Below are 202107 nucleotides of genomic sequence, written 5' to 3'. Positions count from 1 at the left end.
TGGGTCAAACCACAAACCAGAGAAAATCTGCAGATGCTGGAAGTCCAAGCAATACACACAAAATGCTGGAGCAACTCAGCAGGCCAGGCAGCATCTATGGAAAAAAAGTACGATCAGCCAAAGGGTTTCGGCCCAAAGCATCAACTGTTCTCTTTTCTATAGATGCTGCCTGGCCTGCTGAATTCCTCCAGCGTTTTGTGTGTGCTGCACGGGTCAATGTGGGTTAACCAATATCTTGTCAACCAATTTCTCTGACGATCACCATCTAGCCAGACTCATGTTGACAGTCACAAAGTCAGGTGGCATCTGTTCACCGGGTGCTCACACTCAACTATCGATGAACATTACCTTCAAGAAAGCTCAACAAAAAGTTGAAGAGAATGATCAGAGGGAGAAGTGGATAAAACTGTGTAACACGTTGCTAACGTAATGGCCTCTCTGTAATGTTTCATGCCGATGTAATGGTTTCTCTGTAGCAGCGGTGTTTGGGTTATGACTAGAGATAATAGGGACTTTGGAATGTGCGCTGGCCAATGAGGGGAGATGGTCTTCCTACTTGTGGGTCTGAGCAAAGGGTTCACGGGCTTTTGTTCAGCTGAAGATGGAGAGAGAAGATGGCAGAACGGGGAAGTCGTAGTCTGCAGGACGGAGTGGCTTGGAATGGGGTCGGGAGTTGATGACCAGGGGGCAAGTCAATGGAGCTCCAATGTTGCACAATAGAGTGTTTCATGAGAATGGGCCTTTTTTCTTTTTTGTTTCTTTACTGACCCTATAGTCAAATGAAGAATTATAAAGCTCAATCGTTTGATTGCGTATTGTGTACTGTTTGTAATTTTGTGGTACTGATTTGTAACAGGGGAACACAACAAGCAGCATCCTCCCAAACAAGATTTCGCAATTTTGGCCAGTCCAGAGGCTGTCTTCCCCTAGACTTAAACTACTAGCCAAACCTGAGTGTTACAACTGTTTCAACAATGGTGATTAGTACAGTTCCTCCTGTTAGACCACTGACACAATTTCAGCCTCTTACAACAGTGATGCTTCAGCAAAATGTTTCTATATCAATCTTCTCCTCCACTGTCAAGAAAATATTAAAATGGAGGCACAAAGGGACTTGAGAGTCCTTGTGCAGGATTCTCTAAAGGTTAATTTGCAGTTTGAATGTGTGTGAGGAAGGCAAATGCAATGTTGGCATTCATTTCAAGAGGACTAGAATTATAACAGCAAGGATGTAATGCTGAGGCTTCATAAAGCACTGGTGAGGCCTCACTTGGAGTATTGAGAGAGCAGTTTTGGGCCCCTTATCTTAGAAAGGATAGACAATAGGTGCAGGAGTAGGCCATTTGGCCCTTTGAGCCCGCACCAGCATTCAATGTGATCATGGCTGATCATCCATAATTAGTAACCCGTTCCTGCCCTCCCCATATCTCTTGACTCCGCTATCTTTAAGAGCTCTATCGAACTCTTTCTTGAAAGCATCCAGAGAATTGGCCTTCACTGCCTTTTGAGGCAGAGCATTCCATAGATCCACAACTCTCTGGGTGAAAAAGTTTTTCTTGAACTCCGTTCTAAATGGCCTACCCCTTATTCTTAAACTGTAGCATCTGGTTCTTGACTCCCCCAACATCGGGAACATGTTTCCTGCCTCTAGCGTGTCCAATCCCTTAATAATCTTACATGCTTCAATCAGATCCCCTCTCATCCTTCTAAATTCCAGTGTATACAAGCCCAGTGACTCCAATCTTTAAACATATGACAGTCCTGCCATCCCAGGAATTAACCTCATGAACCTACATTGCACTCCCTCAATAGCAAGAATGTCCTTCCTCAAATTTGGAGACCAAAACTGAACACAATACTCCAGGTGGGGTCTCACCAGGGCCCTGTACAGCTGCAGAAGGACCTCTTTACTCCTATACTCAATTCATACAAAGCTCAGGTCATAATACATCTAGTTATGAATGCTTACGGCTGCTGTGCAGAAGAGCCTCCAAGAATATTCCATCCTCCATAACAACAGGTTGAAGCAACTGAGTGCCATAGATGAAGCTGAAGCATTGACATCTGCTTTCAGTTAGAAATGAAGGATAGAAGATCCATATTTGTATTCTCCTAAGATTTCTACCATCAAAGAAGCTAGTAGACAGCTAATTTGTTTCACTTAAAGTGGTGTTGAAGGGACTAAGCACTGCATGTAAATGAATGTAAATTCACTTATGGATGAGCAGGAGAGAGACCTGAGAAATCAGGGGGACATATTGCAGTCGGTGTGAGTAGGTTTAGCAGACAGGATAACTGGGACACAGCAAAGAGGTAGGAGAGACTGGTGGTTTGAACTATATTTATTTCAGTGCAAGATGTTTAATACATGAGGTGGACAAGCTCATGGCATGGATTGGCTTTGTAAATATGGTTGACAAAAGAGCAGGACTGACTATTCCAGTTACAGTATTTATTATTGGAATACAGCAACGTGTTGGCATGTGGCCAAATGGTTAAGGCGTTGGTCTAGTGATCGGAAGGTCGCTAGTTCGAGCCTCAGCTAAGGCAGCACTTTGTGTCCTTGAGCAAGGCACTTAACCACACACTGGTCTGCAACGACACCGGTGCCAAGCTGTATCGGCCCTTGCCCTTCCCTTGGACAACATCGGTGGCGTGGAGAGGGGAGACTCGCAGCATGGGCAACTGCCGGTCCCCCCATACAACCCTGCCCAGGCCTGCGTCCTGGAAACTTTCCAAGGCGCAAATCCATGGTCTCTCGAGACTAATGCAATGCCTACAGCATGGAATAGGCCCTTCGGGCCCTTCGAGCCGTGCCGTCCAGCATTTGCCGATTTAACCTTAGCCTAATCACAGGACAACTTACAATGACCAATTAACCCACCATTCGATACATCTTTTAGACTGTGGGAGGAAACCCACACAGTCATGGGGAGAACGCACAAACTCCTTACAGGCAGCGGCAGGAATTGAACCTGGGTCACTGGTACGGTAAAGCGTTGTGCTGACCATGCACTACCATGCTGGCCCATGACAGATCCAGGTAACCGAGGAAAGGGACAATGCCTTTTTGATGAGGGAGCGCTTCAAAACATAGGATATTCTTGGAGGGAATCGTTCAGTGAGACTTTATTGGTATTGGTTTATTATTCTGATATTTACCACGATGCAATTTAGCAAACATCTATGCAGTTCCAAATATAAGTTTCTGAGGTAGTACAAGGGAAAAGCGTAGGAGAATGTAGACTATAGTGTAATAGTTACAAAGAAAATGCAATGCCTGTGGATGATAAGATAAGGCACAAGGACAATGATGAGGTAGATTGAGGTCAATAGTTCATCTTTAAGATGTGGGTAAAACTTGGAAATAAAAATGTGATGACCATTTTGATGGGACTGTTTATAGGCCTTCTCATTATCAATGGGAATTAGGGGAAATAGAGGAGGATTTCAAAAGGTGGTAATAATAAGGTAGTAGAACTGGGAGATTTTAACTTTCCTGTTATTGACAGGACCAGTCACAGTGCAAAGGCCTTAGGTGGGGTGGAACTTGTTAAATGTGTCTAAGTATGTTTCCTTAATATATAGAGAACACATCATTGAACTCCCTCCTGAGGAATGAGGTAGGGCAAATGAAAGAAGTGTCAGTCAGGTATCACTTTGGGACCAGTGAACATGAATATTTTACAGCTAATAGAATTGTGAATGAAGATAGGATGGTTTCACAAATTATTAAGGACCTAAACTGGGGCAGAGCAAATTTTGGAGATATTATTTGGGGTCTTGTGTGAGCCTGCTTGCAGGTAAAGGGACAAGTGGAAAGTGGGAGGTTTTTAAGTGATGATGTCAAGAATCCAGGGGCAGCATAGCCTGTTGGGTTGAAGGCCAAGGCTGGCAAATTTAGGCTATGGTGGTTGTCAAGAGATGTTGAAGCTTTGGTTGGGAAATAAGAGAAGCTGCATATTGGATTTAGTCAATTGGGAATGGGTGACTCTTGTGTACAAGTATAGGGGTACTTTAAGAGGGAAATCAGGAGGACAAAAAGAGGGAATAAAATGGATCTAATAGGCAGAGTTTTGGATAGTCTTGAGATTCTAAAGGTTATTGAGAGTAGAGGAAGTAGATTCTCCTGAAGATCAACATGGCCATCTTATGTTTGAAGCTGGAGGAAAAAGATGTGATTTTTTCTAGTGAATTTCTCTGATCAGTTTTTACTGTGAAGAAGATCTTGGATGCTATGGAATTGAGACAAATGGGCCACAAGTAAGTTACCAAGGAGAAGGTATTGGTGGTTTCAAAGCGCAGTAAAGTGAATAAATCCCTAGGAATTGACCATGTGTCCCCTCAGACCTAGTGAGGCCTAGTTTTTTACTCAGAGAGTGGTGAGAACGTGGAATGGGCTGCTGGCAACAGTGGTGGAGGCGCATACGATAGGGTTTTTTAAGAGATCTTTGGATAGATACATGGAGCTTAGAAAAATAGAGGGCTATAGGTAAGCCCAGTAATTTCTAAGGTAGGGACACGTTCGGCACAACTCTGTGGGCTGAAGGGCCTGTATTGTGCTGTAGGCTGCCTATGTTTCTATGTCTCTGAGTGATTCAGGAACAGCTTCTTCCCTCTGCCATTCAATTTTTAAATGGACGTTGAACCCATGAACACTGCCTCACTACTTTTTACTTTCTGTTATTTGAACTATTTTTAACTTAACTATTTAATAAACATGTATATACTTAATTTAACTCAGTTTTTTTCCATATATTTATTTATTATGTATTTCATTGTACTATTAATAAATTAAAGTTAACAATTTTCACGACATATGCAGATGATATTAAACCTGATTCTGAATCTTTCATTCCTCTTCTTTAGCTCTGTTGACACAGCCTGTCTTAATCATCCTTGAAAGTCTCTCCTGTTGAATCTTCAAACATAGAAAGTAATTATTCTTTATTCCCAGCTCACAAGTGTTCAGGTTAATTGGGGAGATGCTGCAGTGCTGCTCTGACCTCATTAAGAAAAGCATTTATCAACCACGGCGACATCAGGGTTAATGCAACCCTATTACAATTTGGGACATTGGTGTTAGGAGTTCAGTTCTGGCACCCTTTGTAAGAAAGTTTGTACGTCCTTTCTATGTCCAAGTGGGTTTCCTCCCACAGTCCAAAAATATACCAGTTAGTAGGTTAATTGGTCATTTTAAATTGTCCTGGGGTTAAGTCAGTGGGTTGATGGGGAGTTAGAAGGGCCTGTTCTGCGCTGTATCTCAAAATAAAATTAAATGAATAAATAAAATGAACTGAAAAGATGGGAGTAATGGTTAAACAACAGAAAGTTTGCAGATGCTGGAAATCCGAGCAACACACACAAAGTGCTGGAGAAAGTCAGCAGGCCAGGCAGCATTTAGGTAAAGAGTACCGTTGAGGTTTCGGCCCGAAACGTTCCCTGTACTCTTTTCCACGAATGCTGACTGGCCTTCTGAGTTCCTCCAGCGTTTTGTGTGTGTTGTTCGGAGAAATGCTTCATCAGGAGAAGGAGCTACACCCTTCCTCAAGCTACTAAATGAGCAGACAGTTCCAGGACAAACGTGACTGCCTGGAATTGCAAAGTGCACATCTGGAGGATGACGCTGGCTTCAGCTGTTCATTGTTAAAGTCGCCTACATGAGGGTTATTCAGAGAGCAAAGTAGAAATAATCATAGAACTGTAGCCACATCTAAATCAGCCAACGGAGAAAACAGTAATTAAAATAGACTACCACACAGTGGACTGAACAAGAATTCGGGCAAAATGACTCCACAAATCAAGCAGACAACAGCCACACAGCGTAACATGAAGGCAAGGGGATACTGACAGCAAATGGCTTGGCACGCTGCTTTCTATAAATCCAGGGATTCGCTTACTGAGTAAATGCAAGGCAGGCCAGTAATTGCTGACACGATTTTATTTATATTCAACCTTTCAAACAGGAGCCCTGCCAGCTATCACATTCAGTCAGAGAGAAGCCCAGCCCACTGTGTCATTAACTGATTACACATCTGTATGTGACAACCAATTCTGGGGAAGGAAAAAATGGCTTTTCAACATTTTCCATGACTCTGCTTATGAAATGTCTGTGTTTGCTTACTGTATATTGATAGAATCACAGAACCTACGCTTCCTAATTGCTGAGTTAACGTATTATGTAATAGAGCTTCTAAGAATCAGACCAGCGTAAGGAAGGCCTTTTTAGAGAAAGAAGAGGAGGTAAACTGTAAAGAAGCGGGCGCAATGATGATCATTATCTATTGTATCTGAGAGCATTGTCTAATGATATGTTATTACACAAGGCACAGGGGTTCCCCCAGTTATGGAAGATTCATCTTACAGAATCCAACTCTGCGAGTTATCCTGTAAAGTTTTCAAAGAAATTTTCAAGATAGGAAAGATACATACATAAATGAAAACATCTTCATGAGTCATGGAATAGGGATAGCAGATAGTTATTTCAAGAGCTAACCTTCTTTAAAAAAACTTCAAAAAATAACTTTTAACAGTGATAAACAGTTCAGGGCCAGCATTTTGCAGCTGGAGTGAAAGGAAAGGCTGACAGGATTAGGGAACTCTAGAACATGAGGGATATTGCGGCTCTAGTCAGGGGAGAAAAAGAGGCATATGCCAGGTATAGGCAGCTGTGCTCAAGCATTTCCCTTGAGTACACTTCAAAAGAGGAAAAAACAAAAGCATGAGATAGCATTGGCAGATCAGGTGAGGGTAAGTCAAAGAGATTCTATAACTTATTACGAGCAAAAAAGGCAGGTCTTAAGGATAAATATTGACAATGAAGTGTGGAGTTACAGAGGAGGGAGGTCTTAAATGAATTATTCTTGTATTTACATTGGAGAAGGTTATGGAAACTTCGGAATTCAGGGCAGAAATTAGCGATGTCTTGAAATATATTCACATTACAAAAGAAGAGATGCTGGCAGTTGTAAAGTGCACAAAGGTTTATAATTGGAAAGTGTTGGCTCTTCCCTATAACCCTCCCCTCATTTCACGAGGATACCATCGCCCAAAGGGCCTGTTCCTGTGCTGTGCTGTGCTGTTCTAACACACGTGGACACAAAAAGTACAACTCAAGTCAGAACTCATTGCTCTTGACCTGAAAGAGTGCCATCACTTTCTGGCAGCCAGGAAAAGCCATGAGTTGATTGATCTTGAACTAATCAATAAGCTTCAAGACCTTGGCCTCAATACCTCCTTGTGCAATTGGATCCTGGATTTCCTCACTCGCAGACCCCAGTCTGTTCTGATTGGCAACAACATTGCCACCACAATCACCATCAGTACAGGTGCCCACAAAGGCTCAGAGTTTAACCCCCTGCTTTATTTACTTTATACTTATGGCTGAGAGGCTAAACACAGCTCCAATGCCATACTTAAGTTTGCTGTTGGCTGAATCAAAGGTGGTGTTGGATCAACATATAGCAGGGAGATTGAAAATCTGGCTGAGTGGTGTCACAACAATCTCTCACTCAAGACCAAGGAGTTGATTAATGACTTTGGGAGAAGGAAACCCGAGGAAACCGAGATCAGAGGTGGAAAGGGTCAGCAGAGGATCAGTCATCTCAGAGGATCTGTTCCGGGCCCAGTGCGTAAGTGCCATTATGAAGAAAGCACAGCAGCACCTCTACTTCCTTAGAAGTCTGCAAGATTTGTCATGACATCTAAAACTCTGACAAACTTCTAGAGATGTGTGGTGGAGGGTATACTGACTAGTTGCATCACGGCCAGGCATGGAAACACCAGTGTAAAATCCTGCAAAAACTAGTGATTATGGGCCAGCCCATCACGGATAAATACCTCCCCATCATTCAGCACATCTACACAGGGTGCTATTGCAGAAAAGCAGCATCTATCATCAAGGCCCCTCACCACTCAGGCTTTGCTCTCTTATTGCTGCTGCCATCAAAAAGAAGGTACAGAGGACTCTCATGACCCACGCCACCAGGTTCAGGAACAGTTGTTACCCCTCAACCATCAGGCTCTTGAACCAGAGGGGAGAACTTCACTCGCCCCATCACTGAACTGTTCCCATAACCTATGGACTCATTTTCAAGGACTCATCTTATATTCTCAATATTAATTGCTTATTTATTATTATTTTTAGTTTTTTGTCTTTTGCACATCGGTGTGTCCGTCCTGTTGGGGATGGTCTTTCATTGATTCTCCTGGGTTTCCTGTATATACTGTGTATGCCCACAAGAAAATGAATATCACGGTTGCACATACATATACTCTCATAATAAATTTACCTTGAACTTTGATGTACCTCCATCGTTCTGTAGGGCAGATCCATGAGCATTCACCCCAACACAAACACACACACACACACACACCTTGGCCCAGTGCTAGAGAGGTTCACCACACTAGCTGGCCATTTTCCTCCACATCCCCCAGAGATGCCACAGCCCTTCCTTGTCATTCAGTCACCAAACCCCCTCCTTCTCCATGTTCTGGCCATTCAGCACGCTGGGAATCAATGCACCTCCAGTCAGCTGTCATTCCCTGTCCCTCCATATCCCCACACAACTGAGTCTCACACCCTCATTTACCCATCCAAGGGTGTTAACCCATTCACTGCCACCCTCTCTCCCTCCAGTCCCCAGAACCCCCAAGCCTTTCTCATGGCACAAGAGCTCTCTGTTTCTCTGTATACAGGATGCTATTCGTTGCCTTCGATTTCCACCTCAGAGTGAACCAGATCACAGGCAGGACTCCTGGAGTCAAAGCCTAAACCTTGAGACTCTGAGTCTCAAACCTACTTCCTCGTCACCCACTGCTGTCGAAAATTTCACCTCAGTCCCCTCCCCTGCAAAGCTAGACCACTCTATCCCAGCTAACCTGCGGAGCAGCCCAGATACAACCCTCCCAGCACTGGAAAAGTTTGAAGTTCACAGTAAATTTTATTATCAAAGTACATATATGACACCATATGCAACTCCGAGGTTCATTTTCCTAAGGGCATACTCAGCAAATCTATAGAATAGTAACTATAACAGGATCAATGAAAGATCAACCAGGGTGCAGAAGACAACAAACTGCACAAATGCAAATATAAATAGCAAGAAATAACATGAGGTAATAAAGTCCTTAAAGTGAGATAATTGCTTGTAGGAATTGAGTGTAGCTTTCCCCTTCTATTCAAGAGCCTGATGGTTGAGGGTAGTGACTCCTCTTGAACTTGGTGGTGTGAGTCCTGAGGCACCTGTACCTTCTACCCGATGGCGGCAACAAGAAGAGAGAATGATCTGGGTAGTGGGGATCTCTGATGATGGATCAGCTTTCCTGCAATAGAGTTTCATGCTCAGTGGTTGGGAGGGCTTCACCTGCGATGTACTGTGCCGAATCCGCTACCTTTAGTAGGGTTTTCTGTTCAAAGGCATTGGTGTTTCCATACCCGGCCATGATGCAGCCAGTCAGTATACCCTCCTGCACATCTATAGAAATTTGTCAAAGTTTCAGATGTCATGCTGAATCTTCACAGACTCCTAAGGAAGTAGAGGCACTGCAGTGCTTTCTTCACAATTGCACTTATGTGCTGGGTCCAGGATAGGTTCTCCAGGAATTTAAAGTTGCTAACCCTCTCCATCGCTGATCCTCCAACGAGGACTGGCTCATGGACCTGTTTCCTTCTCCAGCATGCTGAGAAGTGACTTTGTAGAAGTACAATATATAAAATCACAAGGGGTATAAATAGGGGTGAATGGTCAATCTTTTTCCCAAGGTAAGGAAGTCTAAAATTAAAGGCATTGACTTAAAGTGCGAGGGATATTTTAAAGGGAGACTTTCAGCTCAACTCATTTTAGAGGATGATGAATATATGGAACATTCGGCCAGATGAGGCAGTAGTGGTGGGTACAATTACTAATTTTAAAAAATATTGGGACAGGCAACCAGGCAGGAAGATTTGGAGGGATGCGAACTTATTATAGACAAATGTATTGTCTTACTGCTTCTCTCTCGCCAACATTCGGTGACAAAAATCACTGCTTTTTGAACACAAGCACACACAACTGATGCTGTTTAAAAACTGGTTGCTCTAGGCACAGTATGGTGTCTAACGACCACAGAAGTGCCCTCGCCTGAAGCTAGATGGAAACTCTCCTGCACCAATTAAGTGGCATAGTGTCCCAAATAAACAAAGGGAATCCTGGCTATTTTCTCAATTAGGTCTTGTTCTTTAAGAATAGATCCTAATAAGCAGTTGCCCCAATTAACCTTTGGCCCAATTAACTGGAACCCTCTATAAATATTTAAGTTGATGCTCATCAACCCTCATTAAAATTGTTTTGTTTCTGACCTATGAAAAATTCTGTGTATAGACAGTTTTCAAGGGCTGTTTGTACTTCTGAAAAGGTGCAAAAGTGGAGAGACTATACACAGTGATCTACATGATCATTTCTAAAAATATTTCAGGGACTTTTTGCTAAATTGCGATTATCTGTGTAAATAAGATTTATGTAGAAAATCTTTCATTTGCCACTGCTGCTTTTATTGAAGCAATTGATAACAGGTAAAGACATTTATAAATGCAGTTCAGATAATTTTACTTGAATATTGGGTGAAGTAGCACAATGTTTAAATTAACAGGCTTGTTTCTGAGTTGAAAATCCACTGTAGCATTTGTAGATTATTTGCTTAAACATATAAAGTTCCAAGAGGACCAAAACCTTGCTGTGGTTTGGAGCTATGTTGGCTGGAGTCTAGGCTTTATGCTTTGTCTCTTGGTAGGGTCACCATACCAAACAGGTCAAGGGCTAGAGGCCAGACTAAGTGGTTTCTCCAGGTTTGGGGGTTCAGCGCAGGGCTTTGATAAAACAAGACTATTACAGAAATAACAATGAAGATCCACATCTGGGCAGCCAGTGGCACAATGGGCAGTAAGTAAGGAGCAGGAATAAATTAATCATATCTAAAAATGTTGCAGCCCAAAGCGAGAAATTGTTGTGTGTGATAACTGCAAAAAATAGCACTATTGCGTAAAAACCTTTCCAGCTTATTGAGAAAAGGAAATAGTTTCAATTTGTTTCTTTTAAACAGCCAAGCAAGCCATTCAGGATCAGGGCAATGTCTGACTAATAATGCTCTATGTACGAGTAGAACATGGAAATATATTGATGAAGATATAAAGCACCACTTGTGAACCATTTATTTACATATGTTGCAATGAAATTTTAAATATTTAATATAGTTCACAAAAGTTGGGGATGGACAATAAAAACTGACAACAACACTCACTTATGTCAACAAATAGAAATATTACACTGCAACTTGAATTTTCTTATTCACTTCTTCAGGCAGTCTTTCTGCTACAAATGTTTCAGAGCTCGGTGGGCTGTCTGCGCCTCGTTCTGTGCTGCACCTTCCCTCAAATCTCGCAACATCAGCTTGTGACAGTAAAAGCTGGAAACACCCAAATGGGCAGGCACGACCGTGGTCACGCAGACAGGAAACAGGATCTTTGGCCCACCGTGTCCACTGCGCCTGTCCATACTAATTCCGTTTCCCAGCACTGGGCCCTTACACTTCTTGGCCGTGGCATTTCGTGGTCTCATCTTAAATATTGCAGGAATATCTGCCTTCAGCACCTTTGCTGTGGAAGGAGAAATAAAGAGTTAGCATTTCAAGTCAAAGACTCTGCTAGAACTGGAAGAAGAAAACAAGTTGCAGAGATAGTGGAGGAATAATTAACAAGGCAGGATAGAAGGGGAATAGCTTTGAAGGACAAGGCCAGGGTTAGTGAGCTGCTCTTGAGAGAACGAGGCAACTGAGAGTTAACAAGACAAAAGAGACTAACAGAAATCCCGATGAAGAGAGCAGCAGAACTTCTCCAACGGTGGCATTGTTATCACAGGTATTCTCTTTCCCCATCCATCCACTTCCCCTAACCTTATACAACTTAAAGCTAGTATCTTTCAGTTCTGACAACGGGGCTTTGAAATTAAGTGCTAGTTCTGTTTCCCTTTCCAAGGATGTTACGCAACTTGAGTACTTTTTCAGTATTTTCTGTTTTTACTTCAAATTTCCGGCATCTTCAGTTATTTGATAATCATCACCTTCTGATTCTGTGTGAAATGATTGTGCAAATATTGAATCCTACTGACACTTTCAGCAATTACAAAGTTTCGGGAAGCAAAGTGCCCCGGGGATACTGCCCCTCTGTGGCAGGGTGAGTCTGCAGACAAGACCCCAATACACACTTAATAAAATAAACATCCTATTTTTACATTCAGTACTAATTTTTGCACAAGATTTTAATGAGTCTTCTTCGTGTAACATAGAACCAGGGTCTAAGCTATAGTAATTACATTTAGGTGATAATAAAGTAAAAAGTCTGCTAAGGTTACTGAGGCTTCTACAAACTAGACTGGTGAGCAATCAAACCTGAGTACTCAAACTAGGCAAATGTACAGCCTGTTGCTCAAACAATGTTGTCAATGCTTACATAACTTGATCTTCATAGGGCAAAAATAACCACAACTTCAAAGCCCTGTCTGTAACCCTAGGGACCCAGCTGTAACTGCAGCTGGTACACTCTCACTTCCTAAGAATAGAGTTGAAAGGTGTGGGATCAGAGTAAAGTAATGGCTGGTTGGGCTGAATACTAGAGGAGATACCTCAAGCCACAAATTAACAGCAATATTCCACTTTTCCATCAATTGACTCTGAGTAGCAGAAAGAGCCAACTTGGCTTTTCTAGCCTGCCAAAAAATGTAGAACTGGGACACACATGCTAACTACATTATGCCAGACAGCTGATGCCTTACATGGAAACATCAGATGGCAAGCAGGGATGATAATGGGCAACGAAAGGCTTCCAGAAATCAGCAAGAGGCTGACTGAAATGTTGGCCTTGTAACACAATATTTGAAAGGGCTGTATAAGATGGCAAACGTTCTGTGGGCACAGGGGTATGATGATGGTACAAGTGGTAAGTCCCTTTTATGGTCAGGCCGATTGCAGGGGAAGTAACCCAAATTTCCTGCTTCTCTCTTCGGAGAATGATGATTCAGTTCCGCTAATTTAATCACTTTCTTGAATTGTGCAGTCGTACTCGTATCATAATAGGAAATGAGTATCAAGGCCACAAAGCATTTCCTCCAACCCTTGCTGCGCACATTCCTCAGAGTGTTTCCAACACCTGTCAGGCATTTTTACTGAGGTTGAAAAAGGAAACAAGATTTTAATAAAGTTAAGAAATTTTACATTAGACAATGCAATAACTTGTAGATATACTGGGAACTTCTGGCTTAGTCAAAACATTTCTCAAAAGAACATTGTTCTGACTGACATGACTGAAATATAGCCAGAGAAAAGGAAGTACAAATGAACACAATCAGATGTGATCACTGACATCTCAGCCTTCCCTCCAGCTACTACCAGATTGCAAAGGCTGTAGGAGCAAGACACACTTCTGATCTGTGGCAGGCAAATCAGGCGTTACTGTTGTAAATCACAACACCCATGTGGTCAAATGTCGTACGAGAGGGATCTGAAGGAGAGCAAGGAAATCCATGTAAGAGAACTAGGTAAAATGGGAGCGTCACATGGTCTAGGGCCTGAGCTGGTTCAGCGCCAACAACAAACCTCATTATTATGATTCTGGGATGTTGATAAGCCGAGGAAATTGGAGATGAGCAGAGCACTGCGCAAGTTAAATACAGATGGAGAAAAGGAACTACATAAAATGCTGTAGTTAACGTAGTGCTTAAGTTACTGCACTAACTGTAACATTAAAACCCACTAGAGCTAGAGGACTTCATGAGAATCAGGAATTAAAAGTCAGTTCCCACCAAGGTGACAACGAAGCCAATGGATTACTGATACCTGGTTGAAAGCTGTTTCTCGGGAGGGTTGGGGGTGGGGGTGGGGGGGGGGGGAGGAGTCTGCTGTCTTTTCCCAGTTTTGCCAACATACAGTTCCAGACCCAACAATATGATTAACTCCTTAAATACTCACTCAAGGACAAAAATAAATGAGCAATAACTAAACTGTGCAGATTGCAAGAGATAAACACTGGAATTCACTAGCCAATTGGCTGGTGGAAACTGGCTCAACTAAAACTTTTACGGAGATTGAAATATTCTTAATCAAGACACTACACAAGATACGTGGATTATTGAGATATTTTTAGAAGTGCTGCCTTAGACAACGGACTATTTCAGCTGCCATGGTGCAGTTCTACAACTAACTGACAGAATTAACCAGCATGTTTTCCTTCTGTCTCGGCTGATAACCCTGGCCTCTGGAAGCAGGCACTTTCAGCACAGCCGAGCACAGGTACAGTTCTACCCTCCTCTGCCGTTTCCTGGTCATCAACCAGAAACACTGATGTCGTTTCTCTCTCCATACAAATGCTGTCTGACGTGCCAAGTATTTATAACTACAACTGGGGTGAAAATTCGAACAGTTTGTTCACACAGAGTTCACATCGTTCAGGGCACCTGATAGTCAGCTTTCCATTCCCTCTCTCACCCCCCCCCCCCCCCCCAAAGAGAACAATCAAACTTTTAAAATCACATGTACATTTTAAAACATTATGCTCTGAATGGAGATGATGAGTGTCTGGACCGAGACCGGAAAATTCCGTACAGGATTTGGCCCTAACTGCCAAATCCTGACGTTATACAGCTAGGAGAAAATAATTGACTACACTTGGGGTAATTATTATTACTGGCCATACTAAGTTTTTTTTGCAAATTATTACACAATATTCACAACAGCTAAATAGTATGTCAGTTTACCATTAATAGATGTTCGAGTGAACCTATCCCTGGGTAGAGAATGGAGTGGATAATTTCGAACTCTGCCACACTTACCTGTATATTTCTACATGCCTCCTCAGAACATATCTACACAGTACTGAGATTAGATTCAAATTCCATATTTTGTCCAGTATTCAGTCACATTCTTGCCCAGGTTAGAGTTGAACTAATAACCCAGGTTCACACACCACTGCAACACTAGGGAAGCACAACTTCATACAACCTTATGCAGAGCCTAACGTCACTTTATGGGCATACAATTTATATTTATTTATTAAGGGAGCTAGGGCTTTACACTTTGGAGAGAAGGAGGATGAGAGGAGACATGATAGAGGTGTACAAGATATTAAGAGGAATAGACAGAGTGGACAGCCAGTGCCTCTTCCTCAGGGCACCACTGCTCAGTACAAGAGGGCATGGCTTTAAGGTAAGGGGAGGGAAGTTCAAGGGGGATATTAGAGGAAGGTTTTTCACTCAGAGAGTGGTTGGTGCGTGGAATGCACTGCCTGAGTCAGTGGTGGAGGCAGATACACCAGTGAAGTTTAAGAGACTACCAGACAGATATATGGAGGAATTTAAGGTGGGAGGTTATATGGGAGGCAGGGTTTGAGGGTCGGCACAACATTGTGGGCCGAAGGGCCTGTACTGTAATGTACTATTCTATGTTCTATTATTATTGTGTTCTTTACCTTTTGTGTTTTTTTGTGCTGTATTGGATCCGGAGTAACAATTGTTTCATTCTCCTTTACACTTGTGTACAGGAAATGACATTAAACAATTTTGAATCTTGTTGTTAGTCTTTTAAATCCAAGCCCAAAATACCTATTTTTTTTTACTTCAAGCCTTTTCAAGAGAGAACATGTTGCACAAATACAGGGAAATAAAGAGGAGGTAAATGGACCTGAGGAGTTGCTGTCAGAAACCAGCATGGACTCAAAAGTCCGCTATGGCATCCTTCTTTGTACTATCAAGTAACTAAGTCAAGTCATGTTATTTTTTATTGTCATTTCGACCATAACTGCTGGTATAGTACACAGTAAAAACAAGACGTTTTTCAGGACTATAGTGCGACATGAAACAGTACAAAAACTAGACTGAACTACGTAAAAACAACACAGAAAAAAACTACACTAGACTACAGACCTACCCAGGACTGCATAAAGTGCACAAAACAGTGCAGGCATTACAATAAATAATAAACAAGACAATAGGCACAGTAGAGGGCAGTAAGGTGTCAGTCCAGGCTCTGGGTATTGAGGAGTCTGATGGCTTGGGGGAAGAAACTGTTACATAGTCTGGTCATGAGAGCCCAAATGCTTCGGTGCCTTTTCCCAGGTGGCAGGAGGGAGAAGAGTTTGTATGAGGGGTGCGTGGGGTCCTTCATAATGCTGTTTGCTTTGCGGATGCAGCGTGTAGTGTAAATGTCTGTAATGGCTGGAAAAGAGACCCCGATGATCTTCTCAGCTGACCTCACTATCTGCTACAGGGTCTTGTGATCCGAGATGGTGCAATTTCTGAACCAGGCAGTGATGCAGCTGCTCAGGATGCTCTCAATACAACCCCTGTAGAATGTGATGAGGGTGGGGGATGGGAGATGGACTTTGCTCAGCCTTCGCAGAAAGCAGAGATGCTGCTGGGCTTTCTTTGCTATGGAGCTGGTGTTGAGGGACCGGGTGAGATACTCCGCCAGGTGAACACCAAGAAATCTGGTGCTCTTAACAATCTCTAACGAGGAGCCGTCGACATTCAGCTGAGAGTGGTCGCTCCGTGCCCTCCTGAAGTCAACAACCATCTCTTTTGTTTTGTTCACATTCAGAGACAGGTTGTTGGCTCTGCACTAGTCCGTTAGCCACTGCACCTCCTCTCTGTAAGCTGACTCATCGTTCTTGCTGATGAGACCCACCACGGTCATTTCATTGGCGAAGTTTATGATGTGGTTCGAGCTGCCTGTTGCAGCACAGTTGTGGGTCAGCAGAGTGAACAGCAGTGGACTAAGCACACAGCCCTGGGGCGTCCCTGTGCTCAGTGTGATGGTGCTGGACATGCTGCTCCCGATCCAGACTGACTGAGGTCTCCCAGTCAGGAAGTCTAGTATCCACAAAGTACACTGCAGATGCTGGGGTCAAAGCAACACGTACAACAATGGTGTCGTCTGTTGAACGGTTGGGATGGTACGCGAACTGCAGGGGATCCAGTGGGGGGCAGCAGGATCTTGATATGCCTCATGACAAGCCTCTCGAAACACTTCAAGGTAATGGATGTGAGTGCAACGGGACGGTAGTCATTTAGGTAGGACACTGAAGACTTCTTTGGCATGGGGACGATGGTGGCAGCCTTGAAGCACGTTGGAACGGTGGCACTACTCAGAGAGATGTTGAAGATGTCAGTGAGAACATCTGCTAGCTGGTCTGCACATCCTCATAAGCACCAGGAATATTGTCTGCACAGGGTTCTCCTCACATCGGCCACGGTGAGACACAGCATCTGGTCATTTGGAGGAGGGGTGGACTTCCTCGCCGCCACGTCATTTTCCGTCTCAAAACAAGCGTAGAAGTTGTTCAGCGCATCTGGGAGGGAGGCATCACCTGCAGTGTCAGGTGATGTCCTGAATGCCCTCCCACATGCCCCACGTGATGCCAAATTCGACTGCCTTTCTGAGCTGTCTGTGCATTTTGTATGTTGTCCCCACCCATATCAGGTTAAATCCTCCCTCCATTGGTAGATATTTTTTCTGGTAGAAATTAATCGCAGTCTCTTCAAGACCAATCAAATACCCCTTCCCCTGAACATCCAAAATCCCAGAACACTGAAGTCTTCTCCCTCCCCATTTCTTCAGCCAAGTATTCCCCACTCCTGCTTCTGGGCTCGGTAGTCCACAGTACTGATAGAGATCCAAAGATTCTCACATTGGGCATGCTGTTCTTCAGTCTTTCTCTTCTAATTCTCCTGAACTCATTCAGGAACTCAATACCATTTCCAACATCTCAAACATGCGCCACTTCATCTGGTAGTTCCTTGCTCTTGGAAGAAATAACTCAACACTTTTCAAACAGAACAAAGGAATTAGGGCACACTCTCTAACCACAAAAGTCCTTCAGAACTTCCACTGCATCCCTCATAACATAGCTCAAACTAAGTAGTTATGTTCCTGTTTATTGGAAGACCACTACTTATCGTCAATCTGTAACTCCTAATCCAATTCAGAGGACACTTAAGACTCAATCAAGGCCATGAGTCACATAGAAACTAGATCTAATAAGGACATGATTTCTTTTGCTGAAGTAACCAGATGATTTTCACAAAAATCCACTAGATCTGTGGCCTCCATTACTGACTCAGGCATGTTATTCCAAACATTCTTTAATCAACCAGTAATCCAATTCATGGACCCCAAGCTGCACCATTCCACAGGCACTCGGAAATATGAACCTTGCATTCATCCTGTGTCCTTTGTTGGCCTGAGGGTCATACAAAATACTCATGTATTTGTTCCACTGGTGGATTCGACTGATCTCAAAATGACCAAGGCAGCAGATTCACAACTGAAGTGAAGATGTACTGACATTCGCAGGGTACTCAAGGCTCTCATTGCATTATGCAGACTGTTCCAAATGAAATTCAATAACGCTGTTACCAATTGCAACTATAAAACCAAACTATTTTTCATTAAAGATCATCCTCAAATATGCCTGTTCCACCTTTATTACCCAGATCTCAAGCAACATATAAATATTTCTTTGGAAGTGTTTTTTTTAAATCAACACCAAACCATATGAAATCCTGAAGATAAAAGCTATTATCAGATAGCAGCAAGCGATTTTATTGAACATAATTATAAATCAGATCAATTGGCCCAAATTCACAGGAATGAAGTAAACTATAGCTACTGGAAGAAAACTAAAATATCAATCAGGCTTCTCTCTCCAGTTTCCAGACATTAACGACTTCAACATCTCTGCATTTCTCAAATGTGCCTCTTATGTGGATACTGTCAAAACAGCAGAGACAAGCAGCAGGTGACAGCTTCATTTGGCAAATGAGATTGATAAATTCATGCAAAAAACATGCTTTCACACAAATTAAATGATTTCAAGTCAACATCAATGCTTCAAATCAATATTAAATGATTGAAAATATGATTTTTTCTACCAGTCAAATTGGGGGGTCTGCAGCAATTTCCTTTCATTCAAACACACAAAATACTCAGCTCAATTGCAAACACCAGAGTGACTAAAACATTCATTTTACGATAAATATCAGTTTCTTGTACAATGTATGTGAAAGCATGCCAAAGACAGCAAGAGCTTGATCTTCAATGCAATTTGCATTTAAAATTCCCTTGCGATCTGCAATGCCTACATCAACAACAATGCTAATGTGCCAAAAGTTAACAGGGAGCCTTGCAGAAATCCCATTCACCAGATAAAAGTGAAGTTGGGATCTTCATGGGGTTTTCATTTATTTAGAGATACAGTATGGTAAAAGGCCTTTCCTGCTCAGTAAGCCCACGCCATCCAATGACACATATATCACCAATTAATGTACTATCCCATACATCTTTGGAACGTGGGAGGAAACCTATGTGGTCATTGGGAGCGTGTACAAACTCCTTACAGAGAGCAACAGAATTCAACCTAGCTTGATGTAGCTGTAATAGTGTTATGCTACTGCACTGGGGCTCGTACTGTCTGAAATTGCCTAACAAGTCCAAAGTTTTTATCAAAGGACATTATCTACCCCGAGATTCATTTCTTGCAGGCATTCACAAAGAAATACGATAGAGTCAATGAAAAGCTGCACAGCAAGGCTGACAAACAACAAATGTGCAAAAGAATAAAAACTACAAATACAACGAAACAACTAAAAATAACTAGATAGAGAGAGAAACAGGCAATACGGACAAGGTGAGCTGTAGAGTTCTTGAAAGTGAGTCCATATATTGTGGAATCAATCGAGTGTTGAGGTGAGTGAAGTTATCCACACTGGTTCAGGGGACTGATGGTTGAAAGGTAATAACGTTTCCGAACCTGATAGTGTCAACCTAAGGCTCCTGTGACAAGACTGCTGAACAGATCCTGACCCAGATCTGGGCCGTACCTTCCAAATATCCGGACCTGATTTGCGCTACCTTACTTTCCCTTTTCTATTTTCGAATTATGGTTTATAATTTAAATTTTTATTACACTTACTTTGATTTGTACTTCAGGGAGCGCGAAGCGCAGAAACAAATATCACTGTGATGATTGTACGCTCTAGTATTTGTATTGTATTGTACCTCCTTCCCGATGGCGGCAGAGAGAAGGGTGCACGGCCTTGATGATGGATGCAGCTTTCCTGTGGCAGTGCTCCTTGAAGAGGTGTTCAATGGTAGGGAGAGCTTTTCCTGTGATGGACTGAGCTGTATCCTCCTCTTTTTGTAGGCGTTCCCATTCTTGGGCATACCAGGCCGCAATGCAACCAGTCAGGATACTCCACACCGGGCATCTATAGACGTTTGTCAAAGTTTTAGATGACGTGCCAAATCTGTGTGCGTCATCTAAAGCAGAGGAGCTACAAGAGTGGTACAAGTAAATAAATAAAAGATTTTTGTCCCTAAAGGAAGAATGGCAGAGGTGCAGCAAGTAGCACCACTGTCTCATGGCTCCAACGAGTCAGGTTCAATCCTGACATACAGTACTACTCGTGTGGAGTTTCCATGTACTCCCGATGACTGTGCAGGTTTCCCCAGTACTGTGGTTTCTTCCCACATCTTAAAAGATATTTTTTGTTGCCTTCTTTATAATCGTACCGTTAGAGCAGTAGGGGTGCCAGGCCAGAGTGGAATGCTTGTCTTGCAGGATGTGGGAAGGCAGGGAGACTTCCTCCAGCTGCAGCTTCTAACACTGCCTCTGCATTAAGGAGTTGGAGCTGGAACTGGATGAACTCTGGATTATTTGGAAATATAGAGAGGTAGTTACACCCAAAGAGCAGAACACAGGAAACTGGGTGACAGTCAAGAGGATGAAAGGGGTTAAACTACCAACGCAGAGTACCCCCATGGCCGTCCTTCTCAACAATAGGTATACTTTGGTTACTGTTGGGGATTGGGGAGGGGCAATGACCCTGCTGAGGAAAATCGCAATGGTTAAGTCTCTGGCACTTAGTCTGGCTCTGTGGCTTAGCTAGGAAGTGGGAGGCAGCAGCAAGCTATAGTGATAAGGGTTTGTTTGTTAGGGGAACAGAAAAGAGGTTCTACGGATGAGAATAAGATATCCAAATAGCACATTAACTCCTGGGTGTCAGATTGGGGGACATCTTAGATCGAGTGTTCCTCAACATTCTAAAGTGGGAGGGTGAGCAGCCAGAGTCGTGGTCTATATAGGTACCAATAGAAGAGGGACGAGTTTCTGCAAAGCGAGTTCAGGGAGTTAGGTGCTAGGTTAAAGGAAAGGACCTCCAGGGTTGTGACCTCAGGATTGCTACCCATGCCACATGCTAGTGAGGCCAGATCATACAGCTTAACAGGTGGCTAAGGAATTAGTGTAGGAGGGAGGGCTTCAGATTTTTTTGGATTACTGGGCTCTCTTCCAGGGAAGGTGGGGCCTGTACAAAGAAGATGCTATTCACCTAAACTGATGGGGGACTAATACGCTAGCAGGAAGGTTTGCTAGTACTGTATTAGGGGAGGGATTAAACTAGAGCTGCAGGGGGATGGGAACCAGTGTGCTAGAACAGACAGTAGAGTGTTTGTGAAGACATGTTGTTAAGACTCATACAAAGTAAGGAATCAAAAGGTTGAGCATAGCGGGATTAATTTTCTGAGTTGTGTATATTTCAGTGCAAGAAGTATTATAGGAAAGGTAAATGAGCTCAGGGCTAATTCCAAAACCTGGAATGATGATATTGTAGCTATTACTGAGACTTGGATGCAGGAGGAACAGGACTAGCAGCTCAATATTCCAGGGTTCCATTGTTTTAGATGTAATAGAGTGGGAGGGATTAAATGGGGAAAGGTGGCATTACTAGTCAAGGCAGTGCTCAATCAGGACGGGCCGGAGAACTCACCTAGTGAGGCTTTATGGGTGGAACTGAGAAATAAGAGTGACCACGTTAATGGGTCTATATTAAAGACCACCCAATAGTCCACTGGATTTAGAGAAACAAATTTGGAGAGAGATCACAGACTGTTGCAAGAAATACAAGGATATGATAGTAAGGCGACTTTAACTTTCCACATACTGACTGGGACTCCCAAACTGTAAAAGGACTAGATAGAATGATTTGTCAAAGTTTCCTTAATCAGTACCTATAAGTCCCAACAATAGACTGTGCAATACTTGATGTCCTATTAGGAACTGGGATAGGGCAGGTGATAGAAGTTTGTGTAGGGGAACACTTCACACCTAGTGATCATAATGCCATTAGTTTGAAGGTAATTATGGGAAAGGATAGGTCTGTTCCTTGGGTTAATACTAAATTGGAGAAAGACCAATTTTTGTTATTAGAAAGAATCTGGCAAGAGTGGATTGGGACAGGCTGTTTTCTGGCAATGGTGTACTTAGTAAGTGGGAAGTCTTCAAAAGTGAAATTTTGAGAGCATCAAGCTTGTATGTGTCTGTCAGAATAAAGTGCAAGAATAACATGTTTATGGAACCTTGGTTTTCAAGAGATATTGAGGTCCTGGTTAACAAAAAAAAGGAGGTGCATAGCAGCAGACAGATAGGAACAAATTAGGTACTTGAGGATTATAATAAATGCAAGTGGACACATAAAGAAAGAAATTTGGAGGGCTAAAAGAAGGAGTGAGGTTGCTCTGGCAAAGAAGGTGAAGCAAAATCCTAAGGGCTTCTATAGATACCATATGCTAAGAGCAAAAGGACTGCAAGAGACAAAATTGGTCCTCTGAAAGATCAGAGTGGTAATGCATGCATGGCACCAAAAGAGACAGGAGAGATTGTAAATGGATTTGTTGCATCTTGGGAGATGGACACAGAGTCTATAGAAGCGAGGTCATGGACCCTGTACAGATTATAGAGGAGGAGGTATTTGCTGTCTTGAGGCAAATTAGGGTGGATAAATCCCCAGGGCCTGACAAGGTGTTCCCTCAGAACTTGTGGGAGGCAAGTTCATAATTTCCAGAAGACCTAGCAGAGATATTTAAATCTTACTTAGCAACAGGTGAGCTACCAGAGGATTGGATGATATCTAATGTTGTTTTGACAGTTTAAGAAGGGCTCTAGGAGTAAAGCAGGAAATTACAGACATGTCAGTCTGACGTCAGTATTGGGAAAGTGATTGGAAGGTGTTCTAAGGGACCGGAACAAGGGGATCTGGGAATACAGGTCCATAATTTTTTGAAAGTGATGCCACAGGCAGACAGGGTCATAAAGAAATTTTTTAGCACATTGGCCTTCATAAATCAATGTACTGAGTACAGGAGAGGGGTTGTTATGTTGAAGTTGTATAAGACTTTGGCAATTTGGAGTATTGCGCATAGTTTTGGTCATGTACATACAGGAAAAATGCATATAAGATTGAAAGAGTGCAGAGAAAATTTACAAAGATGTTACCGGGTCTAGAGGATCTGAGTTACAAGGAAAGATTGAATAGGTTAGAATTTTATTCTATAGAACATAGAAGATTGAGGGGAAATTTTATAGATGTACATAAAATAATTAGGGGTATAGATAGGGTAAATACAAGCAGGCTTTTTCCACTGAGTTTGGGTGAGACTACAGGTTAAGGGTGAAAGATTAAATATTTACAGGGAACATGAGGGGAAATTTCTTCACTCAAAAAAGGTGGTCAGAGTGTGGAACATGCTCCACATGCTCCACAAGTGGTGGATACAATTTTGATTTCAACTTTTAAGAGAAGTTTGTATAGGTACCTAGATGGGAGGGGTATGGAGGGCTGTGGTCCAGGTTAGGTCGATGGAACCTGGCAGTTTAAATGGATATAGGCACACACCAGATGGGCCAAAGAGCCTATTCCTGTGTTGTAGTATTATGTTTATTGTCTACAGTAAATTACTCCTGGTGAATGAAGAGGATTGGTGAGAGAATCCAGGAGCACTTAATGGGCATATGTGACAGAGTAGATCACAAGGAGGTATGGCATTGCTGGGATTGCCCCAAGAGTCAGCTTAGACTCCATGCAACAGGAAATCAAAATATGGAAAATATGGGACATAGTGAACCAAATGAGGTTTTCCAACAGTCCAGTAGTATTCTTGTGACTACTGGTACTATGGGGTAGAATAATTCACAATTACTAACATTGAGGTGGGGTTTCACTTTAAGAGGCTGTTCTGACATAATTACGTAAAGTACTTTTACTGTGCTTGGTGTTCAATGTCTGGATTACAAAAAATGAGTTGCTACATTTTTTCTTAAACTTAAAACACCTCCACTGTTCTATTTGTGAAAGCCTGTAGTACTAAGCTTTTTATTCAGTTATTTTGCTAAAGTTAAATCTCCAGCTCCCATGAAATGATAGGAATTCTTGCATTCAAGGCAATGGTCCAGACCTCTGAATATCATGATACCAAGCCTTGAAGTATTTGAAGCAGGCAAATTAGTCAACTTGCACTCAGCAAAATTATACCATGCATCAGAAATTTCCTCACTATAACTCTCACATCTGCACAGATCAGTTCATTAAAAATAAAGTTTAATTTTAAACTGAAGGTAGAAGGGGGCGCAATTAGCAGTGGTTATGGGGAGGCTGAAAGACATCACTGGGCAAAGTCAGGGAACTAACAGCTGAATATTGAATTCAACAGGAAAGCTGAGACATAAAAGTCTTTAAACTTTGTGAGATTGTTCATCCATAATCACAAGGTCAAGAATGAGAAAACATAATCCTATTGCACATTCCACCTTACAATCGGTAGCCACTTTGTTAGGTGTGCCTGTACACCTGCTCATTAACTCATATATCTAATTAGCCAATCATTTGGCAACAACTTAATAGTTAAAAGCATGCAGACATGGTCAAGAGGTTCAGTTGTTGTTCAGACCAAACATCCGAATGGGGAAGAAATGTGATTAAGTGACTTTGACCATGGAATGGCTGTTAGTGCCAGATGGAGTGGTTTGAGTGTTCAGAAAGTGCTGATCTCCCACAACAGAGAATGGTATGAAAACAAAAAAAAATCCAGTGACCGGTAGTCTATGGGCAGAAATGCCTTGTTAATAAGATACATCAGAAGAGAATGACCAGACTGGTTCAAGCATCAATGGAAAGGCAACAGTAACTCAAATAATCACACATTACAACAGTGGGGCACAGAAGAGCGTCTCTGAATGCACAACACATTGAGGTGGACAGGCACCATGAACACAAATTCAATGGCCACTTTATTACGTAGAACTGACTAATAAACTGGCCTCTAGTGTAAAAAATATTGTGAGCTCAATTCAGTGATAATCATTGCCAGAAGTTAGTTCAAAATTCAAAGTAAATTTTATTATCAAAGTACATACATGTCAACATGTATAACCCTAAGATTTATTTTCCTGCGGGCATACTCAGCAAATCTATACAATAGTGACAATAACAGGATCAATGGACAATCAACCAGAGTGCAGAAGACAACAAACTACAAATGCAAATATAAATAAATGAGATCATTGGTTGTGGGAACATCTCAATGGATGGGCAAGTGAGTGTATTTATCCCCTTTTGTACAAGAGCCTGATGCTTGTGGGGTGATAACTGTCCTCGAACCTGGTGGTGCGAGTCCTGAGGCTCTTGTACCTTCTACCTGACAGCAGCAGCGTGAAAAGGGCATGGGCTGGGTGGTGGGGATCTCCGATGACAGATGCTGCTTTCCAACAGCAGCATTTCATGTAGATGTGCTCAGTGGCTGGGAGGGCTTTACCATGATGTACTGGGTTGAATCCACTACTTTTTGTAAGATTTTCCTTCCAAAGGCATTGGTATTTCCGTACCAGGCCATGATGCAGCCAGTCGATATACTCTCCGCTGCACATCTATAGATGCAACCCATCCTTGATTCAACAAATTCTCCTTGACCACAGCCTTTGTTTTTTACTACTTCCTTCCTCCACCACTCAGTTTCCTGCTACTCCACAGTGCTAGTTGGCATTCTGACCATCCCCTTGTAACATCCTTATCCTTACAGGTAACATCCGACATACCTATCAGATAGAAATGACCGCAGTTTATCTGTCTGTACTTTAATTAGCTTCCTCTTAAGATTTATTATTTGTCTGTTAACGGGATGCAATCATCACTGACGATACCTACATTGCTCTATCCCTAACAAGCCTTCACTCAGGAGCTTGTCAAGAATCAGCCACATTGGTGAGCCTGGGATCACTTGTTTTGCAGACCAGTTAAAAACAGCAAATTCCCTCCCACGAAGGAAGTCAGTGAACCACATGCTTTGTTTTTAAAAGTCATCTGTAGTTTTGTGTACTGAGACTAGAATTTCAGAATTAAATTACATTTAAATACTACTGTTTAATTAAATTTCACTGGATGCAAGTCCCAGGCTTGTGTAGGTTTGTCAGATAACTTATCGACTGTTTCATCATGCTCCTAACAGTTGGCCAACTGATAGTCCCTTTCCAACATCAGCACATTCCAGGGAAATCTACCAATTTCCCTCACTATCTGTGGAGGTGCCTCCAGCTCAGTGCAGTTCAAAGCAGAGACCCACTCCTTTGCACTTTACACTCGATTTCACCTTACCTCTTCATATTCCCATTTATATCAGCTGCACGGCACCACTGGCCACAAGAGGAGCAATTGTCCTGTATCGCATCAGATGTTGTGATTCTTCCTCCAAGTCAATAGTATATTCTCTGTAAGAGAAAAAGAAACACAAGCCTTAAGTAGAGATTTGTTTCAACAAGTCTTCCTCAGTTCAGATAAACTCTGCTTACAGATTCCTCTCCACAGAGGCGTGAGGATCTATCCTGCTTGTCTGCAGGCATCTTCTTTCCCAAGGTAAGGATTCCAACTCAGAGGCAAGACAGTGAGTATCCATTTAGAAAAGGGCTGAGGAGGAATTTCTTTAGCCAAAGGGTTGTGAATCTGTGGAATTCTTTGCCACAAATGGCTGTGGAAGCCAAGCCATTGGGTGTATTTAAAAGTAGACCTTTATAGATTCTTGACTGGTAAGGTGGTAAGGTGTCAAAGGTTACAGGAGAATAAGGTTGAGAGGGATAATAAATCAGGTGCTGCACTCTCGATGGTCTGAATGGGCAAATTCTGGTCTCATGGCTTGGACTGACACCTTGCCCTAGTGTCCTGTTTATTATTTATTGTAATGCCTGCACTGTTTTTGTGCACTTTATGCAGTCCAGTGTAGGTCTGTAGTCTAGTGTAGCTTTCTCTGTGTTTTTTTTTAATATTACGTAGTTCAGTCTAGATTTTTGTACTGTGTTATGTAACACCATGGTCCTGAAAAACATTGTCTCATTTTTACTATGCACTGTACCAGCAGTTATGGTCGAAATGACAATAAAAGTTGACTTGACTTGACTTGATGATCTTATTTTTCAATCAAATGGCTCTCTTTTACCAGTAGGACTGGTAAAAAAGTGCTCAGTGGTAAAATAGTAGATTTTCTGACCTGTGGATTTACACAGAGTAAGATGAGCGATCTAGCTCAGGAATTTTCAGAACTAGGGAACTCCAATACTAAAGTGCAAGAACTTGAAACACATAGCAAGATGATCAGTGTCTGAAGAGCAATAACTAAGCAGTCGTATGTGTGCGACTCAGTCCAGCTCTGAGCAAAAGCTGTCAGGATTACACCTGCCAGATTTTCTCTTTCACTCCTGAAGTGGAAAATAAAGATTGTTTGGCGATTGTCCTTATTTCTTTTATAGTTAGTCATCTTGACTTCTGTTCAACCTCACTTTATTTCAAAACTGAGCATTTAATATAGTCTCCTGCTGGATTTCAATAAACCATCAACTCTTTGATTCCTTCTCTCAGGAAATGAATATAAAAGGATTGTTTGCTGTTGGCAAGCCTCATACTTGCTCAGAAACCCAGCACGGCCACAAATCATACTTGCGCACACTAAACTGCCACCACCTTCACAGACTGCTTTCCTTCACATGAAAGAAACAACCACCCCTTATCACTTTCAGTCTCAATATTACTGGCTAAAGATCTACAGCTTCCAATATCGTCCTAATAGAGAGACCACTAGCACATAACCATTAACAAGCACCCACGGTACCTTTCCAAAACAAACTATATTGATGTGAGTTTTGGCAGCAAGAAGAGTCTCAGCAATCTGAGCTTCTGTGCTGGAGAAAGCAAAGTTCTCAGTGTGGATGATTAGCTGGTGATCCTATTGGGAAATTAAAGGATACAGCGTGTATTTAGGATTAAAGACACATGGTTGGCTGCCTGCTACATTCTACAGTTTTACCTAAGTCACTCGGGAGAGACACTGGTCTCTGGACACAGGGAGCTATGAAACAACAGCTGCCAAACTTAATAGAGCAAAATTCAAGGACAAATGGGAAAAATAATTCACCTCCACTCTGAAACTACAAAACCAAGAACAGCTCTATTAATTCCGACAATGACCCTGAGCAACACTGGATTGTGCACAACCACAACACGCACTGTACCAAATGAGGTTAGATAAATAATCTTTGTAGAAAGTAAAAGCAGAATTCTCATATTCATATGTGGAAGTTCAGAAGAAGAGCAAAACAAAAATTTGACGCCCCATATCATATGGTCGATGGAGCAGAGAGAAGGAAACAAACACCACTGGAAACATGCAATTACAATGCACTCAAAAAAGCCCAGCCCCTTCCCAGAAACAGAATCAAAGGAAAATGAAACAAATTTGTCATTTCACCTGCCTGTTATCTTCTTCCTTTATTTCAGGGAATTTTAACAAAGACGGCTGTTAAAATGTATTTTCCCCAAATATAATACACAAGACTTAATATTTCAAGAGATCTTTCAGGTTATTCCCATTGGCGTCAAAATGTAATTAGAGCACATTTTAAAATAGAAAGGAAATGTAATCTCCAAAGAGGTAGCAAAAGTCTTCAACTCTCAGTTAATCTGATGCAATTTTGGGGATTGGCGATCTTCTCTACTTTGTCCATACCTTTCTCCATTAAAGGCCCCGCCACAATTGCATCCAGAGCTCAGTCAAACAACGCCCTACCCCTATGACACTCAACAGAATTACATCTGTTACTACTTTCAACCAACTTTCTGGGGAATGACCTTAACCAAAAACTTAAGTGGAACATAATTACCATGGGAAGAAGGTGACGTCAGTGAACAACGCTATCAAGGACAACATCCTCAAGACAGCACTTGATGCAACTTCTTTCATGTCTTTTTATTTCAGATGTGGTTCTACTACTGTTGGAGTCTGTCATCTACATTATGGCTGTGTGTTTTCCGGTTGACTGGGTGATCTGGCACTTTGCTGTCTCTAAGTGTAGCATGAGACTACAAGCAAAGTGTGTGGCATGGAGGCCAGGAAGCCTGGGATTTGACTCCATCTCTCGTCGATCAAAGCGCCAAGGAAGATTGAAATTATTGAAGCGGGTTCAGAGGTGAGCGAGTTTTCAGCACTGTCTATCAGCCTCTTGCTCGCGTGTGATGGTCTTTCTCTCCCTCTTGCTCTTTGCACCCAAGGGAAGGTCCTTGTGTTCGAATGATCTCTCTCTCACTCGATGCTGTCGGAGGGTCGAGCCGGAGCAAGGTTTAATTGGCACGGTTTGTGGATTGTAGACTCCGATTCACATTTAAGATACATTCTAGTTTTCTGGTCACTTTTTTTTTGTTGCTAGTTCAGGCGACTTTGAATCAGGGCAGTCTGAACACTGAGCTGAACTGAAATATGCCTTTTGATTATGTGTTTTATATCCTGTGTTTTTACTCGGTTTTTTTGTTGCCGTTTGCGCGATTTGTTTTCTTTTGAGCATGGGGGGAGGGGGGGGTTGATTCCCCCCACTCTTTGAACAGCTTCCATGGTTCTTTATTTCATGGCTGTCTGTGGGGAACACGAGTCTCAAAGATGTATACTGATTACATTCTGTGATAGCATTTGAACAGTGGCTGCAAGAGCAAATAAATAGCTGGGTACCACCCCAGTACCCCAAAATCTTTCCACCATCTAAAAAGGCACAAATCAAAACAGACGAAAGTTTCCACTTGCCTGGGTGACTGCAGCTCCAACAACACCCAAGTAGCTCAATACTACCCAGGACAAAGCCGCCCAGTTGATTAGCACATTGGCTAGCCTGAGTATCCAGCACTAGCCACAGAGCAAAGCACCCGCAAAATGCAATGCAATTAGTTACCAAGGATTTCCCAACTGCACCAAAGCTAGGGCAACTACCTACTTGAAAGAAACAGTCATTAGGAAATGGAATAGACATCACATGCAAGTTCCTCTACAAGACTCATTATTAGGAACTGGAATTGTATTGCTACTCCTTCGTCGTCACCACCTCTAAGTCCCAGAACTCCCCATCCAAAAGCCATGTTGAAGTTTTCTCATTAAATGGACAGCGGCAGCATTTCAATGTCTACTTTGAGGGCAACCAGGAACAAGGAATGAATGCCCAAATCTGATAAATGGAAAAAAAAAAGCAAAGACAGGCGTGGTACAGGTTGGAGAAAAGTGACCACCATGAAGCAAAGTGCCATAGGTCTGGGAGCCTATGAGTAGCACAGTAGTGTGGCGATTAGCGTAATGCTAATGCAGTGCCAACAATCACCACTCAGCCTTTAATTCCCACTACTGTCTATACATTCTCCCAATGACCACATGGGTTTCCTTGGAGTGCTCCAGTTTTCTTTCACATTCCAGGAACGTATGGTTAGGGATAATAAGTTGTGGGCACACTACTTTGATACTGGATGCATGGCGACAACTGCAGGCAGCCTGGCACAACCCTCGCTGATTTGATTTGCCACGGTTCACTGTTTACTTCCGTGTTTTGATATACATGTACCAAATAAAGTTAACTTTAATCTTTATCAACAGAAAACCAAAAGCAAACGCTACTTTCATCCCTCCGATTGTGTGGCACTCACAAATACTGGTTGACATTCTGGCACAGCTTAATGGGCAGAAACTTGAGAAGTTTATCAGACTAACTAAAACTATCCAAACTGGCAAAGTCCTTTGGGTGAGACATTAGACCAAAGTCTTATATAACATCAAGAGCTTTTGACAAATAATGAAGATTCAGTTATAATTCTGGAACAGAACAGGCTATACCATATTCTCTCATAAACAACCAAAAGGCAAGATGTCACTATGCTTTTTTCAGAACCTCAGTGGTCACAACAGATGCTGCATTGCTCATGACATAGTGAAGACCCAATAAAGGGTCAGAATCTTCAGCTCATTCAGTCTGCACCAACCGTCAACCACCTAGTTATTTTCCCCAAACTCTCATCACTGCTCCTTGGGTTTTAGCAAACACTTACACACAAAGAGCAACATACAATGGACAATTAACTTAGCAAACCATATATCATTGTCTGTTGGAGGAAACTGGAGGCTCCAGATGAAACCCAGTCTTAGGAAGAATCTGCAACCTCCCCACAGACAGCAGAGGTCATGTTTGGACCCAGTTAGTGCTACTGCCCCAGAGTTCAAACAACCTGGGTATGACCCTCTCCTTCTATGCCATTTGATTCCATGGACTCCGCAAACTCCAGCTGTGACTCCATCAGCTTCCTCTAGGTGTTCTGGTTTCCTCCTACATTCCACTGTGTTGGCAGGTTAACTGGCCGCTGTAAATTATTGCTAGCAGAGGTAAGCAGCAAAATAATCAAATGAAAGTTGATGGGTACATGAAAGAGAACAAGGTGCAGAGCTCCAGAGAAACGAGAAAGGTATGGGACTGATGATATTGTTCTACTGGAAACCAAAATGACCTCGATGGGCTGAACGGTCCCATTCTGTATCGTAATGTTGTACTTGCAACTTCTCCTGTCCATCTTGATGTGCAATCCGACACCCATTCTCGTGCAATAAACACACAAATGCACATGACAGACGGCTGTCAACGACAGTGCTCACTGATCAACTGCAACTGGCACAAAAGGTCAACGGTTGGGAGAAACAGCTTTTTCTGTTACCGATACTGATAACGTAGCTCTGTTTTCACAGTTTGTAAAGCAGCTTAGCCACGCACATACACTCTTACCTCTGATCCTCTGTCTCAGGCTCCACCAGCACGTTCTCCTGCTTCTCCTTCACTCTCAGAAAAACAAAGGAATCCATGTTGGGCTTGGGAACTGAGGCAGAAAGATGAACAAGTTCAGTGAAGTCTAACAGCAGCAGGTGAGGATGAATTAAAGGCTTAAACAGGCATTTCCCATGTTATGACACTTCAGACAACAGAAATCCATCATAGAGTACTACAGCACAGAAAGAAACTCTTTGGCCCATCTATTCTGTGCCAAACTATTACTCTGTCTCATCCAATTGACCTGAACTTGGATGATAGCCCTCCATTCCCTCCAACCCATGTACTTACCTAAACTTCTTTTAAACGTTGAAACTGAACCCGTATCCACCACTTTCACTGGCAGCTCATTCCACACTCTCACCACTCTGTTCATGTTCCTCTTATATATATTGTACCTTTCACTCCCAACCTATGACCTCTAGTTCAAGTCTCACCCAACCCAGTGGGGAAAGCCTGTTTGCATTTACCCTATCCATACCTCTCATATTTTTGAAACTCCATCAAATCTCCTCTCATTCTACTGTGCTCCAAGGAATAAAGTCCTAATCTATTCAACCTTCCCTGTAACTCAGGCCCACAAATCCCAGCAAGATCCTTGTAAATTTTAAACACAAAGTACACTGCAGATGCTGAGGTCAAAGCAACACGTACAAACACGCTGGAGGAACTCAGCAGGTCGGACAGCATCCGTGGAAACGAGCAGTCAATGTTTTGGGCTGAGACCCTTCGTCAGGACTGCCCGAGCTATCCTCTAATCCTACAGCACCTCACACGTGGACATTTTAAATATCTCTGCCAGGCCCACTGCAATTTCTGCACTAGTCTCCCACAATGTCCAGGGGACCTTAGGCCACAAACTTATCAATCACCCCTCGTATTTCTTACAACAGTCTGCGTTCTCTCCACAAATTTGTTCCTCTAAATCCCTGGGACTGTTGGGTGATCTGTAATATAGCCCCATTAACGTTGTTATTATTTTCTTAATACTCGGTTCCACCCATTATGCCTCACTAGACGAGTTCTCCAGTCTGTTGTGATTGAGCGCTGTCATGACATTTTCCCTGGCTAGTAACACCACCCCTTCTCCTTTAATCTCTCCTGCTCTGCTCTGTCTCAAATAACGGAGCCCTGGAATATTGAGCTGCATGTCTTGCCCCTCCTGAAACCAAGTCTCACTAACAGCTACAATATCATTATTCCAGGTGTTGAATTATGTATCTTGTAAACCTCCTGCGTTTACTTATTTACTTTTTCAACATGAGTTCAGTAAGAGGATATTTTTATTCCATAAAGATGGAGTGAAGTCATGGATTATATAGGGATTACAGAGAAGATAGTGCTTGCTGTTTGCTAGCGATAATATGTTGCAACTGTACAAGACATTGTCAAAACCACACTTGGTCTCAGTAGGTGCACAGTTTTAGTCATCCCCTTATAGGAAAGACATTATCAGCTCGTACTTCTCGACGCACGTGCTGATGACGCAGTTTCACAATACGGAAAATCATATAGTTTTCTAGGAATGCGACTGACCCTCACCCTCAAAGCAAAGGAGGGTATGGGGGGAGTTGCCTGTAATCTTGGACACAATGCCACAAGACTGTGAGGAGTGGTATACCTCCAAAATAATCACCAGCAGCAGAAAAATGCAACTTCCAATCATGCCACAACAGGATTGATTCAAACTGTTTAAGCAGGCAAGAAGTGGCTGTTAAATATCCTCCACCATTCAGTGAGATCACAGCTAAACCTGTCCGCCATCTATTTTTCCATCTTATTCCTATACTTTCTGATTCCTTGTGCATTGAAATGACCCCACAGCCGAGAATCCAAGACTCAAAAAGGAACTTGTCAACTCAGCCCTAAAGGGTTGCTTATTATTAAGCAGAGAAACAGGCTCATCAGACCAAGTCCCCTAGCTCATCCATTTGCCTGTCTTTGGCCTACATCCCTTGAAATCAACCTACATTCATCTAAAATCTACCTTAAAAACCTTTTAAAGATTGTAACTGTACCCGCCTTACCACTTCTTCTGTCAGTTTATCTTGCATAGCGACACTCTCTGTGTGAAAATACTATACCCTCAGGTCTCTTTTAAATATTTCCCCCTCACCTTAAAGTTATGTCCTCTAGTTTTAGAATCCCCCTATTCGGAGAAGACAGACCATTCAGCTTACATCTGCCCCTCATGATTTTATAAACTTCTTACAAGATCACTCCTCAAACCTCCTACACGCCAAAGAAAACTCAAGCCTATCAAGTCTCTCCTTATAATTCACATCTCCAGTTCCACTAACACCCTTGCAAACTGTTTTCAACCCTTTCTAGCTTAATAACATCCTTCTAATTGTTTGACGATTAGAATTGCACTAAGTATTCCAAAATGCGATCGTGCCAACAACTTGTACAGTTGCAAAATGACGCACTGTTCTGTATTTAGCGCCCTGATTGATAAAGGCAGCTGTGTGAAATGTCCTCGTTGAAACTCTGTCTACCTCCGTCACCGCTTTCAGGGAACTATGTACTTCTATCAGGTCTCCCTGTCCTATAAGACTTTCCTGGGCCTTGCTATTTACCGTGTAAGCACTGCCCCAGGAGAATTTACCTTCACATTTGTTTGAGATAAATTCCATCTAATATTCCTTGGCCTGTTATAATGATCTAGGTCCTGTTTTAATCTTATAGACAACATTCTGCACTGTCTTTGATACCATCAATTTTGAAGAGATCTGCAAACCTTCATCTAAATTGTTAATATAAATGAAAAAGCAACACAGCCCAGCATCAATGCATGTGCCACATCTCTGGTAATAGACTTCTAGTCCGAATAACCACTCTCTGAATCCTACCAACCAAGTCAATTAGCAAGGTCACCTTGGATCTATGTGGTTCGACCTTCCGTACGAGCTAACCCTGCAGGATCTGTTCAAAGGCTTTGCTAAAGTCCATGTAGACAATGTCTACTGCCCTCCCCCATCAAACCTCTGGATTCCCTCTTCAAAAAAATCAATCAAACACATGAGACACGATGTCCCATGCATGAAGCTATGCTGACTATCCCTAATCTGTCCCTGTCTTTCCAAATGCAGATAGATTCTGTCTTTCAGAATCTTTTGTCCTTGTAGCCCTTCTTAAATAAAGGCACAGAATTATCTTTTTCCAACTAAGAGATTAAGAAGCTCACTCAAGAGAAGGCTACTCACCAGCTTTCAACATGTCCAGAGCTTGCAGATTAGGAGGCATGCGCTTCAAGGCAAGGTTCTTCAGGTGTGCTTCACAATTTGCCGCATATCTTTGAATCAAAACAGTGAGCAACTCAGTGAAACAGAACTAAGAGTGCCTCATGCAGCAAGATATTGCTGGCGTTTGAGCTTTCAGAGTAAGCTATCATTCTATCCCCAATTTAGGAGGAAGGTTTGACTCCTCAGCCCAAGATCACATCATCTGGCTCCAAGAAAACATCCAGTTTAAATATTAACCACAGCATTCCTGTGCTGCTCTTCAGAAAGAGCAGCCCCTTTTTTATGACACATTAAACATTTACCTGCAGATGTTTTAGAAACTCTTATGGATTTTGATTCTAATGCAGTAGAGTAAATTAAAATCTCAATCCCTCAATTTTAATACACTAAACCTTACACTTACTTCCTAGCCCTGACTTTAACTCATAACTGAAAATGTTCTTCAGAATAAGAGCTTGAGTTTACTCGAGTTTAAACAAGAGAACATGATTTTGCCTTTGAAGTCTGTTCTGCCTTTCAATTAAAACATGACGAATTATGACCTAACTCCATATTCCTTTTTAATCTGCAGTTGCTGGAAATCCAAGTAACACACACAAAATGCTGGAGGAATTCAGCAGGCCAAGCAATATCTATGAAATAGAGTAAACTGCCGATGTTTCAGGCCAAGGAGATTGGTGCTCGAGAGGAATAGGTTGGGTGTGTTGTCTAGAAAAAAGCAGACAGCTTTATGTATAGGGACTGTCTATGTCTATGGGTAGCCTCCAACCTGATGGCATGAAGCTCCAGTAATTGCAGCCCCCTTTACATTTTCCCTTCTCACCTGCCCATCACCTCCCTCTGGTGCTCCACCCCTTCCCTTTCCTCCATGGTCTTCTACGCTCTCCTATCATATTTCCCATTCTCCAGCCTTTTATATCTCTCACCAATTAACTTCTCAACTCTTTACTTCACCCCTCCTCACCCCCTCCCAGTTTCACCTATCACCGACTACCTTGTCTTTCTTCCTCCCCTTCCCCCACCTTCTTACTCTGACATCTCATCTTTTTTCTCCAGTCCTGATGAAAGGTCTCAGCCGAAAACATTGACAGTTTACTCTTTTCCATAGATGCTGCCTGGCCTGCTGAGTTCCTCCAGCATCCAGCATTCCATATTCCTTCTGTCCCATTTCCCTAAACATGGTTTAAAACGGTTGCTGCTCACCAAGGCTCTGGAATCAGAAACATAATAAAGAACAAAAACCTTGGAAAAACATAGCAACAGGATACACAGCAACCAATGGCACGGATTGGGCAAGCAAATTGAAACTTTCAGAACTAGCACCAGAAGGCATAGAGAAATACTAGTATTCTGGTGCCACTGATACCACAGGCACAGAAATGACTATATGGGATTCATCTAAGATTATTAATCTTCTCCTTATTAAAAAACCTAGATATACAATTTACATCCAGTACCATCTGTGGGGATGATGCCCACCTTCTCACCACCAGTTAGAATCATTTTTGAATTTCCTATCCAATTATATTTGCAAACAAGTTCAGAGAAGTTTAAGAACGTTAAAATTGAGAGATTGGGAATAGTTGGCAATGACTGGTTTACCCTTCCTTGTGGTGGGAACAGTGTCCCTTTGCAGTACTCACTCTTTTGCAAAAGCAGCTTCTTGTGCAGATAAATAAGAAGGTTCTGTCTCAAGACGGGACTTCTCCTTCTCTAAAATGTGAGGAAAAAACTTCTCAATCTAGAAAGAGGAAGAACAATATTTTTGCTCTGAGCAATTTAAAATTAAATTGAATTTTCTAGGCAAGTTATGAAAATTAAAATGCCGGAACCATTCAATCTGGCATTCAATCCTTCTCCTCAAAGAACAGGCAATGCTTTTCTTAGAGAATTTAGTTTGCAGAATAAAATAACTCTGGTCACACCAATCAAGTCAAACTGACAAACCAAAAAACTACTGCAGTTTGTGATAAATCCTGTTGTTCACTTTGTCAGCACATGACCCTACTCTGCTACAGATCAATGTAAATATACTCCTGCTGAAAAACCAGAAGCATGAATTCCATACCTTTTGTAACCGAGACCTCAAATAGCTGCTGAGGACGTAACGAATCCTCTCCATTTCCATCCTGTGAATGGTGATTTTCAGGTCTCCCTTCTTGGCTCGCTGCAGATTCTTTTCCTATAGACCAGATTATAATAAAAACCGAACCATACAATATTAGCCTCACAGTCGCTTTAAGTCATTTTTAAAATATTTTACACGAAACAAACTGCATTAAGGTTGGGCAGGTTGAAATACACCTCCAATTAATCTGTTTAGCATATTGCTGGTGTAGAGAAGAGTGCTAATGAGGATGCTAACAAATGCCTTGGCATCCGTACGTTCCAGCTGGAAGGCCAGACGGCATCAGAGATTAACCTTTGAACCAAAGGATGCCAAGACCATTAGTATCCAGAAATTTTCCATTAGGGAGTTAATCCATAGCAGGAGCTTGAATCCAGGATGTCAAAGAGCAGAGGAGTTACCACTGTTCCAACCAATCTTTGTCCTTCATTCAACATTACCAGAGCAGATTAACAGTTTGATATCATAGTGCAAAAGCTCACCGAGTGCAAAATATCTACTGTGTTTCCTACAACACTGACCATGTTTTTAAAAATCAAGTGTGTTGGGATGTACGAGGGTTATAAATAGCAAGCCTTTTTCACTAACCACATCATATTATCTAATCCATCAGAAGAATCATTATCAACACTTGATGGTACATTTTTGTTGGTGCTAGTATATGCCTGTAAGAACAGCATGTTGCTCAATACATAATAGCTTGCTACCATATAGTAGGTGGATCAGTTAGATGATAGATAGATAGATAGATAGATACTTTATTCATCCCCATGGGGAAATTCAACTTTTTTTTCCAATGTCCCATACACTTGTTGTAGCAAAACTAATTACATACAATACTTAACTCAGTAAAAAATATGATATGCATCTAAATCACTATCTCAAAAAGCATTAATAATAGCTTTTAAAAAGTTCTTAAGTCCTGGCGGTTGAATTGTAAAGCCTAATGGCATTGGGGAGTATTGACCTCTTCATCCTGTCTGAGGAGCATTGCATCGATAGTAACCTGTCGCTGAAACTGCTTCTCTGTCTCTGGATGGTGCTATGTAGAGGATGTTCAGAGTTTTCCATAATTGACCGTAGCCTACTCAGCGCCCTTCGCTCAGCTACCGATGTTAAACTCTCCAGCACTTTGCCCACGACAGAGCCCGCCTTCCTTACCAGCTTATTAAGACGTGAGGCGTCCCTCTTCTTAATGCTTCCTCCCCAACACGCCACCACAAAGAAGAGGGCGCTCTCCACAACTGACCTATAGAACATCTTCAGCATCTCACTACAGACATTGAATGACGCCAACCGTCTAAGGAAGTACAGTCGACTCTGTGCCTTCCTGCACAAGGCATCTGTGTTGGCAGTCCAGTCTAGCTTCTCGTCTAACTGTACTCCCAGATACTTGTAGGTCTTAACCTGCTCCACACATTGTCCATTAATGATCACTGGCTCCATATGAGGCCTAGATCTCCTAAAGTCCACCACCATCTCCTTGGTCTTGGTGATATTGAGACGCAGGTAGTTTGAGTTGCACCATATCACAAAGTCCTGTATCAGTTTCCTATACTCCTCCTCCTGTCCATTCCTGACACACCCCACTATGGCCGTGTCATCAGCGAACTTCTGCACATGGCAGGACTCCGAGTTATATTGGAAGTCTGATGTGTACAGGGTGAACAGGACTGGAGAGAGTACGGTTCCCTGCGGTGCTCCTGTGCTGCTGACCACCGTGTCAGACCTACAGTCTCCCAACCGCACATACTGAGGTCTATCTGTCAAGTAGACTATTAACTATTAACCATGACAATGACATTGCCTTGAGGAAATATGACACAGGAGTGAGGTTACTGCCTCCTGGCACCAGCAACCTAGGTTTAATCCTCATCTCCAGTGCTGTTTGTGTGGAGTTTACACCTTCTCCCTGGTCTGCTTGGCATTCCTCCAGATGCCTTGCTTCCCTCCCACAACCCAAACATTGCAAGTTGCCCCGAATGTAAAGGAGAGTGATTGAATCTGGGGGAATTTGGCAAGTCTGATCACCTGGCTGTATTTCTACTCCCGGCATATAGGCAGCAACAGAGGTCAGCACCATGAAGGTATGGTCAGGGGAGGCGGAGAAGCTCTTACAGGACTGATTTGAATCAGTGGACTGGACCATGTTCAGGGATTCATCTTTGGATCTGAATGAACATGAATGAACATCACTGACTTCAGGCTTTGTGTGGATGGGCGCATGCCTTTGAGAAAATACTGGTCATACTGCACCCAAACCAGAAACCATGGATGAACCAGGAGATATGGTTATCTGAAGGCTAGGTATATGACGTTCAAGACTAGTGATCCAGAACCCTACAAGAAATCCAGGTAAGGTCGGCAGAGGCTATTGTAGGAGCAAAAAGGCAATTCCATGTGAAGCTAGAGACACGATCAGATGCATGATAATTATGGCAGGATTTGCATGCCATTACTCCCAAAAAGGCAAAACCTAACAGCATAAATGGCCGTGATGCTGCTTCACTCCTCAATGACTTCACCGCCTTTTAAGCGCGCTTTGAAAGGGAGAATAAAACTACATCTGTGTGAATCCCCATAGCATGAGGTAATCCTGTGACCTGTCTCAGAGGCCAATGTCAGAACATCCTTCAAGAGGGTGAAGCCTTGCAAGGCATCAGACCCCAATGGTGCTGAAATGGTACCTGGCATGGTACTGAAAACCTGCGCCAACCCGTTGGCAGGAGTGCTCAAGGACATCCCCGATCTCTCATTGCTGCAGTCAGAGGCTCCCACCTGCTTCAAAAGATCATCGATCATATCTGTGCCCAAGAACAGCATGGTGAGCTGCCTCACCGACTATCGCCCAGAAGCACACACACCTACTGTGTTGAAGTGCTTTGAGAGGTTGGTCATGGCTAGAATTAACTCCTGCATGGGCAAGGACATGTGCAGGCTACAATTTACCTACTGCCTCACAGGCCTACAGCAGACACAATCTCACTGGCTCTCCACTCAGCCTTGGACAACCCGGATAACTGCAGGCTACAGTTTATTGATTACAGCTCAGCGTTCAACACCGTCATCCCCTCAGTACTAATCAACAAGCTGCAAATCCTGGACCTCTGTACCTCCCTCTGCAACTGCACCCTTGGCTTCCTCATTATGGGAGACCACAGTCGGTGCATATCAGTAATAACTTCACCTCAGTGACATTCAACATAGGTACATGGCCGGGATGCGAGCTTAGCCCACCGCTCAACTCTCTCTATACTCATGACTGTGTGGTTAAGCATAGCTCAAACACCATCTACAAATTTGCTGATGTTGTTGGCAGAATCTTAGATGGTGACAGGAGTGAGACAGATCAGCTGGTTTATTGTCATTTTCACCATAGCTGCTGGTACAGTGCATAGTAAAAATGAGACAACGTTTTTCAGGACCATGGTGTTACATGACACAGTACAAAAAACTAGACTGAACTACGCAATAAAAAAAAAGAAAGCTACACTAGACTACAGACCTACACAGGACTGCATAAAGTGCACAAAAAAAGTGCAGGCATTTACAATAAATAATAAACAGGACAGTAGGGCAAGTTGTCAGTCCAGGCTTTGGGTATTGAGGAGTCTGATAGCTTGGGGGAAGAAACTGTTACATAGTCTGGTCGTGAGAGCCCAAATGCTTCGGAGCCTTTTCCTAGACGGCAGGAGGGAGAAGAGATTGTATGAGGGGTGCAGGGGGTCCTTCATAATGCTGTTTCCTTTGTGGATGCAACGTGTAGTGTAAATGTCTGTAATGGCTGGAAAAAAAGACCCCGATGATCTTCTCAGCTGACGTCACTATTCGCTGCAGGGTCTTGCGATCCGAGATGGTGCAATTTCCGTACCAGGCAGTGATGCAGCTGCTCAGGATGCTCTCAATACAACCCCTGTAGAATGTGATGAGGATGGTGGGTGGAAGATGGACTTTCCTCAGCCTTCGCAAAAAGTAGAGACACTGCTGGGCTTTCTTTGCTATGGAGCTGGTGCTGAGGGACCAGGTGAGATTCTCTATCAGGTGAACACCAAGAAATTTGGTGCTCTTTACGATCTCTACCGAGGAGTCGTCGATGTTCAGCGGGGAGTGGTAGCTCCGTGCCCTCCTGAAGTCAACAAGCATCAATGTCAGCAATGTTCTTACACTCAATGGCAGCAAGACCAAGGAATTGACTGTAGACTTCAGGAAGAGGAAGTCGAGGGAATACACGGTAGTCCTCACTGATGGGTCAGAGGTGGAAAGGATGAGCAGCTTAAAGTTCCTGGGTGCCAAAGTCACTAAAGATCAAGCCTGGGCCCAATGTATTGAAGCAATTGTGAGGAAGGTACATTAGCAGCTGTATTTTATTAGGAGCTTGAAGAGATTTGAAGGGATTTGGTGTGTCAGCAAAGACTAGCAAATCTCTACTGATGTATGGTGGAGTGCATCTGACTGGTTGCATTACCATCTGAAATGGAGGCTCCATTGTACAGGATGAAAAGAGGCTAGAAAGGTTACAGACTCAGCCAGCTCCATCTTGGGCATAAGCCTCCTCACCAGAGGATGTCTTCAAAAGGAGGCATCCATCATTCAGATCTAGGACACAACCCCCTTCTCATTACTATTGTCAGAGAGGAAATACTGTAAATACACTCTGCATTTTAAAACAGCTTCTATCCCTCTACCATCAAATTTCTGAATACTCTATAAACATTACCCACTAGTCCTCTTTTGCACTATTTATTTTATTTTGTATTTTAATCTATAGTCATTTGTTTATGTCTTGTACTGCACAGCTGCCACAAAACGACAAATCTTACGACATGCCAGTCATCATAAAGCTGATTCTGAAATGAAAGAAGTGTGGTGAGAATAAAAGTGAGGCCATTTTGGATTAGTGTAAGTGGTTGAAAACAGCCCTTTAACCTGCTGTTTGATACAAGCTCTATGAAATCTACATATCCTTTCTGCGGCCTTCAATTCCATCCGCAAAGTACACTTCACCCAATAAATAATTATTTTGTTACCATATGATTCAGTTGTTCCATGACACATTCCACAATTTCAGATTTACATTCCAGAAGGTCAGGAGAAAACTTCTCATTCAGCCAAGCCTGTGTGGAAATTAAAGACAGAAATGGTTATAGTTATTACATTCCAGACCAGCAAATTAAAATCTATACATTCAATTAAAATACATACTAGAGAACTGGAACTTGTAGCAAAGGTCATGAAAGCTGCTAGAACTTCAAGCAACCGAGATCCCTCAGTGAAATCTGGAAGTAGTTTCAGTCCCCCACTCCCTCAAAACATACCAGACCCAGACATTAAATAGCTGAGAGCATAACATATTCCAGAATGAAAGAATAAAACTCGCTGTGCAGCACGTATCAAGGAACCACCAACCCTTTTCTCTCCCTCTCCCCCTCCTTCTCCCTCTCCCTGCAGGACCTCAAGTCAAGGCGCAGGAAATTCAGGAAGGGCTTCAGTCTGAAAACAAGAATTATTCAGAGATCGTTTGAGAGAATGGTGGTCAGAGGAGGTTGGGTGGAGCGGTGGTGGGACCAGTCAGGTTGTTTGTTTTTAAATTAATTTCTAAGGATCAACAAAGTGGAGTTAGAGATGTTTGGGGAGGGTATGATCAAGGTCTGGAGCCAAAGAATAGATGAAGTTCGGGAAAGTAATTATGGCTTGGGAATGGCAGAGTTGGAAAGACGGAAAGTCAAGTCAAGTCACTTCTTATTGTCATTTCAACCATAACTGTTGGTACAGTACACAAAAAGAGACGTTTTTCAGGCCCATGGTGTTACATGAAACAATACAAAAACTACACTGAACTACAAAAAAACACAGAAAAAAACACACTAGTCTACAGACCTACCCAGGACTGCATAAAGTGCACAAAATAGTGCAGGCATTACAATAAATAATAAACAAGACAATAGGGCAGTAAAGTGTCAGTCCAGGCTCTGGGTATTGAGGAGTCCGATAGCTTGGGGGGAAGAAACTGTTACATAGTCTGGTCGTGAGAGCCCGAATGCTTCGGTGCCTTTTCCCAGATGGCAGGAGGAAGAAGAGTTTGTATGAGGGGTGCGTGGGGTCCTTCATAATGCTGTTTACTTTGCAGATGCAGTGTGTGGTATAAGTGTCTGCAATAGCAGGAAGAGAGACCCCAATGATCTTCTCAGCTGACCTCACTATCCGCTGCAGGATCTTGCGATCTGAGATGGTGCAATTTCCGAACCAGGCAGTGATGCAGCTGCTCAGGATGCTCTCAATACAACCCCTGTAGAATGTGATGAGGATGGGAGGTGGGAGATGGACTTTCCTCAGCCTTCGCAGAAAGTAGAGACGCTGCTAGGCTTTCTTTGCTATGGAGCTGGTGAAATTCTCTGCCAGGTGAACAAGAAATTTAGCGATCTTTACCGAGGAGCCATTGATGTTCAGCAGGGAGTGGTTGCTCTGTGCCCTCCAGAAGTCAACAACCATCTCTTTTGTTTTGTTCACATTCAGATAGGTTAGCTGCTGCACCTCCTCTCTGTAAGCTGACTCGTCGTTCTTGCTGATGAGACCCACCACGGTCGTTTCATCGGCGAACTTGATGATGTGGTTCGAGCTGTGTGTTACAGCAGTCGTGGGTCAGCAGAGTGAACAGTAGTGGACTGAGCACACAGTCAGATAGGTTAAACAAGAATAGGTGGCCGTGGTAGCATAGCGATTAGCGCAACACTATTACAGCTCAGGCTGTCAGAGTTGAGAGTTCATTTCTAGCATCTTCTGTAAGAAAGTTTGTACGTTCTTCCCTTGAGTGCATGGGTTTCCTCTTGGTGCTCTGGTTTCCTCCCACTGTCCAAAAACTTACCAATGTAATGCCCTGGTTAAGATGTCTACTGCCATGCTGTGAGGTATTTTCTTTTCGTTTTCTGTAAAAGCAGCGTGTCCTGCTGGTAGAGTGGTTTTGGTGTTGGCTGAAGATAAGGAGCCACGTTGTTCAACTTAGGAATGATGTGTCAGCCAATCAGGATGGTGGGTTGGAGACAAGGTTCTAGAAAGAGCTGTGTGGAGAGGATCAGGGACGATGCCTGAAGGGGAGACCATAATGCAAGAAGTGTTTTGTGAGAAAGGAATCCAAGAAGGGAAGTTCTACCTGTGATTTGTGATGAGAATTCAGCACCGTGAGTAAAGCAGTACACCCAACTGCTATTGATATGTGCACATTTAGACTTGTTAACTGTAATGGGCCCATTTTTTCTCTTTATCCTATTAACTGATAAAGCTGAAATTGGTAAATATACTTTATAATTTTATGCAGTGTCTGACCTATTATTTCTGCATTATTTACACAGCATTCACTCAAATTGATGTTCCTTTAATCGGAACTCCCAACTTTCCTGTTTGGTTGAATCCCAAATCACACTGACCCTATACATATATTGTTTATGAAAGGTGGCCTTCTCACCGCCGAGTCCCGTGGCTGAAGTTTGACCACAAACCCCGGTGAGAGGGTTACACCAGTTAGTAGTTAATTGGCCATTGTGAATTGTCCCGTGGTTAGACTACAGTTAAATAGGTGGGCGGTGGGCTGGAAGGATCTGTTCCACACAATATCTCAAAGAATATGCTTTTAAAGTTAGGAGTGGGAGATTTAAAAGCGACGTGAAGTGCAAGTTTATTTTACGCAGAGTGGTACTGCCTAGGTGACCAAGGGCAAGAGTGGACGCAGGCAGGTTGGAGTTAGACAGGCACATGAATATGGGATTGGACGGCTACAGATGATTCACAGGAGGGCATTTAGTATAAGCCGCTAGCAAGATAGCACAACATCGTGGCCGAACGGCCTGACCTGTACTGTTCCATCAAACTCCATTGGCCAAGTTCCCAGCTCGTTCTGTCTGCATCCTGATGCAGAGCCACAACACGATCCGCGCCCTAATTCCGTCCTGCTGCCCACCCGATCTCACTCACTATCAGGTAGGGCTGAGGGCCACTGCCCGCAACCGGAGATCGAACATACTTCCACCTCGGGCACCGGCCGCCGGCGTGGCCCTCTGACGGTAAGGGTCTCACCTCTTCCAGCTTGTGGATGAGCTCTGCCGGAGTCAGGATCTCCTCCTCCTCATCATTATCATCACCTTCCTCCTCAACAAACGATTCCCACTCTTCCGCCATGACTACGGACACCTGGAGCGCTGAAAATTCCCGCCTGAAACGTCACCACGTACGCTAATGACGTTGCCGCATAGTCACAGCCAGTTAGAGCTGGCGCCATCCTTGATCTAGGCGGAAGCAATCCCTGCTGCACGGTGTCTGTTGCCAGTATCAGATTTCACCGGAGCTGGGACACACCGGCGTGCTTTGGATCTTTTGTAATGTGGACGTCTCATCTCAGTTAACACTGTTTTGTAGATTCTCCCAGGAGCCACCGTTTGCTCCAATTCATCCATACCCACCAAATTGTCTATCCGAGCTAGTCCCAAGTCCTCACATTGGGTGTTTTCACCAACCCTCTAACCTTTCCTAACCAAACACCTACTAAATGTATTTTAAACTTCATGATTGCACCTGCCTTTACCACTTCCTCTGACACCCAGGAACTTGAAACTGCTCACCCCTTCTATTTCTAATCCTTCCATGGGAACTGGTGTGTGGTCCCTTGACATCCCCTTCCTGAAGTCCACAATCAGTTCTTTGGTCTTACTGACGTTCAATGCCAGGTTGTTGCTGCGACACTACTCAACCAGCTGATCTATCTCACTCCTGTACACCTACTCATCACCATCTGAAATTCTGCTAAGAATAGTTGCATCGTTGGCAAGCTTATAGATGGCCGAGCCGCACAATCCTGGGTGCAGAGAGAGTAGAGCAGTACTCAATGCTTGCCTATTGAAGGCTAGCTTGCCATACAACCTTCTTTACCACCCTGTCTACCTGCGTTACTACTACAGCATGTACCTTTCCCTCAACGTCAACAAAAGAGCTGCTCATTGACTTCATGGGGAGAGGGGTGGGTCTACATGCTCCTGTGTTAAGGTTGACAGCTTCACCTTCTTAGTTGCAAACATCACCAACCGCATCGATGTCATGGCCAACAACATTGGCAAATGCCTCTACCCCCTCCAGAGACCAAAGAAGTTCGGCATGTCCCAGTTGACAGTTACCAATTTTTGTTGACGCACCATGGGAAGTGTTCAGTCTGGATGCATGAACCTTGTCATGCCACCTGCTCTGCAAGAAACTGCAGAGGGTTGGGGGCACAGCTCGGCAATCACAGAAACCAGATTCCACTCTATGGCCCCTGTCTACACTTTACACCTCCTCAGTAAAGCAGCCAGCATAATCAAAGACCCCACCAACAGCAGATACTCTCTCTGATCTCCTCTCCCATTGGTAGCAGATACAAAAGCCTGAAAGCACTGAAGGTTCACCAGGGTGATATCTGGCATGACGGGTTAGTTAGTTGAGAAGAGATTGAAACTGTACTCATTCTCTATAATTTAGAAAAATGAGAGGTGATTTTCTTGAAACATATACAATTCTAATGGGGCTCGATAGGTTACATTGGAGTTAGTTTTGCTCACTGAATGACCGGAATTGGGCATCGGCCTCAAACTAACTTTGGACCGCAGAGGGCTGTGGAAGCCAAAACGCTGGGTGTATTTAAGGTCAAAATGATGTTTCTTTAAAGCTGCTTTTTAATTGGTAAAGGTTATGGGGGCAAGATTCGTAGAGAGCTACAGCACCAAAACGTTGGCTTATCTAGTCTGTGCCAAACTGTTACTCCGTCTGGTTCCATCGACCTGCACCTGGACAACAGCCCTCCATCCTCCTCCTATCCCAGCATCTCTTAAATGTTGTAATTGAACATCTGTCTCTCCTCAGGGAAAAGTTGCTTGCAGACTGAGGATGCTTTCTCAATACGTTTCAAATGTTGTGCTTCAAGGGCACACCAAGCAAAGGGCTGAAACTGTGGTTCAAATTGAATCAAAGCCAATCCGCACAGGAAATGATATCAAAATCATATCAAGTGAATTTCATACAAAACGAACTGTGGCTCTAGAGGCTAGAACACCTATCAATCCAGTTTAAACCTTCCCTGCCAGGAAATTGGCACTCACCTCCCCCCCCCCCCCACCCCATCCTAGTTCAGGTGCAACCAGTCCGTCTTGCACAGGCCACCTATGTCCTAGACAAGATGTTAAGACCGCAGACAGTCAGGAATCAGAAGGTTGAGTGCGGTGAAAAGGACAAATTTGCTCCTCTGGAAGATCAGCATGCTAATCCATATGTGCAGCTAAAAGAGATGGGGCAGATCTTAAATGATTTTATTTTTGCAGTAGATGGGCACAGAATCTATAGAAGTGAGGCGAAGCAGTCTCGACTCCATGTACCTTGTACAGATTACAGAGGAGGAAGCGTTTTTGTCGTGAGGCAGATTAGGGTGGATAAACCCCCAGGGCCTGACAAGGTGTTCCCTCAGATCCTGCGGAAGGAGAGTGCAGAAATTGCCGGGGCCCTAACAGAGATATTTAAACCATCCTTAGCGATAGGTGAAGCACCAGAGGATTCGAGGGTAACCAAACATAAGAAAATCTGCAGATGCTGGAAGATTAAAAGCAATACACAGAAAATGCTGGAGGGACTCAGCATCTATGGAAGAGTAAACAGTCAATGTTTTGGGCCGAGATTTGGCCTGCTGTGTTCCTCCAACATTTTCTGTGTGTTGCAGAGGAGAGCCAATGTTGTTTCAATGCTTAAGAAAGCTTTAAAATAAACAAGGAAATTACAGGCCGGTGAGTCTTACACTGGTAATGGGAAAGTTATTGAAATGTATTCTAAGGAACTGGGTATATAAGTATTCGGACAGACATAATTAAGGATAGTTGGCATGGCTTTGTGTCTGCTAGGTCATGTTGAACCAATCATATAGAGTTTATTGAGGAAGTTACCAGGAAAGTTAATGAAGGTAAGGCAATGGAAGCTGTCTACATGGACTTTAGCAAGGCATTTGACAAGATCCCGCACGGGAGGTTGGTCAGAAAGGTTCAGTTGCTTGTAGTAAATTGGATTAGACATCGGCTTTGTGGGAGAAGCCAGAGAGTGATTGTAAGTATTTGCCTCTCTGACTGGAGGCCTGTGACTAGTGGAGTGCCGCAGGGATCGGTGCTGGGTCCTTTGTTGTTTGTCATCTGTATCAATGATCTGGATGATAATGTGGTAAACTGGATCAGCAGACTTGCAGATGGAACCAGGATTGGGGTTGCAGTGGGTGGTGAGGAAAGCTATCGAGGCTTGAAGTGGCAACTGGACCAGCTGGAAAAATTTAATGCAGACGAGGGTGAGTGTTGCACTTTGGTGGGACCAACCAAAGTAATTCTTGCACGGTGAACAATGGGGCACTGAGGACCTGAGATATAAGGAAAGATTGAATAAGTTCGGACTTTATTCATTGGAACGTAGAAGATAGAGAGGAAATTTGATAGAGGTATTCAAAATTATGAGGGGTATAGATAGGGTAAATGCATGCAAGCTTTTTCCACTGAGGTTAGGTGGGACTATAACTAGAGGTCATGGATTAAGGGCGAAAGGTGAAAAATTTAAGGGGACAAGGAAGGAAAATGTCTTTATTCAGAGGGTCATGAGAGTGTGGAATGAGTTCACAGCACAAATGGAGCACGTGAGCTCGATTTCATTAAGAGAAGTTTGTATAGTTACATGGATGACAGGGGTATGGAGTTGCCAGTCGATGGGAGTAGGCAGTTTAAATGGTTTGGCATGGACTAGATGGGCCGAAGGGCCTGTTTCTGTGCTGTACTTTTCTATAACATCCTAATTGTCCAATACACTGAATCGGTGGCTACTGTACCATCTGTCCGGCCACATATTCATTGGTCATATCTGCTTGTTTTTTTACCTTCACTAGCTCAAGGTTACTAACCTCAAGTTCATGCTTTTCACCTCTTTTGTGTCATTTATGCCAACATGCACCATGACCTCAGGCTTGACAATGTTCTGAAACCACTCAGAACATCTTTGACCCTGGCACCAGAGAGACATCACATCACCTTACCACCCCTTTTGTGGCCACAGAACCTCCTAGCTGCCCCTCCCCCAACCATTGAGTCCCGTATCATTATAGTCCTCTCTGTTCTCACCCTTTCCTGCTGAGGCCCAAGAGCCCAGACCTGGCTGCTGTTGCTTTCTCCTGAATGGTCATTTACCCCGCCCCCCCCACCCCCACCAACAGTATCCAAAACAGTGTGCTTGTTTTCAAGGGGAAAGGCCATAGGGGAATCCTGTACTATCTCCCTGCCTCCTTGGCCTTTCCTGTGGTCACCCAACTATCTGCAGCCTGCACTCCAGTTGTGACCACCTCACTAAAATTCTTATCTATGATGCTCTCAGCATCCATGATTACCTTAAGTGCATTCAGTTCCACCTCCAGATCCTCAACACAGTTAACCAAGAGTTACAACTGGACACCCTTCCCACAGATGTAGTCTTCAGGGTCACAGGCAGTCTCTCTGATCTCCCATATCCTGTCAGCTGAGCAGACCACTGCCCTAACCTTCATTCTGATGCATACGAGTGAAGACTAAAGCGGAAGGACCTCAATCAATCATAAGCTTCACAATCAAAGCCTCAGCTCTACGACCTCAAAAACTGCACTTCAGGCTCAACACTGGCACTCTCAAAGCCAAGGCAATTCTGAAAATTACTAACCCATCTGTGTATGATCCTGTGTGCCTTAATCCTCTGGACTAGCCTACCATGAGGGACCTAATTAAATGTAACAGGTACCTGAGTGAGAATTACAGGCTGGAATCTATCAAAGTTCAGGGATTTTTTTTATATGGAGAATAACAGTTGTAAGTCCTTCTGTAGCCTCTCTACTTCTTCAAAACTACCTGGCCCTCCACCTATCTTTGTATCATCCGCAAACAAAGCCATCAATTCTGTCATCAAGTCATTGACATATAACATAAAAAGAAGTGGTCCCAGCACAGACCCCAGTGGAATACCATTAGTTACCAGCAGCAAACCAGAAAAGGCTCCCTTCATTCCCACTCAGTCAGCCACTGCTTCGTCCATGCCAGTCTCTTTTCTGTAATACTATGGGCTCTTAATTGTTAAGTAGCCTTAAGTGTGGCAGATTGTCAAAGGCCTTCTGAAAATCCAAGTTGAGATGGTGAAGTTGAATCGCTCAAAAAAGAGGGCACAATGAGCCTGATGTGGGTTGTGTTGGTAGGTCTGTTGAATGGATATAAGGCTCTGGTGGTCATAAGATCATAAGATGTAGGAGCAGAAGTAGGCCATTCGGCCCATCGAGTCTGATCTGCCATTCAATCATGGGCTGATCCATTTCTTTCAATCTTTCCCACTCCCCTGACTTCACCCCATACCCTTTGATGCCCTGAATAATCAAGAACACATCTATCTCTGTCTTAAATACACCCAATGACTTGGCCTCCACAGCCGCTCGTGGCAACAAATTCCACAGATTCACCACCCTCTGATTAAAGTAATTTCTCTGCATCTCAGTTCTAAAAGGACGTCCTTCAATCCTGAAGTTGTGCCCTCTTGTCCTAGACTCCCTTATATCTAGGAAATGTAGAGCAGACTTGACCCAAATGCAGAGCAGTAGAGGCGATTTAGCAGTGAAAACTGCAAAATAACAAACCACAAGGGGTCACAAATCAAGAGAGAACAGATACTTAACACAACAGGCAACAAGGTAACTGAAGGCTTGGAGCAACTGGACGAGACCGGATGGTTCGATGGGTGAACAATGACTGTGGGTGAGAGCTGGGTTTAAATAGGCTGCAGGTGATGAGTTGAAAATGCATGGCAGGTGACTCCCGTTAGCTGGATGGAGACTGGAGGGTGCCTGCCTGAGCTGGCCTATCATAAGTTCTGTTGGTCAGACACAACCTTGCATAGAACATCAAACATACAGCATAATTCTGGCTCTTTGGATCACAATATTGTGTCAACCATTTATCTTACTCTAAGTTCAATCTAACCCTTCTCTTCCACATAGCCCTCCATTTTTCTATCATCCACATACTTAGTCATTTCTTAAATGTCCACAATTTATCTGCCTCTACCACCACAACCCCTAACATCATGATCCAACTGCATTAGCTATTTACACCCTGAGAAATCATCTCTGGCTGTCCTCTCAAACAATGCCCCTTATCATCTTGTACATCTCTATCAAGTCTCCTCTCATCTTCCTTCTCTTCAAAGAGAAAAGCCCTAGCTTGCTCAAACTATCCTCATAAGACACGTTCTCTAATCCAGGCATCATCCTGTAAAATCTGCTCTGCACCCTCTCTAAAGCTTCCACATCCTTCCTATAATGAGGTGACCAGAACTGAACACAATAGTCTAAGTGTGGTCTAACTGGAGATTATAGAACTGCAACAGTACTTTGCAGTTCTTGAACGCAAACCCCTGACAAATGAATGCCAAAACACCATACGCCTTCTTAACCGTGCAATCAGCCTGCTTGGCGACTTTAAGGGATCCTAAGACATGGATCCCAAGATCACTCTGTTTCTACACACTGCTCAGAACCCTACCATTAACCCGCTATTCTGCCTTCGAGTTTGAATTTCCAAAATTAACTACTTCACACATTTCCGGATTGAACTCCGTTTGCTACTTCTCAGCCCAGCTCTGCATCCTGTCAATGTCCTGTTGTAACTTAACGACAAATTCCTACATGATCCACAACACCACCAACTTTTATGTCATCTGCAAATTTACTAATCCAGCCTTCCACTTCCTCATCCAAGTCATCACGAAGAGCAGGGGGTCCCTGTGGAACCTCACTAGCCACTGACCCTCTGCCTTCTGTGGGGAGCCAATTCTGAATCCATGCAGCCAAATTTCCCTGGATCCCATGCTTCTTGACTTTCTAAATGAGCCTACCGTGGGAATTTTGTCAAATGCCTTACTAAAGTTCATTCATACCGTATCTACACATCTGCCTTCATCAATAGGTTTTGTCATTTCCTCAAAAATTTCAATCAGGCTTGTGAGACATGATCTGCCCCTCCCAAAACCATGTTGATTACCTCAAATCAGACTACGCTTCTCAAAATGCTCATAAATCCTGACTCCAAGAATCCTCTCTAATAATTTGTCCACACCTGAAGTAAGACTCACTGGTCTATAATTCCCAGGATTATCCCTACTCCCTTTCTTGGACAAAGGAATAACTTTTGCCACCTTCCAATGCTCTGACAGTAATCCTGTGGCCAGTGCATCTTGGATCTCCCCGATTTACAAGAGCCTCTCTAAACTGTGGGTGAAACCATCCCTCAGACCTTCTGTCTACCCACCAGTCAGGCAGGATCCACTCACTCTCTCCCTGAATCCCTCTTTGAGCTACGTCAGCACCTTTTGACCAAAGCATATTTTAAGAGCCTAGGATATTGTTTTATTCCAGGCCTGATAATTTATTCATTTTTAAAGTTGCCAGCTCTTAAGCTGTCCTCTTGCTAATTTTACTGTTCCAATATTTCCATCCCTTCTCGGTAATAACACCCAGTCCAGCCCTTCAGCTGGTCAATGGTCACATAGAACATAGATCAGTACAGCACAGGAACAGGCCATTCAGCCCACAATGTTGTGCTGAACCAGCTAATAAAAAACATAAATGGTTCCTACTTACACAATGTCGGTATCTCTCCATCTTCCCCATATTCATGTGCCTATCTAAATGTTCTTCTGTTCTCTGTGACTTCTGCAGAACTTACGTGAGTATGGTCAATGAGTCACACACTCTCCATCACTATAGCCGCTTTCTCGGCTGCATATGGCCCAGTCTGTTAGTTTTTACTTTATCTCTGATAATAGAGATCAAGTTCCTCCCTCCCTCTCTGAAATCTAAAAAAAGTAGAGGATATGGCCCAGTCCATCACGGGTAAAGTCCTCCCCACTATTGAACACATCTACATGGAGCGCTGTTGTAGGAGAGCAGTATCCATCGTTAAAGGACCTCCATCTCTCACCAGATCTCCAGATCTCACCACTCTCTCTCCTCGCTACTGCCATCAGGATGAAGGTACAGGAGCCTCAGGACTCACACTACGAGGTTCAGGAACAGTTATTACCCCTCAACCAAAGTTGAGGTTCAGGAACAGTTATTACCCCTCAAACCCCTCTTAACTCAAAGGAGATAACATCACTCAGCTTCACTCACCTTGTCACTGAATTGTTCCCACATATTATGGACTCACTTTCAAGGACTCTTCATCTCATGTTCTCAACATTCATACATCGTTTATTTATTTGTTTGTTTGTTTATTTAGTAAGTATTTACACAGTTTGTTGTCTTTTGCACATTGGTTCACCGTCCCTTTGTGTGCAGTCTTTCACTGTTCCTATTGTGCTTCTTGGATTAACTGGGTATGCCTGCAAGAATGAATATCAGGGTTGGATATGGTGACATATACGTAAGTACTTTGATAATAAGCTTACTTTCGACTTTGAATACTTTCAGTGCTTTCTTCCATGAAGACAAATCCAAAATAGCTATTACAAATTTCTGCCGTTTCTCTGTTTCCCAGAGTCATCCTCTGAAGGACCATCATTTACTTCAGATACTCTGTTAAAAACACAACTTCACAGAGTGAATGTCATCAGGAATGAGCTGGTCTGGTGTCAGGGAATTCCACAGCAGATACCGTCAGCACACACAAACATACACCCAACATACTATAGCTAGGGAACATCAGCTCCACTGCTGGAACCTCTGGATGAGACCAAGGTCTCTACTGACCCTCTTAAAGCCTGGGGTCTACATTAAAGAAGGATTTCTAGGTGACTTCAATGGCAGAGTGGGAAACATGCAGGACTGACAAGGAAGGAATTGGGAAAGCTCTCTCAACCTTAGTCCTTCTCCTGACAAAGTGCTTGGAGCCTGAACTTGTCCTAACCAATGTTCCTACTTTACCATACAGACAGGCACAAACCAGGCAATTCTCCCTAACCAGGCACCATCACCAATAGACTACCCTTTGAATAAGGTACACAGTGATGTACCCATCATTTGCCCTGGCAGGTTCTGATGACAGCCCCAAAGAGTCACCACTCTCTGGGTAAAGAATACCTTCACCCCACAGTCCTGAATGCCCTAACCCTTCACTTGGAATCATTGGCCTAACTATAGAGAATTCCCATCAAAATGATATAAATTTTGCATGTGTCAATGCGATCACTTCAATTTTGAAGTTCCTGGGAGTAAACATCACCAATCCTGGTCCAACCATGTATGCGTCACAACCAACAAAGCTCACCAGCACTTCTGCTTCCTCAGGAGGCTCAAGAAATTTGACCATCTCCTTTGACCCTCCTGATTTTTATCAAAGCACCACAGAGAACACCCTGTCTGGATTGAATCGCTGCTTGGAACGGCAACTGCTCTGCCTACGTCGGCAAGAAGCAGCAGAAAGAAGATACAGAGGCCTGAAAGGACGAGATGTCCAAGGATGTTGCCAGGACTGAAAAACGTTCTCAAGGGAAAAGTTGGACAGGCTGGGGCTTTCTTTTGGGACAGAGGCCGAGGGGAGATTCCACTGAGTGAGGCATTGGTAGAATATATCGAACAGACCTATTTTCTTCACTGAGGAAATAAGAAGCATGGCCCACAAGGGGGATGGGAGGGTATGCGTTTCACCCCGAGGGTGATAGAGCTCTGAATGCGTAGTGGATTATAAATTGTCATGTTCCGATATGTCCTGTGTGTGTAGTTGAAGAGTCCTGTGCAGACTGCGAGCTTGCAACTGGGAGAGGCTGGGTCACCCTTTGTTCAGCTGGCATCGACACAAGAGGCCTTCTGTCGGTGGGGGGGGGGGGGGGTGCGGGGATGAATGTGATTATCCAGTTCTCCTACATAGCTACAACTATAGCCCCACCCATCAAACTTTCACACCTGCAGTCTGGATCATAACCTCCAAACCCCCCCATGCAAAACAAAAGCTTTTTTCTCCTCCGTTCACTTTACCTCTGTGTGGTCCTTGATCAGTCTCCTGTTGGGACCATCTTTCTCTGTGCATTGCGCATAACCCAACCCCCTGCAGGTCACCTCTCAGTGTGCTCTCCTCCAATGAGAATGAACCCATATTATTTAACCTGCCCTAGGAACTGAAATCCCTGGAACCCCAGGATGTTCCGAAGCTGGCGATTGTGGGGGATCTTGGTGTGATCACCTCTGCCTTGTTGTGCACAGGAGCGGTCTCCCTGCCTAAGCAAGGATACATTGCTGACTGTGGGAATAGTCAAGAGTGATTCTTGGGATGTCGGTCTTTTGCAGTATGAGGAGAGATTAAGCGAATTTCACCTTCCTGAAAGGGGGGTGGGGTGCCGTCATACGAAGACAGTCTTGAGATTAAAACGATGGTAAACTGGTGATTTTGTTTATTATTGTCATATGTACCAAGGTCTTGTGTACTGTTCATTAATCAATGCATTAATGTAGTACACAGTATATTAATAGAATGCAGAATGAAGTTTTACAGAGAAAATGGAGGTTAGGTAAACAATAAGGTGCAAAGCCACCACCAGGTAGTTTGTGAAGTCAAGAGGCCATCTTATTGTACCACACTAGTCCTATAACAGTGGGATAGAAGTTGCCCTTGGGCCTGATGGTTCATTTGTCCTTGCCGTTGTTGATGACTTGTGATCTAGTTTGTTCTTTCTACTATCACCTAATAACACTATTTTTTAACTGTCGAGGCTGGATGGGCTAGGACTGATTTTCCTGAAGCGTAGGAGGAAAGATAGAGGTTTAGAAGTAACTCATTGCTTAACGTATGGCCACAATACTGGCCAAAGCTGGTGGACATCCAGGGAACTGGATGCAGGTCAGAGTCAATAACTCAGGAATTAATGGGAACATTAACAACAATGACATATGAATGTTAAGTAAGTCTGCTGATGATACAGAAGTTGGTGGTATCGGGGGTAGTGAGGAAGATGGTTCAAGGTCGCAGTATGACATAGGTCAGGCAGAGAGGAGTGCAATGAGGGCAGTCTTCTAGAGGAGGTGGTGTAATCAGACACAGTCATGGTGTGTAAGTGACATGCACTTTAATAGGTAAGGCACAGAAAGATATGGACCTAATCAAGGCAAAAGGTATTAGTGTAGACAGGAATAAAGATCAGCATGGAGGTGGTGGGCCAAGCAGCCCATTTCTATATTGCTCCACACTACGGCACTTACACCATTTCCCTCTTTTGACCCTGAACACCTCGCTGTCTTTTGTATCCAGAAAGTGATCTGCTTATTTAGGTATGTACGTTCAGTGGCTTGGCCTCCACGCTGTCTGCTGTACAAAATTCAGGTCACCACCCTCTGCAAAGGAACTGCTCCTCAATTCATTCCTAAATCTTATCAGAATTAATATCACTGGCACACGTCGTGAAATTTGTTAACTTTAGAGCAGCAGTACAATGAAATACATGATAAATAAATATGGAGAAAAACTGAAGGAAAAAAGTATATACATGTCTCTTAAATAGATTAGACTAGATTAGATTCAACTTTATTGTCATTGTGCCAAGTAGAGATACAAAGCCAATGAAATGCAGTTAGCATCTAACCAGAAATGCAACGAATAGTGTTATTTACAAATTAACAGCGAATAAAAAGTAAGTGCTACAGCACACAAATATAAAAGTACCGAGACAGTACAATATGGGTGCGATACTGCTTAACGCTGTGATGTGAGGTTCAGCAGGGTCACAGCCTCAGGGAAGAAGCCCTTCCTGTGCCTGCTGGTGCGGGAGCGGAGGCTCCTGTAGCGCCTACCGGATGGGAGGAGAGTAAAAAGTCCATGGTTAGGGTGAGATAGTTAAAATAAGTAGTGCAAAAAAAAACAAATAAAAAAGTAGTGAGGCAGTGTTCATGGGTTCAATGTTCATTTAGAAATCGGATGGCAGAGGAGAAGAAGCTGTAGATGAATCATTGAGTGTGTGCCTTCATGCTTCTGTACCTCCTCCCTGATGGTAACATGTCCTGGGTTGTGGGGATCCTTAATGATGGATGCTGCCTTCCTAAGGCACTGCTCCTTGAAGATGTCTTGGTTACTACAGAGCTGGTTCCCATGATGGAGCTGACTTATTTTACAAGTTTGTGCAACTTATTTCAATTTTGTGAGTAAGCCTTCCCCCCCATAGCATCTGGTGATGCGGCCAGTTAGAATGCTCTCCACGGTACTGTTACACAAGTTTTCGAGTGTTTTAGTTGACAAACCAAATGTCCTCAAACCTTGAATGAAATATAGCCACTGTCTGCCTTCTCTATAGCTGCATCAATATGTTGCATCCAGTTTAGGTCCTCAGAGATCTTGATAGCCAGGAGCTTGAAATTGCTCGCTCTCTCCACTTCTGATTCCTATGAGGATTGGTTTGTGTTCCCCCATCCTACCCTTTCTGAAGTTCACAGTCAGCTCATTGGTCTTACTGACATTGCATGCAAGGTTGTTGCTGTGACACCACTCAACTAGCTGATATATCTTGCTCCTGTACACCCTCTTGTCACCATCTGAAATTCTGCCAACAATGGTTGTATTATCAGAAAATTTATAGATGGCATTTGAGCTGTGCCTAAACACTTGGGTGTAGAGAGAGTAGAGCAGTGGGCTAAGCACACATCCCTGAGGTGTGCTGGTGTTGATTGTCAGCGAGGTGGAAATGTTATTTCCAGTTCGCACAGATTGCGGTCTTTCGGTTAGGAAGTCGAGGATACACTTGGAGAGGGAGGTACAGAGGCCCAGGTTCTGTAGCTTGTCGATCAGGATTATAGGAATGATGGTGTTAAATGCTGAGTTATAGTCAATAAACAGCATCCTGACATGGGTATTTACATTGTCCAGGTTATCCAAGGCTGCGTGGAGATCGCGTTTGCGATCTACCGTTAGACCTACCATGGTGACGGACAAATGGCAGTGGGTCCAGGTCCTTTCTGAGACAGGTGTTGATTCTAGCCTTGACCAACCTCTCAAAGCATTTCATCACCACAGATGTGAGTGCTACTGGACGATAGTTGTTGAGGCAGCTCACCCTGGGCACTGGTGTAATCATTGCCCTTTTGAAGCAGGTGGGAACGTCTGACTGTAACAGTGAGAGATTGAAAATCTCTTTGAATACACCTGGCAGTTGGTTGGCACAGGTTTTCAGAGCCTTACTGGGTACTCCAGTGGGCCCTGCTGTCTTGCCAGGGTTCACCCTCTTTAGAGACAGCCTGATGTCGGCTTCCGAGACAGAGATTGTATGAGGAACAGTTGATGGCTCCGGGTTTGTACTCACTGGAGTTTACAAGAATGAAGGGTGGTCTCATTGAAACCCATCAAATGTTGAAAGGTCAAGATAGAGTGAATGTGGAGAGAATAAATCCCATAGCGGAGGGGTTGACGACAAGAGCGCACAGCCTCAGAATGCAAGAATGCCCCTTTAGAACGGAGGTGAGGAGGAATTTTGTTAGCCAGAGGGTGGTGAATCTGTGGAATTCATTGCCACAGAGGCCTGCGAACTGCCAAGTCACTGGATATATTTAAAGCTGAGGTTAATAGGTTCTTGATTAGTAAGGGTATCAAAGGTTATGGAGAGAAGGTGGAGAGGGATAATAAGTCAGCCATGGCGGAATGACGGAGCAGGCTCAATGGGCCAAACAACCAAATTCTGCTCCTATATCATTTGATTTAATACAGGTGTGGTTTCAGCTCTAAGCAAGAACAAGAACAAAGGTTAAAATTCATTACTGATACAAGCTCTCAGCTGTAGTCTCTGACCAGCTGTAGTTTATTTGATGATAGCAGAAAGAACAAACTTAGTTCACAAATCATTATCAGCTGGAAGGAGAAACCACACAACTCTCATCAACCAGGCAACGGGTTGTATACAGCTTCGTGGGTGTGTGACTCACCAAGTCAATTATTGAATTTCTCAGTGATCTTTTAACTTCAGTGAATAATTTGCTATGTCTGCCTTTATATCACAGTTGAAATAATGTAATCCAAGGGCTTGGTGTGCTCATCCAACGACCTTCAATAAATGGGAGCGCTGAGTCCTTGCAGGTGGCGTTGTCGCTCTATGCAATGGTTCTCACCCACTGCCAAACATAATTTGTGTAATCCTGATGAAAAGTCTCAGCCAGAACATCAACTGTTTATTCCCTCCCATAGATGCTGCCCTGCTCTAGCATTTTGTGTGTGTTGCTCAGGATATATACCATTTGGAGAATCTCTTGTTTTGTGTTGTATAGCAGTGGGAGCTACATTTATTTAATTAATTTGCCCAAATTATAAACACCAGAGATTCTACAGATGCTGAAAATCTTACAAGGTGTTTTGCTATAAAACATGCTTATATCTTTCCCAGTTACTGTAAGGAAATGATCCCATTTTTTGGGATCAAAAGAGGGGCTAATCGGTAACAAACAAGAATTGCCTGTGCAGCTTAAGAGCTGAGAAAGGGAGAGAGAGGAAGTGGGGTGAAAGGAAAGGAGTAGGGCAGAGAACAAATGGCAGGAGGAAATGAGACATCAAAGAGGGGTAATAACGTAGGGGTGATAGAACTTTATTATCTACAGATCCATGAATCACTTTTGGTTTATTGCTTGAAAATTAAATGTTGTCAGTAATTTTGTTTTCAGAATATTTGTGGATGTCTCCAAGATTAGGGGTAGAGTGGACGGCAAGGAAGGCTATCAAAGCTTGCAGGGGGACTTGGACCCGCTGGAAGAAATGGCAGGTGGAACTTAACGCAGAGACAAGTGTGAGGTGTTGCACTTTGGGAGTACAAACCGTGACAGGGCTTGCACAAAGAAGTATGGTAGACAGAGGGATCTGAGAGTACAGATCTGTAATTCGTTGGAAGTGGCATCACAAATAGGTAGGGATATAAAGAAAATTTTTGGCACAAAAACTTCATAAATCAAAGTATGGCGTACAGGCATTGGGATATTATGCTGAAGTTGTAAAAGACGTTGATGAGGCCTAATTGGAGTATTGTGAGCAGTTCTGTTCACCTGCCCACAGGAAGGGGATCAATAAGACTGAAAGAGTACAGGATGTTGCTCAAGGTTGAATAATTAGGTCTTTATTCCCGGAGATTTCATAGATGTATACAAAATTATGGGGGGGGTGCAGAGGGGGAAAATGCAAGCAGGCTTTTTCTTCTGAGCTCGGGTGAGTCCAGAACTTGAGGTCATAGGTTAAATGTGAAAGGTGGAATATTTAAGGAGAACATGAGGGTGAATCTCTTCAGTCAGAGGATGGTGAGGGTGTGGAGTAAGCTGCCAGTTGAAGTGGTGGATGTGGGTTCGATTGCAACATTTAAGAGAAATTTGGGTAAGTACATGCATGGGTAGGTATCGACGCCCTTTGGTCCAGGTGCGGGTCAATGGAGCATAGGCAGAATAATACAGACAAAATGGGACATAGCACACAAAATGCTGGTAGAACACAGCAGGCCAGCATTTATGCCTGCTCTGTTCCACTAGCATTTTGTGTGTGTTGTTTGAATTTCCAGCATCTGCAGATTTCCTCGTGTTTGCTCTTTAAAATGGGACTTGGACCTGTTTCTGTGCTTTAGTGCTTTATGACTCTAAGAAATGCTCAAGGAGTAACGGGAAATTAACCCGCCCTTCTCTAATGCCCAGTGAGGGTAAAAATGTTTCCTTTTCCTCAGATATCCACACCCATTGAGCAAAAAATCCCAGCAATGATGTTATAAATCAGAAAATGCTGGAATCTCTCACTGGGTCAGGTAGCACCTGTGGAAAGAGGGAGCATACATTTCAGGTGAAAGGGCCTCTGTCAGACTGAACAAGGTTAGTGTTAAGTTGCAGAGTGGGTGGGAAAGGAATGGAAGACTTGGGCAAGGCAACACCCAGTTTGTCATGGTGATAAGTGAGCTTACTGACGAGTTAAAGAGGGCTGTTAGAGACAGGACACATGGAAAGTACAACTAGTGAATGTGGAGGGATTGATCAGGTCAGACTACCAGTGGAGAGAACATTTCTATCAATTATCACCTTCTACCAATGATAACTCTTCTGAAGAGCTTAATTAATCATAAATTAACACATTTATTTTTGAAACAATGATCTACATCTTGGAAGGCTATCCAATTTTACAACTTACTTTATTTTAGGAAATTCCACTTGCTCTTTTATCTTGTTACTCTTTCCCGGGAACTTCTAGTAATACCGTGCTCAGAATGACACTTTTGCCATAACATTGGGTTACTGTTTTCTGATTCCAGCCACTACACTGACAACTCTGAGCTTGAAGTACACCATTAGTTATTTCACAAAAGGGAGATCAAAGGGAAACCGCACACTTTTATTTTTTTTAAAAATTTCAAACAGGCAATAAAAGGGTTTCAAGATCATCTACATTTCAGACGTTTAGCTAGTAATATATTCTACCAAAACACATGTACAAACAGATTCACAACAAAGACTGTACAATTTGTAAATGAAAAATACAGTAGGAGCCAGTGCAAGGTGAGGACAACCATCTCCCCAGCTACTCCTCTCGGGACTATGCGCGCTGGCTGTCCTCTGGGGCTTCTCACACAACACACACAATTCACAACTGCAGGGAAAGATAAACTGAAAAGTCTAGATGAATTTGATCAAAGTACACCTTCATAATTTTATCCAGAGTTAACCAGAGACAACGGAAGTAATTTTCTAGGGAAATCTTTCACGCACATGACAAATGGGTTCACGTGAACTACCAGCAAATCCTGTCCTTTCAGACCTTCCCCTCAGAGCTGGATTCTTGCCAGATATTAATGTGGTAGATTTCCAAGGACTTCTTATATTCACACTTACACCAATGTCCTGCAGACCAAGTTGGAAAGTCCAGCAGCATCACAAATTTAACGGACTGAACTCATCCCAAAGACTGCGACAGGCACAGTCTGTTAAATAATGCCATTGTGATAACATCCAGTGGAACATCTAGTTCTTCAAATGCCACAGAAGATGGTAAGGTCAGTTAAGGACAGTCAATTTCCTTGGTTTGCTCTCATCAATGTTCCCCCGACTACTATTTAGCAGCAGGAGTGGCAGTGAGAAGTGCATCTTGATATCAGATCACTGCAATCTGGAGCTGATCAGGGCAACGAGCCCCTTTCTCCCTCCAAGGACCCTTAAACATCATCCACAGAAAATGGGCCCCTGGCCCGGCACCCACATCTGCCGATTTTGGGCCAAAATGGTCAATACAGAATCAATGAATGAATGTTGCCTGAGGGAGATGGACATGAAAAGTTCTCCTCTTCCCCAGATGACTCAAGATCCCTTCTTCGGAGCAAAAGAACCTACCATTTATCCCAGGTCCCACAGCAAACCAGGAAGAATGGAAGATTTCTCCGGTACTGACTGCTACAGTTATCACATGTCACTAGTTTCCTCGTTATTCAGGACGTATGCGAGGGAGGGATTGCTCTGTGGGTGTAGCAGCAGGATTTATTGTGCAGGTTCCAGTGACATAGCAGTTTTTCCTCCTTCCGTAGCACCACCTGAAAACAAAGGAAGTAACTTCAAGAACTCGAAAAGGTAACATGAAAAGATATTTTGGAACTGTTACCCACCTCTGTTAAATGTCACATTCCCAAAGCAGTTTATTTTTGTAATCTGAAACATTTACAACACTCGTGGCAATAATACCCCCAATCATGCCTGTACCAAGTCAGAATAGAGTTGGCGAATGTGATCCCAAATTTCAGCTCCTAGACCCCTAGATTTTGAGTACACTTTCAACAACTTTAATGAAGGATTCTGAATCCTCCACCACACCCAGGGTCCATGTTCCATCACTGGCAAAGGGGAAGAACATATCTCCACAGAAAGAGAAACAAACAAAACGTTTTATTTCATCAGCATAAACCAATGCTAAGTAATGCCATCTCCCCAACAGCAGAGGGAGATAGAGAGAGCAAATACAGCAGGACCCCACTCCTACTGAGATTGGGTGAGTCCAGAACTAGAGTTCATGGGGTAAGGGTGAAAGGGGAAATGCTTTAGGGGAACATGAGAGGGAACTTCTTCACTGAAAGGATGGTGAGAGCTGCCAGTGGAAGTGACGTATGCAGGATTGATTTCAACATTTAAGAGAAATTTGGATAAGTGCATGCATGGAAAGCTATGGTCCAGGTGCAGGTCAATGGTACTAAGTAGAACAATGGTTTGGCACAGACTAGATGGGCTGAATGGTCTCCTTCTGTGCTGTAGTGCTCTATAACTCTATGACGCAACCCCAGCAGACATTGTAGCAAACAGGCAGCTAATAAGTCAAGTCCCCAGTACTGAGGGAAGGACCAGTGGTAGAAACTCGGAAATTAGATTGCTGGGGGTTTGGGGGGAAGAGACGGAATGAGTAAAGTTAATAAAGAGAAGGAAAAAAAAATAGAGACATGGAAAGAGAGATCAATAAGGACTCCATTGTAAAATGGCTTGAAAGATGTTAGCTGCTGAGATATGAATGATACAACTATACAAAGAAGTAAGGAAGAGCAAGAGTGAAACCTCATAGCTAATCCATTCCCCAGCCCTTACCTGCCCTTCTTCCTCAAAGTCACAAGCTCACCTTTATCAGACAGCTTACTGAACTCCTCCTCCAGCTCCGCATCCAGTAGGTCATAACTGGCAGACCCAGGAAGTGGGCCTGCTGGTACATCCGGGAGGACAGAAATTTTCTCCGGTGTGGTTTCCAAGAGAGCATTCAACTCATCTTCCAATTCACTCATGTTAACACCTCCTTAGCCAGAATGAAAGAAGACAACATTAGCAGAAGATCTACACTTCAAGATTCCCCAGAGACTATCATGATCCAACATGTACAAATTTATTAAACCTGGTGAAGTACTGATGGCTGGTAACTACGCTAATTGTTCCACAGCCTTCAGATAAACCGTTTGCTTCCCCCAATCAGAGAAAACCTCAACAGGTTTCCTCTTCAGGGACCCAGTGCCTTTGGGAAGTATCACCAGATTGGGTAAAAGATGATGCCGGAAAGCTCAGGTCTAACATGTTTTACACCCCTCAGAGCAGTACTTTTGGTGCAACATACAAAGAGGAAGGGACAGCTGGGGGGGACAAGAGCAAGTCAATGCTTCAATCCCAGTCAGTATCACAGAAACCTCGGCCATTTTAATGGCTCATCTCTGTTCATTATGATTTATAGTTGCCTGAAGGTAGAAAAGGTGACCCAGGTCGTGCGGAATTGGCAGCCACAGAGCCAACACTTCAGGGAGGATGGGGGAGAAAAACCAGCCCACCAGCAGATAGTTAATGAACAGGAAGAATCAATTTAAAGTATTTCTGAATCATTGCTCTGGAATGATTAGTGAAGAGAAAGATCGTGTTTCTGTCTGAACAGTTAGCTGTATAAATCAACAAACAGAAGTCAACATCAGGAAACCTCACCTATTTCAGCAAAGTTTTCACCAGCCAGAGTCCGGTTTATATCATCCTGTGTTTCACAGAACTAAAAAAAAACAAAGAAAGAACAACCATTAAATAATTTCATGCACAATGACAGTTCAACCATCTCTGGACAATGCCCAATTGACAGACAGTCACTGTTATCAGTCAAAATAAAACCAGACCCAAAGAGACAATACTAAATGCTCATATTCACACATTCATACTTTCTTAAAGCCATTCAACCCATTTACCCTCAGAGAATACCAAACCCCGCTTCCCCAACATACTTTGTTGATCAAGGGCAGAAATAAGCCTTTTGCTCAATCCCATCAGTACCAACTGTACAGCAGCCCTCACTACTCGTCACAACTCAAGATGTGGGAGAAAGCCAGGACAGCAGATGAAACCCACAAAGTTTGAGGGGGACACTGCAAATTCCACACGGACAACACCAGAGGTCAGGATCAAAGCCGGGTCACAGGATGCAGATATGGCAGCTACAGTAATGTCATAATGAGAACCCATTACTTCTGGTCAACGCTGTAATGGATTTGCTGGGTGCATTGGAATGTCCATCATCTGCACCTCCCTCTGCATCTGGATCCTCAACTTCCTCATAGGCAAATCTCAATCATTAACAGTATCTCCTTCTCACTGACCACCAACAAACTTGCACGTCAATGATGTGTTCCTAACTCCCTTGTGGCCAAGCACAACTCCAATGCCATCTCCAAGTTCGACAATGACACCACTGTCGGATGAATCACGCGTGGTGATGAGTCAACTCACCAGAGCAACACAGATCACCTGGTTGAGTGGTGCTGCAAAAGCAGCCTCTTGTTGCTCAGTATCAGCAAAACTAAAGAGCTTATTGCTGACTTTAGGAAGAGGAAGGCAGGTGAACAACTGCCAGTCTACATCGGAGAATCAGCAGCTTTAAATTCCTGAGTGTTAATCTACCGCATGACGTCCTAGGCCCAGAACATAGATACCATATTAAGGAAAATGGACTGATGTCTTTACTTTCTTGGGAGGTTCAGGAAGTCTGGTCTATCATTGAAAACTCTGACTGACTTCTACAGATGTAGAAAGCACCCTGGCTGGCTGCATCGTGGTCCAGTAGGATAATCCAAAACGTAGGTATGTAAGGAGCTGCAGGGAGCAGAGCAAATGGCCGCTTGGTGTTTTGGGCAGTGGCCAATCAGTGATCGAAAGTGTGAGTAGATGTAGCTCACTTAGGCTCGCTGATTAAGTACATAAGGCATCGATTTGCGCCAGCTTGGTATTTTGAGCAGCAGCCAGTCAGTGATCGGAAACAAATGGCAAAAACAAATACAAATAAAACAGAGACAACTGAAGTCATCATTGTTGGAGTGGACAGCGTTAGAGAGATTATTTGAGGGTTTAGCTCTTCGAAGCTTCAGCTTGGAGAGACTTGAGTGAGGGAAGGCGAGAAAGCTGTATTTGCACAGTTAGACCAGTAGGGATGCCACATGAGAGCTGAATGCTCCTCTTGTATGAGGGAAGGCAGGGAGACCTTGCAAGCAGAACAAGTGTTACACCTGCCCCTACACCTACTCCGTCACTATCATTCAGGGCCCCAAACAATCCTTCCAGGTGAGGTGATACTTCACCTGAGTCTGTTGGGGTCATATACTGTGTCTGGTGCTCCGGGTGTGGCCTCTGACGTAGCTTGGGAGACTGCTTTGCTGAGCACCTACGCTCTGTCCACCAGAAGACGCGGGATCTCCCTGCAGCCACTCATTTTATTCCACTTCCCATTCATTCCCATCCTGATATGATAATCTATGACCTCCTCTACTGTCACACGAGGCCACACTCAGGTTAGAGGAACAGCACCTTATATTCTGTCTGGGGAGACTCCAACCTGATGGCATGAACATTGATTTCTCAAACCTGGTAATCCACCCCCCCCTTACCATTCCCCATCCCCTTTTCCGTCTCTCATCTTATCTCCTCACTTGCTCATCACCTCCCTCTGGTGCTCCTCCCCCTTTTCTTTCTTCCATGGCCTTCTGTCTTCTCCTATTAGATTCCACCTTCTCCAGCCCTGTATCTCTTTCATCAATCAACTCCCCAGCTCTTTACTTCATCCCTTTCCCTCCCGGTTTCACCTATCATCTTGTGTTTCTCTCTTCCCTCCCCCACCTTTTAAATCTACTCATCTTTTTTTCTCCAGTCCTACCAAAGGGTCTCAGCCCGAAATGTCAACTGTACTTTTTTCCATAGATGCTGCCTGGCCTGCTGAGTTCCTCCAGCACTTTGTGTGTGTTGCTCAGATTTCCAGCATCTGCAGATATTCTTGTTTGATATTTAAATCGTTCTTAGCAATACATGAGGTACCGGAGGATTGGAAGGTAGCCAATATTGTTGCACTGTTTAAGAAAGCCTCTAAAAATAAACCAAGAAATTATAGACCGGAGAGCCTGACATCAGTAGTGGGAAAAGGTATTCTAAAGGACCAGAGTATTTGGACAGACATAGATTGATTAGGGATATTCAGCATGGCTTTGTGCTTGGTAGGTTGTGTCTAACCAATATTATAGAGTTTTTTGAAGAAGTTACAGAAAATGGACAAAGGCAAGGCAGTGGTTGATGTCTACATGGACTTCAGCAAGGTATTTGTCAAGGCCCCACATGGGAGGTTGGTCAAAAAGGTTCAGTTGCTTGGCATTCAAGACGAGGTAGTAAATTGGTTTCAACATTGGTTTTGTGGGAGAAGCCAGAGAGTTTCAGTAGATGGTGGCCTCTCTGACTGGAGGCCTGTGTCTAGTGGAGTGCCGCAGGGATCGGTGCTGTGTCTGTTGTTTGTCATCTATATCAATGATCTGGATGAGGATGCGGTTAACTGGATCAGCAAGTTTGCAGATGACACCGAGACTGGAAGTGTAGTGGACAGTGGGGAAAACCGTCAGTGCTTGCAGCGGGATCTGGACCAGCTGGAAAAGTGGGCTAAAACGGCAGACGGAATTTAATGCAGACAAACGTGAGAAGTTGCACTTCAGCAGGACCAACCAAGGTGAAGTTTTACACAGTGCGGAGTGTGGTAGAATGAAAGAGTCTGGGAATCCATTGAAAGTGGTGTTACAGGTAGATATGTCATTGACTTTCAACTGTGTGTGGATGGACCTTCAGATTATCTGCTGATTTATAATTCTAATGTACTGCTATCACAGACTGTGCTATTGTTCTTGTATCCTAGGAATTCACACACTTTATTGAATGAAAATGCAGGCAGGAGGGATTAGGTCACAATAATGTCCTCTGTTTTCAGGCTGCTTGACCACCTGCAGTGTGTGAAGATGACACAGACACTACCCCATTTCCCAGAATACCCACACACAGCAGCAAAACGTCTGGAACAGTTGAGATATTGTCATGATGCAACACACAATGTCTTTTGTTGAAACAAAGTGAGAATATATTTTTAAAAAAAACAAACAGCAGATAGTAATTTATATTTGTTACATTATTTTACAAGCAGATTTTCTAGTGCAAAAGCTTACTGAATGAGTTCCAACCAAGGATAGAGAGCTGGCCCACAAACGAAGCCCTCCAGATGTATAAACAAACATTGTTAAGATACAGATTAAACCATGAGATTAGAAGATGATAAATATTATTTGTGGTGCTTTATGTGTGAGTTTGTTTAGTGATAGAGTCCAAAGTTACCCCTCTATAGCAGAGTGGCCATTCAGTAGTCAGCTTAACATGACCATGAACACTAATATCTTTGGCACAAGACCCAGCGTTCTCTCCTTATTGCTTGTAAAATTGGAAGCAAAAAGCTCATACAACCATCCATCATCTGCTCCCGTGGTTTAGACACTAGAGTAGGTTAAAATATTGGCACATCCTGGGCCAAAAGACCTGTACTTTGCTGTAATGTCCCCATATCCTTTCTCCTCATTAAATCCTAACTGGGTTAAAATGCAGACCAACTGCACTACCTTGTTTACCAAGACTCTGAAAACAACAGATCTCATTCAGGGTTACCTTGTTCTACAGTCGCCAATGATGCTTCCGAGAAATTCTAATGAACAAAGAAAAAACAAACTGCTGGAGGTACTCAGTGGGCCAGGCAGCATCATTATATCATGATATAATGATAATGATCATCAACATTATCTGCCATGTCATATGACTTAGGTGTTCATAGTCTCGTTACCATGATTGTTCTTGGCAAATAAGTGCCATTGCCTTCTTCTGGACAAAAGACTTTACAAGAAGGGTGGCCCCATCCATTATCAATAGATTTCAGAGATTGCCTGCCTGCATAACCAAGACTTGTGATATGTACCAGCTGCTCATTTGACCATCCACCACATGCTCCCATGGCTTAGATATTAGAGTAGGTTAAAAGATCCTGTACTGTGCTGTAACGTTTTATGTGGAAGAAAATGGGCAGTTGACGTTTTAGATTGAGACCTTTCATCTGGATTTGTCCATTTGTCCATAGCCAGGGCATCAAAGGGTATGGGGTGAAAGCAGGGGAGTGGGGGTGACTGGATGAAGTGGATCAGCCCATGATTGAATGGTGGAGCAGACTCGATGGGCTGAATGGCCCATTTCTGCTCCTAAATCTTATGGTCTTATTTCCATTCACAAATGCTGCCTGATTTTCTGAGTCCCTTGAGCTATTTGCTTTCTGCTCCATCTGCAGATTCCTGTATCTCCAAACCTAATGAAAGATCTGTCAGATCTCAGCCCCTTTTGGCTCGTTCTTCCAGTCAGGGTCACAATTCACAAGGGAAAGCATGAAGTCACTCACCTGTTCAATCTGATCCATCAGGTTCTCAACTTTCTCTACACTCACATCTTTCATGGACTGCCTCAAAGCTCCGAGCCCCGCCTGATAAGCTTCAACAACCTGGCAATTTGCACAAGAAGTAATAAGTTATCTCAACAGTGGAAGACAAAACAACCCTGCCACAACCCAATATTCACGAGTAATTACTGAAAGCTGAGACAATTACTGCCTTCCCATTATCCTTCCACAGTAGACTGCACCACCAGAGGGAGGTAAGAGCAAAACTATCATTACTGTACCTTTACGTCAGTCTGGGAAGAGTGAATGCGATCGAGGATAGTCTGGATCATATCAAGTTTTGCGTGGATATCCTCCAGCTGTTTATCTGTTCTCTTCCGCAATTTTAGAGATTTCAGAGCCTTAAATGGAAAGAAACACCTAAGTGTGTGCAATAACTTCATTATTGACGGAGTAACACCCTCACTAATTTTTATAGGTGCATCGTAGAAAGCATTCTTCTAGGGTGCATCACAACCTGATATGGAAGTTGTCCTGTCCAAGACCGGAAGAAGCTGCAGAAGATCGTGAACACAGCCCGGCACATCACACAAACCAATCTTCCATCCTTGGACTCACTCTACACCGCACGCTGTCGGAGCAGGGCTGCCAGGATAATCAAGGACATGACCCACCCAACCAACACACTTTTTTTCCCTCTTCCCTCCGGGAGAAGGTTCAGGAGCTTGAAGACTCCTACGGCCAGATTTGGGAACAGCTTCTTTCCAACTGTGATAAGACTGCTGAACGGATCCTGACCCAGATCTGCGCCGTACCTTCCAAATATCCGGACCAGTCTCTCGGTTTTTTTTGCACTACCTTACTTCCCCTATTTTTTTAAATTTATAATTAAAATTTTTATTATATTTACTATTGATTTGTACTCCAGGGAGCGTGAAGTGCAGAATCAAATATCGCTGTGATGATTGTACGCTCTAGTATCAATTGTTTGGCGACAATAAAGTAATACAGTATCCTCTCCCCCACCTCCTCAGGTTACTCCAAACACCAGCATCTCTCTTCTTGGCTTTGGGGTTCAACATCTTGCCCTCTGCTTTTGATCACAGGTCACCTAAAAAACTATAACGGAGAGGGTACAACACAATGCATGCATGATTTTACCTGACTGCCGGAGCTTCACCAGACTGCAAAGAAAAGCGAGCAAGACCACCAGGAGCACTGGAACCCACTGCAGACTGTTCTTACAACTGCATTAAAACGCTGCGGGCAGCAGCAAAGCAACTTTAATGGCAGAACTGACTGAAGAGAGAAACACTCACCAAATTCTTTTTACCAGCCTTTAAGTGCTTCCTTGCATCCTCTTTGTAACTGGAAAAATAAATATTTTTGAACAAACAGCTACTTTACCAGCTTATTTATTTAGGCAAAATCAAAGCTTTCTTTCCTTTATTCTCTTGCAGAAAGGGAGTAGGGGATGAACCCTGTAGCTGCCAAGGGAAGGGAGGCACCGAGCAAAGGCTCAGTCCAGCTCGGTGGGAAAGGCACAATTCACCCCAGCTCTCACTCTGGCCTTCAGTTTGGAACATCAGCTGGCAAATGCAAGAAAAGAAGATCTGTTTGTCTGCAACTATAAGTAAAATACTGGAGATGACTGGTCCTTTCTGAAAACGTAACTTAGAAAACTGATGAAAAAGCCTGAAACCACGTCCTTCTCTATAACTCCTCGCCACCAGTATCAGTTTATGAAGATATTATCCCTGCCAATTTAAATAAGAATTTCTGGCTGCAATCTGAAGCAGAGGCTGCAACAGTTTGGATCCCTCATTACAGAACCTATTTCCCTCAACAGAAGGAAGTGGGCAGAATTGTGGAACCATGCAAGATGAGGGATACTGAGGCTCCAGTCAGGAAAAACAAGGATGTATCAGGTAGGGGCAGCTGAGATCAAATAATAAACACAAGGGAACCTGCAGATGCTGAAAATCTTGAGCAGCACATTCAAAATGCTGGAGGAACGCAGCAGGTCAGGCTGCGTCTATGGAGGGAAATGTTACGTTGATGTTTTGGGCTGAGACCCTTCATCAGGACTAGCAAGGAAGGGGACAGAAGCCAGAATAAAGAAGTAAGGACAGGAGGAGGAGTACAAGATAGCAGGTGAAGGGGAAGGTGGGTGGGCGGGGAGGGGGATGGAGTAAGCAGCTGGAGCTGATCGCTGGAAGAGTTAAAGGGTTGAAAAAGGAATCCCACTGGAGTGGACAATGGAAGAAAGGGAAGGATGAGTGGAAACAAGGGGAGGTGATGGGCACGTGAGGAAAAAAGAAGGGGACAGAGGGTAATAAGAATGGGGAATGGAAAAAGAGAAAGGGGGGAGGGTGTGTAATAACCAGAAGCTAAATAAATCGATGTTCATGCCATCAAGCTTGATGCTAGCCAGACAGAATATGAGGTGGTACTTCTCCAACCTGAGTTTGGCCTCATCATAGCAGTAGAGGAGGCCATGGACAGACATATCAGAATGGAAAGTTGAACTGAAATGGGGATCCTGCCTTTTGCAGCAGACAGACCCATCCAGCCACAGTCCTCTTCACCTCATCTCACCTATCACCTTCCAACTTGCACTCCTCCCCACTTCTTTTTCTGGTTTCTGCCCCCTTCCTTTCCAGTCCTGATGCAAGGATTTTGGCCCAAATCGTTGACTGGATATTCCCCTCTATAGATGCTACCTGACTTGCTAAGTTCCTCCGGCATTTTATTCAGGATCAAACGAATTCTTTTACGGTTAGCAGTTAGCGTGACACTATTACAGCTGGGGGAGTTCTGGAGTTTGAAGTTTAATTCCGGTGCTGTTCTGCAAGGAGTCTCTGTATATCCTCCCTGTGGAATGGATGGGTTTTCTGCAGGTCCTCCACTTTCCTCCCATAGTTCCAAGACGAACCAGGTAGTTTAGTTGGTCAATTGTGCCATGTTTAGGTTGGGGTTACTCATGTTTGTCAGGGGTTGCTGAGGTGGCGAGCCTCGAAGGGCCAGAGGGCCTACACTCAGCTCTATCACTAAATATAATGCAAAGCACGTAAGAATACACCTAGGGAAATCAAGAGAGCAAAAATGCGACATGAGATGCCCCTGGCAGAAAAGGTAAAGGAGGATTCTTTGAGATGTTTTAATTATAGGGTAACTACGGAGAGAATAGGTTTCCTTAAGGATCAGTGGAGCCGTGGGTGATGGGCGAAGTTTAAATGATAAATTCTTACTTCTGTTCATCATGGAGAAGGTAATTGAAGCTAGAAAATTATGGAAAGAGCACAGCGATGTCATGACACATATCAACATGATGAGAGAGATGTTGGTGATCTGGAGGTGCATAATGGTGGATAGATCCCTGGGGTTTGACCAAGTACATCCCAGGACGTTGTGGGATGCAAAGGAAGAAATTGCTGGGGTATGGCAGATATTCTGTATCTTTCTTAGCCACAGGTGAAATACCATGGAAGAAGAGGATGTGGGGGTGTGGCTGATGTTGTGTTTGATTTAAGGCCTGCGAGGTCAAGCCAGGGAACTACAGGCTGGTAAGCCTAACACCAGAGCTGGAAAGCTGGTGCAGAGGACTCTGAGAACAGGATATACCTACAATGGTAAGGCAAGGACTATTTAGGGACAGTTAGCACAATTCTGAGTGTGGGAAATCTTGTCTCACAAATTTGATAAGAGTTTTGTTTGAAGAGGTGAGCGAGCGGATTGACAGGGCAAGGCAGCCGATGTTGTCTATCTGGACCATTTTTGACAAGACCCACATGGTACACTGGTCTGGAAGGTTAAATCACACAGGATCCAAGGTGAGCTAACTAACTGGCCCGGTGGTGGGAGTCAGAGGGTGGCAGTGGAAGACTGTTTTTCAGACTGTGACCAGTGATCTGGCACAGGGACTGGTGTTGGGTCTCTTGTTTGTCTCTGTATTGACAGCTTGGTTGAGAATGTAGGCAGCATTCTCATTAGCTAGTTGCCAATGACACCAACATTGGCGGCATAGTGGACAGTGAAGAAGATTGTCTAAGGTTACAACAGGATCTAAATGAGGAAAGTGGGAAAAGAAATAGCAGACACGAGGAAATCTGCAAATGCTGGAAATTCAAACAACAGCAACACACACAAAATGCTGGTGGAACACAGCAGGCCAGGCAGCATCTATAGGGAGAAGCGCTGTCGACGTTTCGGGCCGAGTCCTGACGAAGGGTCAAACACGTTAATTTTGAATTTGTACTGTGCCCAAAATGCAGCTCTAGATTGAAAAATAAAAACTTTGACTAAGCAGCATTGCAAAAGTGACGGTTTTATTTTTTTCCGTCATACCTTTCAGCCTCCTGGGAAAGTGTTTCTGCTTTCTGTGATAACATCTTCTCACAATTCACCAAGTGGTACACCCCAATGTCAACCTCAGTCACTGCCAAAACTTTGCTGCTGGTAGGGTGGGTGAACTTCACTATCTGCGTGACATATGAAAGAGATGCACTGAGTTTGAACCATCACAACCAATCCCAGCAAATCGAGCGTAGCTGATGAAGCACAACTACCTTATCGCCATCAAGTTCAACAACCGTGACTTTCTTTTCTTTCTGGAGCTGCAGCAGACACACACAGAAGGTCTTCTCGTCCTCGCACAGAGTCTGGCACACTTGCTGCAGTGTTGAGAAAGCTGCCACGGGATGTGACTTGTCCAGGAAATTATGGCAAAGTTTTAAAACATCAGCCGCCTTTTCCTAGAGAAAGGGCACAGTGCAAAATAATGAAGGTTCGTTTGTAATGACCGGAGGTAAAAAGAGGTGATAAACATTGTAATAAATCACTAACCGTGCACATTAAATTACAGGAGGCATAACGCGGAGAAAGGCTAACGGAAACAACTCTACAGGAAGGCCAGCACTGACAGCAGTCTGGGTCTTGAGGAGTACAAACTTGTATAGGTGAATACCCCTTTTTTTTGTGACCTCAGGCTGCACGCTGCAGTGCCTGAGCTTTCCCTGTTGAATTTGTTACCGCAGCAAAACCTCTAGGCTGGGGATATCTGTGCAGCCAAATTTAGGGAGTGGGAGGCCTGCTTCCATCACATCTAACAGGAGGGAGTGGACAATCGCAGCGTCCAGTCCAGGTCTGTGTACACGTGCAGCTGCCTTACCAGTCCACCCTCACTGAATCTGCCAAGGTGCACTGTTCACCCCAGACCCCATCAACAGCCTCTGCACACCGCTTCACACTAAGCTATGCTGTGAGATGATGACTTCAGGTGATTCATCGCTGTGGGAGTGTCGGCCTAGGGCTGGACCTCAAACTGCACAGCAGTGAGCATAGCGGTTAAGAGAGTTTGTAACGCTCTTGCACAGTAACAATTGCTCCGACATGCCTATTCCTCAGAATCCACCCTCAGTGTCGGGAGCTATCAGTGAACCCACTGTGTTTGCTCCACCCACAAATATTCCTCGTAGCACAACACAGGTTAGAGAAGAGCTGAGCTCCTGTAAAGACAACCCTATGATTTCAGTCTGAGACCAACGTGAGGGGAGGGGGGGACCCATGGAAAGCATGGTGTTACCTAGCCAAGCACTGAAGACCTGAGCTAATCCGCTGGCTGGAGTGTTTTCTGACATCTTTAACATCTCGCTTTAGCAGTCCAAGGTACCCACTTTTTTATTATTTCTGTTTTTGCACTATTTTTTATTTTATTTAATATACTTACATTTATTTATTTTCTATATTTATCATGTATTGCATTGTACTGCTGCCGCTGTTAACAAATTTCACAACATATGCCGATGATACTAAACCTGATTCCGCTTCAAATATGCTTCAATCATATCGAAAACCCAAGAGAAATGCGATAACCTGCCTCAATAACTATCGTCCAGTCTCACTTACGTCCATTATGATGAAGTGCTTTGGGGAGGTCGGTCATGAACCATATCAACTCCATCCTCAGGTGTGGCTTGGCATTGCTCCAATTTGCCTACTATCACAATAGGTCAATTCACAATTAGCTCTTCACTCAGCCCTTGAACATTCGGACAGTGAAGATGCACACATTAGGATGCTCGTCATTGATTTGAAGATGCATACATTAAGATGCTCTTCATTGATTTCAGCTCTGCATTCAACACTGTCATCCCATCAAAACTAATCAATAAACTCCATGACCTAGGCCTTGACAGCCCCTTGTGCAACTGGCGGTGACCAATCAGCATATAGGAGGGAGATTGAAAATCTAGCGGGATGGTGCCACAACAACCACCTTGCACTCAATATCTGCAAAGCCATGAATCAGTCCTCATTAGGAGATTGAAGGTGAAGAGGGTGAGTAACTTTAAATTCCTTGGTATTATCATATCAGAGGATTTGTCCTGGGACCATTGCAAAGGCATGGAAGTGCCCCTAATTTCTTCAAAGTTTGTGCAGATCGTCTAAAACTTTGATAAACTTCTCTTGGTGTGCAGTGGAGAGCATCCTGACTGGTTGCATCACAGCCTGGAATGGAAACACCAATACTCATGAATGGAAAAGACCACAGAATATAGTGAATACAGGTAAAGCCCTGGCCAACACCACTGAGCACATTTACATGGTGCGCTGCCACAGGAAATGTAGCATCCATCATCAAGGCTATGCTCTGCCATCAGGAAGGAGGTACAGGAGCACGAGGCCTCCAACATCAGGTTCAGGAACAGTTATTACCCTTCAACCATCAGACTCCTGAACCAGGGTGCACAACCTCAGTCACCTCAACAGTGAACGGATCCCACAACCTACAGACCCACGTTCAAGGACTCAACAGTCATTTATTTAATTTTAACATAATTGCATAGTTTGTCTTCTTTTGCACACTGGTTGCTTGCCTATCTTTCTTTGTGTGCAGATTTTTATTGATTACACTGTTTCTGTGTATCCATTGTGAATGCCTGTGAGAAAATGAAACTCAAGATTATATATGGTGACGTATACATACTTTGATGAAAAATTTACTTTGAACATGAGTTTAGGAAGCTAGGTAGCTGCCACAGAGCAGGTCGTCAAAGATTGTAATACTTCATTTGCTTCCTCTGCCATGAGCTGGTGAGAGCAGGGATAGGATGTGTGGCTGAAGGGATGGTGCAAGGGAAAGGGCTTTAGTTTCCTGGGTCATTGGTACCAGTCCTGAGGAAAGGGGTCAAATCTGCACAAGTGGTACAGATTACACCTTGACCAGAGTGGGACCAACATCTTTGTGGGGAGGTTTAAAAAGAATTGGCAGGGGAAGTGGGCTCAAGTAGATGTTCAAATGGAGCAAGACAGAGGTTTACCCCTCTGTCGCAGGAAAGCAATATCCATCCTCAGGGACCCCCACCACCCAGGACATGTTCTCTTCTCACTGCTGCCATCAGGAAGAAGGTACAGGAGCCCCAGGACTCACACCACCAGGTTTAGGAACTGTGATTACCCCTCAACCATCAGGCTCTTGTACCAAAGAGGATAACTTCACTTGCTCCATCATTGAAATATTCCCACAACCAATGGACTCAATCATCTCATCTCTCAATATTTATTGCTTCTTAATTATTATTATTTGTTTGTTTTCTATTTGCACAGTTGGTTGCCTTCTGCACTCTGGCTGAACGTTCTAGTTGAATGGTCTTTCATTGATTCTGTTATGCTTGTTATTCTACAGATTTATTTGGTTTGCCCACAAAAAGATGAATATCAGGGTTGTATATGGTGACATATATGTACTTTGATAATAAACTTACTATAGATTTTGATGTAGACTGCTTGCATTAAATTTCAATGAAGTAGTTGAATTCAACGTTTTGCCTAACAAGTGATCTACAAAGCAAACACGAGGAAATCTGCAAATGCTGGAAATTCAAGCAACGCACACAAAATGCTGGTGGAACACAGCAGGCCATTTAGCATCTATAAGGAGAAGCACTGTCGACGTTTCGGGCCGAGACCCTTCGTCAGGACTAACTGAAAAGAGAGATACTAAGAGATTTGAAAGTAGTGGGGGGGGAAGGGGAAATGCGAAATGATAGGAGAAGACCGGAAGGGGTGGGATGAAGCTAAGAGCTGGAAAGGTGATTGGCGAAAGTGATACAGAGCTGGAGAAGGGAAAGGATCATGGGACGGGAGGCCTCCGGAGAAAGAAAGGGGGAGGGGTGAGCACCAGAGGAAGATGGAGAACAGGCAGAGTGATGGGCAGAGAGAGAAAAACAAACAAACAACTAAATATTGTCAGGGATGGGGTAAGATCCCCAATGTACAATACTGCCTAACACAGGGTCTACAATACTACCAAGGGAGATATAGCAGGATTAGTAACTCAGTATCGGGGGGGGTGGGGGGGTGCACAGTAGGGTAGAGAATCTTTAGGTGAGGTGGGGGCCAGGAAGTAAGAGGGGAAGAGGTATTATACTGTTAGTCAAAGACTGTAGTACTTCAGTGAAGATAGACAGTTAGTTTTGTGACTGGATGCTTGTTACCAGTGGTGTCAAACAGGGATTGGTACTGGGACCCTTGCTATTTGTAACACATGTGAATGATTTTGTTGTGGCTGCAGGTGATATGATCACCAAGTTTACCGGTGACACTAAGATTGGTGGAGTTGTTGTCAGTAGGGAGGTGGTCTTAGTTTACAGGGTGCTACTGATGTGTGGGTGAAATGGGCTAACAAATGGCAAATGAAGTAATGTTGTAAGTAGTTTATTGTCATGTGCACAAGTACAATGAGGTACAGTACAACATGCATCACACACATAGGTACAGACAACTTAGAGCATAAATTGTACATAACTTAAAACAGAAAATTATACAGTACAGTCAAATAAACCTTTGCAAAAGCAAACAATCAGAGATGTCCATGGTAGTGCAAGAGGTTGTCCATACTGTTCCATTACTGAGGTTGGGTTAGGGCTCTGTATTCCTGTCATTCTTACAAGTTAACAGATATAACAACCGAGTACAAGTTCCACTCTTTATACTGAATACATTTAATTCTCTCACCTTTAGTCGCTCAATAACAATGAACGATTCATCAGGCGAAACAGTACTGTTTCCCAGAAAAGAGGAGAGTGTCCACTTTAAGGGCTTGATGAGGAACAGCCCCACACCCCATGCCAGCCAGCCAGCATCAACACTTGCTGCTAAGCTTGACTCCTTCTGAATCAGCCCTCGTCTTAGCAGGGAGAGAAATCAGACAAGAGTTAGAAAACCACCCAGAGTGGGTGGACGAGGCAGAACAGTTATTGGCTACGCGCTGGGGTGGGTGAATAGTCAGCAACAGTGTAAACGCAAAGGCAGGAACAAGGGGGCAGGGTCGATTTTGGAGCTATTAGCCGGGATTTCGCAGAGGCCGATTGGGCGGGACTGTTGGTAAAAGGATATCAGGGCAGCATGTTCCTGTTGGGATGGAGGACAAGGTTGTAAGTTAAGAGAACGTTGGTTGACAAGTGGTGTCAGGGAAAAGGAGCATAAAACAGATTGAGACATCTGCACAGTCCATGAATCCTGAACACTACCTCATTGCCCATTTTATATCTTGCTATTATTTTATAATTTATAGTAATTTTATGTCTTTGCACTGTACCTCAGCTGCAAAACAACAAATTTAACATCAAGTAAGTTAGCGAAAATAAACTTGCTTCTGATTTAGTTTGGAGCAAGCAAATCTCTCGACGACTATAAGAAGTGTAGGTGTGCATTGATAGGATGCAGTGCTGGGCTGAGTAACATCAGATGGGAGATCAATCCAGAAAAGTGTGAAGTGAACACGAGGAAATCTGCAGATGCTGGAAATTCAAGCAACACACACAAAATGCTGGTTGAACACAGCAGGCCAGGCAGCATCTATAGGGAGAATCACTGTCGACGTTTCGGGCCGAGACCCTTCGTCAGTCCTATAGATGCTGCCTGGCCTGCTGTGTTCCACCAGCATTTTGTGTGTGTTGAAAGTGTGAAGTGACTCATTTTGGAAGATCGAATTTGAAGGCACAAAACAGGGTCAACAGCAGGATTCTTGGCAGTGTGGAGGAACAGGGGGATCTTTGGGGGGGGGGGGGGGCGGGGTCCGGGTCCATAGATACCACACAAATTGATGGATTGTTAAGAAGGCATATGGTACTTTGGCCTTCATTAGTTGGAGTATTGAGTTTAAGAGTTGTGAGGTTATATAAAACCCTGGAAGTATTGTGTTCAGTTCTGGTCACCTCATTATAGGAAGGACGTGGAAGCTGTAGAGTGCAGAGGAGATATATGAAGATCCGGCCTGTTTAATGAAGAAAGGTTAAGGGAGCTTGGGCTTTTCTCTTTGGAGAGGAGGATGAGAGGTAACTTGATAGAGGTGTTCAGGATGACAAGAGGCACAGGTTGTGGAAATAGCTGGAGACTTTTTCCAAAGGTGGAATGGTGAATATGAGGTGACATAATATTAGCAGGGATAGTTGTAGAGACAGATACATCATGCACATACAAGAACATTTTAGATAGGTACACAGATGATAGAAAAATGTAGGAGTATGTTGAAGAGAAGGATTAGATTGATCAGCATATCACAGGCCAAAGGGTCTGCACTGTCCTGTAATGTACCATGTTTTATTCATTTAAGAGGGAAACCAGGAGGGTAAAACAAGATGGATCTGGGAGGGTGAAGGGAAATCTCTGCAGATTCTAGATATAAAAGAAAGGTGGCGGCTAGGGAGAGATAAGGTCCGCATAAAAATCCAGCACGGCTGTCTGTATGCGCAGCAAAAAGCAATGGATCCAATTTTTATAATATCTGATGTTTCTCATCAGTTTTTATTGTGGAAATAATGGATGCAAAGGAATTGAGGCAAATGAGTTGTGATGTCTTGGACCATATAAAACTTAACCAAAGACAAGGTATTAAAGAGGCTAAATTCCCAGGGTCTGACCAAGTACATTCTTATTCCTTGCAGGAACCCAAGGAAGAAAATGTGGAGGCCTTTGCACCATTTTCACAACAGGTGAGGTTCAGGGAGATTGTTGAGCGGCTAATGTTGTACCAGTATTTAAGAGGGGCAGCGAAGATAAATAGAGGGCAGGTAAACCTGACATCAGTGATTGATTAACTTACCGTAGGTGGGGGAGGGTGAGGATTTGGATAGACTAGGACTGATTAGGCATAATCAACACAGATTTCTGTGTGGGAAATCATGTCTCAAAAATGTTAGAGTGTTTGAAAGGTAAGCAAGAGGATCAAGCAGGGCAGTGGATGTTGTCTATAGGAACTTCAGTGAGTCCTCTGACAAGGTCCCGCACAGAAGGCTGATCTAGAAGGTTACATTACAAGGGATACAGAGAGCCAAATAGGAGAATGTATATAGCTGTACAATCAGGTCAGTCAGGGGAGAGGGGTGAGGGGAGGGAGGTATTCCAGGGGGCGGAGTGTAAGGGATCCGGGGGGGGGGGGGGGAGGAGACGGGAGACGGGAGACGGGATCGGGGGGGGGGGGGAGGAGACGGGATCGGGGGGGGGGGGGGGACGGGATCCGGGATCCGGGGGGACGGGAGACGGGATCCGGGGGGGGGGGGAGGGGAGGAGACGGGAGACGGGATCCGGGGGGGGGGAGGGGAGGAGACGGGAGACGGGATCCGGGGGGGGGACGGGATCCGGGATCCGGGGGGGGGAGGGATCCGGGATCCGGGAGATGGAATTTGTGGATCAGGGGAGCGGGACAGACCGGTTGGTGTTAAGGAATTGACCCGAGCCGACCTGACCCTGGTTCGGCCGTGTCACGGAGCGCCGCCTCCGTCACCTGGTCATGTCTTGCACCACGGTGTCAAGGCCGAGAGGTGATGAGCCTTTCCTCTGGAACCAGACCCCAAGCTCCCGCAGGGTGAAGCCGATCCGGCCCCGCCGGCGCGATGCTTCCAGTATCAGCGCCGACCAGAAGGCGAGTTTACTGTCCCAGTCCGAGCAGTCCACCTCGCGGTTCTGCTTGAAGGCTGAGAAGAGGAAGGCCATGCGCTCCTCGTCGCCCCAGTCCGGGCATATCTCTTCCATCGATGGCTCCGTCATTGCGCCGCATCGAGCGATAATTGAGACCGAGGCTTTGCAGCTTGGACCAGGCCTTTGCTGTCGATCAGAGTCAACTTTAGTCTGGACCAATCAGTAACGTCGGACTCTCAGCCAATCAGCGTACAAAGGGCGGGGCTTGGCTTCCGCAGTCGGTTTCGCTCCGCGAACTCGTGAGAATCTCGGTCCCGGATTACTCAAATTGGAGCCGGACACGGAGTCTGGGCGTGCATCTGGAGTGTGCAGAGATGGAACAGGAACACCAGTTCAGAAGCCTCCCTCCCTCCCTGCCCCGCCTTATCCGCGATTCCCATATCGGCCGCACCAGTCACCCCGGAACTCACAGCCTGGGAGGCTCCCGGGGAGGAGAAGAACTTGGGTTAAACTCCCACCAATGTGACCTTGACTGGACAGTGAATCCCCTGGATGATTGGTTTGACAGTGAATCTGCAGGATGCTGCGTCTCGATTTCAGTCTCCCAACAACGAAGCAAACAAACTGACTGACGATCACGTTACCTTCATTTGGGCAGGTGTGCAGATGCTGCTGTTGCCACCGGCAGTAATAAAATCAGGAAAAGGGGATAGGAGGCTATCCAGCCCCCCTAAATCTGCTGTGGGATTCATCAAGGTCATGACTGACTGCCCACCTCAGCTGCGCGATCGGGATCGTTGGGAATCCTCTAATGTCCCGTTATTTATACATCCCTCTTTATAAGGCATTCTAGAGGTTCTCTCAGAATAAAGACATTTTCCTCACCTCAGTCTTAAATGGTTTACCGTGATTGCTAGCTGTGGACCCCTTAGCCACAAAAAAGCGTCCTCCCCACATTCTAAACATGAGAGATTCTGCAGTTGCAGGAAACCTTGAGCTACACACACAAAATGCTGGAGGAACTTAAGCAGGTCAGGTAGCATATAAAGAGGGGAATAAACAGTTGGCATTTCAGGCAGAAACCCTTCAAGACTGGAACGGAAGGGGGCAGAAGCCAGAATGAGAAGTTTGTGGGGGGGGGGGGGGAGGGGAAGGCAGGTGATAGATCAATAACTCCTCAACACCACACAGTCCCGATGCTGCTCGGCCTCCTGAGTTCCCCCAGCAGGTTGTCACATTCTCACCGCTCACTTGGCATGCCGGCACCCTCCTTACGTCCTCGTCACCACTCACAATCCAAATCAGTTTTGTGCTGCAGCAAAGCCAATCGCTGCTAACAGCGGGGCTCAAACACCAGTCCCTGCCCCAGGGGTGACAGGCACAGCCTGAAAATCAACTGTCCATCCATGGTCTTTCCCAAATTCTACATACTCCAACTTTATTCACCAACCCCTTGTATGGAACATTTCCCAAATCCACCATGCCAAGTGGTGCCTCCTCATCTACTCCCTTCGACACTTTCTCAAAAAAAAACCAAACTCCAATAGGCGAGGTAAAAAAGTTTTCTCTATCATAAATCCATGCAAATTCGTTATTTAACTACCTTGTTACCACATTCCCTCTGATAGTTTCCAGCATCTTCCTATCCGCCGGTGAGATACCAGGAGGATAGCTGGTGTTTGCCCTTGTTGATAAAGGGCAGGGGGGATATGTCTAAAGGCTACAGGTGTGACAGGGATGTGGCAGGATAATGAACCCAAGTGCAGGACTCCGACGCGGAGGCAGAATCTCCGTAGCGAGTGTGGAATCGAGACAAGGCTGAGTCAGGACCTGGGAGACTTGGTTTATGAAGAGATACAGGAGCAAGGTTCCTCTCTCTCTGAGAGTCGACCAACAATCTGGCAAGGGCTGACCGGAGCTGTCAGAGTCTCATCCTCTGGTGCCTAATGGAAAACAGGTGCTGGTGATTGAGAGGAATTGGGAATCAAGTGTGGGGATTAAGGACCAATTAGGGAGGACAGGGAACAGGTGGGGGATGCCAGTCAGGACCAGGACGACAGGCTGCCGAAGCAGACATCAGTGGTTGGGTTGCTGCCAGGGAAGATTCTGTGGGAAAGGACAGATATAGGAGGTGACTAATGTACTGAATGAAGACTTCATCACCATCTTCAAAGAGGAGGAAGATAACACCACAGGGAATAAGGGGAGCCATGGATACATATATTACTGGGTAGTTATGGTTACATATAGAAACAGGCCCTTCAGCCACCAAGAAACAAAACTGTTATAGGAACTCTGTGTGTCAGGCAGCATCTGTGAGGCAAAGGGGGAGCTGGCAATTTGGGTTGAGATCCTGTGTCTCCTTCGACCACCAAGTTCACTTTAACCGTCAGACACCTACTTATACCATTCCTATTTTTCTCACGTTCTCATTGGCTCCCTCCAGACTCTACCGCTCACCTACACGCTGGGGACAATATGGAGCAGCCAGTTAACCCAACAACCCGCACTCCCTCGGGGTGTGGGAGGAGGCCCACGTGGTCACAGGAAGATTATAGAAATTTCCAAATGGGGAAGTTATCAGCTCCCCATCTTCTCTGTGAAGTCCTGTGTGAATTCTATACCCTGCGTGAGAGATCGCCTCTCATTTGTTTAGAGAGTATTGGGTGTGCTTCTTAAGTCATTCCTCATCCCACCATCTCCGGAATAAATCTGGAGAACCTTCACTGCAGTGTCGAGTGTAGACATTCCTTTGGAGGACCAATGCACAGCATTCCAAATACTGTTTAAGAAACTGCAGGAAGAGATCTCTTGGACTCCAATCACCTTCCAATAAGGACCAACATGACCTAACTGCAGTGAGGACATGTAAACTCTCAGTGATCTATTTACAAGGACACAACAGTTTTCCATCTTACACCATTTACAAAATATTCTGTCTATACATTTTCTCTCACGGTGGACGGCCTCACACTTTACTGGATTACGAAGCTGTCACAGCCATTCACTTAATCAGCTTCTAACTCCCGAAACCTCTCTGCTTCTTTCCCACAGGCCAGGCTGTACCCAGCTTTATATCATCAGCAAATGTGGGTACGTCACTTCACACGAGGTGACTGTGAATGGCTGAGGCCTCCCAAACTGAAGGTAAATCATTCATCCCCTTTATCTCCAACCTGGCAACTAATCCTCGGTCCACACCAGTATATTGTCTCCATGCTGTCTGTTCGAATTTTCTTTAATGATATTTTGTGCAATGACATATAAAAAAGCAGATGAGATTTGTAGTTTCAGTCCGAGCTGCAGGCCAGAGACAGCTGCAATGAGTGGACACCCAGAACGTACAACTTAAAACACGAGAAGAAAAATACGGAGAGAGAAAATAATTATGTTGAGAGTGGGGCAGGGTGTTTACTCAGAAAGTAGATGAAAGAGCAGATTTGCTGATGATTAAGAAACTCTGTGGAGTAATTAGTCTCCTAAATAAGGGCAAATTATGACAAAATGTTATGAGTCACTAGTTAGACCGAGTTATTTATCTGGCAGATCTCCTCTGCACCCTCTCCAATGAAACTACTTCCATTCCACGCTCTGTTGACCAAACCTGAACACACCACTCCAGAAGTGACCACAACAGTTTATTAAGTTGTACTTAATAATTAAGCTCATTATATTCTGCACACAATAATGAAGACAAACCTTGATAATGCTTCTGTAGCAGTACTGCCACCTATGTGGGAGGGGAGGGTTAGAATTCATCTTAGAGTAGGTTAAAGGATTGGCACAACATCGTGGGCTGAAGGGCTTGAAAGGTATTGGGCGAAGTTTAAGCGAGATGGCCATTGTTGGAGCAGCCGCTATTAGAGTGGGCAGTGTTAGATTGGGGAACTGAAGGTTTGGCTCAAGAGACTTTGCTAGGAGTCAGAGGCCAATTTGGATTGGTTATTGTGTGATTGGGCCAATGGAGGAGTCTAAGATCTGAGGCTTTAGCTCCAGAGGTTTTGGCAAGAGAGCACAGGTGAGTAGAAGGAAAGACCAAGTAAGGATTTTTCATTATATATCATTTTATATAACCAAAAATATACCAGGGATAATAGGTGATGTGTTGTAGCTGTATAACGTGGGAATTGGTGAAGCTCATTATGGTTGCTGGTGACCACATCTGTAGCAGGTGTTGCCTGATGGAAGAAGTCAGGCTCAAAGTTGCTGACCTGGACTCTGAGCTTCAAACACTGCGGTGCATCAGAGACGAGGAACGTTACCTGGACACTGTGTCTCAACAGGTAGTCACACCTACGAGATTAGTTACTCCACATTCAGTCTGTGGCCAGGGACACAGGGTTATAACCGTGAGTGAGACAGGTAGAGGGATTCAAAAGGTAGTGCTGGAGGAGCCTCAGCCCTTGAGCTTGCCCGACAGGTCCGACATTTTGAAGGTTTGGTTGATCGCCGAGCTTGGCAAAACGTTTGCAGACGTTTCGACTCCGATCGAGAAGCCATCGTCAGTGTGCAGCTGAGGGTGTTGTCTCCACAGAATGCCGGTTTACATACTCCCCCGGGGTCCGAATGGATATTGATTCGATGTTGTGATCTAGTTGGTTCGTTCAAAACACTGTGAAGAGTTTAGCTGTAGAAAATTCTGATTCACTAGCTTCGAGGGAGGCCCCTTGGAAGAGTTTGCTTCGCTGTCCAGACCCCGAGATTACTGGCGATTCATTAATTGATTAATTGAGTTTTGATAAGTTCCTCCTCAAAGTTGCAATCGGTCTGAGAGCAACTGTGAAGTTATTGACGTTATTATTCCCTGTGAGGCTGAGAGTGGGAGCTGTAGGAAGGGTGGGCAACCAAACTGTGGCACTATGGTTCAGGGAGCCATTCAGGAGTGGGTAGGGAAGAGAAGTGTAGTTGTAAGTGAGGGTAGTATAGTCAGGAGAATTGACACAACTCTCTGTTGCAAGGGCCAAGAGTCCTGAAGACTGTCTTCTCCGCCTGGTGCCCAGATTGGGGCATCTCATCTGACCTACAGGGGAATTTGGAGTGGGAGGGGAAAGATGCAGTGGCCTTGATCCATGTGAGTATCAATGACACAGGAAGAACAAAGAGGTTCTGTTGAAGGAATTTGAGTGGCTAGGGACTAAATTAAAATGCAGAACTGAAAAGGTAACAATCTCTGGATTGAGGCATGTGCAAGTTAATAAGCTCAGAGCACTAAATGTGTGTCTCAAAGATTGGTGTGGGAGAATTGGATTTGACTTTGTGGGACATTGGCACCAGTATTGGGGAAGGAGGGAAACGCTCCGATGGATGGGCTCCAGCTGAACCATACTGGGACTAGAATCCTGGAGAATCACGTCACTAGAGCTGTGGATAGGGCTTTAATCTAAATAGCAGGAGCTGGGTTCAACATTCGGCAAAGGGAGGACAAAGTAAAAAGGAAGGAAAGTGCAAGAGAGGTTACAAAAGTCTCCAGAATAAATGAAAAGACAAGAAAAATTTAGAAAGGGATAAGAATTTAATTTCTGGTAACATGGAGACAAAATTGAAAAGGATGATGAATACAGGACTGAAGGTGTTATATTTGAATGCACATGTAGATGAACTAGTATCACAGTTAGAAATTGGCAGGAATGACATTGTGGGTATCACTGAGTTGTGGCTGAAATATATTTGGGAGCTTAACATCTAAGGAAACACATCGTACGGAAGGACAAGCAGGTGGATGGAAAAGACAGGGTGTCTTCGATGGTAAAATACAAAATTAGACCCTTAGAAAGAAGTGACAAATGATCAAAGATGTAGAACCCTTGTGGGTTGAGTGAAGAAACTGCAATGGTACAAAAGACTCTGATGGGAGTTATATACCTTCCTCCAATTAGTAGCCGGGATGTGGGATACAAATAAAAGTGGGAGATACAGGTAGAAAAGGCATGTATAAACGGCAATGCCACAATAGTCATGGTGGATTTGCAAAATTGGGTTGGGGCTGGATCCCAAAAAAAGGGAATTCATAGAATGCCTACAAGATGGCTTTTTAAGAGCAGTTTGTGGTTGAGCCCACTAGGGAAAAGGCAATTCTGGATTGGATGTTGTGTAATAAACAACACAGGGTCTTAAGGTAAAGGAACCACTGGACAATGACACTGGAGAGGTAATGGGGGACAAAGAAATGGCGGACGAATTCAGTAAGTATTTTGCATCAGTATTCACTGTGGAACTCATCAGCAGTATGCAAGAGTGTCAGTGGGGTGAAAGTGAATGTTTTTGCTAATAAAGGAGAAGGTGCTTGGGGAAGCTGAAAGATCTAAAGGTAGGTAAGACATCTGAATCAGATGGACTGCACACTAGGTTTCTGAAAGAAGGTAGTTGAAGAGATTGTGGAGGTATTAGTAGTAATCTTTTAAGAATCATTTAATTCTGGAGGACTGGAAAATTGCAAATGTCACTCCACCCTTTAAGAGGGGAGGGAGGTAAAAAAGAGAAAATTATAAGCCAATTAGCCTGACCTCAATGGTTTGCAAGACGTTATTAAGCACGAGGCTTTCAGGTACATGGAGACACATGATAGAGTAGGCCAAAATCAGCATGGTTTCATTAAGGGGAAATCTTGCCTGACAAATCTGTTTGAATTCCTTGAGGAATTGACAAAGGCCTCTGGATGTTGTTTACTTTGATTTTCAGAAGGCCTTTGACAAGACTGCTAAACAAGCTAAAAGCCCATGGTACTCCAGGAAAGATACTAGCATGGATAGGAGTTTGAATAGGAGGCCTTTTCTGGATGGCTGCCAGTGATTAGTGGTGTTCTGAAGGGGCCGTGTTCTTTTCGTCTTGAATGTCAGTGATTTGGATGACAGAATTCATGGTTTTCAAACAATGGCCAAGTTTGCGGACAATGCAAAGACAGGTGGAAGGGCAGTTAATGTTGAGGAAGCAGGACGTCTGCAGAAGGACTTGTACAAATTCAGAGAATGGGCAAAGAAGTGGCAGATGAAATACATGTAGGAAACTGTATGTTCGAAGGAATGAAGGCACAGACTATTTTCTAAACAGAGCAAATTCAGAAAACAGAAGTGCAAAGGGATTTGGTTGTCTCCAAGAATTTCCTGAAGGTTAACTTGAAAACTGAGTTGGTGTTGAAAGGCAAGTGCATTCATTTTGGGTAATAAAAGCAAGGATGTAATGCTAAGGATTTAAATAGAATGGGCCAGGCCACACTTGGTGTATTGTGAGCAGTTCTGGGTCCCTTATCTATGAAAGGATGTGTTGGTATTGGAGAGGGTCCAGAAGAGGTTCACAAGAATGATTCTAGGGATGAAAGGTAAAGCGTATGAAGAGTGTTTGATGGCTCCGGGTCTGTTCTCGCTGGAGTTTAGAAGAATGAAGAAGGATCTCGTTGAAACCTTTCAAATGTTGAAAAGCAGAGGTAGAGAGGATGTTTTCTATAGTGGGAGAGTCTAGGGCCAGAGGGCACAGCTTCGGAATACAAGGACATCCCTTTAGAACAGAGATCAGAAGGATTTATTTTCAGTCAGAGGGTGGTGGATCTGTGGAATTTACTGCCATAGACAACTGTGGAGGCCGAGACATTGGGTATATTTCAAGTGGAGGTGATAGGTTCTTGATTAGTCAGGCTGTCAAAAGTTCCGGGAGGAAGGTGGGAGAATGGGGTTGATGGGGATAATAAATCATGGAAAGGCAGAGCAGACTCAATGGGCTGAATGGCCTAATTCTCTCCTACGCCTCATGGTCTAATGTGTCAGTGGTAATAAGCTGGATCCCTAACGTGCTCTGCACAAGGCCGGAAGGTGGCGTGGTGGTGTAGCAGTTAGTGTAACACTATTCCAGGGCCTGCGACACGGGTTCGATTCCGCCACCATCTGTAAGGAGTTTCCTCCGGATGCTCTGGTTTCCTCCCACGTTCCCAAGACGCGGCTATTAGCTTAATTGGTCACATGGGTAGCGTAGGCTCATTGAGCAGAAGGGCTTGTTACCACATAATATCTCTTTAAAAAAAAACTCATCAAATGATCAATAATGTATCTTTCTGTAACCTAAATCAGTCCTCCTCACTCTCCAGAGCACCATCAGTTTTTCCTATGTCACTGAAATTTGTCTTCAGAGCAGGGAGAATCAAGGAGTGCATCAAATTAACAAGGAAACAGAGAAAACACTCCCTTTTGACATGTCTTAGCAACTGTAGATTGAAAACCACATTCAACGGCTGGAGAGCAGGTATCCTTTTCAAGTGTGTTCGCTAAGTTAGGAAATACAGGTCATGAAACCCACGGGGTCTTTCTAAAGGTGATCAGGTGCTCTTGGGGAGAGGTAAGTTGCACAGCTAAGTCGGAGAGGTCTTTCAGGGAGTCAACATTGTGCATGGTCTGCATGTTTTGTCTTCCCGTTTGCCTTCGGACTATCTAACAGCCACACAATACAGCAGGGCACACCGACTTCCCAACAAGACAGGTACGTCAGCTAAAGTCTGAAATAAAGCAACTGTCAATTGCATTGGTGCTTTACTAGAGTTTTATTCAAAGTGTACTGTGAATTGTGGACCTTTACATTGACCCAAAACAATATTCTCTACTTTAAAATACACAGGTTTTTAACATTCTCAGCATTCCTCTGTTGCTAAGCATGGAATTTGAAAATAATGGTTGGAGCAGTGAGACTCATGTTAAGGTGTGTAAAGAACAAATCTCTAATTTTCTGACTTTAGATAACCCCGTTCAAAGAATATTTGAAATACTGAGGAAGCATAACTGAAAGCCTGAGACAAGGTTACCGTACATACTCAGTTATCGACCAATAAAATGCAAAGTGATGCTTAAAGCAAAGTACACAGCAAATCAATATCTATTTCATACATTAATATAGTAAATGGGTGGTATGTTTGGAAATGAAATCTCAGACTAGTTTCTTAAAAGGTGTTTGTATATTAGAGGAGAGATTATTACAGAAAGGAAATCTGAATGGCTTATCGCTGCCACAAAACAATTTGGCACAAATAATAGTTGGTTCAAGGGAAATGGAAAAATCGCTTATACACTCAGAGGCCACTTTATTAGGTACCTTCCTGAGTGTGCATTCACGGTCTTCTGATGCTGTAGCCCAACCACTTCAAGGTTCAACATGTTGTGCATTCAGAGATGCTCTTCTGCACACCACGGTTGTAACGTGTTCCTGTCCATTCCCCTCTGACCTCTCTCATTAAGAAGGCGTTATCGCCCACAGAACTGTCACACACTGAGTGTTTTTATTTTTGCTTTCCCACCATTCTCTGTAAACTCTGGAGACCGTTGTGCGTGAAAATCCCAGGGAGATCAGCAGTTTCTGAGATACTCAAACCGCCCTATCTGGCACCAACAATCATTCCACAGTCAAAATCACTTAGATCACATTTCTTCCCCATTTTGATGTTTGGTCTGAACAACAATTGAACCTCTTGACTGTGTCTACATGCTTTTATGCAGAGCTGCCTGATGATTGGCTGATTAGATATTTGCATTAACAAGCAGGTGTACAGGTGTATCTAATAAAGTGGCCACTTAGTATACATTAGCCTACCCTGGGCCCAACATATTGATGCAGTAATGAAGAAGGCACTTTAGCAGCTCTATATCATTAGAAATTTGAGGAGATTTGGTATGTTACTAAAGACTCCAGCAAACTTTTATAGATGTATTGTGGAGAGCATACCGGCTGGATGAGTCACTGTGTGTATGGAGTCTCCAATTCACAGGTTCAGAAGGGGCTACAGAGGGTTGTAGATTGAGCCAGCTCCTTCATGGGCACAACACCTGCCCCCACCACCAATGTTCCCCCAGCGCACAAAGGAATTTAAACCGCGCACAGAAGGTTGCCACCCTCTACCTCGTTGGAATCTTAAGTATATTTCACGATCGTACACAATCTCATTTCCTCTTCCGGTTTCTGGTGCGGACGGTGTTGACAACGTGGAGTTTGCGATGATTCGTCTGCAGATTTTAGAACTGGCTTACTTATACTGCTTTTATTGAAGAAATTATTCAGTGTGCACATGTTGTTGGCTCTGGGCAAAAAATTGCACAGCACAAGATTTTTGTGCACACTGGTCATTACAAATTAGAGGTAACATTGCCCACCACCAGCCCTGATGAAATCTGTCCTGCCGAAAGGTTTTGGCCCGAAATGTCGACTGTACTTTTTTCCATAGATGTCGCCTGGCCTGCTGAGCTCTTCCAGCGTCCTGTATGTGTTGCTCTGGAATCTTTAAGAGGCAGTGCTTCACGACGGCACATCTATCATTAAGGATGCTCACCATCCAGGATACAGTCTACTCATTACTACCATACAAGAGTCTGAAGACCCACACTCAGCGATCCAGCATTACCTTCTTCCCCTCTGCCAGCAGACTTCTCGTCCATGCCTTTATTTTTAGTAGGTTTGACTACTGTAACGGCGTTTTCACAGGGCTCTGTAAAATACCCCTCAGACAGTGGCAGCTCATTCAGAACGCTGCTGCTAGAGTCCTCACTGAGACCAAGAAAGTAGAGCATACTGTATCACTCCAGATCTCAGATCACTACACGGGCTTCTTGTCCATCAGAGGATTGACCTTAAAATATTACTACTGGTTTCTAAAGCACTGAATGGTCTCGGGCCAAAATACAAACGTTTGTACATCTTTGAACTCTTGCTGCATTATGAACCTTCCCGAGCTCTCGGGTCATTTGGGGCAGGTCTGCTTACCGTCCCCAGGGTCAAAACTAAACACAGTGAAGCAGTTTTTAGTTACTATGCTCCATATGCCTGGAATAACCTTCCAGAGGGTCTGAAATCTGCCCCAACTTTAAGCTCTTTTAAATCGAGGCTTAAAACTTTTCGCTGTAGCTTTTAATTAGAATCTCCTGCACTCTAACTTCTATTTATATCTACTTTTTGTAGTGGTTTTATTCTCTTATACATAGTCTGAAATTTGATGTTTGATTTTTATATCTCGTTCTATGTACGCACTATGTAGCACTCAGATCTGCAGCTGGATCTTCAACTTCCTCACAGACAGGACCCAGGCTGTAGAGATAAGGGACAAGCTCCCCTCTACAATCACTCTGAGCATCGGTGCCCCACAAGGCTGTGTACTCAGCCCCCTGCTGTACTCACTGTATACCCATGATTGTGCAGCCAAGTTTCCAACAAACTCAATATATAAGTTTGCTGATGACATCACAATCGTATCTTGGGTAATGATGAGTCTGAGTACATAGAGGAAATTAAGAACCTGGTGGCATGGTGCAAAGACGATAACCTATCCCTCAACGTCAGCAAGACGAAGGAATTGATTGTTGACTTCAGAAGGAGTAGCGGACCGCATGACCCCATCTACATCGTGAACCTAGCCCAGCACATCACACAAACCAATCTTCCAACTTTGGACTCACTTTACACCATACGACGTCGGAGCAGTGCTGCCAGGATAATCAAGGACACGACCCACCCAGCCAACACACCTTTTGTCCCTCTTCCCTCCGGGAGAAGGTTCAGGAGCATGAAGATTCGTACGGCCAGATTTGGGAACAGCTTCTTTCCAACTGTGATAAGACTGCTGAACAGATCCTGACCCAGATCTGTATATTTACTTCGATTTGTACTTCAGGGAGCGTGAAGCGCAGAAACAAATATCGCTGTGATGATTGTACGCTCTAGTATCAATTGTTTGATGACAATAAAGTATTTGTATTTGTAAAGCACCTGTGTTTGAAAAGTGCTGTACAAGTAAATTTGCTTGCTTCTGAACATTTCATGAACACGACCTTTTCTTGCACAATTTATTTATTTTGTACTTATACTAATTTTATTTCTTCGCACCGTACAGCTGCTGCAAAATGATGTTTGTGTTGTGCAAACCAGTGGTAATAAGACTGACTCTGATGCCAGTATTTACGGAGTAATTTTGCCATCTTCAGAATGTTCCAAAGTGTTTAACGGACATTTAGTAGTGTTGGAATGGAATCGAAGCGGCCAGCTCATGAATTACAAAGAGTGGTGAGAGGAATGATGCAGATCTGTGTGGAAACATCGACAGAGACATACACACTGCCAGAAAACCAGGAGCAGCCTCTCCTCCCCTTCCAACCACGCTAACGTGATCATTTACAATCAGCAGAGAGGCAAAGGAAGATTCCATTTAATGGCTCATCAAAATAAACATTGCACTTTTCCCCGCAGCTTAATCATTTAGTCAGGTAACTGGAGTGAGGATTGAAGGTGCAGGCGGAACACTGTGAGTGGGTACTGCGCTGGATAACCTGGGGTCAGGTTAGCATCGGTTTCTAAAATGACAAGGTAGGGAGTTTACTGGTTCCAACCACAGCAGTGGTTCTGGGAGCTGCTGGAACAGCCACACTCCTCCCAAATGCTTAGTGTTGGATCTGGCTCTTCCTCCGTCTCCTAGGCCTGTCACACTCCCTTTCTTAGTTCACGCTGCTGCGTGTTTCTCCGGTGTTCCTCGGTAGACCTGAACAGCCAGCCTCACGTTCTCAAGCTGCAGCCTAATCGTCCCATACCTTCCATTTCTGGTAACGGGCCTGATTGCTGCATTTCCAGTGACTCTCCGTTTTGGTGTTAGGCCGCAGCCGTGTTGTGTAAAGAGGGTGTCAGGCTGACGATTCTGCAAATCTGAAGCTCCTGGACCAGGTGTGTGGCTGCTCCTCGCTGTCCCTCCAGCCCACTCCCCAGCTTAACACATAGTGAACCTACAAAAACTCTCCTACCCCACACACCCTGAAACTCTCTTACCCCACATGTCTGCCTGTTCCTGCCCTCAATGCATTGTGCCCAGGCATTCCTGGTCTCTGGAGTCGAGAGATTCCACAAAGGCTGCTGATAAATGATGCCTTTTTCCCCTCTCTCCAGCCAGAGCACACCCCTCTCGTGATCCACACCAGTCTCGATTCTGCCGCTACACTGTTCTCCTCCCGCGACTGATCAGGTATCTGCCCAGTGAACAAACTCCGGAAGGGCTCAGTCAAAACCACATCCTGAGTTACACGGTGATCCAAAAGAACAGTAAGACAATGAACACTAAAGCAGAGGGTAAATTCTGGCCAGAGGGGGGAAGAGGTTGGGTGAATATTTGAGTTTGATAAAGCTCTGTGGTGGGGATTGGTCAGGTTACGTACATACCAATAATTTTCTTTATTGAAAATGAATAATTATGATAATTATAATCTCTCAGAATGGCTGATTTAATGAGATAAAGGATAGGCTTCTTTTTAAAACACAATCTTTCATGTCAGTTTACTTTGAGAAATTAATAACCTAATTAGAAACATGATTGATGGGTCTCAACTAGAGGCCAGTACTCCTAAAGTAATGATGTCTCTGCCGTACTGCGTTAGGCACTGGTGTCTACAACCATGTGCCTGTAGACAGTAGTGCTTCCTTTAAAGCTGGAAGCCAACACGAGGTGCATGTCATCGGTGTTTACGAGCTGGAAGGCTCGGGGAGCACGCACATTCCACTCGTGCACCTTGACAAACCTCAGCTTTTCCCTGTCCCACAGGTAAACGTGGGAGAAAGTGAAATCGCACCCCAGCACCATGTACAGCCAGCGTCCTACCTGGAAAGGCTGCACAATCATGGTACCCCTCGAGGGCAGAGCCTGCACCTCTGTAAAACGCTGATTCTCCCACCTCAGCACCTTGGAATCACCAATAAAGCGAGACAGGCAGAGGTACACCACGTTCTTGATCTTGAAGTGTCTAACAGCATGAACTTCCAGCATATTGGGGATCTCACTGTGGTAGGCGAACTGCCTCTGGGCTTTGCTCCACTGGTAGACCACCGGGGTCTGGGTGCTGCTGCACAGGATGAGCCTGTGCTTGTTGTCCATCTCCACGTACTCCACATCTGTGTCCCGGTGCCACGCGTGAAGGGAGTGGTCGGAGTAAAAGCCGGTTTTGCTCCATTTGTAAACGGTGGTGGCTCCAGCTTTCGAGCTGTCGGCGATGACGAAGTACCAGTCACCTTCGATCCTGAAAGTCTCGACGTCGTTGGGCTTGCGGATCTTGGTCGAGTCGATGTCCTGGATTTTGATGAACTTTCCACCGTAGTTGTCCCATTGGTAGATGTGGGAGCCCTGGAACAGCTGAGCTACTATGATGTACAGCACTCCCTCAATCACCAGAGGCTTGCAATACACAGCAGCTCGAGCTCAGGAGGAAAAAGATGACATTTAATACTTGTAATCACGGCAATGTTACAGGTTTCCCCACCCCAGCCTCCTCAGCAAACACGATTCCCTCCTCCACCTAGCAAACGCTACTCTGGTCCCTACTGCTGCTCCAGTTTCAGTCAGTGTGAACACAGGAGGAACCACAGACAAGGGGTGAGCATACGGGAACGCTTCAGATCCCGAGGGAGGGTGACGGAGGAGACGTGGATACATTTCCACCTGTGGGACAATCTTGAATGAGGGGTGCTCATTTAAAACTGAATTCCTTCTCAGGGAAGGTGGTGAATTAATGGAGGTACCTTTAGAATGGGCCGGCTGGTGGCGCAGTGACATCAGCGCCGGACTCCGGAGCGAAGGTTCCCGGGTTCGAATCCAGTCGGGCCGCTCCCGGGCACGCTTTCCATCCGTGCCGGGTTGAGTGTCGAGCTCCCAACTCGGCCTCGTTAAAAAAAAACACCGCGCTGTGAGAAGGACGTGGGGGACCACTCACAGAATCATTCCTCCGAGGCAACCACTTGGGAAAAAAGAGGTCGCTGAGGCTCTGGCACAAAAAAACCCCTTTAGAATGCTGGTTCTCATAGAGGGATCAAAAGTGGAGAGAGTGAGCAATTTCAGGTTCCTGGGGTGTCAATACTTCTGAGCTGCAAAGAAGACAGGACAGCGGCTATATTTCATTAGGAGTTTGAAGAGACTTGGTGTGCCACCTAAAACACTCTTAAATTTCTACAGATGTACCGTGGAGAGCGTTCTAACTGGATGCATCACCGTCTACTGCACAGGATCAAAGTAAGCTGTGGAGAGCTGTAAACTTAGCCAGCTCCATCATGGGCACTAGCCTCCGTAGTATCCAGGACATCTTCAAGGGGTGATACCTTAAGAAAGTGCCGTCCATCATTAAGGACCCCCATCATGCCTCGTTCTCATTGCTACCATCGGGGAGGAGGTACAGAAGCCTGAAGGCACCTACTCAACGATTCAGGAACAGCTTCTTCCCCTCTGCCATCCGATTTATGAATGGACACTGAACCCATGAACACTACCTCACTACTTTTTATTTCCTTTTTTGCACTATTTATTAATTTAACTATTTTATATATTTACTGTAATTCATCTTCTTTCCTATTATTATGTATTGCATTGTTCTGCTGCCGCAGAGCCACTAAATTTCACAACGTACAGTATCCTGGTGATATTAAACCTGATTCTGGTTCTCTTTTGGAATTGAGGGTTAAAGGCACAGAGGAGGAGCTGCGATCAGCACAAGTCGGCCATGATCGTATTGAATGGTGGGATAGGGTTAAGGGGCCTGGTGACCGACTCCTGCTCCACTTCTTTGTGCTCCTGCGTTCACAGACGAGACAAGTTCCAACTTCATTAACTACTTAAACATCTAAAAGAGATGAGGAGTGATTAGGAGCAGCTTCATCCATTCCTTCCTACCCTGACATTGGGAGGCCATTCTACATGCTGTCCTGAGACTGGCTAACCCAGTGGCCAGCAAGCCAGTACAGTCCCCACTGGACTTAGTGTAGTGTGTTCGGGTTAGACTAACTAACATTCCCCAGCCAGACCTCTACGTTTACATAGAGCCTTTAGGATAATGTTCTAAAACAACATAATTGTAAAGACAAAGTTAGATATTGGAGATAATGAAAGGCATGGCCACATGATGGCAAGGAGATTCTTAGAGGAGGGGAGACAGGGAAAAGTTTTTGAAAGGCATTTGCAGCATAGCCAACAGTTGTGCAGCAGGGTAGGGATATTATCAGTCCCGTAAATCAGAGGAATGCCAGTTGGGAGGGGGCTTGTTGGCTTGCTAGTTAGGAGGAAACCGTCTTGTTAACATGGGTTGGGAATTCCAGCAACAGAAAACATCCGATCATAATTACACCTACTTTAACGTGTTGTACGATTTAGGTCGGATTGTTGGTTTTGTTACGTTTTTCCTTGTACATTTGCTTACGTGTTTATAGAATCACCTGTTAGTCCGTAGACATTTAGTGTATTCTAGTATAGATTTCTGTAGTTTCTTTGTCTGCAAAGCTGAAGTGTGATTCAGTAAGTACCTGCTAAACTGGTGTCTTATCTAAATCGGTCCAAACCAGTTTGCAGTATAATAGAAAACTGTGTGCTCAGGTTCCCTTGTTACAGTCAGATTCAGCTGGCTACAGCTTACTGTAGTTACAATTACAGGCTGCTGCCGTTTGTTACACTTCTCTATTTTGCTTGTTGGTACAGGCTGACCCTGTCTGTGTACTATCTAATAAAACAGTTGCAACTTGTGGTGAACTACATATACCTGTCTGGACACGCCCCCTGCTGACTGCTCCTGTGGCTCCTCCCACAGACCCCTGTATAAAGGCGATTGAGGCCTGAGCCCGGCCTCTCTGTCTCCAGGATGTAGTATGGTGGTCTCTCACTGCTTGTTCCTTCTTCCAGTCAATAAAAGCCGATATCTCGACTTCACGTCTCAGAGAGAGTTATTGATGGTGCATCACAACTAAAAGAATCGCGACTCATTCTTGACTGCCAAAGAACCTTCTGCACAACATCATCTCCAGATGATGTCAATGTGTACCCATTAACAACCCTTCAGACTTACCAGAGATGTTTTCAGATTTCCTGAAGACCAGTTCAACATGATCCCACATGAGGAAAGTACAGTTGCCGCTATTAGCCTGGGCAAATGTGACGTAAAGGTCATCGGCATACAGAAACGACTCGGCTGAGATAGACTGGAAGGGTAGTGTTTGATGTGTAGTGAATTCTGCAAGGACAGATCATTATTATCAAATTATTCTCATTATTACAAAAACTCAATGCCTTTTACGCACACTTTGAAAGGGAGAATAAACTATGGCTATGGCTATGGCTATGAGGATCCCTACATTATCTGTGATCTCTGTCTCGGAGGCCGACATCAGACGGCCTTTAAAGAGGGTGAACAATTGCAAGGCGGAAGGTCCCAATGGAGTACTGGTAGGACTCTGAAAACCTGTGCCAACCAACTGGTGGGTGTGTTCAAAGACATTTTCAAGCTCTCATTGCTACAGACAGAACACCCTCAGTACTAGCACAGTGCCTCCTAACCTCTTATGTAGGTCCTTTGACTGTAATCACACAAGTAATCAGGGTCACATGCCTCAAGAATGAAATTACCACAAATATTCCTATTAAGCAATCTTTTTTTTAAAAAAAAATTATTTATTTATTGAATTTTAGAAATTACAAGAATAAATGTAATAATGAAATGGTAAGAAAAGTGATATTAACCCTCCCCCCTCCCCTTAACCCTCCCCCCTTAATCCTTATCTAAAGAAAAAAAAAAGAAAGAAAGAAAAGAGAAGAAAGATTGCCTGGATATCGGAGGATCCCCACATGTTCCATGGAGTTCAAAATAATTTTGATATTTATTTTCACTTTCCCCAATTACTATAATTTTATCTTCAAAGGACCTATGTATCTAATCCTTTCTTTCGTAAGTATGGTGACCAAATTTTCAAAAATATCTCATATTCATTTCTTAAATTGGACATGACCAACTAGGAGAATAAAGTTCGTTCTGCACTGTCTTTCAAACAAACTTGTAACTTGATGCCCTCTTCTAATCTCCCATGAAGTATTGCCACAAAGTACCCTAACCCTCCCACTGAACGCACTGGCTTGAAACTGTGGTCCTACACAGATTAATTGACAAGGCTTTTTGCTTTGACTCCCACAGATTTTACACTGATCCACACCAAAGCGAAACACAATTCAGAGGAGTACGTTTTTGTTGAGTTTTACTGTCTCAGATTTGACTACAGACCTGTGGCGATGCATTCAAATTGATGGAGAGGCAGACTGTTTATTGCGTGCCCCTGATATTTGACTGGGCTGACGCAATAGGTAGGTGGCACTGTGGTATTAGTTGCCTGTAGCCACCTTATCAGCCACTTCATTTTGCAGTCGCAGTGGAAGGCATTTCCTCGCAAATCTCTGCAAAGGAGCAGGAAGTTTCAGCTGATTTGCACAAACAGTTTAATTTACAACAAACATCCCCGCCTTGTTTCGATGCAGTGATATTTTGAAAATATTTTCTGGTGGGCCATATAAATACCAATTATAATACAGTTCTAATGGTTGTGAGATTTACAGTAGAGGGCAGTTAGAGATTCTGTTGGATGGACCGTGTAGTGTCTAGCATTCAGTGTTGTTGACACCATTGACACCCTTGGATGATGGAGCAATTCTAGGAAGATGTGCAAGTTCCTGGACTTCCACAGACAGGAGCTTCCGGACGAGGTTCACACTTAACCCTTGAGCGAGCCACAAGAACAAAATTGCCTCACAATCAGCACCGGCAGATAATAAATGATTAAAAAATCGTAGCAGATTTGTGTCTACTGCTTGAATGCTGACCAGCTCAAAAGTGAAGTCTGTCTTGATTTTCTCTTGATAGCCTACAAACGCTTGCTTATCTCTGGCATATTTAACCGTTTAATTCACCCTTTCCAAATTCCAACCCAGATGTCCTTCTTGCATCCCCAACTGGGCAATGGTATACAGGTTGTAAATTGAATCCCTTGATAGCCAATGAACCAATCAGTCCCTCCAACAACACCACTCTTTGATCTGCCCTTCCCTTGCCTGCACAGTCGACAGAGACATGGTGCATGTGCTCAAGGAACCATAGTAACCAGAGTTCACCCAAGCTTGTGTTAACCCGATAAGGATTGGTGGGGTTGTAACTTGCTTGATTGTTTTTTTGAAACTGGTGGAGATTCTCAGAATTATTCATAACATCGATATCAGGCTTTTCTTTCATACTTATACCAATCTGGGCAGTTTACTGGATACTTAATGCATGAACACAGATTCCTCCAATAAGTTTTCAAGAACTCTGATAAGTTACCATTTTAACTCATGATGTTAGAAGAAGATCAAACACTACCCTAAGTGGGCTTACTGCTTATTCAGAATTTTCCAACGTTCTCTGCTGAGGTGAAATCTTGCTTTGCGCTATGGGCACCCAAGCGCACCCATTCCCAGTCAGAGGATTTCACCCCAGTTTTTGGTTTATGACGTACGGATGTGGTCTTCAAATGAGGAGTAAAATGCTCACAAATGTGTCAAAACCTGAAGGTTGATGAAGATGTCTCTGGGAAGTGTCCGGAGATTGTTGTTTCCCAATGATCTGCAGAGGTAAAAAGAACAAAACGAAACAGTTGATTGGTGAGCCAACAGGAGTGTGAGAAGGAACAGATCATTTTCATTTCTCTGTCTAAATGCTTCCTAACCACTCTAACGTATCTGCTTCTACCACCAACCCTGGCAGCCCATTCTGGGCACCCACCGATCTCAGTGTAAAATATATTGTTTTGCACGTCTCCTTTAAACTTTATCCCTTTCACCTTAAAGTTCTGCCCTCTCCTAAGTGGCATTTCCATCCTAGTTACCTATTTACCCTATCTACGCCTCTTTTTTATTTTATGAACTTCTGTCAGGTTGTCCCTCATCCTCCAATGCTCCAGAGGAAACCATCCAAGCTTTTCAATCCTCTCCTTGTAGGTCACACTCTCTAATCCAGGGAGCTTCCTGGTGAACCTCTTCTGCACCCTCTCCGAATGCCTCTACATCCTTCTGTTATATCTCAATGGCTATCAACTGGTAGCACTCACGTCTACCATAATGAAGTGTTTCGAGAGGTTAGTCATGGCTAGAATTAACTCCAGCCTGAGCAAGGTCCTCAACCCACTGCAATTGGCCCCCCACCACAACAGGTCGACAGCTGACGCAACCCAGATCTGAAGACCAAGGGAATCATTGTGGACTTCAGGAAGGTGCAGACGAACCGTCCCCCCGTGCGAATACATGACTCCACTGTAGAGAGAGTTCAATGCATCAAGTTCCCGAGAGTTCACATCACAGGTGACCTCACCTCCCTGAAGAAGACGGCAGAGCAGCACCTCCACTTCCCGAGGAGAATGAGGCGAGCAAGCCTCTCCCCTCCACCCCCCCATTTTAACTGAATTTTATAGTGGCACCATTGAGACCATCCTGACAAGTTGCATCTCCATCTGGTATGGGAGCAGCCAAGCATCTCCAAAGGACTGAGGGGGTCATAGGGGTTTCTCTGCCTTCCACTGGGGACGTTTATCAAGACCACTGCATAATATGCGGGCCCTGAGTATTATCAAAGATCCCACCCATCCATCCAGCAGCTTCTTTGACATTCTACAATCAGGCAGCACACTCTGATGCATCAAAACAAGGATGGTCGGGACGGGGAACAGTTTCTTCCCTCAGGCCATAAGACTTCTGAACTCTCTGCCTCATTGTATCCGAAGTTAATCTGTTCCGTACCTTACAAAGTTTAATTTGCACACTTTTCGTTGTCTGTTTATGTCTGTAGATTTTACCCTAACCTTCTCAAGTTGTTGTGTTATATGTGTGTTACGTGTACCACCGTGCTTTACACCCCGGTTCAGAGAAACGCCTGGTTTGACGTGTATATAGTTAAATTACATTAAACGTTGCTTGACCTGACTGGCTCTTCGCTTGGCTTTGGAGCACCTCAGCAACAGGAAAGCATATACCATGCTGCTGTTTATTGATTACAGTTTAAAGTTTAGTACTATCATACCCTTAGTCCTTAGTTTCACCTAGCTTCCAAACTTAGAGCCACAGTATCTCCCTCTGTAACTGGATCCTCAACTTTCTCATCAGGAGACAACAGTCAGTATGGATTGAGGATTAGGATTAATCTCCTCACTGGTGATTAGCACGGGTCAACTCAAGGATGCATGCTTAGCCCACCACTCTATCTATACCCATGACCGTTTGACCAGATCCAGCTCAAATGCTATTAATACATCTGCTGCTGACACTACCATGTTGGTGAAATCTCAGACAGAGGCGAGGGGTTACACGGATGTGAGATAGATCAGCTGATTGAATGGGGTCACGACACTGTCAGCATGAGCAGGACATTGAATGCGGACTTCAGGAAGGGGGAATTCAGGGGACACACACTGAGGTCAGCAGTGGAAAGAGGGAGCAGCCTCGTGCTCGTGAACGTTGACATCTCAGAGGATCTGTTCTGGGCCAAGTACACTGATGCAACCACGAAGAAAGCACACCAGCAGCTCTGTTTGGTGAGGAGATTAGGTCCGTCTGGAAATTCTGTAGATATACACAGTGAAGAGCATTCCAGCTAGTTGCATCACAGCCTTGTATGGAGGCTCCAAGGCAAAGGATCGCAAAAAGCTGTACAGCCAGCTCCGGTCAACCCTCCCCTCATTAAGGACATCCTCAAGATGCCTCAGGAAGGTCGCATCCATTACTAAGTACCCTCACCATCCTGGACATGCCTACTTCTCTTTTACTATCATCAGGGAAGAGGCACAGGAGCCTGGGGAGCCGCACTCAATGATTCAGAAGCTTCTGCCGTTAGATTCTGAATAACCCATGAGCCCATGAGCACCACCTCAGTAATCCTAGTATTTTGCACCAGTTAGCTTGTAATTTCTAGTAGCGGTATGTGTTTGCACTTCTCTGCTGTTGCAAAACTGTGGTTTTCATGTCACATAAAACAGAGATAATAAGTCTGATATAGTGTGACAGCCAGAATTGCTCGAAATACTTCAAAAGTATTTTAACCAGCTGCACCATGTCTTGCCAACTTTTATACTCAATGCTTCAAAGCTAGCATGGCATATGCCTTCTTTATCACCCTATCCAACACTTTCAGAGAGCTGTAAACGCGTTCTCTCTCTATATCAATGCTCTTGCCATTTACTGTATTCTTTCTCACATTCAACCTCACCACATGCAATATATCTTTTGCAATTAAACTTCCTCTGCTACTTCTCTGCCCAAATATCCAACTATCTATACCCCGCTAAATTATTTGACAACCTTCCTCGCTGTCCAAAACTTTGCCAGACTTGTGCCATCTGCAAACATTATCAGCCACCTATAATTTCACCTTAACAGAGGTCCCAGCACTGATCCTTCCAGAACACCACTGTGTGTAGACTTATAGAACATAGAAATTTACACATTACAGGCCCTTCGGCCCACAATGTTGTGCCGACCATGTAACCTACTCTAGAAACTGCCTAGAATTTCCCTAGCGCATTGCCCTCTATTTATCTAAGCCCCACGTACCTATCTAAGAGTCTCTTAAAAGACCCTATTGTATCCGCCTCCACCACCGTCGCTGGCAGTGCATTCCACGCACCCACCACTCTCTGTGTGGAAAACTTACCCCTGACCTACTTCCAAACACCTTAAAGCTTTGCCCCCTCATGTTAGCCATTCCAGCCCTGGGGGGAAAGCCTCTGACTATCCACACAAACAATGCCTCTCATCATCTTATACACCTCTATCAGGTCACCTCTCATCCTCCATCACTCCAAAGAGAAAAGGCCGAGTTCACTCAACCTATTCTCATAAGGCATGCTCTCCAATCCAGGCAGCATCCTTGTAAATCTCCTCTGCACTCTCTCTATAGTATCCACTTGCTTGAAAACCCACCATGCAAAATGCTGGTGGAACGCAGCAGGCCAGGCAGCATCTATAGGGAGAAGCGCTGTCGAGGTTTTGGGCCGAGACCCTTCGTCAGGACTAACTGAAAGGAAAGATAGTAAGAGATTTGAAAGTACAAACGTTTGCAGGAGGGGGAGGGGAAAATGTGAAATGATAGGAGAAGACCGGAGGGGGTGGGGTGAAGCTGAGAACCAGAAAGGTGATTGGCAAAAGGGAAACAGAGCTGGAGAAGGGAAAGGATCATGGGACGGGAGGCCTCAGGAGAAAGAAAGGGGGAGGGATGCGACAGGTTACTATCGATGCAATGCTCCTCAGACAGGATGAAGAGGTCAATACTCCCCAATGCCATTAGGCTTTACAATTCAACTGCCAGGACTTAAGAACTTTTTTTAAAGCTATTATTAATGCTTTTGAGTTAGTGATTTAGATGCATATCATATTATTACTGAGTTAAGTACTGTATGTAATTAGTTTTTGCTACAACAAGTGTATGGGACATTGGAAAAAATGTTGAATTTCCCCATGGGGATGAATAAAGTATCTATCTATCTATCTATCTATCTATCTATCTATCAGAGGCACTGGCATTCACAACACAAGGGTTTCAGGCACCATCGCCAGCCGCCTACACTAGTCATTCAATGGCATTGCCATCACTGAATCTCTTGCTGTCAGGCCTCTAAGGGTCACACCAACTGGAAACTAACCAGCCACGTAAGTACTCTGCCCGAGACTGGACCAGACACAGGGTATTCTTCGACACGAGACCATGAAATCTCAAAACCTTTCCATCATCTACAAAGCGTAAACCTGGAGCAGGAAGGACTACTCCACCAGAAAAAGCAACTGCTTACTAGGCATCAGTACCACCACTAACGCACCCATCCCCCCAAGACCGCTGATTACAGGGTGCGCTGTCTACAACCACACTGCACTTCCTTCTCTCGGATGGAGAACTGGACCTGTACTCATGATGGCAGGTTGGAGTAGTCTTTCCTGCTCCTGGCTTACACTTTGTAGATGATGGAAAGGTTTTGAGATTTCACACCCTGTCTACATGGACTGCACCCTGTACCAGCAAGGAGGACAAAATCAAAGTCCATGTCGTGTTCCCGTGTGCAGAGCCACAATGTTCTGTTCAGGTCGGTGAGCACGGGATCACAAAGTATCACGCACGTGACGGAGAGCCAGACCGGTGGATATAAAAGGGTGTGTGTGTGTGTGTGTGTGTGTGTGTGTGTGTGTGTGTGTGTGTGTGTGTGTGTGTGTGTGTGTGTGTGTGTGTGTGTGTGTGTGTGTGTGTGTGTGTGTGTGTGTGTGTGTGTGTGTGTGTGTGTGTGTGTGTGTATGTGAGAGAGAGTGTGTGTGTGAGAGAGAGAGAGAGAGAGTGTGTGTGTGTGTGAGAGAGAGTGTGTGTGTGTGTGTGTGTGTGTGTGTTTATGTAAGAGACTAGTCATTTTTGTGTAATTTGGTGAGACAGGGCCAATGAAGGTTACATTCGGGCCGCCAGTGGGATGCGTGTATTCTCGTTCGGGGAAACTACAGCAGTAGGCTCATTTGTTAGTGTGTTTGTGTGTCTTAAGAATAAGTCTGTAACTTTGGTGCAACAGGTCTTAAATGCAAAGGAATGCAACAAACATTATGAGTTCCGACACACGTAAGTGTCAGATTGCAGAATGCGTACTCGGTGGCTTTAAGTGTGTACTGTTTAATTTTTATCCATCATTTATGTTTTGCATAATGTGGGAAATAGTGTGGAGATATTTGAGGGAGAATTTATACCCAGATATATCTGCCAGGACGGCACCTATTGAGGTTAGGCAATGACAGGTCGAGAACCCCGACAACCCAAGTGAGCCCTTGACCTTGATTATGACCATCCATAAATCCTTCACCCTGGGGAGAAGCAGAGCAGTTAGTCAGAGCTGCCCTCAGTTAAGGCTGCCTGTGGAAATGCAGAATTCTGGCACAAACTCAAGGAAATGGTTGAAATTCACTAAATGCACCCTACATGTGTTGGTAAAGGCAAAGTGCCCGAGGAACATGTGGGGCAGTGGCCCAGAGGGTGTGGGATGGTGCAGGGGCAATTACCAGAAACACCAGCAATGAAGAGAGATATCGCTTCTTTAAGGGAAGGCAGTGATTGGGGTATGTGAGAGTAACTGGGGAACGATAACGTCAATGGTTCAGCTGATGAGACCGTGCTGGATAATGCAGAATGTAATATCGAGCGTTTGAGGAGTATTCCGGGTTGGATAATCCAGGGAGGGACGACCCAGTCTTCCTGAAAATGGTGAAGGAAGGTCTGAGCTCAGCCCACCAGGAAGTTTTAGATTTGGGAATGGTGGAGGGGTTGACCTGCTCGGTGATAGTATTGTGGGCCAGTGAGGGGGGAGAGAAGTCATAAAGTGCCTGTCGCAAATGTAGCCGCTGTGACATCACAGAGAACCTGCTTTGTGTGGCAGGAGCCAGAGCACGTAGCAGGGAACTGCTGGAGTAGACGCGGGAGGGTAGGGGAGGTGATTCGTTACAGCTGCGGCCTCTCAGGCCATGGTTGGAGGCAGTGATTTGAAAAGAGACGGAAGTGTGAGTATCACTCACCTACGCAGGCAGAATTCACAGCAGCCCCCCCCCCCCCCTTTCTGATTTGCCTGCTGACCAGATTATAGAGCTGGGGAGGTCAGACAAACAGCTGACGGCAGCCTCTATTATCAGTGGTGGCCATCGACGGATGTACACAAGAAGATTATTAGGGGACCAGCGATGTGAAATGCTGATCTACCCCTGCCCGCGACTGGGGAGGAGATTTATATTACCGATGCAGGAGGTGAAACAATGAGGGTGGAGAGAAGTCAGCCCCAGGTACTTGAGATTGAGGGAGTGCAGCTTCCTGTCGATTTCTGGGTGTGCCCGAACAATGGAGGTACTATCCTGGAGACAGACACACTAAGTAAGGCAGGTATTATCATTGACTTGGGAAAAATAAACACGAGGAAATCTGCAGATGCTGGAAATTCAAGCAACACACACAAAATGCCGGTGGAACACAGCAGGCCAGGCAGCATCTACAGGAAGAAGCATTGTCGACATTTCAGGCCGAGACCCTTCGTCAGGACTAACTGAAAGGAAAGATAGTAAGAGATTTGAAAGTAGGAGGGGAGGGGGAAAGGGGAAATGATAGGAGAAGACCGGAGGGGGTGGGGTGAAGCTGAGAGCCAGAAAGGTGATTGGCAAAAGGGATACAGAGCTGGAGAAGGGAAAGGATCATGGGACGGGAGGCCTAGGGAGAAAGAAAGGGGGAGGGGAGCACCAGAGGGAGATGGAGAACAGGCAGGGTGATGGGCAGAGAGAGAGAAAAAAAAAGGGGAGGGGGAAAAAATGAAATATATTAGGGATGGGATAAGAAGGGGAGTCAATGTTCATGCCATCAGGTTGGAGGCTACCCAGCCGGTATATAAGGTGCTGTTCCTCCAACCTGAGTGCAGTCTCATCTTGACAGTAGAGGAGGCCATGGATAGACATATCAGAATGGGAATGGGACGTGGAATTAAAATGTGTGGCCACTGGGAGATCCTGCTTTCTCTGGCGGACAGAGCGTAGGTGTTCAGTGAAACGGTCTCCCAGTCTGTGTTGGGTCTCACCAATATATTCAGCGAAAGGAGAAATAACATGGACAAGACAGGAACAGCGAACAAGTGTGACCCACTTGGCCCACTGGGAGACAGGGCAATGTGTGGGAATCATGTCAGGGGTCCCAGGGGGAGGGGTCGAACACAGTCAGGAGGGGTTGGAAGTAGAGCAGCCGCCAGAGGAGGGAGCAGTGATTAAAGGCTCACCAGAAAGGGAGCGAGTGGGTGGACATCAGTGCAAGGGTGACAGTGGAGGAACAAGAAGCAACAGAAAGTACAGGTGTACAGAAAGAAACTACAGTTCCAGGTTAGTAAGATTACATGGAGGTGTGAAGGACCTCTGTAACCAGGGTACCAGATCGAGCAGAACCCCCAGCAACATACTATTGATCAGAGAGAGCCAAAGGGGGGGTGGGGAAGATGGTCTCCCACAGCCAGCTGACCGAGTCGTTGTAAGGGAGCTGGCTGAAACGACAGGTTTCGCTCCCAGGCGGTGCTCCGGACAAGGCAGCGAATGGAAACACTGGACTCAGGTTAAACCGTATGACTCGCCTTCTCGCCACCCTGACAGACTGAGCGAGACTTCACGTGTACCCAGGAAGAGTGTCATCGCAGAGACTCCGAGTGCCGGCTGCATCAGTTCTGGAATGGGCTGCCGGAGACGGTGGTGGAGGCGGATACAACGGGGTCTGTTAAGAGACTCCTGGACAAGAGCTTAGAAAACGAGAGGGCTGTGGGTAACCCAAGGTAATTCCTAAAGTAAGGACATGTTAGGCACAGCATTGTGGGTCGGCAGGCCTGTATTGTGCTGCAGGTTTTCTGTGTTTCCATGTTTCTAAGCAGACCCACACAAACACAAAAGCAGAAGGCACCGAGAGAACGTGACAGCAAGCGGCAAACAGCACGTTGAAGTATAACGGTGACTGTACTCTGTAATGAAGGCTGGTTGCGGAAGGAAGATGATTAGTTGTATAGCTCAGAACAGGAAAAAAATATTGGGCAAGATAGATGGGAAGAAATCCCAGTTGTAGCAGAGTCATCAGGTACCACAACTTCGATGGCATGGCGGACTGAGAACGAGAAGAAATTACACAGGGCATCTGAAGGCAGTCACCCCAGCCTGAATGGGGCGGGGGAGTGAATACAAATGAGCTGGCCCTTTTAGTGGTCGGGCCAGCGATCGACTGGACAGTCCATTAGGGGGTGCCACCAGGGAGAGGTCCTTGCAGTCATTCATATAGAGACACCCCAACCCCTTCTGTACATCCATGAGAGGGTCTAAGAGACTAGTTGACAATCTCCTGCTCTGCCATGGAGTGTGACCTGTCGCCTGTGAGCCTGGTACATTTACCTGGTGCCCCCGACCAGAGAGTAACCACTGCTAAGTTTTAGCTATCAGAGAGTAGAAGGGTGAAGATGAATGTGATTAAACTGTAATTGACCAGCAGGGAAGGAGGGAACGGACATAGATAGATAGATAGATAGATAGATAGATAGATAGATAGATAGATAGATACTTTATTCATCCCCATGGGGAAATTCAACTTTTTTCCAATGTCCCATACACTTGTTGTAGCAAAACTAATTACATACAATACTTAACTCAGTAAAAAATATGATATGCATCTAAATCACTATCTCAAAAAGCATTAATAATAGCTTTTAAAAAGTTCTTAAGTCCTGGCGGTAGAATTGTAAAGCCTAATGGCATTGGGGAGTATTGACCTCTTCATCCTGTCTGAGGAGCATTGCATCGATAGTAACCTGTCGCTGAAACTGCTTCTCTGTCTCTGGATGGTGCTATGTAGAGGATGTTCAGGGTTTTCCATAATTGACCGTAGCCTACTCAGCGCCCTTCGCTCAGCTACCGATGTTAAACTCTCCAGTACTTTGCCCACGACAGAGCCCGCCTTCCTTACCAGCTTATTAAGACGTGAGGCGTCCCTCTTCTTAATGGCATATTAATATGAATGGCAAAGCCGCATTTCAATAAGTTGGTCAAATTTCTGGAGCAGTTAGCCATATAACCATATAACAATTACAGCACGGAAACAGGCCATCTCGGCCCTTCTAGTCCGTGCCGAACACTTACTCTCACCTAGTCCCACCGACCTGCACTCAGCCCATAACCCTCCATTCCTTTCCTGTCCATATACCTATCCAATTTTACTTTAAATGACAATATCGAATCTGCCTCTACCACTTCTACTGGAAGCTCGTTCCACACAGCTACCACTCTCTGAGTAAAGAAGTTCCCCCTCGTGTTACCCCTAAACCTTTGCCCCCTAACTCTCAACTCATGTCCCCTTGTTTGAATCTCCCCTACTCTCAATGGAAAAAGCCTATCCACGTCAACTCTATCTATCTCCCTCATAATTTTAAATACCTCTATCAAGTCCCCCCTCAACCTTCTACACTCCAAAGAATAAAGACCTAACTTGTTCAACCAGTTGCTGTTTAGAGTCTTGTAGGGTAGCCATTAGGGATGATAGTGTAGATGCACGTAGGGTAATTTTGATGGTGGTCCGAAGAACAGGGCTTTTTTTTGCTGCCTTGTTTGATTAGATCCTCCTTAAAGTTTAGCCTTTCCTAGAACAAATTTATTTTTGTCCAGGGGGGCCAAGAGGGCATCTTCTGGAGTTCTGGTGCATAGCAAATATTAACTTCACCAGGAACCAATCTTCAGACGTGAATATGGATTGTAGATTGAATTAAAATGTAGATCTGAACAATAGTTTTCCTGGAGCAGTGGACAGGTGTTGATTGGAAACCAGACAATGCTGATTAGCATTCATTTTGGGTGCGAAGGTGGTGTGTGAAAATTGTATGCAATTCAAAGGAAGTGTTGTAGATACATTGTAACTGTAAAATTCTCCTGCTGTTACCTCTGATCTTTAGCACATAGAAATGTAATGTAATATTGGGTTGGGAGCCCTCCTCCTCCAAGAGTGTCGCAATGTGATGCCTGCTGCTCGTTTTTGTTCAATAAAACACTTCTACATCCACTAACTTCAGTGTCTCTCGGGTGACGTTGTTCACGTTACAACAGTCTACAAATTACAATGGGAGAGAGCAAATGAATGTACATCAATGTTACAATAGTTATAGGGATTTCAATCTGCAAGTAGATTGGGATAATCAGGTTGGCGCTGATTTTGGATCCCAAGAAAGAGAACTTGTAGAATGCCTACAAGATGGCTTTTTAGAGCAGCCTGTGGTTGAGCCCACTAGGGGATTAGCTATTCTGGTTTCAGTGTTTTGTAATGAAATGGATTTGATTAGGGAGCTTAAGGAAAAGGAACCCTTAGGAGACAGTGATATTAATATGATAAAATTCATCCTGCAACTTCAGAGGGAAAATGCTCAAATCAAATGTATCCATATTAGAGAGGCATGAGAGAGGAGCTGGCCAAAGTTGATTGGAAGGGAACACTGGCAGGGAAGACAGCAGAGCAGCAATGGCTGGAGTTTCTGGGAGCAAATTGGAAGGTGCAAGATTGATGCATCCCAAAGGAGAAGTATTCTAAGGCAGGATGATACAACTGTGGCTGGCAAGGGAAGTCAAAGCCAATATAAAAGTAAAAGAAAGGGCATATATATATAGCAAAAATTAGTGGGAAGTTAGAGGGTTGGGAAGCTTTTAAAAACCAACAGCAGGCAACTAAAAAGCCATAAGGAGAGAAAAGATGAAATATGAAGGTAAGCTAGCCAATAATATCAAAGAGATATTTTTTCCGATGTATAAAGAGTAAAAGAGGGGTGGGAGTAGATATCAGACAGCTGGAAAATGACACTGGAGAGGTGTAATTGGTGACAAGGAAATAGCAGACAAACCGAATAAATATCTTGCATCAGTCTTCACTGTGGAAAGCACTAGCAGTATGCTGGAAGTTTGGGAGGGGGCAGAAGTGAGTGTAGCTGCTAATACTAGGGAGAAGGAGCTTGGGAAACTGAAAGGTCTGAAGGTAGATAAGTCAATTTAACCAGAGAGACTACACCCCAGGGTTCTGAAAGTTGTAGCTGAAGAGATTGTGGAGGTGATGATCTTTCAAGAACCACTAGGTTCTGGAATGGTTCTGGAGGACAGAAAAATTGCAAATGTCACTCCACGCTTCAAGAAGGGAGGGAGGCAGCAGAAAGGAAACTATAGGCCATTTTGCCCGACCTCAGTGGCTGGGAAGATGTTGGAGTCGATTGTTAAGGACGTTTCAGGGTACTTGGAGGCACATGATAAAGTAGGCCAAAGTTAGTAAGGCTTCCTTAAGGAAAAATCTTGCCTGACAAATCTGTTGGAAGCAGGACAGACAAAGGAGAATTGGTGAATGTTGTGCACTTGGATTTTCAGAAGGCTTTGACAATGTGCCACACATGACACTGCTTAGCAAGATAAGAGCCCATGGTATTACAGGAAAGATTCTAGCATGGATAGAGAATTGGCTGATTGGCAGGGGGCAGAGTGGGAATAAAGGGGGCCTTTTCAGATTGGCTGCCAGTGACTAGTGGTGTTCTGCAGGGGTCGGTGTTGGGACTGCTTCTTTTTACATTGCATGTCAATGATTTGGATGGCGGAATTGATAGCTTTGTGGCCATGTTTGCAGATGTTACAAAGATAAATGGAAGGGTAGGTGGTGTTGAGGAAGCAAAGAGATTAGGAGAATAGGCAAAGAGGTGGCAAATGGAACACAGTGCATGGTCATACACTTCAGCAGCAGGAATAAATACGTAGGCCATTTTCTAAATGGGGAGAATATTCAAAAACCTGAGGTGGAAAGGGACTTGGGAGCTCTTGTGCAGAATTCTCTAAAGGTTGATTTTCAGGTTGAGTCAGTGGTGAGGAAGGCAAATGAATGTTGAGAGGACTAGAAGATGAAAGCTAGGATGAAATGGCACTACTTTGAAAAGGCTGTATTAGGCACTGGTGAGGCCTCACTTGGGCTACTGTGGGCAGTTTGGTCCCCTTATCTAAGAAAGGATGTACTGATGTTGGAGAGGGCACACAACAGTGTTTCTGGGAATGAAAGGCTTATCATATGAGGAGCGTTCGATGGCTCTGGGCCTGCATTTGCTCGAATTTAGAAGGAAGAGGAATCTCGTTGAAACTTACTGAAGGTTGAAAACCCTATAGAGTGGATGTGGACAGGATGTTTCTTATAGTGGGGGAGTTTAGGACCAGAGGACACAACCTCAGAATAGAAGGACGCCCATTTAGAATGGAGAGAGGGGTAATTTCTTTAGCCAGAAGGTGATGAATCTGTGGAATTCATTGCCACAGGAGACTGTGGAGGCCTAGTCATCATTTAATACCTAGTATTTAAGGTGGATAGGTTCTTGATTAGTTTAGGCATGAAAGGTTTTGGAGAGAAGGCAGCAGAATGGGGTTGAGAGTGAAATGGATCAGACATGATCAAATGGCAGAGCAAACTTGATGGGCCAAACAGCCTAACTCTGCTCCTATGTCTTATTGTCTTATGATTGTGGGATAGTAAGTGATCCTGTACCAGTTTCTGTACCTGTACCCTGACACCTGGGGGGGGGGGGGGCTCTAGTTTAGCCTGCCCTCCCTTTCCCAGTGATCTCTCTACCCTGACCATTAATCCTAGCTCAGTGTTTAAGTCTAACTTCTTTGGTCCAGAGTCTCCCCAGTCCTTGCCCCTTCACACCCCAAAGATGGACAACACCATCACCCCATGCATTGTTCTTGAGGGTGTGTCCCAGCACCCTGCTCAGGAGTTGATCAAGGAGTCGAAGTCCACTTATAAACTCTCACCACCTTACCTTACGGTTCATTCCAATTTTTCAGAGCCTTAACTAAGTTAAATCATAAATCATGAAAGACTCACAGATGGCTCAATGATTTGAGGCCCCGGAACGTGTACTTGGACAGTGACTGGATATCGTTGTTCTCTATGAATCTGTGAACACACGCACACAAAGAGAAAACAGATTTCAACACAGATGTGGTTATATCTAAAGCCAGTAAATCCTGGACAAAGTATTGTTCGGACTTACAGGTACTGCAGGTGGGATAGGCCACTAAAAGCGTCATCTGCAATCAGCGTGAAGGTATTTGAGTTCAGTAAGCTGTGGGGCCACAGAAAACAAGTAGTTACAACTAATTATGATGTTCAAATGTTCAAAATAAATTTATTATCTAATAATGTACATATACCACCTTGTGATTCTTTCTTTTTCAATTATTCGTGGCAGAACAGAGAACTACACTAGAATCAATGAAAAGTTACACCCAAACAAACAGCAAACTATAATGAGCTCTTCGAGCCTGTATGTGGACCAGGAGAGCGTCGGGCTCCCAGGTTGTTAGAGCTCCTGAATTGGTTAATTGTTGTTTGATAAGAATTATTAATTGTTTAGATTTCTTTGTGATTTTCTTGAGTGACTCACTTTTTGTAATACAGTCTCCTGGTGCTTTCTGTTTAAACTTGTTAAGTTTATTTTGATAGGCTGAGGGATTCCGTGTACTTAAGTGGACGCCTGATCAGCACTAATTCCGGGGTCCTGGCTTTGAGAATGTTATGTCTTGCGGTGTCACTCGACTGAGCCACCAATATTCTGTTGGAATTATTATAAACAAATGCTGGTAGTCATCTCTACACGGGAGCCTGTCTTTACTCTGCATTTGGTTTCCAACATTGCCAGCGCACATTGTGACGCTGACAAGCAACCAACGTGCAAAAGAAGACAGACAGTGAAAAATCTAAAAACAGTAAATAAATAATACTGAGAATATGAGTTGTAGTGTCCTTTTCTTTTCCAACATTTTTATTAATTTACATATAAGAATACAGAGTACAAGAAAAAATATATATCAATACATTATACTAAATCGCATATAAAGACTCCTTACCCTATATTCATATTGATTAATTTGTTACTTTGAAATATAGTAATTTTATTATATGAAAAAATCTAACCCACTACCAAGACTGAAGCTGATTAGTAAAGAAGAAAAGGAAAATAAAAATTATTAGTCATCATCTGTGCTTTAACAGCAAATCAAAGGTTTTGAAAATAATTCAGAGAAGGTCCCCACAATGTATGAAAGTCGTGACTAGATTCAGAGGTTGAACATTGAATCTTCTCTAAATTTAAGCATGATATCACATCATGTAACCATTGGGTGTGAATAGGAGGGGCCGCATCTTTCCATTTAAGCAAGAGCGTCCTTCTGGCCATAAGAGAAACAAAAGCCAAAATGTGCAAATCAGATGACTCCAAAATAATATCCTTTTCTCCAACAATACCAAATAAAGCGGTCAAAGGATTAGGCTTAAAGTTTACTTTGAAAAGTATCAAAAAAGTTTAAAATACTTCTTTCCAATATTTTCCAAGACTCGGACATGTCCAAAACATATGAATGAGTGAAGCTTCTCCATTATTACATTTATCACAATACGGAGATATATCTAAATAAAAACAAGACAACTTATCCTTGGTCATATGGGCCCTAAGGACCACTTCAAATTGTAGGAGAGAGTGGCGGGCACATAACGGTGAAGTGTTAACCAATTTAAAAATTTTATTCCAAGTTTCCTCAGAAATTTAAGTCTGTAAATCTTCTTCCCAACGATTTTTAATTTTATCTAAAGGAACACTTCTCATTCCCAACAGCATATTATATTAGTTATAGATCCATTATAAAAAGGTTTCAAATTAAAAGTTACATCTAGTAGATTCTTATCAGGACTATTAGGAAATGTACTTATTTGTAGATATCAAAAAAAAAGTTTTGGGTGAACTATATTTAGTTGACAGTTGTTCAAATGGAAAGAGACTTGCCTCTACAAACAAGTCCTGAAAGCGTTTAATACTTAATCTATCCCATTCTTTAAAAGCCACATCAATCATAGAGGGTTTAAAAATATAATTAGAAAAAATGGGATTCGAAAGAGAAAGTCTCAACAAGCCAAAGTATTTTTGGAATTGTATCCAAATTCTCATAGTGTGTTTAACTACCAGATTATCAGTTAGTTTACTCAGAGACACAGGAAGTGAGGATCCAAGAAGAGAAATAATAGAAACTTATTAACAGAGTTAGCTTCTAAAAAAAACCCACATCGGACAAACCTCATGATTAACGTAATAGAACCAAAATGTAAGATTTCTTATATTAACTGCCCAATAATAAAATCTAAAGTTTGGTAGGGCTAATCCTGCATTCTTTTTATCTTTCTGAAGATGAATTTTATTTAATCTAGAACGCTTATTCTTCCATGCATAAGAAGCGTCTCTACTTTCTGCGAAGGCTGAGGAAAGTCCATCTCCCACTCCCCATCCTCATCACATTCTACAGGGGTTGTATTGAGAGCATCCTGAGCAGCTGCATCACTGCCTGGTTCGGAAATTGCACCACTTCAGATCACAAGACCCTGCAGCGGATAGTGAGGTCAGCTGAGACGATCATCGGGGTCTCTCTTCCCGCCATCACGGACATTTACACTACACGCTGCATCCGCAAAGGAAACAGCATTATGAAGGACCCCATGCACCCCTCATACAATCTCTTCTCCCTCCTGCCGTGTGGGAAAAGGCTCCGAAGCATTCGGGCTCTCACGACCAGACTATGTAACAGTTTCTTCCCCCAAGCTATCAGACTCCTCAATACCCAGAGCCTGGACTGAAACCTTACTGCCCTATTGTCTTGTTTATTATTTATTGTAATGTCTGCACTGTTTTGTGCACTTTATGCAGTCCTGGGTAGGTCTGTAGTCTAGTGTAGTTGTTGTGCGTTTTTTTTCCCTGTGTTGTTTTTTATGTAGTTCAGTCTAGATTTTGTACTGTTTCATGTAACACCATGGTCCTGAAAAACCTTGTCTCGTTTTTACTGTGTACTGTACCAACAGTTATCGTCGAAATGACAATAAAAGTGACTTGACTTGACTTGACTTGAAGATATAATAGAATCAAGAGAATAAAAAAAAAAGATTTAGGAATGAAAACAGGCAATGCCTGAAAAAGATATATAAATTTAGGTAATACAAAATGTATATTCATTTTGGTAGAGTTGATTTGGCCAATCAGCGATAACGAAAGAGGCAACAAATTTGATACTATCCTTTTTACGTGATTCAATAGATTAAGAAAATTTTCTTTAAATAGACTTATAGTTTTTAGTGATTGTTACACCTAAGTAGGCAAATTGGTTTCTTACAATTTTAAAAGGAAGGTTAGAATTTGTCGGTATCAAATTATTCAAAGGGAAAAATTCACTTTTATGTAGGTTTAATTTATAACCTGAGAACTGGCTAAAACAGGAGAGTAAAGAAAGCGCATGGGGTAACAAAGTTTCGACATTAGAAATAAATAACAGCAGATCATCAGCGTACAGTGAGACTTTGTGAATAGTGTCCCTCCTTAAAATACCGGTGATACCATTAGATTCTTGAAAGGCAATTGCTAAGGGTTCTAAGGCCAGATCAAAAAGCAAAGGGTCCAGCGGACAGCCTTGTCTAGTGCCACGTTGAAGCTTAAATGGCTTGGAATTAAGAGAATTAGCGATAACCCTAGCGTAAGGAGCAAAATAAAGTAATTTAATCCATTGAATGAAAACGGGTCCAAAATGGAATTTTTCTAAAGTTTTAAATAAATAATTCCATTCAACTCTGTCGAAAGCTTTCTCAGCATCTGAGGATACCACACATTCTGATATCATGTTAAAAGGAGAATAAATAATATTTAACAACCGATGAATATTAAAGTGAGAATATCGATTTTTGATAAATCCAGTTTGGTTATCAGAAATGACAGATGGTAAAATATTTTCAATCCTATGGGCCAAAACTTTAGATAGGATCTTGGTATCAACATTAAGTAAAGAAATTGGTCTATATGAAGAGCATTCAGTTGGATCCTTATTCTTTTTAAGAATAAGCAAAATGGAAGCCTCATAAAAAGATTGAGTGAGTCTGCCCGACTTAAATGAATCCGAGTTTCACGTTGGTGGCCTGTGACCAGCGGTATGTGATGGGGATCGGTGCTGGGTCCACTGTTGTTTGTCATCTTTATTAACAATTTGGATGATAATGTATTTTTTCATTATTAAGTAAGTTTGAGAATGACATCAAAATCTGTGTTGTGGTGGACAGGGAAGAAAGTTGTGTAGGGTTACAACAGGATCCAAATCAATGGGGAAAGAGGACACGGAAATATAAGCTTTATAAGACCCTGGTCAGACCCCACTTGGAGTACTGTGTTCAGTTCTGGTCACCTCACTACAGGAAGGATGTGGAGTGCAGAGGAGATTTACAAGGATGTTGCCTGCATTGGAGGGCGTTTCTTATGAGAATAGTTGAGTGAACTTGGCCTTTTCTCCTTGGAGTGACGGAGGATGAGAGGTGACCAGATAGAGGTGTATAAGATGATGAAGGGCATTGTTCATGTGGATAGCCAGAGGCTTTTTCCCAGGGCTGAATTGGCTAACATGAGAGGGCATAATTTTAAGGTGCTTGGAAATAAGTGGTGAGGGGAATGTTAGGGGTAAGTTTTCACACAGAGAGTGGTGAGTGTGTGAAATGGCGACGGTGGTGGAAGTGGATACAATAGGGTCTTTTAAAGAGCCTCCTAGATAGGTACATGGAGCTCAGAAAAACAGAGGGCTATGTGCTAGGGAAATTCTAGGTAGTTTCTAGAGTAGGCTTCATGGTCGGCACAACATTGTGGGCCGAAGGGCCTGTAATGTGCTGTAAGTTTCTAAATGGCAAAGTTATTTAATTCAGGCAAGTGTGAAGTGTTGTATTCCAGGAAGTTAAACCAGAGTGGGAATGCAGGGTTCTGGGAGTGATGTAGAACAGAGAAAGCCTCAGATACATAGTTTCCTGGAAGGTTGTGACACTTGCAGACAAGGTAATGATGAAGACATATGACATCATTGGATGGGGCATTGAGTATACAAATCGGCACATCACGCTTCAGCTGCAGAAGACGTTGGTGAGACCACACCTGGAATCTTGCATGCAGTTCTAGTCACTCAGCTATAGGAAGGGTGTAATTTAGCTGGAGAAGGTGCTGAAGTGATTCACAAAGATCTTCCCAGGTCTTCAGGACTTGAGTTATAAGGAGGGAGCGGATAGGCTGGGACTTTTTACCCTTGGAGTGTAGGAGGCTGAGGGGTGAGGGATTCCCAACCTTCTTTATGCCATGGGCCAGTACCATTAAGCAAGGGATCCTTGGACCCCAGGTTGGGAACCCCTGTTATAAAGGTTTATAAAACCACGAGGGCCATAGCTAACGTAGATAATCAGAGTCTTTTTCCCATGGAAGATGACTGAATCTAGAGAGCATAGGTTTAAAGTGAGAGGAGAAAGATTTACAGGACCCCAGAGACGGTGCATATATGGAATGAGTTGCCAGAAGAGGTAGTAGAGATGGTACAATTACACTGCTTAAAGGACATCTGGACCGTTTCAGGGATTGGAAGCAGATCTGAACCACACACAGACAGAGCTGAGGCCGGCACCTTGGTCAGCGAGGACAAGTTGGGCCGATGGGTCTGGTTCTGGTGCCCATGTGTCTATTCACACACCTGGTATCACCCTGGCAAAAGTCACAGATCTGGAGAACTCTCCAGAACCCAGGCTTTCAAACAAGGGCTTGGAGCTCTTGGAGAAATCTATCAGAACCAGGTTTATTATCACTGGCATGTGGTCGTGAAATTTGTTAACTTAGCAGCAGCAGGTCAATGCAATACACAATATAGAAGAAAAAAATAACTAAGGAAATCAATTACAGTATACGTATGATGAATAGATTAAAATCATACAAAAACAGAAATAGTATATATTAAAAAGTGAGGTAGTATTCACAGATTCAATCTCCATTTAGGAATCAGATGGCAGAGGGGAAGGAGCTGTTCCTGAATCACTGAGTGTGTACCTTCAGGTTTCTATACCTCCTACCTGATGGTAACAGTGAGAAAAGGGCATGCCCTGGGTGCTGGAGGTCCTTAATAATGGACACTGCCTTTCTGAGACACCACTACCTGAAGATGTCCTGGGTACTTTGTAGGCTAGTGCCCAAGATGGAGCCGACTAAATTTACAACCCTCTGCATCTTCTTTCGGTCCTGTGCAGTAGCCCCAGCAACCCCCCCACCACTGCCCCAAACCAGACAGTGATGCTGCCTGTCAAAATGCTCTCCATGCTACATCTATAGAAGTTTTTGAGTGTTTTGTGGACATATCAAATCTCTTCAAACTCCTAACAAAGTATAGTCACGGTTTTGCTTTCTTTATAACTACATCGATATATTGGGACCAGATTAGGTCCTCAGAGATTTTGACACCCAGGAACTTGAAGCTGCTCACTCTCTCCACTTCTTATCCCTCTATGAGGATTGGTATGTGTTCCTTCATCTTACCCTTCCTGAAGTCCATAATCAGCTCTTTTGTCTTACTGACGTTGAGAGCCAGGTTGTTGCTGTGGCACCACTCCACTAGTTGGCATATCTCACTTCTGTACGCTCTTTCGTCTCCATCTGAGATTCTACCAACAATGGTTGTATCATCAGCAAATTTATAGATGGTATTTGGGCTACGCCTAGCTACACATTCATGGGTGTAGAGAGTAGAGCAGTGGGCTAAGCACACACCCCTGAGGTGCACCAGTGGTGATCGTCAGCGAGGAGGAGGTATTATCACCAATCCACACATATTGTGGGCTTCCAGTTAGGAAGTCAAGGGTCCAATTGTAGAGGGAGGTACAGAGGCCCAAGTTCTGTAACTACGCAATCAGGATTGTGGGACTGATGGTATTAAATGCTGAGCTGTAGTCGATGAACAGCATCCTGACATCAGTGTTTGTGTTGTCCAGGTGGTCTAAGGCCATGTGAAGAGCCATTGAGATTGTGTCTGCCATTGACCTATTGTGACGATAGGCAAATTGTAATGGGTCCAGGCCCTTGGTCAGTCTAGTCATGACCAACCTCTCAAAGCATTTCATAACTGTAGATGTGAGTGCTACCAGGCGATAGTCATTAAGGCAGCCCACATTATTCTTCTTAGGCACTGGTATAATTGTTGCCTTTTTGAAGCAAGTGGGAACTTCCACCTGCAGCAGTGAGAGATTCAAAATGTCCTTGAATACTCCCACCAGCTGGTTGGTACGAGTTTTCAGAGCCTTCCCAGGTACTCCATTGGGACCTTCCGCCTTGCAAGGGTTCACTCTCTTTACATTGACCTCTGAGACAGAGATCACAGGGTTACCGGGTGCAGCAGGGATCTTCACAGCTGTAGTTATATTCTCCCTTTCAAAGCGGGCATAGATTGTATGTAAAGTTGGAAGGTGATGGTCAGAGGTATTCAGTGATAATGAATCTGCCTTCATTAAGTGGAGAATGGTGCCGAGTTGTGACCAAGAGTATCCTATCTACGATATTACAGTGTTGTGCAGTCCCACACCTAAAGAAATCATTCCAATTCAACATGCGTTTGGTGCTCTGGGAAGAGTTGTCCACTTGTCTGACTGGGGCTCCATAACCTCAATCAGAAAAGCCAGACCTCTTTTTTTTTGTAATTTATTTTTTATTGAAGTTCATCATCAAACAAACAAACATTTCCATAAGATGTGTTTCAGACATTGTACATATATATCATATAGTCATATATACCACAAATCTCCACATAATATTTATCTGAGGTTTACACTTATAGAAAAGAGAGGAAAGAAAGAACAAGCGAAAGGAGAAAACTATGTACAAGTAGGGAGTGATCTTTTTTTTACAACATATTCATTGATTTGTGAGAATAAAATCAGGCCTATGAAGCATTATGTAGTTAAATCATTTTTCCCAGTATGAATCAAATTGTTCCAGCTTATGATTAACAGATGCTGTTATCTTCTCCATTTTGTAAATGTCCATTGTAATTTCCATTTAAAGTTGGACTCTCCTGTGATAACCATTTCCTAGTAAGAGTCTTTTTACCAGCCACCAACAGTATATTCATTAAATATTTATCTCTTTTCAACCATTCTTGAGGTATATACCCAAAATATATGGTCTTACTTTCTAAGGGTATTTCACATTTAAAGATGTCTTGTAGGGCATTGTGTATCCCCCTCCAATAATCTTTGATAATGGAGCATTCCCAGAAAATATGATAATGGTTTGCATTTTGGTTTCCACAGTTTCTCCAGCAAACAGGGAGGTTGAAAAGCCAGATCTCTTAAGGAGGCCACTATACATGAATGGAAAAAAATCTAAAATTTCAGACAAGCTGAGATTTGTCCCTGAGCACAACACAGACATTTTCCAGATACTCACAGGAACTGCAATGTTGGGATGTGAGCAAAGGCTCGTTCAGGAATTTGTCTGAATTTCGCATTCACAAATGTCCTGGAAGAGAAACATCAATATTTTATGTCAAAAACTAATAGAATAATGAGATTTTTTTAAATCTACAAGGCATGTTTCATTTTCAAAAACCATTTTGAGTTACTTTGTCTTAAATCTTACTGTCAGTGTGAAACTGGTTGTGAAAAGGGCAAATTATGTAGATGAACGTCCCACGACTATCATCGGTCGCACAGATCACGTAGTCCATGTTATGTACAGAATACACACTTGCCGAGCCTGCTCAGCTCAGGTTAAATGTTGTCCCACACAACCATCCCGGTGTGTGACTGCAGGGGGACTTAGCACAAGGTTAACAGTCCGTGCACAGTAACATAACATGCTGGAGGAACTCAGCAATTCAGGCAGCATCTATGGAGGTGAATAAATAGTCGACGTTTTGGGCTGAGACCCTTCATCGGGACCGGATAGGAAGGGAGTAGATACCAGAATAAAAAGCTGAGGAGGAAGGGTAGGAGTACAAGCTAGAAGGTGATAGGTGGAGCCAGGTGGATGGGGGAGGGGGATGAAGTAAGAAGCTGGGAGGTGATAGGTGGAAAAGTTAAAGATGAAGGGATCTGATAGGAGAGGAAAGTCAACCATGGGAGAAAGGGAAGAACGAGGGACCCCAGGGGGGCTGATAGGCAGGTGGGGGAGTGCAAATTACCGGAAATCGTTGCTCGTGCCATCTGGTTAGTAGCTACCTAGACAGAATACAAGGTGTAGCTCCTCCAACTTGAGGCAGAAGAGGTGGCCCTGCACTGACATGTCAGTCAGGATGGAAATAGACATAGAAATTGAAATGGTTGGCCATGGGGAAATCCTGCCTCTTGTGGATGGAGCAGTGGTCTCCCAGGTTGGGTCTCATCAATGTAGGGGCCACACTGGGAGACCAGATACAGTAGACTACCTCCTGAATCACCAGATTCGCCTCCTGATACCTGGACTTCCAGCATGTGCAGAATCTCTTGGGTCTAATTCTTGTGCAGGTTGTTTTACCCTGCCTGACATTACATTCATTTCCAATGGAGAAGATAAAATACACATTTTTAAATGTATAAGATGCAGTTTTCTTGTCTAATAACTGTAGGTTTGTTTTGTGTACACGCAAATAGGGTTTCTTCAGAATATAAAGCCGACAGGGTTTCTTGACATGAATACAAAACAGAGTAAGCCAAGGCCCAAACAGTGAAGGTCAACTCACAGCAAGAGCCATCATCTTGTTGCAAGGAGCTTTGTCGGTTGGAATGTGGAACTGGATGCAAGCACTGGATGGTTGGACGTTAAAGAAAAGGTTTTAAGTACTAGCTTATTATTTTCATATTTGATTTTCAGCTGGTATAATCCAGTCCGTGGTTTGCTGCATGCCCGGGCCCCCTGCAGTTGGCTCTGAACAACAATCCAATCCCGGACTGGATCCTAAACCCTATGTGCGTGATGAATACATAAGCAACCAACAATCAAGTGAATCCCGTGTTTATTTCAGCTTGTACAGATGAACAAGCTGACGGAAAACTGCGAGAAGTAAATACCCTCCGCAGCCAATCACTGAAAGGTTGTGGGTCTAAATCGCTTTGGATGGAACTACTAACTTATAATTTTGTCCCTGTGTTGTAAACAGGATGAATAATGTACAGGAATCAAATGGTTCTGGGTGCATTGTCCAAGGAGGAAACATGAGTGGTGATATATCACAAGAGACTGATTTTGAACTGATAGCATGATGAATTCTACAGAGACTCTGACTGAACAGACAGAGAGATGAAATGCTGCATGAATAAAGTGTATTTTTGAAAAAGACAAATGGAGATCAAGTTGAGCAGAGGCTCCTTGACCACCATTTGTTATAGGAATGTTGCTGCCCCACTTCCAAACACAAAAGCACCCCCCCCCCCTCCACAGGTGAGCCTGCTCATCCAAAATCACTGCTCACTTCTGTACTCTGAGCACCCCCCCCATTGCTGTTGGGGGAGGGGGCAAAAGTTCGATCACAATGACACAACTGTGCCCCTCCTTGTTCAGCTTGGAGTAGAGTGGCGTTCAGAAAGGAAATGGAACTGGATCTGGTCTATTATTGTCACATACAATGAAAATCTTCTAAAACAAGAGAAAATCTGCAGATGCTGGAAGTCCAAGCAGCATTTACAAAATGCTGGAGGAACTCAGCAGGCCAGGCAGCATCTATGGAAAAAAGTACAGTCAACATTTCGGGCTGAAACCCTTTGGCAGAGAAGTTGAGGAGTAGATTTGAAAGTTGGGGGGGGGGGAGGGGAGAGAGAAGTGCCAGTCAATAGGTGAAACTTGGAGGGGAGGGATTAAGCAAAGAGCTAGGAAGTTGATTGATGAAAGAGACAGAAAGCCATGGAAGAAAGAAAAAGGGGGGTGGGGAGGAGCTCCCGAGGGAGGTGATGGATGGGCAAGGAGATAACATGAGAGGGAAAAGGGGATGGGAAATAGAGAAGGAGAAGGGGTGGTGAGGGGCATTACCAGTAGTTTGAGAAATTGATGTTCATGCCATCAGGTTGGAGGCTACCCAGACAGAAAAACTCCAACCTAAGTGTGGCCTTATCTCAACAGTGGAGGAGACCATGTATGGACATATCGGAATGGGAATGGGAAATGGAATTAAAATGGGTGGCCACTGGGAGATCCCGCTTGTTCTGGTGGATGGAGCATAGATGCTTGGTGAAGCAGTTTCCCAATCTACATCGGGTCTCACCGATATACAAGAGGCCACACTGGGAGCACCAAACACATTAAATGACCCCAATAGACTCACAGGTGAAGTGTCGCCTCACCTGGAAGGACTGTTTAGAGCCCTGAATGGTAATGAGTTAGCAGGTGTAAGGGGAGTGAAAAGGCCATAACAAGGTTGACTGGGATATCAAGAGTTCATCTATTCATGCATGAGAAGCCCTTTTGAGAACCTGGAGATAGCGGGATAGAAGCAGTCCTTGGTCCTGGGGATTCGTGTTTTCTAATGTTCAAGTCTTCTGCCTGACAGGAGAGCAAAGAAGGGAGAATGACCAGTAAAGAAAGGGTCCTTGATTATGTTGCCTGCTATCACAAGGCAGCCGGATGTGTAGATGGAGTCAGATGAGGAGATGCTGGTTTTCACGATGGACTGCGCTGTATTCACAACTCTCTACGATTTCTTGCTGTCTTGAGCAGAACAGTTGTCACACTCAGGGCATTGAGATAGGGGCTTTCTTTAGTGCAGATAAAAACTTGGAGAAAATCATTGGGGAAATATTGAACTTCCTCAGTCTTGTAAGGAAATAGAGGCATTGCTGTGCTCTCTTGGCCATGATGCCTGCATGGTTCCAGTAGGAAATCTTGGTGATATTTACACCTAGTAACCTGAAGCTCTCAGCCATCAATATTGAAAGTCATGGATAGACCTTTACAGTCAAGGTCCCAACATAACACTCATTGGTGTCTTGTTGAGTAGCTAGGGACAATGGAGTAGAAGAAGCCTGGATAGAGTGTATGTGGAGAGGATGTTTCCAAAAGTGGGAGAGCCTGGGATCAAAGAACGTCTCTATAGAAAAGAGCTGAATAGGAATTTCTTTAACCAAAGGGTGGTAAATCTGTGGAATTCATTGCCACAGATGATTGTGGAGGCCAAGCCATTGGGTGTATTTTAAGCAGAGGTGAACAGGTTCTTGATTAGTAAGGGTGTCAAAGGTTATGGGAGAAGGCAGCAGAATGGGTACTGAATAAGCCATGGTCAAATGGCAGACAGTGCAAGGTTCCCCGTGACCATTCTCATCCTAACAGGTTTACCTCTTCGGTATGTTACACCAACAAATGTATACATTTTATTAAATACACTGGTGTTAAATGCATAATGCACAATGTGCTGTTATAGATACACAGTGTTGAGAGCTCTGCACATGGGCCTGAAATGTACACTGATCTCACCTACAGTGCTTCCACTGAAATCTCATATGCGGTGCTCACGTACAGAATTCAGACTGAATGCAGGCATCAGGAGCAGGTGTTGGCTGAGAACACTGGAAGCACCCGGCAAACAATCCTCTACAATTTCTTGCTGTCTTGGGCAGAGCAGTTGTCTTACCAAGCTGTGATGCGTCCAGGCGTTGGGACTGAGAGTGAATCATTGGTGAGGAGAATGGGTAAAGTTTTATTTTGCTGTTCAGGTTAAAGATAAGGGAAATGGGGTTGGATGTACTTGGGGGCCGAGGGAAAGCTGACAGCTTTTACTGAGGAGGTCGCAGTCAAGGTAAAGACTTTAGGTAGAAGGTTTACCTCTTTGGGTACTACTGGGAGATCAGACGTCTGCCACTGTGACTGGCTCTGAGGCTCAGAGGGAAAGGATACAGTCAGACTGGGTGACAGTGATGGGAGACTCGATAGTGACAGGGGCAGGACGGAGATTCTGCAGCTGCAGAAGAGACGCCAGGAAGGTGTGTTGCCTCCTGGGTGCCAGGGTTGAGGGTGTCTTGAGTGGCTGCTGAACATTCTTGCATGGGGAGGTGACCAGCCTGAGGTTGTTGAGCGCATTGGTACAACCGGGGTAGGTAGAACACAGAAGGAGGTGCTCAGAATGAGCACAGGGAATTAGGTAAGAAGCGGGACCTCAAAGGGGAGTTTCCTCCAGATTACCCTCAGTGCCTCATGCACCTGAGGTCAGGAATAGAAGGATAGGCCAGCTGAATTCCCGGCTGAGCAGCCGGTGCAGGGGGCCGGGCCTCAGCTCCTTGGACCGCTAGGATGCCTTCAAGGGTAGAAATGACCTGTACGAGAGGGAAAGTGTGCAATTAATATCCTTGCTGGTGCTCCACCGTAAGGATTAAGGGTGGGTGGGATTCTGAGCAGGAGCAAGTCATGGGATAGAGCAGCAGCCAGTGTGAGCAAGTTTAGTGATTCGGGTAACTAGGAGGGTAAATAATATTCTGTTAAACTGCACAGGTAAGGTGGATAAACTCAGAACATGGATTGGGTCTAAGGACTGGGATATTGCAGTTGAGGGAAAGGCAGAGATGGCGCTCGATATCCCAGGATACAGATACCACTGATGTGACGGGTGCTGGGATACGAAGAGGGCTTGTTGCCTTTTTGATGAGGGACAATGCCATAGCAGTACTAAAGAAAGGATGCCATTCTTTGGGGTATTGTCCAGTGAGGCCATATGAGTAAAATCTAGAAATGCGGAGGAGGGTCACTCCAGTGTGGCTGTATTATAGACCACCCCCCACCCCCCCAATAGTCAGTGGGAACTTGAGGAGCAGATGTGAAGAGAAATCACCCATAGCTGTAAGAGTAACACGGTCGTATTAATGGGAAATTTTAATTTCCCTGGTATTGACAGGGCCACTGTAGTTCACCAACATGTGAATTGCATCCAGGGAAGTTTCCTGATTCAATATAAAAAGGGCCTCACTCAGGAAGATGCAATACTGGACTTCCACTTTGGGAACAAGGCAGGGCAAGTGCCTGAACTGGCAGTCAGGGGCACTGTGGCTCTGGTTACCATAATTCTACTAATTTTAAGGCAGTGATGGACGAGGATAGGGCAGGTCCACGGGTTGGGGTTCCAAACTGAAGCAGAGCTAAATTTGAGGGAATTTGACAGGATTTTGCAGGGTGAACCAGTCTGAAGGAAAAGAGCGAATGGCAAGTGTGAGGCCTTAAACCGTGTGCTATCATGTTTCTCAGAGACTCATACTCAAGTTTGAACGAAGGGTTGAACCGGCAAGTTTACAGGACCTTGGCTGATGAGAGATACTGAGACACTCGTCAAATTAGAAAAAAACAGTGGGTTTAGGATGTGGTGGATGAGTGAATCCCCTTGGTAACTATGAAAGGGGCATCAGGAGATGGTATCTGGCGGATAAGACTGATGAGAGTCTCAGGAGGTTCTACAGCTATATTCAGACTAAAAGGGCCAGAGGGAGATTAGGTTCCCTTGGACACTAGTGTCTTGAGGCCCAGGAGATATGTGGGTTGTTTCTTGGAATGGATGCCAGTGTCATTCTATTCATTATTTACAGAAATGACTTGTGTGCAAATGCACAAGGCTTGATCAGCAAATTTGTGGATGACACAAAATTAGGACATATTGCTGATGGTGAAGAAGGCTATTGTAGACAACAGGGTGTTCTTGACCCGTTAGGGAAGTGGGAGACTAATTTCAATACAGAGAATCGTGAAGTAACGAACTTTGGAAAGTCAAGCTGGGCTAGAAATTATACAATGAATGGTAGGGCACTAGTGAGTGTAGTGAAAAGCTAGACGGTTGTAAAAAGGATTCAAAATTCAAAGTAAGTTTATTATTAAGGTACATATATATCACATATACAACCCTGAGATTCATTTTCTTATGGACATTCACGGTAAATACAAGAAACACAATGGAATCAATGGAAGACCCCACTCAACAGGACGGACAAACAACCAATGTCAAAAGACAACAATTGTGCAAATACAAAAAGTGAGAAAAATAAAAGAAATAATAATAATACTGCTACTACTACTAATAATCAATAAACAAATAAGCAATAAATATTGAGATCATTAGATGGAGCCCTTAAAATTGAGTCCATAGGTTGTGGGAACTATTCAGTGATGGGGTGAGTGAAGTTGGGTGAAGTTATCCCCTTTGGTTCAAAACCCTGATGGCTGATGAAGGCATACTGGTCTGCATCAGTCAGGCCATTGAGTACAGGAGCTGGGGCATTGGGCATAGGAGCAGGGGCATTGGGCATAGGAGCGGGGGCATTGAGCATTGGAGGAGGGGCATTGAGTATAGGAGATGGGGTATTATGTTGCAATTGTGTAGGTTGTTGCTGAGGAATACTGTGTACAGGTCAGGTCGCCCTGTTACAGGGTGATGGAGTTAAACAGGAACAAGTACAGAAAAGATTTACAAAGATGTTGCCAGGGCTACAGGTCTGTATTACAGGGGAGAGGCTGGTCATGCAAGTTCGTTATTACTTTGAGCACAGCAGAATGAGGGGCGAACTTGTAGATTTTGGAACTTGAGTACATAGAAAAGGTGGATGGTAAAATTCTTTGCCCAAAGGTTTGGGAATCCAAAACTAGGGGACTTTTCAGGCAAGAGAGGAAAGATTTTAAGAGGGGCAACTTCCTCACACAGATGATGGTAAGCATTTGAATCGAGCTGCCAGAGGAAGTGCAATTTCCAGTAAGATGGCAGCACGTGTGAACACAGCGGCCTCTCGGGGGCCGGACAAAGGTGCTTCCTTTTCTTCTGAGGTGTCGAAGGGACCGGCTGTGATGTTGGAGAAGGAGCTGGACAGGACATCGGAGGAGCTGGCCGGGATATCGGGGGAGCCCATTGGGATATCAGAGGAGCTCCTCAGCGTGTCCGAGGAGCCAGTCTGGTTTGGCGGAGACCATGCTCCTGCCTGCTACTCAGAAGCATTGAAGTCGGTGCCGTATAACCCGTGGGAGATTGCCTTGGACATTCCAGTTGCGATCATGAGACTCTTTTGGACAGTGATAATGTAAGTTGCCACAGGCCTGTTATCCTAGTCTGGTGGAGGGACAGGTGACGTGGGAGCTGTGTGGCCTCGGCTGTAGCGAGGACTAGGCTTTAAGCCTCGGGCTTGCCTACTGCTGCAGACCAGGTGAGAAACACAAAAGCGCTACAGAGTGGTGTCTGTACTTGGCTGGACTCTGGCCTCTCCTGTAGGTGCTACCCTCCTACATTCGAGCCTTGGAATGACAGGCTAGATTGTGTGTGTCTGTACACTGCTGTGAGATTGAACCACTGATTGCTGGACATTGCTGCTCAGGGTCTTGGACTATGCATATGTTTTTTTTTTCGAGTGAATATTCTACTTTGCTCGCTATTTTGAATTATGTTACTCGCTGTTTTGAATGTTACTTGCCATTTTGAAGTTTGCTTGCTATTTCGAATGTTTTGCACCTTGGCCCCAGAGGAATGCTGTCCTGTTCAGCTGTATACCTGCATGGTTTGAATGACAATTACACCTGATTTTGATTCGATTTGAAGTGGTCAAGGTGGGCCAAGTAGTATAATATCAGAAGCACTTAAGAAATACACGATAGGTACATGGAGGCTTGGGGTTTGCAGGGAGCTGGGCCGAAAGTTGGAAATTGGGACTAGCTGGGTGGGCAATGTGGTTGGCATGGACTGAAGGGCCTGTATCGCTCTATGACTCTGATTCTGTCCTCGGCCTGCTGTGCAGGGGGGTGGGGTGTCACTGACAGTTAATGTGAGAATGCTGCAGGGTGCTTCACATCTGCCTGAAGGGACTCTGGACATGATGGTCACTGATCAATGTGACCTAGACCAGGTAAAGAAATTAATGACGCAGCAAGTAGTCAGGGAGAGTTGCAGGACAGAAACAGGCTATTCGGCCCACTGAGCCCATACTGAACATGAACCACCCCTTTACACCAGTCCTACATTAGTCTTTCTTTATTCTCTCAACATTCTGATCAACTCCTTCCAGGTTTTCCTCTCACCTACACACTGGGGACTATTTACAGCTGCCAATTAATGCTCCAAAAAACTGGAAAGCGGGAGGGAGCTGGGGCACTCCGGGCAAACCCGTACAGTCATAGGGGGAACATATGCTGTGGGGCAATGGCTCTACTACCCACGCTATTGTAAATCAGAAATAAAAACGCAGGATGTCGAACGGAGAGCAACAGGCTGATGTTTGAGGTCAAAGACCCTTTATCAAAAACTTCCTGAAGTCTGTGCCCTAATCCGAAATTGCCACTGTACCGCCCAGTTTTGGTTTGTGAGAATGTTACTGAAGCCTTTCCGGAGGAAACTTGGAAATCTGGAAGGAAGAGTCTTTTGGATCAGTTATATTTTTAAACACAAGAGATTCTACAGACGCTGGAAATCCAGAGCAACACACAGAAAACGCTGGAGGATCAGGATCTCAGCTTGACAGCCAGCATCTCCGGAGGGGGATATCCAGTCAACGTTTTGGGTGGAGAGTAAACCTAGCAATTATAGGCCTGTCAGTTTGACGTCAGTGGTGGGTAAATCAATGGAAAGTATTCTTAGAGATAGTATATATAACTAGCTGGATAGACAGGGTCTGATTAGGAACAGTCAACATGGATTTGTGCGTGGAAAGTCATATTTGACAAATCTTATTGAATTTTTTGAAGAGGTTACGAGGAAAGTTGACGAGGGTAAAGCAGTGGATGTTGTTATATGGACTTCAGTAAGGCCTTTGACAAGGTTCCACATGGAAGGTTAGTTAGGAAGGTTCAATCGTTAGGTATTAATATTGAAGTAGTAAAATGGATTCAAAAGTGGCTGGATGGGAGATGCCAGAGAGTAGTGGTGGATAACTGTTTGTCAGGTTGGAGGCCGGTGACTAGTGGTGTGCCTCAGGGATCTGTACTGGGTCCAAAGTTGTTTGTCATACACATTAATGATCTAGATGATGGGGTGGTAAATTGGATTAGTAAATATGCAGATGATACTAAGGTAGGTGGTGTTGTGGATAATGAAGTAGGTTTTCAAAGTTTGCAGAGAGATTTAGGCCAGTTAGAAGAGTGGGCTGAGCGATGGCAGATGGAGTTTAATGCTGATAAGTGTGAGGTGCTACATTTTGGTAGGAATAATCCAAATAGGACATACATGGTAAATGGTAGGGCATTGAAGAATGCAGTAGAACAGAGTGATCTAGGAATAATGGTGCATAGTTCCCTGAAGGTGGAATCTCATGTGGATAGGGTGGTGAAGAAAGCTTTTGGTATGTTGGCCTTCATAAATCAGAGCATTGAGTATAGGAGTTGGGATGTAATGTTAAAATTGTACAAGGCATTGGTAAGGCCGAATTTGGAGTATTGTGTACAGTTCTGGTCACTGAATTATAGGAAAGATGTCAACAAAATAGAGAGAGTACAGAGAAGGTTTACTAGAATGTTACCTGGGTTTCAGCACCTAAGTTACAGGGAAAGGTTGAACAAGTTAGGTCTTTATTCTTTGGAGCGTAGAAGGTTGAGTGGGGGACTTGATAGAGGTATTTAAAATTATGAGGGGGATAGATAGAGTTGACGTGGATAGGCTTTTTCCATTGAGAGTAGGGGAGATTCAAACAAGAGGACATGAGTTGAGAGTTAGGGGGCAAAAGTTTAAGGGTAACATGAGGGGGAATTTCTTTACTCAAAGAGTGGTAGCTGTGTGGAATGAGCTTCTAATAGAAGTGGTAGAGGCAGGTTCGATATTGTAATTTAAAGCAAAATTGGATAGGTATATGGACAGGAAAGGAATGAAGGGTTATGGGCTGAGTGCGGGTTGGTGGGACTAGGTGAGAGTAAGTGTTCGGCACGGACTAGAAGGGCCGAGATGGCCTGTTTCCGTGCTGTAATTGTTATATGGTTATTATATCATAGTGACTGTAGAGGAGGTCCAAGAGGCCGTGGGCTGACGTGTCAGAATGGGAATGGGAAGTGGAATTAAAATGGGTGGCCACCAGAAAATGCTGCCTTTTGTGGCGGACAGAGCAAAAGTTCTCGATGAAGCCCCAGCCTACGTTGGGTTTCACTGAAGCCTTTCCAGAAGAAGGGCACAAAATCTGGAAGGAGCAGTCTCGGATCAGTTATATTTTTAAACACCGGATGCAAGATATGACCCCCAACAGACTCACTGGTTAAGTGAAGAAAAGCTAATGGATTCGGCCCACGGGTTAAGCTCTCCCAGCCATTGAGCAAATCTACATGAAATGTTGCCGTAGAAAAGTAGCATCCATCATCAAGGATCCTCATCGCCCAGGCCACGCCGTTTTGCGCCATCAGGTAGAAGATACAAGAGCCTCAGGACTCGCAGCACCAGGTTCAAGAACAGTTACTACCCCTCACCCATCCGGCTCCTGAACACAGGAGGATAATGGTGTTCCCGCATCCGCTGATCTCACTTTCAGGGCTCTTTATCCTGTTATTTCATCCTCTCGTTATGTATTGCTATTTATTTCTATCTGTATTTGCACAGTTTGTTGTTCATTGATCCTGTTTACAGTTACTGTTCTATCGATTTGCTGAGTATGCCCGCAGGAACAGAATCCCAGGGTCCTATTTGGTGACATGAATGCACTCTGATGACAAATTTCATTTGACTTGGTTTCCCTCAGCTGGAGGGACTGTTTGGGGCCCTGAATGGTAGTGAAGGAGGGGAGTAGAGGGTTAGGTGCCAGGAGGGTGCGATTCAAACAGGGAAATGATGAGGATGTTAAGATGTAAAGATTATGACGCAGGTCTCAGTGGATATTCGGCCCATCATCCCCTTTTCTAACTTGGGAGCAACAGGTTGTACTCACATGGCGATCAGGTCCCCAGCGAAGGTTTGCGGGATGGATTTGGCGCCCACGCAGAACGCGCTGTCCCTCGTGCAGGAGCAGGTCGCCGGGCATTTGGAGTCTCTGGACCACTTTGCCTCCACTGACAGGCACAGCAAGAGGATCCAGGGCAGAAACATCCCGGCAGGGGCTAATTAATCCCTCAGAGTGGCGGCTCTCGAGCTCCGACCGACAGCGGATTTCTCCCCAAGCCTTTAATCCGGACTATTCACGTTCGTGAGTGGGCAAATCAGGTCGGGAGGGAGGGGGCACTTCAGGGCTGCTACCCACTTAACATTCCAGGCCTGCCCTCGGTCGCTCCAGCTGGTCAGTCCCCTGCATATTAATTCCTCGCTAACAATGGCCCGTGTTGAGAGTTATCTCCGCTCAGTGTGAAGCTCTGAGACTTGTCAGTGACAGGCAAAGAGAGTGGAGAGCGAGATGAGGAGTGTGTCAGAAAGTCAATGGATCAATTGTCGAGTAAGTGAAGTCACGGGCACGTATCGATGGCTCTCGAACCACTGCTCAAACCGAGGTCATCAGCAAAATCCGAGCTCCCGTAAGACAGACCAGAGCCCGTCCCTCTTCGATGCAGAGATCTCACCCCCTCGGTCTGGTGTGAAAGGACCCCATCTGCGCTGAGCTTTACTCCTTTGTGCCAGTAGCAGCCATTCCCAGCACACCCTCCTGCACGGTGCTGAGAGAGGCTTGGGCTGCGTTGTCACCCATTCTTGTATCGTACATGTGCAGTGTAGAATGTGATAGTGGGACTCTCCGGTCTATCACTAGCGTCCGACGCAAAACAAGAAATGCACAACACCGCGCTAGTACTGATAGCCCTAAAGCCCCAGGTTCAATCCTGTCCTCGGGTGCTGTCTTCGTGAAGTTTGCAAGTTCTCCCTGTTCCGCCCGGGTGTTCTGGTTTCCTTCCACATCCCAAAGGTGCGCTAGTTAGAAGGTTAATTGGTCACTATAAATAGACTTAAGTTAGAGGGTAAACTGCCCTGAGTGTACCTGGGTGGGAGAGAAACCGGGGAGTGTACAAGGGAACATTACCAAGAAAGAAGTGCAGAAATGGGATTACTCTATGAGCTGGCATCGTCTTGATGGGCTGAACGGCCTCCTTTAGCGTTGTATGGGAACGTGAGATGCCATACTGTTATTTAAAGCTAAAGACAGGATCGAACAGTAAGTCAATCTTCAGGGAAATTACGGAATTTATTAAGGACTAATAAGAGCACTCAGCAATTCGCAAGAAAATTATATTAAAAATATGCTGACCTTGCATTATCATAATTCATTAAAATATTATTAGCAGAGTAGATAAAAGCATAGCTAATGGCTGCTGCCTTTCCAAGGCTACCTGATGAACAACAGCTCAGGATCTGAGGGTGACGTATTAACATGGAAGGGTGATTTGCTTAGATCAAGTTGGCGTGTTGCCTCCCTGGTGCCAGGGTCACAGGAATTGCAGGACATTCTGACGGGGGCGGGTGAGCAGCTGGAAGTCATGGTGCATGTAATGAGATAGGTAGAAGGGCCGAAGAGCAGGGCAGCAGAGGTTTCAATCCACGGATTGCATCCAACGCCGTGAGCTAGTGAGTGGAGGGACAGAGAGATGAAACATGGCTGAAGGGATGGTGCGGGAGGGGGGGGGGGGTTTGGGGGCTTTCGTTTCCTGGATCATTGTGACTAGCCCTCAGGAAGGTGGGGCCTGTGCACAGGAGCGAGACCCCCTTCCTTACTGGGAAGTTCACTTGCAGTGTTCAGGGAGGTTGAAACTGAGTTGGCAGGAGAAGGGGACTCAGAGCATACGTACACACATCAAGAGCAACAGAGTAACTAGAGAGAGAGGGCAGGACCACTCCAGGAGAGCGACTGGAACATGGGCTTGGAGGCGGATGGTGTCAGTGAGTACTTTGCCTCAGCATTCACCAAGGAGAAGGACATGGAGAAAGGTGAGATCAGTGTGGAGAATGCCATTATGCCAGGGTAACCTGAGGTAAACAAACAGATAGTGTTGGATTTCTTGAAGAATGTGAAACTGGTTAAATCTCCAACGCCTGATGAAATAACCATAGGTTATTGATAGAGGCAAGAGATGAGGTTGTTGAGACCTTGACTAAGATTTTTGTATCTTCGCTCGCCACAGGCGAGGTCCTGGAGGACTGGTGAGAAACTGGTGTTTCTTTATTCATGAAGGGAAATAGAGATAATTGATGTGTCTGTGTATACCCCCTCATAAGCTGGCCCTTTTCCCGCTGCTCTCTCCTGAGCTTCTCTTTATTCTTCAGGTGATGTGGTATTTCCCACCCACCTGTTTGTCTCCTCGGCTGTCGTGGGGAGTGCTGGGTCTGTCTGTTCCTCCATCTGGGATGTCTTTGGATGTCAACAAGCTGCGTCCTGAAGCGTGCTCATGGTTCCCTCAGCATGGGAACCAGGGAGGGAGGGAGGGTGTTACCTCCAAAGGAAGAGCGTCAGAAGTATGACATTCTGAAGCAGGTCCTACACGGTAGGTTGATTCAGAGGGTAAAGATGCATGCGAAACGGAGTGACTTGCAAGCCTGGATTCAGAACTGGCTTAGCCACGGAAGACAGAGAGTAGGTGAGGAAGGCTGCTGTCCTGGATGGAAGCACATGAGCGGTGGCATGTCTCAGGGTACGGTGCTGGAACTCTGTTTATCAATGAGCTGGATGAAAAATTAGATGGGTGGATTAGCAAACTTCCTCGCGCTGGGGCTATACGGCGTTGAGGCGCGTCCCCTGGGTGGTGGATGGGGGATCCCTCGTGGGAGGGGTGCACCGGATAATATGGAAGAAGGTGCCGCGAACCAACATAGCCTAGGAGAAGGAACTCCAATTCCAAACCCGGGTAGATAGGACTCGTTAGCCTTGGATGGCAGCCTATCTAGGGTAAACTCTGATTTCAAACCCGGGCAGGTGGAGCTCGTTAGCATGGAAATGCCATCGCCTAGGGGAAGGTGACCCTGACAGAAAACCCCTGGTCCTCCAGGTTGGGGGTTGTGCAATGGGCTAACAACCCTTTACAGATTGTCAACCACTAACCCAGATCTGGGGAAAAGCAGGGCCCCGTTCAGGAGGCTGATGACGCGCTGCAACCAAACCCGTCAGGAAGCTGACAACCCTCCCTCACCCGAGGAAAACCATAATGGAGGTTCGACAATCACTCGAATGGAATCCACAAGGGAAGAGAAGAAGAGGTCGCCCAAAGCAAACCTGGAGGTGTAGGCTTTTGGATGAACTGAAAGCCGCCGGCCAAACTTGGGAGACTGCAAAAACATCTGCTGGAGATCGCAGGAAGTGGAGGACTTTTGTTGAGGCCCTGTGCTCCATAACGAGCGAAAAGGATTTAAAAAAAATTAGCAAACTTGCAGATTACATTTGTTATGAATGTACCACAGCTCTGAGGGGCCGAAGGGTGTGGGACCAGCCCCCTCCTTCCGGAGAATCGCAAGATCGCTATTAATTTGGGTCTTGGACCCAGGAAATGAGAGACAATGCAACGGATTTGACCATTGTTCTTAGAGACACCTGTGTGAATTGCAACTCTATAGTACGTGCCAGCTATCAGGGACATGGACACCCTCGGGCAATGTGGGGTGGGGATTGTATCACCCTACCTTGATTGACATTTACAAATCTGCCAGTCATGATAAAAAGGAGACTGCAGGAGGCAGTACCCCAGCGACGCACCAGAAGGAGAGACCATCGCTCATTGCTCCCATGAGGACGGGAAGCTGTTCGGGAGCCATGTGTGATCCGGTTCCCCTAGCTTGGGGAACGAGTGGCTGATAACCCCGAAAAAGACTTTGAAATGACAACGGGGAACCCACATTCCCGATTCAACGAGTTGAGTCCAAAAGGCTGGCAAGTTTATTTTCTCTCTCCAACACGTGAGACCCCAGCAGTCCCTGAAAGGCTAAAAGCCTGTATGAACTTCCGAGACTTTGATATTTCCATCGGACAATAGTCTTACCCCTAGACAAACGATAGAGCGACTTCTTATTGTTGATTATTACTATACCCGTGCTTTAGATTGAGTATTGACCACGTATATTATCTGAATGTTTGTATTAACCTTACTTTTGCACCCCTTTATAAATAAAAACGTTTAAAAATAGTACCATCAGAGTTCAGCGGACCGCTCTCTCTTTGCTGGTAAGTGACCCAGTTACGGGGTTCGTAACACATTGTCCACAACTCAAATCTCGGCGGCAAGGATCATCAGAGAATACAATGGGATCTAGGTCAGTTATAAATGGGCAGAGAAGTGGGAAATAGAAGTTAATCCATGCATATGTGAGGTGTTGTACTTCAGGAGGTCAAATGAAAAGGGAAGCTACACAACATAAGGTACTATGTTGAATGTAGGCCCTACGAAACTCCTACAATAGAAACATGGATGTTGTCTCCCTCTCGGACTGAACTCCACCTCAGGGTTCCTTCACCTTAATGTCCTTAATCAAATCTGGTTCATGACACGACATCCTGTCCAGAATTGTCTTTTCCATAGTGGGCTCAACCGCAAACTGCTCTAAAAAGCTATCTGTTATCCCATTCGGATACGGCCCAAGTGCGGAGTGAGAGGCACTGAAGCAGTTCGATAGTTCACAGACTTCAATGCCAACAGTGTTAAAGGGAAAATAAAACAATAAACGCTAGGCCAAATAGGGCCGTTAACTAAAACTCTCAAATAGCAAATGAAGTCTACATTAAGGCTGAAAGGAAAATCTAAACATTAAACGAATACCTCTAGTCTTCAGAATCAGTTGACTTGACAGTCCAATTTCTCAGGGAAGGCCAAATGCAAACAGGTAGCTGTGCTCTGTCCAAGTCTTGACAAGCACTACGACAACAAGTCTGGAGTTAAGTACTATCATGATTAAATAATAATTAGCTGACACGTGCAAATTCACGAGCACAATTGCCGTACCTACTGCGCTGCCGAATCCGTGGTTGTGACACCATCAAACAGGCATTCTACAAATTCCTTCTGTTGGGATCCAGCACCAGCCTGATTTTCCCAAACTACCTGCAAATGGAAATCCCCCATGACCTTCATAACATTGCCCTCATTGCCTTGCATTCTCCGATTATAATTTGTAACCAATATCCTGGCTACTCTCTAAAAGCCCAAATGTAATTCCCATCAGGGTCTTTTTACCCTTGTAGCTTCTTATCTCTTCTCTTCCAAGTCTTCTGATCCTATCCCACCTCCTTCTAAGGATTTGATAGTGTTTTCCACCAATGGAGCCACCCCACCCTTTCTGTCCACCTGCTTGTCCTTTTGATGCGAAGACCATAAGACATAGGAGCTGAATTAGGCTATTTGTTCCATCGTGTCTGCTCCGCATTTCATGATGACTAATCCATTTCCCTCTCAACCCCATTTTCCTGCCTTCTCCATGTCACCTTTCACACCCTGACAAATCAAAAACCTATTGTCCTCCACCTCAAATACACCCATTGACCTGGCCTCTGCAGCACCTGTGACAGCAAATTCCACAGACTCTCCACCCTCTGGCTTCTCCACCTCCATTCGAAATAGATGTCCTCTATTCTGAGGCTGTGACCTCTGGTCCTAGACTCCCACATCATAAGAAACATCCTCTCCACATACACTCTATCTAGGCCTTTCAACATCCAATAGTTTTCAATGAGATTTCCTCTCTTTCTTCTAAATTTCAACGATTAAAGGCTCAGAGCCATCGATTGCTTCTCATATAATAAGCGTTGCTTCTCAAAATCATTCTTGTGAACTTCCTCTGAACCCTCTCCAACGTCAGCACATCCTTTTTAAATATGGGGATGCGAACATTGCATTTGCTTTCCTTGCCACTGACTCATCCTGCAAATTAACCTTTAGGGGACCTTACATGAATACTCCCATGTCCCTTTGCACTTCCAATTTTTGAATTTTCTTCCAGTTTATAAAATATTCTTTGCTTTTATTCCTTCTACCAAAATGCAGAGCCAAACACTTTCCAACACTGTATTCCATCTGCTACTTCTTTGCCCATTCTCCTAATCTGTCCATGTCCTTCTGCAGGGTCCCTGCTTCCTCAATACCGCCCTTCCACCTATCTTAGTAACATCTGCAAATCTTGGCCATGAAGCCATCAATTCCATCCTCCAAATCATTAACATATAACATAAAAAGAAGCAGTCCCAACACCAACCCCTGCAGAACACCATTAGACATTGGCAGCCAATCAGAAATGGTTTCATTTGTTCCCACTCTTTGCCTCCTGCCAATCAGCCAATGCTTTATCTATGCTAGAATCTTTCCTGTAATATCATAGGCTCCTGACTTGTTAAGCAGCCTCATGTGTGGCACCTTGTCAAAGGCCTTCTGAAAATCTAAGCACACAACATCAATTGTTTCTCCTTTGTCTATCCTGCTTGTTATTTCTTCAGATTATTCCAACAAATTTGTCTGACAAGATTGTTCCTTGAAGAAATCAGACTGACTTTGGTACGTGCTTCCAAGTATCCCGAAGTCACATCCTTAACAATCAACTCCAACATCTTCCCAACCACTGAGGTCAGTCTAACTGGCCTATAATTTGCAAACATGAGGAAATCTGCAGATGCTGGAAATTCAAACAACACACACAAAATGCTGGTGGAACGCAGCAGGCCAGGCAGCATCTATAGGGAGAAGCACTGTCGACATTTTGGGCCGAGACCCTTCATCAGGACTAACTGAAAGGAAAGGAAAGGACTTTCCTTTTAACTTTCCTTTCAGTTAGTCCTGACGAAGGGTCTCGGCCCGAAACGTCGACAGTGCTTCTCCTTATAGATGCTGCCTGGCCTGCTGCGTTCCACCAGCATTTTGTGTGTGGCCTATAATTTCCTTTCTTCTGCCTCTTTCCCTTCTTGAAGAGAGAAGTGACATTGGTAATTTTCTAGTCCACTGGACCTTTTTTAGTCCATGATCTAGGGATTTTTGAAAGATCATTACTAATGCCCCCACAATCTCTTCTAGTACATCTTTCAGAACCCTATGGAGCAGTCCATCTAGTCCAGGTGACTTATCTACCTTAAGACCTTTCAGTTTCCCAAGCACCTTCTCCCTAGTAATAGCAATTGCACTCACATCTGCCCCAACGGTTTTGAACTTCTGATTTATTGCTAGAGTCTTCCAAAGTGAAGACTGATGCAAAGTGCTTCCACCATTTCCTTGGCCCCCATTACTACCTCTGCAACATCATTTTCCAAAATCTACCTTTGCTTCACTTTTACTCTTTATATATTTTTAAAAAAACGTTTGGTATATTCTTGATATTGTTGGCTAGTTTACCTTCATATTTCATCTTTCCCTCCCATGGCTATTTTTAGTTGTTTTCTGTTGGGTTTTTTTCAAAGTTTCCTAATCCTCTAACTTCCTACTAACTTTTGCTCTATTATATGCCCTCTTTGGCTTTTATAGAAACATAGAAAACTTACAGCACAATACAGGCCCTTTGGCTCACAGAGCTGTGCCAAACATGTCCTTACCTTAGAAATTACCTAGGGTTACCCATAGCTCTCTATTTTTCTGAACTCCATGTACCTGTCCAGGAGTCTCTTAAAAGACCCCATCGTATCCACCTCCACCACCGTCACTGGCAGCCCATTATGTTAGTGTTGACTTCCTTTGTCAGCCACAGTTGCGTCATCCTTCCTTTAGAATAGTTCTTCTTTGGAATGTATGTATCCGGCACCTTCCAAATTGCTCCCAGAAATTCCAGCCATTTTTGTTCTGCTGTCATCCCTGCTAGTGTCTCCTTCCAATTAATTTTGGCCAGCTTCTTTCTCACGCCTCTGTAATTCCCTTTACTCCACTGTAACACTGATACATCTGACTTTAGCTTCACCCTCTCAAATTGCAGGATGAATTCTATCATATTATGGTTACTGCCTCCTATAGGTTCCATTTTCTTAAGCTCCCTGATGAAGTCTGGTTCATTACACAACATCCAATCCAGAATAGCTGATCCCCTAGTGGGCTCAACCACAAGTTGCTCTACAAATCCCCCCCCTCTCGGGATCCAGTACCAATCCACCGGCGTATTGAAATCCTCCATGACTATCATAACATTGCCTTTTTGACATGCCCTTTTTATCCCCGATTGTAATTTGTACCCCGCATCCTGGCTGCTGTTTGGAGACCTGTTCATAGATTCCTTCAGGGTCTTTTTACATCTGCAGTTTCTTAACTCTACACCCAAAGATCCTACATCCGATCCTTTGTCGCCTCTTTCTAATGATTTGATTTCATTTTTTTTACTCAACAGAGCCAGTTAATCCTTCTGCCTACCTGCCGATCTTTTCAGTATAATGTGTAATCTTGGATGCTAAGATCCCAACTATAATCTTCTTTCAGCCACGGCTCAGTGATGCGCTCGATGTCATATCTCTAACTGCACTACAAATTCACCTACCTTAGTCCATATACTGCATGCATTCAAATGTAGTCCTGTTTCTGCCACCCTTCTCAAGTTTGTACCCCTTTTACACTACAACTCATACCACTGACAGCCATTTTTCTCTAACGTCTGCTTGTCCTGCCTGACAGTCTCACTACACACCGCGTCTGCCCTATCACTCCAGTTCTCACCACCCTGCCACGTTAGTTTAAACCCTCCCCAACAGCTCTAACAAACCTGCCACAAGGATATTTGTTACCCTTGGGTTCAAGTGTAACCCGTCCCTTTTGTACAGGTCATACCTTCTCCAGAAGAAATCCCAATGATCCAGAAATCTGAAACCCTGCCCCTGTACCAGTTTCTTAAACACACATTTGTCTGCCAAATCATCCTATCCTCACTTTCACTGGCACGTGGCACAGGCAGCAATCCAGAGATTGCTACCCTGGAGGTCCTGCTTTTCAGCTTTCTCCCTAGCTCCCTGAATTCCCTCTTCGGAACTCCTTGCTTTTCCTACCTGTGCCATTGGTTCCAATATGTACCAAGACTTCTGCTTGCCCTTTAGAATATCGTGGACCTGATCTGAGACATCCCTGACTCTGGCACCTGGGAGGTAACAAGCCATCTGGATGTTTCCTTTGCATGCACGAATCTTGTGTCTACTCCCCCGTCACTACTGTAGTCCTCCTGTCCCTCTTCCTTCTGAGTCACAGCGCCAGACATGGTGTCAGAGATCCGGTCCCTCCTGGTACGTACCCCTCAAAGGTATACAATGTGTTGTACTAATCAATGAAGGGAAGGGCCATAGGGGTACTGTCTACTGGCTGCCTGTTTCCCTTCCTTCTCCTGATAGTCACACATTTATCTGCCTCCTACAACTTCGAGATGTCTCCCTCCAGTTCCTTAACACGCTCTCTGAGGAGCTGCAGCTGGGTGTAGCTGGTGCAGATGTAGTTACCCAGGAGGCCAGAGATCTTCCAGAATGCCCACATCTCACACCAAGAACACAACACAGCCCCTGGAGCCAATCTCGCTGCTCAAACTATGGACTAACAGATGAAGAATGAAAAAGAAGACCCTAACTTCGTCCAACATTGTTTCCACCTAAGCCTGATGAGCTGAAGCCTCTCCGCTCTAACACTGGTCCGCTCTCACAATGGCCACTCTGCTGCCCTGCTTGGTGACTACGCCACCATTAAAAACCGAAATCCTGCAAAAGCTTTTTTAAATCTCTTGCTCCTGGACTGTGTGAGGCTTTCTGCGTTGATTTGACAGCCACTGTACCACGGAAAAAAGCTTTGGACGTTAAGCTCTTAGCTGTGATCTTCTTTCAGCCATGACTCAGTGATGCCTACAATGTAATTCCTACGAGTTTCTAACTGTGCTACAAGATTATCCTCCTGATTCTGTATATTTTGTATTCAGTTATAACACCTCCAGTCCTGCATTCAATACCTTTTCAATTTTGCCTTCATAGTGTCATGGTCCGGTCCAAAGTCCGCATTCCGGTTCACAGTCCGGTCCGCTGACTCCGGACTCCGGGTCCTCCGACTGTCCCTTGTTTCGGTTAGACTCAAGCATTTGCACCTGATGCTCATCTTGTTGGTTGGGAATACAAGTGGCTCTGGGATTGAGTGTAGTTGGGGGGCTGTCTTGTCAGTTTCTGCTTGGAGCAACCCACTGGTGGAAGGCCAGTACAGTCAGTGAGTTATGGATTTGGCTGTTCCGTAGCCTGCTGAGGTTACTGGCCGCCTCGAGTCTTGGAGCCATCCCAGACTGAGCTCCCTTCCTGTCCCTTGCCTCTGTTGGGTAAGCCAGGCCGATTGCTGTTACCCTGCGGTTGGTTCTGACCCTTCCTGTCCCTTGCCTCTGTTGGGTAAGCCAGGCTGTTTGTTGTTACCCTGCGGTTGGTTCTGACCCTTCCTGTCCCTTGCCCCTGTTGGGTAAGCCAGGCTGTTTGTTGTTACCCTGCGGTTAGTTCTGACCCTTCCTGTCCCTTGCCTCTGTTGGGTAAGCCAGGCTGTTTGTTGTTACCCTGCGGTTGGTTCTGACCCTTCCTGTCCCTTGCCTCTGTTGGGTAAGCCAGGCCGATTGCTGTTACCCTGCGGTTGGTTCTGACCCTTCCTGTTCCTTGCCTCTGTTGGGTTGTGTCCTGCGTCCTGCCCAGGAGTCTAGCTTCAAGGACCCAAGACCCAAGAACTCCAGGCCCCAAGACTCTAGTCTCGAGCTACCCAAGAACTCCAAGGTCCAAGGTCTCCAAGTCTCCAACTCCTAGAACCCAGGCCTTGTCATGTCTTTGCCTGGTTTGGGGGTCCGAGCTTGAGTCAAGGCCCAGGCTCTGGGTCCGTGTCCAGTCTTGAGCTCGGAGCCCACCCCAGGCTCCTTGTTCCTAGGCCCCCATCCCAGCCCTGCTTCCCCAGCCCTGTCTGTGACCTGTCCCGTCCTGTTCCTGGTACTTCAGTGTCTGTGTCCTGCATTTGGGTCCATTCCCAATGCCCCCTTATGACACATAGTTACCAGAAATTAAATTCTTATCGCTTTCTAAACCCCTCGTCTTCTTTTTATTCTGGTGATTTCCATAAACTCTGTTGCAGTCTCATTCCCTTTTGCTTTATCCTTGCTTTTCCAAACTGTTAAACCTACCCCTTCTACTATTTAACTTAAATTCCTATCCACAGCCCTAGTTAAGTGATTTGCCTCGACCCTGTCTCCAGCATGGTTCTGGTGGAGCCTGGTCAATTGGGACAGCTCCGTCTTTCCCCAATACTTGTGCCAATGTCCCACGAATTCAAACCCACTTCTCCCACAGTGTAACTAACACACGGTTCTGTGAAGTTGTTGGTACATGGCTGAATGGCAGGCGAGGGCAACTCAATATCTCAGGTATAGGATTTGCAGGTGAAACTGGAGGTGGGTGGGGAGGGGAAGGTATTGCCCTGTTAGTCAAAGGCTGCTTTATTTCAGAATTTAGAAAATCTATTCCAGAAGTGTCCTGAAACAAGGCCACATGGGTAGAAATTACGATAAAAAAGGGTGTCATCATGTAGCTGGGGGTGTGTTACAGATCTCCCAATGGTCAACAGGAGGTGGAGGAACAAAGATGTCACCAGATGTCGGAGAAATGCAGTAAAAATGGGGTTATTGTACTGGGGTATTTCAGTTTCTCGAATACTGACTGGGACTATCTGAACATAAAGGCTCAGATAGGCCGAAATGTTGAAAGCTCCCAAGGGAGCTTTATGACACAGAGCATAATCGGAATCAGGTTTACTGTCACTGAAGTTAGTCATGAAGCCTGTTGTTTTCTGGCAGTATTACATTCACACACTCCTTCCCATTACTCCTCTGGCGTTCTGGGCAGAAATGAAGGTCCTCCATCTCTGTATAGAAGGTTTCTTCATTGCTGTTTCCCTAACAATTGTTTTTTGACCAGTCAGGGTTGTTCACCCTGAGCTGAACCCCCAAACCTGGAGGACCAGTGAACCACTCTGAGTCTGGCCTCTACCCTTTGACCTGTTTGGCATGGGTGACCCTATCAAGAGCCAAAGCACGAGGCCCTGACTCCAAACAACATCGTTCTCTGGGTCATTGAGGCACGCAAGCCTCCAAACCCAACGACAAGTTTGTGGTCCTCCTGGAGGAGTATTACAGTCCAGGCATAACAAATTTCTATAGGTTATAATTAACTTATTTATATAAACAAACAAATAAAAAAATGAATGATGCACAAGAGGAATAGCTAATTCATGGATTCATAGACCATTGAGTAAACTCCAATGAGAGAGAGAAAGAAGCTGTTCCTAAAACGTTGAGTGTGTACCTTCAGGTTTCTATACCTCCACCCTGATGGCAGTCATGAGAAGAGGGCATTCCTGGGTGGTGAGGGTCTTTAAAGATGGATACCACCTTTTAGAGGGGCAGCATGGTAGTGAAGTGGTTAGCATACCATTGCATAGCACCGGCGACCTGGGTTTAATTCCCGCCCTTGTCTGTAAGGAGTTTGTACTCTGTTCCCAAAGATGTACCGGTTAGGGTCAGTGAGCTGTGGGCACAGTATGCCCGCAGCTTACTGACCCTAACCGGTACGTCTTTGTTAGTGTGTTAGTGCTGGAAGTGTGGCCACATTTGCAGGCTGCCCAGCACAATCCTTGATGATTTGACGCAAAATGACACATTTCACCTCATGTTTCGGTATTCCCATGTCCACTTGGGAAGTAATGCCAATCTTTACCATTACCTTTTGAACACGTCCTCAGTGGTGGGAAGGAACGTGCCTGTGACAGAGCTGGTGGAGTTCACAACCCTTTGAAGACTCTTCCATCCTGTGCATTGGGGTCTCCATGCCAGGGAGCAATGCAGCTAGTCAGAGGGCTCTCCACTGAACATCTCTACAAATCTGCGAGAGGAAAGGAACATCATTGGACCTAGTCTCGGGGACTGAAGCTGGACAGGAGGAGGGAGTGTCAGTAGGGACCATACCTCCACATATTTCATTATGGTTACGGAAAAGATTAGAGATGGACCTGAAATCAAGGCAATATATAGTGCTAAGGTGCTGGGACTCCTACCGTTCGTAATATAGTGAACGATTTGGACGTGGGAGGCAACACCAGTAGATGCTCAGAGAACAGACACACTGGTTGAGTTGTTGACAGTGGGGAGTCTTGGGCTACAGGGTGATATCGACATCTGGGTGACAGATGGGTGGTAAGTAGAAGATCGAGTTTAACTGAGACAAATGTAAGGTGAGCGACTCACATAAATAGCTGGAGGAACTCAGAAGGTCAGGCACCTGCTATGGAAATCACCTACTGAAATCAGTAGCTAACATTTCAGACCAAGACTGGAAGGGAAGGGGGAAGAAACTGGAATAAGAGGGTGGGGAGGGAAAGGAATGAAAGCTAGAAGGTGTGATAGGTGAAGCCAGGTGGGTGGGAGAATGCGGCGATGAAGTAAGAAGCTGGGAGGTGAAAGGTGGGAAGGAGAAGGAATCTGAGAGGAGAAGAGAATGGACCAGAGGAGAAAGGGAAGGAGGACAGGTACCAGGGGGAGGTGATGGGCAGGTGCGGAGAAGAGGTAAGAGGGGGTTGAGAGTGGGAAATTGAAGAAGTGGGAAAGTGGAGGGGAAAATCACTGGACATGGGGGAAATGTAAGGTGATGCATTTTGGGAGTAGTAATGCGGCTAGGGAGTTTGGAGTACAAGTCCAAGGAGCCTTGATGGTGACATCACAGGTGGATAATGTGGCTAAGAAAGGCACATGGGACTCAGGCCTTCGTAAGTCAGGGTATCGAATAGGAAGGGCAAATTTCAACTTTATAAATGTTGATCAGGCCTCAGCTGGAATACTCGGTGAATTCTGGTCCCAACACCACAGAAAGGATGTGGTGGTGCTGGAGAAGGTGCAGACTGGGTTTGCTCGGCTATGGCTATGAGATGGAACAGGAGAGACTGGCTCTGTTCTGCCTAGAGTGTGGGAGACATGACCAAGGTTTATAAAAGGATGAGCAGTGTAGATGGGGTAGACTGCAGGAAACTCTTCCCCACACCACAAGTAGATAAACTGAGAGGACATCGGTTCAGGGTGAGAGGAAAGGGATTTGTGTGGATCCTGAGTGCAAGCTTCACCCAGAGGAGGTGAGTACCTGAAAGGAGATGTGGGACAGCATCTGAAGTCACTTGCAGACAGCGTCTAAAGAAGTATCTAGATGACCACTTAACTCTCGCGGGCATGGAGGGACAACAGGCCAAGTGCTGGGAGGTGAGGTTAAGATGGTCCGTGTCCACTGGACGATGGACGAGTGGCCTGTATCCACCCTGTAGGATTCTATGACCCAGCTGGAGAGTAAATGCAGAAGTTATTGAACAGTGGGCTGCCTCAGGCGTCAGTACAGGAGCCTCCCTTCAACACTCGATACTGGTGATTTAAATAAAGAGGCCAGGGTGCAGATTTGCCAAGCTCACAGAGAGGTAGGTAAGTGTTTGTGAGGGCAAAGCGGAGAAGCAAAAAGTGGCCAGGTGGAAACGTGAGAGCTCTGAGATGGGAGCCAGTGTGCAGGGGTAGAAGGTGATTACTGAGGTGCTTGCAAAATGTTGTTTTTATTGTGTTTATTGTTTATTAGGTTGAGGCCCCAAAACAGTGTGACCCGCGCCGCAGAGTGGGGCCCGGAGCCACTGTGTCCCGTGCCCCGAGATGGGATCAAGAACAGGCAAGAGGAGCTGCACTGTGAGCATGTGAGCACTGTGACCTTAGTGGCGCCACCTGCAGGCAAGGAGAGAACTGCAGCAAAATGAGGAATTGGGGAGCAGTCTGCAGTCTGCAATTCTCAAGGATTACTTAATTTCATTCTAGTGCGAGACTCAGAGGCGGCTGTTAAGGTCAGGAGGGCACTTGCAAACTCTATCGCGGTGGGAGGCTTTGGGTATGGTACACCACTGGTGGCCTCAAGAAGGTAATTGACATCATCAAAGATCCCCATCCAGGCATGCCATCTTCTTGCAGCTGCTATCGGGCAGGAGGGACTGACGCCTGAAGTCCCACACCGTAACACCAGTTTCAAGAACTTCCCCCAACCACTGTCCTCCTGAAGCAACCACCAAAACCCTAATCACTGCAGTGTAGCAACACTATGACTATTTAATCACTTTGCACGAAAGTGTGTTTTTATGCTTGTAAAAATTATGTATAATTTATGTTTAGAATATAGAACACAGAATGATATAGGACAGCACAGGCCCTTCAGCCCCCAATGTTGTGCTAACCCTTTACCCTATGTTTAATGTATGTTTCTCTTGTGAATGCTGCTTGTATGACACTATGTGCCCGTGATGCTGCTAATAGGATTTTCCTTGTGCCTGTGCAGGAATGTGCTTGTACAGATCTCGATAAACTTGTCTACAGTCCATAGACTGCAAATGGCCCCTCTAATTTTTTCCTTACAGCTGCGCGGACCAACCATTGCTCTGAGCGGGAAATTTTTACCTGGCCTGAAAACTGCGCAGCACTTTAAATGTTTTTTTTGTAGATGGCATCGGTATTCAGCAGGCCAGTTTATTAACAAAAAGCTACTGACTTCCATTCTGTATTTATTATTACTATTTGGAACAGTGCTGTAACCTGAAACACTGGCAATGTAAGTACCATGAAGGTCTGAAACGTTTCAATTTAAAGGTTGTGCTACATTTATTATTTAGAAAATTTTTAGATTATATTCATTAACACAATTAGTGACGGGTTATTTCGCAATTATATTATCATAGATTTCAAAATGGTATTAACATTATATCAAAGAAAACTAATCAATAAGCTTCAAGACCTTGACGTCAATACTTCCTTGTGCAATTGGATCCTCACTTGCAGACTCCAGTCAGTTTGGATTGGCAACGTCTCCTCCACGATCTCTATCAGCGTAGGTCCACCACAAGGCTGTGTGCTCAGCCCCCTTATCAATTCACTTTACACCTATGACTGTGTGGCTAAGCACGGCTCCAATGCTATATTCAAGTTTGCAGATGACAGCACTGTCATCGGCCAAATCAAAGGTGGTGATGAATCAGCAGATAGGAGGGAGATTGAAAATCTGGCTGAGTGGCGCCACAGCAACAACTGCTTACTCAATGTCAGCAAGACCAAGGAGCTGATTATTGACTTCAGGAGGAGGAAACCAGAGGTCCGTGAGCCAGTCCTCATTCAGAGTTCAGAGGACCAGCAACTTTAAATTCCTCAGTGTTATCATTTCAGAGGATCTGTCCTGGGCCCAGCATTTAGGTGCCATTGTGAAGATGCCTCGACTTCCTTAGGAGTCTGTGAAGATTCAGCATGATCTCTGAAACTTGGACAAATTTCTATAGATGTGTAGGAGAGTATACTGACTGGCTGCATCATGGCCGGGTATGCCGTTGGAAGGACAATCCTGCAAGAAGTAGTGGATACTGCCCAGTCCCTCACAAAGGGAGGGCAGTAGGCAGGCAGTGCGGGGTTTCTCTCTGGCCATTGTCCTCACCAGACAGCTGTAACTTTTTGGATACTGTCACTCACAGGCGTACTTCTTCAGATACTCATGTGCAATTGAAGTTGAGAGATGTTCGTTCAGGGCCCAACAGCAGCAGTCAGTTCTCTGGCGCTGTGACCAGCTCCGAGGCTCTGAAGGAAAGGGTGCAGCGAGAAAGGGAGGGTGAGGGTGGGGGGTTGCTGACAGGAGAATCTGTAGCTGCAGGACAGATGAGTTGCTTCCAGGGTGCCAGGGTGAAGGACATCTCAGGGTGGCTTCAGAACATTCTCGAGGGGCAGTACGAACAAGGATTGAGGTTCTGCAGGATGAATACAGGGAGGAGATAAAGCATTAAGAGGCAGCGATGTGTGGGTAGTGATCCCCGGATTACTCCCGATGCCACGTGCTGGCGAGTCAAGGAATAGACGGGTAGGCCAGATGAACTTGTGGCTGAGAATAAAAGGCAAACACGAGGAAATCTGCAGATGCTGGAAATTCAAGCAACACACACAAAATGCTGGGGGAACGCAGCAGGTCAGGCAGCATCTATAGGGAGAAGCACTGTCGATGTTTCGGACTGTCCTGAGTTATGAGTCCTGACGAAGGGTCTCGGTCTGAAACGTCGACAGCGCTTCTCCCTACAGATGCTGCCTGGCCTGCTGCGTTCCATCAGCATTTTGTGTGTGTTGTGGCTGAGAAGCTGGTGCAGGGGTCAGGAATTCAGGTCTTTGGATACACTGGGATCTTCTTTGGGGGTAGGGGTGACTTGTAGAAGAGGGACATGTCACACTTGAACCAGGGAGGAACTAATATCCTTGCAGGGAAATTCGCTAATGCTACATGAAGGATTTAAGCTGGACTGGAGAGGGGTGGGACGGAGCCATGGGATAAAGCAGTGGTTAGTGAGAGCAAGTTTAGTTACCGGGATGGCCAGGGGCATACTACAGGCAGGGTAGAGAATAGTGAGTTAAACTGCATGGATTCTAATGAACAAGGCATGGTGGATGCACTCAGAGCATGGATTGACTCTGGGCACTGGGATGTTACAGCCATACTTAAACGTGGCCAAGAGAAGGGCAGGACTGGCAGCCCAGTTCAGTGCTACGGGTGTGACTGCGGGACAGGTAAATGAGGATGTTGCCTTTTTTGGTAAGGTGGGAGATGTAACATTCCAAGGGCACAGGAGCAGAACCTAGAAACAAGAAGTGAGGGTCACTCTAGTGCGGCTGTGTTAAAGTCTATCCTTCCCCCCCCAATAGTCAGCAGAAACTTGAGCAGCAGGTGTGTAGAGAAATTGCTCCAAGGGACAATATAAGAATAACAAGACTATTAGTAGTTGATTTTAATTTCCCCACTAGGACAATCCTGTTATTCTTATAACTATGAGCAATTTCTCTACTCACCTTTAGTTTTGATGCACCATCAATAACTCTCGGAGACGTGAGGCGAGAGATAGGCTTTATTAGCTGGAAGAGAGAGCACTATCAGCAGCAAGAGACCATCACACAACATCCTGGAGACTGAGGGAGGAGCAGTGCCTCCAATCGCCTTTATACAGGGGTCTGTGGGAGGAGCCACAGGAGCAGTCAGCAGCGGGGGGCATGTCCAGACAGGTATATCTAGTTCACCTTTAGTGACTGGGTCACCCAGAGTGTTAAGGGACTGGACAGGATAGAATTGTGAGATGTGCCCAGGGAAGTTTCCTGAGTCAATTTGAAGAGGCTCTACAGAAGGGTGCAGTGCAGAACCTCCTCTTGGGGAAGGACAGGTAACTGAAGTGGCAGTCGGGAGAATTTGGCTCTGGTGACCATAATTGTATTAGTTAGAAGATGGTGATGGAAAAGGAAAACATAAGCCCGCAGGTTCGGTCTTACTCTAGGACAAGGTTAATTTTGAGGGAGTTGGGTAGGACTCAGCAGATGTCGATTGGGAGAGCCTGATGGAAGTGAGCGGAAGAAACAGTAAGTGGGAGACCTTTACCAGCGTGATATACAGAGTTCAAGGGGAGCATGTTCCTGTAAAGGTGAAGGATAAACTTGGTAAGTTTAGGTAACCCTGGATGTTGAGAGAAATTGAGGCTCCAGTCAGGAAAAAGAAGGAAGCCTACATTGGTTTAGGAGGTCAGGGCAAGTGAATCTCTTGATGAAGATAAAACGATTAAGAATACACTTGAGGGAAATCAGGAGAGCAAGTAAAGTTAAGGAAAACCCCAAGGGTCTATAGCTATATTAAGAGTGAAAAGGTAGCCAGCGAGAGAATAGGGCTCCTTAGAAATCAGCAGGGTTACCAATCAGCTGGGTTTTTAACAGGCATTTCTCCACAGTGTTTACTGAGAAGAAAATCAAGAGATAAGGGAACAAAGTGGATACATTTGGAAGGACATTCCAATTACCAGGGAGGTGGTATCTTCAACTATATAAGGAATTAAGGTGGATAAATCCCCTGTGCCTAACCAAGTTGTTGCAAGAAAGCAGCATCCATCATCAGGGATTCCGACTACTCAAGCCAAGCTTGGGTGAGTGAAGTTATCCCCTCTGGTTCAAGAGCCTGATGATTGAGGGGTAATAATTGTTCCAGAACCTGGTGGTGGTAAGTCCTTCTTCCCACTGCTACCATAACATAGACCTGATGTTGAAAAAGGCAGAAATACACTGGGCTTCATCAGTGATAAGTATTTGGAACAAGTTGGCAGAGGAAATGACTGTGGTGGGTACAATAGTATCATTTAAGAAGCACTTAGATTGGTGCAAGGAGGGGTGGGGGCAGGAAATGATGACTTATTTGGAGGGCACCATGGTCAGCATGGATGGGTTGGGCCGAATGGCCTGTATTTGTGCTTTATGGCTCTACGACACATCTTGGAACTGTACATGAGGACAGCAAAGGCCTCTGCTCATGAACTTCCTGTGTGTTTGAGGCCGTGATTTTCCAGTCATTGTCTCCAGACGCACTGGGAGAGCTGGGGAATTTTGTTAGTGATGTCTGGTGTACCGTATAGCTTACATTATAATAAGGGACTACTTTATGTTTTAGTAACATGTTGTTGCATGTGCTATTAGGCGTGTATTGATCTGTATGTGTGGGTCAAGTTCGGACTCTGCCAGTAAAGAACCATGAAACTTAGCTCCCGTCTCCAGCATTTTTATTAATAACATAGTTGTGTAAATAGGCCACATACACAGCATCTGGCTTTGCTGAATCCACAGATCACAGAAGTTGCCCGCAGAGAAGGGCCACTGCTGGAAGGGGTGTTGTACAGTTGGGTGGGTTGACAGAGGACCTTTGCTTTGCAGAGTGTAAGGCAAGTCAACAGTGACATGGTGCTTGGGCAGTGCCTGTGTACTGCAGCTCAGTAACAGATGACCAACAGATTGGTTCTGGGTGTTTCCCACACGCTGAGCACTCCCAGTATATGACGCTGTGGTATCGATGTCGTCGTTCAATGAGTCCATTGGATATGCTGAATCATATTCTGTGCTCAGAGCATCAAACCGTTTTCCCCAGTGCCTGATGTTGGTGTTTCATTCACTAGACTAGTGTATAAATCCCCTTCTCACAGGCGGCCATCACTAATGCATGGCAGATGACAGAGCAGATACACGGCTTCACACAAAGAACACATTCAAGTGTTCTCCTCAGCGTGGAGCTGCTGGCAATTGGTCTGTTGTCCAAATGTGCGACAACTTCTACAGATCACAGATGTGTGACCTCTGACAGTGGGTGACCACTCAAAGTGGGTGACCTCTGACAGTGGGTGACCACTCAAAGTGGGTGACCTCTGACAGTGGGTGACCACTCAAAGTGGGTGACCTCTCACAGTGGGTGACCACTCACAGTGGGTGACCTCTGACAGTGGGTGACCACTCAACCTACATAATAGGCAGCAGATGTCATAAGTAAGACCATTTCTCACAATGTGCCCAATGGGCCTAGCTTAGGTGCGCACCAGTTGGGTCTCGGCCCGAAACATCGACTGTAATTTACAGATGCTGCCTGGCCTACTGAGCTCCTCCGGCATTTTGTGTGTGTTGCTTTGATTTCCAGCATCTGCAGATTTTCTCTCGTTTCTATGTTGTATCATTCTAGGACATTCACTACATTGAAAACAAGGTTCTACCAATATGAATTCATTCATAAAGTTATCAGGTGCACAGAGGTCTTTTTCCACAAGAGTCTCGGCGTTCAGTACTGGATCCATTTCTATTTGTCATCTATGTCAATGATTAGATTGAGAATGCTTAAGTTATGTTAGTAATTTTGTAGATGACAGTAACACGTATGGTATGGTTGATAAGTTTATAAGACAAAGCAGGTAGGACTTTCAGAGTGAACGGTAGAGCCCTGGGGAGTGTTGTAGAACAGGGACCAAGGAGTTCGAGTACATGACTGCATGAAAGCGGCATTGCAGGTCAACAGGGTGTATTGAGGTCCTCACCTCCCATCGCATTCATATTACAAAAAGAACAGAAGTATCTACCTTAAACACAGTGTACAAACAACACATACACATCCTCATTACTAAAGAAATGGAATATTCCACCAGTGCATGGTGGGAAGGGCACCATAAAGCCAAACCAAATGCATCAGCTCAGCTTAGAGAACGTACATTGAATTGCCTACACTCGGCGCAGTGAGGCAGAGTGACAGGGCAGTGTTTGTGTGTGTGTAAATGCGTTCTCCATCACAGGCATCAAATACAAGAGGGCATGGGTTCAGGTTGAGTGGATGGAGTTTAAAAGGGGATTTGAGGGGCAAGTTTTTTTTGACACAGAAAGGGTGATGGATATCTGGACTCAAGAATCTCAGGAATAAACATTGACTGTTTATTCCTCTCCATAGATGCTGCGTGACTTGCTAAGTCCCTCCAGTGTTGCCCAATGAAGGAACATCCTTTGACCAGATCTGAGAGCCACAGAGATGCTGAGAACCAACCAGAGGTCCTGATGGAAAGTCACCACCCAGAAATGTTAAGTTAAATGAAACAGAAAATGCTGGAACTGCTCTGCACCTGTGAAAAGAGAAGCAGAGTTCACATTTCTGCACTCTGCTTTTGAACTATAGTATTTTGCACCTGTGATTACGATTACAATTTCTATTCTAACAGATTTGAACCAAGTTAGCTGTTAGGAAACAGCTTCTACCCCCAGGCCATGAGACTACTGAACTCCCCCAGGCCGTGAGACTACTGAACTCCCCCAGGCCGTGAGACTACTGAACTCCCCCAGGCCGTGAGACTACTGAACTCCCCCAGGCCGTGAGACTACTGAACTCCCCCAGGCCGTGAGACTACTGAACTCCCCCAGGCCGTGAGACTACTGAACTCTCTGCCACCACCCAGTCTCATCACGTATGAAGCACCATACTATTTACTTTTTAACTTGCGTCATAAATGCACCTCATTGTTTAGGTTATTTGTGGTAATATTACTTTATGTGTTGTTATATGTACTGTGCTGTGTACCTTTATCCAGAGAAACGTTCCATTTGGTGGTGTATATGGTTGATTGATAATAAACTTGAACTTGTTTATACAGGGAATGTTGCAGTTAGCTTGAACAAAGATCGTTCTTGCAAATAGGAACTAGTTGAGAGGAAAATATTGGTAGAGGAAAAGAAGAAAAAGTTAATTTAGTTTTTGATGCATTGGAGCAGTGCATGCCCAAGGAGAACCTGGAGAAGAGGTACCTGTCCTTTAACCGATTCGAAAACTTCTCCCGACAGAAACCGGGTAGTCCGCCATTGAAAAGGAGTGTCTGACCATTAAGTGACCGCCTCTGGTACTGCCTCCGGGGCAGGGAGTTTGACCTTTCCACAGAGCATTGACGTTGATGGAGTACTGTCCTATAATGCCAGAGTGTCATGGTGGGACCTGGAACTCCAACCCTTCAAATTCTGTGTCCATCATAAAGCAGGGAAAGGAGACGTTACTGCAGACTACCTGCCTTGGCTGCCAAGCATCATTGCCACAGGAGAGGACGGTGGTCATGCGAAGGAGAGTGCTCGGTAAACACACACACACTCACTCACTCACTCACTCACACACACACACACTCACACTCACACACACTCACTCACACACACACACACACACACACACACACACACACACACACACACACACACACACACACACACACACACACACACACACACACACACACACACACACACACACACACACACACACACTGCCCTGTCACTGCGCTGAGCACACACACTGCAATGTCTTTCAAGTGCATTGATGGAGCCGATGGGGGCTTTGACATGGTCGGATGTGGACTCCGGTCCAAAAACTAAGATGGGGTCCAAGGCAAACAGGCAAATGAAGTTGAATGAACATTTCTGGCTGAAGGCTTTCCATCAGGACTTCCGGTTGGTTCTCAGATTGCTGATGGGAAACAGAAGGTGACAGTGGTAGGTTGTAAATGGGAGCCTGTGACTATTAGTGTACCATGGGTTCGGTGGTGGGACCTGGTTGTTTATCATTTTTATTAATGATTTGGATAGAACTGTAAGATATTTGATGAGTAAGTTTACAGATGTGAAAACTCAAGGTGAGGGATGAAAATGATGGGATTTAATTTAATGATGGAGTTTAATTATGATTCATGTGAGGTGTTGCATTCAGGGAATACTAATAAGGACACATCCAAGGGAGTGGCAAGGAATCTTGGTGTACAAGTCCACGGATCCTGGATGTGTGCTGTTTGTGTTCTTCTCTGCTTTATCTACACGAGTACTTCATTTTCTTCTCTCTGCTATCTTGCCTTCACTAGCCGGATCATAGAAAGTGAGATCAGGAAGGCTGTGGTGCAGTTTTGTTAACTCTGGTTTGGCCACAACTGGAGTACTGTGCTAGTCTCATCAGCAAAGGATGGAAGTTGGAGAGGGTTGAGGGGAGATTCACCAGGACGTTGCCTGGGAGGGAGTGTTTCAGTTACGAGGAGAGACTGCTTAGGTTGGATTTGTCTTCTTTGGATTGGAAGCAGCTGAGGAGTGACCTAATTAAGACATACAAAAAAGGAACGTAATTGTCTGAGAGGGAAGACTCTTGCAATATTTAAGATGTATCTAGACAAGTATTTGACTCAAAGTGCATCATGCTATGGGCTACATGTTACAAATAGATAATTAGTACAGAAGCTTTTGACATATACAATAGTTATGGGTGCTGCAGGACCCTACTCCCTCCCCCTTCTCATTACTACCAACAGGGAGGAAGTACGGGAACTTGAAGACCTCAGAATAAAAGGCTTCTTCTCCAACATCAGGTCTCTAAACAGTGTATGAACACTACCTTGGTTTTTCTGCCATACTTACTTATTTTGTAATTTATAGTAATTATATATTTGCACTGTACTGCCATCAAAAAAAAAACAAGAAATGTCATGACAAGAGAGATGGCCTCTCCTCTCTTGCTAAGATGGTGACAATAAACCTGATTCTGATTTTATGCTGTCTGGCTTTGTGATGATTCTATGTCTGGGAAAACCTGTTTGGTGCTTGTACACTGACAATTGGAATGTCCATGTTCCAAATAAAGAAAATCCCACTTTTAATATAACACAGACATATAAGATAAAATTATAAATTCAACACTTATGTGTAATGACTGTCATTGAAGCATCAATTCATCATATGGTGATGACCTGGTGCATCACCTGGTGCAAGGGTCAAGGATGTCTCTGAGCGGCTGCAGGACATTCTGGAGAGGGAGGGTGAACAGCCAGTGGCCGTGGTGCACATAGGTACCAACGATATAGGTAAAAAATGGGATGAGGTCCTACAAGGTGAATTTAGGGAGTTAGGAGATAAACTAAAAAGTAGGACCACAAAGGTAATAATCTCTGGATTACTACCAGTGCCACATGCTAGTCAGAGTAGAAACAGGAGGATATTTCAGATGAATACATGGCTTGAAAAATGGTGCAAGGGGGAGGGATTCAAATTTCTGGGGCATTGGAACCAATTCTGGGGGAGGTGGGACCGGTATAAACAGGACGGTCTGCACCTGGGCTGGACTGGAACCAATGTCCTAGGGGGAGCGTTTGCTACTGCTGTTCAGGAGGCTTTAAACTAATGTGGCAGGGGGATGGGAACAAGTGCAGAGAGACGGGGTGTAAAATGAGGGTAGAAGCAAAAGTAGTAAGGTGAAAAGTAAAAGTGGCAGGCAGGCAAATCCAGGGCAAAAAGCAAAAAGAGCCACTTTTCAACATAACTGTATAAGGGCTAAGAGTGTTGTAAAAACAAGCCTGAAGGCTTTGTGTGTCAATGCAAGGAGCATTCGTAACAAGGTGGATGAATTGAATGTGCAGATAGTTATTAATGAATATGATATAGTTGGGATCACAGAGACATGGCTCCAGGGTGACCAAGGATGGGAGCTCAACATCCAGGGATATTCAATATTCAGGAGGGATAGACAGGAAAGAAAAGGAGGTGGGGTAGCGTTGCTGGTTAGAGAGGAGATTAACGCAATAGAAAGGAAGGATATTAGCCTGGAGGATGTGGAATCGATATGAGTAGAGCTGCATAACACTAAGGGACAGAAAACGCTGGTGGGAGTTGTGTGCAGGCCACCTAACAGTAGTAGTGAGGTTGGGGATGGCATTAAACAGGAAATTAGAAATGCGTGCAATAAAGGAACAGTAGTTATAATGGGTGACTTCAATCTACATATAGATTGGGTGAACCAAATTGGTAAGGGTGCTGAGGAAGAGGATTTCTTGGAATGTATGCGGGATGGTTTTCTGAACCAACATGTCGAGGAACCAACTAGAGAGCAGGCTATTCTAGATTGGGTACTGAGCAATGAGGAAGGGTTAGTTAGCAATCTTGTCGTGCGAGGCCCCTTGGGTAAGAGTGACCATAATATGGTGGAATTCTTCATTAAGATGGAGCGTGACATAGTTAATTCAGAAACAAAGGTTCTGAACTTAAAGAAGGGTAACTTTGAAGGTATGAGACATGAATTAGCTAAGATAGACTGGCAAATGATACTTAAAGGGTTGACGGTGGATATGCAATGGCAAGTATTTAAAGATTGCATGGATGAACTACAACAATTGTTCATCCCAGTTTGGCAAAAGAATAAACCAGGGAAGGTAGTGCACCCGTGGCTGACAAGGGAAATTAGGGATAGTATCAAGTCCAAAGAAGAAACATATAAATTAGCAAAATAAAGCGGCACACCTGAGGACTGGGAGAAATTCAGAGACCAGCAGAGGAGGACAAAGGGCTTAATTAGGAAAGGGAAAAAAGATTATGAGAGAAAGCTGGCAGGGAACATAAAAAATGACTGTAAAAGCTTTTATAGATACGTGAAAAGAAAAAGATTGGTCAAGACAAATGTAGGTCCTTTACAGTCAGAAACAGGTGAATTGATCATAGGGAACAAAGACATGGCAGAACAATTGAATAACTACTTTGGTTCTGTCTTCACTAAGGAGGACATAAATAATCTCCGGAAATAGTAAGGGACCGAGGGTCTAGTGAGATGGAGGAACTGAGGGAAATACATGTTAGTAGGGAAGTGGTGTTAGGTAAATTGAAGGGATTAAAGGCAGATAAATCCCCAGGGCCAGATGGTCTGCATCCCAGAGTGCTTAAGGAAGTAGCCCAAGAAATAGTGGATGCATTAGTGATAATTTTTCAAAACTCCTTAGATTCTGGATTAGTTCCTGAGGATTGGAGGGTGGCTAATGTAACCCCACTTTTTAAAAAAGGAGGGAGAGAGAAACCGGGGAATTATAAACCGGTTAGTCTGACATCGGTGGTGGGGAAAATGCTAGAGTCGGTTATCAAAGATATGATAACAGCACATTTGGAAAGAGGTGAAATCATCGGACAAAGTCAGCATGGATTTGTGAAAGGAAAATCATGTCTGATGAATCTTATAGAATTTTTTGCAGATGTAACTAGTAGAGTGGATAGGGGAGAGCCAGTGGATGTGGTATATTTAGATTTTCAAAAGGCTTTTGACAAGGTCCCACACAGGAGATTAGTGTGCAAACTTAAAGCACACGGTATTGGGGGTATGGTATTGATGTGGATAGAGAATTGGTCGGCAGACAGGAAGCAAAGAGTGGGAGTAAACAGGACCTTTTCAGAATGGCAGGCAGTGACTAGTGGGGTACTGCAAGGCTCAGTGCTGGGACCCCAGTTGTTTACAATATATATTAATGATTTAGACGAGGGAATTAAATGCAGCATCTCCAAGTTTGCGGATGACACAAAGCTGGGCGGCGGTGTTAGCTGTGAGGAGGATGCTAAGAGGATGCAGGGTGACTTGGATAGGTTAGGTGAGTGGGCAAATTCATGGCAGATGCAATTTAATGTGGGTAAATGTGAGGTTATCCACTTTGGTTGCAAGAACAGGAAAACAGATTATTATCTGAACGGTGGCCGATTAGGAAAAGGGGAGGTGCAACGAGACCTGGGTGTCATTGTACACCAGTCATTGAAGGTGGGCATGCAGGTACAGCAGGCGGTGAAAAAGGCAAAAGGTATGTTGGCATTCATAGCAAAAGGATTTGAGTACAGGAGCAGGGAGGTTCTACTGCAGTTGTACAAGGCCTTGGTGAGACTGCACCTAGAATATTGTGTGCAGTTTTGATCCCCTAATCTGAGGAAAGACATTCTTGCCATAGAGGGAGTACAGAGAAGGTTCACCATATTGATTCCTGGGATGGCAGGACTTTCATATGAAGAAAGACTGGATCGGCTAGGCTTATACTCACTGGAATTTAGAAGATTGAGGGGGGATCTTATTGAAGCATATAAAATTCTAAAGGGATTGGACAGGCTAGATGCAGGAAGATTGTTTCCGATGTTGGGGAAGTCCAGAATGAGGGGTCACAGTTTAAGGAAAAAGGGGAAGCCTTTTAGGATCAAGATGAGGAAAAACTTCACACAGAGAGTGGTGAATCTGTGGAATTCTCTGCCACAGGAAACAGTTGAGGCTGGTTCATTGGCTATATTTAAGAGGAAGTTAGATATGGCCCTTGTGGCTAAAGGGATCAGGGGGTATGGAGAGAAAGCAGGTACAGGGTTCTGAGTTGGATGATCAGCCATGATCATACTGAATGGCGGTGCAGGCTCGAAGGGCCGAATGGCCTACTCCTGCACCTATTTTCTATGTTTCTATATTACTTGCTTGGTGTACAAACTGCCAAGAGTGTAAATGAGCCATTTGTTCTCAGCTGACTATGGATACTACTGCACATTAAAACTGGCCGAAGTCTGTTCGTTGTTCACACATTCCCCGGTGAATTACAGCGACGTCGAAACAAAATGGCAGCTCCCTTCCCCAGACTGCCCCGCGGCGGTGTACCTCCCCTACTCAGTCGCCCTTTACAGCGCATGCGTATTTCTGGCCTGGACAGATGCCCGAGCAGGGGGAAAGAAACCGTTAAACCAGTCGGTTACCAGAGGAGTCGTCGAATGAAGCCGTTGGTGTCTGACGACCGTTTACTGACCGGGAACTGTTACTGGGGGCTCGGTTTGACCGCCTGACGCGGTTGCGATGACAACAGGTCACGTGGGAGAGCTTGGTTACTTCCGGAAATGTGCGTCATAGGCAAGTGCTGTCACTGTCACTCACGGCCGGCGTGATACTCGAGCCAGGCCGGAGAGTCACGTCCGAGCTGTCACTGACCCGGGGGCAGTGTGTACCTGCAGACATGTTTATGGTCACTGTGGCTCTCCTCTGGGTTGTGTGGCCTCTGTGAGCAGGAACGCAGAGTACAACACGGCCCTCGAATCCTTGCCAAACAGAATCCGCTGGTCTCCATGCTCCACCCCGAGGATCTGTTGAAGGCCATCGCTGAACCTAGCGGTTGCTTTACAGACTAGTGGGGGTGGGTGGGTGGCATTATACCAGGGACAAGGGGAATGCAGAGGAATTAAGTGGAAAAAGTTACAAGAAACTAGTGGGAAGTAACACGTCCAGATCCAGTGAGCAACTGAGAAAATGGCAATAATTTAAAAATACATTTGCGCAGTTACTGGGATTGAACAATAAACCAAGTCCCGAAGGTGACAGTATTGTCATCCGCCAAAACATGAGGAAGAATAGGTCAGTCGGCCTGACAGCTCTGACTGGGAAAATACTAGCATCTGTAATTAAGAAAAAGTAATTATAGAATTGGATAGAATCAGCATGAATTTGTGAAATTAAAACTATAATAGGGGCCTGCTCTGTTGAGCACCTCCACTCCATCCACCAAAAGTGGAATTTTCCAGTGGCCAGCCATTTAAAGTCCTATCCCCATTCCCATTCCAACATGTCGTCCACGGCCTCCTCTTTTGCCATGACAAGGTCATTCTCAGGGTGCAGGAGTAATGCCTCATATTCCTTCTGGGTAGCCTCCAACCCGACAGCATGAACATCAATTTCTCCTTCCAGTTATTTTCCCCTCCCCCTTCTTGTATTCCTCACTCTAGCCTCTTCTCCTCACCTGCCTATCACTACCCCCTGTTGCCCCTCCTTCTAACCTTCCTCCCACTGTCCTCTCTCCTCTCTTATCAGATTCCTTCTTCTCTAGTCCATTCCCACCCACCTGGCTTCACCCATCACCTAGCTAGTCCTCCTTCCTCACCGCCACATTTTCATTCTGCCATCTTCACCCTTCCTGAAGAAGCGTCTCAGCCCAAAACGACGACTGTTTATTCATTTCCATAGATGCTGCCTGACCTGTTGAATTCATCCACTATTTTGTGTGTGTGGCTCCGGATTTCCAGCATCTACAGAATCTCTTTGTTATATTGGAAAAAAATCAGTTCTTGATGTTTGAGGTTGTGGCAAGCAGAACAGACTAGGGTGGTGTATTTGGAGTTCTGGAAGAGTTTTGATGAGTAATTAGGAAGGTTGACTTTTCTTGTAAGGAGATGAGGGTTGGGGAGTTTTGATGAAAATTTAAATGGCCTCGGTGACACCACTCCTCCCTGTGTCCATACACAAGGCAGAATGTTTTTGCATAGGAATGGTTCCCTAAACTGAATGAGCTGACATATCAGGAAAAGTTGATTTGTTTGGATCTATACTTGCTGGAGAGGACTTACAGGAGAATGAGAGGTGCTCACGTGGAAACATAACGTTCTAAAGGGCAACAAACAATCAGGCCATTCAGCCCTTCGAGCCCATTCCGCCATTTCATCATTGCTGATCCTGGATCCGACTCAACCCCATACACCTTTCCTCTCACCGTGTCCTTCGACACCCCGACCAATCAGGAATCTATCAGCTTCCGCTTTGAACGTACCCACGGACTTGGCCTCCACCCCATTCTGTGGCAGAGCTTTCCACAGATTCACCACTCTTTGGTTAAAAAAATTCCTCCTTACTTGTGTTCTAAAAGGTTGCCCCTCAATTCTGAGGCTGTGCCTTCTAGTTCTGGATACCCCCACCTGAAGAAACATCCTCTCCCAACCACCTTATCTGATCCTATCAACATTTGGTAGGTTTCAACAAGATCCCCACATATTCTTCTAAATTCCAGTGAGCACAGCCTCCTCATATGTTAATCCCTTCGTTCCCAGAATCATCCTCGTGAACCTCCTCTGGACTCTCTCCAATGACAACACATCCTTTCTAAGCTATGGGGCCCAAAACTGTTGACAATACTCCACATGCAGCCTGACTGGTGGCTTACAAAGGCTCAGCATTATCTCCTTGTTTTTATATTCTATTCCCTTGAAATAAATACCAATATTGCATTTGCCTCTTTACCTCAGACTCAACCTGTGAATTAATCGTCTGGGAGTCTTGCATGAGGACTCCCAAATCTCTTTGCACCTCTGATGTGTGAATTTTTCTCTGCTTTTAGATAATATTCTGCACTATTGTTCCTTTTACCAAAATGCATTATCACACATTTCCCCACTGTAGTCCATCTGCCACTTTTTTGTCCATTCTATTATTAATGCTTTTTGAGATGGTGATTTAGATACATATCATATTTTTTTACTGAGTTAAGTATTGTATGTAATTAGTTTTGCTACAAGTGTATGGGACATTGGAAAAAAGTTGAATTTCCCCATGGGGATGAATAAAGTATCTATCTATCTATCTATTTGTCTGTCCTGTTGCAAACACATTGCTTCCTCAGCACCACCTACCCCCCACCTATCTTCATATCACCTGCAAACTTTGCCACAAAGACATTAATTCCATTATCTAAATCACTGACAAACAATGTGAAAATAGCAGTCCCAATACTGACCCCTGAGGAACACCACTAGTCACTGGCAGCCAATCAGAAAAGGCCCCTTTTATTCCCACCACTCCTGCTTGTCAGCTACTCCGCTATCGATGACAGTATATTTCCTGTAACACCATAGGATTGTATCTTGTTAAGCAGCCTCATGCGAGGCACCTTATCAAGCACCTTCTGGAAATCTAAGCAAAAAACATCCACTGTCTCTCCTTTGTCCATCCTGCTTGTTAATTCCTCGAAGAATTCTAACGGATTTGTCAGGCAAGATTTCCCTTTGCAGAAACCATGCTGACTTTGATTTATTTGAATATTAGTCCCCAAATACCCTGAAACCTTGTCCTTAATAATGGACTAACACTTTCCCAACAAGTGAGATTAGGCTAACTACTCTATAATTTCCTCTCTTTTGTCTTCCTTCTTTCTTAAAGAGTGGAGTGCCATTTGCAATTTTCCAGTCCTCCGGGACCATGCCAGAATCAAGTGATTCTCGAAAGATCATGACTAATGCATCTGTTGTCTCTTCAGCAACCTCTTTAAGGACTCTGGGATGTAGTCCATGTGGTAAAGGTGACTTATCCACCTTAAGACCTTTCAGTTTGCCTACCATTTTTTCCCTTTGTAATAGCGATGGCACTCATGCCTGCTCCCTGACACTCATGGACCTCCAGAATACAGATGGAAGCAAAGTACTTATTAAGTTCATCTGCCATTTCTTTGTCCCCTATTACTACCTCACCAGCATCACTTTCCAATATCAACACTCGCCTCCCTTTTACTCTTTATATAACTGAAAAAGCTTTTTGTATCCTGCTTTATATTATTGGCAAGTTTGCCCTCATATTTCATCTTCTCCCTTCTTATAACTTTCTTAGTTGCCTTTTGTTGGATTTTAAAAACTTCCTAATCACCTAACCTCCCACGCATTTTTGCTACCTTATATGCCCTTTCCTTGGCTTTTATGCAGTCTTTAACTTCCTTTGTCAGCCACGGTTGCCTACCCCTGCCATTTGAGAACAACTTCTTCTGTGGGACATATCTATCCTGCAGCTTGAAGCCACTCCCAGAAACTTCAGCTGTCTCCGCTCTGCTGTCATCCCTGCTGGTATTTTCCTCCGATCCACCTGGGCAAGTTCTTTTCTCGTGCCTCTGTAATTCCCTTTATTCCATTGCGATACTGATACATGTGACTTATGCTTCTCCCTCTCAAGTTGCAGTATGAATTCAATCACATTATGATCACTTCCTCCTAAGGGTTCCTTTACATTAAGCTCCCTAATAAGATCTTGGTTATTACACAACACCCAATCAAAGATAGCCTTTTCCCTAGTAGGCTCAAACACAAGCTGTTCTAAAAAGTCATCTCGTAGGCATTAAACAAATTCCCTCTCTTGCGATCTGACACCAACCTGTTTTTCCCAGTCCCCTTGCATATTGAAGTCCCCCTTTACAATCGTGACATTACCGTTACTACATGCCCTTTCCAGTTCCCTTTGCAATCTCAACCCCACATCTCGGCTTCTATTTGGAGACCTATAGATATGTTTCCCATAATGGTTTTTTCACCCTTGCATTTTCTTAACTCCACCCACAAAGATTCGACATTCTTTGACCCTACGTAACCTCTTTCTAAAGATGTAATTCCATCTCTTACCAACAGAGCCACACCACTGCCTCTGCCTTCCTGCCTGTCCTTTCAATACAAAGTATATCCTTGGATGTTTAGCTCCCAACTACGGCCTCCTTTCACCATGACTCAGTGATGCCCACAACGACAGACCAGCCAATCTCTAATTGTGCCACAAGTTCATCCACCTTATTCTGAATGCTGCGTGCATTTAAATTCAGCACCTTCAATCCTGGACTCTTCACCCTCATGAGTTTTGCCTCTGTGGTACAACCTAACTCTCTGCGCGGTCTGCAGTTGTATCCAATCACTGGTTTGTGCTTCCTTACGTTCATGTTACACCTACTTATAAACCGGCTGGCTCATCCTCAGCTCTTTCATACTAGTTCCCACTCCCCTACCAATAAACCACTCCCAACAGCTCTAGCAAACCTGCCCCCCAAGGATATCGGTCCCCCTCGGATTCAAGTGCAACCTGTCCCTTTTATACAGGTCACACCTGCCCCAGAAGGGGTCCCAATGATCCAGAAATCTGAAACCCTGACCTCTGCTCCAATTCTTAAGCCTTGTAATTATCTGCCACCTCATTCTATTCCTCTCCTTGCTGCTGCGTGGCACAGGCAGTAATCCCGAGATTACCACCCTTGAGGTCCTGCTTCTCAGCTTCCTTCCTAACTCCCTGTAGTCTGATTTCAGGACCTCCTCCCTTTTTCTACCTATGTCGTTGGTACATACTGCTGCAGAAACAAACCGCCGGACGAACTCAGTGTGTCAGGCAGCATTGATCGAGGGAAATGGATAGTCGGTGTTACAGTTCGAGACTCTTCATTTGGACTGAGAACGTTGTTTAATGAACAGGAAGCACAAGTTAGGTATACAAATCTGGTATGAATGCGTCATGAGGTTTATCAGAGATATAGAAGAAAAGTTGGGAAAATAATTAGGAGGACAAAAGGTGACCTTGGGAAGTTGAGAAAGGAGGATCTTGAATAAATGCATGAGGAAAAAAAGGTAGCAAAGGAAGAACCAGAGGCGTAATTTCTACCTGGAACCAGGGAATATATGAGATTCCAAATGAGTATTTCTCATTGCCACATTAGAATTAAGGAATGGATATGTTGATATTCCAGAGCACATCTACGTCAGGAAGGGGAAATGCAAGAAATATTGGAGCATATTTGGTTGGGTAAATCCCTGGGTCAGAGGAAACCTATTCCAGGGTGCTAAGAGAAACCACTGAGGGGGATTCAGGGCATCTGACAGAAATTGCTGGATCTTCATTAGCCGTGAGTGAGGTGCCAGAAGGCTGATGGTAGCTTCCTAGAGGGCAGTAGAGATAAGCCCAGAACCTGCAGGCTTGTGAGCCAAACACCAGTGGTTGGGAAGTTGTTGAGTCACAGAGTCATACAGGTTCTTTAGCTCAGCTGGTGGGTATGCCGACCAAGATCGTCTTACTTGCCACATTGGCATAAATCCCTCTAAACCATGGGCCAATACCAAGGGGTCTGTGGACCCCAGGTTGTGAATACTTGCTCTAAACCTTACCTGTCAAAGCTTTTGGGAGGCAATTCTAAGGGACAGGATTTATGTTCACTTAGAAAGGTGGGACTGATTAGAAATCAGCATAGTTTTGTGCATGGGAGATCACGTCCCATAAATCTTATTGAATCTTTGGAGAGGCAATAAATAAATTATGACAGTGGCTAGGCTTTTTTTACAAGGTCCTGCATGGTAGGCTGGCCCAGATAGGAGCACTGATGTTGAGAGACGTTGGGATGCAAGTCTATAGCTCCCTGAAAATGGTGACACATGTGGATTGGGTAATGAAAAATGGCATTTGGTATGCTTGCCTTCCTAAGCTGAGGTACTGAGCTTGGGGAGTCATGTTGCAGTTGTCTAAGATGTTGGTTAGACCACACACTTGGAGAATCCTGTACAGTCTGGTTCCCACACTGCAGGAAGGAGATGCGAGGGCAGAAGAGGTTCACTGGGATGTTGCCTGGACTGAGAGGGCTGCAATTATAATGAGAGACTGGGTTTATTCTCACTGGAATGCAGGAGGCATGATGAGCAATGACTTTATGGCATGCTATAAAGATAGGGTAGCATAGATAGGATAGAGAGTCTGGAGAGAGGAGTCTGAAACTACAGAGCATGGGTTTAAGGTGAGAGGAGAAAGATTTAAAAGGGATTTGAGGGACAACATTTTTCACACAGAGGGTGGTGGGTATATGGAACAAGCTGCTAGAGGAAGTGGCTGATGTGAGTACAATTACAACATTTAAAAGACACGTAGACACGAACTAGGATAGGAAAGGTTTAGAGGCCAAATGTGGGCAAATTGGACTTCCTTGGGTAGGCACTGTGGTCCGTGATGTATAAATCATTGAATCTAACCATTATTTTGCGGAGTCTTTCAATGCAGCTTTCGCCTGAGGCCGTTATGTTTTGTGACTCTAAAACATAAAGCTAATTAGAAGAAAAACAGGGAAGTTTGAAATGCGAGTCTAAATTAAGTCATTTTTACTTTAAGCGCATGTGGTGGCGTGATGACATATACCATTCATACACTTTGTATATATAGCCATAATGAATTATATAAACAACAAAGAATGCTTAATTGAACAATGTACTTACAAGATTACTCAAATATTAGTGAAATATTAAATACACAACACTCCTCCCTGCTTAGCTGTAACTCCAACTCAGTGGAGAATGCATCTCAGCTGTGTGCACTGTATATCATATATATAGACACCTACAGCACAGTAAATGTTATGTTGTCCCATTTAGGTCTAAAGATTTAATTGCTGTGGAGGCTTTCTTACTCTTGTAGGTTTACATCTTTCCCGTTAAGGGGTTCATTCTGCTGGGCAGATGAGGCTTGTAGCTGTGAAAGGTGCAGGATAGATATGTCCCACAGAAGATATTGTTCTCAGATGGCTGGGTGAGGCAACCGTGGCTGACAAGCAAAGTTAAGTTAAGGAAATTAAGAGTAAAGGCAAGGTGAGTGTTGATATTGGACTACTGAAAAATTATGTTGGTGAGGTAGTAATGGAGGATGAAGAAATCGCAGATGAATTTAATAAGTACTGTACTTCGCTTAGTAAAGTGCTGTACTACTTTACTGTGGAAGCCACTAGCTATATGCCAGAGGTTGTCAGTGTCAGGGAGTAGGAATGAGTGCCACTGCTATTACAAAGGAAAAAGTGCTAGGCAAACTGAAAGTTCTTAAGGTGGATAAGTCACCTGGACCAGATGGACTACATCCCAGAGTCCTGAAAGAGGTCACTGAAGAGATAACGAATGCATTGGTCATGATCTTTCAAGAATCACTTGATTCTGGCATTGTCCGGGAGGACAAGAAAATTGCAAATGTCACTCCACTCTTTAGGAAGGGAAGAAGACAAAGGAGAGGAAATTGTGGGCCGGTTAGCCTAATCTCAATGGATGGGAAAGTGTTGGAGTCCATTAGATAGATAGATAGATAGATACTTTATTCATCCCCATGGAGAAATTCAACTTTTTTTTCCAATGTCCCATACACTTGCTGTAGCAAAGCTAATTACATACAATACTTAACTCAGTAAAAAATATGATATGCATCTAAATCACCGTCTCAAAAAGCATTAATAGCTTTTAAAAAGTTCTTAAGTCCTGGCGGTAGAATTGTAAAGCCTAATGGCATTGGGGAGTATTGACCTCTTCATCCTGTCTGAGGAGCATTGCATCGATAGTAACCTGTCACTGAAACTGCTTCTCTGTCTCTGGATGGTGCTATGTAGAGGATGTTCAGAGTTATCCATAATTGACCGTAGCCTACTCAGCTCCTCAAACTCAAACTCTTCATGGTTTCTGTCAAGGGGAATCTTGCCTGACAAATCTGTTGGAGTTCTTCAAAGAAGTAGCAAGCCAGGTGGACAAAGGAGAGGCAGTGAATGTTTTTTACTTAGATTTTCAGAAGGTATTTGATAAGGTGCCTCCTATGGTGTTACAGGAAATATACTGGCATGGATAGAGGAATGGCTAACAAGTGGGAGAAAGAGAATGGGAATAAAGGGGCCTTCTCTGGTTGAACTCCAGTGACTAGTGGTGTTCCTCAGGTGTCAGTTTTGGGACCACTAATTTTCACATTGTTTGTCAATGCTGAAGCTTTATAAGACACTAGTCAGGCTGCACTTGAAGTATTGTCAATGGTTTTGGGCCCCTTATTTCAAAAAGATGTATTGTCATTGGAGAGAGTACAGAGAAGGTTCATGAGGATGATTCCAGGAATTAAGGAGTTAACACACGTGGTGTGTTTGGCAGCTTTGGGCCTGTACTTATGGGAATTTAGAAGAATATGAGAGGATGTCATTGAATCCTACTGACTGTTGAAAGGACTAGATAAAGTGGATGTGGAGAGGATATTTCCTCTGGTGGGGGTATCATCTGGTGGAGGTATCCAGAACTAGAGGACACAGCCTCAAAATTGAGGGCGACCCTTTAGAACAAAAGTAAGGGGAAACTTTTTCTTTTGCCAAACAGTGGTGAATCTGTGGAATGCTCTGTCTGTGGGTATATTTAAAGTGGAAGCTGATAGATTCCTGATTTGTCGGGACATCAAGGGATATGGTGAGAGGACAGGTGTATGGGGATGAGTGGAATCTGGGATCAGCCAGGATGAAATGTTGGAGCGGATTTGATGTGCTGAATGGCTTAATTCTGCTCCTCTGTCTTATGGTCTTAAGGCCTACGGTCTCCCACTTGAAGTTTATGCAATAACCTTAACGTACGCAGAGTAGGTTTTGATTCTTTAGACTCACAATAGCCAAGTGCTTACAGTGTACCTGAAGCTCCTTGAACTCTCTTCCAGCTTAAAACCAAGCAACTGCTGGATTAACATTTCAGAAACTTTCTGAGACATATTGCCTACCAAAACTGTTGTTGTTGGGCCACTGCTTTTGTCACTTCTATGATTCCTCTGAGCAGCACATCCCTTCCTGGGTCCAATATGCTGTCCAACCAGAGGCATGAAGGTTGGCACCAACGCCTGTTTGCCCTCTGGTGACAGTTGTGGCATACCTTTCTTAGTGCACTTTCAGTTGGCTCTTCTGCAGGGGATGTGATGAGTCTCCAATCAAGTTGTAGTTGTCTCAGCCACTCATATCCCCACAAGGTTGGCCCTCCTGTTCTAACCACATACAAGCCCTATGTGGGTTGTTGTATTTCACTGTAATGAATGTCATTCCCACATGAGCTATCTTTTATCCAGTACAAGTTATTAGTTGGGTATCTCCAGGCTTCAGTTCAGTATCTTTGAAATGCCTTTCAAACTCATTTTGTGGAATGACTGAAACAGCCAAGCTAGTGTCCAATTCCATTTAAATTAATTTGCCGTTCACTTCTGGTGTAAGCCATATTGCTCGTTGGCCCGAAACGTCGACAGTGAGTCCTGACGAAGGGTCTCGGCCCGAAACGTCGACAGTGCTTCTCCCTATAGATGCTGCCTGACCTGCTGTGTTCCACCAGCATTTTGTGTGTGTTGCTTGTTGGTTGTTGGTTTTCACATTGTAAATCTCAAGTCTGGTGTCAATCTCATCATTATCAGATTTTTCAACAACAGCATGCAGATGAGTGCTCTTTTTGAAACTGCAACATGACTTTTTTAAGCTTTTCCCTTCCCTGTGGAGGCTACTGACTTTCGTCTGCCTGACCTGCTTTTTGTATGTGTCCTACTTTGTTGCATTTTCTGCAAGTATCAATTTAAACCTGCATTGGTCTGGTGTATGTGGTCCCCTGCCACGACAGGAACACAATTTGTTCGGCCAGGCAGGTTTCTGTTTCGAGATTGCAATTTTGTTCGTGCTCACTTCCATTCCCGACTGCAACTCCATTGTGTCTCTGTCTGTATTTCCATCGATATAGCAATTTCAACTCCTCTTTTAAATGCTAGTTTGCTTCCATTAGGAGGTATTTTTCAATGCTTTCATCTAAGTTTCACAAACTAAGCAGTCTCTCAGTGCATCATTAAGCCCATTAACGAATAGACAATGCTCAGACAACTTCTTCAATTTGGCTGTGGATGCTGAAATGGACTCCCCTTCCTTTTGATTTTACTTATGAAACCTAAACTCTACTGCAATCAACAATAGTGTTGGTTCTAAATGTTCCTACATTACTTTCATGATAGCAGCAAGGGTCATTTTTGCTGGTTTATTGCCTAGCAGTCAAACTCCTAGGCAAACTGTATGATTTTACACACAAAGCACTCAGCAGAATTGGTACTTGTTTCTCACTGGCTATCTTATTTCCTCAATCCATTCAGTACACAACATCCAGTTATCCGTTGTGTAATCAAACTCGTCAATCTTTCCGAAGTAGCCTGCCATTTCTTTCCAGTGCTCGCTGTTTATGAACCTGTGAATTCTTCTGTTTTCTGCTTTTTAAAAAAAAATACAATCATCTTTCCTTTTGCGAAGCAAATGTGCTGTATTTTTTTTTTAACTCGACCATTTCCAGCTGCACTTGTTAAAAAAACTAGAATGTCTTGCTGTACATCAACAGATAGGTAGCTGTTCGGCTTCATTTAAAACTTATTCGTTGCCACCGTTATGTTTTGTAACTCTAAAACATAAGAAAAACTAATTGGAAGGTAAAAGGGAGTCTGAAATGCGAGTCTAACTTAGTTTGATTTTATTTTAAGCAAGATGCACATGGTGGCATGATGACGTACTTGGTACATATAACCATAATGAATTTTATAAACAACAAAGAATGCTTAAATAAGATTATGCAAATATTTCTGAAATATTAAATGCATAACGGGGATTTTGGGATCTCTCGCTGTTCACTTTTGGTTTGCACAGAACTGACAAGGAAAGTGTCCACATGATCCACTGTCACCCTTGGCTCCATGTTCCTTTCTCAGTTGTCATCGCTGGAATGGAAGGTGGCTGCGTTTCCGTGGTATTTCCTGGCCTTAGAAACAATGGTCTGTATGCTGCTGAGGTCAAAGCATTTCTTCTGACCCCACAAGGAAACCATCTGAGGCATTGTTTTATTTCACAGAACAGGAAAACTTTGTGACCTGTGTAAATGGCGAAATGACTTCCATAATTGTTCTTGCGTGGTGGTTGCTTCCCAGAACTGACAGAGAGTGCTTTCCCCCCCGGCTGCTGTTAGTGTTAGACTGTCTCAGCCTTTCAGAAAACCCTTCCATCCGGTGGGCCAACACACCCTATGGTTACACATCACAAGACAGCGCTAACTGCAGTGCACAAGCACATCAAGGGCCTGCAGAATCTGGGTGCAGGTCAATGGGACTAGGCAAAATAACAGTTTAGCGTGGACTAAATGGGCCGGAGGGCCTACTTCTGTGCTATGGAGTTCTATAATGTTAAAAGGCATGGACAGAGTGGATGTGGCAAAGTTGTTTCCCATGGTGGGGGAGTCTAGTACGAGAAGACATGACTTGAGGATTGCAGGGCGCCCATTCAGAACAGAGATGCAAAAACATTTTTTTTAGCCAGAGGGTGGTGAATCTATGGAATTTGTTGCCACGGGCGGCAGTGGAGGCCAAGTCACTGGGTGTATTTAAGGCAGAGATTGATAGGTATCTGAGTAGTCAGGCCATCAAAGGTTATGGCGAGAAGGCAGGGGAATGGGACTAAAGGGGAGATTGGATCAGCTCATGATGAAATGGCGGAGCAGACTCGATGGGCCGATTGGCCGACTTCTGCTCCTTTGTCTTCTGGTCTTATGGTCTATAACTCTAAGAGAGGAGGTTGCTGAGGCTTTAACCAAGAATTTTGTATCCTATTTAGCCTTGGGTAAGTTACAGGAGTAACTTTGTAACTTAGTTCCCTTTCCCATGCTTTATCCCAGCCCCACTTCACATCTTTTTGTAGAACATGAAAGCACAGCCCAAGAGCAGACACTTAGGCCCACCATGTCTGTACTAGCCATGATGGCAAAGTGAACTAATGCCATCCCAGTCCCCCCCATTCCCTGTCAGCACATGTATCTGCTGGTGTTGCTATTCTCTGCAAAGCCTCCACATCCCTCCTGTAATGTAACCAGAATTGCACACAGTACCCCAAATATGGTCTAACCAAATTCTACAGAGCTGCAACATGACTTCTCAATGACCTGATCAATAAAGGCAGATTCACCTTATTTATCTTATCACCTTGCTTGATTACATTCAGGAAACTATGGACCCGCATCTCATTGTCCTTCTGCATATCAACGCTCCTATGGGTTATTGTGTACTTTCCAATTGAGCTTGATGCCCCCCCACCCAACCAAGCAGAAAACTTTATCCTTGTCCAGATTAAACTCCACCTGAAAATGCTCTGCCTATATTTCCAATAGCTTTACATCCTTTGATAACCTTCCTCAAAAACAACAGAGGTCACGACGCTCTTGTCTGGTCACAAACCTCTAATCAGAATAACAGCCCCCACCACTACTCTCCGACTTCCATGACCAAGTCAACTTTCAATCCAATCTATCAACTCACATGGATCCCATGTGCCTCGATTTTCTGATCAGCTTACCAAAGGAGAGCTTGTTGAAAGCTTTATTAAATTCCACTGCCCTACCCTCATCAATCGCCTTCATCATCTTCTCAAAATTCTCAGTCAGGTTCGTAAGATGTGACCTGCCCCACAGAAAGTCTTATTGGCTATTCCCAATAGGCCCATGCTTTTCTAAGTACAAGGTAAATCTGATGTCCAAAAAGCTTCTCCAGTAAATTTTCCTTAACACTAATGTAAGACTCACTGGCCTAAGATTTATTGGATTTATCCCTGTCATTCTTGGCTATTCCTCACTCTTCTGTTACTCCCGTAACTTACCCGAGGCTAAAGAGGATACAAGGCCTCAGCAACCTCCTCTCTTAGAGTTATAGAACTCAATAGCACAGAAATAGGCCCTCTAGCCCATTTAGTCCAAGGCAAACTGTTATTTTGCCTAGTCCCATCGACCTGCACTCAGATCATGGCCCTCCATACCCCTCCTGTTCACATACTTATCCAAATTTCTCTTAAATGTTGCAAATTAACCCACATCCACCACTTCCACAGGCAACTCGTTCCACACTTGCACCACTTTCTGAGTGAAGGACTTACCCCTCAGGTTCCCCTTAAATATTTGAAGTTTCACCCTTAACATATGACCTCTAGTAGTCTCACCCAGCCTCAGTGGAAAAAGCCTGTTTGCATATACCCTATCTATACCCCTCATAATTTTGTATATCTCTATCAAATCTCCTCTCATTCTCCTACGCTCTAGGGAATAAAGTCTTAACCTATTCAACCTTTCCCTATGACTCAGGTCCTCAAGTCCCAGCAAAATCCTTATAATTTTCAGTCTTATTGACTCTTCTCCTGTAGGGAGGTGACTGGAACTGCACACTGCACACAATGCTCCAAATCTGGCATCACCAATGTCACATACAACTTCAGCATAACATCCCAACTCCAGTGGTCAACACTCTGATTTATGAAGGTCAATGTGTGATGCACCATCAATAACTCTCGGAGACGGGAGGCGAACTATAGGCTTTTATTAGTAGCAAAATGGAGCACGGCATCTCGGAGACTGAGGGAGGAGCAGTGCCTCCAATCGCCTTTATACAGGGGTCTGTGGGAGGAGCCACAGGAGCAGTCAGCAGAGGGGCGTGTCCTGACAGGTATACATAGTTTACCACATTCACCCCCCCTTTATTTTAAAAGAGAGTCCCCACGGGGTGAAGTTTCTTACAAGTATATTTACAGGTTAAGTCTATCAGGTGGTCGAATCTGACGCTGCGATCTACGTAGCACCGGTGGTGATTGCACCGGTGACGGTGGTTGTGCTGGCTCCGGCCTGACTTGAGGTGTCAGCCCATTAGGCGTCAGTAATCCCTCATGCATGTGCGTGGCGCCCGGTATGGGAGTGTCGTGAGGAGTCTGTGTAGGGCTTGGTGTGCGCGGTGTCTCGTGGGTACATACATCGGTGGGTACGGGGTTCATAGTCACCGCGGAGTGTTTGGGGTAGGGGTCTGGTGCTCCTGCGGGCGCCAGGTCGCGGACGGAGACCGTGTCCTCCCGCCCAACAGGTTCGCATGAAGTAGGTGAACCCTCTTGACCATCAGGGAGTATTTATTGCTCCTCGCATGTTTCCGGAGCAGCACTGGCCCTGGGGACGTCAGCCAAGCCGGTAGGGTGGTCCCAGTGGCAGACTTCCTGGGAAAAGAAAAGAGTCGCTCATGAGGGGTGGCATTGGTGGACGTACATAACAGAGAGCGGATGGAGTGGAGCACCTCGGGGAGGACCTCCTGCCAGCGGGAGACCGGCAATCCCTTTGACTTAAGGGCTAAGAGTGTGGCCTTCCACACAGTGGCATTCTCCCTCTCCACCTGTCCATTCCCCCAGGGATTATAGCTCGTGGTCCTACTAGTAGCAATACCCCTAGCCAGCAGGTACTGGCGCAGCTCGTCACTCATAAAGGAGGACCCTCTATCACTGTGGATATAGGAGGGATATCCGAACAGAGTGAAGAGCTGGCACGGGGCTTTTATGATGGACGTGGCAGTGGTATCAGGGCAGGGGATGGCAAAGGGGAACCACGAGTACTCGTCGATTACGTTGAGAAAGTAGACATTGCGGTCGGTGGAGGGAAGGGAGCCTAAAGTCAACACTCAGTCGCTCAAAGGGGCGGATGGCCTTGATAAGTTGTGCCTTTTCAGGACGGTAGAAGTGCGGTTTGCACTCAGCGCAGACTTGGCAGTCCCTGGTCATCGTCCTGATTTCCTCAAGGGAGTAAGGCAGGTTCCAGGCTTTCATTAAATGGTAAAGTCGGGTGACCCCCGGGTGGCAAAGATCTGCATGGAGGGCGTATAGCCGGTTGAGCTGTGCGCTGGCACACGTTCACCGGGATAGGGCATCAGGGGGCTCATTGAGCCTTCCAGGCCGGTACAGGATATCATAGTTGTAGGTGGAGAGTTCTATTCTCCACCTCAAAATTTTATCATTTTTGATTTTGCCCCGCTGTTGGTTGCTGAACATGAACGCAACTGAGCGCTGGTCGGTCAGCAAGGTGAACCTTTTGCCGGCGAGATAGTGCCTCCAGTGCCTAATAGCTTCCACTATGGCCTGGGCTTCTTTCTCCACCGTGGAGTGCCGAATTTCAGGGCCTTGAAGGGTACGAGAGAAGATTGCTACTGGCCTGCCTGCCTGATTGAGGGTAGCAGCCAGCGCGAAGTCAGAGGCGTCACTCTCTACTTGGAAGGGACCCCCATGGCGACCCCCATGCCTCGCACGCGGTGCTGCTTGACCCCGCTTGTGGTTTGGACTTACAGGCCTTGGTGAAGTGGCCCTTTTTGCCGCAGCTGGAGCAGGTAGCTTCTTGGGCCAGGCAGCATTTTCGGGGGTGCTTTTCGAGTCTGCAGAAGTAACACTGCACGGACTCGCGACTGGCAGCAGCCGAGGTCGATTCGCCGGCGGGTTGCGGGGACTTCACGGACTCGCGACTGGCAGCAGCCAAGGTCGATTCGCTGGCGGGTTGCGGGGTCTGCAGCGTCCATGAGGCCGGCGGGAGATCGCGCGTCTGGACAGCGTCAGCGTTGTGCAGAGCGGCCTCCAGCATGTCGGCCAGCTCGATCGCCAAATGTAAGGTAAGATTGGCGTGTTCCAGCAGCCGCTGGCTCACGTACACTGACCTGATCCCCGTAACGAAGGCGTCTCTTACTAGCAGCTCAGCATGCTGTTCCGCCGTTAGTCCCCTGCAATCGCAGGCCCGCACGAGTGTCTGTAGGGCCTGGACAAACTCAGCGCTCGACTCTCCGGCCCGCTGCCGCTGTGTCGCTAAGTGATGTCTTGCGTAGACGGTGTTCACCGGCCGCCGGTATTGCCTTTTGAGGGCATCCATCGCACCCTGGTAGTCCGTTTGGTCTCTGATCATGGAGTAGACCCTTGCACTGACTTTGGAGAGGAGAACCCTACGCATCGTGGCAGGGTCGGTTACATGAATCTCCTCCAGGTACGATTCGAAGCATGCTAGCCAGAGTTCAAAAGCGTCGCCAGCTTCCTGAGATTGTGGGTCGAGATCCAATCGGTCTGGTCGTAAAATGCTCTCCATGTTTTAAAATTGCTGCTAATAAAATTGATGCACCATCAATAACTCTCGGAGACGGGAGGTGAACGATAGGCTTTAATTAGCAGCAAAACGGAGCACGGCATCTCGGAGACTGAGGGAGGAGCAGCGCCTCCAATCGCCTTTATACCGGGGTCTGTGGGAGGAGCCACAGGAGCAGTCAGCAGTGGGGGCGTGTCCAGACAGGTATACACATAGCTTACCACAATGTGTCAAAGGTTCTCTTCACATCCCTTTGCCTCTCTCAGTATCTGGGATATATCCCAACTGGCCTGGGAACTTAACCACCTTAATGCTCTTCAATATCCTTCTTGATATCAACACGCCTTGAAAATCAGTCTACCACTCCTTGATCCATCCTCCATGTTCTTCTCCTTGGTGAATACTGATGCAAAATACTCATCTAGGTCCTCACCCCATTCCTCTGGCTCCAAGTTTAAATTCCTTCCTTTATCTTTGAAAGGTCCTACCCTCACCCTAACCACTCTTTTGTCCCTAATATATGTGTGAATTTTCTTAGGAATCTTGTTAATCCTGCTTGTCAAGGGCATTTCACTACAATTTTACACTTCCTAATTTCCTGTTTAACGTCTCTCCTAGTTCTCAGATATTCTCAGAGGGCCCTGTCTGATTTCAGCTTCCTATACCTTACATATGCTTCCTGTTTCTTTTTGACCAAACTAGCAACATCTCTCATCATTTGGAATTCAACACCATCATCCCTTAAATACTAATCAACAAGCTTGGGCCTTATGCAACTGGACCCTTGACTTCCTTATCGGGAAACCACGGTCAATATGGATTGGTAATAACAACTCAAGGATGCGTGCTTAACCTACTGTGCTCTACTCTCTACATTCACAATTGTGTGGCTAGGCACAGCTCAATTACCAGCTATAAATTTGCCGAACAACACACACAAAATGCTGGTGGAACACAGCAGGCCAGGCAGCATCTATAGGGAGAAGCGCTGTCGACGTTTCGGGCCAAGACCCTTCGTCAGGAATTTGCCGATGTCGGTTGGCAGAATTTCAGACGGTGATGAGGAGGCAAACGGGAATGAGATAGGTCGGCTGGTTGAAGTGTGTTGTAACACCAACCTCAACGTCAATGTAAGCGACATCGAGGAATTGATTGTGGAAGTTGGGAGAACACACACTAGTCCTCATTGAGTGGTCAGGAGTGGAAAAGGCAGCTCCAAGTTCCTTGGCATCAGCATCGCAGAAGATCCATCCTGAGCCAACACGTTAATGTAATCACAAAGCAGGCACACCAGCAGTTCTACTTCATTGGGAGTTTGAGAAGATTTGGTATCCCACCTGAGGCCCTCGCAAATTTCTGACTGGTTGTATCACAGCCTGGTATGGAGCCTCAACTGTGGAGGGCAGCGGAGGTTTGTAGAATCAGTCAGTTGCATCAGAGGCACAACCCTCCCCGTCACTGAGGACATCTTCAAGAGCTGGTGCCTCAAGAAAGAAACATCCATCATTAAAGACTCTCACCATCTGGGACATGCCCTCTTCATGTTACTATCACTGGGGAGGAGGTAGAGGAGCCCGAAGGTTCACACCCAATGTTTTAAAAAGAGCTTCTTACCCCCCACCAGCAAATTTCTGAATGGTCCACGAAACTTAATATTCATCTTTTATACCATTTATTTATTTTTGTAATGTATAGTAATTTTATGTCTTTCATATACTGTTGCCACAGAACAGCAAATTTCATGATGTATGTCAGTGATAGTAAATCTGATTCTGATTCAAATTTCCCAAACCTTGCTATTCTTGTCACTGGAACAGGTTTGACCTAATTCTGACCAGTTGGGCCTTTAAACACCTCTTGCATGTCAGATGAACTTACCCAATAACAACTTCTCCAAATCTACTCTCCTCAGCTACTGACTACAGTAATTTGTTGGAATTACCCTCACCCAGCTAAGCACTTACCCCAAGGACCAGCCTTATCCTTACCCATAAGAATATTAAAACTTCAGATGATGCAAAGGAGCTTAGAAATTGCCAGGTTTCGCAAGAATTTCTTACAACGTTTCAGCAATCCAAGATTTGCCTTCAATCCATTTACATTCATTAGGTTGGGAGCATCAGTAGTGGTTTGCCCTTCTTTCATAGTGGGTATGGGTTTCCAGTGTCCAGCGGTGTCCCTGTACTGTACTGCAATCTTTTTAAAGGTTTCCCTCATGCCTTTCCCCCTCTGCTCCAGCCTTTCCCAGACTCCAGGGGTTTTTGCTTTTGGAGTTTCCTGTAACTTGGTTGTAGGACAAATTGACCTTGGGTGCATCCTACAGAAATCCCTCCACCCCTCTCTGAAAGACAGCAAGTGCAGACTAAATTCCCGAGGACGCTGTGATGAGCGCATCAACAAGTCCTCCCTTGCTACCCATTACCATCACAAACCCAACAGTGAACGACTGTGCTCCAGGCCAATTGCAAGTGAGTCTTCCATGAATGGGTTAATGTTCTAGGGAAAAGATTCTTGATGGCAGAACAGCAGCGGCCTGAGTCTCTGGGAGGAATTCTGAAGGCGCAGAATCACAAAGAAGCAGCATTCTAAAGGGAGGGTGAGGCAACTGTGGCTGACAAGGGAAGTCAAAGACAGCATAAAAGCAAAAGAGAGGGCATATACCCGGTAATATAGCAAAAATTAGTGGGAATCCAGAAGGCAGTGAAGCATTCAAAACCAACAAAAAGGCAACTAAAAATGCAATAAGGAGAGAAAAGCTGGAATATGAAGGTAAGCGAGCCAATTATATCATAGAGGATAGCAAAAATGTTTTCAGATATATAAAGAGTAAAAGAGGGGCAAGACTGGATATTGGACTGGTGGAAAATGACACTGGAGAAGTAATGACTAAGGACTAATTTCTAAAGGACTAAGAAATGACAGACGGACTTAATAAATATTTTGCAACAGTTTTCTCTGTGGAAGACAGCAGTAGTATGCTAGACATTTGAGAGTGTCAGTGGGAAGAAGTGAGTTTACTTGCTGTTACTAAGGAGGAGGTGCCTGGGAAGCTGGAAGATCTGAAGGTCAGCTGGACTACATGCCAGGGTTCTTGAGGAGGTAGCTGAAGACATTTGTGGAGACGTTAGTAGTAATCTTTCAAGAATCACTAGATTTTTCACTTCACCCCACTCACTCTTCCAGTTTCATCTATCACCTACCACCTTGTACTTCTTTCTCCTCTCCCCCCACATTCCTGTTCTGACATCTCATCCTTTTTTCCAGTCTTGATGAAGGGTCTCAGCCAGAAACGTCGACTGTTTACACTTATCCATAGATGCTGCTTGGCCTCCTGAGTTCCTCCAGCATTTTGTGTGTGTTGCTAGACTGGCTGACTGGCAGGAGGCAAAGGCCGGGGGAAAAAGGGAGCTTTTCTGGTTGGCTGCTGGTAACTAGTGGTTCTGTAAGTGTTGGTATTGGGACCGCTTCTTTTTACATTATATGTCAATGATTTGGATGATGGAATTGATGGCTTTGTGGCCAAGTTTGCAGATGATAAAAAGATAGGTGAAGGTCATGTAGTGTCGAGGAAGTAGGGAGTCTACAGAAGGACTCAGACAGATTAGCAGAATGGGCAACAAAGTGGCAGATAGAATATAATGTTGGAAAGTGTATGGTCATGCACTTTGGTGGAAGAAATAAATGGGCAGACTATTATTTAGATGGGGAGAGAATTCAAAATGCAGAGATACAAAGGGACTTGGGAGTCCTTGTGCAAGATACCCTAAAGGTTAACCTCCAGGTGGAATCAGTTGTGAAGAAGGCGAATGCAGTGTTGGCATTCATTTCTAGAGATATAGAATATAAGAGCAGGGATATGATGTTGAGGCTCCATAAGGCACTCGTGAGACCACACTTGGAGTATTGTGTGCAGTTTTGGGCTCCTTATTTTAGAAAGGATATACTGACATTGGAGAGGGTTTAGAGAAGATTCACAAGAATGATTCCAGGAATGAAAGGGTTACCCTATAAGGAACATCTTGGGCTGTATTCCCTGGAGTTCAGGAGAATGAGGGAGGATCTCATAGAAACATTCATAATGTTAAAAAGTCTGAACAGATTAGATATTGCAAAGTTATTTCACATGGTAGGGGATTCTAGGACAAGAGGGCATGACTTCAGGATTGAAGGATGTCCTTTTGGAACTGAGATGCAGAGAAATTACTTTAGTCACACGGTGGTAAATCTGTGGAATCTGTTGCCATGAGCAGCTGTGGAGGCCAAGTTATTGGGTGTATTTAAGGCAGAGATAGATAGGTTCTTGATTAGTCAGGGTATCAAAGGGTATGGGGTGAAGGCAGGGGAGTGGGAATGATTGGAAGAATTGGATCAGCCCATGATTGAATGGCAGAGCAGACTTGATAGGCTGAATGGCCTACTTCTGCTCCTATATCTTATGGTCTTATAATGTCGGGAAGTGTAAGGTCATGCACTGGAATAAAGGCAGAGACTATTTCATAAATGGGGAAAAATTAGAGGTGCAAAGGGACTCTCGGCCAGGATTCCTTAACTTGCAGGTTGAGTCGGTGGTAAGGAAGGCAAATGCAATATTAGCACTCATTTTGAGAGGAGTGGAGAATACTTATGTAACACTGAGGCTTTATAAGGCTTTGGTCAGACTGCACCTGAAGTATTGTGAATAGTTTTAGGACCTTATCTAAGAAAGGATGTGCTGTCATTGGAGAGGGTCCAGATTGGTTTCACAAAGTTTCTGTGAATGAAAGGGTTTACATATGAGGGGTATTTGATAGCTCTGGGCCTGTACCCGTTGGAGTTTAGAAGAATAAGGGGGGAATCTTATTAAAACCTGTTGACTATTGAAGGGTCTAGAGAAAGTGAATGTGGAGAGGGTATGTCTGATATTTGGAGAGTCTAGGCCCAGAGGGTACAACCTCAGAATTTTAAGGGCATCCCTTTAGAACAGAGATGAGGAGGAATTTCTTTAGCCTGAATCTGTGGAATTCATTGCCACAGACGGCTGTGGAGGCTAAGTCACTGGGAATATTTGAAGAGAAGTTCGATAGTTTCTTGATTAGCAAGAGTGTCAAAAGTTATGGGGAGAAGGCAGGATAATGGGATTATGAGGGACAATAAACAAGCCAGCATGGAATGATGGACCAGACTCGAGTGGCTGAATGGCATAATTCTGCTCCTAAGTCTTATGGTCTCATTGATAGCCAGCTTGCTGTCTCTACAAATCCTGATGAACCCACTGGCACTGTGGATATTAACGCTGCAGGTTCACTTATTTCCCCTCTGAGATGTAGGTTTTTTGCAGAAAGCAACACAAAGAAAACTTTGTCTTGAAGGTGCATCAGTCAGAAGTTTGGCTTGGATCAAGGATCCTTTAATGTGCCCATCACTTTGATGGCTCTGGGCTGGTACCCATTGGAATTTAGAAGAGTAAGGGGGGATCTTATTGAAACCTGTTGAACATTGAAAGGCCTAGAGAGAGTGAATGTGGAGAGGATATGTCCAATATTTGGGGAGTCTAGGACCAGAGGTTACAACCTCAGATAAGTTCATCACTTTCCCCGGTGATTTCTATAATATTCCACCCTCGTCATCTTAGCATAATAGATATCCCTCCAATGCAGGCTGATCTCCTTCAGCCAGCCAGTAACCCCAACTGCTCTGGGGCTGTCACTCCGTGGGTTTGTCAGACTTACCTGTGCTGTTCTGAGACTTCTCCTCATCCGCACGTTCAATCTGACTGGTTGGTGTACTGCTCATCCCTGTCGCACTCTGAGCTGACAGGGGTTAGTAGTTCTATGTTAATGCAGCACTCTATCATCGGTACTACAGCAGACTCTTCCACTTTAACGAGCAAAGAGTTTTTGTTTATTTATTTTCTTGTGTTGAACTATATGGCTTATTTCATCAGCTATGCTGATGTGACCTTTAAAACCACTTTCTGTCTGAACCAACACCAGATAATACATAGAATATTACAGCACAGTAGAGCCCTTCAGCCCATGATATTGTGCCAACCCTTTAACCTACTCTGATCAATCTAATCCTTCCCTCCCACATATCCCTCCTTTTTTCTATCATCCATGTGTCTATCTCAGTCTCTTAAATGTTCTGAATGTATCTGTCTCTGCCACCACCCCAGCAGTGTGTTCCTTTCTCTGTGTAAAATCTGACATCCCTCAATCACTCTAAAATTATGCCCCCTTCATATTAAACATTTTTTGCCTTGGGGGAAAAGAAAGTCTCTTGCTGTCAACTCGATCTACGCCTTGTTATCTTTTGCATCTCTATCAAATCACCTCTCATTCTCCTTGTCACCAAAGAGAAAAGTCCTAACTCAGTCAACCTATCCTCATAAGACATGCTCTCCAATCCAGGCAGCATCCTGGTAAACCTCCTCTGAACCCTCTCTAACACATGCACATCCTCCCTATAATGAGGCGACCAGAACTAGACACAATATTCCAAGTGTGGTTAAATAGGGTTTCATAGACCTTCAACATTACCTCACAGCTCTTGAACTCAATCCTCAAGCCAATACAACATACGCCTTTTTAACAACCCTATTAACTTGCACGTTAACTTTGAGTGATCTATGAATGTGGACTCTGTTCCTCTCTGTTAAGAATCTGTCATTAACTCTGTATCCTGGCTTCACATTCGACCACCCAAAGCGAATCACTTCACTCTTTTCTGGATTGAACTCCATTTACCACTTCTCGGCCCAGCTCTGAATCCTGTCAATGTCCCGTTATAATCTATGACAATTTCCTACACTATCCACAACATCGTCAACCTTCATGTCTTCTGCGCCTTTGTGTCATATTTTCTGAAGTAAATGACCTAGAGATCCATAGTCAGAGGGAGGGTGAGACCCACAGACCCAGCGTCAGAGGAAGGATGGGACCCAGGTTCAGAGAGAGGGAGGGATCACAGGAGACTTCAAATTCTGCGATCAGGCACACAAGATGCTGGAGGAACTCAGCAGGTCGGGCAGCATCAGAGAGGGAAAATGGACAGTCAACGTTTTGCATTATGACTCTTCATCTGGACTTCTGTGGAAGTGGGTATCTCATGTCACAGACTACCCAGGAACCCAACCCTGAGGGCTGTCAGAGGGAGGGTGGGATATAGAGTGCTGGGGCTCAGCACCCAATGAGGTGAACCATCCAGGATTTCTAAAACATCAGAGAGCAAATTCTTGGAGATTTACTATACATGTCATCACAGACTGTGAGCATGTCGAATTTCTGGTACTTTGGGGTAGTGCAAGTCTCTGTCTTTATTGATGCTCTGCTGAATGCTTGAGTGCTCGGTGGGGGGCACCGATGCTTTTCCATTGGTGGGGCCGGGGTTGGGGTCGTTGCCTTGCTGCCACTTGTGCGTGGGAGGGGGGAGCTGGGGAGGAGCCTTTGGGGTGCTAATGTTTAACTGTCACTCATTCTTTGGGACAGTCCTCTGTATTTGTGGATGTTTGCGAAGAAAAAGAATTTCAGGATGTACATTGTGTATATTCCTCTGACATTAAACGCACCCATTGAAACCTATTGAAACACTGGAAGCAGGAGCGAAGGGAGTTGATGTAATGGAAATAGAGCATTACAGCAGAGTACAAGCCCTTTGGCCCACCATGTTGTGTTGACCAATATAAACCTTCTCTATGATCAATCTAAGCTTTCCCTCCTACACAGCCCAAAACCCTCCATTTTCCTTATCTCTATCTGCCTATTTAAGAGTCTCTTAAATGTCCCTATTGTATCAGCCCTATCAGCATCCCCAGCAATGCATTCCACCCACCACTCTCTGTGTAAAGATCAACCTCTGTCATCTCCCCTACATTTTCCTCCACTCATCTTAAACAGATATTTTCTGATACTGGCCTCTGCAGCCCTGGGGAAAGGGTGCTGGCTGTCCACTCTATCTATGCCTCTCGTAATCTTTTCCACTTCTATCAAATCGCTTCTCATCCTCCGTCGCTCCAGAATGAAAAGCCCTGGCTCACTCAACCTTTCCTCGTAAAACTAGGAATGCAAGAGAATAACTTTGGAGGGTGACAGGTAAACTGGGAAGGAGGAATGGGACTGAAGGAATTGCTCTGTGTCAACAATCAGTGAAAACATTCAGTCTTTGAAAATATTTTGTATATTCATGAACTCATTCTTCTTCTTGTTTTATGGCAGTTTGCACCCAGCTTAATGGTTTATTACTGTAAACTTCTGCTCCGGAGAGCGGATCAGACGATAGCGTTACATTCTTTCTTTTTCAATCTTTTTATTGAATTTTTCAAAAACAGATACATAACAGTCATAATAGTACAAAGGGAATGAGATTACATTGTTGGTAATTAACACATGAGTAAAAACTATAGGTAGCACCATATAATAGACCACCCAAACCCTTGATATAAACAAGATACCAAAAGAAATGGGAAAAAAAACCCAAATTGACAATCAAAAACAAAATAAAATAAACTAAACACAATTAAACCTAAACTATAAAAAAAGCAAGCAAGCTGGGCTATTCTATTACATTAAAAAATATTAGTGTCGTCAACTCCGCTCCTCTACTCAAATTAATGAATGATATAAAGGAATCAGAAAAGGTCAAATTACATTCTGTGAAAGTATTGAATAAAAGGCCTCCAAGTTTCTTCAAATTTAACCGAGGGATCAAAGGTACCACTTCTAATTTTTTCTAATTTAAACAGGATATGGTTTGGGAAAACCATTGAGATGTGGTTGGAGGATTTATCTCTCTCCAATTCAATAAAATAGATCTTCTAGCCATTAAAGTAGCAAATTCAATCATCCGCTGAGCTGCAGTGGGCAGATCAATCATTGGTAAACCAAAAATTGCAGTGATAGGGTGAGGTTGTAAATCAATGTGCAAAACTGTAGAAAACATATCAAAAATATCTTTCCAAAATTTTTCCAAAAGACCAAAACATATCTGTCAGAGAGGCTACCTCAGAGTGACATCTATCACAAATCGGATTTATACGAGAGTAAAAACCAGCTAATTTATCTTTAGACATATGAGCCCTATGTCCCACTTTAAATTGTGTCAACGTATGTCTAGAACACATAGAAGAAAAATTAACTAATTGTAAAATGTTTTCCCATTTCTCTAAGTCTAAGAGAAATAGACTTACATTCTATCAGCCCTTCACACACACACCCTAATCTACACTTTATCCTTCCTTCTTTGGCCATCCTAGTACCCTATTCCTGCTTATCCATCATATCCTATAAAAAAACTCCTGTATCCCTTAAGAAAGCTAAAAGCACCCTGATCTGTGCTCTCTCACCCATGCCCAGTAACCCTTTTAATGTGAATTCCTGCACCCCCAATACCCTTAGATTAATTCTCATCATCTCTCTCTGTATCCCATACTTCCTGCAATTCAGAATTACATGTTCTACTGACTCCTCTTCCTGACATTCCTCACACAAACCTGTCTGGTGTTTCCCTATCATTTTCATGAACTCAGTCAGCTTTGAAACAGGCCATTTGGCCCACCATGTCTTTACTATCCCATGGACACCCACCTATACTAACCCCATCCCCCAGTACTTGGTCTTCAGTGCCTGGGTGATTCAAGTGCTCAAATTCTGTCAGTAATTCTACTTCCACCACTCTCTCGTGCAGTGTGTGTCAGGTTCTCACCAGCCACTTGGCGAAAAGCTCTCTCTCAGATCCTCTCTAGATAGTTTTCCCTTCCCCTTAGTTGGGCAGGAGATTACATCTATTTAAAATGTCCCCTGTCTGATAGAGTCACACAGCACCGAATCAGGCTCTGTGACTGATTGTGTCCATGACGATGGCCAAGTCCCCATTTCTACCCTTCTCTTTTGTTGATCCTGTGTTGGTCCCCACCTCTACAACAGATTTCAGTTCCTGGGGGGATGCAATCGGTGTTCCCCATGCATTATCCGGTGGGAATGTCGTGCAAGTGTGGAGACTGGGTGAGAACATGGCAGTCCGGGTTACTGAGGCATATCCAGGACTAAAAAATCGTTTCTGCTAGGAAGATTTCAGGCGAGGACATTGGCCAACAGAAGAGGTTTTGTAGGAGATGCAACGGGGACATGAGAGGTAAGTTTTTGTACACAGAGAGTGGTTCATATCTGGAACACGCTGCCAGATTAGGAGGTAGAATTAGATTTAAGTCCATGTTTAAAGAGCAATCAGGTGGACAGTTAAACAGACAAGGCAGAGAATGTTTCAATTCCAAAATTGGGATTAGTGTAGATGGACAAAAAAGGTTGTGATGGGCCAAAGGGCTAATTTCTGTGTTAACTCGTAATCTGTCTATGACATAAATTTTGAAATCCTCAGTGGCCTGCATTAGGGATGTCCTCCAATTTATTAAAAAAAGTCTTGTTTTGCCCCTCAGTTTATGAGCTACATTGGGATTTTTCTCCCAATTACATATTCCTGAGATGAGGGCAACAGCCCTAGTCTGGGAAAGGTCCATTGAATCATCTGAACCACAGAAAGACAGGTTATATTCTGGAGCTTGCACAGTGGGTGTTATTAAAAAGTCAGATTTTAATTTGTGCTATTCGCTCTAAAACAAAGGAATACTTTGAATTATATATTACTACCTAGAGTAAACGCAGGGTTGATTAATTGAGCAAAAATGCTCTGTTACTCCCAGGTCATTTAGTTGAAGCAGTGACGAAGACTGTTCTCTGTCATCATCGAGCCAACAGATGCATCTACACACACTGTACCCCATTTAACAACAATCCCGCCTCTATTCCTGAATGCCATGTGGGACTGCAGAGAGACTGAAAGGTGAAACGGAAATGTCATGTCCTGCCTTCTGGGTCTCCCATTGGTTTCGAGCCTCAATATTAGTGGAAGGTCAGTGTGTTGAAATAGTAAACTGAAATTCCATTCCAGCAACCTCATTGCTCTCAGTCCTGACCCTGTATAATGATGCACAAAAACAGTCCTATTCACACAGATTGTCACTCCTTGTCGAACAGAAACCAGCCCCTATCTCTTCCTCCAGATGTTGACAGTCGACATATGCTTATCCTCCCAATAGTCCCAGGCTCCATAACCAGTGCAAGTAGTAAGCTTATGTAAGAAACTTGTCAATCGTACCTTAATCTTCAAAGTTTTCTTCTTATGTAAGAAACTTGTCAATTATTCCTGAATCTTCAAAGTTCTGGGGAACATGTTGCTACTACACAAGAACTCTTGTTTTATAATTTAACCCTGGATTCAGTTATCATTCTGATTTACAATGTCTTCCATTCCCTCCAGTGCCAGGCTATTCTTCCAAGGTTTGGTGCCCAGAACTTGTCCCACTGGGCCAAGATTTTGTACAGCTGTAGCATAAAATATATCCACATATGCCAGTCTCCAAGCAACTAAGGCCATCACTATATTAATCAACTTGGTAATTTTTTTTAGTACACAGACTGCCTAGTTTCTGGTTTCTATTCATATTCTCACTGTTTAGGAAGTGCGTTGTTATGCGCCGGTAACTAAGAGAGGAATCCAAAGTGGATTTGTCTCACATTTGCTGACCTTCAGTGAACAGACCTTTAGATTTCCATCTATTAATATCTTACTGCGACCCCAGGCTTCATCTCACGTCACCATTTTGTTGTCAAAAAATTAGCTGATGTGACCTTGTGTCCATCACTATGGAACATTTTGAATGGCGCCAGCCCATCTACAGGATCCATGAGGGATGTGGTATCAGTGTAAATCCGTGGCCATCATTATTCCTCCTCCTCACCACCATGTCAATCATTGGCTCCTTGAGCTTTAAATTCAGCTAAAAGTTTCTCAGGACCATCAGAAACATTACCCTGAAACCCAGCAGATTTGCACAATAAACAGTGTGGGGAAGAGACAATGAGAGGGGTAGGGACAGTGAGTTCAGACTGAGGTGTGAGGGAGGAGGAACAGGGAAAGGGGACTGAAGGGTGAGAGGGGTAGGGACAGGGAGTTCAGACTGAGGAGTGAGGGATGAGGAACAAGAAAAGGGGACTGAGGGGTGAGAGGGGTAGGGACAGTGAGTTCAGACTGAGGTGTGAGGGATGAGGAACAAGAAAAGGGGACTGAGGGGTGAGAGGGGTAGGGACAGTGAGTTCAGTGAGGTGTGAGGGAGGAGGAACAGGGAAAGGGGACTGAGGGGTGAGAGGGGTAGGGACAGGGAGTTCAGACTGAGGAGTGAGGGATGAGGAACAGGGAAAGGGGACTGAGGGGTGAGAGGGGTAGGGACAGTGAGTTCAGTGAGGTGTGAGGGAGGAGGAACAGGGAAAGGGGACTGAGGGGTGAGAGGGGTAGGGACAGGGAGTTCAGACTGAGGAGTGTGGGATGAGGAACAAGAAAAGGGGACTGAGGGGTGAGAGGGGTAGGGACAGTGAGTTCAGTGAGGAGTGAGGGATGAGGAACAAGAAAAGGGGACTGAGGGGTGAGAGGGGTAGGGACAGTGAGTTCAGTGAGGAGTGAGGGATGAGGAACAAGAAAAGGGGATTGAGGGGTGAGGGGGTAGGGACAGTGAGTTCAGACTGAGGTGTGAGGGAGGAGGAACAGGGAAAGGGGACTGAGGGGTGAGAGGGGTAGGTACAGTGAGTTCAGACTGAGGTGTGAGGGATGAGGAACAAGAAAAGGGGACTGAGGGGTGAGAGGGGTAGGGACAGTGAGTTCAGTGAGGTGTGAGGGAGGAGGAACAGGGAAAGGAGACTGAGGGGTGAGAGGGGTAGGGACAGTGAGTTCAGTGAGGAGTGAGGGATGAGGAACAAGAAAAGGGGACTGAGGGGTGAGAGGGGTAGGGACAGTGAGTTCAGTGAGGAGTGAGGGATGAGGAACAAGAAAAGGGGACTGAGGGGTGAGGGGGTAGGGACAGTGAGTTCAGACTGAGGTGTGAGGGAGGAGGAACAGGGAAAGGGGACTGAGGGGTGAGAGGGGTAGGGACAGGGAGTTCAGACTGAAGAGTGAGGGATGAGGAACAAGAAAAGGGGACTGAGGGGTGAGAGGGGTAGGGACAGTGAGTTTAGTGAGGAGTGAGGGATGAGGAACAAGAAAAGGGGATTGAGGGGTGAGGGGGTAGGGACAGTGAGTTCAGACTGAGGTGTGAGGGAGGAGGAACAGGGAAAGGGGACTGAGGGGTGAGAGGGGTAGGGACAGTGAGTTCAGACTGAGGTGTGAGGGATGAGGAACAAGAAAAGGGGACTGAGGGGTGAGAGGGGTAGGGACAGTGAGTTCAGTGAGGAGTGAGGGATGAGGAACAAGTAAAGGGGACTGAGGGGTGAGGGGGTAGGGACAGTGAGTTCAGACTGAGGTGTGAGGGAGGAGGAACAGGGAAAGGGGACTGAGGGGTGAGAGGGGTAGGGACAGTGAGTTCAGACTGAGGTGTGAGGGATGAGGAACAAGAAAAGGGGACTGAGGGGTGAGAGAGGTAGGGACAGTGAGTTCAGTGAGGTGTGAGGGAGGAGGAACAGGGAAAGGGGACTGAGGGGTGAGAGGGGTAGGGACAGTGAGTTCAGTGAGGAGTGAGGGATGAGGAACAAGAAAAGGGGACTGAGGGGTGAGAGGGGTAGGGACAGTGAGTTCAGTGAGGAGTGAGGGATGAGGAACAAGAAAAGGGGACTGAGGGGTGAGGGGGTAGGGACAGTGAGTTCAGACTGAGGTGTGAGGGAGGAGGAACAGGGAAAGGGGACTGAAGGGTAAGAGGGGTAGGGACAGTGAGTTCAGTGAGGTGTGAGGGAGGAGGAACAGGGAAAGGGGACTGAGGGGTGAGAGGGGTAGGGACAGAGAGTTCAGACTGAGGAGTGAGGGATGAGGAACAGGGAAAGGGGACTGAGGGGTGAGAGGGGTAGGGACAGTGAGTTCAGTGAGGTGTGAGGGAGGAGGAACAGGGAAAGGGGACTGAGGGGTGAGAGGGGTAGGGACAGGGAGTTCAGACTGAGGAGTGTGGGATGAGGAACAAGAAAAGGGGACTGAGGGGTGAGAGGGGTAGGGAGAGTGAGCAGTGAGGTGTGAGGGAGGAGGAACAGGGAAAGGGGACTGAGGGGTGAGGGGGTAGGGACAGGGAGTTCAGACTGAAGAGTGAGGGATGAGGAACAAGAAAAGGGGACTGAGGGGTGAGAGGGGTAGGGACAGTGAGTTCAGTGAGGAGTGAGGGATGAGGAACAAGAAAAGGGGACTGAGGGGTGAGGGGGTAGGGACAGTGAGTTCAGACTGAGGTGTGAGGGAGGAGGAACAGGGAAAGGGGACTGAAGGGTGAGAGGGGTAGGGACAGTGAGTTCAGTGAGGTGTGAGGGAGGAGGAACAAGGAAAGGGGACTGAGGGGTGAGAGGGGTAGGGACAGTGAGTTCAGTGAGGAGTGAGGGATGAGGAACAAGAAAAGGGGATTGAGGGGTGAGGGGGTAGGGACAGGGAGTTCAGACTGAGGAGTGAGGGATGAGGGACAGGGAAAGGGGACTGAGGGGTGAGAGGGGTAGGGACAGGGAGTTCAGACTGAGGAGTGAGGGATGAGGAACAAGAAAAGGGGATTGAGGGGTGAGGGGGTAGGGACAGGGAGTTCAGACTGAGGAGTGAGGGATGAGGGACAGGGAAAGGGGACTGAGGGGTGAGAGGGGTAGGGACAGGGAGTTCAGTGAGGTGTGAGGGATGAGGAACAGGGAAAGGGGACTGAGGGGTGAGAGGGGTAGGGACAGTGAGTTCAGTGAGGAGTGAGGGATGAGGAACAAGAAAAGGGGACTGAGGGGTGAGAGGGGTAGGGACAGTGAGTTCAGTGAGGTGTGAGGGAGGAGGAACAGGGAAAGGGGACTGAGGGGTGAGAGGGGTAGGGACAGTGAGTTCAGTGAGGAGTGAGGGATGAGGAACAAGAAAAGGGGACTGAGGGGTGAGAGGGGTAGGGACAGTGAGTTCAGTGAGGAGTGAGGGATGAGGAACAAGAAAAGGGGACTGAGGGGTGAGGGGGTAGGGACAGGGAGTTCAGACTGAGGAGTGAGGGATGAGGAACAGGGAAAGGGGACTGAGGGGTGAGAGGGGTAGGGACAGGGAGTTCAGTGAGGTGTGAGGGATGAGGAACAAGAAAAGGGGACTGAGGGGTGAGGGGGTAGGGACAGTGAGTTCAGACTGAGGTGTGAGGGAGGAGGAACAGGGAAAGGGGACTGAAGGGTAAGAGGGGTAGGGACAGTGAGTTCAGTGAGGTGTGAGGGAGGAGGAACAGGGAAAGGGGACTGAGGGGTGAGAGGGGTAGGGACAGAGAGTTCAGACTGAGGAGTGAGGGATGAGGAACAGGGAAAGGGGACTGAGGGGTGAGAGGGGTAGGGACAGTGAGTTCAGTGAGGTGTGAGGGAGGAGGAACAGGGAAAGGGGACTGAGGGGTGAGAGGGGTAGGGACAGGGAGTTCAGACTGAAGAGTGAGGGATGAGGAACAAGAAAAGGGGACTGAGGGGTGAGAGGGGTAGGGACAGTGAGTTCAGTGAGGAGTGAGGGATGAGGAACAAGAAAAGGGGACTGAGGGGTGAGGGGGTAGGGACAGTGAGTTCAGACTGAGGTGTGAGGGAGGAGGAACAGGGAAAGGGGACTGAAGGGTGAGAGGGGTAGGGACAGTGAGTTCAGTGAGGTGTGAGGGAGGAGGAACAAGGAAAGGGGACTGAGGGGTGAGAGGGGTAGGGACAGGGAGTTCAGACTGAGGAGTGAGGGATGAGGGACAGGGAAAGGGGACTGAGGGGTGAGAGGGGTAGGGACAGGGAGTTCAGTGAGGTGTGAGGGATGAGGAACAGGGAAAGGGGACTGAGGGGTGAGAGGGGTAGGGACAGTGAGTTCAGTGAGGAGTGAGGGATGAGGAACAAGAAAAGGGGACTGAGGGGTGAGAGGGGTAGGGACAGTGAGTTCAGTGAGGTGTGAGGGAGGAGGAACAGGGAAAGGGGACTGAGGGGTGAGAGGGGTAGGGACAGTGAGTTCAGTGAGGAGTGAGGGATGAGGAACAAGAAAAGGGGACTGAGGGGTGAGAGGGGTAGGGACAGTGAGTTCAGTGAGGAGTGAGGGATGAGGAACAAGAAAAGGGGACTGAGGGGTGAGGGGGTAGGGACAGGGAGTTCAGACTGAGGAGTGAGGGATGAGGAACAGGGAAAGGGGACTGAGGGGTGAGAGGGGTAGGGACAGGGAGTTCAGTGAGGTGTGAGGGATGAGGAACAGGGAAAGGGGACTGAAGGGTGAGAGGGGTAGGGACAGGGAGTTCAGACTGAGGAGTGAGGGATGAGGAACAAGAAAAGGGGACTGAGGGGTGAGAGGGGTAGGGACAGTGAGTTCAGTGAGGTGTGAGGGAGGAGGAACAGGGAAAGGGGACTGAGGGGTGAGAGGGGTAGGGACAGGGAGTTCAGACTGAGGAGTGAGGGATGAGGAACAGGGAAAGGGGACTGAGGGGTGAGAGGGGTAGGGACAGTGAGTTCAGTGAGGTGTGAGGGAGGAGGAACAGGGAAAGGGGACTGAGGGGTGAGAGGGGTAGGGACAGGGAGTTCAGACTGAGGAGTGTGGGATGAGGAACAAGAAAAGGGGATTGAGGGGTGAGGGGGTAGGGACAGTGAGTTCAGACTGAGGTGTGAGGGAGGAGGAACAGGGAAAGGGGACTGAGGGGTGAGAGGGGTAGGGACAGTGAGTTCAGTGAGGAGTGAGGGATGAGGAACAAGAAAAGGGGACTGAGGGGTGAGAGGGGTAGGGACAGTGAGTTCAGTGAGGAGTGAGGGATGAGGAACAAGAAAAGGGGACTGAGGGGTGAGGGGGTAGGGACAGTGAGTTCAGACTGAGGTGTGAGGGAGGAGGAACAGGGAAAGGGGACTGAGGGGTGAGAGGGGTAGGGACAGTGAGTTCAGACTGAGGTGTGAGGGATGAGGAACAAGAAAAGGGGACTGAGGGGTGAGAGGGGTAGGGACAGTGAGTTCAGTGAGGTGTGAGGGAGGAGGAACAGGGAAAGGGGACTGAGGGGTGAGAGGGGTAGGGACAGGGAGTTCAGTGAGGTGTGAGGGATGAGGAACAAGAAAAGGGGACTGAGGGGTGAGAGAGGTAGGGACAGTGAGTTCAGTGAGGTGTGAGGGAGGAGGAACAGGGAAAGGGGACTGAGGGGTGAGAGGGGTAGGGACAGTGAGTTCAGTGAGGAGTGAGGGATGAGGAACAAGAAAAGGGGACTGAGGGGTGAGGGGGTAGGGACAGTGAGTTCAGACTGAGGTGTGAGGGAGGAGGAACAGGGAAAGGGGACTGAAGGGTGAGAGGGGTAGGGACAGGGAGTTCAGACTGAGGAGTGGGGGATGAGGAACAAGAAAAGGGGACTGAGGGGTGAGAGGGGTAGGGACAGTGAGTTCAGACTGAGGTGTGAGGGATGAGGAACAAGAAAAGGGGACTGAGGGGTGAGAGGGGTAGGGACAGTGAGTTCAGTGAGGTGTGAGGGAGGAGGAACAGGGAAAGGGGACTGAGGGGTGAGAGGGGTAGGGACAGGGAGTTCAGACTGAGGAGTGTGGGATGAGGAACAAGAAAAGGGGACTGAGGGGTGAGAGGGGTAGGGACAGTGAGTTCAGTGAGGTGTGAGGGAGGAGGAACAGGGAAAGGGGACTGAGGGGTGAGAGGGGTAGGGACAGGGAGTTCAGACTGAAGAGTGAGGGATGAGGAACAAGAAAAGGGGACTGAGGGGTGAGAGGGGTAGGGACAGTGAGTTCAGTGAGGAGTGAGGGATGAGGAACAAGAAAAGGGGATTGAGGGGTGAGGGGGTAGGGACAGTGAGTTCAGACTGAGGTGTGAGGGAGGAGGAACAGGGAAAGGGGACTGAGGGGTGAGAGGGGTAGGGACAGTGAGTTCAGACTGAGGTGTGAGGGATGAGGAACAAGAAAAGGGGACTGAGGGGTGAGAGGGGTAGGGACAGTGAGTTCAGTGAGGTGTGAGGGAGAAGGAACAGGGAAATGGGACTGAGGGGTGAGAGGGGTAGGGACAGTGAGTTCAGTGAGGAGTGAGGGATGAGGAACAAGAAAAGGGGACTGAGGGGTGAGAGGGGTAGGAACAGTTAGTTCAGTGAGGAGTGAGGGATGAGGAACAAGAAAAGGGGACTGAGGGGTGAGGGGGTAGGGACAGTGAGTTCAGACTGAGGTGTGAGGGAGGAGGAACAGGGAAAGGGGACTGAGGGGTGAGAGGGGTAGGGACAGGGAGTTCAGACTGAGGTGTGAGGGATGAGGAACAAGAAAAGGGGACTGAGGGGTGAGAGAGGTAGGGACAGTGAGTTCAGTGAGGTGTGAGGGAGGAGGAACAGGGAAAGGGGACTGAGGGGTGAGAGGGGTAGGGACAGTGAGTTCAGTGAGGAGTGAGGGATGAGGAACAAGAAAAGGGGACTGAGGGGTGAGAGGGGTAGGGACAGTGAGTTCAGTGAGGAGTGAGGGATGAGGAACAAGAAAAGGGGACTGAGGGGTGAGGGGGTAGGGACAGTGAGTTCAGACTGAGGTGTGAGGGAGGAGGAACAGGGAAAGGGGACTGAAGGGTGAGAGGGGTAGGGACAGGGAGTTCAGACTGAGGAGTGAGGGATGAGGAACAAGAAAAGGGGATTGAGGGGTGAGGGGGTAGGGACAGTGAGTTCAGACTGAGGTGTGAGGGAGGAGGAACAGGGAAAGGGGACTGAGGGGTGAGAGGGGTAGGGACAGTGAGTTCAGTGAGGTGTGAGGGAGGAGGAACAGGGAAAGTGGACTGAGGGGTGAGAGGGGTAGGGACAGTGAGTTCAGTGAGGAGTGAGGGATGAGGAACAAGAAAAGGGGACTGAGGGGTGAGAGGGGTAGGGACAGTGAGTTCAGTGAGGAGTGAGGGATGAGGAACAAGAAAAGGGGACTGAGGGCTGAGGGGGTAGGGACAGTGAGTTCAGACTGAGGTGTGAGGGAGGAGGAACAGGGAAAGGGGACTGAGGGGTGAGAGGGGTAGGGACAGTGAGTTCAGTGAGGAGTGAGGGATGAGGAACAAGAAAAGGGGACTGAGGGGTGAGGGGGTAGGGACAGTGAGTTCAGACTGAGGTGTGAGGGAGGAGGAACAGGGAAAGGGGACTGAAGGGTGAGAGGGGTAGGGACAGGGAGTTCAGACTGAGGAGTGGGGGATGAGGAACAAGAAAAGGGGACTGAGGGGTGAGAGGGGTAGGGACAGTGAGTTCAGACTGAGGTGTGAGGGATGAGGAACAAGAAAAGGGGACTGAGGGGTGAGAGGGGTAGGGACAGTGAGTTCAGTGAGGTGTGAGGGAGGAGGAACAGGGAAAGGGGACTGAGGGGTGAGAGGGGTAGGGACAGGGAGTTCAGACTGAGGAGTGTGGGATGAGGAACAAGAAAAGGGGACTGAGGGGTGAGAGGGGTAGGGACAGTGAGTTCAGTGAGGTGTGAGGGAGGAGGAACAGGGAAAGGGGACTGAGGGGTGAGAGGGGTAGGGACAGGGAGTTCAGACTGAAGAGTGAGGGATGAGGAACAAGAAAAGGGGACTGAGGGGTGAGAGGGGTAGGGACAGTGAGTTCAGTGAGGAGTGAGGGATGAGGAACAAGAAAAGGGGATTGAGGGGTGAGGGGGTAGGGACAGTGAGTTCAGACTGAGGTGTGAGGGAGGAGGAACAGGGAAAGGGGACTGAGGGGTGAGAGGGGTAGGGACAGTGAGTTCAGACTGAGGTGTGAGGGATGAGGAACAAGAAAAGGGGACTGAGGGGTGAGAGGGGTAGGGACAGTGAGTTCAGTGAGGTGTGAGGGAGAAGGAACAGGGAAATGGGACTGAGGGGTGAGAGGGGTAGGGACAGTGAGTTCAGTGAGGAGTGAGGGATGAGGAACAAGAAAAGGGGACTGAGGGGTGAGAGGGGTAGGGACAGTTAGTTCAGTGAGGAGTGAGGGATGAGGAACAAGAAAAGGGGACTGAGGGGTGAGGGGGTAGGGACAGTGAGTTCAGACTGAGGTGTGAGGGAGGAGGAACAGGGAAAGGGGACTGAGGGGTGAGAGGGGTAGGGACAGGGAGTTCAGACTGAGGTGTGAGGGATGAGGAACAAGAAAAGGGGACTGAGGGGTGAGAGAGGTAGGGACAGTGAGTTCAGTGAGGTGTGAGGGAGGAGGAACAGGGAAAGGGGACTGAGGGGTGAGAGGGGTAGGGACAGTGAGTTCAGTGAGGAGTGAGGGATGAGGAACAAGAAAAGGGGACTGAGGGGTGAGAGGGGTAGGGACAGTGAGTTCAGTGAGGAGTGAGGGATGAGGAACAAGAAAAGGGGACTGAGGGGTGAGGGGGTAGGGACAGTGAGTTCAGACTGAGGTGTGAGGGAGGAGGAACAGGGAAAGGGGACTGAAGGGTGAGAGGGGTAGGGACAGGGAGTTCAGACTGAGGAGTGAGGGATGAGGAACAAGAAAAGGGGATTGAGGGGTGAGGGGGTAGGGACAGTGAGTTCAGACTGAGGTGTGAGGGAGGAGGAACAGGGAAAGGGGACTGAGGGGTGAGAGGGGTAGGGACAGTGAGTTCAGTGAGGTGTGAGGGAGGAGGAACAGGGAAAGTGGACTGAGGGGTGAGAGGGGTAGGGACAGTGAGTTCAGTGAGGAGTGAGGGATGAGGAACAAGAAAAGGGGACTGAGGGGTGAGAGGGGTAGGGACAGTGAGTTCAGTGAGGAGTGAGGGATGAGGAACAAGAAAAGGGGACTGAGGGCTGAGGGGGTAGGGACAGTGAGTTCAGACTGAGGTGTGAGGGAGGAGGAACAGGGAAAGGGGACTGAGGGGTGAGAGGGGTAGGGACAGTGAGTTCAGACTGAGGTGTGAGGGATGAGGAACAAGAAAAGGGGACTGAGGGGTGAGAGGGGTAGGGACAGTGAGTTCAGTGAGGTGTGAGGGAGGAGGAACAGGGAAAGGGGACTGAGGGGTGAGAGGGGTAGGGACAGGGAGTTCAGACTGAAGAGTGAGGGATGAGGAACAAGAAAAGGGGACTGAGGGGTGAGAGGGGTAGGGACAGTGAGTTCAGTGAGGAGTGAGGGATGAGGAACAAGAAAAGGGGATTGAGGGGTGAGGGGGTAGGGACAGTGAGTTCAGACTGAGGTGTGAGGGAGGAGGAACAGGGAAAGGGGACTGAGGGGTGAGAGGGGTAGGGACAGTGAGTTCAGACTGAGGTGTGAGGGATGAGGAACAAGAAAAGGGGACTGAGGGGCGAGAGGGGTAGGGACAGTGAGTTCAGTGAGGTGTGAGGGAGGAGGAACAGGGAAAGGGGACTGAGGGGTGAGAGGGGTAGGGACAGTGAGTTCAGTGAGGAGTGAGGGATGAGGAACAAGAAAAGGGGACTGAGGGGTGAGAGGGGTAGGGACAGTGAGTTCAGTGAGGAGTGAGGGATGAGGAACAAGAAAAGGGGACTGAGGGGTGAGGGGGTAGGGACAGTGAGTTCAGACTGAGGTGTGAGGGAGGAGGAACAGGGAAAGGGGACTGAGGGGTGAGAGGGGTAGAGACAGGGAGTTCAGACTGAGGTGTGAGGGATGAGGAACAAGAAAAGGGGACTGAGGGGTGAGAGAGGTAGGGACAGTGAGTTCAGTGAGGTGTGAGGGAGGAGGAACAGGGAAAGGGGACTGAGGGGTGAGAGGGGTATGGACAGTGAGTTCAGTGAGGAGTGAGGGATGAGGAACAAGAAAAGGGGACTGAGGGGTGAGAGGGGTAGGGACAGTGAGTTCAGTGAGGAGTGAGGGATGAGGAACAAGAAAAGGGGACTGAGGGGTGAGGGGGTAGGGACAGTGAGTTCAGACTGAGGTGTGAGGGAGGAGGAACAGGGAAAGGGGACTGAAGGGTGAGAGGGGTAGGGACAGGGAGTTCAGACTGAGGAGTGAGGGATGAGGAACAAGAAAAGGGGACTGAGGGGTGAGAGGGGTAGGGACAGTGAGTTCAGACTGAGGTGTGAGGGATGAGGAACAAGAAAAGGGGACTGAGGGGTGAGAGGGGTAGGGACAGTGAGTTCAGTGAGGTGTGAGGGAGGAGGAACAGGGAAAGGGGACTGAGGGGTGAGAGGGGTAGGGACAGGGAGTTCAGACTGAGGAGTGTGGGATGAGGAACAAGAAAAGGGGACTGAGGGGTGAGAGGGGTAGGGAGAGTGAGTTCAGTGAGGTGTGAGGGAGGAGGAACAGGGAAAGGGGACTGAGGGGTGAGAGGGGTAGGGACAGGGAGTTCAGACTGAAGAGTGAGGGATGAGGAACAAGAAAAGGGGACTGAGGGGTGAGAGGGGTAGGGACAGTGAGTTCAGTGAGGAGTGAGGGATGAGGAACAAGAAAAGGGGACTAAGGGGTGAGGTGGTAGGGACAGTGAGTTCAGACTGTGGTGTGAGGGAGGAGGAACAGGGAAAGGGGACTGAGGGGTGAGAGGGGTAGGGACAGTGAGTTCAGACTGAGGTGTGAGGGATGAGGAACAGGGAAAGGGGACTGAGGGGTGAGAGGGGTAGGGACAGTGAGTTCAGACTGAGGTGTGAGGGATGAGGAACAGGGAAAGGGGACTGAAGGGTGAGAGGGGTAGGGACAGTGAATTCAGTGAGGTGTGAGGGATGAGGAACAAGAAAAGGGGACTGAGGGGTGAGAGGGGTAGGGACAGTGAGTTCAGTGAGGTGTGAGGGAGGAGGAACAGGGAAAGGGGACTGAGGGGTGAGAGGGGTAGGGACAGTGAGGTGTGAGGGAGGAGGAACAGGGAAAGGGGACTGAGTGGTGAGAGGGGTAGGGACAGTGAGTTCAGACTGAAGAGTGAGGGATGAGGAACAGGGAAAGGGGACTGAGGGGTGAGAGTGGTAGGGACAGTGAGTTCAGTGAGGAGTGAGGGATGAGGAACAAGAAAAGGGGACTGAGGGGTGAGAGGGGTAGGGACAGGGAGTTCAGACTGAGGTGTGAGGGATGAGGAACAGGGAAAGGGGACTGAGGGGTGAGAGGGGTAGGGACAGGGAGTTCAGACTGAGGAGTGAGGGATGAGGAACAAGAAAAGGGGACTGAGGGGTGAGAGGGATAGGGACAGGGAGTTCAGACTGAGGAGTGAGGGATGAGGAACTAGAAAAGGGGACAGGGAGTTCAGACTGAGGAGTGAGGGAGGAGGAACATGGAAAGGGGACTGAGGGGTGAGAGGGGTAGGGACAGTGAGTTCAGTGAGGTGTGAGGGAGGAGGAACAGGGAAAGGGGACTGAGGGGCGAGAGGGGTAGGGACAGGGAGTTCAGACTGAGGAGTGTGGGATGAGGAACAAGAAAAGGGGACTGAGGGGTGAGAGGGCTAGGGACAGTGAGTTCAGTGAGGTGTGAGGGAGGAGGAACAGGGAAAGGGGACTGAGGGGTGAGAGGGGTAGGGACAGGGAGTTCAGACTGAGGAGTGAGGGATGAGGAACTAGAAAAGGGGACAGGGAGTTCAGACTGAGGAGTGAGGGAGGAGGAACAGGGAAAGGGGACTGAGTGGTGAGAGGGGTAGGGACAGGGAGTTCAGACTGAGGAGTGAGGGATGAGGAACAGGGAAAGGGGACTGAGGGGTGAGAGGGGTAGGGACAGTGAGTTCAGTGAGGTGTGAGGGAGGAGGAACGGAAAGGGGACTGAGGGGTGAGAGGGGTAGGGACAGTGAGTTCAGACTGAGGAGTGAGGGAGGAGGAACAGGGAAAGGGGACTGAGAGGTGAGAGGGGTAGGGACAGGGAGTTCAGACTGAGGAGTGAGGGATGAGGAACAGGGAAAGGGGACTGAGGGGTGAGAGGGGTCGGGACAGTGAGTTCAGACTGAGGAGTGAGGTATGAGGAACAGGGAAAGGGGACTGAGGGGTGAGGACAATGAAAGGGTAGTGAAGGGTAAGGGACAGTGAACTTCCGCTGCATTCTGTTTCACGGCAGCTGCCAATAAGGCCACACAGATTGACCCCCTTGCGCGCTGAGTTTCCCGGGCAGGAAATGGAGGCAGTCCCGGTGGGGCTGTGAGCGCGGTGATCCGGAGATGTTGGGAGGTTCTTTCCCCATCGGGCAGAAGAGCAGGAATACCCGACCCGAATATTAACCCTTGATCTGCCGGCCGTGGCTTTTGCACTTCGTTTAAGTGAACTGCCTTTCCTCTAAACGGCAACGCAATATCTTGTGCTTTGTTTTATTTTTACTACCTTACGTACCGAATGCAGCAAAGGGCTAATTCAGTACAGGTGCCAATTTTAAACCAGCA

The 202107-nt window shown here is 45.3% G+C and overlaps 3 protein-coding genes across 5 annotated transcripts; all 3 read right to left on the bottom strand.

Annotated features, from left to right (window-relative positions):
• Nucleotides 1-10509: 10509 nt before the first annotated feature.
• Nucleotides 10510-45589, bottom strand: gins4 (GINS complex subunit 4 (Sld5 homolog)). 2 transcript variants are annotated; one of them, XM_073056865.1, is made up of 8 exons: nt 45458-45589; nt 42418-42504; nt 37331-37444; nt 36906-37003; nt 35224-35312; nt 31976-32066; nt 26505-26617; nt 10510-11632 (listed from the first exon to the last, which is right to left on the bottom strand). In XM_073056865.1, the coding sequence occupies exons 1-7, from the start codon at nt 45557-45559 to the stop codon at nt 26521-26523; spliced, it is 678 nt and encodes a 225-aa protein (XP_072912966.1). In that variant the 5' UTR covers nt 45560-45589; the 3' UTR covers nt 10510-11632; nt 26505-26520. The 2 variants fall into 2 exon arrangements, with proteins under 2 accessions (XP_072912966.1, XP_072912975.1); XM_073056874.1 differs by lacking the exon at nt 10510-11632 and adding an exon at nt 25228-25948.
• A 16136-nt stretch (nt 45590-61725) lies between these two features.
• Nucleotides 61726-82141, bottom strand: chmp7 (charged multivesicular body protein 7). Of its 2 annotated transcripts, none has more exons than XM_073056852.1 (10): nt 81419-82141; nt 78649-78820; nt 74199-74384; nt 73978-74111; nt 70950-70998; nt 69912-70031; nt 69634-69732; nt 64842-64902; nt 64003-64170; nt 61726-62935 (listed from the first exon to the last, which is right to left on the bottom strand). In XM_073056852.1, exons 1-10 carry the CDS (start codon nt 81679-81681, stop codon nt 62883-62885), a joined length of 1305 nt encoding a protein of 434 aa, XP_072912953.1. In that variant the 5' UTR covers nt 81682-82141; the 3' UTR covers nt 61726-62882. The 2 variants fall into 2 exon arrangements, with proteins under 2 accessions (XP_072912953.1, XP_072912944.1); XM_073056843.1 differs by having other exon boundaries at nt 64003-64173; nt 81419-82136.
• A 7920-nt stretch (nt 82142-90061) lies between these two features.
• lgi3 (leucine-rich repeat LGI family, member 3) lies at nt 90062-134138 on the bottom strand. The gene is made up of 8 exons (XM_073056827.1): nt 133569-134138; nt 122200-122271; nt 113935-114006; nt 113766-113837; nt 100869-100940; nt 99573-99742; nt 98367-98531; nt 90062-95742 (listed from the first exon to the last, which is right to left on the bottom strand). Exons 1-8 carry the CDS (start codon nt 133724-133726, stop codon nt 94925-94927), a joined length of 1599 nt encoding a protein of 532 aa, XP_072912928.1. The 5' UTR covers nt 133727-134138; the 3' UTR covers nt 90062-94924.
• Between the last annotated feature and the right edge of the window lie 67969 nt (nt 134139-202107).

This window comes from Hemitrygon akajei, chromosome 1 (genome assembly GCF_048418815.1).
Source record: "Hemitrygon akajei chromosome 1, sHemAka1.3, whole genome shotgun sequence".
Classification (NCBI taxonomy): domain Eukaryota; kingdom Metazoa; phylum Chordata; class Chondrichthyes; order Myliobatiformes; family Dasyatidae; genus Hemitrygon; species Hemitrygon akajei.
Note: the sequence above shows the minus strand (reverse complement) of the source record. Positions and strands in the feature narration are given on the sequence as shown.

Coding starts and splice junctions, on each gene's coding strand:
- gins4 (XM_073056865.1), bottom strand. CDS start 45,559: ATGGCGGAAGAGTGGGAATCGTTTGTTGAGGAGGAAGGTGATGATAAT. Junction 37,004..37,330: donor TGAGGTCTCGGTTACAAAAG/GTATGGAATTCA, acceptor TCCTCTTTCTAG/ATTGAGAAGTTTTTTCCTCA. Junction 35,313..36,905: donor GAAGCTGCTTTTGCAAAAGA/GTGAGTACTGCA, acceptor TTTGATTCAAAG/ATATGCGGCAAATTGTGAAG.
- chmp7 (XM_073056843.1), bottom strand. CDS start 81,681: ATGACGGAGCCATCGATGGAAGAGATATGCCCGGACTGGGGCGACGAG. Junction 74,385..78,648: donor TTGTTATTGAGCGACTAAAG/GTGAGAGAATTA, acceptor CCCTTTCTCTAG/GAAAAGGCGGCTGATGTTTT. Junction 70,999..73,977: donor CTTTCCCAGGAGGCTGAAAG/GTATGACGGAAA, acceptor TTATTTTTCCAG/TTACAAAGAGGATGCAAGGA.
- lgi3 (XM_073056827.1), bottom strand. CDS start 133,726: ATGTTTCTGCCCTGGATCCTCTTGCTGTGCCTGTCAGTGGAGGCAAAG. Junction 100,941..113,765: donor CTCAAATCATTGAGCCATCT/GTGAGTCTTTCA, acceptor TTACCTCTGCAG/ATCATTGGGAAACAACAATC. Junction 99,743..100,868: donor CTTCAGGTTTTGACACATTT/GTGAGCATTTTA, acceptor GCTCCTTTGCAG/AGATTTGCGAGGAAATGCCT.